Raw genomic sequence first — 228,350 nt, forward strand, 5'->3', positions numbered from 1 at the left:
CTGAATTGAGCCTCAGTGAATCCAGCTCTGGGGCCCCTGACTTAGTTTTTGGCTGCAGGGAATTGCTCCATTTCCTCACTGGTGCAACGTGTAGGCCCCTTCCAGATCCAAGGTGTTGAAAATAAACGCGCAACAAAGCATGTTTGTGCCCAGTTCCAAATGCCTCTGGAGGGAGGGCTGACAGGTCACATCCCTGTTTGGGGACTCAGGGAAGCCTGGCTGACGAGGATGTGGATGGTCTCTCAGGATGCCAACCACGGGGATCCCGCAGTCCACTTGCAAGTGGGAAACATGAGGTGCTGGTGAGAGACTGGTTCTGGGCTGAGGGAGCTTGAGGTTGTGTAGCTGCCAGCTGTATGGGCCAGCTCTCCCGAGCTTGGCACCCCAGCCCCTCAGTCCTCAGGCTGCCAGTGAGGCCGACTGTGGGACCACTGGACCGCAGGTGGTATAGGAGAGTGATTCAGGGCCACGCTTTCTAAGACCCACACCTGCAAATTTGACGCAGCTAACAACTGCAGGGCAGGAAGGTCAAGGCACACTGTGTGTCCAAAGCAGCACTGGTACATATGCGAGCCACCTATGTCATTTTAAATTTTCTAGTAGCCACATAAAGAAAGTAAAAAGAAACAGGTGAAATGAATTTTGTTTATGTTCTTTAACTCAATATATCTAAGAAATTATCATTTCATCAAGTAATTGATACGAGAATTTAGTGAGATATTTCACAGCCATTTCTTCTATATAAGCCTTCAAAATCCAGCATTTGGCAGAGTATCGCTCTTACTTCCAGCACATCGCAATTCAGACTGCCACACCTCAAATGCTCGATAGCCACTTGTAGCTGGTGGCTACCACAGCGGGCAGTACAGCCCTAGAGGCCCTCGGACCCCCCCTGGGGTGCCGTGGATTGCCCCAGGCTTGTGGGGAGAGAGGACCCTCTGACTCCACAGGGAGAGGCAGGAGGTGGAGGAGCCCAGGTCCCTGTGGGATCCCCTCTGCACCCATTCAAGTCCACGCCGCTGCTTTAGGGCAGGAGTTGCACATCGGATTGGTGCTCCCGGGCCTTCCACCTGCTGCTGCCTCTGCCATCCCTGCCCTCTGAGAGCCCCTTGAGGACAGGACAGTTGTGGGGTCAGGAAATGCTGACCTGGTTCCAGCTCCACCATGCCCGGCTGGTCCTTTTGGGACAGGACGTGGCAGGCAATGGCACAGGGATCTGAGGGGAGGCCGGGTATGGGCTCCTGGAAGGGGACACTCACCTGCCCACCTTCATTCATGCATGCTTCGAGGCTACGCTCAGTGAGCACCTGCTGCGGGGTGCTGAGGACATAGTGGTGACCACCCTCCTCTCAGGGGCCACCAGGCGCTGCAGGGGACAGACTTTAGTCAGATAATCACAAATCAATGTGCAATTAGACCTGGAGACTGTGCTGCCAGCAAGAATATAAGGGGACGGAGCCTGGTATGTGGGGCCAGGGCAGTCTCCGACCTCCCTCAACTCCCCTTAGTCCCGAAAACGCCTGTGCGGGCAGGTCTGGGGCGCCACCTGCTGCTCACCGGGCCCCAGCCGGATGCCTCCAGCTCCTGGTCCCAAGGCCCACGGGGCCGGGCCCACCTCGCCTGCCCCAGCCTCAGACTCAAGCCTCCCTTCTCTGTCCACCTGGAGGCTCCTACCCGCCAGTGCCTCCTTCTGCATGGCCTTTAGCCATCCAGGGCAGAGAAGCCTCTTGTATCAGCCTTCAGGAAGGAGAAGGCAGTTACGGGATAAGGTGGCCCCTGGAGACAAGGCATGCCTGGGTGTCCAGCCCTGGCTGCGGTGCTGTCTTAGTTTTCCTAGGGCTGTCATAACAAAATACCACAAATCAGATGCCTTGAGACAGTAGAAATTTGTCTCACAGTTCTGGAGGCGAGAAGTCCCAAATAAAGTTACAGAAGGGCATGTTCCCTCTGAAACCTGTAGGGAAGAATCCTTCCTTGTCTCTTCTAGCTTTCAGTGTTTGCTGGCAATCTTTGGCATTCCTTGGCTTGCAGATTTATCGCTCCAATCTCTGCCCGCTTCTTCACATGGCCTTCTCTCCTCAGGTCTGTCTGTGTCTCTTCCCCTCTTCTTATAAGGACATCAGTCATAATGGATTAAGGACCACCTACTCCAGTTTGACCTCATATAACTAATTCTATCTGCAACAACCCTATTTCCAAATTAGATCACACTCACAGATACCAGGGGTTAGGACTTTAGCACATCTTTTGGGGGAACGCAATTCAACCCATACCGGGTAAGAAAGCCAGAGAGAGGCCCTGCCTTCTCATAACTGCCAAAGATGAGGGTCAGTGCTGGGTCAGAGGGGCACTCCGTGTTCCTGGGGCTGGTCTCAGTCCATCTCATTGCAGCCTCGGTCTGTGCTCAGAGCTGCCAGAGGAGGAAGCATGGTGCCTTTCTTGGTGATGAAGGTTTTAGGAATCACAGATGTTCCTTCAAACCATATTGGGAAATGCAGGTTGCTAGGTGGTCTCAAGCTACCGTCCCCTTCACAAGAGACCCCCATTTTTCAGCCTCACTCAACCTGGCTTCGAGGATATCCACAGGGGCCAACTCCTTGGTACTATGAAGTGGGTAGGATATAGGGGTTGCCAGATTTAGCAAATAAAAAGACAGGATGCTCAGTTAAATTAGAATTTCAAATAAACAATGAATAATTCTTTGGTATAAGGATGTCTCAAATACTGTCTTGTCCTCTATCCCCAGCCACTGTGCCCAGGCCAGTAGCTGGGAGCGGTTAACCCTGGTTGATAAGCTATAACGAATTCAACACTATTCCAACAAGCTGGGCTTTGCTCACCCAGGCAGTGTGAGAGCAATGGAAAGGGGCTGCAGCCAGTGGCCCAGGACACACAGAATCCAATCTGCTTCTCTCTTCATCTGTGCTCCAGTCTCTGTTACATCTCACATCCCAACCCAAGAACATAGGCTCCGAGATGTCCCGCTTTCTGAAGCTCTTCAAGGCCTATGGCCCATGTAGCAGTTTGATACCGTTATGAATTCCAAAAATAGATATTGGATTATGTTTGTAATCTGGTCTGTACCTGGGCATGATTGAGTTATGATTGAGGCTTTGATTGGGCCACGACATTAGGGCACCAAGGGGTGGGGACTCACAGATAAAAGACATGGCAAAGGATAGAGTTGAGGGTTTTCTGATGTTGGAGTTTTGATGTTGGAGTTTGATGTTGGAGTCTTAAGCTGGAGCCCCAGGAAGTAAGCTCACAGAGGAAGGAGAAACAAGCCCCGGGAAGAGAGGACCTGAGCCAGGAGAAGAATACGGAGGAATAGAAGAATAGAGACGGCTCCTTAGACATGGCAGAAACCCCAGGGAGAGAGACAGAGTCGTTTACTTGATAGTCTACAGCTGACCTTGTAGAGGAACCAGACGAGCTGAGCCCAGAGGAACCCAGGAAGCCTGAACCCTCAAAGATGTCGGCACCCATCTTGCTCCAACACATGAAAATAAGACTTTGGTGAGGGAAGTAACTTACACTTACAGCCTGGCCTGATATCTGTAAGCTCCTACCCCAAATAAATACCCTTTATAAAAACCAACCATTTTCTGGTATTTTGCATCAACACCTCTTTGGCCAGCTATTACAGCCCATTTGCTTACTCACTTGACTCAATGCCTAAAGAGTCTGGGCTGGGCCTCTGCCTTTCCTGTGCTGCCCATGGAGGACCCTAGGTAGGTCCTCCAACTCAAATTCAACCCTGAGGCTTTTTAATTTGTTATTACTAACACACACATGGCTCTTTGCACAGTTTTGCAGGGTAATATGGCTGACCTCAGGAGTGAGGAGACCAGGGTTCTAGTCCTCTCTCTGCCACTGACCTGCCAGGCCTCAGTTTCCCCAGGTATACAAAACAGGCAATAACAGGTGATCTCTAAAGACTCACTCTGGGGGTAAGATCAGAACTCAGAGGATATGGTCAATGAGGGCCAGGTGAGAGCCTTTAACTTGAGGCGACTAGCGAGGTAGGACTGGCAGATCAGCTAGATAAGCCTCCAGGCTGGGCTTGGGCAGACAGAGAGCAGGAAGGAGCTTTGTCAGCTCAGCTTCAGGCCTTCACATCATCATGGCTGCTGATCCATTTGTCGCCAGGTAAGAGAGCCAGCAGAAGTATAGGATCAAGCTGTGGGAGTGCCCCCAGGCCTGGCTGAGAGATCATAAGCATGGAGCTTGGCCTCAAGGCACTGGAAGGGAAGGGAAGGTACCTGGGCTCTGGTATAGGGCCTAGGCCTCCTTGACAGCCCTAAGGAACTCTGTGGTCTGAGTAACAACTATTCTGGGGAGGGCCTGCCCCAAGTCTAGGAGTTTATGCTTAGTGGGTGATCTCTATCATCCTCTGCCCCCATCCTCAGCTAACATTAAGCAAAGTGAGGTCTTTCAGGCCTACAAATGGAATTTCGTGGGCCTTGGGGTGATGCAGAATTAGGGATCTACATTCTGACCCTTTCTGGGCCTCAGTTTCCTCATTTGTTAAATGGGCAACCTGCCGTGCCCATCATGCAGGGTGTTGAGAGGCTCAAATTGGGCCTGGGTGTGAGGTGGACAAAGTGAGGAGCCCCTGAAAGTGTTAGAGGAAGGCAAGACTTGGTAGTTTAGGAAGAGCAGTCAGATACTGGCAGCTTGACCAGAGGCAAGGAGGCCAGAGGCTTTGTTTACTAACTCTCAATTCCTGGAACCTGAGCTGGTAAAGCCCCATGTATTTATAAATTCTCATGGGCCAACCTGAGCCCAACCAGAGCAAGTGTGGTCTGGGGTCAGGGCAGGGACTGGCCTGGAGGAGGCTAGTTGTAAACAGCCTGTGGTCATCAGGGAAGCAGCTCAAGTGAAGTGCGTATCAGGTCATCTGCTGGGCCATAAAAACAACCAGTTCCCCAGCATCCTAGGCTCCTCGGGCTCCTCCACAGCCCTGCACACCTGAAACCTTGTAATCCAAGAACCTGGAGGATGTTGAATAGGATGTCACCTCTGTCCCTTTCACCCCCCTTTGTAAAGAAGCACCATTCCATTGCCAGGGATTGAATGTTATGATCAATATGAGACTCAGGTGTGCGGCCAAGGGTTTGCCGGAGAAGCCAAGGGAGAAAAGTGACTCAGTATGAAAAACCTTCCCATGTGGGTGTCCTGAACTGACATTTTGGGGCTCTGGGAGACTTCCTAGTTCTGGTGAAGGTTCTTGGTATCCAAAGCCTTGCTCCCCACATGTCAGTTATAATATTCCTGCCTATTACTTTCCTGGAGCGGGTGGACATGATCTCTGTCCCATCCAGTACAAGAATCACAAATAGGCCAATGTCAAAGGGGAGCATTGTGCACCTGTGGAGACATCAGGATTCAGAAGGGATGCTAAAGAAGAAGGTAGATCTTAGGGAAGCCCCTCTCCTTGAGGAGTACTTTTGTCAATGAAGAAGGAGCATGGGATGGTCATCAATCCGCACCATCAATCCTGTTTCCTGCTCAGTGTCTATCTAAAGAGCCGAAAATGCATTCTAGAACCTCAGAGAGCTCATCTTGTCCAACCACCATCCAGCAAAAGCACCTTCTCTATGTGAGCCTCTGTTCTAATTCTAGAGGCAGAGAGCCCATCACTTTAACAGCAACCCACTGTTTCACTAAGACATCTGTGTTTAAAAAACTAAACTAAACTAAACTAAAAAAAAAAAACTTCCTTAAATTCAACCATGATTGTTGAAACATCTACCCATAAGCCCTCTTGAGTCCTGGAGCCACAGAAATCAAGTCTAACCCAGCTCTTCGGCTATTTGCTGACAGTTAAGAAGCCCTGTCCACTTGACTTTTCAAATTCAGTACTTTCCTAGAGGGTTAGAATATAGCATATTTCCATCATTTACCTCTGTATCATTTCTACTGTGTAAGAAGCAAGCCTTATATGCTGTTCGGGCAAAGCCAGTCCCACGTCAGGGATTTGGGAGGAGAGGGGTCACAGAGGGGACAGATGCTGTAATTTTGTCTCAGTGCCCTCCTCCCAGCTGTATCCTCAGCAAGTCCCCACCCTTCACCCCCAGGGCTCAGCCAAGTTTTGTGAATTGACTGTACCTGTTTTAACAGCTTCAGTTTGTATTTTAATTTTACCTCAAACCAGAATCTTCCCCATTGCCTGTGCTGCACATTTTGGTACACATGTTCAATGGCCAGTGTGGCATTCTGAGGACACATTTCTATATGATTGGTCCCAACTTCAGGCAGTCTACCTAAACTGATGGTCCCATGAGCACATTGCCCTAGTGGATCATTAGCTCCAAACTTGGCTTGGAAAACATGGGTCATACATCATAAAATGTTGGTGTTGGAAATAAGCTACTTATTTCAGGTGAGGAACAGGTTCAAAGATGGGAAAGGATCTACCCTGTTCTCCTGCCTCCTCCCGCCTACATAGTTCATGCCTCATGTTCTCAAGTTTTGTACCTTCACTCTTTCCTCCTTCCAATATATTCTCATATAGTACCCCTGCTGGTACTTTGAACTCTAACAGCTCAAAAATCACAATGTGCCCTTTTTCTGTTCCACATCTTTGTCTTTGCTGGTCTCTCTGCCTGAAATATCCTCTCTCAACCCCTTCTCCATTTGACCAATTCCAAATCTGAGATTCAGCTATGGTGCCCTCTTTCTGGAAACTTCCTTGGTGGCTTTGTGTTTGAGGCCTTCCTTCTCCTTTTGCCTTCCATGGTGCCTTGGGCAGTCACTTGCCTATTATTCTGTGACAGAATAATAGGTGTTCAGGAAATGCCTGTTGACCGACTGACTGACTGAAGGATAGGCAGACAGAAGGTGAGATCAGAGCCCAAGCCATGACCCAACACTTCAGTACAGCTTTGCTTAGGTGACTGGTGATAACTAATGGTTTCTTGTTTATAAGGCTGCATGTGTGTGTGTGAAGAAGAGAATCTGGTGATCAGAGACTCTGCCTCCTATTTTGCCCAACCCAGTCTGGCAAATGAAGAGGGCAGTCACTAGGTAACCAAGAGAAGGGCCGTGGCCGTTTCTCCAAAGAGGAAGGCAGATTGAAGCCCCAGAGAACCCAAGAGAAGCCCTTCTACCACTGACTGCCAGAAGATGCAAAGGGCCTGATGATTCTGAGTCTGGCTCCAAATAGAAGATGAGGTAAAGAAAAACTCAAAGGATGTTCTCAAAATAGTTCTGTACCCCTGCCATCTGCTCCCAGGCAGTCAGAAAAGAAAGCAGCATCGCATGATTTCCTTTAGGAGCTGTCTAAGAGCTGTAACCCTGTGCAATGGAACCCCTAGTCACAAAAAAGAAGCTCCCACCTATGTTGCCTTCCTAGAGGCCAGAACAGGGCTGGAGCTTTCCTGTCGTACCCCTTACCAAAAGAAGTGTCCTTGACTTCTTGGTTCTCAAAATTGAAGTCCCTAAAATGGAGGCAAGTTGATTTGTTTTTCTCCAGACTGCAATCAATCTGATGGTTTGGCTTCCCAACCAGAAAGCGGGTCTAGATTCAGACTTCAACCCAAGCCCAAGCATTAGGAGAGAACCCTAAAATGGGTGCTGTTACTGTAGAATGTTTACCGTTTATATTGTTTGTGAGATGATATTACTCCCAGATGAAATGGGATTATAATTCCATTGCTGAATTTCATGTGAAGTTCCTTTTAGTTCATGAAAGCTAAAAGGACAAAATGTTATTTTGTTCTCTTCTGTGCTTTCCCTGTCACCTGTACCTCCCTCCAACTATTTTCCCCCTTCTTTACTTTTGACAGCCACTTAACATGCCACATACAAAGGGTTTTTGTTTGTTTGTTTGTTTGTTTTAGGAGGTACCAGGGATTGAAACCAGTTTTTGACTGAAGGAATAGGCTAACCATTATCTCAAGTCCCTTCAATACGATCAAGGAAGAAAGTTCTTCACTTTCTTTCTGCAACATTATCAGCTTGTTTGTAGTGGCATATTGCCATCACTGAGTTGTAGTGACTTTAAGAAACATTTTAAATTGTTCTCCATAATGCTCCAAAAATGTTCACATTCCAAAGCAAGGCTTATTTTTAAAATTAAATAATAGCCATCAACTTATTGAGCCTTGGTGTCTATTTTTAAACAAATAAGAAAAACCAGAGTTAAGAGGCTTTGTAATTGTAGTACCTGACCTTAGACAATTAACTGAACCTTCAGTTGAACCCTGTATAAGGGTTACAGCAGAAACAGGACCTGTTTTAGGACCTTTGTTTTGTTTTGTCTTAGGAACATTGTTTTTAATCATCAGGTTTCCAAGCTATTGCTCTCACTTTTCAATCAGGAGGATGGTGGCCACGACCCAAAGGGCTTCATTTAGTGTTCCCTTGGAACTTTCTCTATTCACAAGGTGCCTTTAACACTCTGCTGTGGCCTGTGACACTTGCATTACTTATACCTTTAGTATAAACACCAGATGGCCTAGTGGAAAATTATGTAGCTAAATTGAAGAACATAAGCTGAAAAAAATTGCACTTTTATTTTCTCATTAATCCCTTCAGTGCATTCACTATTTCTGTTTAATTGTTACTTACAATTCAACAAATGATTTGAGGGCCCAATGGTAAATTTCTACTTTGATGAAATGAGGTATACCCAATTGTAATAGAAGCTGTGATAGCTAATGTTAAAGAGCTAGAACAAGAAATCAATAACAGAAGGAAAACTGGAAAATTCATGAGTATGTGGAAATTAACACAATCAATGGTAAAAGAAGAAATCACAAGGGAAATTAGGAAATATTTTGAGATGAATGAAAACAAAAACACAACATACTAAAACTTATGGGATGTGGCAAAGGCAGTGCTCAGAGGTAATTTACAGCTATAAATGTATATGTTAAAAAATAAGATCACAAATCAATAATCTAACTTCACACCTAAAGAAACTAGAACAAGAAGAGCAAACTAAACACAAAGGTAGTAGCAGGAAGGAAATACTAAAGATTAACACAGAAAAATGGAACAGAGAGTAGAAAAATAATAGAAAGAACAAAACTAAAAGTTAGTTTGTGAAAAGTTCAGTAAATTCGATAAACCTTTAGCCAGATTGACAAAGAAGAGAACACAAATAACTAAAATCAGGAATGAAAATGGGGACATTACTACCAACTTTACAGAAATAAAAAGGATAATGGGAGTACTATGAACAATTATATGCCAACAAATTAGGAAACCTAGATAAAATGCACAAATAAGGACAGACATATAGACTAATGGAATAGAATGAAGAATATAAGAGGCAGTACTATAAAACTCTTACAAGAAAACATAGGGAAATATCTTCAGGACATTCTAGTAGGCAATCGATTTTTAGATTTTACACTTAAAGCACACACAACAAAAGAAAAAATTGATAAAATGGACCTCATCAAAATTAAAAACTTTTGTACATCAAAGGACATTATCAAGAAAGTGAAAAGACAACCTACAGATGGGAGAAAATACTTGGAAACCATATATCCGATAAGGGTTTGGTTTCCAGAAAATAAACAACTCCTACAACTCAACAACAAAAAGACAAATAACTCAATTGAAATTAGGCAAAGAATATATACAATTGGCGAAAAAACATACTAATAGATGCTCGATGTCATTAGTCATTAAAGAAATGCAAATTAAAACTACGAGATACTACTTCACACCCAATAGGATGGCTACTATTAAAAAACTGAAAATAACAAGTGTTGGTGGGAATGCAGAAAAGCAAGAACCCTCATATATTGTTGGTAGGAATGTAAAATGGTGCAGTCACTGTGGAAAACTGTTTGGTGGTTCTTTTGAAAGTTAAACAGAATTACCACATGATATGGCAATCCCACTTCTAGATATATACCCATAGGAAATGAAAGCAGGGACTCGAATAGATCGATATATTTTTTAAAAGATTTTTTAAAAAAGATTTTAAAGATTTATTTCAAATAGATATTTATACACCAATGTTCACCGCAGCATTATTCACAAATGCCAAAATATGAAAACAACCCAGTTTCCATTAACCAATGAATGGATAAACAAAATGGGTATATCCATATAACTGAATACTATTCAGGCATAAAAAGAAGTATTGGTACATGCTACAACATGGATGAATCTTGAAGACATCATGGTATGTGAAATAAGCCACACACAAAAGGGCAAATTATATGATTTTTTGCTGCAATCAGCTCAGCAATAGGTTGGCTCGAAGGGAAGGCGTTGTACAACTTAAAGAAATTAAGGACACAGAGAAAGACATAAGAGAAGAGATAAAGATGGGACCAGGGGACTACTCAGCTTCTGGAACTGAGAGCCTTGACCTTAGTTTCCACCTCATATTTAGTGGAAACTACCAAGCAACTGTTTGCTATCTGAACTGCAACATCATCTACAATAATAGGGAACAACTGCAATATCTACAATAAGGCAACATCTACATTAGAAGAGGTGAAACTCTTTTTCCCACAATTTTTCTCATATGAAATACTTTGGATAAACAAATTCTTAGAGTCAGAAAGCAGAACAGTGGTTATCAGAGGTAGGGGAAGTATTGCTAAATGAGTGTGAGTTTTGGTTTGGGATGATGAAAACAGTCTGAAAATAGTAGTGAAAGTTACACAGTACTGTCAATGCACTTAATGTCATTACATACATCCACTCCCCTAAAATGATTTTTTTTTTTAAGATTTCTCTCCCCCACCCTCCCCACACCCCCCATTGTCTGCTCTCTGTGTCCATTCACTGTGTGTTCTTCTGTGTCTGCTTGTATTCTCATTAGGCGGCTCCAGGAACCAATCCTGGGACCTTCTGGAGTGGGAGAGAGGCGATCACTCACCTGCGCCACCTTGGCTCCCTGTTCTGCTATGTCTTCCGCGTCTCTTGTTGCATCATCTTGCTGCGCCAGCTCTCCCCGTCGGCCAGCATTCCTGCACAGGGCGGCCCTCCTGCATGGGGGTCACTCCCACATGGGGTGGCACTCCCACATGGGCCAGTGTGCTGTGTGGGCCAGCTCACTGCGTAGGCCATCCTGTCCTCACCAGGAGGCCCTGGGCATCGAACCCTGGACCTCTACATGGTAAATGGGAGCCCAATTGCTTGAGCCACATCTGTCTCCCTTAAATTGATTTTTGTTACACATCTTTTACCAGAATTAAAAATAAACTTTAAGAATATATATATGAATGATGTTGGACCCCTACCTCACACCATATACAAAATTATCTCTAAAGGATCAAGGACTTAAATGTAAGAGCTAAAATCATAAAACTTCTAGAAGAAAACATAGGATAGCTGGGAACCTCGTAACATTGTAATTTCTCTGATAAGACTCCAAGAGCATGAGCAACAATAGCCAAAAAAAATCGATAAAATGGACTTCATCAGAATTAAAATTGTTTTACATTGAAGAAAGTGGGGGAAAAAAAAGCCTACAGAATGGGAGAAAAAGTAATTGCTAAGTATTTGATAAGGGTTTAATATCCAAAATGTATAAACAACTCCTGCAACTCAGCAAGAGAAATAACCCAATTTAAAAATTGAACAGACATTTCTCTAAAGAAGATATGTTCTTGAAAAGATGTTCATCATTAGTCATCAGGAAAATGCAAACCAAAAAACCAAAATGAGATAACGCTTTGCCCCCACTAGGGTGATCATTATTAAAAACAAACAAACAGGGAGCCAAGAGTGCCTACAACTGAAAGCAGGAGAATTGCATCCAGCATCCATGTGGAATCTAAGCTCCCTCTTGATATAGATGTGGAGTGGACGCAACCATTCTAAGATCCATAGGATGGAGGAATAGAGTATGGATTAGAGTGGATTTACTGATATTCTATTCATGAACTATTGTGATTAGTAATCAAAGAAAATGTGGCATTGGTGTGGAGAAAGTGGCCATGGAGGTTGCTGGGGGTAGGGAGTGGGAGGAAGAGATGTGATGTGGGGGCTTTTTCAGGACATGGAGTTGTCCTGGGTGGTGCTGCAGGTACAGTTACCAGACATTGTATGTCCTCCCATGGCCCAGTGTGTGGACTGTGGGAGAGTATGGGCTACGATGTGTACCATTGACCATGAGGTGCAGCAGTGCTCAGAGATGTATTCACCAAGTGCAATAAATGTCTCATGATGATTGAGGAGGTTGTTGTTATGGGCAGAGGAGTGGGGTAAGGGGGGTGGGGGGTATAAGGGAACCTCATATTTTTTTAATGTAACATTAAAAAAATAAAGACAAAAAAATAAAAAATAAAAAGTTATCCAATAAAAAACAAACAAACAACCCAACAGAAAATAATAAGTGTTGACAAGAATGCAGAGAATTAGGAACCCTGATACATTGCTGGTGGCATTCTAAAATGGCGCAGCCACTATGGAAATCAGTTTGGCAATCCTCGGAAAGTTGAAAATAGATTTACCATATGACCCGGCAATCCCACTTCTTGTATATACCCCCAGTGACTTAAAAGCTGAGACTTGAACAAATATTTGTACACCAATGTTTATAGCAGCATTATTCACAACTGCCAAAAGTGGAAGCAATTTAAGTGTCCATCAACATATAAATGGATAAACAAAATGTGGTCAATACATATAATGGAATATTCAGCTGTAAAAATGAATGAAGTTCTGATGCATGCTACAACAGGGTGAACCTCGAAAACACCATGTTTAGTGAAATAAACCAGGCACAAAAGGACAAATATTGTATCATCTCACGTATATAAAATACTTAGAAGAAGCAAATTTCAGTGAAAGATAGATTATAGGTTACCACGGGCCCAGGGGAGGGGGGATGAGGACAGGGGTAGAGGGAGTTATTACTTAATGGATGCAGTTTCTATTTGAGGTGATGAAAAAGCTGAGGTAATGGATATTGGTGATGGTAGCACAATAATATTAATGTAATTGATACTACTGAATTGTATACTTGAAAATGTTTAAAATGGGAAATTTTGAGTTGCATATGTACTACAACAAAAAGTTTTTAAAAAGTGAGGTCACACTGCCATGGCAGATGGCCCTTCTTTGGAGCTGGTGTTTCTACATGATAGAATTGGACTCAGAGGGAATCTCTTCCCACAAGACTTGCATGCTACTTTATTGGAATTGTAGTTGGTGCTGGGGTTTAAGCTATATTTAGGGGATTTGAATCTCTGGACTGATAATAAGACACCCAGGCCCAGAGCCTCAACAGACTTCAGCTCCTACACTTTGATTTATTGAACTGACCCCACTCAGCTAACATGGAGTTGAAGAAGGTCAACCACCACACCATGGAGCCTAGAGTGTCTACAACTGAAAGCAAGAGGAGTGCATCCAGTATCCATGTGGAATCTAAGTCCCCACTTGACATAGATGTGCAATGGACACAACCAATCCAATGTCCACAGAGAAAATGTGGAATGGGTGTGGGAAGGGTAGCCATGGTGGCTGCTGGGTTTGGGGAATGGGAGGAAGAGATGAGATGTGGAGGCATTTTCGGGACGTGGAGTTGTCCTGGGTGGTGCTTCATGGACAATTACAGGACATTGTAGATCCCCCCCAGGGCCCACTGGATGGAACGTGGGAGAGTGTGGGCTATGATGTGGACCATTGACTACGGGGTGCAGTGATGTTCAGAGATGTACTTACTGGGTGCAATGGATGTCTCACGATGATGGGAGAGAGTGTTGCTGTGGGGGGAGTGGGGGGTGGGGGCGGTGGGGTTGATTGCGACCTCGTATTTTTTTAATGTAATTTGTAAAAATAAATAATTTTAATAAAAAAAAAGTGAGGTCATACTGGGGGGTAAGGTGAGTCCTTAATCCAACGACTGATCTCCTTTTAAGTGGACATTTGGGCACAAGCAGACACAGAGAAAAAAAAAAAAGTAGCACAAAGTTTGTTGTCATTGCTGCACATTGTTAGTAGGAAAATTAAAGGGATGGCTACTGAAATTTTTAATATTTGGATTTAAGTATCAAAACTATCTTAATAATTGTTTCTCAAGGGAAGTTGGGATATTTTGTACATTAACCATGCAGAATAAAAATTTATGTGCCTTGCCTTTCCCGTTAAAAAAACCCAAAACAAAAAACTATCTTGATAATCCTTGCAGAAATGATTACTTTTTTGCATTAATGATTGTCCAACAATAATTTAGTGTAATTAGTATTTAGTATTGTTATATCAATGTTTCTCCTAAATAAAAATCCACAGACCCTAGCATCAGAAAAACCTGGGAAGCTTGGTAAAGATGCAGATTCCTGGGCCCCCTCCCTGATCTACTGAATCAGAATCTCAGGTGGAAATTTTTTCTTGCATTTTTTTTTTAAAAAAAGCTCCCCAAGAAATTCTGATGCATTAACTTAGAGAACACTGATACAGATAAAACCAATTGGTTGCCTTATTTTTTACATCTCAATTGAGTAAGCACTGTAATACAGTCCTACTTCAGTTTGCTTTCAGTTTTTTACAAGTTGTTTTCAGTCTTACAAAGTAAATTAGACCCTCATACTTAAGCAAAATTTCCTTGGAATACTTGTACAAAAGGAGAGTTCTACCATCATCATAATTTCAAAGTCCAAGAAACCTCTAATGGCAAAATGAAAACTATAACTGGATCATAAAAATGGAAACTGACACTAGAGTTCATTGAAGACCAGGTTAGCATTTTATTTTTCTATTCCTGACACTCAAAATCAAAGGAGCTGAATATATAATAGGCCATAATCAAAATAACATACAAACACAATTCTTTGTAAAATACATAAAGGTAAACAGAAATATCTTTATATAAATTATGCTTAACAATCTGTATACAATGTAAAACAATTGCTAAAATTCCCACTAAGATGCTAGTGCAAGCAGTGGTATACAAAAGTGCAAACAAGGTTAGTGATGAACAACTGATCACTGACTTATCACTTCAGCATACTGTGTATTTAGTCAAATACTGAAGACCTCACCATGAAAATACTTATATCACTTCTAAAAAAACTAGACTACTTTTTCCCTGAATGCTCTTGCCTCAGTGTGGCAACTGATTATGAGTTCAGGTTAGGAGCAGCACCAGGAAATACATATACCCATGTGAAGTTGGCCACTCTGATGTGAATCTTTACACTTGATAATGAAAACAATTCTGAAGAACTATCATCTACCTCTATCTCAAAATATTTTAAACTAAAATTAAATCTAAACCCCCAATTAAAATGCACATTAAAGAAGAATCCATCCATTCCAGTGGAGTTTTTACAAAAATAATTCTCGATGAAATCACTCAAAAACCTTTCCCATTTCTGCCTTAAAATCCATTTAGGATAGGGGTTAGGGGTGAGGGGTTGATGAGGGGCATTCCTGAAACAAAATTTACTTTGACTTCACTTACTTTACTTTCACTACCTCTGATTCTACTCATAAGTGAACAATCAGTGGCATTAAACAAATTGGCTACTTAATATTTTAAATTATGAGGACAAGAATTAGTTGGTTTAAAACTGTACCTTTAATAGACTCTGTAGATGTCCTTCATAAGTGGAGATCATTTTATCCAGCTGTAGAATGGGGATGTGTGAAGGAGGATGGTTGGTTGCAGGGTTCAGGAGTGGAAATATGGTTTTAACAAAATCCCAATCATTTTACATAGAGACCCAGTCACATATGCCTAGAGCTTGTTCTTTTTGTTGTTTTGATTAAAAAGTACCAACTTGAAACTCAAAAGGAAGGACAATAATGGAAATGACCAGAAACATCAAACATGGCTTTGAGCATTGAGTCCTTAATTAAATACATCATTTTCTGAACTCTCACATTTATAGCAAAACTCTGTTTTTTATATTAATATAGACTACCTTTCGTTTCCAATTAATTTTGCATCAAGGAATGTGTATTTGCTAATCTCTGATTTTCCATGCTTTCTTGAAGGGTTTTTTTGAAGAATCACTAACTTTATATAAATGTTTAAAATGATCCAAACAATATACTCTAAATAAACTAAACACAAGGTATTTTGAGAAGCTTTCCTTTTATATAAGTTATTCTCAGTTTACTCTGGTCAAAATTTAATTGGCAATAAATCCTTGCAAACTCCATTCATGTAAGTAACTAATAAGACATACAGTACATTTAATCATATACAAAATACAGTTTCAGAAACTATAAACCCTTCCCTTGAAACTCACAAATCATGCCAACTAGTAGCATACTGTTTTTATTTTGGAACCTAAGAAAATGCTGGGTTTCAATGTGGTTGATCAAATCGTTTTGCAGACAGCAAGACACACTATCATCATAGCAATCACCCTATTTTAAAGATTTGCAAGTAATTTACATGTGATAAGTGTGACCCAGTTGAAAACTCAAGAAAAGAAACAATGTTCTGGTTTTATGTTGTAAACCACAAGAAGTTTGTATATGCATGCAGCTACACAAAACTAAAATTTAGATATATGCAGGCAATATTTGAATTCGTACATCTTTGGCACTCGTACAAAGATAACGGTTCAACTAAGCCAGTGGTGAAGAAAATATTGTTTGTCTTCTTCAGAAAATGCCTATGCCCAAATTAAAATATGCTAAAATCTCATTCTAAAAATTCACTGAGATAAACTGGAATCTATCAATTTAATCAGTTATGTTCCAAAGGTGTAATTAATAGCAGTCACTGGTATTGGTATAGGATAAATAAGAATCTCTTTAACAATAGAAAAGTGGGCTGAGGCCTTACATTTAGAATTTTGGGCTTAAGATTTAAAACAGCAATAAAAAAACCTTCTAAACACTGCCTAATTTAAATGGAATCCAATCTTAACATATATACAACAGTGTTACGACTACACTTTAACACCTTACAATGTGAGGCACAAAATTTACCTATGTCTCTCATACTAACATTTACCCACAAAATACCCACAGGTGCATGATGTGCAAAGGCACAGAGAGAGTATATATATTCCCCATGTGCTTCTACTGTTTCTTGCCTTTCTCTTAATTTTCTTCTCCTGAAGGGGAACATGACCCAGTGTATGTGGTCTGAAGGGGCTTTCAGAGATAGAGCATAAACCCAATGGCTGGGGAACTCTGAAGGTCCATCTCCCTGAAGCCAGGAGGAAAGCTAGTTGCTGCTCTGTGCAGCTTCATTTCTAGCGGCTCAGGCCATAAGAATCTCACATCTCTGGGAAAATACCCAGTTGAGCTGTGACAAAGTAACACTATTTGCTTCTTCTATCCCAGTGTCAGAACTAGAATGAGGGACCTGGAATGAGATATTTTGTATTAGGAAGCATTTTTTCCCGCTAGAGAAACCAGTAAGCTTTTTATTTTCTATCAATTTACAATACAAACACCTGGAGTATCACAATGTCATTATAGGAAATACTTAAAGGTATGTTCCTCAGGGTATTGAAGAAAGATAACGATCAACAAGAGGCAGTTATTTTTAATAACACTTTGTTCTATTATTCAGGACTTTAGGGATGAGTACTTTAATCATGTCTGGCTGAATAATCCAACAAGCTGAAATGTAATTTCCTGCTTTTCTCTTAGTGCTACTGATATTTCTGGGCAGAAAAGAAGGCCCTTTATTTTCACTTAGAAAGAAGTCAAGAGTGAAAGAGAATAGCCCAATTACTAAAACCAAATGTCATGTTAAGAAATGACCCTGTCAGCTTAGTTCCTCCAATAAAATAACGAGCAATTCCCTCCAGTCATATTTATCAATCCTTAATCTGCCTCATAGGTTACATTATCAATGACAGAAAGGACTATGATAACTCTGAAAACACTAATTTTCATATTAAAATTATTATTGATGGAAGTGGAACAATCAATTCTTGATGGAATGGTTAAATATACTACAAAAGACTTAGCTTGTAATGAAGAGAGAAAGCCTAACCTTGAGAATCTTTAAAAATACACATTTGGCACTTACTTTCACCTTATCTTACTAACTATGGGAATCTCAGGCATACGGAAAAAATAACTCAGTGAAAAGACAAAGTTCTTAGGAAATTATAATGCTTTTAAAAAAACTAGCTAAAATTTTATCAGTAAGTTTACCAGCGAGGCTTGCAGAAACTGTCACATGGCAAGCATTATATTTAAAATCCTTTGTGCTATAAAGTAAGAGCTAGCCAAGAGCAACTAAGAAATAAGAAAATTAAAAACAAGCATGCATTTTCTTCCTACCAAGAAATAAATATGCCAAAGAATGCAAAAGAGCTATAGGTTAGGAACAAAAGCCCCACACACTTCAGTGATAACTGAAGTGGAATGGGCTTTTTCTTATTCCTCATATACGCAGGCCTCCACAATGAAACTGTGCACAAGACCCAACTTGTTGCTTGCCCTGGGAGTGCCATTATATGTAAAAAGACTGTGCAGTACCTCTAGAAGTGGAGAGACTGGTGCCTGTCACTATTTTTGCTGAAGAGGAATAAATTACCAAATCCGATATCAATAAAACTGGAACATTTCAGAATTAGACAGCTGGGATGGAGCCAAAGGGCCTACCAAACCAAGGCTCAACTTGTGTTATTTTTACCAGTAGAAGTGCTTTTCTTCAGAAGGCCAACAACCCAGGAACTAAGACATGGACCTCATCAGCACTGGTAATGGTAGTGTTATTGTAAAAGTAAACAACTCAGAGATAAATTTGATATCAGTTGCAACCAACCACAATTGTGCTCCTGGTAAATGCAAAAGCCTCTAGAGGCTTGAACATTTATCCAAAATACTCTGAAACAATCTCCTTTCCCATCACCCACCTCATTTATATAATATTCAATACTCAAAATTTCAATATATACTAGCTAGGTAAGACACATTAAAATGAAACATTGGCCCAACAAGTATGCCAAACATCAAAGTTTGTTTTATTGCATGACGTTTGCATAAGAAAAAATATTATTGAAAACTGTAAGGCATCATGCAATCATCGATAAGCTAATTATTAACTGTACACTTAAAATAGGTGGACATATAATCTAAAATTTAAAAACTAGTTCCAAAAAAGTACATAAAAAATTTAACATGATGAGCTTTTAAATATGGTTTATACTTGCAGTTTCATGTTGTTAAAAAGTGCTTCAAATGCTGGAAAGTTGCTCTTTATAAATGATGCTGGGGATAATGTCAGATTATAAACTGTAAAAACTATTTTTATGGCATTAGAAAGCTAACATTGTGATATTCAATCTTATTTGAATCAGTTTTCAATTCTCACTTAAATTAAGTTGATATAATATTAATAATCTAAAAAACATCTGTTTTATAACCAACAAAAGTCTATTGAATTCAAGTTATATATGCTGAGTGATCAAATCTCTGAGTAGGTCTGAATGGTGAGACCTGGAACAGACACCGGTTGGTGTTAATCAATGTACTGCGCCATCCAGCGGAAGCCTTCTCCATAGCCTTGTCTTTTGAGCACACTGCACATGAAGACTTCTAAGGGTCGGGCATTCAGTTCTTTCAGAGATACATTACCCTAGAAGAGAAGACAGACATTATGTAATGAAGACTCCTTTATGAAATAAAAGTTCCACTCCCCAGTAGAATTGCAGGTTATACACCTTAGAAAAAAGGGTAACTGTGATAAAGACATGGCTGCTTGGCGTCCAAGTCTCCTAAACACACAAGAAGCCTCCCTCTGTCAGTCTACCTTGGGACAGGTTGTCCACTCAGGAGGAAAGAAGTAAGTTTGTGAGGCACACAAGAATAAAAATAATCTGAAAGAAAAAGTTCAAGTTATGGGGAGTGAATGTAGTTCAAGCAGTTGCAGCCTGCTTCCCACCTGGGAGGTCCCAGATTCAATTCCCGGTGCCTCCTCAAAACAAGGACAAACAACAAGCAATCAAATGAAAACACCAACTCAGGGAAGCCTATGTGGCTCAGTGGTTGAGCACCGGCTTCCCATTCATGAGGTCCTGGGTTCAATCCCTGGCACCGGTACCTCAAAAAAAAAAAAAAAAAGTTCAAGTCACCCAACCTGGCTTCGCTGATTTTAGGAACAAACATTCTCTGAGGAGGTTTATGACCAAACCAGGCATTTCCTAAAATTAAAGTGGAGTTGACTGTTATAAAAAAGAAGACACAGGTGAGAAAGAGTGTAAACTACAATGTGAACTATAATCCATGCTTAGTGGCAACGTTCCAAAATGTGTCATCAATCATAACGAATGTACCACACTATTGAAGGATGCTGTTAACATGGGAGGGCTAGGGAGAGGGGCATATGGGAATCCCCTATATTTTTATGTAACATTTATGTAATCTAAATATCTTTAAAATATCTATATTAAAAAAAAACATAGGAAATATATCAAAGACTACTTTGTATAAAATACAAGAGCTTCCTTTGATATGCTATAGTATTTCTCTACCTTGAAAGAATATAGGGAAGCGGATTTGGCTCAACTGATAGAGCATCCACATACCATATGGGAGGTCCAGGGTTCAAACCCAGGGCCTCCTGACCTGTGTGGTGAGCTGGTCCATGCGTACTGCTGATGTGCACAAGGAGTGTTCCCTGCATAGGGATGTTCCCTGCATAGGGGAGCCCCACGTGCAAGGAGTGCGCCCTGTGCAGAGAGCCACCCCATGTGAAAAAAGCACAGCCTGCCCAGGAGTGGCACCGCACACACGGAGAGTTGATACAGCAAGATGATGCAACAAAAGGAGACATGGATTCCTGTGCCGCTGACAAGAATGCAAGCGGACACAAACACACAGTGAATGGACACAGAAAGCAGACAACGGTGGTGGTGGGGGGAGAAATAAATTAAAAATTAAAAAAATATATATATATGTAAACCAAGGAAATATTGTTTGTAAACTCTGAGATTCTTCCATTGTTTACCTAGGATTTTTCAATACTAAGAATGGGAAAACCCTTTAATAAATCCTAGTACAAGTGAGCACAAAAATAATGTATCTTAACACTTAACATAAAACGTACCTTCAGAATACCCCGAAAACACTCCTATTCTCAAGTTGATGCCTTACATATCTCTGGTGAAACCCATGGCCTAAACACACGAGTGTTGTGCTTAGATACTCCAGTATATTATTTGGTGGCTACTTAGGAAAATTTATGATAAATAAAACTTCGAAAGCTTTAATTTAGTTTCCCAAAACACTTGCCTTGATATTTTTATCACTAAGGATAGGTTTCATTCAGTAGTAGAAAGAAATGAGGATATTAAAAAAAAAAAAAAGTATATATGACAGTGTTTCTTTAAGGAAAAAAAAAAGATAGTGGGCTTATGTAGCTGGACAACAGTAATTTAAGAAGACATTTGTACCACAGAATGAAAAACTCACATTTATCCAAAGAAATTTTTTACCTTTCCTGTTGTCTGACCATATAAACCAAACATCTCTCGTAACCTCTCTTCACTGATGGCTTCAGGTCTGTCAATCTTATTCCCAAGAATTAGGATAGGCACATTAGCAATGGTTTCATCTGTCATTAACGACTGAAAAACAGAAAACAAAAAACCAAGAAGTTGATATGAAACCATCTAAATGGCTTATTGGATAAGACACTAGAAGAGTCAAGGACTCACTCTCTACCTTATGATGTCAGCTTTACCAACTTTCTGTGACAAACTTTTCCCACATTATAAAATGAACTCAATGAAACCCTAACCTTTATTCTTCTGTCTCTCTAAGGCTCCTTCTGTAAAGTTCACTAGGCTCACTCTTGGAGGTAGGCAGACCTGGTTTAATTTCTGGTTAATTTCTGGTTTTGCTGCTTCTGAGTTGAGTGACCTTGGGCAAGTTAGCCTCACGGAACCTCAGAATTGTGAATAGTAGTACCTACATAATGGAGTTGATGTGAAGATCGAATGCGGTAATACACACAGCCCCTGGCACAAAGCAGAAACTCAGAATTTCTTTAACCCTGCTCCATGACCACAGAACTTACCTGGCCTTTTCCACATGAACAAGTATTTGTTTGCCTACTCTGGGCAAGGGCATGGTCAGGACAACCTTCATTTAAACCATAGCCCTGCTTCCTCTGTGGCCCCAGCTCTAGTGCTGGCCTTGCCTGCTGCACCTGAGGCCCTTCGGTAAGCATCTGACATGGCAGAAGGAAGGGGAAGTGGATGTACATGACCCTGCTCACTCCTGGGAGTGGTGAGTAAGATGGCATGTTATACCATTTCAAGTTCTGGCCAACTCCTGAAGAAATCTGCATTCTAGGATGGCTAGGGACTCAAGACCAACCCACACCAGAAATGTAGCAGACATAATATATACTACAAGGGTACAATCTGCACAGGGTGAGCTCTTCAAATCTTCAGGAAGTCTGTATTAGAACTTCCTCAACAGCCACAATTACTCTGTTACTCCCTCTGCATTCTAAGTAGAGTAATCACTTCTTAAAGCAATGAATGAGCCCACCAAACTGCTAGGCATTACATCAGAGACTGTAGGAAAAAGCTGCAGTCTTATATCTTTATCTCCAACCTATTTCCACAGGCTTACCAGAATTATTTAACTATGTTTAGTTTAGTAATTTAACTTACGTCAAGTTCTTCTTTTGATTCTAACAGCCTTTCATGGTCTGCACAATCCACCAGAAATACAATGCCATTGATAGCAGGAAGGTAGTTTTTCCACACTCTTCGAGCTAACAAAAACAATCAGGAGTTAGATTTTATTTGTTGGTCAAATCTAGCAGATGGTTTGATGGAAGAGTTCAACAAGACACCAAGTGTAGCTATCCCTTAGTTGCTGCTACTTTACTATATACTCAAATTAATCTTTAATTCGATGGAACCAAAGAAGACCAAAGAAATTTCAGGCTTTCCCTGGCTATAGGCAAGTCAAATACTTTACTCTGCCCCAATTCTCCCATTTTAGAAGTAGTTAATATTTGCTACCAATGGAAAATGATGCATGTTAAGGTGTATGGCAAACTGCTACTATCCAAATCTAAAATAAAAGCAGTAAAAAAAAAAAGCAGTACTTACTTTTTGACATTTCTGTTATCTGGAGTCAGTGACAGAAGGAAATTAGTATCAGCTACAGGCTTGTTAAGATAAAATAATAAAAGCAAATTGCTTTTCTCATAAGAAAATAAGCTGAAAATAACTAAAAAAAACAGGGTACTTTTTCCCATAATACCTTTTTTTCAGAGGAGGGAGAAAAAAAAACGTTCTTGGGGTACCCCAGGGAAAATAACTTTCTTCTCCGACTTGAGTTTCAGGACATATCTTAAAACAATACATAAAGTCTCGAATCTATTGGATTCCAATATTCTCTAATCATGTTTCAGAAATTTATATATATTACAAACAATTATTATGTTTCATATGCAATTGCTTTTAGTAGCCACAACCACTTGAAATCTTCGATTATATGTCATACCAGGTTTTTAGAATGCCAATAAACTGTATTTAATTTGTTATGACTTAATATGTGACTATAGTAACTAAGAATATATGACTATACTTAGCACTACTAAGTATTTTGGGGGATATATAAAAAAGAAATAGGATTTTAGTTCAGCAAGTTTAGTAGAAGAGATAAGACAATCTTTTCAAACTTGTTCCAAACATGTACACAAATTCACTAAGCACTATGGAAGTACAGGTGAGAACACTCCCAGATGGAAGTGGTTTGCCAGGGTCGATAGCAGCACTTATACTGGGCTCTGCAGGGCTTACTTACGTGTAATGGCAATGGCATGAGCAAAAGCACAAAGGTGGGAGAATACCAAGAAGGTCTGGGTTGGTTGGAGTAAAGAGAATGGGAAGGGGAATAGTGGGAAATAAAGACTAGAAGAGTTAACTGGGACCAGATCATGGAGTTCCTAAATGCCAGGTCAATAAGTTTGGCCTTTAAGTTACAGGTAATGAGTGAGCCACTGAAGATTTCTTTACAGAAGAGTAACATGTTCAGAACTAAGATTAGGACAGTAAGTGAAAGGTGGATTAGAGCAGAGAAAAAATGGAGGCTAAATTTTACACATATGCTTTACCGCCAAAGCAATTCAGAATTAAGTAAATTTTTTTTTAAAAAAAGATTGATTGATTGATTGATTTCTCTATGCCCCCGCCCCAGTTGTCTGTTCTGTGTGTCTATTTGCTGCGTGTTCTCTGTCTGCTTCTGTTATTGTCAGCGGCACAGAAATCTGTTTCTTTTTGTTGCGTCATCTTGTTGTGTCAGCTCTCTGTGTTTGCAGTGCCATTCCTGGGCATTTCTTTCATGCTGGGCGGCTCTCCTTCCGGGGCGCACTCCTTGCGTGTGGGGTTCCCCTATGCTGGGACACCCCTGCATGGCATGGCACTCCTTGAGCACATCAGCACTGCGTGTGGGCCAGCTCCACACAGGTCTAGGAGGCCCGGGGTTTGAACCACAGACCTCCCATGTGGTAGACGGATGCCTTAACCACTGAGCCAAGTCCACTTCCCCAGAATTAAGTAAATTGACCAGAAAATCAACCTTTGTTTTTATCTGGGGGTAAATATTCCTAAATTTTAAGCTTACTCTGGCCTTGCTTGAAGAGAATGAGATTCCATGCACTGGAACATAATGGCTACATTTTTATTCAATTAAAATAAAACAAAATGACTATAAGAGTAATAGAATCTTACCTTGAACATGTCCACCCAGGTCAAAAGTTGTAAAAGTCATGCCAGCAATAGTCAGTTCTTCTGAAGCTAAATAACAATACAAAATATTTTTATAAAATGAATATCAGGAATCTATTCATGGCATATATTATTGCTTAGTATTTGATTGCCTTTAATTGCAAATAAGGTCAAATAAAATATTAAGAACTAATAAGAGAATGCTTTGTTGTAATTAAACATATCCTAATTCTTAATGACAATATAATACAAGCAATGGTAATATTCAATTCTCATATTCATTAATTGCCATATATCCATCCAACATTTATTTTTCCTTCTCTATTCCTCCTGCTGAAAATGCTAATCTATTCAGATATTTGTTTAAATTCAAATGATTACTCCAATCTAATAGCTTTACATCTAATTTATCTTAAATGACCCAGATGAAATAATAATTTTCTCTCATGGTCACCAAATTTCCCAGGTGACAGTTTTTAATGACAAACACAATTGCAATTCAAAACGATGGCCATTAGTTCTTCAAATACTTTTTCTAATCCCCCCATTCCACCCCACTTCTCCTTGAGACTCCACTTACAGGTTTGCTAGACTGTTTGATATTGTCCCTCAGGTCACAGAGGCTCTGTTTTTTTTTCAGTCATTTTTCTCTCTGTGCTTCATTTTGTACCATTTATATTGCCATGACTTAAGTTCACTAGTCTTTCCTTCTGCAGAACTGGTACCATCTAATTCGCTATTAACCCCAACAGGCAAAATATTCATTTCAGATATTGTACTTTTATCTATGTAGGTTCCATTCGGTTCTATGTCTTCCATTTCTCTCATTATGTTCATGTTTTCCTTTAAATTCTTCAGCATATTCATAACAGCTGTTTTAATGCCCTTATCTGCTAATTCCATCATCTTTGTCCCTTTTTTGTTTTTCCTTATTTTTTTTAGTTACCAGGGCTGGGGTTGAACCTGGGATATCCATATATGAGAAGCCAGCCTTCAACCACTGAGCCACTTTGGCTCCCCTGAATTGGTTTTTTCATTTGTTTGTTTTTGATGTTTTTTTGGAGGCACTGGGAACTGAACCTGGGACTTCCATGTGGGAAGCAGGAGCTCAACTGCTTGAGACACATCCAGTTTGTTTTTTTAAATTATTTTTGCAAGTACTCTATATGTTTGAAATTATTTCAAAATAAAAAGTTTTTTAAAAATCTGTATATAGATTGCTAGCTGAATGAATAATATAATCTGTGTTCAAAGTCATTGTTCATAAGAAAAAAACAATGCTTGGATAAGGCTAGCAAACTTCTCTATGGTTATAAGCTCCCAATACACTTCAAACTTTAACATTAACACCCTTCACAGTGATCTCTTACCCCTTCCCAGGCAATTCCCAGAAGCAATCACTGATTGGAATTCTATCACCATAGGTTACTTTTGCCTATTCCAGAATTTCATTTAAATGGCATCATATGGTTTATAATTTTGTTATGCCCAGTTTCTTCTATGCAGTATAATACGGTTGAATAGATCAGTAGTTTGTTCCTCTTGTCTACTGAGTAGAATTCCATTCTATCCATTCTTTTTCTTTTATTTTTTAAAGATTTATTTATTTATCCTCTCCCCCTCCCCGCCCCCACTGTCGTTTTGCTCTCTGTGTTAATTCACTGTGTATTCTTCTCTGTCTGCTTGTATTCTCATTAGGTGGCTCCAGGAAATGATCCTGGGACCTTCCAGAGTAGGAAAGCTGTGATCATTTTCTTGCGCCACCTCAGCTCCCTGAATTGCTGTTCCCAGATGCTGCATCTCTTATTATCTCTTCTCTGTTTCTTTTTGTTGCGTCATCTTGCTGCACCAGCTCTCTGCATGGGCCAGCACTCCTGCACAAGGGCAGCACTCCTGCATGGGGCAGTACTCTGTGCAGGCCAGCACTTCACACAGGTCAGCACTCTGTGTGAGCCAGCTTGCCACATGGACCAGCTTGCCTTCACCAGGAAGCCCTGGGCATTGAACCCTGGACCTTCTATATGGTAGAGATGGGAGCCCGATTGCTTGAGTCATATCCGCTTCCCTACCTATTCTCTTTTTGATGAACATATGGGCTGCTTCTAGTTTTTGATATTACAAGTAAGTTAGTATAATACTTTTTTAAAAAAAGATTTATTTATTTCTCTCCCCTTCCCCCTCCCACGCCGGTTGTCTGTTCTCTGTGTCTATTTGCTGTGTCTTCTTTGTCTGCTTCTGTTGTTGTCAGCAGCACGGGAATCTGTGTTTCTTTTTGCTGCATCATATTATTGTGTCATTTCTCCGTGTGGGCAGCGCCATTCTTGGGCAGGCTGCACTTTCTTTCACGCTGGATGGTTCTCCTTACGGGGTGCACTCCTTGCGCGTGGGGCTCCCCTACGCGGCACGGCACTCCTTGCGCCCATCAGCCCTGTGTGTGGGCCAGCTCCACATGGGTCAAGGAAGCCTGGGGTTTGAACCGCGGACCTCCCATGTGATAGACAGACGCCCTAACCACTGGGCCAAGTCCGCTGCCCAGTATAATACTCTTGTACAAAGCTTTTCGTGATCCTATGTTTTCATTTCTCCTGGAGAAGTACCTCAAAATAGTAATACCAGATCACAGGGTAGGTATATGTTATCTTTTTCACATGTGCTTTTCTTTTTTAAGATACCGGGACCCAGGATTGAACCTGGGACCTTGTTATGGGGAAAGCTAGCGCTCAACCACTGAGCCACATCAGCTTTCCACATGTGCTTTTGATTAACTTAAAATAGAAGCTGATTTTGATTATTGAAAATAGAAGCATGAGCTGCAGGAAGGTTAAGACATCTTTTTTGTGTCAGTGCTATATTCCCCCAGTGCCTAGAGCAATGCCCGATATAAAGTAGGTGCTCAATACAAATTTGATGTATAAATGAAGGAGAGCAACATCAAAAAATTTAAAAATGACCTATACCTAATATAAGACTACTCTGTAGTTTCTGCCACTTCTGCAGTTTTTGCAGACAATTTTATATACTCAATTTCATCATGATCATTTTTTTCTTTAACAGTATTGTTCTTGTATCAGAATCTTATTTGCCAAGTCCCACTCTCTTTTAATAAAAAGATTTATCAATTTTATGAAATCTTCCTTTTTTAACCTAACAGTTCTATAGATAAAATTATATCCATTTTGTTTGTTTTGTTTTATTCTGTTCTCCTTTGTTCTTTGAACGTTTACAGAACTAAATAGTATAGTATTATCTAGGTTTTGGTCCAGTTCTAAATTTTTATACTCATTATTTTAAGGCCACACTCATTACTTCTCAATTAACCCATGGATTACTTGTCTTTAAATTCTGTGTCGACCTTTACTCATAATCTTTTTGCCAGTAATAGAATGGTCACAGGTGTTTATAATGTTAGGCTTTTATTTTTAATAATGTTATCATTTTAATAATAACTGCACTTTCTCAGGCATTACCCATTATATAATCTTATATAAAGATGGTATAAGAGATTTTTAAAAAATTATTCATGTCTTTCAGGTGGTCTTTCTAAAGAAAGCATAGTAAATTAATTTTTTAATTTGTTTTAAAACTTTCTACAGTGTATCAATACATGCCTGTTTTCTGGAATAATTCTCTGATCTTTATAGTAAATACTGAAGTTGTTAGAACTAGAAAAATAGTAAGTGGTTAATAACCTGTTGAGAGATACCAGCAAAGTATGAGAATATGATCTGTTCACTTAGTAAAAGAATAATACTTTCAAAATTTGAAAGAAATTCACGTTATATAAACACAGTAATAGCAGTAATAGTGACTACTGATAGCCTTAGCAATATCTTGTTTGAAAGACCTCAATCATGTCACAATCCCTGAGACAACAACTCTTTAATTCCTCTAGCTGGAAAAGGAAGTACTAACTGAAAGAAAAAAAGGTATCAATATACTATCAAGATCTAAATATACTCTCTGGAAGTAAGGTCACCTATTATTTACTATACTCTCTTAAGAACAGATCAAATCACCTGATCAAAATTTACCAACACACACACACACACACACAGACTTTTGGTTAGTGCTATGAATCTGTATCACCTTGGAAGTACTATATTGGGTAGGGGGATATACTTACTAGGATGTAACGTTGGGACATGTTGTCCAAGTCTGTCATCTTTTAGCATGTGCAGCAGTGTTGTTTTTCCCGCATTATCCAATCCAAGAAATACCAATTTACCAGTTTTCTTATATAATCCTGCAGAATAAGTGCTATGATGGGTCAAAGTGATATCTGACACAGATTATCCAAAAAAAATGACTTTAAATAAAAGTCTAAAATAATATTTAGTCTAGTAAAGCAGAAACGTTTCCTAACTACTTTAGTTTTTTGATAAAGAAATAGCCAATTATCTCTTGGACTTTTGATTTGAAATTTTTTATTTTGTCCAGGAAAAAAGTTTGGGTTTCTAAACCTATTTTTATTTATTTATTTATTTTTATTTATTTCTCTCCCCTTCCTGCCCCACCCCCACCTTCGTTGTCTGCTCTTTTGTGTGCATTCACTATGTGTTCCTCTGTGTCCGCTTGCATTCTCGGCAACACCAGGAATCTGTCTCTTTTTGTTGTGTCATCTTGCTGTGTCAGCTCTCCGTGTGTGCAGCACCACTCGTAGGCAAGCTGCACTTCTTTATGCAGGGCGGCTCTCCTTGCGGGGTCACTCTTTGCGCATGGGGCTCCCCTACGTGGGGGACACCCCTGCATGGCACGGCACTCCTTGCTAGCGGCAGCACTGTGCGTGGGCCAGCTCACCACATGGACCAGGAGGCCCTGGGTTCGAACGCTGCTCCTATATGGTAGGTGGACGCTGTATCAGTTGAGCCACATCTGCTTCCCTCTATACCTATTTTCAACTTTAAAAGAACTATTTAAAATCTATTCACAATTTAGGACTTCAAATAATTATAAAATAAAATTTTGCCCCAGTCAATAGAATGTGTGTGTGTTGTCTAAAATATCTGCAATGCAAAAATGCCAATTACTTTGACAATTTAGGAATAAATACCTGTGCCCTCTACTAGAGAAACATGAATAAAGTATTTAATGTCACATATTTATGAACCCAGACTGAAGGAAAAATTATAGAAGAGATTTTTCGATGATGAAAATAAATTAAGTATTTCTGACAATAAAAACTAGCTAAGGAAAGAAAAAAAAACCCTAGGGTAAGATTTTTTCAAGCAAAATGTTAAGCAGTTCATTCTCAAATTTCCCTGAGAGTAAGGTTAAACTATCATCACAGGACTGCATAATATTAAGCAACAACAAAAAAACAAACAAGCAGATAATTTCAGAAGTATCAACCAAGGATAGATGGACAGACAGACAGGGGGAAAAGGCAGCACGAACAATTTATAGTAGATTGTCATTTAACTGCTAAATTTGATAGTGACTTTGTCTAAACTCATGGAATTACATGAAGAGGACTTGTCTTATTTTTTGCTATATCTACATACAGCTTCTAGAACAGTGCCAGGCACATAGTAGGAGCTCAAAAAATATTTACTCAATCAATAAATGAACTTTCCAAGACCCTAGGCAATTCTACTTTCAAGTCATCCATTTTCTTTTTTTTTTTAAGATTTATTTTTTATTTCTTTCTTTCCCCTTCCCCCCTGCCCCCACCTGCTCTCTGTGTCCATTCGCTGTGTGTTCTTCCATGTCCTCTTGTATTCTTGTCAGAAGCACCGGGAATCTGTGTCTCTTTTTTGTTTTTTAATTTCTCTCCCCTTCACCCCCCAACCCCCTGTTGTCTGTTCTCTGTGTCCATTTGCTGCATGTTCTTCTTTGTCCGCTTCTGTTGTTGTCAGAGGCATGGGAATCTGTTTCTTTTTGTTGCATCATCTTGTGTGTCAGCTCTCCGTGTGTGCAGTGCCATTCCTGGGCAGGCTGCACTTTCTTTCACGCTGGGCGGCTCTCCTTACGGGGCACACTCCTTATGTGAGGGGCTCCCCTATGCGGGGACACCCCTGCGTGGCACGGCACTCCTTGCGCACATCAGCACTGCGTGCATGGGCCAGCTCCACACGGGTCAAGGAGGCCCGGGGTTTGAACCGCAGACCTCTCATGTGGTAGGCAGACGCCCTATCCACTGGGCCAAGTCTGCTTCCCTAAACTTTAATCTTACAGATTATGGGCTAGACTAATTTCTTACTTTGTGGCAGGTACTGCTAAGCACCTGTATACATTATTTCATTTAATCCTTAAAATAACTGTTGAAGTAGGCAGTTATTCTCCTGTTTACAGAGGAGAAAACTGAGCCTCACAGTTTACCTGCTCAAGTGCTGAACTCAAATTTGAGATTTGAATCTACGTCTGATTCCAAATCTTTGGCTTGTCTCTCTTTCTCTACACTGTTTCCTACTGTTTTCCCTATTAACCTTGTTGTTACTTGTGATGTGATTATTCTGTCTTTTTCAACACATATCACATTGGTTTATTTTTCTGTAAACTGAGTTACAGATCCCAGCCTGCTGCAACACAAAATCACAGTACAATAAAGTTTAAAACCCCCATTTCTGAAGCAATTATTGCAAAAGATATGTGACAAAATATTTCAGTATGATAAAAAAATGTAAGGATTCTCTTGGAGGTGGTATAGAGAAATCTGACGTTTGATCTGTAATAGAGGAATGGCATAAAGTAGTGTATGAAATTTTCTATTTAAAAAATTGTTCTTTTAAAAATTGAGGTTCATCTAACAAAAACACAGTGACAAAATTAATCATATACTTTTATCCTTTAATATAGAATACTCAAAACAAAACTTCTTTTTCCAAACAAAATTAACTTCCTTGGTTAAGATTATGTTTTTGGAAGAAGAAATATTTATGTAGAGATACAGTTCCATGAGATCTGTTGTAGCCAAGCTGGAATTATGCTGACCACTGTGTAAGCACATGAAATGTTCCCCTGTACACCAGTTTACAAGATGGTGATTATAAGGAGACTAATCTTGGGGGAAAATTTAAAAATCAGGAGACCAGAAAAATTTCAAATATTTTCAAAATAGCAAATTTGCAATAGCAAAGTCATGTATATTCCAGTTTAAAATTTAATCAGGAGAGCAAATGCAGCTCAGGTGCTTGAATGCCTGCTTCCCATATACAAGGCCCTGGCTCAGATCCCTGGTACCTCTTAAAAACAAACAAATGAAAAAACCAACTCTCATTGGGGAGTGGATGAGCTCAGTGGTTGAGCACCTGCTTCCCATGTATGAGGTCCTGGATTCAATGCCCGGTACCTCCTAAAAAAAAAAAAATTAAAAGTTTGTTTCAACCAAAAAAATGTAGCAAGTCAAGGGTTTCAATAAAAGAATGAGAAGTTAAGGCAAAAATAAAACCCACGAGGGAAACAGATGTGGCCCAACCAACCGGGCTCCTATCTACTATATAGAAGGTCCAGGGTTTGATGTCCAGGGCCTCCTGGTGAGGGCAAGCTGGCCCATGCAGTGGGCTAGGCCACATGGAGTGCTGGCCCATGTGGGAATGAGGCCCTACGTAGGAGTGCCGGCCGAAGCAGAAAGCTGGCATAGCAAGATGATGCAACAAGAGACACAGAGGAGAGAAAATAAGACGTATCAGAACAGGGGAGCTAAGGTGGCACAAGAGAGTAATCACCTCTCTCCCACTCCAGAAGGTCCCGGGATCAGTTCCTTGAGCCACCTAATGAGAATACGAGCAGACACAGAACACAGCAAATGGACACAGAGAGCAGACAATGGGAGGAACAGGGGAATGGGAGGCGGGGGGAGCGGCAGGGAGAAATAAGAAAAAAAAAAGAAAGAAAATAAAACCCATGAGAGAGCAAAGTCACTAGTCAGGATTGCTGGATAAAAAAGCCTTATTTATGGTGTAAAAGGTACTTTATGGGAAACGGACTTTGGCCCAGTGGTTAGGGCGTCCGTCTACCATATGGGAGGTCCGCGGTTCAAACCCCGGGCCTCCTTGACCCATGTGGAGCTGGCCCATGCGCAGTGCTGATGCGCGCAAGGAGTGCCGTGCCACGCAGGGGTGTCCCCCGTGTAAGGGAGCCCCACGCGCAAGGAGTGCACCCCTGAGGAAAGCCGCCCAGCGTGAAAAGAAGAGTGCAGCCTGCCCAGGAATGGCGCCGCCCACACTTCCCGTGCCGCTGACGACAGCAGAAGCGGACAAAGAAACAAGACGCAGCAAATAGACACCAAGAACAGACAACCAGGGGAGGGGGGGAAATTAAATAAATAAATAAATCTTAAAAAAAAAAAAAAAAAAAAAAAAGGTACTTTATGAAATGTGCATTTTTATAACAATAAAAATAATAACATTCCTTTGAGGATTAAATGAGATATCACATGTAAAATACTTTAGGAAACTGGCTAACATGGTGGCTATTCCTGTTAGTGATATTTCTAACAACCATTTTAAGAGGTAGGGATTATTATTGCCTTTGCAGATATGGAAACTAAGGCTAAGGTAGAAAGTAATTTGTCCAATGGTATATAATGTATAGGGCATGCAGTGAGTAATTGGACATGGGTCTATATAATTTTAAGTTCCACGTTATTTTTTTTTTTATGATAAAATATACATAACATAAAACTTACCATTTTGACTATTTTTAAGTGTACAATTCAGTGGTATTAAGTACATTCACAACGTTGTATAACCATCACCACTATCAATTTCCAGAACTTTTTGTCATCCTCAAAATACCCATATTTTAATTACTAAGCTATTTATGTAGAGACTCTACATAAAGGCTGTTATATAAATAAGATTAAATGGGATAACTATAGAGTCAACATTACCTAAAAACTGTAGCACACTGCTGAAACCACTGTAAATCCAGTCAAATATGAAGGACATATCCAAATCTTATAGGGTCTAGGAAAAAAAAAAGAGTTTCGAATTTAGTAGTCAACATTAAACACTGAGTGAAAATTATCCTATAAGAACCTTGCTACAAAGAGTTAAACACTCTAATCCAGACTGGTCTAACCTGATTTACAGCGATGCATAAAAACAAAATGTGACCACACTCACCAGGTTGGCTACTTTTAAAAATCGGAAAACACAAGTGGAGGATGTGGAGAAATTTGAACTCTCCTGCATAGCTATTAAGAATGTAAAATAGTGTAGCCACTGTGGAATACAGTTTGGTGATTCCTTAAAAAGTTAAATATAGAATTACCATTTGAACCAGCAATTTTACTTGCAGGAATATAACCCAAAGAAGTGAAAGCAGAGTCTCAATCAAATACCTGTACACCAGTGTTCACAGCAGCACTATTCACAATAGCCAGAAGGCGAAAACAACCCAAGTGACCACTGACAGATGAATGGATAAACAAAATGTGGTATATGCATAAAATGTAAAACTATTCAGCCATAAAAAGGAATGAAGTTCTGATATATGCTTATATTTGTCAGCCAAAGGGGTGTGATACAAAAATACCAGAAGCCTGTTGGTTTTTATAAAAGGTATTTATTTGGGGTAGGACCTTACAGATACTAGGTCATAAAGCATAGGTTACTTCCCTCACCAAAGTCTATTTCCATATGTAGGAGCAAGATGGCTTCCGACATCTGCGAGGTTTCAACCTTCCTGGGTTTCTCCCTTCCAGGATCTTGCTCCTCTCTTCCCAGGGCTTGCTTCTTCCTGGGCTCAGGGTTCTTCTCTTCTTGGGACTTGCTTCTCTTTCCTCTGTGGGCTTACTTCCCAGGGCTCCAGCTTAAGGCTTCAGCATCAAACTCCAACATCAAAACCCTCAACTCTGTCCTTTGCCATGCCTTTTATCCTAATGATATGGTCCAATCAAAGCCCTAATCAGAACTTAGTCATGCCCAAGAACAGACCAGATTACAAACATAATCCAATATCTATTTTTGGAATTCATAACCATATTAAACTGCTACAATGCTATACCATGGATGGACCTTGGGAACGTTTTGCTAACTGAAATAAGCCAGATATCAAAGGACAATTATTGTATGATTCCACTTACAAGAAATATTTAGAATAAGCAAGCTCACAGAGACAGAAGAGGTTACCAGGGGCTGTGGGGAGGGAGAATGGGGAGTTACTGCTTATAGGATAAAGAGTCCTGTTTTGGGTTTCATATTTTGTAATGAAAGGGTAAAAAATGAAATGGTAGCACAACAATGCCAATGTAGTTAATGCCACTGTACACTTAAAAATGGTTAAAATGGTAAATTTTATGCTATACACACACACACAATAAAACAAAACAAAACGCCATTAAAATACCAACTAGAGACCATTCTTTGTCCATCAAAGTGGCAAAGAAGAAAAATAATTATAACAGAAAGGATATGGTAAAAGAGGCATTGTTGGTAGCAGTATAAATCAGTACAAATCTTTTTCAGAACCAATTTGGAAGTACTGTATTTGTTGATTTTCCCTAAGAATTTTTTTAGAAATCACTCTAAATATGTACAAGTTTTAATGTGTAAAGATGTGTAACAATAGTGTTATTTGAGGAAAAGTTTGGAAATCATTTATGCTCAATAATAAGTTAAATTATAGTATATATGGCCTGTGAATTATTATACAAACATTAGAAATATTTACCAAAACATTGTTGGGAGGGGAAGAGAGGGAAGAGGGAAAGAGAGCAATAGAAAAAAAAGAGGAAGGAAGGTTATATATAGTAAGAGTTTCCAAGTCTAATTATACCTGTGTGGAATAAAAACTATTTTTCTATTTCTTTTGGTCTTTTATAGTGGTTGTTGCCAGGTGGTTAAGCTTCTGTAAAGTTATCTGTAAAGTAAGGAATTTGGCATTCAAAAAGGTCTGGCCTTTGTCCTGGCTCCTGGAGGATAACCTCTACATCCTTAGAGTAGTAGAAGTGTCTTAGTTATTCATAGTGGGCCCAGGACCACACCTGATAGTTTATATTAAAAAGATTCCAGTTGACCTGGGCCAGTCAAACCAGAAGTCTTAGGGATGAGGTTGGCTATACCAGAAAGGCCAACGAGGGATTAGAGGGTTAGGACTTTGAGCCACTGTTATTAACTCCCCCTGGGGAGTGGATGGAGACTGGAGATCAATGACTGGGCACTGATTTGATCATTTGTGCCTAGGTATTGAAATTCCACTGAAAACTCTGGACAATGAAGTTTGCGTGAGATTCCCCAACTGGTAATACATAATGATGTGCCAAGAGGGTGATGTGTCCCTCCTCCATGAGAAATGGACACAGAAGCTTTTCATTTGGAGACTGTCCAGGACCTCTCTCTCATCTCTTCTTTTGGCTGGTCCTGATCTGTATCCTTTTGCTATAATAAAACTGTAATCGGAAGTATAGCACTTTCTTGAGTTATTTGAGATATTCTAGTGAATTATTGAAACTGAGGGGTTGGTAGGAACCCCTAAATTTGTAGAAGGTGACCCAATTGGTCAAAAGTTAGGGTCACCCTAGGAACCCCCTAACTTGCAGCTAGTGTCTTAAGTAAGAACAGTCTTGTGGAAAACTAGGCCCTTAACCTGACCTACCCCAGTATTTATAATCAGAAGTAGACTTTTCACATTTTCTGTATTCTTCAAATTTTAATATTAATGTTAAAAAATCTTTTATCTCATGGTGGAAAATGCAGATTACAGTAAAATTAAGCATTTACTTGACATATGCCTTTAAAAACTAATTGGAGTAAAATGGAAAGTAAGAGGGAGAAAAGTCTCTTAGAAAAAGAAAGATGACACATATAAAAATATTCTTTCAACAAAGGAACCCAGGCCCCAAACTTAGCCTGAGTCAAAAAGGGTTTTTATATATCTTTGACACTCTTTAGACAAAATATGGCACACAGTACTGCTTTCTTCAAGGATCTCTCACTAAAGCTTGACAACATGGACCCACCAAACTCAGAAGATAAGATATCAAGAGACCATATCATCTTGACGAGAGACAAAAGAGAAAATGAGCCTACCTAACCACTTTCCTGTTTGTCTGAGACCTGGCAATACCTCCCGCAAGATTCCTTGGATCATGGAAATAGTCTCTCCCTATCACTTTCCCCTTAAATAGCATGAGCAGATTTTTGTTACTGCAACAAGTAGATTCCTAAGACAAAGTGACTGGTAAAATTATGAATAGTTTCATGTGTCAGCATTATAAGAACGAAAACCAAGACAGCAACATACACACACACACACACACACAGAATCGAACACCTTGAAAGTTCCTGTTTTAATTCAGGTTGAAAATTAAATCATTTTCTACCATTATCAGTACAGAAATTGACACTGGGAGTCAGATAAATAGCTTATCTTTCCTGGATATTTTCAGGTGTGAAATAGGTGTTTCAAAGAGAATCACATTAACCTTTGGTGTTGAGATATTTTATTCAATTTATATTTCCTGAGCTTGTATTATGTCCAAGGTCCTAGAAAGACACCATAGGGATAGAAAGACTGATGATAAACATGGCTCTTTTCCTCAAAAACTTTATTAATGTAATTTAGAGTGATAAATTAGATAGAAGTGAAAAACAACAACAACAAAGTACCAAAACTGAGTAGTGGCAAAAACTTACCCTACAGGGTTTTAAGACTTCTGAGAGTAAAAGTCAATTAGTGCTGATAATGAAACAGGAGCCAGACTTAAACAATTCATTAGGGTAATTTCAATCATTTGGATGTCATTCTTGCTACCTTAGGACATTAGAATCAATAGTGAACCAATTTAATAACAAAAAGTAAACAAAAACAGTAGCTACCATTTACTGAACCCCTTTGAGCATTTTGGTGCAGCAGTTAAGAGTAGGAGCTCTGGAGCCAGGACTCCAGGTTTTACCACATACTGTTTAAGTAAGTTACTTAAGTAGCTACTTGAGGTGGTGGTTGTGAAGATTAAATAACTTTGTAAGTGCAAAGTACTTAGTATCTGGCATAGAGTAAGCACTTAATTATTTCCTCCACTGTATGACCCACAGTACTAGGCACCTTACACATATGATCACTAAACATCCCAACAACCTTTCAAAGTAAATATATTATTGTTCTTGTTTTACAAAACAAAACTGAGGTTAAAATGCCTAAACCTCAACTATTAACAATTGGCACATTTAAGTTTCAAGCCTGGGTCTTTTGATTTCCATGTCTAAGCCCTTACATTACATTGGCTCTCTAAAGTGTAAAAACAATTTAAAATACAAAAAAGCTGTTTAAATGAATACCATTTTCTAATTACTCTAACTCAAGTCTCTTGAAATGTAATTCCTTCCTCTCCCTTACATCCCATATCCAGTTATTCTCCAAATCTATCAGTTTCTAGCTGTGAGGTCTCACGCTTTCTTTGGTTTCCGTAAGAACCAACTAGTCAAAAACCTTATTGGCACATTCCAAAACTACCCTCTTAACCTCAAAATTTGTCTCTACCCACCTTGTACACTGCGTCCAGAGTAGCCTCACCAAAATGTCATCCTGGACTTGACTATCTCCTGGTTCATATCTCCTAGTTTGCAGGAAAAAGTTTCCATTTACATGTTATCCCAATGTAATTTTTTTTTAAGATTTTTTTTTTCTCTCCCCGCCCCCCCAGTTGTCTGCTCTCTGTGTCCATTCGCTGTATGTTCTTCTGTGACCGCTTCTATCCTTATCAGCGGCACTGGGAATCTGTGTTTTTTCTGTTGCATCATCTTGTTGTGCCAGCTCTCCATGTGTGCGGCACCATTCTTGGGCAGGCTGCACTTTCTTTCATGCTGGGTGGCTCTCCTTACTGGGTGCACTCCTTGCGTGTGGGGCTCCCCTACACGAGGGACACCCCTGTGTGGCACAGCACTACTTGCACGCATCAGCACTGCGCAAGGGCCAGCTCCACACTGGTCAAGGAGGCCCTGGGTTTGAACCGTGGACCTCCCATGTGGTAGGCAGATGCTCTATCCATTGGGCCAAGTCCGCTTCCTCCCAATGTAATTCTTAATAATACTTCCTTTCACTCTCAAAAGGGTCCTGATTTAGGTGATAAATCATATGTCCACCCTAGATAATGCGGATGGACAGAAACACTGGAGGAAGTATTCTTCCACTATCTGCCTCTTAGTTACCCTTCTAAGTTTAACACATATTACCTTCCTACTTATAGATTTCCCTGGGTCAAAAAAAAACACTTGCCATTCACTGAGGGTGAAACCTTAAAACCTGTGCCCATTTCCCTTCCACCATCTCTGCCTGAAATCCTTCTGCCTCAAGCATCAGCCAAAAAGCTGTGGAAGAAATGAACTCACACTAAGATGGTATTTAAGGGACAGATGGGGTGGAAGAGTCAATAAAACTCAAGAAAGGCAAAGAGGAGAAGTAGAAGATACAGTGGCAAAGGTGGAAAGAAGTTAGCCACATTAAATAAGCTGCTGAGAGGTCACAAGCTGGCTTTGGTGATAAGGAGACAAGGAGAAAAGCAGCCTGCAATGGAGCAGTGGTGCAGGAGAACCTGTGGCCAGTGTTTAAGAGTAGAGCAGAGCCTATCTCCACAATTCATTAACTCTGTGACCCTGAACAAATCCCAAGTTTCTTCTGTAAAATCTCTCAGGGTATTGTGAAGATTAAATGAGAAAAAAATGCACAGAGTTAGTATTTGATATCTGATTGCTGTTATTATCGAGAAGTGAATGGGGTGGAAGGTTAATATGTAGAGATAGTGAAGAGAGATTCCTATTTTAAAATGTTTGAAATTGAAGAGGGAAATTAGATTTTCTTACAGAAGAGTGGGGTAAGGTGGGTGCATAAGTATGTTGATAAACTGAAGGGAAGGAACTAGTGGAAAGGGAGAGGTTAAAGATGAAAAGAGAAAGACAGGGAAGGAATTAACCAAAGAGAAGGTACAAGGTCTCAAGAGGAGCCTAGAATGAGAGTAAAGCAGGAGGGCCAGGAAACGTGAAGTTATAGTGAAGGTGGTAGGACTCTTGAATCTAAAAGTAAAGAAGGGGCATAGAAAAATCTTGAGGAACAGAGTGAAGATTAGAATAGATGCTGTGGGGAATAAATCAAGTGAAAGATTGTTAAAAAGAATCACAGGCTCTGTTGGAATTGAAAAACAAACATTTACAGTAGTGCCAATCTGCCCCAATACAGCAGGAATGCTCAGCTCTAGAGAACATGGAAGGGCTAGAATTAACGACTTCCAGGATAAGAACTAAAAAAGGAGAAGATGGATAGTTGAAAGTACTGCCAAGAAGGGCTAAAGTGATGTGATCCAGAAGCAGGCTAAGTGGGTAAAGCATGAAGGTAGGTAGTGTGGGGAATGGGGGGGTGGGGGGGTTAGATGGCAATGAAAAGCAGGCTTCTCACAGAAGAGAACTGGGAGAATAGGGAAAGTCTTTAAATGAAAAGGCTGATGTAGATGTAGTAAAAGGGTGAAAAAGAAGGAAGATGGCCCAGAAGCATGTCCAAGTAGAGGAGAATGGGGGTTCAAAATTTCAAGAAAGGATTAAGTCTCTGTAGTGGCAAGCACCAACATCTGCTCTCTGGCATGATCAAGTGAAGAGAACTAGAGGTGAAATATGTGTGAACTCGGGCTATATGGCACATTGCCCACACTGATCTAGAAGAATCAACTAGAAGAATGGAGGACATTACTATAGAAAGCAAAGCTATAGAAAGCAAGCTTGTGAATGAAGTGGCAAAGTCCTCTCTGAAGTGGCAAAGTAACTCTTGGTAGGTAGCAGCCAGGAGGACTGATGAAGGTAGAATAGGGTGAGCCTTGAAGGAAAAAGGATTTTTTTACATTAGAATAATACCAATTTGCTGTTGTAAAATTTGTCCCAAGAGAAATAATCTAGTAATACATAAGGGAAAACTATGCTTTAGAAAATAGAGAAAAAAAAAGAAAAAAGAAAATAGAGAGGGAAGCAGATGTGGGTCAAGCAATTGAGCTCCTACGTATCACATAGGAGTTCCCATGTTCCTGGTCCCTCCTAAAGAAAATGAGCAAGACAGTGAGCTGACATGATGGGCTGGCGAGGTGAGCTGACATGATGGGCAGGCTCAGTGAACTGACGCAACAAGATGATGCAACAAGAGACGCAAGGAAGAAAACATAATGAAACAACAAAGCAGGGAGCTGAGGTGGCTCAAGTGATTAGGCACCTCCCTCCCACATGGGAGGTCCTGGGTTCAGTTTCTAATGCCTCCTAAAAGGAAGACAAGCATACAATGAACAGACTCAGTGAGCACAAACAACGAGGTGGCGCAGGGGGAGAAATAAATAAAATAAATCTAAAAAAAAAATATATATATATATATATATATATGGAAGCGGATTTGGCTCAATGGATAGAGCATCTACCTGCCACATGGGAGGTCTAGGGTTCAAACCCAGGGCCTCCTGACCTGTGTGATGAGCTGGCCCATGGGCAGTGCTGATGCATGCAAGGAGTGCTGTGCCATGCAGGGGTGTCCCCGCCCTGTAGGGGAGCCCATGTATAAGGAGTGCGCCCCGTGAGGAGAGCCACCCAGCACAAAAAAAAGTGCAGCCTGCCCAGGAGTGGCGCCACACACACACAGAGCTGACACAGCAAGATGACAAAGCAAAAAAAGACAGATTTCCCGTGCCACCGACATGAATACAAGTGGACACAAAAGAACATACAGCGAATGGACGCAGAGAGCAGACAACTTGGGGGGGAGCCAGGAAGGGAAGAGAAATAAATAAATCTTCTTTAAAATAAATAGATAGAGAGATGAAATGTGTGTGTGTGTGTGTGTATAATTAGAGAGATCTATACTTCCATAAAGTGGAGCAAACACCAAAACAAAACAAGCAAGAAGTCATGACAAACAGAATTAACTTTTTTTTTTTTTTAAAGTAAAGGTAAAAATGCCCAACTAAGAATAAAAGTGACTTAGCCACAAACAGATACCTGAGCCCTGGGAACAAGTTACACAACACCATGAATACACTATTAAGACATGTGAAGAGCAAAGGTTAAGAACAAGGAAACATATACACGTCAGCAGATTTATTTATTGCACAAACACCAAACAGGAAAAGTCCCTATGCAGATTAGAAAAGTGATCTGCTCAAGTAGCATAAAAATCAGAGCAAAGGGTATAATGGAAGAGAACTTCTCAGATTACAAACAACTTCCTAAAGCCTCGTCTCTCTAAATTTATATGGCTGATTCTGTTCATATAACATGTCCAGAAGAGGTAAATCCTGAGAGAAAGCAGATCAATAGTTGTCAAGGGACTAAGAGGAGGGAGGAATGGGGAATAACTGCTAATGGGTATGGTGTTTCTTTTTGGGGTAATGAAAATGCCTGAAATTAGATAAAGTGGTGATGGTTACACAACATTGTGAAAATACTAACACTGAAAAGTATACTTTCAAGGGGGTAAATTTTATGTTATGTGAATTGCATCTCAATAAAGCTATTATAAAAAAATTAAAAGAAAGGCAAATTGAAAAATCTTTTACATGGACTTATATTTATAACTGATTTATATGAGCAGTTAAACAGAACCATTTATAAGTATGAGCTTTCTAAAAATACACATAAGATACAAACACTCCAAAAGGTAGTGCTGGGGAAAATAAAAGACATAATAGACTGATGAGGCAAATGCTATATCAGAATTTTATGACAGAGTCAGTGCATCAGTATCTTTGGGAAGCAAAACATGGTATACCCATGTTGAAATGGATGAAGTACCCAGCCTAGAATTTTAAAAATCTGAATTTTAAATGCCCCTTTTTGAAATACTATTATTTCATTCTGAGAAAGCCAAAGGTTCTGAGCCATAGTTTCCTCTTCTGTATAATGAAAATATTACCTGCGACTTAGAGTTGTAAAATTATTAAATATGACAGTGTACATGAAAACACTTTGAATACTATGCAGATATAAGGTAGTATTAACTCATTCAGATTAAATTAATACGAATATAAAGCACAAAATTTTCAATGCCAACTTAAATTTTTCTGGCATCAGAAAAGGAACTAGAATAGTTTCTTCAATGGCAGGTTAAGAAATTTCACTGGAAGAGATAACCTTAATTTTCTACCCAAATGTGTCAAGCTTATGATTAAAAGGTTACATGTTTTATAAGATCAGTACACAAAACAAATGCTATCTGAAAGCTATTTTAAGAATTATGTGGGGTATATGGGAACCTCTTATATTCTTTAATGTAATTTATGTATCTTAAAAAAAAGATTATAATAAAAAATAAATAAAAAGGGAACACTTATCAGCTCTTAAAAAAAATATTATGTACTTCCTCCTTTCCCAAATTCATATAGTACTAAAAGAATAAAAGTCAAACTATACTTGGCCATGTTTTGTACAATTTCAGCAAGGACATGTGCATAACTAAAGATGGGCAATTACAATGTTTGAATGTTTTAAAGCTACTTTATAAATATTCTCCCCTAAAATTGTTAGATTTTCTACCTACAGCCTTAAAAATTTTTTCAAACAGTGAAGCAAATAAAAAGCTCAAAGAAATATTTTAGGGTTGAATGTAGAGCAATAACAATAATGGAATTAAATCTTTTGAGTTCATGTAATCAACAAAAAGTACTTTATGCTCAAATTTCCTTTACGGAAAAGTAACACTCAATTGAAAGAATGTTAAGTCCCCCAAAAATATAAGTAGCAGAATTTTTTTTTAAGAGTGAGAAAAGTAAAAAAACATATATAAAGTTGTTTGTGAGTCTGAATACTGAATTTGCCAATATTGAAGAAAATGAAAATCTACATAGGCAATGATAAATTCAATCCTTAAAATACTCTTATCTGAAGTTGTTATAAAAGCTATACACAAAGCAGATAAACTTTTCAGCACTGTAATTTAAAATTTAAAAATTATTTGCTTAGCAATGTTTTGCAGAGAAATAATTTGAGTTAAGCAAAGTATATATGTAAAGAAAAGAGAGGGGAAATAATGAATCAAAGTTATAGAATTCTGATTTGTAAACTTGAAATGAGTTGGCAATGATTTTTATTTCTTATAGTCTCAATTCTTGCTTGAATTTCTATTCCATCACAATAGTGCAAGGCAAAGGAAGGTTAAAATGTACGTTATTTAAATTACTAATCTTTGTAATTACTGACAGTGCCTCTCTAATATTTCTAAAGGGAAGGCAACAACTGTTCCTCAAACTCAGAAAATGCCACTGAACTATCTTAAAGTTTTTAAAGTTCAAAATATTGTGACAAATGCATATCCACTAAAAGGTACAACATTAGATGCATTAATCATCAAAAAATTATAAATCTTCCCTTACCTGTCATGTGTTAAATGGAGATGATACTACTATCTTCCTTAGTGGGTTGTTGTGGATATAGCTCTAGTGCCTTGCACATAAACATTCGTTTTCTTCTTTCAATTCATTTGCTTCAATGCAACTTACCCTTGACTGATATTTTAATATTGAACATAAGATGTTCTTCAGAATAAGACATTTGGCAATACAGAGTTTGCTATCAGAACGTACGCAAATAATAGGAGGGTATGGAAAAAATATACCAAATGTACACTATGGACCAAAGTTAGTGGTAATAGTCTGATAATGTTCTTTCATAATCTGTAACAAATATTCCACAACAATATAAGGTGTTAGTTGAGGGGTGTTGTATGGGAATTCCGCACACTACGCATGATTGTTTTGTCAGTTCACAACTTCTCTAATAAAAATATACTTTTTAAAAACATATGCAAATCAACAATACTAGATCTATTTTTTCACGTTAAAGGGATTTTTTCACCTCATTTAGCCCAATGTACCAAATACCCTAATCTCCTGAGGATTTCCTTCTTTCCGACAACGATGTCAGTTTTAGCTGTTTCAAAACATGTATCTATCTTGCTGGGAAATCTTGAAACAGTTTGGGAATCATTACAGTGTATCTTTTCCCCAATCAACTGCACCTTGGGCTACAGTAAAATGTTAACCACTACCAGTAAGGAAGTTCAGCTCGCCCCCACATTAATTGGAAGACCTGAAAATAACACGCTTCTTGGGCTGTCAGTGATCCCCGCCGCCTTCACCTTACCAAGTGAGGAAACGGAGGCCCGGCGGAAGGAAGGGTCTTGATTGCGGTTTAGAACCATTTAGCTTTTCCCTAAAATAATCCACATCTGACAGCGGTGGGGCGCTGCGAGGATAGACATTGGAACAGCCCCCACGGAGCAGGGCAGGGACCCGTCCTCTCTCGCGCCGCCTGATTCCTGCGCGGAAAACGGGCGCCCTTTCCTCGCAGGACCATAAGCGGGTGCCCCGGGCCAGTCCAGGGCTCGAAAAGGTGCGCCTTCTCCGAGGTCCACAGCTGTCTCCCACCATTTCTCCAAAAAGGCCCGACCGCCACTGACCTGTGAATGGAGAGAACACAATTCCTGGCTCCACCTAGACGCTCTGCCCTCCGAAACCAAAAAGCACAGCGTGATGGCTGCCGCAGCCCCAGCTCCTGTCAGCTTCTTCCGGGCCGGCAGGTGCTCACTTGCTATGTTCCGTGGGACCGCGGAGCCCCGCGCCGGCAGTTCCGCCTCCTCACGGTCCCCTCGCTAAAGCCCGCCTGAGTGAGTCCGCCGATCCCGGATCGACCTCCCCACCCGTACCCGAAGGGGCTCCTGGAGCCTGCAGGCCTAGACCGAGCAGGGAATACCCGTGCCTCGCTTGACGAAATTATCCTTAGCACCCGTTTTTTGCCTTGTTGTTTTTGTTTTTGTTTTTGTTTTCGAGGTACCAGGGGCCAGGGATCGAACCCGGGGACCTCGTATGTGGCAAGCTGGTGTTCAACCCCTGAATCACATCCCTGGGATTTTTTCGTTTTGCTTGTTGTTTGTTTTTTTCAGGAGGCACCTGAGAACTGAACGGGAACTTCCCGTGTGGGAGGCGGGCATCCAACCATGCGAGCACCAGCACCCATTTTTTGTTTTGTTTAAAAATTTTTTTTAAGATTTATTTTATTTATTTCTCCCTCCCTCGTTGTTTGACAACCACCCGTTTTTTAAAAATAAAATTTTAAAGTACACGTTTTTCTTGAATTCACCAGTAATTTGCACAATGTAACTATGCGCCAGATAATGTGTTGGATGATAAGAATTCAGCTTTAAACAAGACTTTCTTGACTCTGATGTTCTTTGCGATTAGTGTTTGCTTCCTTAAGTGTGTTAAATTGGGAATATTTAGGTGCTTTGAATGGAAGTGTGATAGTGCTTCTAGTCTGCTTTCTGGCCTAGGATTCCAGGTGACAGAGAGAGAACATGGAGCTGTTTCATTATTTGATGGTTTCCTAACAAAGCTTTCAACTGCCTCTGCTGGATCCCACCTTTATCAGCTCCATCCACTGGAAATCTCAACGGCACATGCCCAGCTTCCTTAGTACTTTCCATTACCATTGTCAGAATCACTTTTCCCTGCCTGTACTCTTCACCCCCACTAACTCCTACACTCTCTTAAGGTCTTGGCATAGATAGCCCTCTCTCATCAAGGCCTTACTCCCAGATAAGGTCTTCTGTTAAAGGTTTCCCTAGCAACTATACAATTTGCCTTATCTTTGTAGTTATCTTGCATATAATTGCACAATTAAATTTTGTGTGCCTTTGCATAAATTCTCCACAAATAAACATTCTATAAGCTTCCTTATAAGGGCCATGAAACATATCTGCCTTCCTCTCTGTCTCTCTCTCTCTCTCTTTTGTTAGTGCCCAGCACATAATAGGTGATTGATCAATATTTGTTGACCAAGAAATTCATTCATAGCATGAAGGACTCCAAGGTACTTCTTTGTCCTCCAGGGTGAAGAGTTTGCCTAGAGTTCATTGGTCTGAGTGGGAGGAACCTGTTGTTCCAGTCTGGGTCCCCTTTACGTATATTGCTTCTCCACTCTCCACTCACTGTGTCTTGAGTTCAGTTTGGTTTAGTAAACATTGCTAAATGGCCTGAGGCACCTCACTGGGCTCCTCAGAATTACTCTGTGGCTCTGGATCTGGATAACCTTTCTTTCCTGATATCCCTGGCATTTTGGCCACCCTGTCTAAAATCTAAATTATAATTCCTGCTGGCTTCAGCAACAAACTGGAAAACAACTAGAAATGAGGAAATGTGGCAATAAGTTAAACATAGCCTAACTCAAGACCTCTCAGTTTAGTGAGAGATACGTTAGATCATAACGAGCTATAAAAGAAAGCAAAAAAGGGAGAGAGAAAAGATAATGAAATAAAAAATGGTGTGGGGAAGCGAGGGATAGGTGGATGGAGAGGCAGGAGAGGGTCGTGTTTGAAGTGAGCCTTAAAGGATGCATAAGTTTTTCTACCCAATATCTTTTTTTAAAGATTTGTTTTTTATTCTCTTTCCCCGTTGTTTGCACTTGCTGTCTGCTCTCTGTGTCCATTCACTGTGTGCTCTCTGTGTCTGCTCATCTTCTCTTTAGGAGGCACTGGGAACTGAACCTGGGACCTCCCATGTGGTAGGCAGGAGCTCAATTGCTTGAGCCACATCCACTTCCCATCCCAATCTTTTTGATGATGGTTCTTGTAACAAAAAGTAATACACGGGGGTGAGCAGATGTAGCTCAAGTAGTTGAGTGTCTGCTTCACAGGTTCAATCCCTGGTACCTCCTAAAAACAAACAAACAAAGTAATTTTTGAATGTTTGGAAAATCCAGAAAAATATAATGGAAATAAGTCACCCTCAATCACACCTAGCAGATACAACTAGTTGTTTCTGTTTAAAAAAGATTTATTTATTTCCCTTTCTCCCCCTCCCCACTATTTTTGTTGTCTGTGTCCATTCCCTGTGTCATCTTCTGTATCTATTTCTCTTTTTGTCTTCTCTTCTCATCTTTTCTCCTTTAGGATTCACCAGGATTTGATCCTGGGGACCCCTGATATGGAGAGAGTTTCCCTGTCAGCTGTGCTACCTCAGTTCCTAGTTTCTGTTGTGCTTCACCTTGACTCTCCCCTTCATTTCTCTTTTCTTGCATCACCATCTTGCTGCATGACTCACTTGTGCAGGCACTAACTCACCACATGGACACTCGGCTCACCACACAGGCACTTGAGCGGGCACTCAGCTTGCCACATGGGCACTTGGCTCAGTACGTGGGTACTGGCTTACCATGCAGGCGTGCTTTTTCTTCTTTTTCACCAAGGAGACACCAGGGATCAAACCTGGTCTTCCCATATATTAGGCAGAAGCCCTCTCACTTGAGCCACATCTGCTTCCCTAACTAGTTTTTTAAGATTATTATCATACTATATCCAGTTTTGTAAAACTTAAAATGTAAGCATATATTACAGGCACTTTCTCATGTAATTAAGTATTCCTCTAAATCATGAATTCTAATGGCTGCACTTATTTTTTATTTTTTTGTCTTTATTTTTTAATGTTACATTAAAAAAACATGAGGTCCCCATATACCCCCCTCACTCCACTCCTCCCCCTATAACAGCAACCTCCTCCATCATCATGAGACATTCATTGCATTTGGTGAATACATCTCTGAGCACCGCTGCACCTCATGGTCAATGGTCCACATCATAGCTCACACTCTCCCACAGTCTACCCAGTGGGCCATGGGAGGACATACAATGTCCAGTAACTGTCCCTGCAGCACCACCTAGGATAACCCTATGTCCCGAAAAAGCCCCCACATCATATCTCTTCCTCCCACTCCCTACCCCCAGCAGCCTCCATGGCCACTTTCTCCACACCAATGCCACATTTTCTTCGATTACTAATCACAATAGTTCATGAATAGAATATCAGTAAGTCCACTCTAATCCACACTCTATTCCTCCATCCTGTGGATCTCAGAATGGTTGTGTCCACTCCACATCTATATCAAAAGGGGGCTTAGATTCCACATGGATGCTGGATGCAATTCTCCTGCTTTCAGTTGTAGGCACTCTTGGCTCCCTGGTGTGGTGGTTGACCTTTTTCACCTCCATGTTAGATGAGTGGGTTAAGTCCAATAAACCAGAGTGTAGGAGTTGCAGGTCTGTTGAGGCTCAGGGCCTGGCTATCACATGGTCAATCCAGAGATTCAGGTCCCCTGGGTATGCATTAAACCCCAGCACCAACTACAGTTCCAGTAAAAGTAACAGGAGAGACTTGTGGACAAAGATCACATCCAAGTCCAGCTCCATCACACAGAAACACAAACTCCAAAGTAAGGCCAACTGACATGGCACTGAACTCCATCTGCCATGACCATAGAACCTGTGGGTCTCTGTAGCCCTCAGAAGAACCAATACCTGGGGTTGTATCTACTTTATCTGTCTCTGGGACTCTGCTCAGGTGTGCATAAGGGCAACCCCTCTGATAACCTCCTGGCTCTTTTTGGAGGCTCAGAGCCACATAAACTCATTTGCCCTTTACATTTCCCCCTTTTATTCAGGTCAAAAAGCATTTTTAACTCCTGGTATTATATGTAGATTGAGATATTCTCCTGGTCCAAGTTGACCCTTTTATTCAAGGTCATTTTCTATTTACATCATCAGCTGGTACTTGGTAATAATCCCTCGGTGCCAGGGAGGCTCATCCCCGGGAGTCATGTCCCATGCTGGGGGGAAGGCAACATATTTACATGCTAAGTTTGGCTTTGAGACTGGCCACATTTGATCAACACGGAGGCTCTCAGGAGGTAACTCTTAGGCACCCTGCAGTTCTAGGCCTTGTTCTTATTTTTGGTCTTTCCCATTGCACTTGGGGGACTGTTACTGTTCCTTTAGGAACTGTGATAGAGCTCCCTTGGCTAGGAACTCAGCACTTCCTCAGCTGTTGTTTTTAATTGTAACCACTATGAAAATATCCAAACATTTTTATGTCCCCTGGATACGTGCCCTGGAGAACTCCCTGCCAACCATGTGTCCCCTGTCAATAACATTCCACACCAGTATTCCTCCCCTGCCATTGTTGAATCTCTCTGTGATCCAAAACTTCTTGAACAATGAAGCCCAATATATTGCCAGGTTCCATTAATAGTAAAATGGAATATAGTGATGAGTTTAAAGGTTAGGTATAGAATACATATTAATTTAGAAAAATTAAGGTAAAAATAAATTGGGGTATCAAAAAATTTAAAAACGCAAAAGCTTTGTTTTTGATATTTTGTCTTCTATCATTGCAATAAGTGTTGCCCTGTATGCAAATTGGTAAGGCAACTACTTTCATCTTTTTCTCAGTGTCTATGTCCTATCTTTTTCTTTTTTTTTTTCCTAATTATTAAGCTTATCTTCACAAAAGTTTTAGATCACAGTAATTCATATATACAATATACAGTACTCCCACATATCCAACATAAAACCCTTTTCCCTTCCATGGCAAAAATCTTTTTACCTATTTACACTATATTTACTGAAATTGATGTACAGATATTGAGACAATAACTTTCAAACAAGGTAACATTTGGGTTTACTTTGTGGTTTACATTTTAGACTACACAATTTTCTAAATTTTTAGTTATCTTATGTTTTACATTATGATTTACATTTTAGCCTATCAGCTCCTATATATTTTTTAATGGCTACATTTCTAATGGAGCATAGCAAAGAGTACAATGTCTAGCTACAGACCATAGTTCAAAGACTGGTTTCAACATCACTAGCCACTCGAAGTTGTAGTTCTTGCATATGTAAAATAGGGATTCATATCCTGAAGAAATATGTCATAACAAGAGAAGAATATACATGACAGAATAGAAATAGTTAACACACCTGGCAGGTATAACGGTTTGGCTGAATAGGTATGGGCTCAACTTCCAGACTAGGAAGACTTTGGGGATTTTGAGCAGAGCAGGAACCTAGTCAGAGTTGTGTTTCTTAAAGTTTCTCTGGCAGCAGTTTGGTGGTTGTATTAGAAAAAATCCAGACTGATAGCTGAGATCAGTAATGAGGTTGCCGCAATCATGTAAGTGAGAGGCAAAAGGGCCTGGGTTGGGCCAAGGGGAACAGAGAAGGGAGTCATGTGTGAGAAACTGCGAACTATAGGATTTCATTATAATTGCATGTGGTTAGCAAAAGTAAGGGAGATATGGAAGTCCAAAGTTTTAAATTGAATGAGAAAGTCCACTTCTCTCTATCTCCACTATGACCACATCTGAGAAGGCTATCATTATCTCTGGTCTGGGATATGTAGCAACTCTATTCTTTCCCCTTCAATCAATTCTCATCACAGCAGTTGACTTTTTATTTTATTTTATATATTCATCTTAAAGCATGAATTGGATCAGGCTACTCTCCTATTTAAAATTCAATTGTTTCCCAAAGGCTATAAACTATAAACTCCTTACGATGCCTTATAAAGCCCTTGTTGCTTTGGCCACTTCTGTGTCTCCAGGTCATCTTATGCCACTCTCTGCCTTGCCCACCACAGAAGCTCATTCTTGCCTCTGGGCCTTTGTAGATACTGTTCCCTTTGCCTGGAGCCCTTCTCCCTATCTTCTTTCTTTTCATTGCTAGCTTTCTCACCCTTGAGATCACAGTTCAAATGTTACCTGCTTTCCTAACCATCCTATTCAAATCAGGTCCCTGCTGACTATTTTCTATCTCAGTATTCATTTCTTAATAGTGCTTATCAAAATTTAAAATTCAAATATATATTTATTTACATTTTGTTTCCTCCACTGTAAATTTCACTGAAAAAAAAGAGACCTTATCTGTCCTGTTATATTTTTGAGCTTGTACAAATATTTTGCTAAGTACAGTGCTTTCCATATGGAAGGCATTTACTAAACATTTATAGGATGAATGAATTAATCAATAAATGAATGAATACAGGAGCAGGTGAGATCATTCAGCAGAAACAGTCATCAGGAAAAAGCAGGATTATAGAAGGGAAGGTTTCTTTAATATCTAATACTCGAAAGCTGGTATATGTGTTGGGAAGAGGAGGTTAGGGGGGAAAGGGTAAAAGGCAGTATCAGGATTGGAAAAGAAAAAAGGAAGAGTTGGCATTTGATATTGTACCTCTAGCCCTGTCCAGGGAAGATGGCGCCTGACCAGAGGCTGACACCATTTAAGCGACACTGTTAAGCCTGTGAGTATCGGATGGGCTGCAATGTATACAGTAGTTAAGAATCTAAAAAAAAAAAAATAGAGACCAACACAGTTTAGAAACAAACCAGAGTGGTGTGATCTAGGCCATAAGTGCAATAGGAATTTGTAGTAGTGAATTAATGAGAGTCAAATGGTCAGAATGGAACATTGAAAGAGATGGCTCTTTAAATTTATTTATTCAAAAGTGCTTTATCAAATACTTGTTAAATGACAGGCCCCAAGCCAAATTCTGAAAGGGCACAGGTTAATATGTTCCCTGTTCTCTACTTTGTGACAATGTAGACAGGGAGAAAGACATGAAATAAAAATATTTTAGAATTGGCAGATGTGTATGGACTTATATTCTATTGAGGAAAGATAAACATAAGAACAAATATATAACAATGATGAGAAGTACTATGAAGAAAAATAAGCAAGGTAAGAGTGATAAAGAATGAGCAGAGGGACAGATGTAGCTCCAGTGACTGGGCTCCCTTCTACCATAAAGGAGGTCCAGGGTTTGATTCCCCGGACCTCCTGGTAAAGATAAGCTGGCCCACATGGTAAGCTGGCTGGAGTGGAAAGCTGGCCCATGCAAGAATGCTGGTCCACACAGACAGCTGGCACAGCAAGATGACACAACAGAAAGAGACACAGAGGAGAGACAATAAGAGACATAGCAGAACAGGGAGCTGAGATTATGCAAGAGATCGAACGCTTCTCTCTCATTCCAGAAGGTCCCAGGATTGGTTCCAGGTGCCACCTGAAGACAAAACAGGAAAGCGGACTTGGCCCCGTGGTTAGGGCATCCGTCTACCACATGGGAGGTCCGCAGTTCAAATCCCGGGCCTCCTTGACCCGTGTGGAGCTGGCCCATGCACAGTGCTGATGCGCACAAGGAATGCTGTGCCACGCAGGGGTGTCCCCTGCGTAGGGGAGCCCCACGCACAAGGAGTGCGCCCCATAAGGAGAGCCACCCAGCACGAAAGAAAGTGCAGTCTGCCCAGGAATGGTGCCGCACACACGGAGAGCTGACACAACAAGATAATGCAAAGAAACAAAAAGAAACACAGATTCCCGTGCCACTGACTACAACAGAAGCGGACAAAGAAGAAGGTGCAGCAAATAGACACAGAGAACAGACAACTGGGGTTGGGGGGGAAGGGGAGAGAAATAAATCTTAAAAAAAAAAAAGAAACACAGATTCCCGTGCTGCTGACAACAACAGAAGTGGACAAAGAAGAAGGCACAACAAATAGACACAGAGAACAGACAACCAGGGGGTGGGGGGGAAGGGGAGAGAAATAAATAAATAAATAAATAAATAAATCTTATAAAAAAGAAGAGAATACAAGCAGACACAGAAGAATGTGTAGCAAATGGACACAGAAAGCAGACAGCAAGCAGAAAAACAATGGGGCAGGGGGAGAAAAATAATTTAAAAAAAAGAGTGAGCAGGGAGGGTTTACTATTGTATAAGGTGTTCAGAGACCTCTTCAATAAGCTAATATTTGAATAAAGATCTGAAGAGGCGAGAGATTGAGGATGTCTTGGGGCAAAGCATCTCAAGTAATGGGAATAGTAAGTGCAAAAGCAGGCTTATGTAAGATAGCTAGAGAAAAACCAAGTGTGCTGGAGTGGAGAAAGTGACGGGGAGTGTGGAAGATGAGGTCAGAGAAGTAGCAAGGCCAGTTCATGCAGAGCCTTGATTTTACTTATGAGATAAATATGATATAAGAAAAGCCATGCAGAGAAATTTTGACTTAATTAGCAGACATAAGGGTCAATTACAGATTTGGGGGGACAGAAAAATAAAAACAGAATCAGTATTTTAGGAGCTCAGTTCGATGTGGAGAAGAAATTGGAGAGAGAAAAACCAGAAAGAGTATTCCAATAGTTCATGCTCAAGATGATGATGAAAACTAAAAGAATGGGCAGGGAGAATGGCAAGGACTACATAAAGATGAAATGTTTTCAAAGAAAACAATGTAGTTTACTTGCTAGATGTGGGATAAGTGTAGTTGTGATGTAGATTTAGAGCTGCTGACTTAAGATACAAACAGATGTCCTGTTAGAGGCAAATGAAGCCAAAGGAACTGTTCCTAAAATAGAGCCACAAGAGTTTCAGTAAATAAATCAGCCAATTTGTTTGTAATTGAAACCACTTATTTTGTGTTTGTTTGAAATAGAAACCGAATTTAAAATTTTTTGATAAGTAAAGGACCTAAAATAATTTCTCCCATCCTGAAAAGTAAACAGAACTGAAACTGTTTATCAGCTGACAATGTAATGGTCAAGAACAGGTAGGCAAAGGGGTCATAGTATGAGCCTAAGTCCTGTTATCCATACAAGCAAATTTTATTAGAAATGCCTGTCTCCTTCTTTTGGGTCTAAATAAATAATCAAATGTAGTGTATTCTTTGTATAGTGCTTGTGCCTTTACTCAAAGTTACTTGTCACTTATTTTCTTTTATTTTTGGTTGTAAATGTTTAAGTAGTGTAGAAGGCTCTGAAAATAATGTATAGAAAATCAGAAGGGTGTATATGTGGCAGAAGGGTCCCATTGTTCTAGAAAAGAAAGATAAAAAAGAAGGATGTATTACTGACATCAGTTTAGAAAACTGTATGGTAGTGTAAGGTAGATACTGATAATTGACTAATCAAATACTAGTATCTTTAACAACTGGTAATAGCGCTAATAATTTTTCTGTGACATTCATGTGGTCCACTTTAAGAAGTCAGAGAAGGATCAGATATTGCGTGAATAATACATAGTAAGAAAATTAACTTTTTTATATGTTGTCCCACCTCAATTACTTAAACTTACCTTCCTACTATACCTGAGGGTAGGTAGATGAAAAATGCTGCTTCTATCAATATTTTAAAACTTACTACACTAAAAATAAAAAAAAAATTGCAAGACTCAGACACAGTTTTTTTGGGTGTGGAATGGGGTGGGGTGGGGTAGGGTATGGAAGGATAATAGTAACAGAAACTTAAGGGAAAATGAATTTTAGAAAAAAGCATTGTTTGCTTATTAGCAAATTATTTATGCTTATTTAACCTGATATAACCAATCAGCCTGTTTACTTTTTAAAATGGCATCTCCATCAGTTCCTTCTGAACACACAGATATTGCTTAAACAGAACAAAGTCCAAAGAAAGCTTGATTTAACTAAATCAAACCTCTGTGCCAAGGTCAACAAACCAAAGTCATTCAGAGGCAGTTCCTTTAAAAAAATCTGAAACTGGCTTGAACATCTGCCTATTTGAAGAGTGGCCCTGATTTTCTGTCTGACCTCAGGATGTTTCTGTTTCCCTCTGAGTTCTATTTTCTCTTTAATAGAGGGCTTTTGTTTATGTATCTTTCTAAATGTTCTTGGGATACATGATTTGGGATTTTGTTACAGGAATTCTAAGGTGAAAGCAGTTTGACCTTCATCTTAAAGAAGACATTGGACTCGATGTATCTTGTACAAAGGAGTTTGTTGAATTCTACGCACAGGATTAGGATAAAATTTAATATTTGTATATTTGAATTCTTACTACTTGTTTTTCACACCTGGCACACTGTTTTAGGTCTTGTTCTTTTTGTATGTAATGTATCTACCATTTCACAGCAAACATTTGATTATTAAATGAATTAGGTAAGATACACTTCACTCTAAGTTACTTAACTACCGTTGGCATAACATTTTAATCACTAAATCTGTAGTTTAAAAAAGGGCCTTATTATCAGCTCAGAGCAGGAAAAAACTTAAGTAGAATGAAGATAGCTAAGATAATTGAGATGATTAATTAACCATGTTGTGTGTAATCACTTCGGTTACTACCTCCATTTGGCCTCAAAAACTGAAAGTCTACTTGCTCAGAAAAGAGTATGAATTGCTCACTTTATTGTAAAGTCTTAGAAGAAATAAAACTGCCATTTAAATGACTAATCAATGCACTGTTAATGATCTTTGGCGTGACTATACTATGAATGAAGTGAAATTTCAAAATAAAAATTACCTCTAAATTCTCCAGTCAAAAAGCAAAGGTGTGCTCTTCGATTTGATTACACTTTTAACACACGTAAATAATTAGCCACCCCTTTAAAAATTCCCTTACAATTTACACCTGGAATATGATGAAATGTGACAATGAAATCCTGAGATGAACATTCATCTGTTCAGCTGCCAGAAGTGTTAACAGTCTCAAGAGAGGATAATAATGTCGTTCGTCTTTTGTAGTTTTCAAAGAAGCTCAAGCGGAGAAACGTCAGTCTCACTCCAGGAATGCAGGTACTGATGCCCTGATTGCCGTCTGATCCCGGGCTTGCCCGCGAGATGACGTTCCCGACTGCAGGGATTTCCGAAGCGGTGACACACGCCGTTTCCGGCCAACGGCGGAAGTCAGTGACGTGGCAAGCAAAGCCGTGCACTGTTCTTAGGGCCGGGACACCCCCAGCTGTCAGGTGGCCTCAATATAGCCTCGCCGGGATAGGTGAGAGCGCCAGCAGTCGAGAGGGGGAGCCCAAAGCCGGAAGTGCCACGTGTCTCCATTGCGCTTGCGCGGCCGGCGGCTGCCAGGCACTTCCGGTCGGGGCCTCCCTCCTTCTCGCTCAGCTTCTCCGCCGCCTCCCGGACCGGAGTTCCCGGACCGGTGTTCCCGCCTGGTGTTCCTGGCCTACTGGCCCGACTCCCAATCCTCGGCTTCAAGGCCAGGCCGAGGCCTCTGGCAGGCTGGGGAAAGTGTGGAGACATGCCTAGGGTTTGACTCGCTGCCCTTTTCATCCTAGCCTTTATTCCCTCTCCCCCGCCCCACCGCTTTCAGCAGTGGTCTTTAAACTCTCTGCTTTGGCGTTGTCGTCTGCTCCGACCAGTCACTTCCAATCCTTATAACAGCCGTCATCATGTCCCAGCCCCCGACCAGCCTTCAGATCCAGAATGGGACTTCCTCGGCCTTAGGATCTCCCTACATCAATGGTGAGGTCTGTGGATGCGGGGGGCGGGGGGTGGTAGGGGGTGGGGAGTGAGGGGTGGAGTGGGTGCCGGTTGTAGCCAAGGTCCGGACTCGAGCTGACCTTTGGTTGCTGCTTTTGCTGCTGCTGCTGCCTGAGGCGACCGAGGAGAAAAGGGTGAACTCCGAGCTGGGGTGTGGGGCGGATGGTGGTGGGTGGTTGGGCCACGGAGACTACGGCGAATGTGTACCCTCAGACCCGGGCTTGTCTTCGTGTTCCTCATTCATTCATTCATTCTGCAGAGAGTTAATGAACTCCCTCTGGTTTACAACCCCCTGGGTGTCCGTAGGTGAAATAAACAAACTGATTTGATCCCTACCCAAAACTAGGATACAGGGATTATAGAGTGTTATGGCCCTTTCCTCTCCTTTACACCTCACCCCATGCTCATAGAGAACAGTTTGGGGAATGATTTCATCTCAGTTCCGCAGGGCCTGCAGTGAGGTGGGGGACGTGCTAAGACTGAGTTTGCAGAGATGAGTGAATGTCTGTGCTTTGGGAGACTCCTTTAGGGCCCGCTCATCTCTTCCAGTACCTTTCCAAAATTTTGCTTAGGACATCTGTTCAGTTTTTAAACTTTGGAAGAATGAGAAGGGAGGATCTCCTATTTGATTCCCAGAGATCTTTACATCAGTTAGAAAGTGGTTGAACACCAACTCTCTGAACCTCCTACATGACTGTACATGTGGCACTATAGTTTGTCATTTGGTATTAGAGTGTCTTATAATTTTATACTTCTTCTAGGATTCCTTAAATTGTCTTACATCGTGACTTGTAAGCTTGTTTTTAATTAAGACAGATATTCTGCCAACAGCTTGACTAGTTACCCACTTAACTACAAATTTTTGGTTTGTAGGTAAGTGGAAATAAAACTAGTAGAATAATACTAAAGTATTTAAATTGTCCGTTGAAATCTGATATTGCTGTGAAGTTTAAGAAAGTAGCCAATGACCATAATTGCTAATTTATGTATTTTTTAGAGAAGACTACTGCTTTCTTTACAAAGTAGGCTCTAAAAGACTTTTTAAAATGTTGGAGTAGGCAGGTATGTGGGTAGAAGCAGTAAGGGAATATGGCACTGGTATGATGTTAATTTGAATCAATTGTTCTTTCACAAATTTATGGTAATGTTATGTAACCTGCATTTTATTGTAGGATAGTAAAATTTACACTAAAGATCAATTTATTCTAATACATTTACTTTAAGATAAAAAAAGTAAGCAGGTTGTCATGTCTTTTTCTTATAATCTATAAATTTCAATTCACATGAACTTTAAAAAATGGCAAACTTTAAAAATACGTTTATATGATGGTATGTAAGATAGTTATGATAATTTTTAAATGTTAAAGGAATTAAACCACTATGATATGCTGTATAGGCAATGTTGTCACTATGTTACTTTGTTGATTTGATACAGTCCTATGAACATATATTGCACACCTTTTAAATTCTGGTCTTTGGGGATATAGAAGAGAATAAGAAAATATTCAATGTATACAATTTGCCCAGACTCATTTGGCATTCAGATATGTAACTGGTGATTGCAAAATGCAAGACCATAGCAACTGGAAGAATGTAGCCAACTGAGGTGGGGAGGAAAATCATAGGACTGCAAATTCATACCCCTTTTAAGATGTAATTTTGAGTCTTTTTATAAGCCTCATTTTGAAAGGTTTTAAAATAAATTATTGCCAGTAAAATAGTTAATATCCTATATTGGATTCCTTTATTATGCATCCCACTGATCAATACAGAGAGTAAGTGAATGATGGAGAATTGAAGGGGAGGATATTTTTCTAGTGGATGAAAAAAATGTTCAGGGCTTGAATCTAGTTTTGGTTAACTCTTTTTCAAGACTAATTCTGCTTAAATATTCAACTGAAAACTGATACATTAGGTTTAATGTATCTTGCTTAAATTGCATATTAGAGTACAGCTGGATCTTCAGCTATTTCTTAGATCTAATCGAAAGACCTAATAGTCATTTTTTTCGTTTTCCTTTAAGTTGCTTTCATGTTGCATGGTATCCTACAGAGTTGCTCGCACACCAAGACATTTTTCTTTGTGATTGTTATCCTACATTACACCCTAAAAGCTCTTCCTACAGGTTTTACTAAGCCTCTAGATTGATTTGTGTATATGTATTTCCTTTGCAAAATTGATTGTGAGTCTGGAAAACCACTTAATCTGTCAGTTTTCATCAGATTACAATGTAATAAGGCTAAAGGAAAATAATGCTACCTACTATTGGCTGCTTCATTGACTATTTTATTCAATTTGGCAAGGCAATTAACCGTGTAGTTTTATTAATTTCATTTTTTTTGTAATATTTATGTGATATTCATTTTTTGCATGTAGAATTAAGGGTAAGAAGAATATTTTCCTTCCTTCCTCCTTCCCTCTCATCTGCCCAGATTCCCATTATATTGTAATTTTATAAAATAATATATATTTTCTTTCTAGACTGTAAGTTCTTTCAGGGTGAGACTATCTGCTTTTGCAAGCATTTTGCCAGCTCCTCACAAAGTGTCTAGCACATTTTAGGAGTTCATCACTTTCATTGGATGAAAGTTTTAGAATTGGAGATTTTGCAGTTCACCTCACTAAATGTGTATGGTATTATTTATAGTTAAGCTGGAGCTCACTTCCAGCTTCTTTTCTGGTTTGTCTGTGGATTTTTTGCAAAACATTGTCAGTCAGAACACAATAGAATATATGGGTGTTTGTGTGTGTGTGTGTTTACTTTTGTCATCAGTTTAAACAATAATACCTAATTTAGAAGTGACAGATATGTAAGATCTCTTTTAGTTTCACACGTAAACCATGTTTATTATTGTGTATTTAATATTGAAAATCCATATTCATGATCCAAGCATGCTATCAATAAAAATGGACATATGGTCTATAAAACTGATTGTGTGAGGAGTGGGTATAGTTCAAGTGGTTGAGCACCTGCTTCCCACATACAGGGTCCCAGGTTCAATCTCTGGTACCTCCTTAAAAAACAAACAAACAAGAACTGATCATGTGGTAGAGTTGCATTTGATGTTTTCTGTGGAAGGAGTCACTCTGGATTCCCATGTGACTCTGCATACCTCTATTAGAATTTAACGAATTATGTGTTTTAACTGTTGAGTTTCATGTTTGTCTCTGCTGCTAGCCTATGAACTCCTTAAAGGCAAAGATAGTAAGAGCTAACATTTATTGTTTATATACTATGTATTAAGAGACTGTGCTAGATTGCATTTTATGTACTGTCTCATTTGACCCTCACAATAGCCCTATGGGGTAAGAACTGTTGTTTTTAACTCCTGAGGAATCTGAGCTGAGTGGTTAAGTAACTAGCACGTGGTCACACAACTAATTAATTGCAGAACCCAGATTTAAATGCACAAATAATTAATTGTGGAACCCAGATTTAAATGCACAACTAATTATTTGTGGAACCCAGACTTAACCGCAGGTTACTTAGCATTGTTTTTCTACTTATCTGTTACTTCTGAATCTCAGGACATAGCGTCTTGAATTAGTGCCTGAACCAAGTATCAGAACCTTCTGATTTCTTTATGTAAGTGAAGGCATGTAATTGCAGTAAATATTTGATGAGATTTTTCAAAACTGCTACCTACCTTGTTTTCCTTTGGGTTAATTAATTAACCACCTACCTTATTTTCGTTTGGGTTAATTAAGCATGAGTCGATCCTAACTTACGTTAGTGTTTACTCATTTCTTTGTGTAACAACATCACATTTCATAAATGTCTTATGGATTCTGAAATTTCCCATACCCTTATGTGTTTTTAAACAGTTCAGTTTTATTGATACAAATTAATAAAACATAAAATTCACCTAAAGTGTACAATCAACAGTATCTGGTATAATCACAAAGTTGTGTGTTCATTACTTCAATCATTATTAGAGCATTTTCATTATTTCAATAATAATAATAAACAAAAAACAAGCAAGCAAAATAAATTTCTCATCTCTCAATCTCTCTGTTTCCCCTGCTGCACATAGCTGCTATTTCTGGCTATTCTTGCACAATTATTTATTTATTAAGCAGTTTTATTGAGATATATTCACATACCCTATGATCTATCCAAAGTATATAATCAATGGCTTTTAGTATAATCACAAGGTTGTGCATTCATCATCTCAAAATTTTAGAATACTTTCATTACTCCAAAAGGAAAGACTCCATGCCCCTTAGCATTCCTTCCCCAGCCCTGTATAACCGCTAATCTAATTTCATCTTTATAAATGATTTATATTTACATTTGGTATAAATCTGTACCTCTATTTTGATTCTCAGCTTTTGCTTTTCCCTTTGCATTGCTTTCTTAAAGCTCTTAATTTAGTGACTGACCCATAAGTTGTAATCATGCAGTGGCATTTATTTGTTGTATATATAGTTTCAGTCGGTCAACTTTTCATATTATCAGAGTGTATTTTGATGTATTATATGAGGTCAGATACTAAATTACCTTTTTTCCCCCAAATAGTTAACTAGTTGTCTCTTCCTATTTTATTGATCTACTGCAAAACTTTGGCTTATTTTGCACATTTGTACATTTTGACAATATTTGGTTTTTATTTGGCTGCACCTGGCTTTAAGGCTTCTTTTGTATATTAGCCATTACAAAATGGGGCCATGAAATCTTGTGCCAGTACTTGCTGTGAGATGGTCTGTTTTATACAAATGATCCAAAGTATGCTTTTAAATTAACTGTTTGCCAATGTTTTCATAGATGCAACACATGCACACACAAACACATCTGAAGAGAACTCTAAAGATCTCTACTTCTCTAACTTCCCACTTGTAGTATTTAGTTTTATCATTTCTTGCCTGGATCACTGCTGTGGACTCTTTCTAGTCACTAATAGACTCTCCAATCCCCAATAGATTCTCTTAAATGCAAATTTGATGATGTCTCATGGGTAGCCTTCTCAGAGGCTCCCTATTATAGCCTTTAGGCTCAGATTGAAATTCCCTGAGGATATAGTCCTGAACCGCTTAACTTTAGACCTTTAATTCAACAGTTTCTGCCATATTGAATCCTTTTCAGAATGCTCTTTTATGAATACACCATATTGCATATGTTCTTCATTTTGCTTGGAAAATTCTTGATGCTGCTTTTCCTGGTACTAACTCCTATTTTCTCTTCAGGTTTCACCTTAAACTTCCTTTCCTCAGGAAATTATCCTTGTTACCTTTCTGCTTTCAGTCTAGCCCAAGTAGTACTTCTCAGTATTCTTACAGTACCTTGAGTTTCTCCTCTATTACATCACTCTCTATTGTCATTGCCTGGTTATTTGTCTTCCCATATGAACTGTAAGCCTGTAAGCTCTTTGAAGGCAGAGATGGAGTGGACTTTAGTCAACTTTGTGTCCTCAGAAGATACTTACTAATATGTGTCTTTTCAATCAAGGAATGAATAGAATGTTCTCAGTTAACCATTTGGAATAAAATCATTAGCCTAAATCAGGCTTTAACTAGATCATCTGTAAGGAAAAAAGACTATTTCAAATGAATTATTTGGTCTATGAATAATAGAATTATAAGTGAGTGCTGTAGGACATAAAAATATGTTCCTTATTCCTAAATATGTTCTAATGGTGACAGTAGCTAACATTATTGAGTCCTAACTATATGAGAAGCACTGTAATAAATGTTTCATATAAGTAAGTTACAATTTCATATTTAAATAGTTTCCTATTGTTGCTGTAACAAATTATCATAAATTTAGTGACTTAAAACAACACAGATTTACCATCCTACATTTCTGGAGATCAGAAGTCTGAAATGGTTCTCAGTGGTCTAAAATCAAGGTGTTCTCAGGGCTGCATTCTTTTCTAAAGGGTGTAGAGGAAAATATGTTTCTTGCCATTTTGTTTGTTTTAACTTTTTATTTGAAATATTTTAAAGCTTATAGGACTGTTACAAAAATAATATAGAGAACCTGAGCATACCCCTACTTCCCCAGAATCCCAGATCCACCAATTTAAGCATTTTGCCATGTTTACGATATCATTCTGTTAGCCTGTCTGTCCATCTGTCCACTCATCCGTCCATCTACATATCAATTTATTCTGAACTTCTGAGTTTATGTTGAAGACATCCTCTCCTTGAGCACTTAATATTGCCATGTCCATTTTCTAAAATCAGGGATATTACTTATGTAACCACTTTAAGTACAGTTACCCAGTTCAAGAATATAACATAGAGCTTATAGTCTATATTCTAATTTTTTCATATGTCCTAATAATGTTCCTTTCAGCCTTTTCTCCTCCCTTTTTAGATCCCTTCCAGGATCATGTATTGTATTTAATTGTCATTGTCATTTTAGTAGTTCTTTCTTTTATTTTTTCAATGGTGGGAACATATATGCAACATAAACTTTCCCACCCTAACCACTCCTAATCATACCATTCAGTGAATTAATCACATTCACAGTTTTGTGAAACTCTCACCACCTTCTATGACTAAAACTTTCCCATCTCCCAAAACATAAACCTTGTACTCTATTCTCCCTTGTATTCTCCCTTGTATTCTCCCTTGTATTCTAATTTCTATATCTATGAGTTTACCTAATCTGATACTGCCTTTGTATTTACCATGTAATATTTAATGTATTACTAACATTCATCTCTCTTTTTTTAAAGATTTATTTTATTTTTTTCCCCACCCCCTTGTTGTTTGCATTTACTGTGTCTGTTGTGTGCTGGTCTCCTTATTTTGGGAGGCACCGGGAACCTGGGACCTTTCATTTGGGATGAAGGTGCCTATTGGCTTGACCCACCTCTGCTTCCTACTTTCTTGTGTCTCTCATGTTCTCCTCCATGCGTTTCTTGTTGTGGCATCTTGTTGCATCATCTTCCCGCATCAGCTTGCTGTCTTTTTTAAAGATTTATTTATTTATTTATTTCTCTCCCCTCCCCCCCCTGGGTTGTCTGTTCTCTGTGTCTATTTGCTGCATCTTTTCTTTGTCCGGTTCTGTTGTCAGCAGCTCGGGAATCTGTGTTTCTTTTTGTTGTGTCATCTTTTTTTAAAAATTTTTTTTATTTTTATTTTTATTTTTTTTAATTGATTTTGTAAAAATATTACATTAAAAAAATATGAGGTCCCATTCGACCCCACCACCCCCACCGCACCCCTCCCCCCCCAGCAACACTCACTCCCATCATCATGACACATCCATTGCATTAAAGTACATCTCTGGGTATCTCTGCACCTCATGGTCATTGGTCCACATCGTGGCTGTTGCGTCATCTTGTTGTGTCAGCTGTTCGTGTGTGCGGCGCCATTCCTGGGTAGGCTGCACTTTTCTTTTGCGCTGGGCGGCTCTCCTTCCGGGGCGTACTCCTTGCGTGTGGGGCTCCCCTACGTGGGGGACACCCCTGCATGGCACGGCACTCCTTGCGCGCATCAGCACTGCGCATGGGCCAGCTCCACACGGGTCAAGGAGGCCCAGGGTTTGAACCGCGGACCTCCCATGTGGTAGATGGATGCCCTAACCACTGACCCAAGTCCACCGCCCAGCTTGCTGTCTTGCTTATCTTCTGTAGGAGGCACCAGGAAACAAACCTGGACTTGTCGTGTGGTAGGCAGGAGCTCATCACTTGATCCACATCTGCTTCCCAGTATGCATCTTTACACTTTGTATTTAAAGATGTACATGTAAGTAATATATAACATGTTATGTAAATATTGCTTTCTGCTTCATGAAATAATTTTATTTAAACTTTTAAATGCACTTTTTTGTTTTTAAAATTTCTTTTGTGAAATACACAGAACGTATATAACAGTATAATGGGAAATAATAAAACAAACTCCTTTGTACTCACCACCTTCTTTTTTTTTTTAAAGATTTATTTTTTATTTATTTCTCTCTTCTTCCCCCTCCCCCCTGCCATTGTCTGCTCTCTCTGTCCATTTGCTGTGTGTTCTTCTGTGACTGCTTCTGTCCTTATCAGCGGCACTGGGAATCTGTGTTTCTTTTTGTTACGTCATCTTGTTATGTCAGCTCTCCATGTGTGCGGCACCATTCTTGGGCAGGCTGCACTTTGTTTCATGCTGGGCAGCTCTCCTTATGGGGCACACTCCTTGCGCATGGGACTCCCTTCCGCGGGGGACACCCCTGCACCACCTTCATTTTTTTTAAAAATTTATTTATTTCTCTCCCCTTTCCCGCCTCCGCCCTGCCCCAGCTGTCTGTTCTCTGCATCTGTTTGCTGCGTGTTCTTCTTTGTCGCTTCTGTTGTTGTCAGCAGCACAGGAATCTGTGTTTCTTTTTGTTGCGTCATTTTGTTGTGTCAGCTCTCCGTGTGTATACCTCTATTCCTGGTAGGCTGAACTTTCTTTCGTGCTGGGCGGCTCTCTTTACGGGGCGCACTCCTTGTACGTGGGGCTCCCCAACGCGGGGACACCCCTGTGTGGCAGGGCATTCCTTGCGCGCATCAGCACTGCGCATGGGCCAGCTGCACACGGGTCAAGGAGGCCCGGGGTTTGACCGCGGACCTCCCATTTGGTAGACGGACGCCCTAACCACTGGGCCAAGTCTGCTTCCCTGCACAACCTTCTTCAATGGTGCATTAACAGTATCTCTGAAGCCTATGTGCCTATTGTCATCACATCCGCTTCCTCCCTCCCAGAGATAGCTATTGTGTGAATTGTTCTTGTTTTCTTTTTTAACAACATAATGGATTTCCATTTATTATAGTACTTCTCATCAAACAGTGTTAGTTGGTTAATCAAAATAAAGGTTTTAATTTTTGACTAAATTTAATGCCTAAGTACACTTTTAACTTGGGAGATGAGAAAACAAAAATCTAATTAACGTGGAAGAAAGACTCCTCAACAGTTCAGGAGGCAATGATTATAAGGGAACAATGGAGATTTCCTAGGATTCTGAGCGAGAGCTTCCTTCTTACTATTTTGTGAGCTTTGGGACTTCTGAAATTATGGAATATTATTTATGTAATTTCAGTCATTTATTTAACTCTCTTTACAACCAGCAAATACAAATTATAGTCTGCTTTTTATTCCTATTTATAGGGAAACATCTAGGAATGTTAAATTACCTCATATAACTGTCTTTTTCTTGGGAGCTTTCAAAGCCCAGTGTTTTGTTTTTTTTTTAATTAAATTTTATTAAATTTTATCTTTTTTTAAAAGATAAATCACACAAAACGTTACCTTAAAAAATATAAGAGGTTCCCACATACCCCACTCCCCATACCCCCTACTCCTCCCACATCAACAACTTCTTTCATTAGTGTGGTATCAACGCCCAGTTTTAGCCTTAATAGCACCAGGGTTTTCAGGATGAGTTTTGATGTAGGAGCCCTTTGAGGTCATTCCTATCAATTTCTTTTTCACGGGTATACTCCCAAGCGAGCACAAATGCCTGTCATGCTGACAACCACATCTAACAAGACTACAATTGCATCTCCGGCTTCTGCTGCTTCAATGACAAGCAGCACCAAAGGCAGTGAAATAAGGACTATCAACAATTGGTTTGAAACTGTTGTCATGATGCTGGGACCTTGAGGTGACTGGATCTTGAGGGCTGAAAACTGCAAAGAAATGTTTTTTTTGTATGTGTGTATGTGTGTATATCTGACTTGAAATACTTACTTCCTGAATCTCTGGATGCTGAGGCTAGGAAATTCTACGTGAGACTACTGCCCTCCAGGAAGCAGCCATTACAGGAATCTCTCTTCTTATTTTTAAAACCATTTTATTGAGATAGAACTCAAATATTATATAATTCGCCTAATTAAAGTATACAACTCAGTGTTTTTTTAATATATTCACAGTTACACAACCATCATCACAACCAAATTTTAAAACATTATCACTCCTAAAAGAAACCGCGTACTCATTACAGTCAATCCTCATTACCCCACCCCCAGCCCTAAGCAATCTACTTTATATTTCTATAGATTTGCCTATTCTGTATAATTCATATTAATGGAATCATAATTTGTGGTCTTTTTGTGACTGGCTTTTTTCTCTTAGCATAATGTTTTCAAAATTTATCCATATTTGTAGCATATATTAGTATTTCCTTTTTATTGACAAATAGTATTTCATTGTATGCATATACCATACTTTATTTATCAATTAATCAGTTGATGGACATTTGGGTTGTTTCTACTTGTATTTTCTTGTTTAAGCCATTGCTTTTTAAAATAGCTTTATTGAGATATAATTGACATATACAATTTATCCACTTAAGTGTACAATTAAATACTTTTTAGTATATTCTCAGTTGTGCCACCAATACCACAATTTGAAAACATTTTCATTAACCCCCCAAAAACCCCATACCCATTAGCAATCACTCTCCATTTTCCCCCAAACTCCTAGCAACTGCTAAATTACTTTCTATCTCTATAGATTTGCCTGTTCTGGACATTTCATGTAAATGGAATCATACAGTATGTAGCGTTTTGTGATTGGCTGCTTTCACTTAGTGTACAGTTTTCAGTGTTCATCCATGTTTTAGCATGTATCAGTACTTCATTCTTTTTACAGCCAAATAATATTCCTTTGTGTGAATATATTACATTTTGTTTATCCATTCTTCAGTGGATGGACACTTGAATTGTTTTCACTTTTTGGTTTATTTATTAAGTAGATATGATTTGTAGTCTCTACAATGTAACCACTTACTGTTGCTTTGAGCATTTAAAAATTTTGGAATAATCTCAGATTTATAGAAAAATTGCAAGTACAGTACAAAGAACTTTTTTTTCTTGAACTATTTGGGAGTAAGTTCCTTACATGATGTTTTATCGCCCCTAAATTATTTTAGTTTGTATTTCCTAGACATTGTTTTCTTACATAAATACAACTATCGAAATTTGGAAATTAATATTAATATGTTACTATATAATTCTCTGAATCCATTCAAGTTTCACCAGTTGTCACAATAAAATCCTTTACAATAAAAGTATTGAGGCCTGAATAACATTTAGTTTAATCGTTATGTCTCTTTTTTGTTGTTGTTCCTTTCACGTTTTTTGTTCCTTTCATGTTTTTTGTTCCTTTCATGTCAGTGGGGTAATGTGCCGACGTAGTAACAAAGTTTCAGGGAGGCACATCTCACACAAATGTGTGAACACACATTTATCAAGCTTATGAACCACAAAAGGATCATCATAACTCTTTAGTGTTCTTTATGCTGCAACAGTTCCTCAGTCTTTCCCTTACTTTCATGACCCACTTTTGAAAATTACAAACCAGTTACTTTGTAGAACGTTCCTCAGTTTGGACATGTGTGACCTCTCATGATTAAATTCAGTTTATGCTTCTAAAACAGGACTATCTCAGAAGAGATGGTACATTCTTCTCATTGCATCCTATCAGGTGGCACATGATTTCAGTTTGTTCCATTATTCATAATGTTCACTTTGATCACTTAATTAAGGTGGTGTCTGCCAAACTATAAAGTTACTCCTTTTTTTTTTTAAAAGCTGGAAAATTATTATTTTTTGTTTTTTTTCCTTTATTTTTTTAAATATTACATTAAAAAAAATATGAGGTCCCCATATGCCCCCCACCCCCTCACCTCCCTCCTCCCCCCATAACAACAATCTCCTCCATCATCATGAGACATTCATTGCATTTGGTGAATACATCTCTGAGAACCGCTACACCTCATGGTCAATGGTCCTCATCATAGCCCACACACTCCCACAGTCCACCCAGTGGGCCATGGGAGGACATACAATGTTGGGTAACTGTCCCTGCAGCACCACCCAGGACAACTCCAAGTCCTGAAAACGCCCCCACATCTCATCTCTTCCTCCATTCCCTACCCCCAGCAGCCACCATGGCCACTTTCTTCACACCAATGCCACATTTTCTTCGATTACTAATCACAATAGTTCATGAATAGAATATCAGTAAGTCCATTCTAATAAAATTACTCCTTTTCCCATTGTAACTACTAAGTATTTTGTGGGGTGTAGTTTGAGACTATATGAATATCTCATTACTTATCAGACTTAAAATTTATTCATTTTTTATATTCATGTGGATTATTTGTTCAGTGAATTATTAACTTCTATCATCATTTATTTTTTATTTATTTCGATGCTCATATTAGCTAGATTTGGCCGTTGGGTACCCCTTCAAGCTGTTCTCTTGAGTTCTTTTGTCATGTCCCATCATTTTTTTTAACATTTCCTTGCTTCTTGGCACAGCAATGTGTTCCAGACTTACCATGTACTTCCAAACCCTGAAAACAACTATTTCCTCACGGACCCATGATTCCTTTTAGTAGGGAATTGTATTAAGGAAACCAACACCTGGGTGCTAGGTGTGCTCAAGGCTATTGGAATGTCTCTCTTCCCAGTCTCAGCAGACAGAGCTAGGGAATCTATATATACTGAAAGCAGTGAGTTTCCATCATTACCTTCAATTCAAATCCAATACCAGTGGGCTCATTCTCATTTCCTCCCTTTCCCTATTTGTGACCAACTCCTCTGAGAGTGAGAGTCTTTGCTTCCATTATCCTTTTTTTTTTTAAAGATTTATTTTTTATTTATTTCTTTCCCTTCCCCCCCCATTGTCTGCTCTCTGTGTTCATTCATTGTGTGTTCTTCTGTGTCTGCTTATATTCTTGTCAGTGGCACCAGGAATCTGCGTCTCTTTTTGTTGCATCATCTTGCTGCATCAGCTCTGTGTGTGTGTGGTGCCACTCCCGGGCAGGCTGCACTTTTTTCGCGAGGGGCGGCTCTCCTTACAGGGCGCACTCCTTGCACGTGGGGCTCCCCTATGCGGGGGACACCCCTGCGTGGCACGGCACTCCTTGCGCACATCAGCACTGCATGTGGGCCAGCTCACTACACAGGTCAGGAGGCCCTGGGTTTGAACCCTGGACCTCCCATGTGGTAGGCAGATGCTCTATCCCTCAAGCCAAATCCACTTCCCTCCATTATCCTTAATATGTTTATTTATTTGATCATTTTCCCTGAATGTAGACTCTTATCCTGCCTAATGTCTTTTTTTTTTTTTAACGCTTATTTTGTTTTTCTTTACTACCTAATGTCTTTAGGAATTATTTAGGAGGGGAACTTTGTTGCTTTAATCTCTTTAAAAGTCTTGCTTTCAAAAAATACCCATCACTATGATTTCATATCCTATAAATACTTTCTTCACCTTTCTTTAATTTTATTTTAATTTTAATTTTAATGTTTACATATTTGTTCAATTTCAAAGAAAAACTGCCTTATATATGCAATTTTACCCGTATTCATATTTCACATGTTGTTTTACTATACTATACAGTTCCATGTCACATTTTTTTAAAATCTTTCCTTTTAGTAATATACATGACCCTAGACTTTCCCTTTAAACCCCTTTCCACATAATAGTGCTGCTAGTTACAGACTTAATGTTGGGCTTCCACCTTTTCTATTCATTTCCAAAGATTAACAAACTTCCTTTTTAGTTTGTTTAGTATGATCTTTCATCATTGTGGTACATTCATTGCAATTGACGAACATATTTTGGAACACTGACACTAAGCATGGATTATAGTTTACATTGTAGTTTACACTCTCTGCCATTTGACTCTGTAGGGTATGGCTGGATATATAATGGCCTGTGTCTGTCATTGTAATGACATTCAGGATGATTTCCAAGTCCTGAAAATGCCCCTCTATTGCACCTGTTTTTCCCTCTCCCTGACCCAAGAACCATCCATGGGTCACTGTCTCTACAACAATGGTATTTCTTCCATTGCTAGAATCACAATAAGTTTATAGTAGAATATTAGTAAGTTTGTTTCCCAGTCCTGAGAACTCTGGGATTGTGATGCTCACTTTACCATTAACTGAGGAGGGCTTTGCTCCCATACATCTGACGGATGGGACGCTCTTGCTTACAGTTGTAGGCACTCTTGGTTCCTTGGTATGTTGTTTGTCCATCATTTTCTTCTCATTAGTTGTCCTGGGTGAGTCCATTGAATTGGAGAGTAGGTGTTGCAACTCCGTTGAGATTCAGGGCTCAGCTTGGCACATGGACAGCCCAAAGATTTAAGTCTCTTGAATGTATACCTGCCAACTCTAGTACTAATTGTAGGTCCAAAAGAAGGACAGAGGAGTCCTTCTGCATAGGGAAACCACTGCTGAGTCTAACTGTCACACTGGGGAGCATAAATGCCAGTTTAAGGATACTGGCAAGGGACCAAATTCCTGAGCTCTCTGCCCTGATTATAGTGTCTGGACATCTCTGTATCCCAGAGGACCTTTGCTATTTGGCTGCCAATGAGATCCTGTTGAGATGTGTGTAAGTGCTACCTCTGGGATGGCCTCCCGACTCACTTTGAAGTCTCTTAGACACACAGTCTCATTTGTCTTTAGCTTTCCCCTTTTGGTCAAGGTCTTTTTTTTTTCCAGATGCATTACTTGTTGGTACTTGGTAGCAATCCCTTGGTGCCAGGGGGGCTCATCCCTGGGAGTCATCCCATGCTGGGGGGACGTTATTGCTTTTATATGCTGAGTTTGGCTTAGAGAGAGGCCGTGTTTGAGCAACAGGGAGGCTTCTGGTATGTAACTCTTAGGTACCCTACACTAGGCTAAGTTCCCATTTCAAGAGCAAAGGTTCATAAGCATAGTCATCAATATCAAGGGTCCTTCAGAAGTCATTGTGTCTGTACTTGGGGCTTTCTTGTTGTTCCTTGAGGGAATGTGGCAGAGCTCCCTCAGATGGGAATTTGATATTCTTTTGGTTATTGTGTGAATCTCCACCCACTAGGACAATGCCCCATGAATATTTGAACACATTTATATGCCTTATATATATACGTAGGAGAACTTCCTCTCATGTATCGCCCTTTACTGACACCCCACACTCCCCTGCCACAGTTGTAATTCTTCTGTAATGTAAAACCTCTTCAAAAGTGAAGCCAATAAAATAGCCACATATAATTAATAAGAAAATGAAATAATAATGATAGTTTTATATATAAGAAGCATAATACAGAAAAAAATAAAAAGTAAAAATAGAATATTTTAAATATTGGGATATTAAAAAAATAATGAAAAAATACTTAAAGAAAACAAAACTTTTTTTGACATTTTGCCTTTCATCACAGTAAGACTGTTGTCCTGTATCTACATTGGCATTTTCTTCCAATTGTTCCCCCAGTGTCTTCTTTTTTTTTTTTTTTTTCATTTTTTCTTCAAAGAAGTTTTAGGTAACAGTAGAGTCATATACAGAATAAAAAGGATTCCCATATACCCAACATCCTTCCCTTTTTCCCCTTTCCCCCATCAATAACATTTTACACATGGATGGTACATTTGTTACAGTTGGTGCACAAATATTGAAACCTAGCTACTAACTATTGGCAGTAGTTCACATTATGATTTACATTTTGTGCCATATACTTTTATAAAATCTGATAAAATTTAACGTGGCCTATATCCATCATGGCAAGGTCATGCAGAACACTTCCATCACCCCCAAAATGCCCCCTGTGCCACCTACTTTATTCCCTCTCTCCCCCTCCTCCCTTTTTTTTTTTTTGTCTTAATATTCCTTCTTACAATTGAGTAATATTCCACTGTATGTGTATACCACAATTTGTTTATCCTTTCATCAGTTGATGGGCATTTGGGTTAATTCCAGCTTTTGGCAGTAGTGAATAATGCCACTGTGAACATTGGTGTGCATATATCTGATTGTGTCCTTGCTTTCATTTCTTCTGCATATATACTCAGCAGTGGAATTGCTGGATCATGTGGCAGATCTATAGTTACTTTTTTGAGGAACCGCCAAACTGTCTACCACAATGACTGCACCATTCTACATTCCTGCCATCAGTGGATGAGGGTTTCCATTCCTCTGCATTCTCTCCAACACTTGTAGTCCTCTGTTTTTTAAATAGCTTCCAATTTAATGAGTGTAAGATGGTATCTCATTGTTGTTTTTGATTTTCATTTCCCTAATCATTAGTGATGTTTAACATTTTTTCATGTGTTTTTTTGCCATTTGTAGTTCTTTGGACAAATGTCTATTCAAGTGTTTTGCCCAATTTTTAATCAGGTTGTTTGTCTTTTGATTGTTGAGTTGTAGCATCTTTTTATATATCATGAATATTAAACCCTTACTGGATATGATATTTCCAAACATTTTCTCCCATTGCGTCTGCTGCCATTCCATCCTTTTGACAAAGTTCTGTGAGGTGCAAAAGTGTTTAATTTTGAGGAGGTCCCATTTATCTCTTTTTTCTTTTGCTGCACGTGCTTTGGGTGGAAGGTCCAAGAAACCATCACCTACCACAAGGTCTTTAAGATGTTTCCCTACATTTTGTTCTAGTAGTTTTATGGTCCTGGCTTTTATATTTAGGTCTTTGATCCATTTTGAGTTGATTCTTGTATAGGAAGTGACATAGGGTTCCTCCTTCATTCTATTAGTGATAGATATCCAGTTTTCCAAGCTCCATTTGTTGAAGAGACTCTTTTGACCCATTAACATGGACTTGATAAGTTCATGAAAAATCAGTTTGGATGTAGAGGTAAGAGTTTATTTCAGGACTTTCAATTCTATTCCACTGATTGGTGTATCTATCTTCATGCCAATACCTTGCTGTTTTGACCACTGTAGCTTTGTAGTATGTTTCAAGGTCAGGCAGTGAAATTCCTCCCACGTCACTCTTTTTTTAGAATGCTTTTGGCTGTTCGGGTACACTTTCCCTTCCAAATGAATTTTGTAATTGCCTTTTCTAATTTTGTAAAGTATAGTAGGCTGTTGGAAATTAGATTGGTATTGCATTGAATCTATAAATCATTTGCGGTAGGATTGACATCTTCAGGATATTTAGTCTTCTCATCCTTGAACACAGAATGTCTTTCCATTGTTTAGGTCTTCATTGATTTCTTTTAGTATTGTTTTGTAGTTTTCTGCATATAGGTCTTGTATTTCTTTGGTTACATTGATTCCTAGGTGTTTCAGTCTTTTTGGTGCTATTGTAAATGGAATTTTTTCACTGATTTTCTCCTCAGATTGTTCAGTATTAGTGTACAAAAACATTACTGATTTTTGCATTTTGATCTTGTATCTGGCCACTTTGCTGAACTTATTTATTAGCTCAAGTAGCTTTGTCATAGACATTTCGGAATTTTCTAAATATTGGATCATGTAACCCACAAATAGTGAGAGTTTTACTTCCTCTTTTACTTTTGGGATACCTTTAATATTTTTTCTTGTCTAATTGCTCTACCTAGAACACCTAGTACAATGTTAAATAACAATTGTTACAGGGGTCATCCCTGTCTTGTTTGTGATCTTTGAGGGAAAGCTTTCAACCTTTCCCCATTGAGTAGTATGTTGGCTGTGGGTTTTTCATATATGCCTTTTATCATATTGAGGAATTTTCCTTCTGTTTCTATCTTTTGAAGTGTTTTTATCCAGAAGGGATGCTGGATTTTGTCGAATGCCTTTTCTTTGTCAATTGACACGATTGTGTGGTTTTCTCCTTCAATTCATTAATGTTGTATATTACATGGATTGGTTTTTTTTTTATGTTGAACCAGCCTTGCATAGCAGGAATAAATCCCACTTGGTCATAATGTATCAGTCTTTTGATATGCTATTGTATAATATTTGCGAGTATTTTGTTGAAAATTTTTACCTTTATGTTCATTAGAGAGATTGGTCTGTAATTTTTTTTTCTTGTAGTGTCTTTATCTAGCTTTGGTATTAGGGTGATGTTGGCTTCATTAAATGTGTTGGGTAATTTTCCTTCCTCTTCAATTTTTTTTTTTTAAGATTCTATTTATTTATTTATGTATGTATGTGTGTATGTATGTATTTCTCTCCTGTTCTCCCCCCTCCCACCCCGGTTGTCTGTTCTCTGTCTATTTGCTGTGTCTTATTTCTTTGTCCACTTCTGTTCTTGTCAGTGGCATGGGAATCTGTGTCTCTCTTTGTTATGTCATCTTGTTGTGTCATCTCTCCGTGTGGGTGGCGCCATTCTTAGGCAGGCTGCACTTTCTTTCGTGCTGGCGGCTCTCCTTACGGGGCGCACTCCTTGCGCGTGGGTCTCCCCTACGCAGGAACACCCCTGCGTGGCAGGGCACTCCTTGCGCACATCAGCACTGCACATGGGCCAGCTCCACACAGGTCAAGGACGCCCGGGGTTTGAACCATGGACCTCCCATGTGGTAGATGGATGCCCTAACCACTGGGCCAAGTCCGCCGCCCCTGTTCAATTTTTGGAAGAGTTTTAACAGCATTGGTGTTCATTCTTTTTGAAATGCTTGCCCTCTGTGAAGCCATCTGGTCTTGGACTTTCTTTGTGGGAGATGTTTCATGACAGAATCAATCTCCTTAAATGTGATTGACTTTTTAAGTTCTTATATTTCTTGTAGCATCAGTGTAGGTTGTTTGTGCAATTCTAGGAACTTGTTTCATCTAAGTTGTCTAGTTTGTTGGCATACAGTTTCTCATAATATCCTCTTATGGTCCTTTTTATTTTATTTTATTTTTTTTATTTATTTTTTTTGAGGGAACTGAGGATATATTATAAACATAATGGTACAGAAGAAGCCACTAGAAAATACAAACACCCCTAAATAACAAAAGATTTAAACATCTGTGAAATTATTCCTCAAAAATTAAAACATGTCCAATGTATACATTACAAATAATGAAAAAAATTAACTAATGTTAACAGTCCAGTAGTGTCTATTCTTCCATATCCTTCTCCAAACATGCAAACAAAATGAATTCTTATTGCTTGTTTTCACGCAGACAGGATCACACCATACATATTATTCTATAATTTATCTTGTTATCCAGCCATCAATCTAACCTACCTTCATTTACTTATTATTTTTTTTAATTGACTTTGTAATAATATTACATTAAAAATATATATATGAGGTCCCATTCAACCCCACCCCCCACCCCACCTCTCCCCCCCCGCCAGCAACACTCGTTCCCATCATCATGACACATCCATTGCATTTGGTAAGTACATCTCTGGGCACCTCTGCACCTCATGGTCAACGGTCCACATCATGGCCCACACTCTCCTCCATTCCATCCAGTGGGCCCTGTGAGGATTTACAATGTCCGGTGATTGCCCCTGAAGCACCATCCAGGGCATCTCCATGTCCCAAAGACGCCCCCACCTCTCATCTCTTCCTGCCTCTCCCCATACCCATCAGCCACCATGTCCACTTTTCCCAATCCAATGCCACCTCTTCTATGTGGATATTGGATTGGTTGTGTCCATTGCACCTCTATGTCAAGAGGAGGCTCAGATTCCACCTGGATGCTGGATGCAATCCTCCCACTTTCAGTTGTAATCACTCTAGGCTCCATGGTGTGGTGGTTGTCCTTCTTCAACTCCATCTTAGCTGAGTGTGGTAAGTCCAATAAATCAGATTGTAGGTGCTGGAGTCTGTTGAGGCTCAGGACCTGGCTATCACATTGTCAGTCCAGAGATTCAAATCCCCTAAATATATCTTAAACCCCAACACTAACTGCACCTCCAGCACATTAGCATGAAAGTCTTATGAAGAGAGATCCCATCTGAGTCCAGATTCATCACATATAAACACCATTTCCAAAGAGGGGCCATCTGACCTGGTAGTTAACCCCATCGGCCATGACCATAACTCCCATGGGTCTCTTTAGCCCTCAAAGGAACCAATATCTGGGGGTTGTATCTGCTTTATCTGTCTCTCAGACTCTGCTCAGTTGTGCATAAGGGCAATCCTTCGCCAGCCTCCAGACTCTTTTTTAGAGACTCATAGCCATATAAACTCATTTCTCCTTTCCATTTCCCCCTTACATTAGGTCAAACAGCATTTTAAAGTCATGTTATTTTATGTAGACAGGGATATTCTGCTGATCCGCATTGAACCTTCCGTATAAGGTCATTTTCCAGTTGCATCATCAGTTGGTAATTGATAGTGGTCCCTCGGTGCCAGGGAGGCTCATCCCCGGGTGTCATGTCCCACGCTGGGGGGAAGGCATTGCATTTACATGCTGAGTTTGGCTTCAAGACTGGCCACATTTGAGTAACATGGAGGCTGACAAGAGGAAATTCCCAGGCACAATGCTGCTCTAGGCCTTGTTCTTATTTTAGGCTTATCAGCTCACAAGCATAGTCATTAGCGTCAGGGGGTCACTGTTGAACCCTCACTCCCTCCCGGTCCCCGCCGCTGCACCTGGGAGACTGTCGCTTCTCCCCTAGGGACCACAACAGAGCACCACTGGCCAGGAACCCAGTACCCCCCCTGCTGTGGTTTTTAATTGTTGCCACTATGAGTATATCCAAACATTACCATGCACTCTGAACATATGTTCTGTACAGCTCCCTGTCAGCCATATATCACCTGTCAATGGTATCCTATACCAGTATCCCTCCATTGCCATTGTTGAAACACTCTGTGATCCAGAACTCCCCGAAATTTGAAGCCCAATATAATGTCAGGGTCCCTTACTAGGGAATGGCATATAGCGATGGGTTTAAAGGTTAGATAAAGAATATTTTTGATTATATATTTTTTTGCATCTTCTCTTTTTTTCTTTGTTAGTCTAACTAGGGGGTTGTCAATTTTATTGATACTCTCAAAGAGCCAGCTTTTGGTTTTGTTGATTATCTCTATTTTTTTATTGTTCTCAATTTCATTTATTTCTGCTCTAATCTTTTCCCCCTCCCGCTCCCCAACCCTGCTGTTTTTGCTGTCTGTGTCCATTTGCTCAGTGATCTCTGTATCTATTTCTTTTTTTCTCTTCTCTTCTTGTCTTTCTCCTCTAGGATTCACCAGGATTCGATCCTGGGGACCCCTGATGTGGAGAGAGGTTTCCTGTCAGTTGCGCCACCTCAGTTTCTGGTCTCTGCTATGCTTCACCTTGACTCTCCCTTTCGTCTCTCTTTTGTTGTGTCATCTTGCTGTGTGACTCACTTGTGTGGGCACTGGCTCACCATGCACGCATTCATGGGCACTCAGCTTGTTACATGGGCACTTGCACAGGCACTCGGCTCACTGTGCGGGCACTGGCTTACTGCTCAGGATGCTTTATCTTCTTTTTCACCAGGAGGCCCCAGGGATTGAACCCGGTTCCTCCCATATGGTAGGCAGAGGCCTTATCACTTGAGCCACATCTGCTTCCCTGCTTTAATTTTTATGTCTTTCCTTCTTCCTACTTTGGGATTGGTTTGCTGTTCTTTTCCTAGTTTCTCCAGTTGTTCATTTAGATCTTTGATTTTAGCTTTTTTTTTTTTTTAGCTACCAGGGCCAGGGATTGAACCCAGGACCTCATAAGGGGAAGCTGTCACTCAACCACTGGGCTATATCTGCTTTCCCGGGTTTGTTTGTTGCTTTTGTTTTTAGGAAGTACTGGGTATCTAACCTAGGACCTTATATGTGGGAAGCAGGCAGTCAACTGCTTGATCTTTATCTGCTTACTTTTCTCTTTTCTTTTTTTAAAGATTTACTTATTTATTTCTCCCCACTCCCTGCACCTCATTGTTGTTTTTGTGTTCACTATCTACTTTCTGTGTCCATTCACTGTGTGTTCTTCTGTGTCTGCTTGTCTTCTCTTTATGTGGCACCAGGAACTGATTCTGGGACCTTCCTGAGTGGGAGAGAGGCACTCAGTCTCTTGTGTCATCTCAGCTCCCTGTCCTGCTGTGTCTCTTATTGTCTCTCCTCTGTGTCTCTTTTTGTTGTGTCATCTTGCTGCACCAGCTCTCTGCGCAAGCCAGGTCGCCACATAGGCCAACTCACCTTCACCAGGAGGCCCCGGGAACCGAACCCTGGACTGCCTATATGGTAGATGGGAGCTCGGTTACTTGAGCCATATACGCTTCCCACTTTTCTTTTTTAATATAGGCTTTTAGGGCTATAGATTTTCCTCTCAGGACTGCCTTCACTATATCCATAAGTTTTGATAAGTTGTGTTCTCATTTTCATTTGTCTCAATATATTTCTTGATTTAACTTGCAGTTTCTTGTTTGACCCACTGACGTTTTAGGAGTGTGTTGTTTAGCCTCCACACATTTGTGAATTTACCTCTTTCCTGTCTATTATTGATTTCCAGCTCCATTCCATTATGATCTGAGCAGGTGTTTTATATAGTATAATCTTTTTATATTTATTGGGAGCTGCATTGTGACCTTATATGTGGTCTATCATGGAGAAAAATCCATGGGCACTTGAGAAGAATGTATAACCTGCTGTGTTTGCATGCAGCGTTCTGTGTATGTCTGTTAAGTCTAACTTGTTTACCATATTGTTCAAGTTCTCTGTTTCCTTGTTTATCTTCTGTCTAGTTGTTGTATCTAATGATGTGAGTGATGTGTTGAAGTCCAACAATTATTGTAGAGATGTCTTTTTCTCCCTTCAGTTTTGCCAGAGTTTGCCTCATATATTTTGGGGCACCTGGTTAGGTGCATAGATATTTATGAATGTTAAATCTTTCTGGTAGACTGTCTATTTTATTATTATGTCAACCCTCTATATCTCTTATAACTTTTTTGCATTTAACTCTGTTTTGTCTGATACTAATATAGCTACCCTTGTTCTTTTTTGGTTACTATGTGCATGGTTTTCCCACCTTTCACTTCTAGCCAGGTTGTATCCCTGGGTCTAAGGTTGAGTCTCTTGTAAGCAGCATATGGATGGCTCATGTTTTTTTGTCCATTCTGTCAGGTTGTATGCTTTGATTGGGGAGTTTAATCCATTCCTTTCAGTGGTATTACTGCTAAATGCATTATTTATGTCCACCATTTTATTCTTTGGTTTCCATATGTCATATCTTATTTTCTTTTGTCTTTTTACTCTCTGGTTCTCCTTTCTGGTGTTCTTTCTTTTATACTCTCCCCCAAACCTCTTTCTCCTGTCTCTTTCTTTCTGACTCTTAAGAATTCCTTTCTTCAATATTTTTTTTTCTATGTCTTTTGTTTTTTCTTCCCCCCCCCCCCGCCCCTGAGTTGTCTGCTCTCCGTGTCCATTCGCTGTGTGTTCTTCTGTGACTGTTTCTATAATTATCAGTGGCACCGGGAATCTGTGTCTTCTTTTTGTTGCGTCATCTTGTTGTGTCAGCGTTCCGTGTGTGTGGCGCTATTCTTGGGCAGGCTGTACTTTCTTTCACTCTAGGCAGCTTTCCTTATGGGGCGGGGCACACTCCTTGCGCGTGGGGCTCCCCTATGTGGGGAACATCCCTGCGTACCTCCCTTGTGGTAGGTGTACGCCCTATCCATTGGGCCAAGTCCGCTTCCCCCTCATGAGCTGTTAACTCTTCTATTAACGTTTTCAAATTCTTCTTTGTGGTTGCTCAATGTCATTGTCTTTTTTTTTTTTTAGTGTCCCAGGACCTCATATGTGGGTAGCTGGTGCTCAACCACTGGGCAATATTGGGTCTCCCGAGTTGCTATTTTTCATTTGTTTGTTTGTTGTTGTTTGTTTTTTTTTAGGAGGCAGTGGGTACTGAAAACAGGACCTCCTATGTGGGAAGCATTCACTTAATTGCCTGAGTCACTTCTGCTCCTCAATGTCTTGTTTTTATTTTATTTCATTATTTCCTTTTTTAAAAATTTTCGTTTTTCTTATTTTTTTTTCATTTTTTTCTCTTTTTTTTTAAAATTTCTCTCCCCGTCTCCCCTCCCCAGTTTTCTGCTCTCTGTGTCCTTTTGCTGTGTGTTCTGTGTCCCCTTGTGTTCTTGTCAGCAGCACCAGGAATCTGTGTCTCTTTTTGTTACATCATCTTGCTGCGTTACCTCTCCGTGTGTGTGGTGCCATTCCTGGGCAGGCTGCACTTTTTTTGTGCTGGGCGTCTCTCCTTAAGGGGCGCACTCCTTGCACATGGGGCTCCCCTACGCGGGGACACTCCTGCATGGCATGGCACTCCTTGCGCACATTAGCACTGCACATGGGCCAGCTCCACACGGGTCAGGAGGCCCTGGGTTTGAACCCTGGACCTCCCATGTGGTAGGCAGATGCTCTATCCCTCAAGCCAAATCTGCTTCCCTTTTATATCTTCTTCATGTCATTTATCTCTTTATCCATATTGTCTTTTCATTCATTAATTTGATTTTGGAAATTTGTGTGCATCTCATTGATTTATTGTCTCAAATCCTGCATCTCTTCTTGGGCTTTGATATATTCCTTTTTTTGGCCCATGTCTTCTATTTTTTTAGTATGGCTTGCAGGCCCTGAGGCCTGAGAATTCAAAACTGTCCGTAGTGTGGGGGAGGGTGCTAGCAGTAGCCACTGCTGTTTCAGCTCACAGTTTTGCAGTCATTCTTTTCCTTTGTCCCTGTCTCCCCTGGGCAGTGTCCACTGTTGTCCCAAACCCTAGAAGGTTTTTTCCTAGACTGTTTCTGTCTGCCCTGTAGCTATTAAGAGATTCTATCAGTGATTACTATACAAATCAAAACTATTCTTTATTATAATTGGTTCTCACTAATTTGTCTTCCCCAAATAGTACTTTATTGTTTAAAATAGACTGTGCTCTTTGATTTATTCTTTGATTCACTCAACAAATAATACTATTACGTGATAGGTACAGTTTTAAGTGTTAGGAATAATGAGCAAAAAATGTCTTCACATTCATGGAAGTTATGTTAAAGGAAGTAGATAGACCATAAATAAACAGATTCAGGTAATGATAAACACTAGAAAGAAAAGTAAGGCAGAATGAGAGAAGAGAATGAAAGAGATGATATTTTAGATATAGTGTTCAGGCAGTGTCTCTTGAGATTATATTTGTGAGAGACTTGAATGAAGAGATGAAGTGAGCCATGAAGTTATCTGAGGAAAGAGTGTTCTTTGCATAGAATAAAAAGTGAAAATTTTGAGGTAGAAAGATCCTTAATGTGTTAGAGAGGAATATTGAGAAGGTGGTGTAGCTGGAGCTGAATAGAGAGAGGAAGAAGAATAAGAAATTTTTTGAATAGCTTATAATAAAAACCGTTGAATGGAGTAATTGATGTTGGTTGACATAGTGACTTTATTATAGGCTTTACTAAATTCAAAATAGAATGGTTCCATTATACATATTTAAAAGAGGCATTTAATATTTAGTAGAAATTATTTATAAAACTATTTTATCTTGTATGGTAAACTAATGTAAGGTAGAATTGTAAAGATGGTTTGGAACTACAAGTCCTCAAGCTATCTTAAATAGAGAGAGTGCATAACCACTTCTCCAGAGTTAGAGATATCAGAAAAAAAGATTCCTTGGGAGGGAAGTGGATGTGGCTTAAGATATAAGGCTTCCGCCTACCATAGGGGAGGACCCAGTTTCAATCCCTGGGACCTCCTGGTGAAAAAGAAGAAGAGAAAGTGTTCCTATGCAGCAAGCCCGTGCATGGCAAGCCAGTGCCCACACAGTGAGCCAAGTTACCTGCGTGAGTACCCACGTGGTCAGCCAAGAGCCCATGTGAGTGCCTGCGTGGTAAGCCAGTGCCCACATGTGGGCCAGTGCCTGCGCAAATGAGTCATGCAGCAAGATGATGACACAACGAAAGAGAGACAAAGGGGAGAGTTAAAGCAAAGCACAGCAGAGATCAGGAACTGATGTGGTGCAATTAACAGGGAACTTCTCTCCACATCAGATGTCCCCAGGATGGAATCCCCCTGAATCCTAGAGGAGAAAGATGAGAAGAAAAGACTAAAAAACAAACAAAGAAAAAAAAAACCAACACAAAGAGAAATAGATACAGAAGATCACACAGCAAATGGACACAGACAGCAAAAATAGCGGGGCGGGGTGGGAGTGGGGGTGGGGAAAAATAAATCTTTAAAAAAAAGTTTCCTTGGGACATAGAGTTGAACAAATGTGATCAGCTATAGTAAAATGGAAGAATCGGGTTATTACTGGGACTGATAAGAGAAGAACGAGGCTTAATGAATATGAACACAAATTTTCAAACAAAAATAGATCTAATGATATGGTTCAAGATCTTGGCCACCTGCTTGTCTGAGTTGACATACTTTCTTTTAAACATGTTTATAGAAAAATAGAGCATTATACTAAAATTGATTTAAAAGCAGGCAAGGAACAAATAGAATCAGAAGAATCAGGATACTTCAGGAAGATGTAACCTCCAGATCAGAGAGAACATATATATTATCCTGGCACTGTTTTATCAAAATAAAACAAATGTCCAATATTAAAAAAAGAAAAGTTGGAGATGCGGTCAGTAAAGGAAGCCAGGAACGTAGAGGCCTTGTAAGCTATGGTAAAGACTTTGGAGGTTTTAAGTATGGGAGTTGATATGATCCATATTTTAAAAGGTAGTTGGGAGGATGGATGTGGCTCGAGAAGTTGGGCACCTGCCTCCCACATGGGAAGTCCTGGGTTTGGTTCCCAGACCCTCCTAAAGAAGATGAACAGACGCAACATGGTGGCACAATGAGCTGATGGAATTAGCAGAAGCAATGAGCAGGGAGCAATATGGCTCAAGTAGTTGGGCACCTGCCTCCTGCATGGGAAGTCCTGGGTTTGGTTCCAGTGCCTCATAAAGTAAACGAGCAGATAATGAGTGGACACAATGAGCAGACACAGTGAGCAGACAGATGAGGGAACCATCTCTAGGGAAAAAATATATATATAGGGGAGCAGATATAGCTCAGTGGTTGACCACATATGAGGTTCCAGGCTCAATCCCTGGTGCCTCCTTAAAAAGATATGGATATGGATATGGATATAGATATAGATATTTCAAAGTATTAGGACATGTAGGGAATAATCCGAGAGGGATTTCAGACATAATATTTGCCCTTATTACATGTAGTGTTACTCTGATATTTTCTATTCTAAACTTCTATTTCATTAATGAAAAAAAATAGATTGCGACTCACTATATTGATTTCATGACCCATTAGTTAAGGGGTCACTACCCATAGTTTGAAAATTGTTGAGTTAATGCAGTATTAGAAAGCATTCTGACACTATGAGTACCTTTGTAGAGAACTGTATATAAGATGACACTTTTTTTTTAAATCTTTTTTTTTGGGAAAATCTCACTTTATAATTGGGCATTTGTGGTATTTTGAATAACCAATGGTCTTTTCTTTTATCTAGCTAAAAATAGCAATGAAATTAAATATTCCATTCAGAGTAGGACAAACTATAAAATACCTAGCAACAAATTTAAGAAATAAGGTATGAAAAAGTGAAATATTATCAGATGTTATAAAGTAAGTTTTGAATAAATGGAGAATTAGGGATATGCTATACTTCTGAATGGAACTACATTCCATCATAAAAATGTCAGTCAATCCAAAATTAATAAATGAATCGACTAATTCCAATCAACATTTCAGGTGCTTTTTTTTTTTTTTGGTGAGAGACTATATAATGTGATCTTATATTTTTGCGTGGTTTCTGAAAATTTTCATAATAAAAAGTTTATAAAAAAAGATGTATTTAGGGGAGTGGATGTAGCTCAGGTGGTTGAGTGCCTGCTTCCCATGTACAAGGTGCTGGGTTTAATCCCTGATACCTCCTTAAAAAAAAAAGATACATTTATTTCTCTATAACTTGATTTTTCTCTTCATATTCTTTTTATAACTTATCCCTGTTGATAGATGTACATCTACTTCATTTTATTGATAATTAGTGCATTGTATGACTAACCTATAATTTATTCTCTACTGATAGATATTTAGTTTGTTTCCAGATTTTCATTCTAAACAATGCTGCAGTTGACATATTTGGCTCCATTTCAGTTGTCTTGGAAGGACGCCTATATTTATTGTTTTTTTTTTTTCCTCTGTTTTTTTAAAATGTTACATTCAAAAAATATAAGAGGTCCCCATATACCCCCCACCCCCTTATATTTATTGTTTTGTAGAGCAATATGTATAGACGAACCATCCCGGCTTACCCCTATATGTGGAAGTATGGTTTTGTAACCTCTGCAACCTATCTCTCTATATACATGTGCTTGTAGAAGCATTGTGTAATTTATGAAAGGAGATAAAATTAGGCCAATGACTTTGTTTGCATGGATGGGAGGGATATGATTGGAAAGTTACTTTTTTTTTTTGAGGTACCGGGGCCAGGGATTTAACCTGGGGCCTCGTATGTGGGAAGCTGGTGTTCAACCACAGAGCCACATCAGCTCCCCTGAGTTGGTGTTTTCGTTTGTTTGCTTGTTATTTGTTTTTCTGTTTTTACAAGGCACTGGGCACCAAACCCGGAACCTCCCATGTGGGAAGCAGGTGCTGAACCGCTTGAACCACATCTGCTCCCCATATGTGTGTGTGTGTGTGTGTGTGTGTGTATTTTTTTAAGATTTATTTTTATTTATTCCTCCCCCTTGCCGCTTGCTTGCTGCCTGATTTCTGTGTTCATTTGCTGAGCATTCTTCTGTGTCTGCTTGTCTCCCTTTTGTTGCGTCATCTTGCTGTGCCAGCTCTCCATGGGTGTGAGCTGTCAGCTCTCCGTGGGCGCCGGCCAGCTTGCCTTCAGAAGGAGGCCCTGGGATGTGAGCCCAGGGCCTCCCATATGGTAGACAGAAGCCCAATCAATTGAGCCACATCCACTTCCCTCCCCATATATTTTTAACATCTTAATTCCTTTTATTGTCCGTTATTTCATTGTGTGACTTTATTATGAAGTGATGGTATATTCCTGAGTAGAAGTAGTGATTCCAGTGATTAATTTTTTTTTTTTTTTTTTTTAGTTACTGGGGCTAGGGGATTGAACCTGGGACCTTTTATGCGGGAAGCCAGCACTCAATCACTGAGCCACATCAACTCCCCTGAGTTGTTTTTTTTCCCCTTGTTTACTTGTTTGTTTGTTTTTTTTTGTTTTTAGGAGGCACAGGAAACTGAACCCAGGACCTCCCACGTGGAAAGCGGGCGCTCAACTGCTTGAGCCACATCCGCTCCCCAACCAGTGATTAATTTTTTGATAACAGCTTTATTAAGATATAATTCACAAACCATACAATTCACCCATTTAAAATGTAAAATTCAGCATTTTTTAGTTTAGTCACAGAATTTGTAACCATCACCACAGTTAATTTCAGAATATTTTTATCACTCCAAAAAGAAACCCTATACCCATTAACAGTCACTCCTCATACTTCCTTCCTACCTCCCCCACTGCCCCTGGCAACCACTTATCTACCTGTCACTATAGATTTATCTATTCTGGACAGTTCATATAAATAGAATTGTATAGTATGTGACCTTTTGTGATTGGCTTCTTATACTTAGCATACTATTTTTAAGGTTCATGCATGTTGTAATATTATTTCATATATTTTTCATGGCCAAATAATATTTCATTGAATGGGTATACCACATTTGTTTATCCATTCACAGTTGATGGGCATTTGGGTTGTTTACCCAAGTGATATTGTATTGTGGTTTTGGTTTGCACATCTCTAATGACTAATAGATGTTGAACATATTTTTTATGTGCTATTGGCTGTTTGTATATCTTCTTTGAAAATATATTTGAATGTTTATTTAAATCCTTTGCCCAATTTTAAATTGGATTGTCTTTTTATTTTTAAGTTGTAAGAATTCATGTGTTTTGCTGTATCTTTTATAGAATTGCTATATTTGCTTGTAAGACTAATTTTTTCTCCTCTTATTGGAAGGTCCTGTCCAAAACATATCTACGTCTTCACAAGTGCCAGTGAGCCAAGGATATAATTCTCAGCTTACAGGACCTTACCCTCATCTAATACCAGCAAAAACTGCTTTGAATCCTGTTTCTGGACAGCCTAACTATGGTGGTTCGCATATGGTTTCTACATTAAGTAATTGTCAGAGACCTGGACAGACTCTGAATAGAGCTCCCATGGCTTCTAATCCAGTCACAGCTTCATTCCATAGTGGTCCTGTTCCTCGAATGTCACCACCTCCTTCTCAGCACCCAGCTGCTACACCAATGCCTTCTGGGAGCTTTCTTCCTGGAGCCAACCCACCACCACCTTTGAATTGGCAATATAACTACCCATCTCCGGGACCACAGACAAATCATTGTCCTCATGCATCGTCCCAACCAATTCTATCTGGGAATACAGATTTAATAACAAATCATCAACGAGTTTCTTCTGGAGATCCCTCACTTCAAAACAGCTACTTAAAATCAGGTAATGTTTTTATAGGAGTGCTTAAAATATAAAAATGTAAAACTTTTGCTTGTTTTGGTGTTTGAATTAATATTTCAAGTTTTAAAACAAAATGGAAAACTATTAATAAAAAAAATCATTGTCAGTCTTTTTCTTTGAGTCACCCTTGGTATTTCAGGGATTCAGGTATGCACACAGAGCCACTCCCTTAAAGATTAGTCATTGTTTTTCATTACTAGTTTCCTTCTTGTATTTTGGGGAGACTGAGTCTCTGTGGTTTCTATTTGGTCTTGATCTGAGACTTGATATGTCTTTTGGCATGGAAGTAGACGATTTTTTGCAACTGTGCAGGATCCAGTAGGGGCAGGTCAGAATAGATAATGCTTTTAGAGTTTAAGTGTTATTGAGCACAACTGGAGTCTCAAACAATGATTAAAGGTATATATACTTTGTGTTTTCTTCTCAAAGTTTTATAGTTTTAGCTCTTACAATTAGGTCTTTGATTCCTTTTGAGTTAGTTTTTGTGTGTGGTGTTAGGGGTCTAACTTCATTCTTTTGCATGTGAATATTCAGTTGCCCTAGCACCATTTGTTGAAGACTGTTCTTTTTCCCATTGAATAGTCTTGACTCTCTTGTGAAAAACCAGTTGATGGGAAGCAGGTGTAGCCCATGTTTGAGCTCTTGCATCCCACTTATGAGGTCCCAGGTTCATTTTCCAGTACCTCCTAAGAAACAAACAAATGAAAAATAGTTGATTATAAATGTAAGGGTTTATTTATGGATTCTGAATTCTATTCCATTGATCTATATGTCTGTATTTATGCCGTTACCAAACAGTCTTGATTACTGAAGCTTTGTAGTAAGTTTTGTGTTTTTTTTTAAAGATTTATTTATTTCTCTCCCCTTGCCCCTGCCCCGCCCCAGTTGTCTGTTCTCTGTGTCTATTTGCTGTGTGTTCTTCTTTGTCCGCTTCTTCTGTCAGCAGCAAGGGAATCGGTGTTTCTTTTTGTTGTGTCATCTTTTTTTTTTTAAGATTTATTTATTTATTTAATTCCCCCCCCCTTCCCCCGGTTGTCTGTTCTCTGTGTCTATTTGCTGCGTCTTGTTTCTTTGTCCGCTTCTGTTGTCATCAGCGGCACGTGAAGTGTGGGCGGCGCCATTCCTGGTCAGGCTGCACTTTCTTTCGCGCTGGGCGGCTCTCCTTACAGGGCGCACTCCTTGCGCGTGGGGCTCCCCTACGCGGGGGGCACCCTTGCGTGGCAGGGCACTCCTTGCGCGCATCAGCACTGCGCATGGGCCAGCTCCACACGGGTCAAGGAGGCCCGGGGTTTGAACCGCGGACCTCCCATGTGGTAGACGGACGCCCTAACCACTGGGCCAAGTCCGTTTCCCTGTTGTGTCATCTTGTTGTGTCAGTTCTCCGTGTGTGCGGCGCCATTCTTGGGCAGGCTGCACTTTCTTTTGTGCTGGGCAGCTCTCCTTGTGCGTGGGGGCTCCCCTACGCCGGGGGCACGCCTGCGTGGCAGGGCACTCCTTGCATGCATCAGCACTGCGCATGGGTCAGCTCCACACGGGTCAAGGAGGCCCGGGGTTTGAACCGCGGACCTCCCATATGGTAGACGGACAACCTAACCACTGGACCAAGTCTGCTTCCCTATAGGAAGTTTTGAATTTGCAAAATATGAGTCCTCCAACTTTGTTCTTCTTTTTCAAGGTTGTTTTGACTATTCTGGATCCCTTGCATTTCCATTACAGTTCTAGGATCAGCTTGTCAATTTTTTGCAAAAAACAAAGAAAAAAACAGTTGGGATTTTGATTGGAATTGCATGGAATAAGATACGCTTAGAAAGAAAGCCTTCTGTTCTTGGCTGACTTTGATAATTTCCTTTTTTTTTTTTTTAATTATTTTATTTATACCCCCACCCTGAGATGGTTCCCTCATCTGTTTGTTGTTTCTACTCATTGGCTTGCTGTGTCTGCTTGTTGTCTTTTTGTGTCTGTTCATTGTGTCTTTTTGCTGTCTGCTTGTTGTCTGTATCTTCTTTTTTTAGGAGGCACTGGGAACGGGACCTGGGACCTCTCATGTGAGAGGCAGGTGCCCAAACACTTGAGCCACATCCACTCCCTGCTCGTTGTATCTTCTCGTGAGTCAGTTTGTTGTGTCAGCTGATTGCATTGGCTTGTTTTCTTTAGGAGGCACTGGAAACTGAACCTGCATCCTCCCATGTGGGAGGCAGGCACCCAACTGCTTGAGCCATATCCTCTTTTCAATCATTTCATTTTTTAACTTCAGTGATTGGTCATATCTGGTGCAGGAATAGGTTCATATAACATTTCCTTTTTTGCTATTAAAATTTGGTGTCTTTTAAACCTATAGATATTGGTATTGTTTTGAAAAACACTTTGATTCTACCCTTAGATCTGTCAAGGAAACCAGTAAAGGCCTCCAAGTGAAATGGTAATATCAATGGTTAACTTTTTGTTCTCGTATGTATTTCTGTGTCTATACACAGCATACAATCTATTAGGTTTGTAGCTTGGTTAACTGCTGAAACTGTATTTCCAAGCCTCCTGACCAGCAATTGGCCCTAGTGAATATCTCATTTCTTTTTGTATTTTGACCTTGTAAAGGATTAAGGCTGGGGAAGTGGATATGACTCAGGCAACTAAGCTCCCATCTACCACATAGAAGGTCCATGGTTTGTTTCTGGTGCCTCCTAAAGAAGACAGCAAGCGGTGTGATGGGCAGGCATGGCAAGCTGGTGCAACAAGATGATGCAACAAGAGACACAAGAAGAAAAAACATAATTAGAAATACAATAAAAAAGCAGGGAGCAGAGGTTCCCAGTGCTTCCTAAAGAAAAACAAGCAGGATGGCAAACTAATGCGACAGGTAGGCGCGGCAAGCTGACGCAGCAAGCTGATGCAGCACGAGACACAAGAAGAATAAACATAATGAGAGATGCAACAAAGCAGGGAACAGAGGTGAACAAAGCAGGGAACGGAGGTGGTTCAAACGATTAGGTGCCTCCCTTTCTGTTTTTATTTCTGATTTTGTTTGCCTCTTCTTTTTTTTTTCTTTGTCAGTCTAGCTAAGGATTTGTCAATTTTGTTAATCTTCTAGAAGAACCAACTTTTGGTTTTGTTAATTTTCTCTATTTTTTGTTGTTTTTGTTCTCAATTTCATTTACTTCTGCTCAGCTCTTTGTTATTTCGTTCCTTCTGCTTGCTTTGGGAATAGTTTGCTATTCTTTTTCCAGTTCCTCCAGCTGTGTAGTTAGGTCATTGATTTTATCTCTTCTTTTTTAATATCAACACTGAGGGTCATAAATTTCCCTCTCAGCACTGCCTTCACTGTATCCCATAGGTTCTGATATGTTGTTGTCCCGTTTTCATTCATCTTGAGATGTATATTGATTTCTCTTGGAGTTTCTTCATTGACTCAGTGATTATTTAAGAGTGTGTTCTTTGATCTCTATAAATTTGTGAATTTTCCCTTTCTCAGCCTGTTATTAATTTCCACCTTTATTCCTTTATGATCAGAGAAAGCATTTTGTATATTTCAGTCTTGTTGAATTTATTGCAATCTGCTTTGTGACCTAACATATGGTTTATCCTAGAGAATGATCCATGAGCAATTGAGAAGAATATATGTCCAGCTGTTTTAGAGTGCAGTGTTCTGTATATGTCTATTATGTTTAGTTCATTTATCATATTATTCAGGCTCGCTATTTCTTTATTAATCCTAGCCCAGATGTTCTATCCAGTGATAAGAGTGGTGTATTAAAGTCTCTAATTATTATTGTAGAGACATCTATTCTCCCTTCAGGTTTTTTTTTTCCCCTTGAGATTGCTCCTTCATCTGTTTGCTTATTGTTTTTTTTGCTCGTTGTCTGTGCTCATTGTCTTTTTCTCATTGTCAGTTTTTTTTGTTTTTTGTTTATTTCTTTCGGAGGAACCATGAACCAAACCCAGGACCTCCCTTGTGAGAGGTGGGTGCTTAACTGCTTGAGCAACATCTGCTTCCTGCTTGTTGTCTGCTTCTTTTTTTGCTTGATGTCTGTTCGTTGTTTGTCTTCTTTAGGAGGTACCAGGAACTGAACCCAGGACCTCCCATGTGGGAGGTGGGTGTTCAGCTGCTTAAGCCACATTCACTCTCCTCTCCCTTCAGTTTTGCCAGTGTTCCCTCATGTAATTTGGTGACGACTTCTGGTTAGGTGCATATACATTTATGATTGTTATTTTATTCCTGGTGAATTGCCCCTTTTGTCAATATATAATGTCCTTCCTTGTCTTTAATAATAGCTTTGCTTTTAAAATGTATTTTGTCCGATATAAGGATAGCTACTCCAGCTTTTTTGTTGTTGTTGTTACTGCATGTGTAGAATATCTTTTTCCAGCCTTTCACTTCATATCTATTTGTATCCTTTAGTTATGGTGAGTCTCTTGTAGACAGCATATAGATGGCTCATATTTTCTTTTCCATTCCTCTGGTTTATGTCTTTTGATTGAGGAGTTTAATCCATTAACATTCAGTGTTATTCCTATTTTGACTTATTTTCACCACTTTAAAAAAAAAATTATTTATTTCTCCCCTCTCCCTCCATTGTCTGCTCTCTGTGTCCATTCGCTGTGTGTTCTTCTGTGTCTGCTTGTATTCTCAGTAGTTGGCTCTGGGAACTGATCCTGGGACCTTCCAGAGTGAAAGAGAGGAGCTCATTCTCTTGTGCGACCTTATTATCTCTCTTCTGTATCTCTTTTTGTTTCTTTATCTTGCTGTGCCTGCTCTCTGCATGGGCCAGCACTCCTGTGCGGGGCAGCATCCCTGTGTGTACTCCATGCAGGCCAGCACTCTGCGTGGGCCAGCTCGCCACCCAGTCCAGCTCTTGTTCACCAGGAGGCCCTGGGCATCAAAAATTCTGGACCTCCTATATGGTAGATGGGAGCCCAATTGCTTGAGCCACACCTGCTTCCTACTTTCACCATTCTTTTTGATACTTTTAGTTACTTCTACTGATAAAATCTCCATTTCTGTACTCTCTTACAAGCCTTTCTTTCCTGTCTCTTCAGGCTGTAGCATTCCTTTTAGTATTTTCTGTAAAGCTGGTCCCTTGGTTACAAACTCTCTTGTATTCTTTTTTATTTTAAAGTTTTGTGTTTTTTAAAAATTTATTCCCCCTCCACTCTATTGTTTGAGCTCATTGTTTACTCTCTCTGTCTGTTCACTGTGAATCTCTTTTCTCTTGCTGCTCTGAGGATTCATTCTTTATCTTTGGCATTTTACATTCTGATTAGTATGTGTTTCAGAGTAGAGTAGGTCTTTTTGGATTTATTTTGATGGGAGTATGCTGTGCTTCTTGGACATGGATATCTATTTTTATCAATAGGGTTGGGAAATTTTCTACCGTTATTTCCTCAAATATTCCTTCTACCTTCTTTTCCCTTCTCTTCTTTTTGACACCCATGGCACATATGTTTGCATATCTCTTGCCATCATTTTGTTCCCTGAGACCCTGTTCAGTTTTTTATTCTTTTATCTGTTCTTTTCATATGTTTGCTTTCAGAGTCCATGTCTTTACTCTCACTGATCCTTTTTTCTGCCTCTTCAAATCTGGTGTTAGAAAATGGAAAACTGAGTGTTAACTTGTGCAGAATTGGTAAAAAGAATACGTGTTAATCTTTGGAAATGAATAGAAAAGGTGAAAACCCAACATAAAGTCCATAATTAGCAGTAATATTATGTTGGCATGAAAGCATATTTTTTTATTGTGCTATTAACTATGTTCGTAGTTTAACTTAAGTTCCACTGTTGGTGATGTTCAGTTCCATGGATTTTTAAAAAAATTATTCTAGTACTGTATATACAAGTTAAAATTTCCCCTTTTAACCATATTCAGATATATAATTCAGTGCTGTTAATTATGTTTACAATGTGTTACTATCACCACCATCCATTACCAAACTTTTCCATTGTTCTGAATAGAAACTACATTTTAAGCCTTAACTCCCTACTTGTATCTCTACGAAACTTACAAAGAGGAAAGGAGATTAGTGGTTATACTACTATAGCTAAGTAATATGCTTTAAAATCAGAAAGTGGAGAGTATTCCAACTTCATTCTTCTTTTTTAAGACATTTTTTGCTATCCGGGGCCCCTTACCCTTCCAAATAAATTTAGTTATTGGATTTTTTATTTCTGCAGTAGAGGCTATTGGGATTTTTATTGGGATTGCAGTGAGTCCATAAATCAGTGGTGAAAGACTGAAAGTTTTTCTGCTGAGATCAGGAACAAAACAAGGATTTCCACTATCACCATTATTATTCGGTATTGTGCTAGAAGTTCTAGCTCGCGTAATTAGGCTAAACAAAGAAATAAAAGCCACCCAAATAGGAAAGGAAGAAGTGAAACTTTCACTATTCGCTGATGACATGATCCTATATCTTGAAACTCCTGAAAAATCCACAAGAAAACTACTGAAATTAGATGAGTTCAACAGATTGGCAGGATATAAGATTAATACACAAAAATCAATAGCATAATTCACTAGTGCTGTGTAATCTGAGGAGGAAATGAGAAAAAAAAAAAATTGTATATTTGGCACACATTTTCCATACTGTCCCATTACCAATACAGTACATCTTTGGCATAGATGCAAGAATATTATATTATTACTGCTAACCACAGTCCATAAGTCACCCCAGTTGTATTTTTCCCATGCTTCTCCACATTCCCACCACCCTGCAATAGTGATGTACATTTGCTCTAGCTAATAAAGGACACTCTTGACCTGTACCATCATCCACAATTCTCATCCACCTCTTGGTTTACTCTGCTGTTCAGTTCCTAGATTATTCTCTAGCATTCTGTCAATTGGCATTTACATACATAGACTGTCATTTTCAGCCACATCCCCATTTATAAATAAGCTATTACTCATTGTGTTACCATCCACTCTATACAGTTCCACACTTTTACCATAAAACTGAGTAAAACCTCTACATACATTAATCATCAGTAGTCCATCTCAGTCCTCCTCGTATCTCCTTTAAGTCCCCACCTGCACCAGGTCTTGAAGATGTTTTCCTACAATTTCTTCTAGAAGCTTTATGGTTCTTGCTCTTATTTTTAGATTTTTTACTCATTTTGAGTTAATTTTTGGATACGGTATGAGATAGGGGGCCTCTTTCTTCTTTTGGCTATGGATATCCAATTCTTTCAGCACCATTTATTGAAGGGACTGTTCTGTCTGAGCTGTGTGGGTTTGACAGGCTAGTGAAAAAATCACTTGAACTTATAAATGCGGGTCTGTTTCTAAACCATCAGTTTGGTTCCATTGATCTAGTGTCTGTCTTTATGACAGTACCATGCTGTTTACCACTATAGCTAGGTAATAGGATTTAAAGTCTGGAGATGAGTTTCCTTTTCCTTTTTAAGATGTTTCTGGCTATTCAGGCCCCCTTACCCTTCCAAATAAATTTCATAATTATGTTTTCAATTAAAAAAAAAATTCTGGTGGAATTTTTTTTTTTTAAATAACCTTTTTATTTTATTTTATTTTTTTTTAAGATTTATTTATTTATTTAATTCCTTCCCCCCCCCCCCCCCGTTTGTCTGTTCTTGGTGTCTGTTTGCTGCGTCTTGTTTCTTTGTCCGCTTCTGTTGTCGTCAGTGGCACGGGAAGTGTGGGCGGCGCCATTCCTGGGCAAGCTGCTCTTTCTTTTCACGCTGGGCGGCTCTCCTCACGGGCGCACTCCTTGCGCGTGGGGCTCCCCCACGCGGGGGACACCCTTGCGTGGCAAGGCACTCCTTGCGCGCATCAGCACTGCGCATGGCCAGCTTGGTGGAATTTTTATTAGGATTGCATTGAATCTGTATATCAATTTGAATAGAATTGACATCTTAATGATAGTTATTCTTCCAATCCGTGAGCATGGAATGTTCTTCCAGTTATTTAGGCCTTTTTTGATTTCTTTTAACATTGAGTTGCAGTTTGCTGAATACAAGTGCTTTATATGGTTGGTTAAATTTATTCCTATGTGAGTTTTATCTGTCATATTTAATTTTCACCACTCTTTTGACACTTTTAGTTACTTTTATTGATATAATCTTCATTTCTAGACTCTCTTCCAAGTCTCTCCTGTATTTTCAGGCTCTTTAATATTTCCTGAAAATCTGGTCTCTTGGTTAGAAATTCTCTCAGTTTCTGTTTATCTGTGAATATTCTAAACTTGTACTCATTTTTGAAAGACAGTCTTGCCAGATATAAGAATCTTGGCTGGAAGTTTTTCTCTTGTAGAATCTTAAATATATCATACCACTGTCTTCCTGTCTCCATGGTTTCTGGTGAGAAATCAGCACTTAATCTTATTGGGTATCCCTTATATGTTATTCATCTGTTCTTTTGTAGTTTACTTTCAGAAGCCATTTCTTTAAGCTCACCTGTCCTTTCTTCTGCCTCCTCAAATATGCTATTATATGATTCCAGTGTGTTTTTAATTTCATTTATTGCACTTTTCATTCCCATAAGATCTGCTATTTTTCTGTGTATGCTTTGAAATCATTCTTTGCACTCATCCATTGTCTTCTTTTTTAAAAAATTTTTAATATAATTGCCTTTTTTAAAAAAGATACATAGATCACAAAAAATAATCACATTAAAAAATATAAGAGGTTCCCATATACCCCACCCCCTGCCATTCCTCCCACATCAACTACCTCTTTCATCAGTGTGGCACATTCATTGCATTTGGTGAATACATTGTGGAACACTGCTACACTACGTGGATTATAGTTTACATTGTAGTTTACACTCTCCCCTAGTCCATTGAGTGGGTTATGGCAGGGTATGTAATGTCCTACATCTGTCTCTGCAATATATCCTTAATCTCTTTAGCCATCTCACTGTATTTATTAAGGAGATTTGTTTGAACATCTATAATTGGTTGTCTTAACTCCTTTATGTCATCTGGAGGCTTACCTTGTTCCTTTAACTGGGCTATATCTTCCTGTTTCTTGGTGTGGATTGTAATTTTTTGTTGGTGTCTTGGCATCTGCCTTACTATTTATTCTGGGTGCAGTTTTTCTGTTTAGTTTAGGGCTTCCTGCCCTTCCTCCCTTGCTGGCTGTGCAGTAGGAGCCAAGGATGTAGTTGGTGTTATAAGCTGTGGATGCTCAAGCTGCCCTCATTGTCCCAGGGACTAATGAAGCTTCTCCCAACTTTTTCCTTTGCCAGGGATAAGGACAGAGTCACAGCTATGTGTAATAATCCAAGTCGTGCAGGCCTAGACTGTATTGCCCAGAGATACTGATGATGCTTCATGCCGCTTTCTCCCCTGCCTGGGGTGGGGACGGAGCTGCAGGTGTGGGCAGCAATTTATGCAGTGTGAGTCCAAGATGGCCACACCTGCCCTGGTAGACTTCTGATTATTCAGTCTGTGCCAGCCAAAGGTACCTGCAGTTAACTGGATAGGCTGGTGCAAGGCACACCTGGCCTCTTTCTTACTTGGAAAGGTTCAAACTTTAGCTATTCTTAGAGTTATACTGTAGCCAGCCCAATTTACTATCGGTATTGGAAATCAGTGGCCAACGTTCTCTTCCTCCTGTTTTTGGAAAATGGAGCTTCAAATTCCAGCCACATAATAGCTCCTGGGGTGGCTTGCGCTGCCAAAGTAGCAAAGTCATTGGCCTCTGTGGCTCAGCCAGTACTTCCCAGAGAGGCTGGCACAGGTCCCCGCAGCTTGCTCCCTCCCAGAGGTGGGGCTGGGGCTTAGGCTATGGCTGCAATCTGATCTGGATGGAAAGAAGCTGGTCCCTACCAGCACTGTGATTTTCAGACGCCCTGTTTCCCCTTGTGCCAGGTGCAGAGTTAAGATGGCAGCTACTGGCCTCTTTCTGACTTAGACAGTTTCAAACCTTAGCCCTTCTCAGGACTATACTTTAGCCTGACAAATTTTCTCATCAGTAGCTGAAATTGGTGCCCAACCATCACTTCCTCCCCCATTGTTGTTAAGTGGAGCTTTCCAATTCCAGCTGCGGAACAGCTCCTGAGGTAGCTTGTGGCTCCAGTGGAGGATGAGCACCAGCCTCCATGGTGTGGAGTGCTCTGCTTACAAATTTCTCTGCAGATGGGCAGTTTCCTCCTTCCATCCCTTCAAGGGTGTTGCAGAATGCTCTTCTGGTCTCCTGGAGCCTCCAAACAGGTGCTGCAGCTAGCTCCAGATAGCTCTGGGTGTTTACTTAACTCCCCTGTAGCAATATGTTTCTTCACACCTGCCTTGTGACCTAATGTGTGGTCTATCCTGGAAAAAGATCCTTTAGTACTTGAGCAGAATGTATAACCCGCAGAGTTTGGGTGCAGTGTTCTCTGTATGTTTATTATTTCTAACCCATTTATCATATTGTTCAAGTTTTCCTTGTTGATCTTCTTTCTAATTGTTCTATCTAATGATATGAGTGGTTTGTTGAAATCTCCAAAGAGTATTATAGAGATGCCTATTTCTTGCTTTAGTTTTGCCAGAAAATGCATTATGTATTTTGCAGCTCCCTAGTTGAGTGCATAGACATTTATGACTGTTCTTTCTTCCTGGTGGATTAACCCTTTTATTAATATATAATGTCCTTCCATATTTCTTATAACTTTTTTGCATTTTAAGTCTGTTTTTCTCCCAATAATAGTATAGTTACTCCTGTTCTTTTTTGGTTACTATTTGTGTGTAGTGTATTTTTTCAACCCTTCGTTTTCAGCCAGTTTGTATCCCTGGGTCTAAGGTGAGTCTCTTGTAAGTAGCATATGAATGGCTTATGTTTTGTTTTGTTTTTTAAAGATTTATTTATTTATTTCTCTCCATCCCCTTGTTGTTTGCACTTGCTGTGTCTGTTCATCTTCCTTGTTTCTTTTGGAGGCACTGGGAGCTGAACCCAGGACCTCTGATGTGGGAGGAAGGTGCCTAATCGTTTGAGCCACCTCTGCTCCGTGCTTTTTTGTTGTGTCTCTCATTATGCTTTTCCTCTCTGCATCTCTTGTTGCATCATCTTGTGTCAGCTTGCCATGCCATCTGTTGCGCCAGCTTACTGTCTTCTTGGAGGCACTGGGATCTGAACCAGCAACCACCCATGTCATAAGCAGGAGCCCTGTCACCTGTGCAACATCTGCTTCCCCTTGTGTTTTTTGATCCATTTTGTCAGCCTAATATTTTTAAAAATTTTTTTATTTTTCCTGTTTTTTCCCCCCTGAAATGGTTCCATCGTCTGGCTGTTCCATTGTTTCCTCTCATTATCTGCTCACTGTTTATGTTTGTTGTATCTGCTCTTTGTTTCTGCTCATTCTGTGCACTTATTGTCTGCTCCCATTCTTTAGGAGGCACCAGGAACTAAACCTGGGACCTCCCGTGTGGGAAGTGGATGCCGAACTACTTGATTCACATCTGCTCCCTGCTCGTTCTATCTGCTCATTGTGTCAGCTTGTCTTCTTTAGAAAGCACTGGGAATCAAACCTGGACTCTCCCATGTGGGAGGCAGGTGCCCCAGTGCTTGAGTCACATCCATTCCCCAGCCTATATCTTTTGATTGGGGAGTTTAATTTGTTCATATTCAGTGATGTTACTGTAAATGCATGGTTTACTTCCACCTTTTTATTCTTTTGTTTTCATATATTATGTTATTTTCCTCTGCCTTTTTTACTCTTTTGGTTATCCTTTGTGCTATTTTTCCTTTTATGCTCTCCTCCAAGCCTCTCTCTCCTGTCTTTTCCTTTCAGGCTGTAAGACTTTCTTTAATATTTCCTGCAAAGGTTGATTCTGTTTTATGAACTCTCTTAGTTTCTGCTTGTTTGTGAATATTTTATACTCACCTTCATATTTGCTTGATAAAGTATTTTCTCTTTCAGTATCCTAACGTTATTATACCAGGATCTTCTTTCTCTCTTGCATGGTTTCTGATGAGAAATCTGCGCCGTCTTACTTGGCGTCCCATATATGTAATAGTTTGCTTCTCCCTGGCTGCTCTCAGAACTTTCTCTTTGACATTTGACATTCTGAGTAGTATGTTTCTCAGAGTAGATCTATTCTGATTTATTTTGGTTGGGATATTATGCGCTTCTTAGACTTTTATGTTCATAATTTTGTGAGAGATGGGAAATTTCCAGCCATTATTTCCTCAAATACTCTTTCTGCCCCATTTGCCTTCTCATCTCCTTCTGGAACTCCCATGACATGTACGTTGTTGTTTTTTGTGCTGTCATTCATCTCCCTGAGCCCCTGTTCATTTTTTCCCATTCTTTTCTCTTTCTGGTCTTTTCTCTCTTCAATTACAGCTGTTCTGTCTTCTGTATCCCTTATAATATCTTCTGTCATTTTTAGTCTGCTGTTATATCCCTCTAATATGTTTTTGATCTCTCCTATTGTGTCTTTCATTCCCATGAGCTCTGTTAACTTTTCTATACAGGATTTCAAATTCTTCTGTGTGCTCTCTCAATGTTTTCTTTTCTTTTTTTTTTTTAAAGATTTTATTTATTTATTTATTTATTTCTCTCTCCTTCCCCCTCACCCCAGTTGTCTGTTCTCTGTGTCTGTTTGCTGCATCCTCTTTGTCTGCTTCTGTTGTTATCAGCAGCACAGGTATCTGTGTTTCTTCTTTTTTGTTGTTGCATTATCTTGTTGTGTCAGCTCTGTGTGTGTGTGCGGCGCCATTCTTAGGCAGGCTGCACTTTCTTTCCTGCTGGGCGGCTCTCCTTACAGGGCACAGTCCTTGCGCGTGGGGCTCCCCTATGCGGGGACACCCCAGCGTGGCACGGCACTCCTTGCGCGCATCAGCACTGCGCGTGGGCCAGCTCCACACAGGTCAAGGAGGCCCGGGGTTTGAACCTCCCATGTGTTAGACAGACATCCTAACCACTGGGCTAAGTCCACTTCCCCTCAATGTTTTCTTGATGTCATTTATCCCTATAGCCATATTGTCTTTCAACTTATTTGCTTTTGTAAATTTGTGGGCATCTTGTTAATTACTTGTCTCATATCCTATGTTTCTTCCATGGCTTTCATATACTCCTTTTCTTGGGCCATGTCTGCCATTTTCTTAGTATCACTTGTAATTTTTTGCTGATGTCTAGGCATTTGATTAGGATGGTAGTTTACTCAAGATGCTCAATTTCTTTCTCTTTTGTGATGGGAGGCTATGTGTTATTCCTACTCTTTGATTCTCTGTTAAATCTGTGTATTAGTGTTGTCCCTGTTAGTTGCTCAAAACTGACCCACTTCCTAGGACCAAGGTTAGGGTAGGAAGGCTATAAAGGCTGGGAAAAGCTTCTCTTACTTATTTACTTTTTTTTTTTTTTTTAAGATTTATTTTATTTATTTCCCCTTCCCCCCTCGTTGTCTGCTCTCTGTGTCCATTCCCTGTGTGTTCTTCTGTGTCTGCTTGCATTCTTGTCATGCATCACCAGGAAACTTGCTTTTTTGTTGTGTCATCTTACTGCATCAGCTCTCCACGTGTGCAGCATGGCTCCTGGGGCATGCTGTGCTTTTTTCATGCAGGGGCGGCTCTCCTTGTGGGGCACACTCCTTTCATGTGGGGTATCCCTACGCAGGGGACATCCCTGTGTAGCACGGCACTCTTTGCATGCCGCAGCACTGCACGTGGGCCAGCTCACCACGTGGGTCAGGAGTCCCTGGGTATCAAACCCTTGGACCCTCCATATGGTAGGTGGACGCTCCATCAGTTGAGCCACAACTGCTTCCCTTACTTACTTTGAATTTTCTTAGGTGCACATCCTTGGTCTGCCCTCTTTGGCAACCCTCTCAGTTCAATGCCTAGTGGGAGTGTATTTGCTGCCACACAGACCAGATCAATGTCATAGAGATTCCTGCTTGGAGGCTAAATGCCTTGTAATTCAAACCTTCTCAGAGACAGTTCTCCAGATTTCTCTGGCAGCTCCTTCCCTTTTCCTAGGTAGGAAATAATTCCACTCCCCTCTGCATCCTCAACAATCATCCTGATTAGTAGAGAGGGAGCTTAGGAGGGTTGGTTCTCTTTAGTCCCAGATCTTTAGACCCTTGCTAGCTCTCAAGGCAAACAATGGCACAGAAGATCAAATTTGTGGGTTAAAAGCTCATTCAGGGGAAGTGGATATGGCTCAAGCAATCGAGCTCCCATCTACCATATAGCAGGTCCAGGGTTCAATTCCCAGGGCCTCCTGGTAAAGGTAAGCTGGCCCAAACATAGTGCTGGCCCACATGGAGTCCTGGATCCCATGGAGTGCTGTCCCATGCAGGAGTGCTGTCCCATGCAGGAGTGCTGGCCTGCGTGGAGAACTGGCACAGCAAGATGACACAATAAAAAGAGACAGATAATAAGAGATGCTGCAGACCAGTGAGTTGAGGTGATGGAAGAGATTGAGCACCTCTCTCCTACTCTGGAAGGTTCCAGGATTGGTTCCTGGTGCCTCCTAAAGAGAAGACAAGCAGACACAGAAGAACACAGAGTGAATGGACAGAAAGCAGATTACAAAGTGGCGGGAGAAATAAATACATCTTTAAAAAGAAAAAAAACTTAGTCAGCCTTAGGCTTTGTCCCTCTCTCCCCCCTTTCCTGGGCGGTGGATTCCTGGAGCCCCCTTTATATGTATATGGCCCAGAGCCCTGTGAATTCTAAGTATCTTTAGTGTTGGGGAGGTTGCTGGCAGTAGTTTGAGTTTGAGTTTCAACTCAAAGTTTTGCCATGGTGATTCCCCTCCATTGTCCCTCTTCTGGGCAGTGTCCAGCCTTTGTCTGGTGTCTTAAACCATAGAAGATCTTTTTCCAGGCTGTTTCAACCTCTTCTCTAGCTTCTGGGAAAGAAAGCAGTCCCATGTCTTTCTAGTCTGCCATCTTCCCGGAAGTCTCTGTTGGGAGATTTTTTTTTAAAGATTATTTATTTATTTTCTTTCTTTCTCTCCCCTTCCCCCTCCCTCCCCAGTTTTCTGCTCTCTCTGTCCATTCGCTGTCAGTTCTTCTGTATCTGCTTATATTCTTGTCAGCAACACTGGGAATCTGTGTTTTCTTTTTGTTGCGTCATCTTGCTGTGTCAGCTCTCCGTGTGTGTGGCGCCACTCCTGGGCAGGCTGCGCTTTTTCCATGCTGGGCGGCTCTCCTTACAGGGCGCACTCCTTGTGCGTGGGGCTCCCCTACATGGGGGACACCCCTGCGTGGCACAGCACTCCTTGTATATATCAGCACTGCGCATGGGCCAGCTTATCACACAGTTTGGGGGCCCTGGGTTTGAACCCTGGACCTCCCACGTGGTAGTCAGATGCTGTCTGTTGAGCCAAATCTGCTTCCCTTGGGAGATTTTTGATGACGGATTCATTTTTTTTAAATGTGCTTCATTTGTTAAGTTATTGTATTTTGTGTAGGTTCTTAGTGCATTTCTAGGGGAATGTCCCTTTCATCTGAGAGGACTGCCAAAGAGTGCAATATACTGGCAGACCAAGGAAGTATACATAAAGAAAAGTTAAAAACTGAGAGGCTTTTTTCCAGTCTTTACAGCCTCCCTCCCCAAGGTCCAAGGAAACGGGTTTGCAACCCATTACTGGGTCCAGGGCTCAGATTTGAGCAACTAACATGGACAATCCTAAAGACAGATGAGGATGAAGCAAGAATCAAAGAACAGCAGTAACACACTGCCTCCCCCTACTAATCCCTAGAAAAGAGAGAGAAATCGAGCATCTGAGTAAATTTATCACCCTAATCAGATGCCTAGACATCAGCAAAAAATTACAAGCCATATTAAGAAAATGGAAGAAATGGCCCAAGAAATAGAATATACTGAAGCACTAGAAGAGAAGCAGGATTTGAGACGACTAATCAGTGAGATGCACACAAATTTCCCAAATCAAATTAATGAGTTGAAAGACAATATAACTAGACATAAATGACGTTAAGATACTGAATAAGCACAATGGAGAATCTGAAAACCTGAATAAAAAAGTAAAAACTCATGGGAATGAAAGACATGATAGATGAGATCAAAAACACATTGGCCCAATGGATAAGGCGTCTGCCTACCACATGGGAGGTCCGCGGTTCAAACTCGGTCCTCCTTGACTTGTGTGGAGCTGGCCCATGCTCAGTGCTGATGTGCGTAAGGAATGCTGTGCCACACAGGGGTGTCCCCCGCGTAAGGGAGCCCCATGCACAAGGAGTGCGCCCCATAAGGAGAGCTGCCCAGTGTGAGAGAAAGTGCAACCCAAGAATGGCACCACACACATGGAGAGCTGATGCAACAAGATGATGCAACAAAAAGAAAACAGATTCCTGGTGCTGCTGATAAGGATAGAAGCAGTCATAGAAGAACACACAGTGAATGTACACAGAGAGTCAACAACTGGGGCGGGGGGATTTTAAAATAAATAAATAAATAAATCTTTAAAAAAACAAAACAAAACACATTAGAGTCCAGCAGACCACATTCCCTACCAGGAAACCACCTGAGGGAAAGGTTGCTGAAATGATCCTGCAAGACTCTGACAATGAGATCCCATTTGGAAGTCTTTCCAGGATCAAAGAGAAGCCCTGGACACTTCTAAACAATGGGCCTTCCATTGGTCCCCGATAGCTAATGGGGGGGATTGTAAGGCAACTAATCAGAACAGCAAACTTCTGAGGCCCCTCCCCAACATTATGAAGATGGAGGAGTAAAGGTTTTTAAAAAGGTCTAAACCAGGTTCCTACATGTACCGGGGTTCCTACACGTGTGTCTCACCCTGCAGCACACCCGCAATCTGTCTCAGGTTGCATACTCTCTTCTCTTGTTTTTTAATGAACTCTTTACTCCCTTGCCTGCCCTAAAAAACAAACAATAACAAAAAAACATTAGAGGCATACAAGAGTAGATGCAAAATGCTAGAAGAAAGAATAAGGGATACAGAGGACATAACAGCTGAAATTTTTTTCAAAGTAATTTTTTATTTACTTCTCCCCCTGTCCCTGTTCCTCCTGTTGTCTACTCTCATGTCCATTCACTGTGTGTTCTGTGTCTACTTGTATTCTCATTAGGCAGCTCTGGGAACCAATCCTGGGACCTTCTGGAGTGGGAGAGAGGCAATTACTCTCTTGTGCCAACTCATCTCCCTGTTCTGCTATGTCTTCTTATTTTCTCTCCTCTGTATCTCTTGCTGCTTCATCTTGCTGCACCAGCTTTCCATGTCGGCTGGCACTCCTGCACAGGGTGTCTTTTCCCACATGAGGTGGCATTCCCACACGGGGTGACTCTCCTGCGCAGCGCCACATTCCTGCATGGGCCAGCACTCGGTGTGGCCCAGCTTGCCCTCACCAGGAGGCCCTGGCATCTGAAAGGTTGGAAAAAGTTACTCCATGCAAATAGTAACCAAAAACAGCAGGGATAGCTATACTAGTATTGGACAGAACAGACTTTAAATGAAAAAAAAAGTTAGAAGAGATACAGAAGGCCATTATGTATTAATAAAGGGACAATCCACCAGGAAGAAATAACAGTCATAAATATATAGGCACCTATCCAGGGTGCCATAAAATACCTGAGGCAAACTCTGGCAAAACTGAAGAGAGAAATAGACATCTCTACAATAGTAATTGGAGACTTCAGCAAACCCCTCACATCATTAGATACAACTAGACAGAAGATCATCAAGGAAACAGAGAACTTGAACAATGCAATAAATGAGCTATACCTAACAGATATATACAGAATGTTGAATCCCAAATCAGCAGGTTATGCATTCTTCTCAAGAGTTTATGCATCTTTTTCCAGGACAGCCTGTATCTTTTGAATGGGGAATTTAGTCCATTCACATTCAGTGATATTACTGTAAATGCGTTATTTACTTCCAGCATTTCATTCTTTGGTTTTCATATGTTATATCTTATTTTTGTCTGTCTTTTTATTCTTTTGGTTATACTTTCTGCTATTCTCTTCCAAGCCTCTCTCTCCTGTCTTTTCCTTTTAGGCTCTCAGGCTTCCTTTAATAATTCCTGCAAAGATGAATTCTTTTTTAATGAACATTCCTAGTTTTTGTTTTTTTGTGAATATTTTAAACTCACCTTCATATTTGAAGAACGTTTTGCCGGATAAAGAATTCTCTGCTGGCAATATTTCTCTTTCAGTATCCAAATTGTATTATACCACTGTCTTTTCACCTCCGTGGTTTCTGATGAGAAATCTGCACTAATTCTTATTGGGCATCCCTTGTATATGATGGTTTGTTTCTCCTTCGCTGCTCATCTTAACTTTATCATTGAGTTCTGATAGCCTGAGTAGTGTGTTTTGGAGTGGATCTGTTCCAATTTATTCTGATTTTGGGGTATGTTGCACTTCTTGGACACGGAAATACATTTCTTTCATGATTGCTAGGCAATTATCAGCTACTATTTTCTCAAATTCCTCTTCTGCCTCTTTTCCTTTCTCCCTCTGGAACTCCCATGACATTTATGTTGTTGCTTTCATTTTTTCATTCAACCCTCAAAGACCCTGCTCAATTTTTTCTGCTCTTTTGTCTATGTTCTTTACTCTCTTCGATTTCAGCTGTTGTGTCTGTTGTATCACTTTTTCTTTCTTCTGTCTTCTCAAGTCCACTTTTATAGTCCTCTAGTATGTTTTTTTACACAAATTTCATTGATACATATTAATAAAGCATACACTTCCTCCAAAGTGTACATCAGTGGTATTTAGAATAAATACATATTTGTGCATTTATCACTTCGGTCAATATTAGAGCATTTTCATTATTTCAGTAATAATAAACAAAAGACAGAAAAACAAACAAGAAAATTCTTCACCCCTTAATTTCTCTATGCTTCCTGTGCTGTACATAGCTGCTATTTCTGGTTATTCTTTTACAATTGCTTATTTATTAAGCAGTTTTATTGAGGTATATTCACATACCATACAGTTTATTCAAAGTATATGATCAGTGGGTTTTAGTATAATCACAATGTTGTGCATTCATCACCACAAAACTTTTTAGAACAATTTCATTACTCCAAGAACAAAAACTCCACATCCCTTAGCATTCATTCTCTAGCCCTACATAACCACTAATCTAATTTCATCTTTATATAAATTGATTTGTATTTACACTTTATATAAACTGGAATCCTATAATATGTAGTACTTTGTTTCTGTTTTCTTTCAGTTAATGTGGTTTTTTGTCTGATATTAACATTTTCTGCTGCTAAGATACATTTGCTTAGCTTCAAAGAAAGCATAACATGTTTGTAACTACCAGTACTATTATATAGGTATGACAGTGGTTTAAAGGGAGGGTCAGAGGTCATGTATATTACTAAAAGAAATGTAGAAAATGTAACATGGGACTGTATAGCATAGTAAAACCGCATGTGAAATATGAACATGGGTAAAATTTCATTTAAGACCTTTTTCCTCCAATGTGTTTTTTCCCCTCCCCTGCCGCATCCCTGCCCTGCTGTTTTTGCTGTCTGTGTCCATTCACTGTGTGGTCTTCTGTATCTATTTCTCTTTTTTGTCTTCTCATCTTTCTCCTCCAGGATTCAGAGGAATTCGATCCTGGGGACCTTTGATGTGGAGAGGGGTTCCCTGTCAATTGCATCATCTCAGTTCCTGGTCTCTCTTGTGCTTCACTTTGACTCTCCCCTTCGTCTCTCTGTTGCTTCACTCCTGGGCAGGCTGTGTTTTTTTAGCATAGGGCAGCTCTCCTTAAGGGGCACACTCCTTGTGCATGGGACTTCCCTAGCGGGGGACACCCCTGCATGGCACGGTACTTTCTGCGTGCATCAGCACTGCACATGGGCCAGCTTCCCACACGGGCCAGGAGGGCCCTGGGTTTGAACCCTGGACCCCCCATATGGTAGGTGGACACCCTTTCAGTTGAGCCAAATCCTCTTCCCTCTCCAGTGTGTTTTTATTTTTTTAAGATTTATTTATTTATTTATTTATCTCCCCCCCCCCACCCCGGTTGTCTGTTCTCTGTGTCTGTTTGCTGCGTCTTCTTTGTCCGCTTCTGTTCTTGTCAGCAGCATGGGAATCTGTGTTTCTTTTTATTGCGTCATCTTGCTGTGTCAGCTCTCCGTGTGTGCGGCACCATTCCTGGGCAGGCTGCACTTTCTTTCGCGCTGGGCAGCTCTCCTTATGGGGTGCACTTCTTGCGCGTGGAGCTCCCCTACATGGGGGACACACCTGCATGGCACGGCACTCCTTGCTTGCATCAGCACTGCGCATGGGCCAGCTCCACATGGGTCAAGGAGGCCCGGGGTTTGAACCACGGACCTCCCATGTGGTAGACAGATGCCCTAACCACTGGGCCAAGTTCACCGCCTCCAGTGTGTTTTTGATTGCACCTATCATGTCTTACATTCCCATGAGCTCAGTTACTTTTCTATTCAGGTTTTCTAATTCTTCCTTGTGCTCACTCGGTGTCTCCTTGGTGTCCTTTATTTCTTTTTAAATTATTGTATTCTTTCTTTTGAGTAATGATATTGTTCTAAAATTTTTTGTGGCAACAAATTCAGAGCATTGTGATTATACTAAAATTCACTGATTATACACTTTGGATAGATTGTATGGTATGTGTATTAGTCTGCCAAAGGGGTGCTGATGCAAAGTACCAGAAATCTGTTAGCTTTTATTAAGGGTATTTATTTGGATAAAGCTTACAGTTACAAGAGTGTAAAGAGTCCAACTCATAGTTCCTTTCTCACCAAAGTCAGTTGCAATGTGTTGAAAACAACATGGTCTCTTATCTTTGGCTGGTCTCAGCCTTCCCGTCTGGACTTCCTCTCCCTCTGAGACTTTGTGGGCCCATTTTCTTCTAGGTCTCAGTCGTAAGCTGGCATAGGGCTTGTTTTGCAGGGCTTCCTATATCTTTCTTGGCTCTCTTCCCAAGTTCAGCTCTAAGCTATCAGGCAGATAGTCCTTCTCTCCCTGGGACTTGTGCTATTTGAGCCTTCTCCTATCTGTCACATGACAGGATGAAAAATGACAAAGTTCTCTCCTCTTCCAGGTATATCTGCTTGAGTGATTGTTTATATCGGCCTACCAAGGGGGTGGGGACTGTGAGTCATGCTTACCAGTGTGGTCAAATCAAAGCCTTAATCTTAATGGGTAATTTAATCAAGGTCCCCTCAACTGAATCCAATATAATCAAAGGGTATCACACCAAGAAGAATAGAATAGCTTACAAACAAAATCTTTTGTGATTCACAAAAATAATCTCAAACTGTCAAAGTATGTGAGTATATGTCCTTTATCTCTTTAGCCATATTGTCTTTCAACTCATTGATTTGATTTTTGGAATTTGTACAAATCTTGATGAGTTGTCTGAAATCCTGTGTCTCATCTGGGTTTTTAATATATTCCTTTGCTTGGGCTATTTCTTCCATTTCCTTAGTATGGCTTTTAATTTTTTTCCTGATGTCTAGGCATCTGATTATGATGGTAAATTTACTTTATTGTTCAGTTCTCTCTCTTTCGTAGGGATTTAGTGGTGGGAGACTGTATTTTGCCTTTCTTTGATTCTTGGTTCAGTCTGTTCTAGGTCTTTAGCATTGTCCCTTTTAGTTGCTCAAATCTGGGCCTTGGACCCAATGATGGGTTGCAGACCTGCTTCCAAGGGCTCTGGGGCAGAGAGGCTGGAAAGAACCTCTCATTTATTTACTTTTAATTCCCTCACATGCACTTCATTGGTTGACCAATGGATGGCACTCTTTGACAGTTTCAAATCCTGGTCAGATTGTGTTTGCTGCAACATAGACTGAACCAATAGGACAAAACTTCTTTCCTGGAGGCTAAGAGTCTAGCAAAGCAAACTTTCTTAGAGATGGTTCTCCAACCTTTGCTGTCAGCCCCTCCGTTTTCCCGGGGAGAAATAATTCCACTCCCCTCTGAGTCATCAACAACCAGTCCAGGTCAGTTGGGAGGGTGTTTGAGAGGGTTAGATCTCTTTAGTCCCGTATGGGACCCAGTGCAAGCAATGATGTGACCCCACCCAGCCTGGAATGGCTCATGGGACACAGCTGACCAATTTGTTGGTCAAAAGCTCTATCAGTCTTAGGTTGTGTCCCTCTCTCGCATTTTCTTTTCTTTTTTTTTTAAAAGATTTATTTATTTCTTTCTCTCCCCTCCACCTCACCCCACCACGGTTGTCTGTTCTCTGTGTCTATTTGCTGGGTCGTCTTCTTTGTCTGCTTCTGTTATTGTCAGCGGCATGGGAATCTGTGTTTCTTTTTGTTGCGTCATCTTGTGTGTCAGCTCTCCGTGTGTGCGGCGCCATTCCTGGGCAGGCTGCACTTTCTTTCACGCTGGGCGGCTCTCCTTATGGGACACACTCCTTGCGTGTGGGGCTCCCCTATGCGGGGGACACCCCTGCGTGGCACAGCACTCCTTGCGTGCATCAGCACTGCACATGGGCCAGCTCCACATGGGTCAAGGAGGCCCGGGGTTTGAACCGTGGACCTCCCATGTGGTAGATGGATGCCCTAACTACTGGGCCAAGTCCTCTTCCCCTCTCCCATTTTCTGAGGTAGGTGGATCCCTGCATCCCTCTTTATCTGTAACTATAGGTTCACGGCAGGAGAATTCATTCATTGCTTTCTCCTCACAGGGTGGGAGAGTGGCACCAACACCTCCAGCTGTAGTTTACTCACGGTTTTAACATCAAGGTTCCTTTCCTGTGCCTTTCTCTTGTCTGCGTAGTATCTAGCCTTCCCCTGGTGTCCTGTACCCTAGAACATTTCCCCCCAGGCCCTTTCTGCCTGTCCTCTAGCATTTTTCTGTGAGAGGAGAGAGTCCTGTGTGTTTCTAACCATCTTTCTGGGAGTCTCTTTCATTAAATTTGGGAAGTTTTTGTCCATTATATCCTTGAATATCTCTTCACCCTTTCTCTCTTCTCCTTCTGGGACTCTAACAATGTGTATATTGGTATGCTTGATGTTGTCCCACACTTTCCTCAGGCTCTGTTTACTTTTCTTCATTCTTCTTTCTGTTCCTTAGACTGGATGATTTAAGTTGTCTTATCTTCAAATTCACTGGTTCTTTCTTCTGCCAGCATTCTGTAATTTTCTGTCAGCTGCCTTCTCCACGCAGGGCAAGGCAGGTTCATAGTAAGTTGGCAGTAAGTATTCTGGTTTCAGTCCCTGCCACTGCAGACATTGGCCCAGTTTATACAAAAGTGTTAGTCTGCTCTCTCTGTAACTGGGACCAGGGACATGTACTAGGAAGGCAGGCCAGCTCCTTGCCAAGGTTGGGAGAGGCCAACCAGTGAGCCATGACTTCCTATCACTTTTTTTTTTTTTTTTAAGGAGGCCTTGGGATTGAATCCAGGATGTTGTATGTGGGATGCAGGCGCTCAACACTTAGCTGCATCCCCTCTCCCTCTACCACTTTTAAATAGCTTTTCTCTTGATTTGATACTTTTCCTGTTACTGGAATCCTTTAACTGTTTTTTGGTGCTTGAGAAAGATGTTTCTGCCAGTTCTTTCTGGTTGTTCAAAGCTTCACTGTGGGTACAGAGCCTTGAAGTTTCTTACTCTGTCATCTTGACTTGGGCAGGGCTCTACTTTTGTTTTTAAACCCACTGTTAATAGTAGGTACCTGATAGTTTATCTTAAAATTCTCAGTCCCCCCCCCCTTCTACTAAGATTTTATTACACATATTCAATTCTCTAAATTTTTTTCCAAATAGATCACCTTTTAGCACCCTTACACTAGCTTTAGGAAGAAAGGAGATTCAGAAACTCACGCAATTATTGGTTAAAATGAGGATTGTTCAATTTGGAATAAAATGTCTATTTTATAAATCAAAATATTCTTACTATTCCTAAAGCTGTGAGAAATTTATAAACTTCCATTTTGTTAAACATTAGATTGTTATATCTTTGTAGTCAGATACAAAAAAATGCTGAGTTGGTAATGTACCTTGCCCCTTTGTTCCTTTGATTTGTTTATAATGCCATTGATGTGTGTGGGTGCTTCCTCGATAAGGGAGTTTCATGGAAGGAATCTTTGTTTTCACTTTTGTCAAGAAGGTACTAATTAGTTTTGTTGGGAGCTATAAGGTCAGTAATATAAGAATTTTTCAATTTGCTTCTGAAGAATTTAACATTGAAAAAGTATATTGAAAATTTTCATATCTGAGTACCTTTATTCATTTACTTTTACAAAATATAAAGTTTATTATAATATATTATTAATAAAATGTTTTGCCTTTTTCACCTATGAGCTCATAGGTTAAGTCTTAGAATGAAGAATTAAACCACACACTTGATCAGTGGAGTTTTATCTACTTTTTGACTTTGTTCTTCCTCTTTGTTCCTTCTCTTTGGCATATGGTTTACTTGAACGAGCAAGTGGTTTTGGGTTTTGAAACTTTTGATATCATATAGAAGAATTTCTGTAAGTGTAACTGCTAACATTTTTACCCTAGTCAGAACTTATTGACCTCATAGAAAAATGGTGAAATTTTGAGCAGTGAGATACTGATAGATAAAAGGAAAAATACCATGCTATTCTGGGTTTAGTTTGATTGGTAACATTTAAACCTCTTGAATCACAGTATTTTATAATATATGTAAATAAACTTTGAATTTTTCCTGATATTTAAACCTAGAGAATGTTCTTAATGAAGAGAAGTTGTGAGTTTACAAAACGATTATGCATAAAATACAGGATTCCCATACATCACCCCACCACGAACATCTTGCATTATTGTGGAACATTTGTTTCAAATTATTTAGAACATCATCTAAATATTACTGCTAACTATAGTCCATAGCTTACATTTGGTATATTTTTTCCATAAACCACCCTATTATTAATATCATGTATTAATACTGTGTATTTGTTATAGTTCATGAATGAACGTTATTGTATTTATATTAACTACAGTCCATTATTCACCACATGGTTCCCTGTGTTATATAGCCCCATTCCTTGAACAGTCATTCCAAAGTTACACTTACTGGCTCTCACTTTCATCATAGGCTTTTGCTGTAATCACCTCAGTTGATTTTAGAGCATTTTCATTATTCCAAAAAGAAAAATTCCTAGTACAGAATGTTGTTATATTATTTAAGCCATTATGCAAGATAAACTAGCTTTAATTATTATTAGATAAACATTGAACAGTATAAAAATTTTAGTCTCATTTTTAACAGTTTATTCACCCATAAAAACAAACTAAAACTTGGAGAATTTAGAATATCCACAGTAGCCTGTGTTTTTAGAAAGCTAACTTTAAACCTAGTTAATGTTCATTGAATTGACTATATTAATTGACTACTAACAAAATTCTATTCATGTTAATTTACTAGGAATATTTTATATGGCCTGTTGAACCTCTGTGACCATTTAATGAAAAATTAATATATGGGTTGTTTTACCTACTGTAGAAGTGATTTGATTCTGATTTTATATTTATACTGCTTTAATAATTGACAGAATTGACAAGTAGGAAGCATAGTAGAAGAGACTTGTGAATGAGAAGTTATATTTCTGTTAAATTGGTCATAAGTATAATTAAAATGTAAGTTTGAATATAATCAGAATTGATAAAAGACCTTTGTCTTAAGTTTTGAAGTGACATGTGAAAACTAATGTTTCCATAGGTTCTGCACCTCCCTCAGTGAATCCACCTCTGCCTACCACTTTTCAACCAGGGACTCCTCTTGGACCCCCTCCAGTAGCAGGCCCACCTCCAGTGAGGGCCCTCACTCCCCAGAAATCCTCACATAGTACTGTACCTCAGCCCTCATTTAATTCAGCTATCAACCAAGAAGGTAAGCAAGTCGAAAAACAAAGTCAAATGATTTAAATTTTCACTCAGGGTGGAAAGGTGAATACAATCTGATTCTGTGTATCAGAATCAGATTTTTGCAAAGTCAGGTTGTTTTGTTTAGGGATTTTCCTCAGGAATTTAAAGTTTAAAAAAGTTCCTCAGGAATTTCATTGCCTTATTTTGGGTTGTGGACTAGCATTTGGGAACCACTGTTCTTAACATTTTTTGTTAAATTTTGTGTTCCTGTGCAGATTTTTAAAAATTGTGGCTCTAAAGTTAGATACTTTAGGTTGGGTTTTGGAGAGTGGTGGGAGGCTAATTCCTGACTTTCTGAACATGGTGTTAGAAATATCTTTTAAAATACTGGGTCTTTTTCATGAAAGCAGTATTTTGATCAAACCTATTATTGTAAATGTTAACAAATATTTATGAGTCTAACTAAAAAGTCAAGTGTACAAGCATTTTGAAGTTTTATACAAATAATCGTATGTTTTAAGACATTACCTCAGTATTACCTCAGTATGTAAATTTGAAACATGAGTTCATTAATTTAAATAAGTAAAGGAAGAAATTCGGTTTTAGCAGTAATATAATCATTGCAGAAAGGTTTGGAAATAGGAAAAGAGGAGTAGGGGGTAGTACATTGCCCATTATCCTACTACTGAATGCAATCAATATTATCATTTTTGTATATTCTTCTTGGTTTTCCTTTTTAAAATATTTCAAGTAGGGAAAAAAACGATCTGGGAGTAGCTTGGAAGGAATGGTATTAACAATGTGTAACTAAATGATACCATTTTTTCCCACCCATTGCCACATTACAGCTTTGTAAATCTAGCTACAATAAACTATTTAAATAGAAAGAATTCACAATATGCTCAATGTTTTTGTTTTTACTGAAAGTTTTAGTAGGGTTTTTTGTATCAATTTATAGCTAAAGTCATGTTATTCATGGGAATTTGAAAGAAGTTATTGACTTTATTGAAACCATTAAATTTATGTTTGCTGTTAATATGACTTAAGGTTAGTAAACTTTTACTTGGGTGCTAGAAGTTGATGCTATTCACTGAATTAAGTTTCTTCTGTCTTAATTATAATTCACAAACAGCAGAGATATCTGGAAATAATCTTTTCTCGAAATAAATTTTTATTCTTCATAAACAGATGTCCCTGGCATTTATTTTTAACCTAGTACAATTATGGGAGAAGACAAATTAAGGCTTTGATTTTATTTTAGTGGTTTTCCCTAGACTAAAACAACCATTCTATTAATTTATATCACCTTCAAATTCATTCTGGATTCCTTTCTGTTTGTTAGATGTTTTGAAAATGAGGTCTTTTATCCTCAATTTTATTTTCTTTATACTTAAGTATTATTATTTTTATTTTTAATTAGAGAAGTAGGTTTACAGAAAAATCATGCGTAAAATGCAGGGTTCCCTTATACCACCCTAGTAGTGTTTTGATTTTTATGATTTTTTTTTCACTATATACTACTATTTAGCGGTTGTTAATGCAGCTCTCACCATGGCTGAAATCTTTCAGATAGTGTATAATTTTATAAACCACAAAGGATCATAATTTTTAGAAGTTAATGTACAAGATTGGATTTTGAAAGCTTTGCTATTTGGGCTCTTGTCTTAGTCACAATGTAATATGAAGATTGCTTCAGAAAATTCATGTTTCCTTTCACTGAAGCTACATCTAAGCTATTTAAATCTTTTATATATTTTGTATACTTAAACTTTATATACAAAGCCTTATTTTCAACATTTGACATTTCTTCTAGGCTGTGGTTTAAACTGTCATTTTGAAAGTTGTATTAAATTTTAGATATTAGCTCAAATCTTGCATAAATTGTAATTGTTCTAATTTAAATATTATTAATAAATTTCCTTAGGTGGTGCACCACATACCAATAATGAGTCTATGGTGACTAACAATACTTATGATGAAATTGAAGGAGGTGGCTTCTTGGGTAAGATGCTATGAAAGTTTTTAAAATCTTTTTCCGATTATAGAGATGCTATTTAATCATTGTAGGAAATTTGGAAAATGTAGAAACAAAAAAATAAAACTTCTACATAAAATCATATAGCAATACCTACTATTAGTATTTTGATCTCCATGCATTTACATTTTTGTTAGTGTTTTCTTTTTTTCCAGAATTGGGATCATGAGCTTTATTATTATTATAATATTACAAGTGCAGGATATTTTATCTATTAGAACAATTTAAATTTATTTAACTAGTTCCCTAAATTGAACATCTAGGATTTTAAATATATATATATATATATTTATTTATATTTATATATATATTTTTTTACTTAAATTTTCTACCCCCTCCCCGCCTGTTGTCTACTCTCTGTGTCCATTCACTGTGCATTCTTGTGTGTCTGTTGTATTCTTATTAGCTGGCTCTGGGAACCCATCCTGGGACCTTCTGGAATGGGGGAGAGGCAATCATTCTCTTGCGTCATCTCAGCTCCCTAGTTCGTTGCATCTCATATTGTCTCTTCTCTTTGTCTCTTTTTTGTTGCATCATCTTGTTGTGTCATCTCTCTGTGTGGGTGGCACCACTCCTGGGTGGGCTGCACTACTGCGTGGGGTGGCACTCCTTGCACTTGGCAGCACTCCGCGTGGGCCAGCTCGCCACATGGGTCAGGAGACCTTGGGTATCGAACCCTGGACCTCCTATATGGTAGGTGGAAGTTCTATCCATTGAGCTACATCCGCTTCCCTAGGATGTTTTTATTAAAGTTGTTTTGAATTAAATTTTAGCCTGAGTAGAAATTTAGTACATAGTATGAAAATAAATTACACCAAATTTTTATGTTTATATTTACATCTTGTTATTAGTGTTGGTCTTATTTTACAAAATTGATCATTGAAAGTTTTAAATTATCTAAAAGAATTTGGGATTATAATTCCTTGTTTGGCACCTACTGGATCTATATGTTGATTTAAAGTATTCTGGAGTACAAAATAGAACTTAAAAATTCTTTGTTTCTAGCAACACCACAGTTTACTAATAAGAATCCCAAAATGGCCCGAAGTGTTGGATATTCATATCCCTCCTTGCCACCTGGTTATCAGAACACTACACCACCTGGTACAACCGGAATGCCATCGTCTTCTTTGAATTATCCAAGTGGACCACTGGCCTTTAGTCAGGTAAGTTCTTTTGTTTTTTCTCTTATCTTCCATGAAGAAAATTTTAGGAAGGTATATTGACTGTTTCTATAACCAATTAGAATAATAATCATCATTTCATAAAGCCTTTATTCTTTCATATTTCTCCAGAACCAAAGGTTGACCAGAAAATCTAGATTACAGTTTTGTTTGTTATTTAGAGAGAAATTAAGTAGCCAAGTCTCTAAACACTTCAGGTTTCAACTGAAGACATTATAAAGATTACTTAAACCCTGAAATTATATATCTGCAGACTTCCTTAGGTGCTAATCATTTAACTGCAAGCATGCGTGGATTAAGCCTACATCCAGAGGGTCTAAGAGTTATCAATCTTCTTCAAGAAAGAAACATGCTTCCAGCAACACCTTTGCAGCCTCCAGTTCCAAATTTGCATGAAGACATCCAGAAACTTAACTGTAACCCAGAGTAAGGTTTCAAACAGTGTTTCTTCTTTCTTTCTTTCTTTTTTTGGATCTGTTTTTATTGGGGCATAGGAGATGGGGCTTCTAGTCCTCCTGGGATAGTTTTTGCAACTTTTTCTTCTTCTTGGAGCTGCTCTTACTGATGGCAGCTTCCTCAAGTCCAACCGGGTTTCATAATAAGTGTAATATTCCTCCTATTCTAAAAGTTTTCCATGTTTTTTTCTTGGAATTTCTTGTACTATGAACAAAGTGTACAAGTATATTAATTTATAAAAGAAGTTTCTGCATGCAAAAAATAGAACTTTATTATTTGCTTTATGTAATTGATATTTGAAATGTTCTAAGTGAAATCAGGTTGTAATTCCTGAAATAATTGCTACCCTTACTACTCCTATTAGCTGTAATGGCATATGATATTCTTCCTTTTTTTTTTTCAAAAGTAATCATAACAGCAACTGACACTTTTTTTACTTTGATAATAGGTTATTTCGATGCACACTGACTAGCATTCCTCAGACTCAGGCATTACTGAATAAAGCCAAACTTCCTTTGGGGCTGCTACTTCATCCTTTCAAAGACCTAGCGGTATGTTTTACTTGGCAGTAAATGCTTGTGCTGATAAGGAATTTTCTGTAATAGTTTGAAGAGTCCATATAGAATTTGTTCGAGCTATCTTTAGGAACTTGAACATTGACAGATTTCTTTATTTATAATTCATCCAAAAATGTTATTGCCAAACATTTTCTAAATGAGGTAAAATAAGCAAATTATTAAAAAATCCAAGAGGTTCTGAACAGTTAACTGAAACAAATAGATAAATGAACCATACTATTTTAAAAATTACTAATTGTTTACCCTAAAATACCATACCCAGATCCACATACCTGCCATTTGGAGTAAAATTTGATGTTTTAAGAAGCTGTTTCACTTTTGTCGTAAGGTTCTGGGACCTTGGCACATGGCCACAAACCCTTGGTAGCATCAGTTACCTGAATAAGATGACTTTCCCAAAACAAACCTCCTTTGGTGATAGGGATATACATTTTTTTTTTTTTTAAATGTCACATTAAAAAAATATGAGGTCCCCATATACCCCCCACCTCCCTCACCCCACTCCTCCCACATCAACAACCTCTTTCATCATCGTGAGACATTCATTGCATTTATTGAATATATTCTGGAGCCTGCTGCACCGCATGGATAGTGGTTTACATTGTAGTTTACACTCTCCCCCAGTCTACCCAGTGATCCATGGCAGGACATACAGTGTCCAGCATCTGTCCCTGCAGTACCACCCAGGGCAACTCCAAGTCCTGAAAATGCCTCTTCCCTCTCCCTACCCTCAGCAGCTACTGTGGCCACTTTCTCCATATCAATGCTATAATTTCTTCCATTACTAATCACAATAGTTCCACAGTAGAATATCAGTAAGTCCACCCTAATCCATATTCTGTTCAGGATAACCTTTAAATAGGATAATGATTACAGAGTTTAATTAGATATTTAAGATTTATTTATTTTTTATTTATTTCTCTCCCCTTCCCCTCTCCCCAGTTGTCTGCTGTGTCCATTTGCTGTGTGTTTTTCTGTGACTGCTTCTATCCTTATCAGTGGCACTGGGAATCGGTGTTTCTTTTTCTTGCATCATCTTGTTGTGTCAGCTCTCCGTGTGTGTGGTGCCATTCTTGGACAGGCTGCACTTTCTTTCGTGCTGGGCAGCTCTCCTTACGGGACGCACTCCTTGCGCGTGGGGCTCCCCTATGCGGGGGACACCCCTGCATGGCATGGCACTCCTTGCCTACATCAGCACTGCACACGGGCCAGCTCCACACAGGTCAAGGAGGCCTGGGGTTTGAACCGCAGATCTCCTGTATAGTAGGTGGACACCCTATCCATTGGTCCAAGTCCGCTTCCCTTAATTAGATATTTAAATAAATTGAACCATACTTTACTTTTATGAGAACTAAGTATGCCAATTAGTGAAACATCAAGAAACTTACTAATCATTTAACTGGTCATTTGTTTCAGAATGTTGTTCCTGTTTTCCTTTGCCATTCATCAAAAAAAATATATTGTAAATTTACTATTGTGGTTTTGCAACATAAGCATATAATGAGAAAATAAGTTTTTTAAAAGACAAAATTTAATAAGAACAGACCAAGAGAAAAACAATAAGGTTTAAATTCAGTCCATTTCAGCTACATAATTTTGATAATCTTTGTGTGTGGCAGTTTGGACACATATTTTTACTCTAGGTTATTTCCTTTTTTTTTTTAAGATTTATTTTTTTTAATTTCTCTCCCCTTGCCTTGCCTCCCCATTGTCTGCTCTCTGTGTCCATTTGCTGTGTGTTCTTCTGTGTCCGTTTGTATTATCAGGCGGCACTGGGAAACTGTGTCTCTTTTTTGTTGTTGTTGTTGTTGTTGCATCATTTTGCTGCATCAGGTCTCTGAATGTACAGCGCCATTCCTGGGCAGGCTGTGCTTTTTTCACAGGGGGCGGCTCTCCTTGAGGGGTGCACCCCTAGCATGTGGGGCTTCCCTAAGCTTCACTCCTTACACAGGGCTTCCCCTGCATGGCATGGCACTCCTTGCACATGACAGCACTGCATATGGGCCAGCTCACCACATGGGTCAGGAGGCCCTGGGTATAGAACCCTGGCCCCTCCATATGGTAGGCGGACACTCTATCAATTGAGCCATGTCCACTTCCCTCTTGGTTATTTCTCTCTCTTTTTTTTAAAGATGTATTTATTTATTTCTCTCCCTTTCCCGCCCCAGTTGTCTGTTCTGTGTGTCTATTTGCTTCGTGTTCTTCTTTGTCTGCTTTTGTTGTCAGCGGCACAGGACTCTATGTTTCTTTTTGTTGCGTCATCTTGTGTGTCAGCTCTCCGTGTGTGCAGCGCCATTCCTGGGCAGGCTGTGCTTTCTTTCATGCTGCGCGACTCTTCTTATGGGGCGCACTCCTTGCACGTGGGGCTCTCCGACGAGGGGGACACCCCTGTGTGGCAGGGCACTCTTTGTGTGCATCAGCACTACACGTGGGCCAGCTCCACATGGGTCAAGGAGGCCCAGGGTTTGAACCGCGGACCTCCCATGTGGTAGATGGACGCCCTAACCACTGGGCCAAGTCTGCTTCCCTAGGTTATTTCTCAAAAATTACACAACAGTTATTTGCAAGGGATGAATTAGCATTTGCTCTTTAAACAATGATGATCACTGCCTTTAAAAATGTCTGCTTTCTTTCAGCAATTGCCTGTGGTTACCTCCAGTACAATTGTAAGATGCCATTCATGCAGGACGTACATCAACCCTTTTGTGAGCTTTCTTGATCAAAGGAGATGGAAGTGTAACTTATGTTACCGAGTCAATGATGGTATGTTTTTTTTAAAAAAATTTTTAATTTCTGCTTGCATTTTAGGCAGATTAGACAATACAAATGCGAAGTTAAAAACAAAACAGCATATCTATAATCCTTTTATTCAGTGATAACTAGTGTTGACTTTTTTCTGTGTATATACTTACAAATAATTTTATAGTTTTTAAGCAAAAAATGTGATATTACTCTGAAACTACTTTTTTACATTTATTATTTTGGATATATATAATAAATGGGATATTTCATGATATTTACACTAATAATTTAAGAAATGTTTTTATTTAGAAATTGTCCCATGCCTTTTCTCTAAGCTGAAAGAAAATAAGTTCATGAAATAGCTGCCTAATTCATACATTGCAGTATGAAGGTTTGTGGGCAGTTTTAAAAAGTTAGTTGAATGTAATTTTCTCAGTAATTGAGGAGGAAATCTCTTTCAGTAACTGTTTCACAACTTAATTTATGTTTGAGGAATATCATGTAACCAACAAGATTCCATTAGGATTAGAGAAAAAAAGGGTATGCTAATACCCACATTGAAAATAGGTCTCTGGAATTAAGTTTCATTAATAGTTGTGAAATAGAGGAATGTAGGAGATTTTCTAAAGCTAGTTTTGTTTCTTTGTGTTTTTTAAGAGTAGAAGAAAGGATTGGTTAAGAGCATTCTTTTACTCTATAATTTAGAAAATGAATGTAATACACCTTTAAAATCATACATAGGAAACTGGACTTGACTCAACGGATAGAGCATCCGCTTAGCACATGGGAGGTCCCCGGTTCAAACCCAGGGCCTCCTTGACCCGTGTGGAACTGGCCCATGCACAGTGCTGATGCGCGCAAGGAGTGCTCTGCCACACAGGGGTGTCGCCTGCATAGGAGAGCCCCACGCGCAAGGCGTGTGCCTTGTAAGGAGAGCCACCAAGCATGAAAAAAAGTTCAGCCTAGCCAGGAGGGTCACTGCACACAGAGAGCTGACATAGCAAGATGATGCAACAAAAAAAGAGACACAGATTACTGGTGCCGCTGACAAGAATAGAAGCAGACACAAAAGAACACACAGTGAATGGACACAGAGAACAGACAACTGGGGTGGGAGTGGGAGGGAAGGGGACAGAAATAAATTAAAAATAAATCTTTAAAAATAAAATAAAATAAAACCTTACATATATGCACGTCAGTATACGAAATGAAATGGTGATAACGGTTGAAGGCTCTTTTATATAGAGACCAGACCATTTTATGAACTGTAACTTACCCATTAAAGTTAATCCATTAAAATACGTAGGGTTTCTAAATAGGTACTGGGGAGACAGATGCAGTAATAATTAATTTAGAAATAATCTTGTAGCTTTAGTGTATTATAAATGGTAGGCAGTTGATATTCTCTAAAGGTCTCAATAGTTAATGAATTAATATATACCCAGGGGATCTGAATCTCTGGACTGACCATATGACAGCCAGGCCCTGAGCCTTAACAGACTTCAGCTCCTACACTCTGGTTTATTGGACTTACCCCACTCAGCTAACATGGAGGTGAAGAAGGTCAACCCCACACAATGGAGCCAAGAGTGCGTACAACTGAAAGCAGGAGAATTGCATCCAGCATCCATGTGGAATCTAAGCCCCCTCTTGATATAGATGTGGAGTGGACACAACCATTCCAAGGTCCACAGGATGGAGGAATAGAATATGGATTAGAGTGGACTTACTGATATTCTATTCATGAACTATTGTGATCGAAGAAAATGTGGCATTGGTGTGGAGAAAGTGGCCATGGTGGCTGCTGGATGTGGGGAATGGGAGGAAGAGATAAGATGTGGAGGCATTTTTGGGACTTGGAGTTATCCTGGGTGATGCTGTAGGGACAGTTACTGGACATTGTATGTCCTCCCATGGCCCACTGGATGGAACGTGGGAGAGTGTGGGCTATGATGTGGACCATTGACCATGAGGTGCAGTGGTGCTCAGAGATGTACTCACCAAATGCAATGAATGTCTCATGATGATTGAGGAGATTGTTGCTATGGGGGGAAGAGGGGGGAGGAGGGGGTAAGGGGAGTGGGGGGTATATGGGGACCTCATATTTTTTGAATGTAATATTAAAAAAATAAAGACAAAAAAATAGTTAATGAAACTCACTAAATCCTTATGACTTTTAACCTCTAAATTATTTTTACCATAACTTTCTAGGTTTAGCCAGACCCTGTGCATTTCATATATTAAATATTAATATCCTTGTATGATTGTAAATTTTAAGATACAAATTTCAGTCTTGCATTTAAGAAGAGGGAAGGCATTTAATGAATTTTTGTAATTTAATTTATTTTTTGTAATTTAATGATTTTTATCTTCAAGTTATTTCAGGAAAGCAGCTTTAGCAGGAATTAAGACAAATTGGTTATCAGGAGATAGGAAAAAATTGTAGTGATAATGGTTGTAAAAGGAAGGCATATTTAATGCCATTCAGTATGTGGGGAACTTGAATGGAATTGAAAAAATTGTATATTTATCTTTTACTATTTAGTCTATGTTGAACTATTTATCATCTCTAAGAAACCAGTCAATGAAAAGTTTATTAAACTTAATCCTGACTCTGCCTCAGAAAATATGTATCAAAACCACAAGAATCAACTTCCAGGAAGATGGTAGATTAGAAAAACACAGGACTCTCTCCTCTCCCAGAAAAATAGCTAGAAGACAGTCAGAAACAACCTGGAAAAAAATGTTCTAGGATTTAAGATACCAGGAGAAGACTGGACACTGCCCAGAAGACCGAGGTGCACAGGAAAAGAATCTTGATGGAAATACTGTAAGTGGAAGCTGCAACCAATGTTTCCCCTCCTCCATGCAATAGATGATTTTGAATTCTCTGGCTAGTGGCTACAGACAAAGGAGCCACAAGGATCTGCCTGCCTAGGAAAGGAGAGAGAGAGGGGTGTAGCCTAAGGCCGATTCAGTTTTTGGCCCAGAAATTTGGTCAGCAGTGTCCCAAGAGGATTTCCAGGCACGTGCAACCATGCCATTGTTTGCCCTGGGAACCAGCAAAGACTAAAGAGATCTGATACTCTCAGTCAGCTGGACTGGTTGTTGAAGAAGCAGAGAGGAAGGGAATTATTTCCTACCCGGGAAAAGAGAGGGAACTGCCTGCAAAGATTGGTGAACAACCTCTGAGGCAGGACCAGGACCCACTGTCACATTGATCTAGTTAGTATTGCAGCGAATACACTCCAGCCAGGGTGTGACCTGAGAGGCCTGTTGAAGTGCACAATCTGCTGGCCAATCAAGGAAGTGCATAGGAGGAAATTTAAAGTAAATAAGTACATTGGATGTGGCTCAGGCAGTTGAGCACCTGCCTCCTATATGGCAGGTCCCAGGTTCAAATGCCGGTGCCTCCTGACAAAACAAAAACAAACAGCAATCAAAACAAACGAAAAAAAAAAAAACAACTCAGGGAAGCCGCTGTGGCTCAGTGGTTGAGCACTGGCTTCCCACATATGAAATCCCAGGTTCAATCCCCCGGCCATTGGTACTTCAGAAAAAAAAACGGGGGAAGCAGACGTGGCTCAATGGACAGAGCGTCTGCATGTGGTCCACTGTTCAAACCCAGGGCCTCCTTGACCCGTGTGATGAGCTGGCCCCCGCGCAGTGCTGACGTGCACAAGGAGTGCCGTGCCATGCCAGGGTGTCCCCTATGTAGGGGAGTCCCATGCACAAGGAGTGTGCCCCATAAGGAGGGCTGCCCAGTGCAAAAGAAAGTGCAGCCTGCCCAGGAGTGGCGCCACACACACAGAGCTGATGCAGCAAGATGATGCAACAAAAAAAGAGACATAGATTCCTGGTGCTGCTGACAAGAATAGAAGCAGACATAGAAGAACACACAGCTAATGGACACAGAGAACAGGCAACTGGGGCGGGTGGGGGGAGAAGGGGAGAGAAATAAATAAAAATTTAAAAATCCCAAAAAACAGGAAGTAGTTATGGCTTGACCAGTTCGGTGCCCACCTAGCACATTGAAAGACCCGGGGTTTGGGTCCTGGTGCCTCCTAAAGAAGACAAGGAGATGCCACAACAAGCTAGACACCACACCCACTGCAATGAGCAGATGCCTAAACAAACAGATACCACAGACCATGAGGAGCAGACATGGCTTGGGCTGTCAGGCTCTCACCTCCCATATGGGAGGTCCTGGGTTGGGTTCCCAGTGCCTCCTGGAGAAGGTGAGCAAACAATGAACAGACAGATAAGAGAACCATCTGGGAGAGAGGGGATTTTTTAAAAACGTAAGTAAAAGAGGCTTTTTCTGGACTTTACAACCTCCCTTGCCAAGGCCCTTGGAAGCCGGTCTGCAACCCATTCCTGGGTCCACGGCCCAAGTTTGAGCAATTAACAGGGACAAGCCTAAAGACCTAGTTCCTGGTTAAACCAACAACCAAAGAACAGCAGTAACACAGCCTCCCGATACTAAAACTGCATCAGAGTAAAATCATCATCATAATCAGTTGCCTAGACATCAGCAAAAAATTATAAGCCATACTAAAAAAATGGAAGAAATGGCCCAAGCAAAAGGAATATAGCAAAGCCCCAGATGAGTTACAGGATTTGAGATAACTAAACAATGAGATTCATACAAATTGCCAAAATCAAATTAATGATTTGAAAGACAATATGACTAAAGAGGTAAAGGACATCAAACAACATAGAGGAAAGAGAGTGTAGCTCAGTGACTTGAGCATGTGCTTCACATGTTTCAGGTCCCAGCTTTAATCCCCAGTACCACCTTTAAAAAAATGTAGACACTGAGCAAGTACAAGGGAGAATTTGAAAACCTGAATAGGGAAATAACAGAGGCATGGGAATGAAAAACCTGATAGGTGAGATCAAAACCACATTAGAGAGGGAAGGGGATATGGCTCAAGTGATTGAGCTCCCACCTATCACAGGGGAGGTCCCAGTTCAGTTCCCAGTGCCTCCTAAAGAGGACAAACAAGACAGAGAGCTGATGTGATGGGCTGGAGTGGCCAGCTGACACAACAAGGTGACACAAGGAAGAAAAACATAATGGAAGACAAAACAAAGCAGGGAATGGAGGTAGCCCAAGCAATTAGGTATCTCCCTCCCACAAGGAGGTCCTGAGTTTGGTTCCCAATGCCTTCTAAAGAGAAGACCAGCACACAACAGACAGACACAGCAAATGCAAAACAACGAGAGGATGGGGTGAAATAAATAAAATCTTTAAAAAAAGCACATTAGAGACATATAACAGCAGACTCAAAATGAGAGAAGAAAGAATAAGTGATACAGATAACAAAACACATGAAATCAGATAAAAGAATGGAAAAAATTGAGCAGGGGCTTAGATTTGAATGATAACAGAAAGCACAAAAACGTGCATCGTGGGAGTTCTAGAAGATAAGGGAAAAGGAGCAGAAAGGATTTGAAGAAATGGCTTTTATTTTTAAATATAGTATTTTTTGTGATTTATATATCTTCAAAAGAACAATTTAAAAAATTAAAAAAAGAAATAAATAATGGCTGTAAATTACCCAATGCTTATGAAAGAAATGAACATACATGTCCAAGAAACAAAGCTAATCAGAATAATGTAATCCTAATAAATCAGAATAGACTACTCCAAGATACATACTACTCAGGATGTCAGACGTCAAAGATAAACAGAACTCTGAGAACAGCAAGGGAGAAGTAAACTATCATATACAAGACACACCCAGTAAGACTTAGTGCGCATTTCTCATCAGAAACCATGGAGGTGAGAAGACAGCGGTATGATATAATTAGGTTACTGGAAGAGAAAAACTGCCAGCCGAGAATTTTTTTTCTTTTAAGATTTATTTACTGTATTTTTTTATTTATTGCCACCTCGTCCAGATGGTTCTCTCATCTGTCTGCTCATTGTTTGCTAGTTTCTCTAGGAGGCACAGGGAACTGAACCCAGGAACTCCCACATGAGAGGCGAGTGCCTGATGTGCTGAGCCACATCCACTTCCCAGTGGCATCTGTAGCATCTGCTCATTGCAGCGGGGGGCAGAGTCTAGCTCGTTGTGGCGGGGGCAGTGTTTGCTGGTCTCCTTTTAGGAGGCACCAGGACCTGAACCCAAGACCTCCCATGTGATAACTGGGCACCCAACTGCATGAGCCATAGCCACTTCCCCGAGAATTCTTTATCCGGCAAAACTGTCCTTCAGATAAGAAGGTGGGTATAAAATATTCACAAACAGAAACTAAGAGAGTTCATAAAAAAGAAACAACCTTTGCAGGAAATATTAAAGGACACCTCTGAGCCTGAAAGAAAAAGGTGAGAGAAGCTTGGAGGAGAGTCTAGAAAAAGAACAGCAAAAGGATATCCAAATGAGTAAAAAGATGGATGAAAATATGATATGACATATGAAAACCAAAGAATAAAAAGGTGGAAGTAAAGAATGCATTTCCAGGGAAACGGACTTTGGCCCAGTGGTTAGGGCGTCCGTCTACCATATGGGAGGTCCGCGGTTCAAACCCCGGGCCTCCTTGACCCGTGTGGAGCTGGCCATGTGCAGTGCTGATGCGCGCAAGGAGTGCCGTGCCACGCAAGGGTGTCCCCCGCGTGGGGGAGCCCCACGCGCAAGGAGTGCGCCCGTGAGGAAAGCTGCCCAGCGTGAAAAGAAAGAGCAGCCTGCCCAGGAATGGCGCCGCCCACACTTCCCGTGCCGCTGACGACAACAGAAGCGGACAAAGAAACAAGACGCAGCAAATAGACACCAAGAACAGACAACCAGGGGAGGGGGGGGAATTAAATAAATAAATAAATCTTTAAAAAAAAAAAAAAAGAATGCATTTCCAGTAATATCACTGAATCTGAACAGATTAAACTCCCCAATCAAAAGATATAGGCTGACAGAATGGATAAAAAAACATGAGCCATCCCTATGCTATTTATAAGAGACTCACCTTACACCCAAGGATACAAACTGGCTGAAAGTGAAAGGTTGGAAAAAGACACTCCACATGAATAGTAACCCAAAAAGAGAAGGGTAGCTATACTAATATCAGACAAAATAGACTTTAAATGCAAAAAAGTTATGAGATACAAAAGGCCATTATATATTCATAAAATGGACACTCTGCCAGGCAGAAATAATAGTCATAACTATCTATCCACCTAACTAGGATGCCCCAAAATACATGAGACAAACACTGGCAAAACTGAAGGGAGAAATAAACATCTCTACAATAATCATTGGAGATTTCAACATACCACTGACATCATTAGATACAACAATTAGACAGAAGGTCAACAATGAAACAGAGAACTTGAACAATACTATAAATGAGCCAGATCTAACACACATATACAGGACCTTGCATCCCAAATCAGCAGGTTATACATTCTTCTTAAGTGCCCATGGATCTTTCTCCAGGATAGACTACATGTTAGGTGACAAGGTAGATTTCAGGAAATATAAAAAGATTGAAGTTATACAGAACACCTTCTTAGAACATAATGAAATGAAACTGGGAATGAATGATCGATGAAAAATGGGAAAATTTGCAAATGTGAGAAGGCTGAACAATACACTTCTAAACAACCAGTGGGTTAAAGAAGAAATTATAAGTGAAATTAGTCAGAAATTGAGATGAATGAAAATGAGAACAGAACTTATCAAAACTTATTAGATAGGGAAGCAGATTTGGCTCAATGGATAGAGCATCTGCCTACCACATGGGAGGGCCAAGGTTCAAACCCAGGGCCTTCTGACCCGTGTGGTGAAGCTGACCCACATGCAGTGCTGATGTGCGCAAGGAGTGCTGTGCCATACAGGGGTGTCCCCGCCCCGTAGCGGAGCCCCACACACAAGGAGTGTGCCCTGTAAGGAGAGCCGCTGTGTGAAAAAGTGGAGCCTGCCCAGGAGTGGGGCTGTACACACGGAAAGCTGGTGCAGCAAGATGACGCAACAAAAAGAGACACAGATTCCCAGTGCTGCTGACAAGAATACAAGTGGACACAGGAGAACAAACAGCAAATGGACACAGAAAGCAGACAACTGGGGGGGAGGGGGGAGGGGAGAGAAATAAATGAAAAAACAACAACAACAACTTATTAGATACAATGAAGGCAGGCCCTTCCACCTATATTAAAAAAAGAAGAGCTAAAATCAAAGCTCTAACTGAACAACTGGAGAAACTAGAAAAAGAATAGCAAACCACTCCAAAAGCAAGAAGAAGGAAAGCAATAGTAAAGATTAGAGCAGAAATAAATGAAACTGAGAACAAAAACACGGTAGAGCAAATCAAGAAAACCAAAACTGATTCTTTGAAAATATTAACAAAATTGACAAACCCCTAACTAGACTAACACAGAAAAAAGAGAGAAGATGCAAATAAATTACAATCAGAAAGTTGTAGACTCAAAAAGATTTAACTAAACAACTAGGGAAACTAGAAAAAGAACAGTAAACCAATCCCAAAGTAAGAAGAAGGAAAGAAATAATAAAGATTAGAGCAGAAATAAATGAAATTGAGAACAAAAACAGTAGAGAAAATCAACAAAAGCAAAGCTGGATCTTTGAGAAGATCAGTAAAATTGACAAACCCCTAGCTAGACAAACAAAAGAGAGAAGATGCAAATAAATTACAATCAGAAATGAAAGGAGGGGGGGAGTTACCACTGACCCCACAGAAATAAAAAGAATCATAAAAGGATATTATCAGACACTGTATGCCAACAAACTAGACAACCTAGATGAAATGGACAAATTCCTAGAAACACACAAACAACCTACACTAATGCTACAAGAAATATAAGAACTTAACAAACCAATCACATCTAAAGAGATTGAATCTATCATCAAAAATCTCCTAGCAGAGTCCAGGACCAGATGGCTTCACAGGTGATTTCTACGAAACATTTCTAAAAGAATTAACACCAATCCTGTTTAAACTCTTCCAAAAAATTGAAGAGCCGGGTTAATTACCAAGCACATTTCATGAAGCTATCAATACCCGAATACCAAAGCAAGATAAAGATACTGCAAGAAAAGAAAATTACAGACTAATCTCACTAATGAGTATAGATGTAACAAAGTATTTGCATAGAATCCAACAGCATATCAAAAGAATTATACACCATAACCAAATGGGATTTATTCCTAGTTTGCAACAGTGGTTTAACATAAGAAAATCAATTAACATAATATACCAGATTAAAAAATTGAAGGGAAAAAAGTACATGATCATCCCAATTGATCCAGAAAAGGCATTCGACAAACTCCAGCATCGTTTTTTGATAAAAACACATTGAAAGATAGGAATAGAAGGGAAATTCCTCAATATAATAAAGGGCATATATGAAAAACCCACGTTCAACATTGTACTCCACTGTTATTCAATATTGTGCTAATAGTTCTAGCTAGAGCAATTAGTTAAGAAAAATTTTTTAAAAGGCATGCAAATAAGAAAAACAGGAAGTAAAACTATCACTATTTGCAGGTAACATGAATCTTACATATAGAAAATTCTGAAATGTCTACCATGAAGCTATTTCAGCCAATAAATGAGTTCAGCAAAGTAGCAGTATACAAGATGAACGCACAAAATCAGTAATGTTTTTATACACTAGTACCGAAAAATGTGAGGAGAAAATCAGGGGGAAAATTCCATTTACAATAGAAACAAAAAGACTAAGAAGTTCCGTACCTGTATGCAGAAAAATACAAAACTATGCTAAAAGAAATCAAAGAAGACCTAAACAAATAGAAAGACATTCCATGTTCATAGATCAGAAAACCAGTTGTCAGTTCTACCCAAACTGATTTATAGATTCAATGCAATACTAATCAAAATTCCAACAGTCTACTTTACAAAAATAGAAAAGGCAATTACCAAATTCATTTGGAAGGAAAAGTGCAGCTGAATAGCCAGAAGCATCCTAAAAAGGAAGAGCGATGTGGGAGGAATTTCATTGCCTGACCTTGATCCATACTTCCAAGCTAGAGAGGTTAAAACAGCATGGTACTGGCAAAAAGATAGATACACCAATCAGTGGAGAAAAATTGAGAATCCAAAAATAAACCCTCACCTGTACGATAAACTGGTTTTTGACATACCTACCAAGTCAATATTAACAGAATAAAATAGTCTCTTCAACAAATGGTGCTGGGAGAACTGGATATCCATAATTAAAAGAATGAAGTGGACCCCTATATCACTCCCTATACAAGAATCAACTCAAAATGGATCAAAGACCAAAATATAAAATCCAGTATCATAAAACTACTTAGAAGAAAATATAGGAAAACACCTTAAAGACCTTGTTGTAGGTGGTGATTTCTTGGACCTTACACCCAAAGCATTGTCAACAAAAGGAAAAATAGATAAATGGGACCTTCTCAAAATTAAGCACTTTTCACTTCAAAGAACATTGTTAAAAGGGTATAAAGGCAGGTGACCCAGTGGGAGAGAATATTTGGAATACACGTATCTGATAAGATTTTTTGTTTGTATTTTTAAGGAGGCACTGGGAACCGAACCTGGGACACCTCCCATGTGGGAAGCAGACACTCAACCACTTGAGCCATATCTGCTCCCCCCAATAAGGTTGTAATATCCATGATATATATAGAGATGGTACAACTCAAAAAGACAAATGACCCAATTTTAAAATGGCCGAAAGACTTGAATAGACATTTGTCTATAGAAGAAATACAAATGGCAAAAAAATATGTTAAGAAATTAATTTTAAAAATGTTCAGCATCACTAGTGATTAGGGAAATACAAAGCTAAGCTACCATGAGATATTTCACAACAATTAGAATCACCACTATTAAAAAAAGACAGAGGATGTGGCAAGATAGAAACACTCTACATTCACATTCACATCCTACATTCACTCTTGCTGGAAATGTAGAATGGTACAGTTACTACAGAGGACTGTAAGTCTGTAAAGAAAATGAATGTAGATTTGCATGTATACCCAGAAGACGGAGAGCGCAACGGGAGGAACAGATAACTACACATCAATGTTCATAGCGGCGTTATTCACGATTGGAAAAAGATAGAACAACCCAGGTATCCATCAACTGATGAATGTATAAACAAACTATGGTGTATACACACAATGGAATATTATGCAGCTGTAAGAAGAAATTAGGTCGTGTAGGATCTGGCAACATGGATGAGCCTGGAGGATATTACGTTGAGTGAAGCAAACCAGACAATGAAAGGACAAATACAGTATGATTGCCCTATTATGAACTAAATATATTGTTTAATCTCATGAAGTTAATAAATAAAATATGGATCACCAGAAAATAGAATGACATTAGAGAGTGAAAGACTGAGGGTTAACTTGGACAGAATTGGTAAAAAAGGTTCTATGTTTGTCTTTGGAAATAAATGGAAAATAGGAAAGCACAACATTTGTAACTAGCACTGCTATTACATGGGTATGACAGTGGTTGAAAGGGAAAAACTAAAGTCATGTATATTACTAAAAGGAGAGTTAAAAAATATAACATGGGACTGTATATAGCATAATAAAACCTCATGTGAAATGTCAATATGGATAATACTCCGGATAAGACTTTTTCTTTGAAACTGGATGAATGTTATATATGGTGATATTACAATATTTTAATACCAGGTAAAATAAACATTATAAGTATTATGCTAATTAAAAGAAATGAGATACAAATACTACATATTGTATGATTGATTCCATTATATAAAATGCAAATATAAATCAATTAATGATGATGAATTAGTGGAGCAAATGTGGCTCAAGCAGTTGAGTACCTGCTTCCCACATGGGAGGTCACAGGTATGGTTCCCAGTGCCTCCTAAAAAGAATAAAAACAACAAGCAAAACAAATGAAAAGAACAACTCAAGGGAGCCAATGTGACTCAGTGGTTGAGTGCCAGCTTCCCAGTTACGAGGTCCCAGATTCAATCTCCAGCCCCTGGTACTTCTGAAAAAAAAAAAAGATGTTTAGATTAATGGTTACATAGGACTGAGGAAGGAAATTGAGATGTGCCCACTAAGGGGTGTAGAAGGGGTATGGAGTTTTTCTTTTTGGAGTAATGAAATTGTTCTAAAATTTTGTGTGATCATGAATGTACGGCACTGTGATTATACTAAAAGCCATTTATTGTACACTTTGGATAGATTGTATGGTGTGTGAATAGATCTCAATAAAACTTTTTTTTTTAATTAATCCTGTCAGTTTTATCATTGTATGTTGTTAATTTTTTATAGTTCCTGAAGAATTCATGTACAACCCTTTGACCAGAGTTTATGGAGAACCTCATAGAAGACCTGAAGTTCAAAATGCTACTATTGAATTTATGGCTCCTTCAGAATACATGGTATATAGCATACTGATATCCTAATTCTTGGCTTTTAATATATAAGGTTAAGTTTGGAAAGTAAAAATGAATGTAAAATTTCACTTAAGTTTCTTATGTGTCCATCAAGAAATTTGCAGTATTGGGGTCATATTTACTTTAAGTCACTTCCCGTTTTTTTCTATTACAAATACTGCTATGATGAACATCTCCTTGCAAGTAGTTTTATACACTTGTATGAGTATCTGAAGCCTTGCATTTAAAAAATAATTTTAATTATGCCTAATGTTCAATTAGCACTTTACATTTTACAAAGCACTTGTATATTTTTGATCTTCATAAACATCTCTCTGAAGTAATCTAGGGAAATGCTGTTAATCCTATTTTACAGATGTGAAAACAGATTTAGGTTAAGTGACTTGCCAAACATTGCTTAGTAAGTAATAGAGCTTTCTGTAAATCCAGAGCTTTTGATTTGGTTACTCTTTCACTGTGCCATAATTGCCTCCAGATAAAGGGGAATATGAAGATAACATTAACATCAACTTTTAATGTTTTATTTTTTGTATATTTTTGTGGTGTGGTCTTTATCTGGGCAGTTGGGTCTATTTTACTATTTAATTTATGGAGTATCAGTCTCTCTTCACCATGGAGAAGTTTGTGTTTAGAAAACATTTTGTGGCAGTTTAGTGGTTGGTAATAGCTTTCTGCAGTGTTGCCTCACTTTGAGTTAAACCAAGAAAGCAAAAGCATTTGTGAATGTTTTTGTTTGGTTGTTTTTTGTTTTTTCAGTTAGTCTTTTTTGATTCCTTTTATTTCCTAGGTTTTGTTAAAAGAATGACCTTCTTTAAATTTAGACTCGACCATAGCAGAATTTTTTGCTCCTACAGGGCATGTCTCTTGGGGTACAGGTTCTATGAATTCAAGTAATACATGCAAAAAGATTTAAAGTTAGTAGACTACATGCCCAATTCTGATTCTGGGTATTTGAGGCTTTTTATTGAATTGAAAAAAATCTTTCAATTTGGAAATTTAAAATACAGAATTTTACATTTATGTAGAATTTGGCCAAAATGTGTTAGTTTAATCATCAGCTGAGGCTACCTTGGTTTTTCACTTTCAGAACTATAATTTCCTAAAGTGTGAAATATATCACATACACAGAAGAATCCATAAAATATAAATATACACGTTACCAAATGATAAGGTAAATAAATACCTATGCTAGTACCACCAGGGGCAAGAAATTGAACATAGCCAAAATGCCCTAAAGCTCTTCTGCTCACATTCTCTCCCCTTCCTGACCTAGAGAAAAATTGCTCTTCTGCCGTAAGGCAATTATATACTCATTTTTCTTTTTTAAGTATGCATTTGTAAACAGCATAATATAGTTTTGCCTGTATTTAAGCTTTTGCTCTTTCTGTATATTTTCTTTACCCACTGTTGCTTATTATATTATTCACTCAATCTTTAAATAATGATTATTTTACTGTTTTGCTGTTTATTGACACAATATCTTAGTTATATGGCAAATGCTATGCTTAAATTTAATCCTGATAAATGTATTAAATAAGACTCTTTTCTTTCTTCAGTTACGACCACCTCAGCCTCCAGTGTACCTATTTGTATTTGATGTGTCTCACAATGCAATTGAAACTGGATACTTGGATTCAGTTTGCCAGAGTTTGTTAGACAATCTAGATTTGTAAGTGTCTTAATTCAGCTTAAGTATGAAACTAAGAGTGTTTGCAAAATGAACAAGTAATTTCCAAAACTTAGGGAATTATGCCTTAAATACCTATTTAAATCACTTAACTTTGGCCTCACTTTCTCTTAGAAGAATTATGTATTTTATTTTAGCTTTTTATTGTGGAAATTTTCAAACATGTATTAAGTAGGAAAAATTTAATGAACTCCATGTATCCATTCCCCAACTTCAACATTTTTAGTATTTTGTTCCTCTTGCTTCATGTAATTTCTCACCTCTCCAATCACACACTTTTTCCCCCACTTGAATATTTTAACGCAAATCTCATATAGTATATCATTTTACCTGTAAATACTTCTGGACTTTTTTTTTTCTTTTAATCTTATCTGTAAGTATCACACCAAACAAAATTAGCAATAATTTCATAATATGATATAATAGTTCATATTTTGTTCCTGGTTGTCTCAAAAATGTCTTTTTGCTATAGGTTTATTGGAATCAAAATCTCAACAATGTCTACACATTGCATTTGGTTGTCATGTCTCCTTTTGAGACTTAAAATGACTGTATTTTAAAAGGTATTTAGATACTTAGTGTAACCCATAAAAGCTAGTGTGACCTTTCAGTGTATTGAAGTTTAGTGCTGTTGTGTGTTATGAAGGAATGTGGTAGACCAAATCTTGTGCTCCTTGAACATTGAATGCTGTCATGTAAATTTCCTATGAACAAAGATATTCACTTATATAACCATCTTACGTACAGTTATCCAGTTCAAGAAATTTAACATTGATATAAACCTTATAGTCTATATTCCAATTTTTTCATATGCCCCACAAATATCCCTGTGAGCCTTTTTTCCTCCCTTGCTAAATCCCATCCAAGATCATGTATTATATTTGTCATTGTCTCTTTAGTTGTTCTTTCTTTTTTTATTTTTTTTTATTTTTATTTTTTTAAAGATTTATTTATTTATTTAATTTCCCCCCCTCCCCTGGTTATCTGTCCTCTGTGTCTATTTGCTGCGTCTTGTTTCTTTGTCCGCTTCTGTTGTCGTCAGCGGCACGGGAAGTGTGGGCAGCGCCATTCCTGGGCAGGCTGCTCTTTCTTTTTCACGCTGGGCGGCTCTCCTCATGGGCGCACTCCTTGCGCATGGGGCTCCCCCACGCGGGGGACACCCTTGCGTGGCACGGCACTCCTTGCGCGCATCAGCGCTGCACATGGCCAGCTCCACACGGGTCAAGGAGGCCCGGGGTTGCGGGGTTTGAACCGCGGACCTCCCATATGGTAGACGGACACCCTAACCACTGGGCCAAAGTCCGTTTCCCTCTTTTTTTAAATTGTGGGAACATATATGCAAGTAAGTGGTAATTTTTTGAAGTATTCTTTATAAAAAACTTAAAATCATTTGCATTGTTTCATACATACTTTCCAGTATTTTTTACATGTTGTTTCCTAAATGATTATGTGTAACTCTATATAGGAGTGATTAGCTTCGGATTCCTGTACTATTTTGTTTGTTTGTTTATTGGTTTATATGTAGTGTTTCTACTTTGAGTTCAGTATGTTTTCAGGATGGTTAAATATTGAACTTACTGTTTCTGTGTTGGGACAGTTTCATTAATACAAAATTAGATACACATATGTGACTCTTAGAAGATATTTTATTTATATGTTTATGTGGGAACACTTGATAAAATATTCTTCTCATTTGCTTTTAGGCTTCCTGGCAATACTAGAACAAAAATTGGCTTCATAACATTTGACAGTACAATTCATTTCTACAGTCTTCAAGAAGGTCTCTCTCAACCTCAGATGCTAATAGTTTCAGATATTGAAGGTATGTGTTAAATACTTAAAATATTGAACTGCCTTAGGAATTTTCAGATTTAGAACTATTTCATGACTGACAAATTGGGATCATGTGGTATGATTCTATATTGAACAAGATCTTATGTATAAAATCATAAATTGTTGGCACTGTAAGAGTCCCTTAGTTTAATCCTTCATTTTATAGAAGAGGAAACAGGGTTATGGACAAATTAAATTTAGGTCTCTTTTTCCCTTCTTCCCATTCATTAATTCAGAAAGTATTTGAGCACTTACCGTACGTAGCCTTGGGACTATAATCATGAACAAGGCAGACAGTTCTCTGCCAATGTGGAGCTTACCTTTTAATAGTGGAGAAAAACAATAAGCAAGTAATCAAACAAATGGTAAAATTAGATTGAGTTAATTGCTTTGAAGGAAATAATCAGGATGATGTCAGTAAAAGTGATTAGGGTGATTTCTAGATTGATTGGATGAAAAGAGAAGACTTGTTTCCTTGTAACATTGATATATAAATATTATAAAAGGTATGATTTAAGACCATCAAGATAAATTTTAAATATCTATATTCATACCTATATGGGAAGACTCTTCATGAGGAAGAACTGAATACTGCCAAAGAAGTCTATTCACTATCAAATTTCCATTTGATTGTGTCAGGCTAATTAATCTGTTTAGAATGACAAGTTTTCTCTGAAGTCTCTTATATGAAGTAAGACTTGATTGATTCGTTTTTAAAATCCTTTCCAGGTGTTAATATTCTGTTGTTTCAGTCAAAGAATATTATTTATAAAATACATTTTGTTAGGTATTTTGAATATCAGCCTACTTGGAATAGTACTGTGCCTAAGTAATTTATTACCTGGTAGAAAGGTTTTTTTTATTCTTTTTTCTGGGTATATGTTTAATAGCTCTTCACAAAAGGAAATTTGTGATATTTCATTTGATTTGATTCTTGTTGTTTTCTAATGGTAGAGATTTTATTACTTTATTCAAAAAAGAAGCAGCATACTCTTTTCAACAAATGGTGCTGGGACAGCTGGATATCCATATTTCACAAGAATGAAATTGGACCCCACCTCACACCATATACAGAAATTAACTCAAAATGGATCATAAAACTAAGTGTGAAAACTGAAACTATAAAACTGTTACCTTTGTGATTCTTCATGACCTTGGATTAGGCAATGGTTTCTTAGAGGTGACACCAAAAGCACAAGTAACAAAAGAAGAAAATAAATAAATTGGTCTTCATCAAAATTTAAAACTTTTGTGCTTCAAAGGGTAGCATTGAGAAAATGAAGAGACAATCCTAAGAGTGGGAAAAATATGTGTAAATCATATATCTGATAGGAATTTATATCTAGAATATATAAATGATTCCTACAACTTAATTAAAAAACAACTCATTTTAAAAAGGCAAATATATGAATAGACATTTCCCTACTCAATGTACAATATTCAGTATTCTTTATATACTAGGGCCCAATAAACACATGAAAAGATGTTCCACATCATGAGTTATCAGGGAAATGCAAATGAAATCCACATTGAGATATACTTTACACCCTGTAGGATGGCTATAATAACAATAATAGCCACTAACAAGTATTGGTGAGGATGTGGAGAAACTGAGACCCTCACCGTTTGCTTTTGGGCATGTAAAATAGTGCAGCCATTGTGAAAACAGTTTGCCAGTTCCTCAAAAAGTTAAATATAGAGTTACCATATTACTCAACTTCTAGGTATATACCCAAGAGAATTGAAAACATTTGTCTGCCCAAAAACCTGTGCACATATGTTCCTAACAGCATTAAAACGGCATTGTACATAATAGCCCTAAAGTGAGAAACACCCTAATGTACATCATCTGATGAATGGATAAACAAAATGTGTTATAGCCATATAATGGGATTTTATTTGGCAGTAAAAAAGATTGAAATATTGATAGGTGCTACAACATAGATGAACCTTGAACATATTATGCTGAGTAAAAGAAGCCAGTCATCAAAGGCCATGTGTTGTATGATTCCACTTATAGGAAATATCCAGAATAGGTAAATCAATAGAGACAGAAAGCAGATTAGTAGTTGTCAGGGAGCTTTGAGGAAGGAGTAATGGGAAGTGACTGTTATTGTATGGGGTTTCTTTTATGGGCTGATGAAAAGGTTCTGGAATTAAAGTTGTCAGATGGTTGCACAACTCTGAACTTTACACTTTGAAAGCTGAATTTTATAGCATGTGAATTGTGTCTCAATAAAACTTATATATACATTTTAATTACAACTTAAAAAGAGAAAGAAGGCTAATCATTAGTTGGTAGATGTTTTACATGACAACTAAATGAAATATTTAATCTTTGAAATTATTGGGCTTTTAAAAAACTTTAAAAAACTGATTACTTTTTGTAATCAGAACAAGTAATAGAGAAATGTAGAAAGAGAGACCCCTTATAATCATCCACTATCATCCACATTCTCTTTCCAGTTTGCTTTTTTCTAAGGAAGGGAATTTCATTACTAAGCAGGAATGAATTAGAATCCTGAGAAGCTCATTTGATATGATCAGTTAGCATACCTTATGGTTCATTTGCTTTTGTGGTACCTTTAGTAGAGGTGCTAGTGGGGACCTTCTTTATGAGGAAGTATCTGTCTTTTTAATGAGAGATATGGGGAACTGTGTTACTTTTGTATAAAGAAATAGCATTCTTGGGGAGCAGATGTAGCTCAAGTAGTTGAGTACCTGCTTCCTACATACAAGGTCCTGGGTTCAATCCCTGGTACTTCCTAAAAAAACAAAAAAAACAGAAAAAACCCAGAGAAGTTGGGGAGCCCTACTGAATGTTTATAGATAGATATTTTCTAATTTGGATGCTGTTTACCTTTTACAGGGTAGCAGATAAAATGCAATAAATATCTGAACCATTGCTCCTTTGGTGACTCTGGATGTATGTAACTGTACTATAACAGTGAGGAGGTGGTTTTTCTTTAAGTATGGGAGTGGTTAAGTGCATCAGTGTTAGGTATGAGGAACATCTTAAACAATTAAATTTTGTTTAAAATAAATATTTATTTATTCTTTCAGATGTTTTTATACCTATGCCAGAGAACTTATTAGTAAATTTAAATGAAAGTAAAGAGGTAAGGCACATTTTCCTATCTGATGTGTTAAATTGAAATATTGAAAGATTATAATTTTTAAAAGAACTTTCAGTAAAATTTTGCTTCTTTGTGTGACATTTCTAAGATGTGTAGCATTTTATATTTGGTCATAATTAAAATTCATCAGATAAACAGCTCTTGAGTTTGCCCTTGAGCTACTTGTTTTTAAGTCTTAAGTAGCAAGTTATTTGTAGTAGGGTGAAAGATAAGCCTATACCATAAAGAAGGAAAATGTGAAGGAAACCTGTTTTGCCACTCATTTGGGAAGTTGGGAGGGTTGCTGAGATAAAGCTTCTGGTCACTACATAGAAGCACATTAGCTAGGCTGCTTTCAGTGCCCTTTGCTTTTCTGATTCACAGAGTATCATTGGGGTCAGTTCAGAAGAAACTCTTATTACCTGCCTGGAAATTGCCATGACATAATACAGTGAGAGGTGAACAGAATGTGTCTGAAGGGGGGATGTTGTCTAGCCTGTACATGCATATATGCCATAGGGGTAATATTTTAACTAGCAAGTCTATGGTCTCAGCTGTTGGCAATGGAGACTTTGCCATAGTATAAAGAATTTTTTTCTATTAACTCTTATTTTTACAACTTAACCTGAATAGGTAGTAGTTGCTGTTTTTCTTGTTTTTTTCTCTTTTTTCTTTTTGTTTTTCTTTTATAGTGATATTGCCAGTCAACGAATTTACTGGATATCTTAGATTTTACAATAGGGAAGAGTTAAACTCTCTTTGGAACTGCAAAGAATAGTGTGTATAGGTGATTGAGAAGGCCATATTTCATGGCATTAAAATAAATAAAATCTCTATAAACTGTCATGGTTTTTTTGGATGAATTTTGGACTTATAGTCTTGCTGGACTACTGCATGTGCAAGAACTGTAAGGGCCCAATTTTGATTTGTCTTGCTTGCCAATTTATAATGTTGACTTAAAGGCTTTCTTTTCATTTGACCAATTTCATTGTTTACTGTTCTGTCTGTAGATTCTCTGACCATCCTCATAACTCAATGTCTTGTCTATTATATTAGTTACTGATTTATTGTGGGAAAAAAAGTTAATTGTAACACTCTTGAGTTTTCTTGCTTTATTTCATAAGCTTGTCCAAGATTTGCTGAAAAGTTTGCCTCAAATGTTTACCAAGACTCTGGAGACCCAGAGTGCTTTGGGCCCTGCACTTCAGGCTGCCTTTAAGCTGATGTCTCCAACGGGTGGTCGAATGTCAGTCTTTCAAACACAACTCCCAAATCTTGGCGTGGGAGCACTGAAGCCACGAGAGGAGCCCAACCAAAGGTCTTCTGCTAAGGTTAGAAAGTCATCAAATGTGTGATAAGATTTATGCTGATTCTCAGTCCCTTTGACAACCCCTTTTTTTTTTAAATTTCTTTTTCATGTGTGGGGAGGAGGGAATATAAGGAAGTAGGTAGAAGATTTCTCTTTTAGGTAAACATTCCCATTTTATGATATTATGTACTACTCTGATTCACCTTCCCTACTTTTTAAATCTTTAGCAGACAATTGTTTTAATATTTTTGCCTTTAATGGGAAAGTCTGGCAGACTAAGAGAATATGCTTGCAAGGCGCAAAGTAGAACCTGAACGACCAGTTAGGAATAGTCATAATTTGGTATACTGACCACCATGGATTGCATTTGAGCACTTTGTGTGATAAAACTTAATTTTGACTTGTCTTTTCCAGAAGATAATGAAAGAGAGGTATATAATGGTTAATGTTTCGGTCCTGGAGTGAGACTGCCTAAGTTCATTGCTTATTAGATGTATGATCTTGAATAGTTAACTTAATTTCTTTGCCTCTCTTGTTTTCATGTGCGTGTGTGTGTGTTTATTGAGGATAATGCTAGTGCCTTTCTATTTACATATGATACATAATATCATATGTAAATACATATTACATATGAATTGTTTAGAACAGTTTCCAGCCTACTGGGCATTTAATATATTTCAGTTATAATTATCTTTGCCAATCAGAAAATTAGTATAAGAGTTGTATTTCTTTCCTTTTTAAATTAAAAACCGAAAAACAACAGCTTTAGAGCAAATGGCTTAAGCAGTACATGCTTCAAACTGAAAAATCAGAAAACATAACAAAAGGATTTTATAGAATGCCTATAGATAATTGTTATTAACACCTTGGTGTATGTAAACGTGCATTAAAATTTGTGATGACTTCATTTTTTAAAAATTTCTCTTTGTAATTTATTAATAGGAAATACACTTGACACCATCCACTGACTTCTATAAGAAATTAGCATTGGATTGTTCTGGTCAGCAGGTAGCTGTGGACTTATTCCTTCTCAGTGGACAGTATTCTGATTTGGCTTCTCTGGGTTAGTCTTTCCTAATGATTATTTTTCTAAAATGAATATCAAAATAGAATTTACATGACAATATTCTAAGTAGAGGACAAAGTAAATGAATTTTATTATCTTGTGAGAGTTTATCAGTTTGTTTAATGTATTATAAACCTTATAGCCTTCTACTCTAAACATTTAGTAACAGAGAAATTTCTATACTACTATTTAAAGGAGGGAAATATTCTTTTAGACAATACCTTGAAAAGTTAAGGAGGGATTTGATTTAAATTCCTGACATTACTTTGTTCTAGTAATAGTAGCTAACAGCACATTATAACAGGAATGTGTGTTTTCTTTCAGGTTGTATTTCTCGGTATTCAGCAGGTAGTGTCTATTACTATCCCTCTTACCACCACCAGCACAACCCAGTCCAAGTACAGAAGTTACAGAAAGAACTACATAGATACCTCACTCGGAAGATTGGCTTTGAGGCAGTCATGAGGATTCGGTGCACCAAAGGTGGGGGACAGTGTTCCTTGTGTGTGGTGTGTGTGTGTGTGTGTGTGTGTTTATTATAGGAATAAATGTTTTTGATACCAGTGAATGTATCTTTTGTCATCTAGTCTAAGATTTGCTCCTCTGAGATACTTTGCTGACTTTCATGGAATACAAAATTAAGAGTAGAGAAGAAATACTGTGAAAAATAAGGATATACTAAAATCCACTATTTCTGCAATTTTTTTAAACTGTGAATTTTATGGTATGTGAATTAATCTAAATTTAAAAGAAAAAGAGATCATGTCTCCAAAGAAAATATAGCATGTTACTAATAAACTTTTATTAGAGTTATTTAACAGTGGTAGTGGGAGATCTTTTAATAGGTGCTCTTCTTATCTTGCACCTGATACACTTTGCCAGTGTTGCTTTGGAATGGACCTTTTCCAAATGCTTACACCTAATTTGTATTATAAGATAAATCTTAAGATAATCTATTTACCTCTTCACTTCATGTTGAAATCTGTTGGTCAAATCACATGCCATATATAGTCCTCTACTATCTGACACTGTAATTAAAAGGAAAAAATGGTTGAGTGAAACACCTGAAAACAAAGTACATGTCCTCTCTTCTGTAAAGTGTCAAATACTTAGAAGAATGCCACATCTCACAGGCATTAGTATTGTTCATAACCACTCATTCCCATAATTGCTTTGTGGGTTTTGTTTTTGTTTTTGTTTTTTTAAACAACTTTATTCAGATAAAGTTCACAAACCATACAATTCACATTTAAAATATAATTCAGTGGTTTTTAGTATATTCACCACAACATCACAGTATCAGTTTTAGAACATTTTTAGCCCCAGAAAAAACGTTGTACCATTAGTAGTAACTCCCCTTTTCCCGTCAGCTCCCCCAGCTCTAGGCAACCACCAATATTTTCTGCCCCTGTGGACATGCCTATTCTGGACACTTCATGTTAATGAAATCATACAATATGTGGTCCTTTGTGATTGGATTCTTGTACTGATCATAACGTTCATCAATGTTGTAGCATTTATCAGTACTTCTTTCTTTTTATTGCCAAATAATATCCTATTGTGTGGATATACCTCATTTAGTTTATCTCTTCATTAACTGATAGACTTTGGTGGATTTTATGAATAATGCTGCTGTGAACATTCCTGTGTAATTTCTTGTATGGACTTATTTTCATTTCTCTCAGGTATATCTAAAGTATATAGCTGTATCATATGGTATTTAAATATTTAACTTTTCGAGGAACTACAAGATGGTTTTCTAAAGTCACAACATTTTACAGTCCCACCAGTGATGTATGAGGGTTCAACTTCTTTGCATCCTTGCCAAATTGTGTTATTTTCAGTTGCTTTTATTATAGCCATCCGAATGGGTATGAGATGTGGTATCTTATAGTGGGTGGGTTTTTTTTTTTTTTTTAAGTAAAGCAGTTTATTTATACACCATACAATCCAATGATACTGAGCATCTTTTCATGTGCTTACTACCATCTGTATATCTTTTTTGAAAAATATCTACTCAAATCCTTACCCACTAAAAAATTTTGGTCATCTTTTTATTAATGAATTGTAAGAGTTGTTTATATATTTTTCGATTCTTTTTTTAAAAATAAACCAATTTTATTGATACATATTAATAAAGCATACAGTTCATCCAAAGGATACAATTAATGTCATTTGGTATAATCACATAGTTGTGCATTCATCACTTCAGTCATTATTAGAGCATTTTCATTACTTCAGTAATAATAATATAATAATAATGAAATACAAAAAATTCATCATCTCCCAAACTCTTTATGCTTCCACTGTTGTACATAGCTGCTATGTTGTCGCAAAATGAATTGTGCTTTTGAACTGTGAATTTTAAATCATTATCACTAGGCTCAAACACATCTTTATTAATCAAAATAGGAATTATTACAATCAATACATTTTTGCCAAGGAGAAATAAGTTTGTTTAGTCCTGTAGAATAAAAAGCCATGCTTCAGGATTCGACGAACTCTTGGAAAGTATTTTCTGCATCCTGCTAGTTGTAGAAGCATTTTTCCTGCAAAAAGTTGTTGAAATGCTTGAAAAACTGGTAGTCGGTTGGCAACAGGTCAGGTGAATATGGTAGATGAGGCAAAACTTCATAGCCCAATTTGTTCAACTTTTGAAATGTTGGTTGTGCAATGTGCGGTTGGGCATTGTTGTGTTGAAGAATTGGGCCCTTTCTGTTGACCAACACCAGCTGCAGGCATTGCAGTTTTCATTGCATCTCATCGATTTGCTGAGCATACTTCTCAGATGTAATGGTTTTGCCAGGATTCAGAAAGCTGTCATGGATCAGGCCAGCAAGACCACAAACAGTGCATGACCTTTTTTGGTGCAAGTTTGGCTTTGGAAAGTGCTTTGGAGCTTCTTCTTGGCCCAACTACTGAGCTGATCGTCACCAGTTGTTGTATTAAATCCACTTTTTTTTTTTAACAGTTGATATATGTATATTTAGTAAATCCACTTTTTACCACATGTCACCATCCAATGGAGAAATGGTTTGTTATTGTTGCATAGAATAAGAAAAGACAACTCTTCAAAATGATGATTTTTAAAAATTTTCAGTAGGACATGAGGCACCCACTTGCTGAGCTTTTTTGCCTTTCCAATTTACTTCAAATGCCAAATGACTGTAGAATGGCCGACATTGAGTTCTTCGGCAACTTCTCTGTAGTTGTAAGAAGATCAGCTTCAATGATTGCTCTCAATTGGTCATTGTCAGCTTCCAATGGTTGGCCACTACACTCCTCATCTTCAAGGCTCTCATCTCCTTTGCAAAACTTCTTGAATCACCACTGCACTGTACGTTTGTTAGCAGTTCCTGGGCCAATGTGTGGTTGATGTTGCGAGTTGTCTCCACTGCTGTACGACCCATCTTGAACTCAAATAAGAAAATCAAATGGGCTTTTTGTCTAACATAATTTCCATAGTCTAAAATAAATATAAAACAGCAAGTAATAATTCATTAGTGGGAAGTGGATTTGGCTCAACTGATAGAGCATTCGCCTACCATATAGGAGGTCCAGGGTTCAAATCCAGGGCCTCCTGACCCATGTGGTGAGCTGGCCCACGCACAGTACTGCTGCACGCAAGGAGTGCCATGCCACACAGGGGCACCCCCCACGTAGGGGAGCCCCACACACAAGGAGTGCGCCCTGCAAGGAGAGCCGCCCTGTGAGAAAAAGCACAGCCTGCCCAGGAGTGGCACTGCTCACATGGAGAGCTGATGCAGCAAGGTGATGCAACAAAAAGAGGCACAGATTCCCGGTGCCACTGACAAGAATGCAAGTGGACCCTGAAGAACACACAGCATATGGACACAGAGAGCAGACAAGGGGTGGCGGGAATAAATCATTAAAAAAAAAAAAACTACCAGACTTTATTAAAAATAAAGTCACTAGCAAAATAACATAAAGCAAGAAATGCACATTAAAATGATGCATAACATAACCACATTTAAGAATGTATGCCAATATCAAATGGTAAATTTCAACAATGCAAAATCACAATTACTTTTGCACCAATGTAATATTTCTGTCTATTCTTGCTTTTTAATTAATTTATTTAAAAGTAGTTTTATTGAAATATATTCACATACTGTACAATCTATACAAAGCATATAATCAATGGTGTTTAGTATAATCATAGTTCATCAACACAAAAAATTTTAGAGCAATTTCATTACTCCAGAAAGAAAAATTCCATACCCATTAGCAGTCATCTCTCAATCTCTGTATCCTTACCCAGTCCTACATAACCACTAATCTAATTTCATCTTTATAAATTGATTTATATTTACATTTTATATAAATGGAATCATACAATATGTAGTACTTTGTGTCTGGTTTTTTTCACTTAGCATAATGTATTTTTTTTCTCTGATATTAGCATCTTGTAACATTAACATATATTTCTTTTTTTTTTTAAGATTTATTTTATTTGTCTCCCCTTCCCCCCCCCCCACCCCGTTGTCTGCTCTCTGTGTCCATTCACTGTGTGTTCCTCTGTGTCCACTTAACATTCTTGTTATGCGGCCGCTGGGAAACTATGTCGCTTTTTTGCTGTGTCATATTGCTGCATCAGTTCTCTGTGTGTGTGTGGCACCACTTCTGGGCAGACTGCGCTTTTTTTGCATGGGGTGGCTCTCCTTGCAGGGTGTGTTCCTTGTGTGAGGGGCTCCCCTATGCAGGGGACACCCCTGCATGTCAGGGCACTCCTTGCACACAGCAGCACTGCACATGGGCCAACTCACCACATGGGTCAGGAGGCCCTGGGTATCGAACCCTGGAACCTCCATATAGTAGGTGGTCACTCTATCAGTTGAGCCACAACTGCTTCCCTATTTCAGTTTCAGAGAAAAACTGTCTTAATATATGCAGTATGTCCCATATTCATAATGTTGGTTACAAACATTGTTATGCTTTCACCATTTCTGTTCATTTCCAAAGATCAACACACATCTTTTTTACCAGTTCTGCCAAGATAACCCTCAGCTTTTAACCTCATTCTATTAATATTTTCTGGTGACCCATATTCAAATTAGTAACTCCATGAGATTACACAATATATTTAGTTCATAGTAGTACAGTCATACTGTGTTTGTCCTTTTGTGTCTGGCTTGCTTCACTCAGCATAATGTCCTCCAGGTTCATCTATGTTGTCATATGCTTTATGACTTCATTTCTTCTTATACCTGATAATATTCTATCATGTGAATACAGTTTGTGTATCCGTTCTTTGGTTGATGGACACTTGAGTTGTTTCCAACTTTTGGTAATCATAAATAACGCTGCTATGAACATTGGTATGCAAAAGTATGAACTGCTCTCAGTTCTCAGGGGTATGTACCCAGTAGTATTATTGCAGGGTCACGTGGCAAGTCTATATTCAACTTCTTTAGGAACTTCCAAACAGTCCACAGTGGTACCATTCTACATTCCCACAAAGAGTGGATAAAGCATTTGTATCTTTCCACATCCTCTCCAATACATGAAGTTGTCTGTCTTTTTAATAGTTGTATTCTGACAGATTATTTTATTTTTTTGTAAACATCTAATGGCTGAGCATCAGGTGGTTGAACTAATGGGCAGATGAATAGGGGTTGAAGAAACTAGGTTGGAAGCAGAGGGGCAAGTGTGGTGATGTATCATATTGAAAAAGTCAGAAGCAATGGGAAAGAGTTTTCAAAGAAAGGATTCAGCTATATGCCATTCCCTAGTAAGGGACCATGACATTATATTGGGCTTCAAATTTCGGGGAGTTCTGGATCACAGAGTGTTTCAACAATGGCAATGGAGGGATACTGGTATGGGATACCAATGACAGATGATATATGACTGACAGGGAGCTGTACAGAACATATGTCCAGGGTGCATGGTAATGTTTGGATATACTCATAGTGGCAACAATTAAAAACCACAGTAGGGGGGGTACTGAGTTCCCGGCCAGTGGTGCTCTGTCGTGGTCCCTAGGGGAGCAGCGACAGTCTCCCAGGTACAGTGGTGGGGACCGGGAGGGAGTGAGGGTTCAACAGTGAGCCCCTGATACTAATGACTATGCTTGTGAGCTGATAAACCCAAAATAATAACAAGGCCTAGAGCAACTTTGTGCCTGGGAATTTCCTTCTGTCAGCCTTCATGTTACTCAAATGTGGCCAGTCTCGAAGCCAAACTCAGCATGTAAATGCAATGCCTTCCCCCCAGCGTGGGACATGACACCCGGGGATGAGCCTCCCTGGCAACGAGGGACCACTATCAACTACCAACTGATGATGCAACTGGAAAATGACCTTATATGGAAGGTTCAATGCGGATCAGCAGAATATCCATGTCTACATAAAATACCATGACTTTAAAATGCTGTTTGACCTAAAGTAAGGGGGAAATGGAAAGGAGAAATGAGTTTATATGGCTACGAGTTTCTAAAAAAGAGTCTGGAGGCTGGCAGAAGGTTTGCCCTCATGCACAACTGAGCAGAGTCAGAGAGACAGATAAAGCAGATACAACCCCCAGATATTGGTTCCTTTGAGGGCTAAAGAGACCCGTGGGAGTTATGGTCATGGCTGATGGGGTTAACTACCAGGGCAGATGGCCCCTCTTTGGAAATGGTGTTTATGTGTGATGAATCTGGACTCAGATGGGATCTCCCTTCATAAGACTTTCATGCTAATGTGCTGGAGGTGCAGTTAATGTTGGGGTTTAAGATATATTTAGGGGATTTGAATCTCTGGACTGACAATGTGATAGCCAGATCCTGAGCCTCAACAGACTCCAGCACCTACAATCTGATTTATTGGACTTACCACACTCAGCTAAGATGGAGGTGAAGAAGGACAACCACCACACCATGGAGCCTAGAGTGATTACAACTGAAAATGGGAGGATTGCATCCAGCATCCAGGTGGAATCTGAGCCTCCTCTTGACATAAAGGTGCAATGGACACAACCAATCCAGTGTCCACATAGAAGAGGTGGCATTGGATTGGGAAAAGTGGACATAATGGACAAAGGGTATGGGGAAAGGCAGGAAGAGATGAGAGGTGGAGGCATCTTCGGGACATGGAGCTGCCCTGGATGGTGCTTCAGAGGTAATCACCGGACATTGTAAATCCTCACAGGGCCTACATGATGGAATAGAGGAGAGTATGGGCCATGATGTGAACCAATGTATATGAGGTGCAGAGGTGCCCAAAGATGTACTTACCAAATCCAATGGATGTGTCATGATGATGGGAACGAGTGTTGTTGGGGGGGGGGGAGAGGGGGGGTGGGGGGGTGGGGTTGAATGGGACCTCACATATATATTTTTAATGTAATATTATTACAAAGTCAATAAAAAATAAAAAAATTAAATAAATAAAAAAAAAAAAAAAAAAAAGAAAGGATTCAGGCCCCACCCAATCTTTCTTTGATGTTCTGCCAGCTTTTTTCAGAATCGCGCACTCATTCACCTTGACCTAGACCTCTGGCTTTCACCAATATGAGGAAAGTACTTTGATCTGCTTAAAAACAGGGTCTTGGCATGGTGGTGGTTTCAAAAGTTTTCTTGGCTGACAGTTCTTGCAAGCTACCAAACACAGAGGCTCTTGAGGTCCTGCTGATACTGGCTCCAGGAGCAGCATCTTTGTGAGAGCTTGAGAAGCCGTCAAATAATTCTTTCACTTTTTAAAATAATAACATTTGTTTGCCTATATTAGATTTGTTTTTTAAAAAAACAAATCAATCTTTTTGATACATATTAATAATGCATCCAGTTCATCCAAAGTGTACAATCAGGGATAGTTGGTATAATCAGATAGTTGTTCCTTTATCACCTCAAGCACCATTAGAGCATTTTCATTATTTCAGTAATAAAAAGCAAAATAACAAGAAATTTCTTAACCCCTCAATCTCTCTATGCTTCCCCTGCTGTAGCTTCTATTTCTGGCTATTCTTGTACAATTACTTATATATTTATTAAGCAGTTTTATTGAAATTTATTTATATACCATATTATCTATACAAAGTGTATAATCAATGGCTTTTAGTGTAATCACAGTGTTGTTTGGTTTGTCAAAAACCAGTTGGCAGTAGAGATGTGAGAGTTCACTTTTGGACTCTCAATTCTATGCCACTGATCGATGTGTCTTTCTTTTTGCCAATACCATGCTATTTTGACCACTGTAGTTTTGTAACTTGTTTCAAGGTCAGGCAGTGAAATTCCTTCTATGTCGCTCTTCCTTTTTAGAATGCTTTTGGCTATTTGGGTGAACTTTCCCTTCCAAATGAATTTGATAATTGCCTTTTCTGTTTCTGTAAAGTAGGCTATTGGAATTTTGATTGGAATTGCTTTGGCTCTGTAAGGATTGATATCTTCATGATATTTAGTCTTCTGATCCAGGAACAGGAATGTCTTTCGTTTGTTTAGGTCTTCTTTGATTTGTTTTAGCATTGTTTTGTAGTTTCCTGAATATAAGTTCTGTATTTCTTCTTTATTTCTTTTTTTTTTCTGTTATACTTCTTTGGTTAAATTGTTTCCTAGATACTTGTGTCTTTTTGTTACTATCTTTTGGAGTGTTTTTGTCAAGAAAGGGTGCTGTATTTTGTCAAATGCCTTCTTTGCATCAATTGAGGTGGTCATGTGATTTTTCTTCTTCAGTTTATCAATGTGATTTTTTACACTAATTTGATTTTCTTCTATTGAACCACCCTTGCATACCTGGGATAAAATCCACTTGTTCATGATGTATGATTCCTTTAATGTAATTTTGGATTTGGTTTGCAAGTATTTTGTTGAGGATTTTGACATCTATATCCATTAGAGATATTGGACTGTAGTTTTATTTTTTCATAGTATCTTTATCTGGTTTTGATATTAGGGTGATGTTGGCTTTATAGAACGAGTTTGGTAGCATTCTTTCCTGTTCAGTTTTTTGGAAGAGCTTGAGCAAGATATTGGTATTAGTTCATCTTTGAATGGTTGGTGGGATTTACCTGTGAGGCCATCTGGTCCCGGGCTTTTCTTCTTTGGGAAGTTTTTGATGACTGTTTCAATCTCTTCACTTGTGATTGGTTTGTTGAGATCTTGTATTTCTTCTAGGGTCAGTGTAGATGCTTCGTTGTTTCTAGGGATTTGTCCATCTTGTCTACATTGTCTAATTTTGTGGCATACAGTTCTTCGTAGTATTCTCTTATGATCTTTCTTACATTGCAGAGTCAGTGGTAATATCTTCCCTCTCATTTTTGATTTTATTTATGTGTGTCTTCTCTCTTTTTTCCTTTGTCAGTCTAGCTAAATATTTGTTGATTTTGTTATCTTCTCAAAGAACCAACCGTTGGTATTGTTGATTTTCCCTATTTTGTTTTGTTTTGTTTTCAATTTTATTTATTTCTGCTGATCTTTTTGATTTCTTTCCTTCAGCTTGTTTTAGGATTAATTTGCTATTTTTCTAGATCTCCAGGTGTGCAATTAGATCTTCAATTTTAGCTCTTTCTTCTTTTTTAATGTAAGCATTGAGGGCCATAAATTTCCCTCTCAGCACTGCCTTTGTGGTATCCCATAGATTTGTTTTTTTTTTTTTTAAGATTTATTCATTTATTTCTCTCCCCCCCCCCCACACCAGTTGTCTGTTCTCTGTGTCTGTTTGCTGCGTCTTCTTTGTCTGCTTCTGTTGTTGTCAACAGCACAGGAATCTGTGTTTCTTTTAGTTGCGTCATCTTGCTGCGTCATCTCTCTGTGTGTGCGGCGCCATTCCTGGGCAGGCTGCCCTTTCTTTTGCGCTGGGTGGCTCTCCTTACAGGGCGCACTCCTTGCGCATGGAGCTCCCCTACGCGGGGGACACCCCTGGGTGGCAGGGCACTCCTTGCGTACATCAGCACTGCGCATGGGCCAGCTCCACACGGATCAAGGAGGCCCGGGGTTTGAACCACAGACCTCCCATGTGGTAGACGGATGCCTTAACTACTGGGCCAAGTCCGCTTCCCCTCCCATAGGTTTTGATATGTTGTGTTCTCATTTTCATTCATCTCAAGATATTGCTGAATTCTCTTGCAATTTCTTCTTTGACCTACTGATTATTTAAAAGAGTGTTGTTTAATCTCCATATATTTGTGTATTTTCTGTCCATTATTGATTTCCAGCTTCATTTCCTTATGATCAGAGAAAGTATTTTGTATAATTTCAGTCTTTATAAATTTATTGGGACTTGTCTTGTGACCCAACTTATGATCTGTCTTAGAGAAGGATCCTTGAGTACTTGAAAAGAATGTATATCCTGCTGTTTGGGGGTGTAATGCTTTATAAATGTCTGTTAGGTCTAGTTCATTCACCTTATTATCCAAGCTCTCTCTTTCTTTCTTTATCCTCTGTCCATATGGATGGTTTATCCCAATACTGAGAGTGATGTATTGAAGTCTCCAGCTATTACTGTAGAGATATCTATTTCTCCCTTCAACTTTGCCAGGCTGTGCCTCATGTATCTTTGGAAAGCCAGGTTAGGTGCATAAATATTTAGTCTAGTTGTTTCTTCTTGATGATTTTCCCCTTTTATTAATATATAATGACTTTCTTCATCCCTTGTAACAGTTTTGCATTTAAATCTATTTGTCCGATATTAGTATCTCTACTCCAGCTCTTTTTTGTTTACTATTTGCATGGAACACCTTTTTCCAACCCTCCACTTTTAACGTAGTTGTGTCCTTACTTCTGAGGTGAGACTCTTATGGACAGCGTATAGATGTGTCTTTTTTCTTTTCTTTACCACTCTTATCAGTCTATGTCTTTTTTTTTTTTTAGATTTGTTTTTATTTATTTCTCTTCCCTTCCCCCCTGCACCAGTTGTCTGTTCTTTGTCTCCATTCACTGTGTGTTCTTCTGTGTCTGCTTCTATTCTTGTCAGCAGCACCGGAAATCTGTTTCTTTTTGTTGCATCATCTTGCTGCATCAACTCTCTATGTGTGCGGCTGCCACTCCTGGGCAGGCTGAACTTTCTTTCGTACTGGGTGGCTCTCCTTACAGGGCGCACTCCTTGCGCGTGGGGCTCCCCTAAATGTGGGACACCCCTGTGTGGCATGGCACTCCTCGCTCCTCGCACATATCAGCACTGCATGTGGGCCAGCTCCACACGGTTCAAGGAGGCCCTGGGTTTGAACCATGGATGGACCTCCCATGTGGTAGCTAGACACTCTATCCATTGAGCCAAGTCTTTTTCCCAGTCTATGTCTTTTGAATGGGAGTTCAAGCCATTACCATTCAATGTTATTACTATGCAGGCATCATTTACTTCATCCATTTTGTCCTTTGGCTTTCTGTTGTCATATGTTACTGTTGTCTGTCTTTTTATCCTTTAATTTACCCTTCTAATAATTTTCATTTCCATATGCTTCTCTAAGTCTCTCACCCTTGTTTTTTCCTTTCAGCTTGCAGTAGTCCCTTTAGTATCTCTTGTAATTGTGGACTTCTGTTAAGACATTCTATCAGTTTTTGTTTGTCTGTGAAGACTTTGAACTCACCCTCATTTCCAAAGGACAGTTTTGCCTGATAAAGAATTCATGGCTGGCAGTTTTTCTCATTCAGTACTTTATTTATTTATTTATTTATTTATTTATTTATTTATTTATTTATTTATTTATTTATTTATTTATTTTTATTTCTCTCTCCTTCCCCACCCCCCCAGTTTGTCTGTTCTCTGTGTCTATTTGCTCTGTGTTCTTCTTTGTCTGCTTCTGTTGTTGTCAGCAGCACAGAAATCTGTGTTTCTTTTTGTTGCGTCGTCTTGTTGTGTCAGCTCTCCATGTGTGCAGCGCCATTCCTGGGCAGGCTGAACTTTCTTTCGCGCTGGGCAGCTCTCCTTACAGGGCGTACTCCTTGTGCATGGGGCTCCCCTATGCGGGGACACCCCTGCGTGGCATGGCACTCCTTGCACACATCGGCACTGTGTGTGGGCCAGCTCCACACGGATCAAGGAGGCCCGGGGTTGGAACCACGGACCTCCCATGTGGTAGACGCATGCCCTAACCACTGGGCCAAGTCTGCTTCCCATTGTTCAGTACTTTAAATACATCATACAACTTTCCTCTTGTTTTCATGATTTCTGATGAGTGGTTGGCACTTAAATCTTATCAAGGTTCTCTTATATGTGATGCTGTGCTTATTCTATTGCTCCTTTCAAAATCTTCTCTTTATCTCTGCTATTTTTTGTTCTGTATAGTAGGTTTCTCAGGATAGGTCTATTCAAAAGATTTATTCTTTTTGGGGTGTGTTGTCCTTCTTGGATATTGATATTATGTCCTTCATAAGCGTTGGGAGGTTTTTGGTAATTATTTCCTAAAATATTCTTTCTGTCCCTTTCCATTCTCTACTCTTTTTAGGAAACCTGATAATGCATATGTTTGTGCATATCATATTGTCATTCAATTCCCTGAGACTCTGTTCCATTTTTTCCTTTCTCTTCTCCTTTTTTTTTCCAGGTTAGATGTTCTGACTTCAAAACCACTAATTCTGTCTTCGAGCATTTCAAATGTACCCTTATGTGTCTCTAAGGTATTTTTTAATCTCATCTTTCGTGACTTACATTCACGTAAGGTTTGTTACTTTTCTTTGTAGGCTTTCATATTGTTCTTTATGCTCACTCGGTGTCTTCCTAATACTTTTATCTCTTTACTCATATTTTCTTTCAATTCTTTGATTTAGGAGAGTTGTGGGATTACCATTGATTAATTGTCTTAAATCCTGTATCTCTTTAGGATATTTGGTTTGTATTTTTGGCTGGGCCATCTCTTCCTGTTTGCTGGTATGGCTTTTAATTTTTTGCTGATGTTTAGACCTCTGATTTTATTGGTGAATTTACTCTGATGGCCAATTTCTCTCTCTTGCCTTTTTTTTAATTTAAAGCTCTTTTTTTACCCGCACAGTCCAGCTCTCTGGGGTGCAGATTTTCTTCCAGGAGTTAGGATACAGAGAGAACCAGAGGCATTTTTGTCCATGCAATTTCCAGACTGACCAGCACATGGTGCCTATTGGTGTACCTCTTCATGGAGAGGAAATCTCCATTTTCCTGTGTTTTGGTCTGGCCAGAACTGAGATCCAAAGCGGGCTCTGCTGACCGAATTCACTGAAGAAGATCCCCCATTCCCCCTTTCCTTTTCCCTTGTATCAGCTGACAGGAAAGAAGATGTCTGTTCTCTCAGTGAGCTGCAGCGAGCCAGGGATTTTATTCCAGCTTAATATCTTAGGGGTGGGGGAGATGAGCCCTTCCACGTGGTCACAAGTATTTGGTAACTCATGTTTGTTGTTTCGGGTTCTTCATCTCTCTCTTCCTCACCCTCCTGGGGGTAGTTTAGCACTGTCCTGATTTGCTGTCCTTCAGACAGCTTTTGGCTCATTCTCCATTGTTTTTGTGAGAGAGTTGAGCCCTGCCTCCCTAGTCCAACACCATCTTCCCACAATTGCTTCATTGTCATCTTGATGTCCTTTATCTCTTTAGCCATATAGTCTTTCAGTTAATTAATATGATTTTGGATATTTGAATGAATTTCATTGATTACTTGTCTCAAATCCTGTGTCTCATCTGGGGCTTCATATATTCCTTTGCTTGGGTCTTTTCTTACATTTTCTTAGGATGACTTATAATTTTTTGCTGATATCTAAGCATGTGATTATGATGGAGAATTTAATCTGATGCTCAATTTCTCTCTCTTTTGTAGAGATTTAGTGGCAAGAGGCTGTGTGTTACCACTGCTCTTTGATTCTTAGGTCAACCTGTTCTAGATCTTTAGGATTGTTGCTGTTAGTTCCTCAAATCTGGTATTTGGACCCTGTAATGGGTTGCAGACCCGCTTCCTTGGGCCTTGGGGAGAAAGGCTGTATAGACCAGAAAAATCCTCTCTTATTTATTTACTTTTGGTTTTCTCATGTGCAGTTCCTTCATCAGCCAACAAATGGCACTCTTTGGCAACCCTCTCAGTTCAAAGCCTTGCCAGAGTGTGTTCGATGTAATACCAACAGTATGAATGTGATAGAGGATCCTACCTGAAGGCTAAGGACCTCCTAATTCAAACTTTCTCAGGTTGTTCTCTAACCTTTGGCAGGCTCTTCTCTTTTCCCGGATAGGAATAATTCCACTCCTTTCTGTGTCCTCAATACCCAGCCTGAGTCAGTATGGAGGAGGGACTGAGAGGGTCATACCTCTGTAGTCTGGTGTCGGCTCCTAAGACAAACGATGGTATACCTCTGTAGTCTGGTGTCGGCTCCTAAGACAAACGATGGTGTGGCCCTACCCTGTCTAGAAGGGCTCCTGGGACACAGCATACCAAATTTATGGGTCAAAAACTGAGTCAGCCTTAGACTGAGTCCCTCTCTCTCCCATTTCCTGGAAGGTGGATCCCTGTGGCCCCTGTCTATAGCTGCTGGCCCTGAGGCCTGAGGGTGCGGGAGGAAACAGGCAGCTGCATATGTAGCTTTAACTTATGGTTTTGCTATCAAGATTCCTTTGTCCCTCGTTCTTAAGGGCAATGTCCAGCTTTCCCCTGGTGTCTTAAACCTTAGAACATTTTTTTCCAGGCTGTTTCTGCTTGTACTTTATCTATTTTTCTTGGAGAAGAGAGAGTCTTGTGTCTTTCTAGTTTCCCATCTTCTCAGAAGTCCTGTTTATATATTTTTCAATACACATCTTCTATCAGATAAATGATTTGTTAAAGTTTTCTTCCATTCGGTGGGTTGTCTTATCACTCTATTAATAGTGTCCTTTGAAACACAAAAGTTATTAATGTTGACAATGTTCCATAGATATTTTTTTTTCTTTAGTTTCTTGGGGTTTTGGTATATCTAAAACCTTAATCCAAAATCATGAAAATTATGCCGATTTTTTTCTTCTAACAGGGAAATTCTCTTTTAATGCTGGAATCACTTCCACTTTTAAGGGATTCAACTGATTGGGTTAAGCGTCACTCATTGCTGATGGCTATCTCCCTGACTGATGTAATTATAACCAGTTATCTATGATTTACCACTGCAGTAAAGTCAATGGTGACTGAAGTTCACAAATGCCCTTGTATTACAGTTAACCCAATGCTTTCCTGACCAAACAACTGGGCACAATTACCTGGCCAAGTTGACACAGTAGCTTAACCATTAAAATGGGTTTTAGAATAAACGTGTCAATTTCTTCTAAGAAGCCAGCTGGAATTTTGATAGGGATTGCCTCGATTCTGTAGATGAGTTTGTGAAGTGTTGCCCTCTTGACAATATTAAGTCTTCCCATTTATGAATATAGGATATCATTACATCTATTTAGGTTTTCTTTAATTTCTTTCAAAAATTTCTTGTGTTTTTCAGAGTATAGGTGTTATTCTTCTTTCATTAAAAGTATTCCTAAGTATTTTTATGCTATTATAAATGGAATTGTTTTCTTTCATTGTGGTAACATATATATAACATAAAATTTGCTGTTTAAACCATTTTAAGTGTACAATTCAGTGGCATCAATTACATTTACAATGTTGTGCTACCACACCAACACCTTTTCGCTCTTTCATCACTCCAACAGAAACTCTGTACCCATTAAGTAATAACATTTCACAGGTAAAATTTTCAGTCAAGTCTTGAAGCTCTATTAATTTTATTACATATAGTAATACAGTGTTCTTTTTCTTTTTCCTTTTTTTTTTTTGAGGTACTGGGGCCAGGGATTGAACCCTGGACCGTGTATGTGGAAAGCCAGCACACAACCACTGAGTCACATTGGTTCCCCTGAGTTGGTTTTTTTGTTTCTTTGCTCATTATTTATCTTTGTTTTCAGAAGGCACCAGGGACCAAACCCAGGACCTCCCACATGAGAAGCAGGTGTTACATCACTTGAGCCATATCCACTCACTATACCATTCTTTTCTTTTTTTCCCCGAAGATTTATTTATTTATTTATTTCTCTTCCCTCTCCCCCCCCCACGCCGGTTGTCTGTTCTCTCTGTCTGTTTACTGCGTCTTCTTTGTCCTCTTCTGTTGTTGTCAGTGGCATGGGAATCTGTGTTTCTTTTCGTTGTGTAATCTTGTTGCGTCAGTTCTCCATGTGTGCGGCACCATTCCTGGGCAGGCTGCACTTTCTTTTGCGCTGGGCGGCTCTCTTTATGGGGTGTACTCCTTGTGCGTGGGGCTCCCCTACGCGGGGGACACCCCTACGTGGCATGGCACTCCTTGTGCGCATCAGGACTGTGCATGGGCCAGCTCCACACTGGTCAAGGAAGCCCGGGGTTTGAACCGCGGACCTCCCATGTGGTAGACTGACACCCTAACCACTGGGCCAAGTCCACCGCCACTATAGCATTCTTTTTAACATCTGCCTAGTATTCAGTAGAATGCCCAAATCACAATTTACTTATTTTCCTAATGATATACATGAGGATATTACTAATATTTTTGCTCTGACATACTATGGTTTATAAATTTTTCCGTGTATAAATTTAGCACTTCTATGATTATATAAATTTTTAGTAATTTTGGGAAGCAGATTTGGCCCAACAGATAGGGCATCCACCTACCACATGGGAGGTCCAAGGTTCAAACCTAGGGCCTCCTGACCTGTGTGATGAGCTGGCCCACGCACAGTGCTGCCACGCGCAAGGAGTGCCGTGCCACTCGGGGATATCCTCCACATAGGGGAGCCCCACGCACAAGGAGTGCACCCTGTAAGGAGAGCCACCCACTGTGAAAAAAGTGCAGCCCACCCACAAATGGCACTGTGCACACACAGAGAACTGATGCAGCAAGATGGTGCAACAAAAAGAGACACAGATTCCCACAGAACACACAGCAAATGGACACAGAGAGCAGACAACTGGCGGGTGGGGGGGAGAGAAATAAATAAAATAAATAAATCTTTAAAAAAAAAAGTTAGTACTTCTGAATTACTAGGTCAAAGAAAACATTCTTTTGAATTTTGACCAATATTGCCAAATTATCCCTCAAATAGGTGTTTTGAAAACTTGTAACCCCAGCTTCATTGCAAAAGATATGTATTACCCCTGATTGTCTCTAACTACTGTGTATTATCTTAAGTTTTTTACTCTCTGCCAATCTGTTAAGTGACCAGGATCAAATGCAAGTATTCATATGTAGGTTTATATAAATCATTTTGATATAAATCATTTTCTTTTTTAGGTCTTTCTATTCACACTTTCCATGGGAACTTCTTTGTTCGATCAACAGACTTACTGTCTTTGCCCAATGTAAATCCAGATGCTGGGTATGCAGTACAGATGTCAGTAGAAGACAACCTTATTGACACTCAGCTGGTTTCTTTTCAGTCAGCACTCTTGTATACATCCAGCAAAGGTAAGATTTTTGATATAGTTACTTATTCTATGACTTGTGATGGACTCCCTCTTCTTAGGAGGCATTTTTTCATTCCTCTTAAGCAACCAGAGTATGCCTAATTATAAGAGCTTCGTGCTGCTCTTGTTGAAGCCAAGGTGTTTGGCACTTATTTTTCTAAAGTGTTTTATTTATTTGTTCATATAAAAAAATAGGTTCTGATGATACAGTTCTCAGTAAAACTGAGTAAAAAAATAAATCCCTGTCCCTGTTCTTGCATTCTATCCTCTGCTCTTTCCTTCTTCGCCCCCCGGTCTGGCCTTCTTCCCCCTGCCCATCCCCCAGCCCTACCTGTATCAACACATAAATAAACCTGGGGATATATAATTTGTAATGGGGAATTATAGTCTGTAAGTTGGTCCTCTTTATCACTTTTCAACCACTTCTCTACCTGGGACCCTTTATCTATTATTTTCTTCTATTTCTCTTCTCTCCATTACTTGATAAATTGCTTGCCTAATCCAAAAAAAAAAAAAAAATCCCTGTTCTCATAGAGCTTAAGTCTAGCAGGGCACATTGTTAATAAACAGGATGAATAAGCAAAATAATATTATGTTATATAGCAATAAGAGTTAAGGAGAAAAATAAAGCAGAGAGACAGGTTAGGGTGTGCTAGGGATGCTCCTTTAAGACAAGATAACCAAAGAAAATAAATGTTAAAAAAAAGAAAAGGTAACCAAGAAAAATACCACAGAGGTGATTTTTCAGTAAAATTTTGAAGGAACTCATGATGGAAGAGAGTGTAATATGTTTATTCCTAATTAATTTATGGTTTGTGTTTTGTTCTAAGGTGTAACATGAAGGTCGTTTAAATAAAGACTTTTATTTCAAAGATTCACCACTGTCATCCACTACCTATTTTATTTCCTTAAAAGTTTGTGCGAGTGTTTCTATGCTGTGTCTACCCAACATTTACAGCCTGTCCAAAATGTATAAAAAGCCTGTTATAGGGACATTTTAAAAGTCCTTTAATATTAGGAAAGTTCACTTTTTGTATAGTGGCTCTAATTAGTACAATTCACCTTATATGTAGAAGTAAGATGGATTTCTAACTTTAAATACCATTTTTTAGTCCTTTTTCTGCTCATTGATTTTTTTTTGTTCCCTCTCTGTCCATTCGCTGCGCATTCCGCTGTGTCTGCTTGTCTGACTTTGTTGCGTTATCTTGCTGAGCTAGCTCTCCATGGGCGTGGGCCAGCTTGCCTTCACAAGGAGACCCTGGAACGTGAACCCAGAGCCTCCCATATGGTTGACAGGAGCCCAATCAATTGAGCCACACCCACTTCCCTGCCCATTGATTTTTCTTAACTTTTTTTATTAATGTAGAATTTACATAAAGTAAAATCTATTATTTTTATTTTACAGTGCTACAAGTTTTAAAAGGCAAATATGATATAGCCACCACCACAATTAAGATACTCAGGAGAGCAGGTGTAGTTCAGTGGTTGAACACCTGCTTCCCACGTATGAGGTCCCAGATTCAATGCCTGGTACCTCCTGAAAAAAAAATTCCAAAAAAAAATTTGGGGGGTGGAAAAAAAAACAAGCAAAGATATAATCAAGGGAGCTGAGGTGGTGTAAGAGATTGAGCACCTCTCTCCCACTCTGGAAGGTCCCAGGATCAGTTCCTGGTGCCGCCTAAAGAGAAGACAAGCAGACAGAAGAACAAATACAGGATATAGAGTTAAGTGTTTAAAAAAAAATGTGGATATTGCCAGGTTGCTTTTCCAATTTGGGTTCCTATCAGCAGAATGTTTAAGTGCCCTTGTTCTTTGCAGCATCTGATTTTGCGTGTGGGTGTGGTTGGGGGTGGTAATAGTTGTTGCCTATATGATAGGCCAAACACTATATCTTTTTTCTTTTAGTTATCCTCATTTTTAAAATTAGAAAAGTTATATAAAAAATGTTATACATTTTTGCAGTCATAATTTTTTCTCTTTAGAAGTAGTTCTTGTGTGATCTATCTTTGGAAAAAAAGATAACAAAGTCTATTTCATCTAATAAAAACAACAAAAAAAGTAGTTTGTGAGTCATGGAAGAAATTATATCATTGATGTTGAGACTGTGGCCAAGGAAGTTGCTGAAGGCAGGGAGAGGGAAAAGGAGGTGTAATATGGGGGCATTTTTGGGACTTGGAGTTGTCCTGGTTGATATTGTAGGAACAGATGCAGGACATTGTATATCCTGTCATAACCCACTAAATGAACTGAGAGAGTGTAAACTGCAATATAAACTATAATCCAAGCTATGTTGCAGTGCTCCAGAATGTATTCATCAATTGTAATGAATATACCACACTAACGAAAGAAGTTGTTGATGTGGGAAAAGTGGGGAGTGTGGGGAGTGGGATGTATAGGAACCTCCTATATATATATATTTTTTATTATTCCCTCCTTGCAGCTTTTTTATTTTGCTTGCTGTCTGTTCTCTGTGTCCATTCGCTGTGCATTCCTTCTCTTGTCCCTTTATTCTTTGTTGTTTTATCCCCCCCCCCCCTTGTGGCTTGCTTGCTGTCTGCTCTCTGTGTCCATTTGCTGCATGCTCTTCTGTGTTTTTTGTTTGTCTCCCTTTTTCTTGCGTCACCCCGCTGAGTTGATTCTCCCCCGGCGCTTGCAGGCCAGCAGCACTCCGTGGCACCCAGCCGGTGGCTCTCCGAAGCATGCTGGTGAGCCTACCTTCACAAGGAGGTCCTGGGATCCGAACCCAGGGTAGCTGGGAGCCCAACTGTTTGAGCCATAGCTGCTGCCCTATATTTTTTAATGTAACATTTTATGTGATCTATGTATCTTTTTAAAATAAATAAAAAATATATTTTTTAAAAAGGCAATTTGTGGGAAGTGGATGTAGTTCAAGCAACAAGCAATTGGGCTCCCATCTAGCATATAGAGGTCCAGGGTTTAATTCCCAGGGCCTCCTGGTGAAAAGCAAGCTGGTTCGCACGGCAGGGTGGCCCATGCAAGAGTGTTGGCCCACGTGGAGAGCTGGCACAACATACTGACATAACAAAAAGAGACACAGAGGAGAGAAAATAAGAGATGCAGGGAAGCAGATTTGGCTCAACTGATAGAGTGTCCGCCTACCACATGGGAGGTTCAGGGTTCAAACCCTGGGCTTCCTGGTCCATGTGGTGAGCTGGCCCACGCACAGTGCTGATGTGCGCAAGGAGTGCCGTGCCACGCAGGGGTGTCCCCCATGGTAGGGACGCGCAAGGAGTGTTCCCTGCAAGGAGAACCACCCCGCGCAAAGAAAGCACAGCCTGCCCAGGAATGGCGCCACACACAGGGAGAGCTGATGCTACAGGATGACACAACAGGGGGGTGGGGGCGGTGGGGTTGAATGGGACCTCATTTTTTTTAATGTAATATTTTTTTTTTAAATGAATAAAAAAAAAAAAGATGACACAACAAAAAGGCAACACAGTTTCCCAATGCCACATGACGAGAATGCAGGTGGGCACAGAAAAACACACAGCTAATGAACACAGAGAGCAGACATGGGGGGGAAGGGGAGAGAAATAAATAAAATAAATCTTTAAAAAAATAATGATAAAAATAGGGTGGGTGGTATATGAGAATCCTGTGTTTTATACAGGACTGTTCTGTAAACCTACAACTTCTCTAATAAAGAGTAAAAAATAATGTTTTATACCATATACACGAACTCAAAAGTTTTATTACCAAAAAAAGTAAAACAACCAAAAAGTTCAGAAAGGAGATCTTTTAAAAACCTAGCATATTGGGAAGCAGATATGGCTCAACAGATAGAGCGTCTGCCTACTATATAGGAGGTCCAAGGGTTCGCTACTCAGGGCCTCCTGGCTTGTGTGGTGATTTGGTCCACGTGCAGTGCTGCTGCACGCAAGGAGTGCCAGCTCTTGTGCCAAGAGAGCTGCCCCATGTGAAACCGCAGCCCGCCCAGAAGTGGTGCCACACACACAGAGAGCTGATGTAGCAAGATGACGCAACAAAAAGAGACACAGATCCCCAGTGCCACCTGATGAGACTACAATTGGACACAGAAGAACACACAGTGAGTGGACACAGAGAGCAGACAACGGCAGGGGACGGGGGGAGAGAAATAAATCTTTAAAAAAAAAAAAAACACCTAGCATTTTAATAACCTTTGAGGGAAACGGGTGTGGATCAACCAGTTGGGCTCCCGTGTACCATATAGGAGTTACAGGGTTTGATCCCCCATGCCTCCTGGTGAGGGTAAGCTGGCCCATGCAGCAAGCTGGCCCATGCAGAGTGCCGGCCCACTTGGGAGTGCAGCCCTGCACAGGAGTGCCACCCTATGTGGGAATGTTACCCCATGCGGGAGTGCCGGCCAGTGTGGAGAGCTGGCACAGCAAGATGACAAAACAAGAAACACAGAGGAGAGAAAATAAGAAGATGTAGTAGAACAGGGGTGCTGAGGTGGTGCAAGAGAGTAATCACCTCTCTCCCACTCCAGAAGGTCCCAGGATCGGTTCCTGGAGCTGCCTAATAAGAATACAAGCAGATACAGAAGAACACACAGTGAATGGACACAGAGAACAGACAACGGGAGGAACGGGGCCGGGGGGAAGGGAGAAACAAAGAACAACCAAAAAAAAGTAACTTAAAAAAAACAAAACCTTTGAATATAATCCCTGTTATCCTTGTAGTAATAATCTGAAAAAGTAATTTCATAGTGAAGAAAAAAAATTAAACTTAATAGTTTTACTATGTTTCGCTAAGTTTTCTTTTTTTTAAAAAAAGATTTATTTATTTATCTCCCTCCCCCCATCCCAGTTGTCTGTTCTCTATGTCTGTTTGCTGCATCTTCTTCTTTGTCAGCTTCTGTTGTTGTCAGCGGCACGGGAATCTGTGTTTCTTTTTGTTGTGTCATCTTGTGTCAGCTCTCTGTGTGGGCGGCGCCATTCCTGGGCAGGCTGAACTTTCTTTCACGCTGGGCGGATGGATGGCATACTCCCTGTGCGTGGGGCTCCCCTACACGGGGGACACCCATGCGTGGCACGGCATTCCTTGCGCGCATCAGCACTGCGCATGGGCCAGCTCCACACGGGTCAAGGAGGCCCAGGGTTTGAACCGTGGACCTCCCATGTGGTAGACAGATGCCCTAACCATTGGGCCAAGTCCACTTCCCTGTTTCACTAAGTTTTGATGCTATTTCTGCTTACTATGCGAACCTATGTGATTCCAGATTGAACAGAAGTGATTTTTCCCAAGTGACTTTAACATAAAACATTTTTTATATAATTTTTGTTTGTAATCATTTGTGTATTTTCCTTGAAGGTGAACGAAGAATTCGTGTCCATACTTTATGTTTGCCAGTAGTTTCAACTCTGAATGAAGTCTTTCTTGGCGCTGATGTTCAAGCAATTTCAGGATTATTGGCCAATATGGGTAAGAATTGCTATCACCTGTCAAAAATTTTTTTAGGGCAACAACACTATTTAATTACTATCTGAATATTTATACTAGGCAGGACAGTGTGGTCAGACTTTAGAGAAAAAGATTATCACTGTGAATATAATATCCATATTCTGATTTCCTTTGAGAACAATAGTACTTTTTAAAAATGTTATTATTTTTAAGAATAATGGATTGTTTGTTATATCGAGATTGACTGCTACTCAACAAATGAAAACTTCCTGTGTAAACACTTTTTGAATCTTTTTTTTTTTTAAGATTTATTTATTTATTTAATTTCCCCCTTCCCCTGGTTGTCTGTTCTTGGTGTCTATTTGCTGCGTCTTGTTTCTTTGTCTGCTTTTGTTTCTTTGTCCGCTTCTGTTGTCATCAGCAGCACGGGAAGTGTGGGTGGCGCCATTCCTGGGCAGGCTGCACTTTCCTTTCACGCTGGGCGGCTTTCCTCACGGGCGCATTCCTTGCGCGTGGGGCTCCCCCACGCGGGGGACACCCCTGCATGGCACAGCACTCCTTGCGCACATCAGCGCCGCGCATGGCCAGCTCCACACGGGTCAAGGAGGCCCGGGGTCCGAACCGCGGACCTCCCATATGGTAGACGGACGCCCTAACCACTGGGCCAAAGTCCGTTTCCCACTTTTTGAATCTTATAATCTAAATCTTAATTCTGATATAAATGACTTGTCTCTTGGTATCACATGAAAGAAATAAACTATTTTTACACCAATTTCAAGTCAGGATTTTTATGCAGGAAAAAGAATCTAACTTATGCCTATTGAGTATCATTATATAGTCTCAAAAAGCAAGTTTTAATCAAACACTGAAAATATTCACAAGAATGCAATTGGTACTTGAGCAGTAAAAATGAGTATGTAATCCAATCCTGAGGGTGTATGGTATTCCCTCCTATCATGCACTCAGCATATAACAGACCTTCCAGAAGATTACCACAGTTAAAGGTTAAAATAATTTAAAATGGGTATGTTGATATGCAGATCTCTCAAGCTATGTACCTTTTTCTTAATTTTTTTTCCTTTCTGTTCTTCAGACTGGATGATTTAAATTGTCTTATCATCAAGGTCTCTAATTCTTTCTTCTTTCAGCTCAAATCTGCTGTGGAATTTAGGGAACATCTAATTTCTGTTACTGTGGTCTTCATCTCTCTTTGGTTCCTTTTCATAATTTCTGTCTCTCTATTGATAACCTCTTTGTGTTCATGTATTATTTTCCTGATTTTCTTTAGTTATTTTTCCATTTTCCTTTAGCTCTTTGAGCATATTTAGGACCATTTTTTAAGTCTTTATGAGGTATATCTCATGTCTGGTCTTCCTCATTCATGGTTTCTAATCCTTCTTGGGCCATCACTTCCTATTTCTTTATATTTTTGTGATCCTTTGTTGAAACCTGGACATTTTGATATTTTAATGTGTTATTGCTGGAATTTAGACTTTTTTTTTTGAGGTACCAGGACCAGTGATTTAACGTGGGACTAAATATGTGGGAGGCCAGTGCTCAACCACTGAGCCACATCAGCTCCCCTGAATTGGCTCCCTCATCTGTTTTGCTTGTTTTTTTGCTCATTGTTTGTTTTTTTTAGGTGGCACTGGAAACCTAATCTGGGACTTCCCATGTGGGAGATGGGCACTCAACTGTTTGAGCCATAGCCGCTCTTGCCTGGAATTTAGACTCTTGAAGTATCTATTCCTTAACCCTGTATCCAGCAAGTGTTATGACAGAGCTTTCCTTGAATGTCAGAAACTAACAACAACAACAACAAAAAAGGAAAATAAGAAAACACCTTTCCTAGCCTTTGTAGATTGACTTGTGTGAGTGCTCTCTTTCAGAAGCTTTTCCATACAATGAGTTTAGAGAATAACTTGGTCCTTTTTGTGCATATGTCTTGTCTTGGGCTTGTGTTTGGCCCAGGAATATGTGGTTAGGAATGTTCTCTCTTCCCTAGGAAATAGCTTCCTCTGGGCATTGTACCATAAGTCCTATGACCAACAGTCCCTTGCCCCAGGCAGCATCATTTTACTGCTTTCCCACAGCAGTGCTGTAGTAGAGATTTGTGAACCCTTCTACAGGCAGGGCAAGTCCTGGGACAGAGTCCCTCAGGCTACCACGAGACATGATCCCATATGCATGCAAGAGTTACTCTGCTCCCTCCAGAACAGACCAGGGATCTGCACTGGGAGAGTTGGCCAGCTCCAAATGAAGCTTGGGAATGACAGGGGAGGGTCTAGCCTGAGTTACAGGAGATCTTTCTGTTTTTAAGTAGCCTTTTTCCTGATTCAGTGCTAGCTCTGCAGTCCTTTAACTGTTTTATAGAGCTTTGAAAAAGTAGTTTCTGCCAATTCTTACTGATTGTTCATAACTTCTATGGTGGGACAGAGCCCTGGAGCTTCTCACTCATCATCCTGATTGGGTCCTGGCTTATGGTTTTGTTTTGTTTTGTTTTTTTAAAACCAGAACAATTATTGCACAACTAATCAGTGAAATCCTTACGATGAACTGGATGGTGCAACAGCTGCCCTCTTGGGTTTAGGTGTAGTTCCTTCACGGAATTCATGCCTGAATCTGCGGTATACAATTTTTAGATGCCTCATTTGACCTGTACCCAGGGTGTTTCATCTTTTAGCCTTGGCACTCCAGTTATACTTTATCTTGCGCTTGGCAGAGTAGGCACATTTGCCACAGGTCGACTTCTGAAGGTGGTAGGCCTTAGAGCCACAGTGGCGGCACAAGGTGTGCTTCTTATTGCGACGCTTTCCAAACGATGACGTTCCCTTCGTCATCTCGTTTCTGTGCTGGCTTATGTTTTTAATTTTCTCAACAACTTGATAAATATTGCTTCTACTACTGTATTTGATCCTTGAATGCACATTTTTTGACATTTTATCCTGTTTAAAGTTAGGGTGTGTGTTCAATTGATGAGGTCTGAGAGTTACTGTTGACCATATTGTTTCCTGCCTAAGTGTAAATTTGGTCATAGCAGTTAGTAATTTTCCTTCATTGCATGTACTCTCGGTACCACCTGAAGTGAATTTAATTGCAGTTTGAGAAATAATCAAAACAATTACATTAATTTTGTATTTAAAAGAAAAAATTTTGAGTATGCCAAAATGCATATGAAAACAACGGCATGACAATTAAAATCTGTCCAAATAGCTAAGACAAAATCCTTTATCCTCATTATCATGAGAATTTTGGTTGCATTTGTTTGTGAAAATAAAGGAGGAATGTTAGTCTTTAAAAAAAAAAAAAAGCTCTCTAAGAGCTCTTTCAATAAGTATACAATAAAAATTCTGTGTGATAGGAAAGCATTGTATGTTTAATTTCAGCATTTATTCTTGAGTATACAAAATAAAATGGTAGATTACAATAAATAACATCTTAGATTCAGTAAAATACATTTTCTCATTTTACAGATAAAGAAACTGAGGCCCAGAAATGTTGATTTACTTGACAGATTTTCATACAGCTTGGGTTTTATCAGATGTTGCTTTGATTCCCCAAAGCATATCCTGTTAACTGTATCTGGGCTCTTTGTATGTAACAAATTAGAGATACTTTTTATACTGTTTTATTTTATTTTTTAAATTTTTAAAATTTTTTAAAAGATTTATTTATTTATTTAATTTCCTCCCCCCCCCCCCCCCCCCCCCCCCGGTTGTCTGTTCTCAGTGTCTATTTGCTGTGTCTTGTTTCTTTGTCTGCTTCTGTTGTCGTCAGCGGCACGGGAAGTGTGTGCAGCGCCATTCCTGGGCAGGCTGCACTTTCTTTTCAGGCGGGGCGGCTCTCCTTACGGGTGCACTCCCTGCGCGTGGGGCTCCCCTACAGGGGACACCCTTGCGTGGCACGGCACTCCTTGCACACATCAGCATTGCGCATGGGCCAGCTCCACACAGGTCAAGGAGGCCCGGGGTTTGAACCGTGGACCTCCCATGTGGTAGACGGACGCCCTAACCACTGGGCCAAGTCCGTTTCCCTATACTGTTTTAAGTGATGTCTTCTATCCTTAATAGTGTGGTTGCTAAACTTGTATCTTATTTATCTTTTGTCCCTCCCTCCACCTCTCTTAGCTGTTGACAGGTGTGTTACTGCCAGTCTGGGTGATGCTCGAGATGCCCTAGTGAATGCCGTCATAGACTCTCTTTCAGCTTATCGTTCTTTAGTCCTAAGTAACCAGCAGCCTGGACTCATGGTTCCTTTTTCTTTGCGGCTTTTCCCACTCTTTGTGTTGGCTCTTCTTAAACAGGTAAGAAAAACAAAAACAAAAAACTTAGAGAATGTCAAAAGCCAAAAATTTTATCCTGTGACCCCCTAAACATTGTCATGTAAATTTATGCCAGTTTTCTGAAGACAGGGTCCTTAACTCTAATTTGTACCTTGAATGGATTTGTGACCAAAGAAGTTTATGAATAACTGATTTAAAGCAAGTGCCTTCTTTATAAAAGATGCTCTTTAAGTGTTCAGTGATGTTATCTAAGAGTTAAATGATTATCAGTTTTCCAAAATAAGAATTATTTTTTTTGCTTAAGCAAAAAGAGAGTATTTCAGCCACATTACACTTCTTAATCTTAGTTAGATATGCTTTCTCATACCCATGTATCTATCTATTTTCATGACCTGGAATGTTTTTTCCTACCTTTGTCTTTGAGCTTAAATGTTACTTCCCTGGCAGTTGGCTTTCCTCCTGTGGTCGTGTAGATCTTTGTGCCTAGCTCTGTTATAGGGTTTTGTATTTGATACTTTATTTAAATGTCTCCCATTCCCTGTCTTTTGTCCCCATCTCTGTTCCCTGAAAAAAAAAAGAAAGAAAGAGAACTCTGGACTGGTAGAGAAGACTTATTTTTCCACTATCCAAAATCAAATTTAAGGGGCCAACCTTGTAGACATAGGATAACCTTCTATTATAAAATTTTATTCAAAAGTTCAATTTAATTAATAAAGCACCTGGGAAAGAATTCCAGATTCCAAAACTGGTCAACGACTGTTTTAGATCTTGTCAATTTGTATACTTTTCTGGGCACTAGGATCCATCCATCTGATGTATGTGGTTTATTCCAGTGAGAAGGGCAATCTGCTAATTTCTAACATGAATGCCTTTTGAATCACACATCTAGTTTCTTTCACTGATGTTATGTACTTATACTTCTGAATCTAATGTAAACTCACAGAAATTACATAAATATTTGGATTTTTTTTTTCATATTTAATCTTTTTTTACTCTTTTTTTTATTTGAGAGGTTGTGAGTTAACAAAATAATCATGCATACCATACAGGATTCACATACATTGCCCTACCAACACCTTACATCAGGGGTTCTAAACAAGGGATCCATGAGCTTGAATTGGAATTCAAAACAACATTGTTCTTGTAGAGACTTGTTGGTGCGGGTGTGATATATTTATGAAATAATTCACAGTATAGTGTGGACTTAGTAAGGGGTCCATGGTTTTTATCTGACTGGCACAGGGGTCTGTGAAACAAGGTTAAAAACTCCTGTCTAACATTGTTGTGACACATTTGTTATAAATGATAATAGAATATCATAATATTACTGCTGTCTAGAAGCCTTAGCTTATATATGGAGTATTTTTCCCATAAACCATTCGATTATTAATGCCATGTATTAGTATTGTGTATTTGTTATAGTTCATGAGAGAATGTTCTCATATTTGTACTGTTAGCCACAGTCCATCATTCACCATGGTGTTTGCTGTGTTATATGATCCCCTTGTACAGTCCATCCAGAGTGTACACTCAGTGACTTAGTTTCAGAGAGTTGTGCTGTCATCAGCGTGGTCCATTTCAGAATGTTTTCATTATTCCAAAGGAAAACTTGCATACCCCTTTATGGCCCCCATTTTTGATACAGTACCTTCTTTGCCATTGCTGCAAACATATTAGAATATTACTTTTAACTACAGACTCTATGTTACATTGGTTATATTTTTTCATGTATCTCCATATTCTTTTTTTTTTTTAGGAGGTACTAGGGATTGAACCTGAGACCTTGTACGTGGGAAGCAGGCACTCAACCGCTAAGCTACACCCATTCCCCTATTTCTATATTTTTAACACCTTGCAATAGAGAACATTCTTGTATTTGTACTATTAACCACCATCATCATCCACCACAGAAATCATTGTTATACAGTCTCAGATTAACAATAAAAATCCAACCTCTCCTTTCTCCTTCAGCTCTTTCTCAAATTTGCTAAGGCCTGCCTTCTTTGCTCTCACTCTCTCTTCATCCCATCTTACCCCTACCCTAATGTTCTTTATCTCTGTTCCCTCCTTTATTTTTCACCATAGCACATATCACTGCCATACCACATACTTTACTCATTTATTATCTACCTTTTTACTTAAATGTAAGCCTCATGAGGACAGGAGTTTTTTATCTTTTTATTCACTTCTGTATTCCAGCACATAGAACAGCACCTAGTACATAGTGGGCAGTCAGTACTTTTTGAATGAATAAGCAGATCTTTCTTTTCTTTCCCATGGTACTCTTTCATCTTTATTTGTAACTATCCATATACCAATTTTTAAAATCTTAAAATCTCTTCTAATATTCTTTTATTTATAGTAAATGCACTTTTTTTGTGTGTGTGTAATTCATTTTTAGAGCATTTGTAGATTTACAGAAAGAGCATGCAGAAATATTCCCAATATACCCCCCCCACAGTTTTCCCTATTAACATTTTGCGTTATTGTGTTACATTTGTTACAGTTGATAAACCAATATTTTATTATCTTATTAACTAAAGTCCTTAGTTTAAATTAGGGTTCACTTCTTGTCTTATAAAATACTATGGATTTCTTTTTGTTTGTTTTGTTTTGTTTTAAGATTTATTTTTATTTATTTCTCTCTCCTTCCCCCCCCTCCCCAGTTGTCTGTTCTCTGTATCCATTTGCTGTGTGTTGTTTATTTTGTCCACTTCTGTTGTTGTCAGCGGCAAGGGAATCTGTGTTTCTTTTTGTTGTTGTTGTGTCATCTTGCTGTGTCAGCTCTCTGTGTGTGCATCACCATTCCTGGGCAAGCTGCACTTTCTTTTGCTCTGGGCGGCTCTCCATATTACGGGGCGCACTCCTTGCACGTGGGGCTCCCTTACACAGGGGACACCCCTGTGTGGAACGACACTCCTTGCGTGCAACAGCATTGTGCATGGGCCAGCTCCACACGGGTCAAGGCGGCCCAGAGTTTAAACTGCGGACCTCCCATGTGGTAGACTGACGCCCTATCCACTGGGCCAAGTCCGCTTCCCACTATACAACATAGAATATCCCATTTTAACCACTTTCAAGTATACAATTCATTGTTGTTAATTACATTCACAATGTCATTCTACCTTCACTACCATCCATTACCAAAACTTTTCCATTACTGCAAACAAAACTCTGTACCGCTTAGGCATTAACTCCCCATGGGGAGTTACCTTCCCCTGGTAGCCTGTATTCTGATCTCTGACTATGAATTTCCATATTATCATTATTTCATTTAAGTGAGATCCTACAGTATTTGTCCTTTGTTTCTGACTAATTTACTCAACATAGCATCAGCAAGGTTCATCTATGTTGTAGTATTTATCAGAACTCCGTTCCTTTTTACAGTGAATAATATTTCATTGTATGTATATCTATGTTTTTTTATCCATTCATTGGTTGATGGGCATGAGTTGCTCCATCTTTTGGCAATTGTGAATAATGCACTATGAACATCAATGTGCAAATATCTATATCTACTCCCTGCTTTCCATGCTTTGGGGTATATAACTAGATGTGGGATTACTAGGTCATATGGTAATTCTATTATTAACTTTCTGAGGAACCACCAAACTTTTTTCCACAGTGGCTTCACCATTTTCCATTCCATCCAACAATTTATGAGGGTTTCTATTTTTCCACATCCTAGCTAGGAATTGTTGTTTTCCATTATTTAAATAGCCATTCTACGTGAGTGTGAAGTGGTTCCTCATTGTGGTTTGATTTTTTTTTTTTTTTAATTTGGTTGCTTCATTGTCTTTGGTGTGTTGCTTCTGTGCAGTGCACAGGGATCCACGCCTCTCTGTACGGGTCTGGGACGCCTTTCTTCTTTTTTTTACCAGAAGATCTGGGGATCAAAGCCAGGTCCTTTATATGGTAATCGGGAGCTCAATTGCCTAAGCCACAGCCAACCTCCTCCCCTCATTGTGGTTTTTTGTTTTGCATTTTTCTAATGGCTGATGATGTGGAACATCTTTTCATGTGCTCATTGGCCATTTGTTTCTCTTCTTTGGAAAAATGTCTATTAAAATCCTTTGCCCATTTTTTAATTGTGTTCTTAGAAATTTTCTCCTACTTTATAGGTTGTTTTCTTACGTTCTTGATAATGTCTTTTGATATTCAAATTTAAGAATTTTGATGAACATCAATTTATCTTTTTTTTTCTTTTGTTGCTTTTCCTTTTGTTGTTAAACCTTAGAATCCATTGCCTAGTACAAGGTCCTGAAGATGTACCCCTATGTTTTTTCCTATTAGTTTTATAGTTTTAGTTCTTATATTTAGGTCTTTGGTCCATTTTGAGTTAATTTTAACATATGTGTGAGGTAGGGGACCACTTTCATTCTTTTGCAAGTGGATATCTACTTTTCCCATCACCATTTGTTGAGAAGACTGTATTCTCTTCCCATTGAGTGGACTTGAATCCCTTGTCAGAATTCAATTGACCATAGATATGTGGGTTTATTTTTGCACTCTCAGTTTATTCCAGTTGTCTGTATGTCTGGTTTTGTGCTAGTACACAGTGTTTTGATTCCTATAGCTTTGTAATAAGTTTTAAAATTGAGAAATAATGAGTTCTCCAACATTATTCTTCTTTTTCAAGATGTTTCTGACCGGTACCCCTGGCCCTTCCATATGAATTTGATGATTGGCTTTTTCATTTCCATAAAGAAGACTATTGGAATTATGTTTTTCTTAAATTTTTTACTTTGAAATAATTTTCAAATTTACAGGACAATCACAAAAATAATATAAAACCCATATGAACTGTGTGTCCATTCATCCAACCCATATGAACTCTCTATCCTTTCATCCATCTATTTACCTAGTTCATGCTCCTTGAACACATACTTCCATGTCAGTTTCCTAAAAGCAATGATATTCACTTATGTAACCACCTTAAGTACAGTTATCAAGTTCAAGAATTTAATATAAAACTAAACTGTAGTTTTACCCCATTTTTCCATATGTACTAATAATGTCCTTTTGAGCCTTTCATCCTATTAGATCCAGTCCAGTATTATGTATTGTACTTAATTGTCATTATCTCTATAGTTGCTCTTTTTTTTTAATTGCGGAAGCAGATATACAACATAAATTTTCCCATCTCACCTACATCCAAGCATACCGTTCAGCGGGATTCATCACATTCAGTGTTGTACTACTCTCACAACTGTCCACTATCAGAAGTTTCCCAACCCAAACATAAACCCTTTACCCATTATGTATTGTTTATGAACTCATTTGCTGGTGTGCACATGGGTTTCTTCCAGCTTTTGTCACTGATGAATAATGCTACTATTTACATAGGTATATGACTGTTGGAATTTTATTTGGAATTGTGATGACTATAAATCACTTGGGTAGAATACGACACTTAGCGATATTTAATCTTTCAATTCATCATCACAGAATGTCATTATATTTATTTTGGTCTTTAATTTCTTTCAGCAGTGCTTTTCAGTTTTCCATGTATATGTTCTTTACGTCCCAGGTTAAATTTATTCACATTCTTTTCAGATTGTTCATTACTAGTATATACAAGCACCATTGATATTTGGATGTTGGTCTTTTTTGGGGAGGGGGGGTGTAATATATTTATTAAATAAAACACAGTATATTGTGGACTTAATAAGGGGTTTGTGGTTTTCACCTGACTGGCAAAGGGGTCCATGAAACAGAAAATGCTAAGAACCCCCTGCTCTATAATAACACCATCCTTAGTCCCTTGTCTTCCAGTATGCTTTCCTGAGGGAGGTGATGAAGGGGGTTTACAGCCCTGAGTATGCCTTATCTCCTTCAACAAAAACCATTACTCTATTGGCCCTGAATGTTCCTTCCAATCTGGTGATACCAAGTCCTTGATCCAACATTGAGCTTTACACAGCACCGCAGCCTGGGGTGAGGAATTGGAGAAACACTGGCTATAGCTCCTGTGGTGCTAGGCATTCTGACAGGACAGCCTGAAACTAGAACAGAAGCCCCAGGAGGCCCTTTTCATTGGGTGTCTCAGCATCTAGGATCACATCTCCTGGGCAAGGTCTTTCTCCTCCTGTGTTTGATCCTACATCTCATATTTAATCAGCAGTTTGAAGAGGATGATCTGTTTCCAATCGTTAGAGTATCACTGCTTGCTTTAACAAAGAAATAACAGTTCAGTGGCTTAGCAAGGCTTAACACAATAGCAATTAAGTTTTTATTCACATACTTGTCCAGTGTGATGTTGCTGGTCTGTAGGTAGCTTTTCTCCATGCAATGATTATCAGGAAGCCAGGCTTCTTTCTTCCAGCTCTTCCATCCTCTGAGGCCTGGGAGTCCTCTGCATCTCTAGAACCCATGTCTGGAGAAGGCAGAGGAAAGCCAGAGTCCTGTACCCACTGTTGCTTGCAGCCTTTCGTCTGCACCTGGGTGCGGGGTTTGAAACCAACCCCCAGCCTGCCCAGTGCATCAGCTGGATGTTGGTCTTGTACCTCACTACTTTCCTGAATTATTTTATCATTTCTAGTTCCTTTGTTGTAGATTCTTCCTGATTTACTATATACAGGATCATGTGATCTATAAATAGTGAAAGTTTTATGACTTCATTTCCAATTTGGATGCCTTTTAATTCTCTCTCTTGCCTAATTATTCTGGCTAGAATTTCCAGTCCAATATTGAAAAGTAGTGTTGAATTTGGGCATCCTTATCTTGTTCTAGATCTTAAAGGAAAAACTTCCAGTCTTTCACTGGCAGCTGTGGGGGTTTCATATATATCTTTTATCATGTTGAGGAAGTTTCTTTCTATTCCTAGTTTCCTATATTTATCAAGAAAGGGTGGTGGATTTTGTCTAATGCTTTTTGTGTAAATTGAAAATCATCATGTGGTTTTTTTCCCCTTCATTCTATTTATGCATGCTGTACTGCATGTTACGCTGGCTGATTTTCTTACGTTGAACCTACCTTGCATTCCTGGAATAAGTTCACTTGGTCATGGTGTATAATTCTTTTAAAATACTCTTGGATTCAGTTTGCCAATATTTTGTTGAGGATTGTTTGCATCTATATTCATAAGGGATATTGGTCTGTAATTTTCTTTTCTTCTGATATATTTTTCTGGCTTTTGGGTTAGGGTAATGCTGGCCTCGTGGAATGAGTTAGGAAGTGTTCCCTCTTCAGTTTTGGAAAGGTTTGAGCACGATTGGTATTAATTCTTGTTTGGATATTTGGTTGACTTCACCATTGATCCATGTGGTACTGGACATGTCTTTGATTGGACGTTTTTGATTAGTGGTTCAATCTCTTTACATTTGTGTGGGGTCAGGTAGTAATAGTCCGTCTTTCAATTTTGCTTATTGTTAAGTATGCTCTTTCTCTTTTTTGGTTAGTCTAGCTAAAGGTTTGTCAATATTGATCCTTTCAGAAACCAACATTTGGTTTTGTTGATTCTCTGTTGTCTTTCTGCTTCCTTTTTCATTTAACTCTCCTCTGATCCTTGTGTCTTTCCTTCTGCTAACTTTTGGATTGGTTTGCTGTTCTTTTTAGTTTCTCCAGGTATGAGGTTAGTCAGTGATTTTAAGTCTTTCTTCTCTTTTAATGTAAGAGTTTAGAGCTATAAATTTCAGTCTGAACACTGCATTTGCTGCATCCCATGTGTTCCCTTTTTCTCTCAAGATATTTCCTAATTTCCCTATGAATTATTTGACCCATTGGTTGTTTAATTTCTACAGATTGTGAGTTTTCATTCTTCCTATGTTATTGATTTCTAGCTTCACTGTATTGGGGTCAGAGCTAATACTTTGTATGACTTTAATCTGTTAAAATTTATTGACTTGTTTTGTGACCTAACATATGGTCTGTCTTAAAGAATGATCCATGTACACTAAAGAAGACTGTATATTCTGCAGTTCTTGAATGAATTAGGTCTAGTTAGTTTATCGTAGTGTATTTGTTTTAATGCATATTCATTGCATTTTCTCTCTCCTTTCTACTCATCAGTTGAAATGCTTAAAATATTGCCTCAAAGCTTCATGATCTTCCATGAAGTTAACTCTCACAATTATTTGTTAACTCTATTCTGTAATGTAAATGGCCTTATTTGTATTGTTTTTTTCCTATACATTTGTAAGGTTTGGTATGCTATTTAATTTTTCCAATTGGGAGAAACAAAGACAGCCACCATTAACCAGCACCCAGCATTTATTGAACACTTAGAGCATATCTTTGGTCCTTCATCTGTGCCTTTATTTTGTTATCTGCAATATAACTTCATCTTTCTCACAAAGTTGCTTAGATTGTTACATCACATCACTATATTATAGTTAGAATGTTGAGATCTATTTTACTTATTAGGAACCAGGTACAGGTATTAGGATACAGATCAAATGACTTTGCTATGGTTAGGTAATTAATATCTCAATTAAATGCTTCTTTGTGGGGTGGGGGCATTGGTTTTGTTTTGTTTTTGCAGAAATCATTCCAGACTGGGACAAATGTACGTCTAGATGAACGAATTTTTGCTATGTGTCAAGTGAAAAATCAGCCTCTGGTTTACCTTATGCTCACAACTCATCCCAGTTTGTATAGAGTCGACAATCTCTCAGATGAGGTAAGATTAGGTGCTCTTTTAGTGGCTTTTACTTGAAGGTTGATAAGCTCATCTTACTGAATCCAATGCAGAAATGAGAAAAGGTTTGCTTTTAAAACTATTTTATTCTTTTGAAAGATCTGACTAAGGAAATTTTAGTTTAGGGAAGTTCCTGAAAATAGTGAATTTCATTTAAGTTTACTAAGACAAATCTTTAAAGCAGTTAATGAAAATTTGTCAAATTGACCAGGAAAACCACTTACTTATTTATCTAAACAAACATCTGAAAGGAGTATGCTGGGAGTGAAATTACATCAAAACACCCTGGTCAATGTTCAATGTAACAGTGTCTGTGAATTAAAGAAAAATATTTACCTTTATCTAAGTTAAAATATTTGTTGTCCTTTTTAAGAAATTATGATTTTAAGTCAGAAGCATGAAAATATTAAACCATTTAAAATATTAAACCATTTTTGTTCCTAAAAGTTTGATCAAGTTAGGATATGTATGTTGGACATAATATTTTTGTTAAAAACATTTTGAAATTCAAAGACTTACAGTATCTTGCATATTTAAGCAGAAACTGCCTGTGAAATTTGAGATAACTTTTTAGCAAACCAAAGCTGTTGAAACGTTAATATATTTGTATTACAAAATAAATAGCAGTAGAGTATTTTTGGGTAACTCTAATATATAGGGCCTATTAAAAATAGAAAATTAACATAAAATATAAATGGTAATATAGTGTATCTCTATAATATGGAAAACACCAGAAAGAAGAAAAAAATTCACGCATAATATTTTCGTCCGAAGAGAAGCACAATTAATGTATCGGTGGCATATTTATCAGGACTTTTTTGGCTGCAAGTAAGCTTAGTCAATAAGGGGACAGAAGAGCACTCAAAAACAAGCCACAAGAAATGCTTCAGTAGAGGTAGACTTGAGATCTACTAGAACCTAGGATTCAGTGAATCTTTTTGCTTGAGCTTCATTCTTTGAGATCAGCCCTCTCCACAAGACTAGAAAACGGGAGCAGATGTAGCTCATTGGTTGAGCACCTGCTTGCCATGTAGGAGTCCTGTTTTCAATCCCCAGTACCTCCTAAAAAAAAAAAAAGACTAGAAAACATAGCACTGATAGCTTCTCTTCTTCCTCTCAGAAAGACAAAGTTCTCTTTTCTTATCTGCATAGAAAATCTCTAGAATAGATTTCTGATCGGCTATATTTGGGTCTTCTGTCCCCAGTCTCCCTCAAGGCCAGAGGTCTTAAGTTGCTATGATTAATACCCCCTGATAGAGCTAAAGTCTCATCACTAAAGTGGGAAGAACAGTTCTTTCAAACAATGGGGAGTTCAAGAAGGAGGGATGCTGAGAGGATATAACAGTGAATGTCATTTACAGGTGTACTATCTTCCTGCCTTTAGTTTCCATACATAGTTTTGTTGTTTGTTTGTTTGGTTGTTTTTTACATAGTTGTGGTAATGCTAAATGAATCTTTCTGTATTTGTAATTTTGAACATTAAATGAATTAAACTATGTAAAGCTCTTAGAAGAATGCCTGGCTATAATAAACACATTATAAGTAGTAGATAGCTATTGTCATTACCACCTCCATCATGATCATCATCATTATCATCATCATATCATAATTAAGTATATTTCCATGTACATAACCATTCATATGAAACTTATATTTTAATGACTTCATAAAATCATTAAAGCATTCCACTATTACTGGCTTATTGTTTCCAGTTTTAACCATCTATATTCACATAACATGAATCATGATCCCTAAGCTTTGAAATGCTTGTAATGAAAATATTACTTTTAACATATATGGCTTCCTTCCTTGGATAAGGATTAATAAATTACCTAAGTTTGTTTTGTTTCAAAATGAATAATTACAAATATTTTAATTATTATTTTGGGTGTTTTGAATAACAGTGTTACAGTTCATTGTAAGTGAGAAACTTGATTTCATTGCTCCAATAGTTAATGTCAAATTGCAGAGAACTATTAAAATCTCATTTGCCTTAAGATTTTTCTCCTTTTCCCACAGAATGTGCATATAACCCAAACTAAGCAGTCAGATCTAGTCAGATCCAATGTGGAGATTTTTTCTTGGATTTCTAAAAAGATATTCTCTCATTCCCTTTCTCTCTCTTGTGAATAAACTTAAATTTGGAGTAATTTTAGATTTAAAGAAAAGATGCAAATATAGTACAGAAAATTCTCATATACCCCTCACTGAGTTTCCCCTGTTACTAAATCTTACATGACCATGGTACATTTTTAAAAATCAAGAAACCAACATTGGTACATTATTTTTAACTGAATTCCAGACTTTATTTGGATTTCACTAATGTCATTTATCTGCTCCAGGTTACTATTGAATTTATTACATTATTAATAGTTAAGAAATAAACAAAAATAAAATAAATAAAACAATAGTTAAGATCAGAAGTTAATTTGGCTTTATTAGAATTCACAGTGACTTTGTTTAGATAAATATATTTATTCATTTTCTCTGTATATAAATATTAGTAGTTGAAATTTATCTAAATAAGGCCCAATCTCTTAGCAGTAACATTTATTTAAAATTTTTTTGTTTTATTATGATGCCATATTACCTGTATCTAGCATCTTTAATTTTTTACTTAACACTTCAGGGAGCACTCAACATCAATGATAAAACCATACCTCAGCCCCCTATTCTTCAGCTTTCGGTGGAGAAGCTGAGCAGGGATGGAGCTTTCCTCCTGGATGCAGGCTCTGTGAGTATTTTAATTCTGATCTTTCTCTCTGCATCTTACTGTATCTTTTCAATATTTGGTTTCATTCTGTTTAATATCCCTCTTCCTGATCAGAATTTATACTTGTATACCTTTTATACTTTTATACTTTTGTATTTTGGTATTAACCACCTTCTCCCTCCACAGCTTCCTTCTTTGATACAAAGCATAAACTGTCTCATCATGATAAATAGTAATTATTATTAGTTTAATGGAAGGCTGGGGATTTTAAACTTATTCTTTTTTTGATCTTTTAAAAAATACTCACTGGTGTTTTAACAGAGTCAATGTGATGCTACATCTAACAAAGAATTTTCCTGTTCTCCCAGGTAATGATGCTTTGGGTTGGAAAGAATTGTGGACAGAATTTTCTCAGCCATGTTCTAGGAGTTCAGAGCTATGTATCAATTCCACAGACTATGGTAAGACTGTCCTTCTACTGTGCTTATAGTTGCTTTAAAGGGCGTTTCAAAAGTGGCAATATATGAATATTCCAATATGAGATCCTAATGTAATCCCCAAAGTTTTTTCAAAAAGGAAACTATTCCCATAGATTATGTTTCTCTTCCAACTGAAAATACTCATTTTTTGTTTTACAGGTATTCTTTAGGGGACTTTGCATCACTGAGAACATAGTAATTTAGGGAGAAAGGAGTGAATTTAGTTAATGGCAAAAAAAATAGTTGGTTACAAAAGGCATTAATGTTATGACTTTTGTTTTTGTTTTTGGCAAGTGATTGCATGGTCTTTTTGGCAGGGTCTTTTTTTAATTTTTTAAAATTTTGTGTTTTCTATAGTACACTTTATATGTGTGTGTGTATGTATTTTTTAATTAAAGAAGTTGTGAGCTTACAAAACAATCATGCATAATGTGCAGAATTCCCATATATAACCCCTCCACTAACTATGATCCATAGCTTACATTTAGTACATTTTTCCATACACCCCCTCTTTTTAACACCCTGTATTAGTATTGGGTATGTGTTATAGGTCATGAGAGAATGTTTGCGTATTTGTCCTGTTAACCACAGTCCATCATCTACCACAGGATGTCCCATGCCTTAAATAGTCCATTCAAAGTGTACACTCAATGGCTCTCAGTTTCATCACAGAGTTGTGCTGTCATCACCTCAGTTAATTTTAGAATGTTTTCATTACTCCAAAAGAAATAATCCCATACCCTATATACCCCCCTACTGTTGACCTCTAGAATTGATATAGTGTTTTTTTTGTCATTGCCACAAAAATATTACAGTATTACTGTTATCTGTAGTCCACAAGTTACATTAGTTGTATTTTTCCCATGCATCCCTTTTTTTGGGGGGAGGGAGGTATTGGGCTTGAGCCCAGGACCTTGTGAATGGGGAGCAGGTGCTCAACTACTGAACTACACTCACTCCTCACTATATTCTTTTTTTTTTTTTTGGTCTTTATTTTCTTAATGTTACATTAAAAAAATATGAGGTCCCCATATACTCTCACCCCCCTCACCCCACTCCTCCCATAACAACAACCTCCTCTATCATCATGGGACATTCATTGTGCTTGGTGAATACATCTCTAAGCACTGCTGCATCACATGGTCAATGGTCCACATTATAGTTCGCACTCTCCCCCAGTCCACCCAGTCTCACTATATTCTTAATACCTTGTAATAGAACATACTTGTATTTGTATTATTTTTTTAATACTTTAAAAAAAATTTTCATACTTTAGATTACATAAACGTTACATAAAAAATATTGGGGATTCCAATTAACCCGCCCCCTCCCCTTCCCACACTTTTCCACATTAACAACATCCTTCATTAGTGTGGTACATTTGTTACAATTGATGGACACATATTGGTGCATTTAGTGGCAATGCCATACTTAGTGTCAGTGTGGATTATCGTTTACAAATAGAGTTTACACTCTGTCCCACACAATTTTGTAAGTTATGAGAAAATACATAACGGCCTGTATCCATCATTGCAGCATCATTCAGTACAATTCCAGTGTCCAGAAAATGCCCCATATTACACCTATTTTTCCTTCTTCCTCCTCTCAGAACCTCCTTTGGCCACTGCCTCCACATCAATGCTAAAAGTTCTTCCATTGCCAGAGTAACAATAAGTCTATAGTAGAATAACCATAAATCTTCTCTGATCTGTTGTTCATTCCCCAATCCTGAGGATTCTGGGAAGGTGATGCTTGGCAGGGTCCTTTTAATACTGCTTTGGAGTAATATCTAAACTAATTGTCACACCAGAGTACCTAGTAAATGACAAATAATCAGTGTCACCTGAATTAATATTGATTATTGAAGACTGTAATAATGGACTCTCTTATTATCTGTGTGACCCTTGGACACATCACTAGTAGCCTCTTTTGTAAAAATTAAGAATGTTCTTGCTTATGGAGGAGCAAGTGAAATGATCCATGAGAAAGTACTTGTTAAACTGAATAGCATTTGGATAGTTTTGAATTATAAAGTTAGAATTTATTATAACAGATGGTCTTATTTACAGTGTCATATTTTTCAGTCCTTTCCATCAGTTTGCAACCAACTCTGGAGTATATATTTAATGTCATCACTTTTTCATATATTTGGGTTTATTTCTATTTATAAAAGTCATTAGAGAATTGATATATTTAAAAGACATATCTGGATTATAGCTGAGATATTTACACTAGCTTTCAGGTCTTAAGAAAAACTACTGGACTGGATACCTAGGCAGTTTTAGTATTAAAGCAATGAGAAATAGTCATATTTGTAATAACCACCTGAATAAGTCACTTAATTCTAGATGAGAAGAGCTAGGAAGTTATTGTGAAGATTGGGGTACAAGGAGCCTGCCACTTGTTTTGGTAAATAAGTTTATATTGGTACATAGCCATGCCCATTCACTTAAGTATTGTCTGTGGCTGCTTTACTGTAACAGTGGAAGAGTTAAGTAGTTGCAGCAGAGGCCAAATGACCTGTCAGCCAAAAATATTTACTATCTGACCCTCTAAGAAGTTTGCCTATGCTTGATCTTGAAAATTATGGTTCCTAGGTAATAGCATTGACATCTCCTGGGAGCTTGTTAGAACTGCAAGATCTCAGGCCCCTCCCCAAACTTCCTAAATAAATATCTGTATTTCATCTACATCTCATGTTTCATGTACATGTTAAAGTTTGAGAAGCACTGTGGACGATATATGAGTATAATTGGATATTGCTGGGTTTTGTTTAACAGACAGAACTTCCAGAACTTGATACACCAGAATCTGCCAGAACAGTGGCCTTCATCTCTTGGCTTAGAGAACAGAGACCATTTTTCCCAATACTTTACATAATAAGGTAAGCTGAACTTTTTATTAGTAGTGAAACAGTTTATTTTGCCCTACAAGGACCCATTTTGAGTCATAGATATATGTGACCTATTGCTTATAGAAAACTCTTTAGAACAGGGGTTCTTATTAAGGGGTCCATGAGCTTGAATTTAAGTTCAAAGAACATTATATTTGTGGGGACATGGTGCTAGTATGATATATTTTTTAAATAATACGCAGTATAGTGTGAACTTAGTAAGGTTAACAAATTAAAAACACTCTTCATTATTATGGTATATTGTTTCTTCTGACTGGCAAAGGGGTCCATGGAACAAAAAAAGTTAGAACACCTGCTTTAGAAGAATATAGAAATAAACTATTTCAATAAATATTACTGAATTATGCTTTATATCCATCTATTGGAATTCCTAAACTTTTACTGAGCATGCTAATAAAATATTTAATTATTTCTCTTAATCCCATTATAAGCTTTTCTCCCTACACAAAATGAAGTTTTTAGGGAGTGGATGTGGCTCAAGCAGTTGAGCACCTGTCTCCCACATGGGAGGTCCCAGGTTCAGTTCCTGGTGCCTCCTGGAAAAAACAAACAAGCAAAACAAACCAAAAAAACCCAATTCAGGGAAGCCTATGTGGCTCAGGTTGAGCACTGGTTTCCCACATATGAGGTCCTGAATTTTTCCCCAACTTCAAAAAAATAATATTCATTATCAACCAGCTATCTCAGAGAAAGCATCTAAAAGTAGCTTTTGTCTAAATAAATAAATAATATATTTTAAAAACAAAAATATATGTAAATAAAATGAAAATGAAAATAGCTATTGTCTATCCTCATTATTCATGAATTCTGTCTCACTAAAATTTATTTGTAACCCCAGAATCAACATTTGTAGTGCTTTTGCAGTCATTCATGGACCTGCATAGAGACATGAAAAGTTGAGTCACTTAATGTGCATGTTCCAGCTAGGTCAAGCAAGGCAACCCTCTGCCTTCTTATTTCATCTCTCTTACTTTTAAAAAGTGTCCTTTTCATGGGATATTTAGAGCCACATTTTTGCATTTTTGTATTTTTTGTTGGTGATTTCACTGTTTGAAACAATCCCCCAAGCATAGCACTGAAGTGCTGTCTAGTGTCTAGCATAAAAGCTGTGATGTGCCTTACAGAGAAAATGTGTGTGTTAGATAAACTATGTTCAAGCATGAGTGGTTTGGTCATTCTTTCAAAACAGTTATCTGCCTCCCAATGTAATTTATGATCAAACTTGCTTTAATTTATGGTCAGAGGCTTTGTGTAAATGTTGCTCTAAGATGTTTTGATGGCAGTGATACTGTTTCTTTTTTTTAGGAAGTACTGGGGATTGAACCCAGGACCTCATACATGGGAAACAGGTGCTCAACCACTGAGCTACGTCTGTCTGCAGTGAGAGTTGGTTTTTTCATGTTTGTTTTTAGGAGGTACCGGGGATTGAACCCGGGATCTCATATGTGGGAAGCAGGCCTTCAATCACTTGAGCTACATCTGCTCCAGTGGTATTGTTTCTAAGTGGAACAGTATATGTGGGCAATTTCTAAAATGCTGGTGAAACAGAGATTACATAGGGAATTATTACATGCAAATTTAAGGAGAAAAGAAAAGATATGTCTTTAAACAGGAATACAAATAAAACAAAATCATGTCTTGATCAATTGAGGAAATTTTGTGAACAAAGACTTGCAGGAACCTTACCCTGTGTTTCCCTTAGGGACAATGGTTCATTCAGTGTTTGTGGAAACTTAATTAGAACATAATTACTAAAATAACAAGAATCAACTATATTTGAATGGTAAACGTTATAATGGTTGTCAGAGTTTGTCAAAAGCCTATGACAAATGTGTTTATTTTATTTTAATGTATTAGATACATTTTATCTAATATATATATATGAATATTTTAAACTTTTATTCCTAAGGGATGAAAGTCCAGTAAGAGCAAACTTTCTTCAACACATGGTAGAAGACAGAAGTGAATCTGCGTTATCATATTATGAATTCCTCTTACACATACAGCAGCAAGTGAATAAATGAACAAATGAAGAAATTGGACTTAATTATTTTTAAGGAAATTCACAATAATGCAGAATTTCTGGCAGTATATAATACCTTCCTTTTCCATTAGGTTTGAGGACTAATGTGATGATAAGATGTTTTCACTGTGATTTCAACAAACTATAGCAAATAAAGCACCACAGCAGAGAATCAAACATGAAACTCTGAAAATACTGTATTTTTCAAATCAAAATATATCTACATGATTGGATACCTTTTTTCCTTTGCTGCCAATTACGTTTGAGTTGTTGTAGATTATAGTAGGTGAGACAATATTGCATAGGCAAATTTACATTTTGTAAAATAAAGACTTCTGTATTCAAAATGTATATTTCTCCTTTTCTATTTTTCTGAATTTTTGGCTGCTACATTTAAAACCTCACAAGTATTAAGTGTTGCAGGGAAGTTACAAATCTATCCATCTTTTTAAAATCAAAGAATTTGAGAAGTGAATAGAATGTAGTAAAACTAAAATCTTATCCCCCACGCCTTTTTTTTTTCCCCTTCTTTTTTAAGGGAGGAAAGGATCATCATGTTATCCAAAACTTGAGTAAACTAATTCTAGTCTAGCTTGTGAAGGACATGAAATAACAACATTCAAGCTTTAAAATCTGTCAGTATTCTCAGTACTTTAAGAACAAAGTCACTTTGAATTGAAGTGAAAAACTATAATTAAGTGGTTTTCTGATTTGGCTGCAGAAAGCAAGTGTTATTTTGATAAAATGAGGATGAATGAAACAAATTAAAGTTTTCTTAAATGCTTTCTCAAATGAATTAGTAACAGTTTTCTGAGGAGTTTAATAACGAAATTGGAAGCCACTCATTAAGAAATATTTATTCCTTTTAAAGCATGAATGCTGCTGTTTGATTTGGTGGATTTTAAGTTTATAAAAATCCAATATAATGAAGTTATGAAAGAAACTTATTTCTGAACATGCTTAAGGGGCTGCTGTTTTGATTCAGCCAGAGAAATATAGTCAAAACTATTAAGCGAATTTTGTTTACAAGTAGGTAAATTATTCATCTGTATATTTAAAGTGCTGTGATATAATAATGTCTTAAAGAGTTTGGCTCCTTTTTCAGATTCAGCTTGTGTCATATGAACCTCTGAACATAAAAGATGTTCACGTATGATACTTGAGGAAAAGATTTTTTTGTTTGTTTAAATGGGTTAGAAAATGTGTTTACAATCTTGGTCCATATGATCACAAATGAAATAGTAACTTTCAGGTTTACATCAATATTAGCTGACTTTAACTGAGTTGTTTTGGAATAGGGAAGAAGCAGGTCCCTCTAGATTATATAACTACTGCTTGTCAGCTGAATCAGAATAGTTGTTTGTGTTTTATAAAAATATCATCTCCCTTAAACAGTATTAAGGTTTGTTTTCAGTGTGCAAGTGGTACATTGAACTGGAAGTTTTCTTGAACACTGCTTCATTTATTAGGAAGCAATTTTTAAATAGTGGCAAATTAAAATAAATTTATATTTTCCCCTCTTTTAAAGAAACTTAGAGTCATTATTATGACATTATGTTATTATGTTTCTTAAAATAATTAAAAATTCTCTTCTTAATGTGAATTTTAGATGTTGATATTTGTAAGTCCTTTCTATTAAGTAAAGAATCTTCCAGATGGAAAAGTTTGTGCTTCTAAGTACAATAATCTTCCTTGTACCTCACTACATCCCTATTGTTATTAGCACAAGCTTTGTTGATATATTTCAAAAATTTTAAATTTTGGATATTGTATAACATGTGCAATCCAGAATAATGTTATAAACAGCTAGACCATACAAAATAGAACTTCAGTTGGGATTTGCAATATTTGTTTTCTTCATCTCCAGATAATGAGGGAATGAATGAACCTTTTGGGGATATTGATATTAAGCAGTTATTTTTTGCAATATTGAATGTGTTTTTTAGTTTGATTTTTTTGCTGTGGGGCACTACCTGCTGTCTCATCTTGTATTTTTTGATGTAAAACAACTATATTTACACTATGCCATATTTTTTTTATTGTAGTTGTAAATTATCATGAAAGATCTTTGAATTTTCTACAGCTCTACAACTACTAAAATAACAGACAAGGGCAATCTTGGTATTTAAACCTGAACATGGCGGCAGTTCTACCATAAAAAGTACTCTATTTTTCTAATTTCTAAGATTTTTAAAATAACATTTCTGTGTGTCTGGCATACTAATATTCACTCAAGCAGTACCATTTATTTTAGTTTGCATATATTTTCATTGTTTTTAATTTAATGTATTGAGTCTAACAGACTGTTTTACAATAAGTAGAATTAAAAATTTGTTTCTCCTAATCAAAGATGTATAATAGCTGTTATCTAGGGGACCACCAAATGTGATTTCAAGATTTTGTTAACTATTACAAATATAATCCTTATATAGAAATTTTAATTTTGTAAAGTAGTGTATAATATTGTAACATTAAATTTTTGTTCTTAAATTTAAATATGTATTGATCTTCAATGTGCTGTGTTAAATCTTGCTTCTCTGAAACAAGATTTGTCTTCCTTTTTGCAGTCTGTAATTTTCACTGTTTTATTCCTGTAAAAAAAAAGTCATTTGTAACCCTTGCAAATAATGATTTGATCTGTGCTAACTTATCAACTTGGTTATTCAATATTCAATAAAGTTAATTGAAAGAGTTTATGTATAGCGCTTAGTTATTTAAAGTTATATAAACAACTTGCCAAATCACTGACTAGTGCTATATTGTGTGTCCAACTTAAATAAGTGAAAAACTATTGCTGAAGGCACATTAAATCTCCTAAGTAAAAGTCTGGAAGACCATAAACTGAATTATTGATGCTCACTCCTCAAGGATAGCTGGGTTTAAAATTCTAAATTGAAGGTTATTTTTTTTGCCAGAATATTTTAAGATAATACTCCTTTGTCTTCTGTACCTTTTTGTTATTCATAAGAAGATGACTACTATCAGACTAACTGTTGTTCATTTGAAGATTATTTCTGGTAGATTTTAAGATTTTTCTTTTATCCTTAGTGTTCTATAGTTTTACTTTTCTGGGTTTTGTTGGTTATCTCGCTTTTTTTTTTTTTTTTTAATTTATTTATTTATTTCTCCCCATCCCCTCACTGTGTCTGTTCATTGTATACTCTACTCATCTTCCTTTTTTTTTTTTTGGAGGCACCAGAAACTACTCCTAGGATCTCCCATGTGGGAGGGAGGTACCTAATCACTTGAGTCACCTCCACTCCCTGCTTTGTTGTGTCTCAGTATGTTTTCCTCGTGTCTCTTGTTGTGTCAGCTTGCTATGCCAACCCATCACATCAGCTTGCTGTCTTGCTCATCTTCTTTAGGAGGCACCAGAAACCAAATCTAGGATCTCCCCCGTGATAGGCTCAGTCGCTTGAGCCATATCCACTTCCCTATCTTGCTTGTTCTTGAGTGCATTTTTTAAAATCACTTGGGTTTTTTTTTAAAGATTTGTTTCATTTCCCCCCCTGCCCCCCTCCCCCCATTCCCCCTGTTGCCTGTTCTCTGTGTCCATTTGCTGTGTGTTCTTCTGTGTCTGTCTGTATTCTCAGGCTGTTCTGGGAACCAATCCTGGGACCTTCCGGAGTGGAAGAGAGGTGCCATCTCAGCTCCCCTGTTCTGATACATCTTCTTATTTTCTCTCCTCTTTGTCTCTTGTTGCATCATCTTGCTGCCCCAGCTCTCTCTGTTGGCTGGCACTCCTGCACGAGGCAGCTTTCCTGCACTGGGTGGCGTTCCTACGCAGAGCAGCAATCCTGCATAGAGCTGCATTCCCGCATGGGCCAGCACTCTGTGTGGGCCAGCTTGCCCTCACCTGAGGCCCTGGGAATTGAACCCAGGACCTCCTATATGGTAGACAGGAGCCCAATTGGTTGAGCCACATTGTTTCCCTTCAGAGCATATTTTAATTAATCTGAATATCCTTGTCTAACTTCAATTCTGGAAAATTTTCAGCTAATTTTTTTTCAAATATCTGCTTCTCTGATATGCCTTTTATTCTTTTTTCCCTCCAGAATTCCTATTAGATTTATGTTATTTTATTTTGAGAAAGGGCTGCCAATGTAAAGTACCAGAAATGTTTTGGCTTTTATAAAGGGTATTTATTTGGGGTAAAAATCTTACAGTGCTGAGGCTGTGAAAAGTCAAAATCAGGGTACTATAAGAAGGTATTTCTCATCAGAGTCAGCTACTGTTGATTCTGGGGTCCTGCCATGGGGGAAAGCAATATGGCTGCCCATCTCTGCTTAGGTTTCACCTTTCCCTTCCAGAATCTACCATCTCTTGGAGCACAGCTGTGAGCAATCAGTTATAGGGCTTGTCCCTTTTGGGCCTCAGCTCTTTGAGCTTCAGTTTTCCTGTAGTCATGTCTCTCACATGAAAGAATCAAACATGGCAGCTCCCTTTTCCTGTGTTTGTCTCTCTTTATGTTTCCATCTATATCAGACCCAGCAAGGGGGGCAGAAACTCAACCTGAGTCATGCCTCACTGATGTAGGCCATTCAAAATACTAAAGTGATCTTAACAAGTAATCTAATCAGAGGCTCCTCAACTAAATTTAATGCAGTCAAAGGGTATTACACCCAGAGGAATAGGTTGGTTTATAAACATAATCTTTCTCTTTTGGGATTCATAAAATAATCTCAAACTGGCACATATGTTATAACAGATTCTTTTATTTACTATATCATACTAGAGTTTAATTTCATCTATTTACTTTATTTGCAAAACTGTATTTTTCATTTCTAATATTGGATTTTCTATATGTATGGTTTTTATTTTAATTTTTAAGCTTTTTTATTTATTTCTCTCCCTCCACCCCATTGTCTGATCTCTGTGTCCATTCGCTGTGTGTTCTTCTGTGTCCACTTCCATTCTTGTCAACGGCACCGGGAACCAGTGTCTTTTTTTTTTCTTTTTTTTAAAGATTTATTTATTTATTTAATTTCCCCCCCTCCCCTGGTTGTCTGTTCTTGGTGTCTATTTGCTGCGTCTTGTTTCTTTGTCCGCTTCTGTTGTCGTCAGCGGCACGGGAAGTGTGGGCGGCGCCATTCCTGGGCAGGCTGCTCTTTCTTTTCACGCTGGGCGGCTTTCCTCACGGGCGCACTCCTTGCGCGTGGGGCTCCCCCACGCGGGGCACACCCTTGCGTGGCACGGCACTCCTTGCGCGCATCAGCGCTGCGCATGGCCAGCTCCACACGGGTCAAGGAGGCCCGGGGTTTGAACCGCGGACCTCCCATATGGTAGACGGACGCCCTAACCACTGGGCCTAAGTCCGTTTCCTCAGTGTCTCTTTTGGTTGCGTCATCTTGCTGCATCAGCTCTCCCTGTGTGCAGCGCTACACCTGGGCAGGCTGTACTTTCTTTGTGCAGGGCAGCTCTCCTGATGGGGCGCACTCCTTGCACATGGGGCTCCCCTACAAGGGGGCACACCTGCATGGCAGGGCACTTCTTGCGCTCATCAGCACTGCCAGTGGGCCAGCTCACCACGTGGGTCAGGAGGCCCTGGGTTTGAACCCTGGACCTCCCATGTGGTAGATGGATGCTCTATCCGTTGAGCCAAATCCGCTTCCCAATATCTATCGTTTTTCAATTCATTTCTGCTTGTTTTTGTTCTGTAATGTATTGTTTTTAATGAGTGAAATCCTTTTATTTCTAAACATCTCCCCCCCACCTCCCCGTTGCTGTTTGCTATCTGTGCCCATTTGCTGTGTGATCTTCTGTGTCTCTTCCCTTTTTTTGGTCTTCTTGTTTTTCTCCTCTAGGCTTCACCAGGATTCAATCCCAGGGACGTCCAAGGTGGGAGAGAGGTAGCCTGTCTCTTCTGCCATCCAGTAACTGGTTTTCTTTTGCATCTCACCTTGACTCTCCCCTGCATCTCTTTTGTTGCATCTTCTCCTTGCTGCATTGCTTCCTGCAAGGGCCTAGCTCTCTCCACGCGGGCCTGGCAGGCCTTCACCAGGATTCCCCTGGGGATGAAACCTGGATCCTCCCATTTGGTAGCTGGAAGCCCAATCACTTGAGCCACAGCTGCTTCCCCTCAAACACTTATTTTTAAACTATTGGATAAAATTAATTCCTTCTGGAGTGAGTCCCAGAATTGGACTGGCAGAATTTAAATCTTCTATTTCTTCATGTTTGTTAGAATTTGGGTTTTTTTTTTCCAGTTCAAATAAGCAAGAGGGTTTTTATTTTTGTTTTATTCATCTGTCTGTCCATACTTATCTCAGGATTTTGTAGTTACTTTTCCTGTCCTCTTCTCCAAAACTTACAGGGCTCATGGTAGAGTTTCTGAGCTCCTGTCCTGTAATGATTTAGGGATATTACCATTCCGGTCACCTAGAGTGGGAAGTATAGTTGTCACCTTCTCTTCTGCCTCCCTTACCTCACAGTTTCTGATAAAGCTGAAACCCAGGCCTGCGTGGTTTCATAACAAATGTTATTTTGAACATTCTTGGAAGGAGAATAGGCTTCAAGTACTGAGTTTGGCCTCTTTAAGTCCTGTCTCTTTTGTGGAACACTTTTAGTGCCTATTACCATGTAGGATTCATTGCCATTCACTGCCTGCTTCTGCACCTGACTTCAACTCCACTCTGCATTGTGCTTCTGACGCTTTGATCTGCTGACCTATTTCTCTTGTTTTTGAGTCCATCTATTTTTTCCTCTTTTATATTTTTTAAACAGATCAACTTTATTGATACATATTAATAAAAGTATACAATCCATCCAAAATGTATAATCAGTGGTATTTGGTACAATCACATAGTTGTGCATTCATCACTTTGATCATTATTAGAGCAGTTTCATTATTTCAATAATAATAATAAACAAAAACCAGACAAACAAGGAAATTCTTCACCTCTCAATCTCTGTTTCCCCTGATGTACATAGTTGCTCTTTCTGGCTTTTCTTGCTTATTTATTTTTTTACTTATTTAAAAGAAGTTTTATTGAAATATATTCACATACCATACAATCTATCCAAAGTGTATAATCAATGGCTTTTAGTATAATCACAGTGTTGTGCATTCATCATCACAAAAAATCTTTAAAACAATTTCATTACTTCAAAAAAGAAAAACACCACACCCTTTAGCAGGCACCTCTCAATCCCTCTATCCTTACCCAGTCCTACGTAACCACTAATTTAATTTCGTAAGTTGATTTATATTTACATTTTATATACATAGAATCACACAATATGTAGTACTTTTTGTCTGGTTTCTTTCACTTAGCATAATGTATTTTTTTCTCTGATATTAACATCTTGTGACATTAACATTTGTTCAAAGAAAAACAGTCATATATGCAATATTTCCCATATTCATATTTCACATGAGGTTTTACTATGCTATACAGTCCCATGTTACATTTTTTAGCTTTCCTTTTAGTAATTTACAGGACCTTAGTCTTTCCCTTTTAACCACTGTCATACCCATATAATAGAACTGCCCGTTATAAACATGTTGTGCTTTCACCTTTTCTATTCATTTCCAAAGAGGAACACACAACCTTTGTACCAAATCTGCACAAGTTAACCCTCAGCTTTCCATTCTCTAACCTCATTTTTTTTCTGGTGACCCGTATTCTAGTGATTAACTCCATGAGATTACACAATATATTTAATTCATAATAGCGCAATCATACTGTACTTGTCCTTTTGTGTCTGGCTTGCTTCACTCAGTATAGTGTCCTCCAGGTTCATCCATGTTGTCATAGGCTTCATGACTTCATTTTTTTCTTACAACTGCGTACTACTCTATTGTGTGTATGCACTAGTTTGTTTATTCCTTCATTGGCTGATCGACACCTGGGTAGTTTCCATCTTTTGGCAATCTTAAATAATGCCACTATGAACATTTGTGTGCAGATATCTGTCGTGTCACTGCTCTCAGTTCTTCTGGATACCAATAGTGGTATCGCTGGGTCACGTGGCAAATCTGTTAAAAATCTTTAGGACCTGCCAAACAATCCCCCACAGTACCATTCTACATTCCCACCAACAGTGAATAAGTGTTTTACTTTTTTTTTTTTAAGTTTTTAAAATTTATTTCTCTCCCCATCCTTCCCCCTTCCCCCCGCCCCCAAGTTGTCTGCTCTCTGTGTCCCTTCGCTGTGTGTTCTTCTGTGACCGCTTCTATCCTTATCAGCGGCACCGGGAATCTGTGTTTCTTTTTGTTGCATCATCTTGCAGTGTCAGCTCTCCGTGTGTGTGGCACCATTCTTGGGCAGGCTACACTTTCCTTCGCACTGGGCGGCTCTCCTTATGGGGCACACTCCTTGCGTGTGGGGCTCCCCTACACGGGGGACACCCCTGTGCGGCAGGGCACTCCTTGCTTGCATCAGCACTGCGCATGGGCCAGCTCCACACGGGTCAAGGAGGCCCAGGGTATGAACCAGAGACCTTCCATGTGGTAGGCGGACGCCCTATCCATTGGGCCAAGTCCGCTTCCCAGTTCTGTCTTTTTAATAGTGGCTATTCTACTAGGTATAAAATGATATTTCATAGTATCTTTGATTTGCATTTCCATAATTGCTGGTGATGAGCATTTTTTCATGTGTTTTTTTTGTGTTGTTTTGTTTTGTTGCCATTTGTCTTTGGACAAATGTCTATTCAAGTCTTCTGCCTATTTTTTTTTTTTTTTTTTTAAAGATTTATTTATTTATTTAATTTCCCCCCCTCCCCTGGTTGTCTGTTCTTGGTGTCTATTTGCTGCGTCTTGTTTCTTTGTCCGCTTCTGTTGTCGTCAGCGGCACGGGAAGTGTGGGCGGCACCATTCCTGGGCAGGCTGCTCTTTCTTTTCACGCTGGGCGGCTCTCCTCACGGGCGCACTCCTTGCGCGTGGGGCTCCCCCACGCGGGGGACACCCTTGCGTGGCACGGCACTCCTTGCGCGCATCAGCGCTGCGCATGGCCAGCTCCACACGGGTCAAGGAGGCCCGGGGTTTGAACCGCGGACCTCCCATATGGTAGACGGACGCCCTAACCACTGGGCCAAAGTCCGTTTCCCTGCCTATTTTTTAATTGGGTCATTTGTCTTTTTATTCCTGAGTTTTAAAATCTCTTTATATATCCTGGATATTAAACCCTTATCAGACATGTGATTTCCAAATATTTTATCCTATTGAGTCAACTGCCTTTTCACCCTTTTGACAAAGTCCTTTGGCATGTAAAAATGTTTAATTTTGAGGCATTCCCATTTATTTTTTCTTTTGTTGTGCATGTTTTGGGTGTAAGGGCCAAAAAGCCATCACCTACCACAAGATCTTTAAGATGTTTCTCTACATTTTTATGTTTCTGGCTTTTATATTTAGGTCTTTAATACATTTTGAGTTGATTCTTGTGTAGGGAATGAGACAGGGGTTTCTTTCATTCTTTTGGTTATGGATATCCAGTTTTCCCAGCACCATTTGTTGAAGAGACTGTTTTGTCCTGTTAACATGGACTTGGTAGGTTTGCCAAAAACCAGTGGCCATAGAGGTGAGGGGTTGTTTCTGGACTCTCAGTTCTGTTCTGCTGATCGATGTGTCTGTCTTTCTGCCAATACCATACTGTTTTGACCACTGTAGCTTGTAGTATTTCAAGGTCAAGCAGTGAAATTCCTCTCCATCGCTCCTTCTTATTTGGATGCTTTTAGCTATTCAGATACACTTTCCCTTCCAAATGAATTTTGTAATTGCCTTTTCTAATTCTGTAAAGTAAGCTGTTGGAATCTATAAATCAGTTTGGATAGCCTTGGTATCTTTATGATATTTATTCTTCCAATCCATGGATATGAATGTCTTTCCACTTGTTTGTATTCTTTAACCTTGTCTTACAGTTTTCTGAATATAGGTCCTATACGTCTTATTTATTTCTTTTTTTCCCTGTTCTTCTTTGGTTAGATTGATTCGTAGGTATTTGAGTATTTTTGTTGCTATTGTAAATGGAATTTTCCTCCTTAGATTGTTCAGTACTAGTGTACAGAAACATTACTGATTTTTGTGTGTTGATCTTGTATCCTGCCATTTTGCCAAACTCTTTTATTAGCTCAAGTAGCTTTGCTTTGTTTTTTGTTGTTTTTTTAAAAAGTTCCTCTTTATTTTTTTTTTATTTCTCTCCCCTTCCCCACCCCACCCCTAGTTGTCTGCTCTCTGTGTCCATTCGCTGTGTGTTCTTCTTATGTCCACTTGTATTCCTGTCAAGAGCACCTGGAATCTGTCTCATTTTGTTACATCATCTTGCTGCATCAACTCTACGTGTGTGCTTTTTGTGCTGGGTGGCTCTCCTTACGGGGAGCACTCCTTGCGCGTGGGGCTCCCCTACATGGGGGACACCCCTGCATGGCTTGGCACTCCTTGCGCGCATCAGCACTGCACATGGGCCATCTCATCATTAATTAATAAAATTTAATTTAATTTTCTATATTAAAAGATCTTTCTATAGATTTCAAGGACTTTTCCTTTACTTACTGAAAATTGGTAATAGAATTATTAACTACCCTTATTTTAAGGCTGTTAAAAGGTTTAAATTGGGGAATTACAGGACAAACTATGATTCTTAATTCCCTGGCCTAGAAGATAGAGTTTTAATTTGTCACACCTAGCCCTTCCCTCATAGCTCTTTTAAAGAGAAGGCCCTGGGGGCTGGATAGGTCAAAGAGCCTAGGAAAAACTTTTTCCTTTTCCCAACAGTTTCTGTATTCAGATTTCTATATGACCTTTCCATCCTGCTTAACCTAATTTGGGCTCCTGAAATATTCATTAACATATTTGATTTTTAACAATTTGAATAGAGCTCTTAAGAATTTTCATTTGTTAATTTGATATTACCATCCTGATGTATAAAGATATACACATTGAACAAATAGACATACAACCTGCTAATGTTACTTATAATTTTCATACTCTTAAAAAAAAAAGCTTAACTGTAAAATAACATTCAAATGATCTCTTTGAAGGCTATTTCTAATTAATCTGCACTGTGACCATGCAGTTTTGCACAAGAATTTCATTCCTTTTACTTATTAATTTATAACCAAATTGTTACCAATGCTTTAAAATACAACCTACAACTTTTCCCCTTATTTCAGAGCTCTGCTTATTTTCCATTTTGACTTTGACAAACCTCAGATGCGCAATACTAATTTTAGTATCTACTCACTGAGCTCACTGAGCTCTCAAGGAAAACTTTTTCTTTCTCATGACCTGCTGCTATCAGAATTCTTGATGCTCAAGCTGGGAGGACCTTCACTTACCAGTCCTCAGAGATAACAGGACTCTGGAGGCCACTGAACTGGAAGAGTGGATGTCCAAGCTCCAAGGGCCAAGGATTCCTATCATGCGTTAATTTAATCAAAGGTCATGAGGTCCCGTTGGGCTCTTGCCTGGAGTAGGTAAATTGTAGTCCACAGCTGGATAATCATGAGAGAAAGCAGGGCTGTTAACACCAGTGGAAGGATGGGAGATAAGGGTGTCTCAAATTTGTCTTCCCCTGAGCCTTGCGGGGAGTTGAAGGGGTGTGGGTGTGGAAATTCCCATGGCTACTAACAGGGGAGAGTAGAGTAGTTACCACTACAAAGGTAAAATAACTGTCTTGAAATAACCATAAGCAAAGGCAAACTCAGTTTAGAATTACCAACATATTAATACCAAGCATACAGGAAGGTAAGGCTTGATTTGAAGTAACCATAAATAAGCATAAGTTTAATTTAGAATTACCATCACAATGGTAGGTCTAGGAAAGAAACTAGTCTCAAAATAACCATTATCAAAGTAAGGTCAGTGCTCAGAGATGTATTCACCAAATGCAATGAATGTCTCATGATGATGGAGGAGATTGTTGCTATGGGGAGAGGAGTGAGGTGAGGGGGGTGGGGGGTATATGGGGACCTCATATTTTTTAATGTAATATTAAAAAAATAAAGATGAAAAAATAAGTAAATTAACATTATATGTACAAAATCTTTGGAGTAACGAAAATTTTAAGTTTATGTTAATGAAATTAAGCTAAAGAAGAAAAATTGTAGATATGCTCTCTTAAATAAACAAACACCATTGGTTAGTAAAAAAAAAAAAAAAAGGAAGGTCAGTTTATAATTACCATTACTATAGCAAGTACACACAAAGGTGAGGCTAAACCTGAAGTAACCATAAACAAAGGTGAAATATCTAAGATTAACATCACAATATTAGGTCTTGGCTAAATCCCCCATTAGAGCAATCTCAGCTTTTGCTGTTTTATAATATAAAGGCATCTATATAATCATCTTAACTCCTAGTTACAATTTCTAATAAGTTTTTTTTAAGATTTATTTATTTATTCCTCCCCTCTCCCTCCATTGTCTGCTTTCAGTGTCCATTCACTGTGTGTTCTTCTGTGTCTGCTTGTATTCTCATTAGGCAGCTCCAGGAACCAATCCTGAGACCTTCCAGAGTGGGAGAGAGGTGATCATTCTCTTGCACCACCTCAGCTGTCGGGTCTGCTGCGTCTCTTATTGTCTCTCCTCTGTGTCTCTTTCTGTTACGTTGTCTTGCTGCGCCAGCTCTCCGCATGGACCAGTACTCCTGTGTGGGCCAGCACTCCACGTGGGCCAACTCGCCTTCACCGGGAGGCCCTGGTATTAAACCCTAGACCTCCTATATGGTAGATGGGAGCCCAATTGCTTGAGCCACATCTGCTTCCCTCTTTAAGTTTCACTTCAAAACAAATGGGACACTTTCACTTATTAACTAAGCAACTAAAACAATTTTATTAGTAACATTGCCAAGTTTTTCTGCTTTTCCAGCAGTTGAATTAATTCCACTTGTGATTTATACAATAAATCCAATTGCAAGATAATATTGACATTTAAAGATTCATTTTTTTGTTGTTGTTACCTTTCACCATTATCCAATTTGTCACAAACACCAAACTTGATTTACAAATTCCTAGGCATGGCAGACTGACAAAGTTAAAGCAAGCACAGATTAGAACTGAAGACAGGATTTTACACATTTGGGGTAGGGAAAGAGATTGGATTTGGGTGACCCTGAGGTGACGGTGCCTTTAATGGCAGCAGCTAAAAGATGAGTCTATCCTGGACCCTGCACCTGCTGCTCCTTACCTTCTCCATCTTGGTGTGGTCAGTTAGAAACTGAGATGGCTATTTCTAAAAGGGAGTTAATGGAAGTTGGGGGGCCCAGGGATTTTGCAGCTTCCCACACATATCCAAGGAAGACTGGCTAATAAAGTGAGTTCCTAGGAGGTTGTCCTTCCCTAGAGACAGGAACTACCAGAGGGTATTTTTATTGCTTCTACCAGCTTTCCTTGCAGTAAGGCTGTTTTCATCCTACTTCTGAGTAATTCCCTGAGCTTTTAAAAATTGACCAGTTTGGTAATGCATTTCCTCATCCCTTTACTTTTATTTATTTCTCTCCCCTTACCCTCCACCCCCCATTGTCTGCTCTCTGTGTCTATTCGCTGTGTGTTCTTCTGTGTCTGCTTGTATTCTTGTCAGTGGCACCAGGAATCTGTCTCTCTTTTTTCTATTACATCATCTTGCTGCGTCAGCTCTCTGTGGGTATGGCACCATTCCTGGGCAGGCTGCACTTTTTTCACGCCAGGCAGCTCTCCTTATGGGATGCAATCTTTGCACGTGGGGTTCCCCTACATGGGGACACCCCTGCGTGGCATGGCACTCCTTGCATGCATCAGCACTGCACTGTGGGCCAGCTTACCACATGGGTCAGGAGGCCCCAGATTTGAACCCTGGGCCTCCCATATGGTAGGTGGATGCTCTACCAGTTGAGCCAAATCCACTTCCCTCCTCATCCCTTTAAGGAGACATGATCACATGGTCTCTGGCCCTCAGATCTGTCTGTCCCCTCCTTACCTCTCAACACAGGTTTAACTGGATTTCAGGGTCCCATACGGAGGCCTAGCTATTCTGTGGCCACATGGTTTGGCAGGAAAAGATTAGCCTCTTCCTTTTTAGACCATCAGTGGCAGGTTGTCCCTATTCCTGAGAAGACACCCCAATGGGGAGTCTGCTGGAATGCTGAATAAGCTGCCCATTATTCTAGGGACAAATGGGAAAAAAGTCTTGTCAGCTAATCCAGTGTCCTAGATACTGGCCTGACTGAACTTTTAGACTCCAAACCAAAGCCCCCAAGCTCCTCAAGCCTTGGGGGATTTTGGAGCAAGACTCCAAACTAAAGTGCCCAGATCCTTAAGTCTTGGGGGATGTTTGGAGTTGCTGTTCTGGTTCTGTGTCCTGAAAATGCAGAGAACATGCCAGTGGGTGTCCCTGGGGAATCCTAGGTCTTGGGAAACATCTGGACTCAGGTTCCAAAATCAAATTGAGTTGAAAGACAACATGTTCAAAGAGATAAATGACATCAAGAAGACATTGAGTGAGTGCAAAGAAGAATTTGAAATCCTGAACAAAAAAGTAACAGAGCTCATGGGAATGAAAGACACAATAGGTGAGATCAAAAACACATTTGAGACATAAAACAGCAGACTCAAAATGACAGAAGAAAGAATAAGTGATACTGAAGACAGAATAGTTGAAATTGAAGAGAGAAAAGTGTATCCTAATTGTATTATACCGGTGTCTTCTTGCCTCCATTGTGTCTGATGAGAAATCTGCCCTAAGTCTTACCAGGCATCTGCCATCTGTGATGGTTTGCTTCTCCCTTGATACTCTAAGAATTTTCCCTTTATCTGTGACATTTCACATTCTGAGTAGTATGTGTCTTGGAGTAAGTCTGTTCTGGTTTATTCTGATTACACTACGCTGTGCTTGCTTCATGGACATGTGAGTTCATTTCTTTCATGAGAGTCGGGAAATTTTCATTAATTATTTCCTCAAATACTCAAATTTCCTCAAATTCAGCCATTATTTCCTCAAATACACTTTCCTTGAATTTCCTCAAATTTCCTTTCTTTATAAGGACTCCAGGCATATTGGAGTAGGGCTCACCATTATCCAGTTTGGTCTCATCCTAACTGATAACATCTTCAAAGATTCTAGTTTTGGGTGATACAATTCCATCCATAATACATGGTAACTGGTACACAGTAGGCACTCAAGTTATTGATGGATGAATGAACAACCCCATTTAATATTGAAACTATAACATCCACCCCAAATCATAAGATTTCTTTTTTTTTTTTAATTATTTATTTATTTATTTTAAATTACATTATGAAAAATATGAGGTCCCATTCAACCCCACCGCCCCCGCCCCCCACTCCCCCCACAGCAACACTCTCTCCCATCATCATGACACATCCATTGCACCTGATAAGTTCATCTCTGAGCATCACTGCACCCCATAGTCAATGGTCCACATCATAGCCCAGACTCTCTCACGTTCCATCCAGTGGGCCCTGGGGGGATCTATAATGTCCCGTAATTGTCCGTGAAGCACTATCCAGGACAACTCCACGTCCCGAAAATGCCTCCACATCTCATCTCTTCCTCCCGTTCCCACACCCATTCCACATTTTCTCTGTGGACATTGGATTGGTTGTGTCCATTGCACATCTATGTCAAGTGAGGGCTTAGATTCCATATGGGTACTGGATGCACTCCTCCCGCTTCCAGTTGTAGACACTCTAGGCTCCATGTTGTGGTGGTTGACCTTCTTCAACTCCATGTTAGCTGAGTGGAGTAAGTCCAATAAATCAAAGTGTAGGAGCTGAAGTCTGTTGAGGCTCTGGGCCTGGGTGTCATATTATCAGTCCAGAGATTCAAATCCCCTACATATATCTTAAACCCAGCACCAACTACAATTCCAATAAAGTAGCATGCAAGTCTTTTGAAAAGAGATCCCCTCTGAGTCCAATTCCATCACGCAGAAACACCAGCTCCAAAGAAGGGCTATCTGTCATGGCAGTGAACCCCTTCTGCCATGACCATAGAACCCGTGGGTCTCTTTATCCCTCCAAAGAACCAATACCTGGGGTTGTATCTACCTTATCTGTCTCTTAGACTCTGTTCAGTTGTACATAGGGGTATTCCTTCTGACAACCTCCAGACTCTTTTTTAGAGACTCACAGCCTTATAATCTCATTTCTCCTTTCCATTTCCCCCTTACATTAGGTCAAACAGCTTCCCGAAGTCATGTCATTATATGTAGACAGGTATATTCTGCTGTTCCGCATTGAATCTTTAATTCAAGGTCATTTTCTAGTTGCTTCTTCAGCTGGTATGTGGTAGTGATCCCTCGGTGCCAGGGAGGCTCATCCCCGGGTGTCATGTCCCACGCTGGGGGGAATGCATCGCATCTACACGCTGAGTTTGGCTGTGAGAGTGGCCACATTTGAGTAACATGCAGGCTGTCAGGAGGAAACCCCCAGGCACAATGCTACTCTAGGCCTTGTTCTTATTGCAGGTGTATAGGCTCAAAAGTGTAACCATTAGTATCACGAGCCCACTGTTGGGCCCTCCTTCCTTCCTGGTTCTTGCCGTTGCACCTGGAGGATTGCCGCTGTTCTCCCAGGGCCCACAACAGTGACCCCCCGGCCAGGAGCCCAGTACCCCCCCAGCTGTTGTTTTTGTTTCCACTATGACTATATATAGACATTACCATATACCCTGGGCATATGCCCTGTATAACTCCCTGTCAACCATATATATCCTGTCAATAACATCCCATATCAGTATTCCTCCGCTGCCATTGTTGAACCACTCTGTGATCCAAAACTTCCCGTAAAGTGAATCCCAACATAATGTCAGCTTCAGAAGAGTCTTAGATCACTGAAATTCATATATACAATATACAGTATTTCCCCAGATCCACCATAAAACCTTTTCCCTTGCACAGCAATAATCTTTTAACTTATTCATATCATATTTCCTGAAACTGATGTACAGATTCCAACACTATAGTTTTCAAACAAGGTGACATTTGTGCTTACTATGTGGTCCATATTTTAGGCTGTACAGTTTTCTAAATTTTTTAGTTATCCAAGATTTCTTTTTAACTGTTCCCCATTTCCTTCCAGTTTTTGCTCAAATGCATACACTTATAAAGCATAGTCAAAACTCATTTTGCAATATACATCATCATACATATTCCTTTTTCTATATCATTATTATTGTCTGCCTAACAGTTCACTAATAGCTATTTAAAAGCTACTTATTGGGAAACGGACTTGGCCTAATAGATAGGGCATCAGCCTATCACATGGGAGGTCCACAGTTCAAACCCCGGGCCTCCTTGATCCATGTGGAGCTGGCCCATGTGCAGTGCTGATGCACACAAGGAGTGCTGTGCCACACAGGGGTGTCCCCCATGTAGGGGAGCCCCAAATGCAAGGAGTGCACCCCATAAGGAGAGCTGCCCAGTGCAAAAGAAAAGTGCAGCCTGCCCAAGAATGGCGCTGCACACACGGAGAGCTAACACAACAAGATGATGCAACAAAAAGAAAAACAGATTCCTGGTGCGACTGATAAGGACAGAAGCAGTCACAGAAGAACACAGAGTGAATGGACATAGAGAGCAGACAACTGGGGGGGGAAGAGAAATAAATAAAAAATAAATAAATGAATAAATAAAAGGTATTTATTACTTTCTTTTAATGTTGGAAATATAGGTTAATTGTAATTCTCCACAGTCATTAGTTGATATTGAACATCTTCATGCTTATAGTTTTTTCCTTCTTGGAACTAATTTCCTTACAAATTTTAAGAGATTTTTAAAAGAAAAATATTTTTTAGTTCCTAATATATGTTTTACTGCTGTTTTACCATCAGCAAGCTATGATTTTGTTACATTGCATCCTCATAAATAGGAACTTTTTCTTTATATTAGTTAGCAGTATCAACTGGTGTCATAATTGACAATTTTCCCAATTGTGCTTCTGCACTGTGACATCAACCTGTGATTTGTTTAGAAGGGCAAGATTCTTAGGAAATCAAACTCTGCATCATCTATAAGGGGGATATACAAAACAGTGTTGCCTGACACAGTGTATCAATATATATAATCTGTGAAAAAATTTGGTATATGTTTAAATAAACCTAATGTGAACTTAAATGATGAGGAGATTGTGGTGGGTGCCTTGAGTTGGTCTTGCTTATTCAAGCCTAGAGTAGAAAATAAAGCCTCAAAGAAAGGGGAGGCTTATGGCTGAGGCCAACATCTTCAGGCCATGGTCCAGAGTGAGGGACGGCAAAGAACTGATGCCTGCTATTAGTAAATAAAATACCTTTCCTCAATCTATAAAATGCACAACCTCAATATGTAGACACTACCACTTCACACCCACTAGATGACCATACTTAAAGAAATGGAAAATAATGTTGGTAAGTATGTGATGAAATAGGAACCCTTGTGCATTGCTATTGGGAATGCAAATGGTGCGGCCACTGTGAAAAAGTTTTGTTGTTCCTCAAAAACTTAAAACATAGAAAATAAAAACAAATTTATAGAGATAGAATTAGATTAGTGGTTATGTAGGGTTGGGGAAGGATAGAGGGATTGAGAGGTGACAGCTAAGGGGTATGTGATTTTTTTTGGAGTAATGAAAATGTCCTAAAAATTGATTGTAGTGATGAATGCACAATTCTGTAATTATACTAAAAGCCATTGATTGTACACATTGGATGGATTGTATGGTATGTGAATGTATCTCAATAAAACTGCATATATATGTGTGTGTGTTGTCCATCTCAAATGTCCAGAAGATTGTTGGATGACAGAATGATACAGCAAATACAGGAAAATGTTAAAATTGGTGGATCTGGGTAGCTGGTGGTGGGGATATGTTGGAGTTCTCTATATGGGTTTTGCATTATTTCTGAAACTGTCCTGTAGGTTTGAAGTTTTTTCAAAATAAAAAATTTAAAGAAAAAAAAGTGTTAAACATAGAATTACCATATGACCCACCAATTCCACCCTTAGGTATATAATAAAAACTTTTGAAAACAGGAACTTAAAATAGAGTACACCAATGTTCATAGCAGCATTATTCACAATAGCCAAAAGGCAGAAATAACTTTTGTCCATCAACAGATAAGTGGATAAACAAATGTGGTCTATACATCCCATGGAATATTATTCAGCCATAAAAAGGAATGAAGTTCTGATACATACTACAACACAGATGAACCTTGAAAGCATTACGCTAAGTGAAATAAGTGAGACACAAAAGGACAAATATTGTATGTTTCCATGGATATAAAATGTCTAGAATGAACAAATTCATAGAGACAGAAAGAGCAGAGGTTGGAATGGGCTATGTTTTAGTTTCCTAGATGCTAAAACAAATACACAATGGGTTGGCTTTAAAATGGGATTTTATTGGCTCACAGTTTCAGAAGATAGAAGGCTTTCTTCCTTGTGGGGTTGGTATCTTTTGGCTGGTCAGCAATCTTTGAGGTTCCTTTACTTTTCTGTCATATGGCAATACAAATGGCAGTGTCTTCTTTCCTCATCCAAAGTCTATGGACTTTGAGCTTCTGGTTGTTCTCCATGGCTTCTTATCATCATCTCCAATTTCCTTTGTTATGAGGACTTCAGCCATTTTGGATTAAGGCTACCCTCATTCAGTTTGGGTGCACCTTAACTAATAACATCTTCAAAGGTCCTATTTGCAAATGGGACTAGTACTAGGGGTTGGGACCAGAAAATATATATATATTTTTTAAAGGAATGCTTCATGAATTTGTGTGTCACCCCTGCACAGGGGCCACGCTAATCTCTGTATCATTCCAATTTTAGTATATGTGCTGCTGAAGCAAGCACAGAACATACTTTTTTTATGGGGGACATGACTCAATTTCCATTAGGGAGTTACTGCTAAATGGGTACAGAGTTTCTCTTTGGGTAATGAATGGTGGTGATGGTAGCACAACATTGTGAATACTTAATGCCACAGTTAAAATGGCAAATTTTATGCTGCATCTGTTTCCACAAAAATATATAAATGTACATATCCCAAAATAGATACTACTTTAATTGTATAATTAAAGCCCTTTTTTTTTCAGTTTGGAATGAGAGGAGAGTGTTACTATTAGAATAGGGATGAATTTAGGAGGAGACTCTAAAAGCAGAATCTGACAGTGACAGCATGAAGGCACTGAAAGCTACAGAAGAGGGTTTTGAGAGAAGTGGACTTGGCCCAGTAGTTAGGGCATCCGTCTACCACATGGGAGGACTGCAGTTCAAACCCCAGGCCTCTTTGTCCTGTGTAGAGCTGGCCCACGCGCAGTGCTGATGCACGCAAGGAGCTATGCAGGGGTGTCCCCCGCATAGGGGAGCCCCAAGCACAAGGAGTGTGCCCCATAAGGAGAGCCGCCCAGCATGAAAGAAAGTGCAGCCTGCCCAGGAATGCCGCCACACACACGGAGAACTGACACAACAAGATGACACAACAAAAAGAAACAAAGATTCCTGTGCCTCTGACAACAACAGAAGCAGACAGAAAGAACATGCAGCAAATGGACACAGAGAACAGACAACTGGGGAAGCGGTGGGGAAGGGGAGCGAAATAAATAAAAATAAATCTTTAAAAGAAAAAAAAATGTTCAAAAAAAAAAGAGACATAGATTCCTGTGCCACTGACAACAACAGAAGCAGACAAAGAAGAACACACAGCAAAATGGACACAGAGAAGAGACAACTGGGGGGGGGGAAGGGGAGAGAAATAAATAAAAAATAAATCTTGAAAAAAAAAAAAGAGGGTTTTGAGAGTACAATTGAGTCACAACAGCCAAAAAGGTCTTTTTTTTTTTAACAAATCACTTAAAAACCAACCTAACATGCCACTGAAATTCTCCCATTATGTGTAAATTCAAGCACTAGTTGTGTCTTGTGATGTTTTTATACCTGAGTCAGAGGAAGTAAAAATTTAGCCTTAAAAAAAAAAGCAATATCCACAACAACACTAGGTGTTGGTGGGGTAATGTATGGGAATTCTGCACATTATCCATGATTGTTCTGTAAGCTCACAATTCTCTAAAAAAATGAAAAATAAAATGCACTGTAGTGGCCCCACCCTAATCAAGATGGCAAAGTGAGGGAGCAGATGTGGCTCAAGCAGTTGAGTGCCTGCTTCCCACATGGGAGGTCCCAGGTACCTCCTAAAAAGATGAGCAGACACAGCAAGCTCAAGTAATGGAGGCAAAGTGAGGGGGAGAAATAAATAAAAAAGTAAAATAAATCTTAAGGAAAAAACCTCTATCTTAAAAAAAAAAAATAGCAAAGTGAGATACTTCAGAGTTCTGTGTCCCCACAGAAGCTTTGAAGAACCAGCAAAAACTGGCAGAGACATTTTCATCAAAGCTCCAGAAAACAGTTAAAAGGGCTATAGTAATAGGTGGCTGCCCAACCAAGAGAAATGCTACTTCTGTGGCAGGCAGTCCTGGCTTTGTGGGGAGACACACACAAGGCTGCTTCACCCTCTGATGCGTACTGCTATTACTCCCCTCTTTGCAAGGGTTGAGGGATTCAAGTCCTTCATTCATTTAGTAAGTCATTACTGAGCACCGGGGCTGTTGTAGGCTTCAGTCATTTTTTTGCCTTCGTGGACTCCTTTCCCCATTTAAAAACATACTTAAAATTATATTTTGATGTGCTGATATAAATACATGAGTTAATGTCTGCTGCTAAGGTTTCCACTAAATATGCAAGAAAAAGGTCCTCGTGCTTTCTGTCTGGTTGTGGCAGCTAAGACTGAACGGGGAAATACAGGAAATTCTAAAAACATGGGGAAGGAGAAATAATCTTTGCAACTCAGAAATAAACTTAAAAACAGAGAGGAAAAAAAAAGATGAACACAGGTAGCAGATGTGGCTCAGGCAACTGAGTGCCTGCTTCCCACGTGGGAGGTCTGCGGTTTGGTCCCGGTGTCTCCTAAAAAACCAAAAACAGCAAACAAACGAAAAAACCAAATCAGTGGTTGAGCCCCAGCTTCCAACATACGAGGTCTTGGCTTCAATCCCTGACGCGGTACCTAAAAAAAAAAACAAAACATTATTATATTCATTTTTCCTCTGATTTTAAAATAAATTAAAATTAAAACATTTCCTTGGACGTCTAAGAGTATCCTGTGCTCTCAGCTCAGCCTATTATGCCAAACTGGTAAATCGGCCCTGCTGAGCACCTACTGTTCTAGGACTTGTAGCAGTGAACAAAATACAGTGCATGCTCTCCCAGAGCTTGTATTATGGTAAGAGGTAAATGGACAATAAAAGAAATACATTTAGCGTGCAAATGGTTAGAAGTGTTGAGGAGAAAAATAAAGCAGATAAGGGGGATAGAAATGTTGGGGGGGGGGGGGTTGTTAGACGATTTAAATAGAATGGACAAAAAAGGCCTCACTGGGAATGTCTCATTCGAGCAAAGAAGTGAAGAAAGCCTCGGAACAAACCAGTAGTGTATTTGGCAGAAGAGCAGCTCAGGTTGAGGAATAAGCACGACGATCGAGTCCTCCACGCGGCGCACCCTAAAGCGTCGCGCTTGCAGTTACGTATTCCTACTGTCTATAACCCAAGCGGCAGGTCACTGGAAATAAGTGATGGCTACTGCAACCTCCATTTTGCTTCCTGGCACCAATATAAGAGGAGACTACTCCCCACTCCCAACCTTTTCCTACTTGTCGGCTGTGGCCCATTTTCTTCACCGGAGGTGGACATCAGAGGAGACGCCGAGGAGGGGAGCAGTAGGGTCAGCAGAAACCAGCAAGGGCTGGGGTAGCCAGCGCTGCCCTCACTCAAGATGGCGGCGCAGAGCCTCACGCTTGGTCCCATCGGACGGCGCACGCGCGCCTTCTGCAGTCTCCGGGATTGCTCTCGGGCGGGTCTACCGTGGGAGGGGTACGCGCGCCCTGCGGTCGGGCCTGAAGTCTTCCGCGCCGCCGCCACCGCCGCCGCCACCACCACCACTGCCTGACTGTGGAAGGGACAATGGAGCCGGTGACCCTCGCTGCTGACGGCGGAGACAGGCCAGGGTCCCCGGCGGGTAAAGGCCTGTCGGCTTCCCAGCGTCGGGCCGAACTGCGGCGGAGAAAGCTGCTCTTGAACTCGGAACAGCGCATCAACCGGATCATGGGCTTTCACAGGCCCGGGGGCGGCGCGGGTGAGAGCCTCGGTTACCCTGTCTCCCTGCCATCCCTCGGAATCTTCAGGAACATTCTTCAACCCTCTCCCCCCATCACCCACCCCATTGACCTTTTTGAGCAAGCCCTGCCCTCTGATTCTCCGCCGCTCCTTAGGCGATGTCCCAGGTTCTCACGCTTGACCACCCGGACGGTCCCGGTCGCTGCGTCAAAACCCTCGCCCCGGAGTTCCTCTGTTGTGGTTCCCTCCGCACAGTTACCCAGAGGATGGCTGCTTTCTTTCTGCCCTACCCGCTTTGCCTTCCCTAAAGCGCGCTCATTTTATCCCCAGTCAGACTCCTCTGCCCGCTGCGCGCGTCGGGAAATTGCCTTCCTTTCTAACCGTCCCTTTCGTCCTTCCTTGTAGTACCTTCCCTAGCGTCTATGTTCTTTCTCTTTTTGCTGTAACTCCCTTTGCCCATACCAGCTTGGTGTGAACTGCCTCCTATTCCTTCCTACATGATCAGGCACTCTTACGGTCATGCTAAAGTTTTCTGTATTTGGTGCCTCCAACGGCCTTCTAGAAGTGACAGAAATAGGAGTGAGCGTTCTTTATAGATCCAGCAAGTGGGAAGTGCCCACCTGAGGTCTCCCTTCCTACTGTGCTAAGATTGATGTGATTGATGTCAGGAACTGACGCCCTAAAGGGGCGTCCCTCATTTCTTCCCCGGGGAGATGTTCAATGAGTTTCCTAAAAATAAATAAATAAATAAAAATTATTGTTAAGGTGACTATTGAACACTTAGTATGTGCTAGTGTTCTCTAAGTTTCCATTGAGTGATATCTTTAATAATTGGCCTTTTATTACTGATTGCAAGCTCCTTAGATCTTTGTGACTTCTGTTCGGTGGGGTGCTGAACTTTTAGACATTTTACAAGTTTGAGGATTAAAATTACCAGCAGAGGTAAGAGTACTCTTTCATATTCTTCTAGAACAATTGTTAGAAGATAAATGTCATAATGATTAATATCAGGGTATTTCTTCTTTTCCAAAGCATTTATTTTTTAATTTTTAGAGGTAATTTCTATATTTTGTCCTTTTACTTTGAAAATTATCTGTCTTCAAGGGCATTTTTTGTTTTTTTTTAAAACCAGAACAGCATCCTAAAACAGCTTACATACCAACACATGGCACTCAGACTGCAGTAGTAGGATTATGTAAACAGCAGTTGTAGGCTGTGCCACACCCTATGCTGACAGGCTTCTGGATTCAGAAATACAATTTTTAAAAATACTTATTTTAAGGCTCTTTAATGATTTTATAGTTTTAACCAAAGTAGGCTAAAGCAGGCAATGCAGTTCATACTTCTAGGTTATATTATCCTGAAAAGTTAGTCTTCCAGCTTGCTCCATTCCTTGAATATCTTACCCAGTTTGTCTACTGGTCTTTATCTTCTACCCCCAAGGTTTGGATTATTTGCTCTGCAGGAATATTCTTTTGACTGATACCTTTTGAGGGTATAGAGGAAGGAACTAGTTTATGTTTTATGCAGAAATCAGTATTAATTTAGATTTGGAAATTATATCTGCAGCAGCATATTTTGTAAATATTAACATGTTTGTCAGTATGTAATACATAAGGTTTTAAAATTTCTTTTCTCAGAAGAAGAAAGTCAATCAAAATCAAAGCAGCAAGACAGTGATAAACTGAACTCCCTTGCCATTCCTTCAGTTTCGAAGCGAGTAGTGCTGGGTGATTCAGTCAGTACAGCAACAGCTGACCAGCAGGGTGGTGTGGCCGAGTTAAAAGGGACCCAGCTGGGAGAGAAACTGGACTCTTTCATTATACCTCCTGAGTGCAGTAATGATGTCAACCTTGATCTCCGGCAACGAAACAGAGGGGACCTGACTGCAGATACTGTCCAGAGGGGTTCTCGTCATGGTCTAGAACAGTATCTCTCCAGATTTGAAGAAGCAATGAAGTTAAGGAAACAGCTAATTAGTGAGAAACCCAATCAGGAAGATGGAAGTACAACAGAAGAATTTGACTCTTTTCGAATATTTAGATTGGTGGGATGTGCTCTCCTTGCTCTAGGAGTCAGGGCTTTTGTTTGCAAATACTTGGTAAGGAAAGAGCTGTCAACTATTAACTAACAAAATGGGAAGTGCAAATTTGTTATAATAATGAGTGCTTTTAATCCATAGAGTTCATTGCCAATATTAACAGAATATTTACCAGATACCTGTGGCTGTTTAGAGGTGTATTATAAATTTTGCTATTTACCTTCATTATAGAATGAAGTGTTCTGGTTAAATATAGAGTCTAAAAATACTAAACTCTTTCTACATGCCAGGTATCATTCTAAGTGTTTTACATACATATACTAAATCAGTTAATCCTTATACTTATGAAATAGTTATCTTTTGAATCCATGTTTTACAGTGAGGGAACAGAGACTCAGGTTAAATTATTAGCCCAAGGTCAAACAGCTACTAAGTGGCAGCAGGGATTTAAACCCAGGTAGCTTCATCCCAGAACCAAAGTACCAACATATACTGTATATTAGTTACAAATTTTCATATAATTTGAAAAACTAAAATGTAGCTCCTATGATCCTGAACATGTTGCAATTTTTCTATAGTTTAGAAAGCATTTCAATATTTTATAGTGCTGTGGTATTTTTATGGTGACAGTTTTCATTGTACCATGAAATGGCTTTTCACTGAAAGCTGGAATTTACCAGTCCTTTTATTTTGCAGTATGTAAAGGAATACAGAAAAACATAGCACATAGGGAAGTGTCTTGTTCTTGGAGGTATTTCCATTTAGTAGACATTCTAAGAATACCTACCATGAACAAGACATATAGATAAATTTTCCAGATAATTAAGGTTTATATCACGAAACAAAAGTTTTCTTAATATCTATTTTTATGTAAATATTTTCTTAAATAGAATCTGTTGAACAGATTTAATTTTTTTCCCCTCATAATCAGTGGTCATCATTCCAAAGATCAGAGATGCTTTCAGCATTTATTGAGATATGTAACTGATTTTTGTATCTTGCTAAAGGGCCCTGTGCTTTCATATTTTTAATTTTGTGCCTCATTTTTGCCTGAGATTGTTGTTCTTATCATATTTTCAAGTTATTTCTCACTGGTCTACTAGATCTAGTAGTCTGCTCCTATATGCCATGATATTTTTTTATTTTAGAAGTAATTAATGTAAGTGAAGTATTTTTTTTATATTTTCCATATTAATGTCTAAGAAACCAGATAATCAAGCTACTTTATAAGACTACTTAGTCATTTGAGGCCAAAGATGTGGTCATAAGAATTAATTCCTTGCCCCAAAGTCTTAAGAATGTACATCAGTTGTTTTGAGTCTTGGGCCCTTTTATGTGTGCTTGCAAGTTGTTAGTTAATTCCCTCTAGATAGGGAAAGGTTACTGAATGATTTATTTTACATCTGTTACCATTCAATACTATAAATAATTTAAAAGGAAGTTTTTATTAACAAAGACAGTGTTTTGAAACATTGAATGTCCCAAATGTGAAGGATGCATATAACTTGGGAAACATGTTTTATGGTTAGAAAATCTGATCTCTTTATTTTCTTCACCCTTCTGCAGAAAGATGGTTACTTTCAACCAGTAACATTAAATATTTTATTACAGTTTTTTGCTTAGAATTTTATAGCTGCTGTTAGTTTGATTTATTGTGATTTGAATGATTATATTGGAAATAATTTTATCTTCTTTTTTCACAGTCAATATTTGCTCCATTTCTTACTTTACAACTTGCATACATGGGACTTTACAAATATTTTCCCAAGGTAAATTAATTTTTTTTCTACATTATTGTGGTGTATTTGGATTAATGCCTAGCTAATTCTAGAACTTTTTAAAAACTTAATAATATCTGTGTTCCAAATCAGTGCCGCTCTAAGTGTAGTTGGCCTACCAGTGGATCCTCAAACTATTGTTTCAGTTTAGAAAGAGTTAAATTCAGGGAAACGGACTTTGGCCCAGTGGTTAGGGCGTCTGTCTACCATATGGGAGGTCCCCGGTTCAAACCCCGGGCCTCCTTGACCCGTGTGGAGCTGGCCATGCGCAGCGCTGATGTGCGCAAGGAGTGCCATGCCACGCAAGGGTGTCCTCCGCGTAGGGGAGCCCCACGCGCAAGGAGTGCGCCCGTGAGGAGAGCCGCCCAGCGTGAAAAGAAAGAGCAGCCTGCCCAGGAATGGCACCGCCCACACTTCCCATGCCGCTGACGACAACAGAAGCGGACAAAGAAACAAGACGCAGCAAATAGACACCAAGAACAAACAACCAGGGGAGAGGGGGAAATTAAATAAATAATCTTTAAAAAAAAAAAAAAGAAAGAGTTAAATTCAGAGAGTAAGTAATTAGAAACTTTTATAGCAATTTGGCATTGCCATATTTTTATTATAAATTACAAAAATGTTGCTCTGCAACAGATTCAGGGAAATCTAGCCCCTCATGACAGAGAGCATGAGTAGTCTTTGCCTAAGGAAGTGTTTAATTGCTTAATAAATTTAGTAATACATTTTATCTATAGTAAAGAAAATTAATTTTAGGGAAGCGGATGTGGCTCAAGTGATAGAGCTTCTGCTACCATATGGGAGGACCTGGGCTCTATCCCTGGGGCCTCCTAGTGAAAAAGAAGAGAAAGCATGCCCGTGCTGCAAGCCAATGCCCGTGTGAGTGCCTGCAAGGTGAGCCAGTGCCCCATGCAAGTGTCACGCAGCAGGATGTCACACATCAAAAAGAGAGACAAGGGGAGAGTCAAGGTGAAGCACAGCAGAAACCAGGAACTGAAGTGGGGCAATTGATAGGAAACCTCTCTGCCCATCAGAGGTCTCCAGGATCGAATCCCGATGAATCCTAGAGGAGAGAAAATGAGATGAGAAAACAACACAGCAAATACAGCAGGGCAGGAGGAGGGGAAGAAGTGAAAATAAATAAATAAATCTTTAAAAAAGGGGGTGGGATTAAAAATTTTTTTTTAATGGGTACAATTAGCTCATCATGCTCCCTACTGGACCCTTAATTACACTTTTTCTTAATGTGGAGGGGCTCATATTTTGAAGATATATGTGTAAAAAAATGAAGAACAGAATGATGGTCAGCATCATCGTTTACCTTGTCTGCTTACTGCAGATGTATACATAGTTTTATGGGGTGTAGCTTACCTGGTGAAAAAGATAACTTCCATTATGTAACAGTTTTTTGCTGAAAAAATATCTACTCAGCTTCTTTTTTTTCCTACTCCAAAAGACTTTTTTTTTTTTTTAGGCCAGTTAAATTTATTTGGGAAATGGGGGAAAGAACAGAACTTGCTGAGAAATGGGAGAGAAAAATGGAAATACACACCAAGATTTGGTGTGGGCTCCTCTAGGCAGAGTCTCCAATAGACTCTTCAAATATTTTTACTGTGGTAACTCTGTCCAACAAAACATTTCCCATTTTTGCCACTTTGAAATATACAAATCAGTGCTATTAATTACATCCACAGTGCTGTCATCACCACCATCTATTTTTTTTTTTAAGATTTTATTTATTTTTATTTATTTCTCCCTCCCCCCCCCCCAGTTGTCTGCTCTCTGTGCCCATTTGCTGTGTGTTTTTCTGTGACCGCTTCTATCCTTATTAGCAGCACCCGGAATCTGTGTTTCTTTTTGTTGCATCATCTTGTTGTGTCAGCTCTCCGTGTGTGCGGCGCCATTCCTGGGCAGGCTGCACTTTCTTTCGCCCTGGGCAGCTCTCCTTACGGGGTGCACTCCTTGCGCGTGGGGCTCCCCTACGTGGGGGTCACCCCTGCATGGCAGGGCACTCCTTGCACACATCAGCACTGCACATGGGCCAGCTCCACACGGGTCAAGGAGGCCCGGGGTTTAAACTGCGGACCTCCCATGTGGTAGGCGGGTGCCCTATCCATTGGGCCAAGTCCACTTCCCTCACCACCATCTATTACCAAAACCTTTTCATCACCCCAAACAGAAACTCTCTACTGACTAAGCATTAATTCCTTATTCCTGCCCAACCTGCGCTCTTTGTAACCTATATTCTACTTTCTATCTCTATGAATTTGCATAGTCTACATATTTCATATGGGAGAAATCATAATATTTTTCCTTTTGTATCTGTTTCACTCAATGTGATGTCTTCAGGGTTCATCCATGTTGTAGCATGCATCAGAACTTCATTCCTTTTGGGAACTGAATTATATAACATTGTGTATACCATATGTGTTTAACCATTGATGTGTTGATGGACACTTGGGTTGCTTCCACCTTTTGGCTACTGTGAATAATGCTATTGTGAACATTGATGTACAAAACATTGATGTTCAAGTCTCTGCTTTGGATTTTTTTGAATGTTTAACTTTTTGAAGAACTGCCAACTGCTTCTACAGCAGGTGCACCATTTTATATTACTGACAACAATGAATGAGGGCTCCCATTTATCCACATCCTTGGCAACACTTGTTTTTTTTTCCATTTAAAAAATGACAGCTATTGTGTAGTGGGTGTGAGGTGGTGTCTCATGGTTTTTATTTGCATTTCTTTAATGGCTAATGATGTTGAGTATCTTTTCATGTGCTCATTGGCTGTGAGTATATCTTCTTTGGAGATGTGTCTATTCAGGTGCTTTACCACTTTTTAATTGAGCTGTTTGTTATTTTTGTTGTTGAGTTGTAGGAGTTTTTTGTACATTCTGGTTATTAATCCCTTATTAGATACACGGTTTGCAGATATTTTCTCCCATTTTGTAGATTGTCCTTTCAACACTCTTTTGATAGTGTTGTTTGATACATGAAAGTTTTAAATTTTGATGAAGACCCATTTATCTGTTTTTTCTTTTGTTGCTTGTGCTTTTGGTGTAAAGTCTGAAATTCCACTGCCTAATACAAAGTCCTGAACATATTTCCCTATATTTTTTTCTAAGAGTATTATAATTTTAGCTCTTATATTTAAGTCTTTTGATCTTTTTTGAGATATTTTTTGAATATGGTACCCTTTCATTTTTTTGCATGTAGCTATCCAGTTTTCCCAGCACCATTTGTTGAAGTGGCTACTCATTCTCCATTGGCACGTTGTCAAACCAGTTGGCCATAGATCTACTGACTTCTTGCCAGGTCATTTCTAATGGGCTGGCAGAGTTTTAATAGATTTGGGAAACATTTATATTTTTGAAAGGTCAAATTCAGAAAACAAAAGAGTAAAGATAGAAAGGTAGAATAAATAAAAATAGAAAAAATTAAAAAAAAAGAAAAAACAGAATAAGCTAGAAATGTAATATTTTTTCTTTTTAAATTCCTGCCTTCACCGCCCACTTCTTTTTTTTAAAGATTTATTTATTTTTTAAAATTTGTTCCTCCTCCTCCCCCCCACCTGCTGATGGTTCTCTTGTCTGTCTTCTCATTGTTTGCTCACCTTCCCCAGGAGGCGCTGGGAACCAAAACTGGGTCCTCCCACATGGGAAGTGAGTCCCCAATGGCTTGCACCACATCTGCTCCCTGTGGGCTGCGGCATCTGCTGGCTTGTGGCATCTGCTTTTTTAGGCATCTTCTTGTTGCAGCAAGTACAGTGTCTGGCTTGTTGCAACAGGTGCGATGTTTGCTCATCTTCTTTAGGGGGCACCAGAACCTAAACCTGGGACCTCCCATGTGGTAGGCAGGTGTCCAGCTGGTTGAGCCACATCCTCTCCCCTTTTTTTAAAAATAATACATATATATATATTTTTTTCCCTTTAAAAATTTTTTTATTGTGGTAACATGGAACACAAATTTTCCACTTTAACTACTTCATGTTATTATACAATTTAGTAGTAGTAATTATTTTCACAACATTGTACTGCCCAAACCACCATCCATTACCAAAACTATTTCTTCATCCCAAGTAGAATTTCTGTATCAATAATATAGTTTTATTATAGAACTTGTGAACTTAAAAAACAACCACATATGTGTGTGGAATTTCCATAAAACACCCCTCCACCAACACATTACCTTGTTGTGTAACATGTTGCAGATTGTGAGGTAATATCATGAGACTATTACCATTAACTATGGTCTATAGCATACATTTGGTATGTATTTTTTCTATACCCCCCTATCATTAACACAGTACATCTTTGGCATTGATGCAAGAATGTTACAGTATTGCTGTTAACTACATTCCATAGGTTACAATAATTTTAAGAAATGTAATTTTAATCAAAGCGTGTGTTTAGAAATTCAGCCTTGAAATATTGATTGTAATTTGCAGTAGCAGAAGTTTGGAAACAACCTGAATGTCCATTAAGTGACATTTTTTAAATTATGGCATATATACTCCTACTGATATTCCCAACATATCCATAATGGAACCTTCAAGGAAACATTAAGAGAAAAAAATAAAAATGAGCAATAGGATATACAGTATACCTTTTTTTTTTTTTTTAAGATTTATTTTATTAATTTCTCTCTACCTCCTCTTTGTTTGCATTTGCTGTGTCTGTTTTGTGCTGGTCTTTTTTTTTTTTTAACAATGGGAACCAAACCCAGGATTTCCAATGTGGGAGGGAGGCACCTAATCGCTTAAGCCACCTCTGCTCCCTATTTTATTGAGTCTCTCATTATGTTTTTCCTCCTTGTGTCATCTTTTTTTATAAAAAAAAGATTTATTTTTATTTATTTAATTCCCCTCCCCTCTCCCAGTTGTGTTTTCTGTGTCTTTTTGCTGCGTCTTGTTTCTTTGTCTACTTCTGTTGTCGTCAGCGGCACGGGATGGCACGGGAAGTGTGGGCGGCGCCATTCCTGGGCAGGCTGCACTTTCCTTCGCGCTGGGTGGCTCTCCTTACGGGTGCACTCCTTGCGCGTGGGGCTCCCCTACGCGGGGGACACCCCTGTGTGGCACGGCACTCCTTGCACGCATGGGCCAGCTCCATACGGGTTAAGGAGGCCCGGGGTGTGAACCGCGGACCTCCCATGTGGTAGACGGACGCCCTAACCACTGGGCCAAAGTCCGTTTCCCTCCTTGTGTCATCTTGTTGTGCCTGCCTGTCACATCAGCTCACCGTCTTGCTCATCTTCATTAGGAGGCATCGGGAACTGAACCTGGGACCTCCCATGTAGTAGGTGGGAGCTCAGTCACTTGAGCCATATCTGCTTCCCATATACTCCTTTTTTTTTTTTTAAGATTTTAAATTTATTCCCTGTCCCCCCATCCCCCTGTTCTCCAAGTTGTCTGCTCTCTGTGTTCGTTTGCTGTGTGTTCTGTGTCTCCTTGTATTCTCATTAGGCGACTCCAGGAACTGATCCTGGGACCTTCCAGAGTAGGGGAGAGGCGATTACTCTCTTGTGCTACTTTTCTGCTGCATCTTTTTATTTTCTCTCCTCTGTGTCTCTTGTTACATCATCTTGCTGTGCCAGCTCTCCACATCTGCTGGCACTCCTGCATGGGGCAGCTTTTCCCACGCGGGGTGGCATTCCCACACAGGGCAGCACTCACATGCAAGGCGGCACTCCTGCATGGGGACGCATTCCCACCTGGGCCAGCTCGACTCATGGGCCAGCTTGCCCTCAGCAAAAGGCCCTGGGCATCAAACCCTGGACCTCCTATATGGTAGATGGGAGCCCAGTTGGTTGAGCCATATGTTTCCCTCCTCTTTTTTACAGGGGAAAATAACGATTTTGCTTGTATATGCAAAAAGAAGCTGCAAGAATATCCATGAAACAACAGTAGTTATTTGTGGTAGGGGTATGTGTAGGTTAGTAGGTAGATGGAGGAGAGAAAATTAAGGAAGATTTTACTGTGTACTTTTTCCCCAGCATTTTTATTATAACAGTTTTTAAACATGCAGAAAAGTTGAAAGGATTATGTGGTGAACACCCATATGCCCACTCTTTTAGTTTCCTGGCTACTCAAAGCAAATGCCGTGAAATTTTTTTTGCATAACAGTAGGAATTTATTCACTCATGGTTAGAGTCTGGGAAAATGTACAAATAAAGGCATCATCAAACTGATTCTTTCTTCCTGAAGACCTACTGCCAGCTACCCTTGGCTCTTCTACCACATGGCAAGGCACGTGGTGGCATGTGCTTATCTCTCTCTTCTAGGTTTCATTGATTTCAGTTTCTTGCTTCAGAGGCTTTCTCTGTCTACATTCATTCTGTTTAAAAGAGGACTCCAGTAATAGAATTAAGACCTATTCTGGGGAAACAGATGTGGGTGGCTCAAGCGATTGGGCTTCTGTCTCCTATATGGGAGGACTCGGGTTCAGTCTCTGAGGCCTCCTGGTAAAGGCATGCCCTCACAGTGAGCCAGGCCCACATAGCAAGTAACCCAGCAAGATGATGATGCAACAAAAGAGAGAGGCAGGGGAAAGTCAAGGTGAGACACAACAGAAACCAGGAACTGAGGTGGCACAAACGACAGGGAACTTCTCTCTCACATCGGAGGTCCCTGGTATTGAATCCTGTTGAAGCCTAGAGGAGAAAACGAGAAGAGAAGACAAAAAGAAACATAGAAGATCACACAGCGAATGGACACAGCATAAACAGCAGGGTGGGGGAAGGGAGAGGGAAAAAAGACCTATTCTGGGGAAACAGATGTGGCTCAAGTGATTGGGCTCCCATGTACCATATGGGAGGGCCAGGGTTTGATTCCTGGGGCCTCCTGGTGAAGGCAAGCTGGCCCACGCAGTGAGCTGGCTTGAGCAGAGAGCTGGCCCATGCGGCCTGCTGGCCCTTGCAGCATGGTGGCACGTGCGGAGTGTTGATCTATGTGGAGTGCTGGCCTGCACAGCAAGCTGGCCCAAGCAAAGAGCTGGCCCAAGTGGAGTGCTGAACCACACAGAGTACTGGCTCATGTGGAGAGCTGGTGCAGCAAGATGACACAACCAAAAGAGACAGAGGAGATAATAAGAGACACAGCAGACCAGGGAGCTGAGGTGGCACAGGAGATTGCATCCCTCTCTCCCACTCCAGAAGGTCCAAGGATCAGTTCCTGTTGCCACCTACAGAGAAGACGAGCAGACACAGAAAAACATGTAGCAAGTGGACACAGAGAACAGACAGCACAATACAACGGGTTGGAGTGGAGGATAAATAAATAAATAAATATTTTAAAAAGACCTATCCTGAATTAGGTGGGTCACACTTAAATTGAAGTAGCCTCATCAAAAGATCTTGGGAAGGGAAGTGGATGTGGCTCAAGCAATTGTGCTCCCATCTACTATATGGGAGGTCCAGGGTTCAATTCCTAGTGCCTCCTGGTGAGGACAAGCTGACCCACGCAGTGAGCTGACCCAAGTGGAGAAGTGGCCCATGCAGGGTACTGGCCTGCGTAGGAGTGCTGACGCAGCAAGATGATGCAACAAAAAGAGACACAGGGGAGACAGTGAGAGAAGCAGCAGACCAGGAAGCTGAGGTGGCACAAGAGATTGAGTATCTGCCTACCACTCTGGAAGGTCCCAGGATTGGTTCCCAGCGCTGCCTAAAGAGAAGACAAGCAGACACAGAAGAACACACAGCAAATGGACACAGAGAGCAGACAACAGGTGTGTGTGTGGGATAAATAAATCTTTTTTAAAAAAGGTCTTGGAGAGTGGATGTAGCTCAAGTGGTTGAGCACCTGCTTCCCATGCACGAGGTCCTGGGTTCAATCTCCAGTATCTCCTAAAAAAAAAGACGTCTTTCTTACATTGGGTTTATACCCACAGGAAAGGGTTAAATTTAAGAACATGTTTTTCTGGGGGTATATTACAGTTTTAAACTACCGCATCCATTATCCAGATTCTACAATTAACATTTTATGGTGTTTTCTTTGTTGTGTATATATCAAATTTCTTTCCATTTTCAATCCATCTTTTTTCCCATGCATTTCAAAGTGTGTTGTATACATCAGTACACTCCTACACACTTCAGCATACATATCAACCTACAATTTGTTTATTCTTTTTTTTTTAAAGATTTATTTATTTATCCCCCCCTTGCCCTCCTCCTGCCCTGCTGTTTTTGTTGTCAGGTTGGCTTCTCTTCTCATTTTCTCTCTTCTAGAATTCACTGGGATTTCATCCTGGAGACCTCTGATAGGGAGAGAGGTTCCCTGTTAGCTGTGCCACCACAGTTCCTGGTTTCTGCTGCGCTTCACCTTGTCTCTTTTGATGCTTCATCATCTTGCTGCATGACTTACTTGTGCAGGGGACGGGCTCACCATGCGGGCATTTGTGTGGGAGCTGGCTTTGCTGTGCGGGCATTTCACTCTTCTTTTTCACCAGGAGGCCCCAGGGATGGAACCCAGATCCTCCCATGTGGTAGGCGGAAGCTCTGTCATTGAGCCACACTGCTTCCCAATTCTTTTGGTTTTAAGGTAAAATTTTCATGCAGTGAAATGTACAAGTCTAAAGGACCATTTGATGAGCTTGACAACCTGCGAAACCCTAATTCCTATTGAGGCTTTGAACATTATCATCACCCCAGAAATTTCCATTATGTCTCTTTACTGTCACCCCTAGCTCCACTCCCCAGAGATGATTTTCTTTTTCCTACTTTAGATTAGTTTTGCCTGTTTTAATAGTTCATATTGATGGGATCATTCCAGTATGTACTTTTTTGTACAAGGCTACTTTCATTCTGCATAATATTTTTGAGATCCATCCATGTCGTTGAATGTATCAGTAATTCATTTCCTTTTCTGTTGTTGTTGCATAATATTCTAGTGTATAAATATATCATAGTTTATCTAGTCTCTTCTTGGTGGATCTCTTGGTTGTGTCCTATTTTTGGTTATTATGACTAAAACTACTAAGAACTTTCTTTTATGAGTCTTTGTCAAATAGGCTTGCTTTCATTTATCTTGAATAACCTTTTTTTTTTAAATTTTTGAACATGTGACTATCATGAAATCAATAGAGTAAATAAAAATTCATTATTTGAATTTAAAAATTAAAACTAGAAAATTAGGAAATAAAATGTTCTCTCCCTCCCCCAAAATATTCTGAACTGTTCAGTGATATTCTTTTGCATGTATAATCATATATGAATTTCTTCATATGGCAATTAGCATTCTACAGGATGTTTTTTACCCACTATCCTCCAATAGACCTTGTGTGTCTGACTTTTGTTGTCAAAAGACTTACCTTATAATGAGATTTCTACTCTCACTTCTGTCTACCTAAACCCTCTTCATTGTTGAATGCCTGTTGTTAATTTTTTTCCCACCATTAAGTTGTAGGTTTGCAAGAAAATGATGCAGAAAATACAGAGGTCCCATAAATCTCCCATTATATTAACACCTTGTAATATTGTGGTACATTTATTTGTTACAATTCATGAAAGAGTATTATTCTAATTGTGCAATTAACTATAGTCCATGATTTACCACATTTAACAGTTTGGTTCCCTGTTTGTGTTGTAGAGTCCTAAGTTTTTAAATCTTTATTCTAGTAACATATATAAAACATAAAAGTTCTCCTTTTAACCACATTCCAGTATGTAGTTCAGCACAAGTGTATAGTTCATAAGGTTGTGGTAGCATTACTACCAACCATTACCAAAATGTTGAAGGCCTGTTTTTTTGTTTTTCTTAAAGATTTATTTATTTTTATTTATTTCTCTCCCCTTCCCCCCCACTCCCACCCCCACGCCGGCTGTCCGTTCTCTCTATTTGCTGCATCTTCTTTGTCCGCTTCTGTTGTTGTCAGCAGCACGGGAATCCATGTTTCTCCCTGCTGCGCCATCCTGCTGCGCCAGTTCTCCGTGTGTATGGCACTATTCCTGGGCAGGCTGCACCTTGTCTTGCGCTGGGCGGCTCTCCCTATAGCTCTCCCTATAACACACTCCCTGTGCATGGGGCTCCCCAACGTGGGGGACACCCCCGTGTGGCACGGCACTCCTTGTGCGCATCAGCACTGCGCATGGGCCAGCTCCACACGGGTCAAGGAGGCCTGAGGTCCGAACCGTGGACCTCCCATGTGGGAGACGGATGCACCAATCACTGGGCCAAGTCTGCCGCCGTGAAGGCCTGTTTTTAATTCTGCTTCCCCCTGAAATCCTCTCCTGTTTTCTTTTGTACATAAAACTCTGAAGTAGTTTCTATCTCTTTTGATCCCTTTGGCTATATATTATCTATGTCATTCATTTAGCAGTTATGTCCTTTTTAGTGTTGTTTTTTCTGTTTTGTCTTGTTGCATAAATCTTAAATTGTTATATCTTCTAAGATAAGACATGTTTTTAAAACTTTTCATAGCAAGAATGGTGTCTCTTCCTTACTGCCTAGTACAGTATAAATATTGTATAGTCAGTAAATTTTTGTAGATATATTATTGATTAATGTGTTGAAATTTCATTAACAGTTTTGAAAGCAATCCAGCAAACGGAATAGTAGTGGTCTTGTTTTTCTGAGTCATTAAGTCATCTCCTGAAAGCTGCGAACTTAATTTGAGTTTTTCTATACAGGGTGAAAAGAAGATAAAGACAACGGTACTAACTGCTGCACTTCTATTATCTGGAATTCCTGCAGAAGTGATAAATCGATCGATGGATACATATAGCAAAATGGGCGAAGTCTTCACAGATCTCTGTGTCTACTTTTTCACTTTTATCTTTTGTCATGAACTGCTTGATTATTGGGGCTCTGAAGTACCATGAAGCTTGCAGAACTTAAAAGGAGACGCTTACAAAATAAAAATGTCTCTATTATATTGCAGTGTTTTTAAAGGAGGCAAACTGCATTATACTTTTATGTGATTCTTTCACTTTATAGGGATTGTAAAATCCCTTGATTAGGAATGGAATGACAGGTTCCCTGATTGAAAAGGGTTAAGTTTGTATTAGTACTAATGTGAAACATAGAGTACCAATATCATTAATTGACTTTTCTTGTTTAATTAGAATTTCTAATCTGTACTTTTCCCCTACCATCTAAGATTTGTAATTCTTCTTTTGGGGGCTGAGCTAGTACTAAAGCCTCAATCTCTGCTTTTAGAAGAGCAGATAAGCCTGGTCTTCATGAGCCCTAAGGACTGTTTCTTGTATTTGTGTCCTTTATATCCTGAGAAAGGGAGACATTTTAAGAATAAAATTAAAGAAACTGAATTGTCTAATGTGTAAGTCTGCACATTTTAACTTGTAAGGTTTGAATAAGGTAGCCAGTCTCATCTTTTCTTGAGTCAGTATTTTAATTTTCACTCTAGCTTAAATACTATGTAATGGAAGTCATGACTGAAATGCATACATGTGAGTTAGAAGGTATTTATGAGATTTTTATTTGCTGTATACCAAACTTAGAGTTGGAAATTTTCACTTTTGGCTTTTCAATTTTTAGAAATATGTTTTTTAAACAAACTACAACAGAGTGATTAAGTATAAAAATGGGACCTTAAAAATTGACTGGGATATGCAACCCAATAGCATAGCTAAATATCCTTTAAAGTAACTTGTTAACACTGTCATATATGGAAGGTTTGTCTTTAAAACAGTATAAAACTTATTACATTTCCTTGCAGACTTTTGTATGGTCTATTTGGTTAATACTTGTGATATTAAAAACACATATAGTTTTTTTAAATTACTCATTACATCTTGAGTTTTGTCATGTTTTATTCTGAACCAGAGTAATGGAAAATAAATGTAATAAAGTGTATTCCTCTCATTTTGGGATTGCAAACACACACTTTTTTCCTGATTCCATAAAGAATCTATATATCTAGAGTATTGGAATCATCATTAGAGTTGTCACTTCCTTACCTAAAACCTAGGAAGACACTAGTTGTGTTTAATTGCAAATGTTACAACTTTTGTTTCTGGGGAAAAAAAAGACCCTATTTAGTCATTTGGCATATACAAAGTGGTAGTACTTGTAGATTTTTACCAAATTGGTTTGCTATTGGTGCCATTTTTCTTTTCAACTGATTGACATCTCCCTAATTATCTGCTAACGTGTTGATTAATTTAATATAAAATGGGAATGGAAGATAGTATTTGGACTAATTAAAATGATTATTTATATAGAAATATCAGAGGTTTTAAATGTATTTGTGTTACGGGAAAGGGTGGCTGTTTAGAGGTGACATTTTAACCATGTTACCCAGTAGCTTAGTCCAATTTAGTAAATGGACATTTGTGCATCACAGTGAGTAGCACAGTGAGCAGCAAGAGGAGGAGATACTCAGAACTGGATTAATTAGTCAGAATCAAAATCTGCTTGGAAGCCAGGGCTGAAAAGGATGGATTCTTGTTTCTTAGACCAGAGGCACTAAAGACTCAGGGGAGTATAGTCACTTCTTTTGCCTATGCTAAAAGACAAAAGTAGCTTCTTCCAGGAAGTAGAAGAATGTGAACTTAACATAAATTTATTGTGGGTATAAAATATTTAAGCCAGTCAGAATTATGTTAATGTGTTTTCTTAAAATAAAGGGGAGTTAGAAATAAAGTCTTTTGAAAAGAGCTCTGGTCTAGGTGTCAGATGCCTAGGTTCTGGTCCCAGCTTAGACTCCAACAAGGTAAGCGGTCAGGACTTCCCAGAAGATGCTGGACTAGATGTGGAATTCTTTCTCCTCCAGAAAAATAGCTGAGGTCAGGCTAAAATAGCGTGGAAAAATATGTTCTAGGGCTTAGGATACCAGGGAAAGACTGGACACCACCCAGAAGAGAAAGAGACAAAAGAGGGGAATCATGACTACAGAACTGAGTTGAAACCAGCAGCTGTTGCTGCTGCTGCCCCCATACACACTAAAGACACTTCAGAATTCTCGGGCCTCTGGGCCTGCAGCTACAGACAAAGGGATCCACCAACCCAGGAAAGGAGAAAGAGAGGGACACAACCTAAGGCTGACTCAACTTCTGTGTACCTCCAGCCCTTCCAGGCCAGGTGGGACCACAAAGTGGTTTGCCCTGGGAGCCAGCACAGGACTGGAGAAATCCAACCCTCTAAATCTCCCTCTCTCCTAGCTGGGACTAGTTGTTGAGGATGTACCTCCCCAGGAAAGGGGAGAGAGAGGGACACAGCCTAAAGCTGACTCAGTTTTTGACCCACGAATTTGGTCTGCTGTGTCCCAGGAGCCCTTTCAGGCTGGCTAGGGCCACGCCATTGTTGGCTCTGGGAACCAGCAAGAGGATAAAGAGGTATGACCCTCCCAATCTCCTCCACTAACTGGGAATGATTGTTGAGGACTCAGAAGGGAGTGGAAATAATTCCTACCCAGGGAAAAGGGAGGGGGCTGCCAGAGAAGGCTGGAGAACTTTCACTGAGAAAGTTTGAATTACAAGGCTCTTAGCATCCAGGCAGGACGCTCTATCACAAAGATCTGGTTTGTGCTGCAACAAATACACTCCAACCAGGTATTGAACTGAGAGCTGCCAAAGATCACCATCTGCTGGCCCACCAACGAAGTGCACATGAGAAAAAATTTAGGTAAGTGAGGCTTTTTCTGGCTTTTATAACTTCCTTCCCCAAGGCCCTAGGAAGTAGATCTACAACCAATTACTGGGTTCAGAGCCCAGTTTTGAGCAACTAGCAGGGACAACCCTAAAAATCCAGGCTGAGCCAAGAATCGAAGAGCAGGCTAACACACAGCCTCCCACCACTAAATTCCTACAAAAGAGAAAGAAATGAAGCATCTGAGTAAACTACATCCTAAACAGATGCCTAGACAGCAGCAAAAAAGTACACACCATACTAAGAAAAATGTAATACATGGCCCAAGAAAAGGAATATATCAAAACCCAGAAGAGACATAGGATTTGAGAAAGCTAATTAGCAAGATGCGCACAATTTTCCAAAATAAGTCAATGACTTGACAGTCTAGCTAAAGAGATACGTGACATCAAGACATTGAATGAGCACAAAGAAGAATTTCATATCCTGAACAGAAAAGTAACAGAAGTCATGGGAATAAAAGACACAATAGGTGAGATCAAAACATTAGAGGAATACTAAAGAAGACTTGAAATGATAGAAGAAAGAATAATTGATACAGAAGACAGAAGAGCTGAAATTGAAGAGAGAAGAACAGACAAAAGAGTGGAAAAAATTGGGCAGGGGCTCAGAGTTGAATGACAACATGAGACAGAACAACATACATGTCATGGGAGTTACAGAAGGAGAAGAGAAGGGAAAAGGGGCAGAAAGAGTATTTAAGGAAATAATAGCTGAAAATTTCCCAACTCTTACAAAAGAAATGAACTTACATGTCCAAGAAGTACACCATACCCCAGTCAGAATAAATCTGAATAGACCTACTCCAAGACACATACTACTCAGAATATCAAATGTCAAAGAGAAAGAATTCTTAGAGCAGCAAGGGAGAAGCAAACCATCACATACAAGGGATATGCAGTAAGACTTAATGCTGATTTCTCATCAGACACAATGGAGGCAAGAAGACAGTGGTATGATACAATCAGGATACTGAAAGAAAAAAACTGCCAGTCGAGAATTCTTTATCCAGCAAAATTGTCCTTCAAATATGAAGGTGAGTATAAAATATTTACAAACAAACAGAAACTAAGAGAGTTTGCAAAAAAAGAATCTACCTTTGCAGGAAATATTAAAGGAAGTCTTAGAACCTGAAAGAAAAAGACAGGAGAAAGAGGCCTGGAGGAGGGATAGAAGAAAGAATAGCAGAAAGGATAACCAAAAGAGTAAAAAGATAGACAAAAATACGATATGACATATGAAAACCAAAGAATAAAATGGTGGAAGTAAACAATACATTTAAAGTAAGATCATTGAATGTGAATGGATTAAACTCCCCAATCAAAAGATACAGACAGGAAGCAGACTTGGCCCAGTGGTTAGGGCGTCCGTCTACCACATAGGACGTCCAAGATTCAAACCCCAGGCCTTCTGACTCATGTGATGAGTTGGCCCAAGCGCAGTGCTGATGCGCACAAGGAGTGCCCTGCCACGCAGGGGTGTCCCCACGTGGGGAAGCCCCATGTGCAAGGAGTGCGCCCCGTAAAGAGAGCCGTCCAGTGCAAAAGAAAGTGCAGCCTGCCCAGGAATGGCACCGCACACACAGAGAGCTGACACAACAAGATGATGCAACCAAAAGAAACACAGGTTCCCATGCTGCTGACTGCAACAGAAGCGGACAAAGAAGAACACACAGCAAAATAGACACAGAGAACAGACAACTGGGGGGAGAGGGGGGAAGGGGAGAGAAATAAATAAAATAAATAAAAAAGAGTTACTTAATAATTAAAAAAAAAAGATACAGACAGAATGGATAAAAAAAACATGAGCCATCCACATGCTGCTTACCAGAAATTCAGCGTAGCCACAGGAATACAAACTGACTGAAAGTGAAAGGTTGGAAAACGATACTCGATGCATCGTAATAAAAAAAGAGCAGGGGTAGCTATACTAATATTGGACAAAACAGTTTAAATACAAAAAAGTTGTAAGAGATATAGCAGGCCATTGTGTATTTTTTTTGGATTATTATTTTTTAATTTATTTCTCTCCCCTTCCCCGCCCCACCCTCCAGTTGTCTGCTCTCTGTGTTCATTCACTGCATGTTCTTCTGTGTCTGCCTGTATTCTTGTCAGCAGCACCCGGAATCCATGTCTTTTTGTTGTGTCATCTTGCTGCATCAGCTCTCCATGTGTGCAGCGCCATTCCTGGGCAGGCTGCACTTTTTTCATGTGGGGTGGCTCTCCTTGCAGGGTGCTCTCCTTGCGCGTGGGTCTCCCCTATGCGGGGGACACCCCTGCGTGGCACGACACTCCTTGTGTGCATCAGCACTGCACGTGGGCCAGCTCATCACATGAGTCAGGAGGCCCTGGGTTTGAATCTTGGACCTCCCATGTGGTAGGTGGATGTCCTATCCATTGGGCCAAATACACTTCCCCATTATGTATTAATAAAAGGGACAATCCATCAGGAAGATAAAACAGTCATAAATGTCTATGTACCTAACCAGGGTTCCCCCTGGCAAAACTGAAGGGAGAAACAGACATCTCTACAATAATCGTTGGAGACTTCAATATGCCACTCACATCATTAGATAGAACAACTAGACAGAAGATGAACAAGGAAACAGAGAACTTGAACAGTATGGCAAGTGAGTTAGAACTAATAGACATATATAGAATGCTCCATCCAAATTCAGCAGGTTGTACATTCTTCTCACGTGCCCAAAGATCTTTCTCCAGGATAGACTACATATAAGGGCACAATGCAGCACTCAACAAATATAAAAAGATTGAAATTATACAAAGCACCTTCTCAGATAATAATGGAATGAAAGTGGAAATCAATAATAGGGAAAAAGTAAACTCTTAGATGTATGGAGGCTAAACAACACACTCTTAAATAATCAGTAGGTCAAAGAAGAAATTGCAAGTGAAATTCAGTAAATATATTGAGACAAAGGGAATTGAAACACAACTTATCAAAACTTATGGGATACAGCGAAAGCAGTCTTGAGAGGGAAATTTACAGCCCTAAACACCTATATTAAAACAGAAGAAAGAGCTAAATTCAAAGATTTAACTGAACAACTAGGGAAACTAGAAGGACAGCAAACCAATCCCAAAGCAAGCAGAAGGAAATAAATAATAAAGACTAGAGCAGAAACAAATGAAATTGAGAACAAAAAAAGAGGGAAAATCAACAGAAGCAAAAGCTTGTTTTATGAGAATATCAATAAAATTGACAAACCCCT

The 228,350-nt window shown here is 39.2% G+C and overlaps 4 protein-coding genes, 1 non-coding gene and 1 pseudogene across 6 annotated transcripts; 2 read left to right on the top strand and 4 right to left on the bottom strand.

Moving 5' to 3' along the window:
• Positions 1-14,645: 14,645 nt before the first annotated feature.
• Positions 14,646-45,202, bottom strand: SAR1B (secretion associated Ras related GTPase 1B). The gene is made up of 7 exons (XM_004475899.4): positions 44,955-45,202; positions 33,430-33,505; positions 28,723-28,842; positions 24,603-24,668; positions 22,530-22,633; positions 21,342-21,473; positions 14,646-19,483 (listed from the first exon to the last, which is right to left on the bottom strand). Exons 2-7 carry the CDS (start codon positions 33,485-33,487, stop codon positions 19,367-19,369), a joined length of 597 nt encoding a protein of 198 aa, XP_004475956.1. The 5' UTR covers positions 33,488-33,505; positions 44,955-45,202; the 3' UTR covers positions 14,646-19,366.
• A 10,791-nt stretch (positions 45,203-55,993) lies between these two features.
• SEC24A (SEC24 homolog A, COPII coat complex component) lies at positions 55,994-187,319 on the top strand. 2 transcript variants are annotated; one of them, XM_058279000.2, is made up of 23 exons: positions 55,994-56,595; positions 86,226-86,723; positions 112,290-112,460; positions 114,360-114,437; positions 115,476-115,636; positions 115,908-116,080; positions 116,559-116,661; positions 119,325-119,451; positions 131,700-131,809; positions 133,381-133,493; positions 135,215-135,333; positions 138,408-138,463; positions 139,585-139,791; positions 140,712-140,832; positions 141,160-141,318; positions 158,000-158,173; positions 163,489-163,599; positions 167,706-167,881; positions 176,343-176,480; positions 179,128-179,232; positions 179,580-179,672; positions 182,471-182,574; positions 184,514-187,319. In XM_058279000.2, exons 2-23 carry the CDS (start codon positions 86,372-86,374, stop codon positions 184,626-184,628), a joined length of 3,066 nt encoding a protein of 1,021 aa, XP_058134983.1. In that variant the 5' UTR covers positions 55,994-56,595; positions 86,226-86,371; the 3' UTR covers positions 184,629-187,319. The 2 variants fall into 2 exon arrangements, with proteins under 2 accessions (XP_058134983.1, XP_058134978.1); XM_058278995.2 differs by having other exon boundaries at positions 56,000-56,590.
• LOC111759819 (small nucleolar RNA U13) lies at positions 67,684-67,787 on the bottom strand. The gene has a single exon (XR_002793694.1). It is a non-coding gene; the product is annotated as a small nucleolar RNA U13 (small nucleolar RNA).
• Positions 187,320-204,283: 16,964 nt separating the features above from the next.
• Positions 204,284-204,383, bottom strand: LOC111759823 (U6 spliceosomal RNA; annotated as a pseudogene).
• Positions 204,384-206,161: 1,778 nt separating this feature from the next.
• On the bottom strand, positions 206,162-209,615 carry LOC131275196 (uncharacterized). The gene is made up of 4 exons (XM_058285057.2): positions 209,524-209,615; positions 208,195-208,255; positions 207,235-207,847; positions 206,162-206,592 (listed from the first exon to the last, which is right to left on the bottom strand). Exons 1-4 carry the CDS (start codon positions 209,613-209,615, stop codon positions 206,258-206,260), a joined length of 1,101 nt encoding a protein of 366 aa, XP_058141040.1. The 3' UTR covers positions 206,162-206,257.
• CAMLG (calcium modulating ligand) lies at positions 207,545-223,259 on the top strand. Its single transcript, XM_004475897.4, has 4 exons — positions 207,545-207,716; positions 209,338-209,798; positions 211,442-211,507; positions 222,139-223,259. The coding sequence occupies exons 1-4, from the start codon at positions 207,545-207,547 to the stop codon at positions 222,328-222,330; spliced, it is 891 nt and encodes a 296-aa protein (XP_004475954.2). The 3' UTR covers positions 222,331-223,259.
• The last annotated feature ends 5,091 nt before the right edge of the window (positions 223,260-228,350 follow it).

This window comes from Dasypus novemcinctus, chromosome 2 (genome assembly GCF_030445035.2).
Source record: "Dasypus novemcinctus isolate mDasNov1 chromosome 2, mDasNov1.1.hap2, whole genome shotgun sequence".
In the NCBI taxonomy this organism is placed as follows: Eukaryota; Metazoa; Chordata; class Mammalia; order Cingulata; family Dasypodidae; genus Dasypus; species Dasypus novemcinctus.

Bases quoted from the DNA above. Each gene is read 5' to 3' on its own strand.
- SAR1B (XM_004475899.4), bottom strand. From the start codon at position 33,487: ATGTCCTTCATATTTGACTGGATTTACAGTGGTTTCAGCAGTGTGCTA. The intron at 21,474-22,529 runs GTAAGTTAAATT...TCTGTTTTTCAG, and splicing joins AATCAAAAGAAGAACTTGAC to TCGTTAATGACAGATGAAAC. The intron at 19,484-21,341 runs GTAAAAAATTTC...CTTCTCTTCTAG, and splicing joins ATGGTCAGACAACAGGAAAG to GGTAATGTATCTCTGAAAGA.
- SEC24A (XM_058278995.2), top strand. From the start codon at position 56,518: ATGTCCCAGCCCCCGACCAGCCTTCAGATCCAGAATGGGACTTCCTCG. The intron at 56,591-86,225 runs GTGAGGTCTGTG...TCTTATTGGAAG, and splicing joins AGGATCTCCCTACATCAATG to GTCCTGTCCAAAACATATCT. The intron at 133,494-135,214 runs GTAAGTGTCTTA...ATTTGCTTTTAG, and splicing joins TTGTTAGACAATCTAGATTT to GCTTCCTGGCAATACTAGAA.
- CAMLG (XM_004475897.4), top strand. From the start codon at position 207,545: ATGGAGCCGGTGACCCTCGCTGCTGACGGCGGAGACAGGCCAGGGTCC. The intron at 207,717-209,337 runs GTGAGAGCCTCG...TTCTTTTCTCAG, and splicing joins CAGGCCCGGGGGCGGCGCGG to AAGAAGAAAGTCAATCAAAA. The intron at 209,799-211,441 runs GTAAGGAAAGAG...CTTTTTTCACAG, and splicing joins CTTTTGTTTGCAAATACTTG to TCAATATTTGCTCCATTTCT.
- LOC131275196 (XM_058285057.2), bottom strand. From the start codon at position 209,615: ATGACGAGAACCCCTCTGGACAGTATCTGCAGTCAGGTCCCCTCTGTT. The intron at 208,256-209,523 runs GTATAATGAAAG...TGTCACTTCTAG, and splicing joins ATCATTACTGCACTCAGGAG to AAGGCCGTTGGAGGCACCAA. The intron at 206,593-207,234 runs GTAGGAAAAGGT...TTTTTTTTTTAG, and splicing joins AAATGGGCCACAGCCGACAA to GTACCGCGTCAGGGATTGAA.